Raw genomic sequence first — 266,567 nt, forward strand, 5'->3', positions numbered from 1 at the left:
AAGAACACAACAAGCCAGGGGGCATCAGGAGGTGGAGAAGTCAACATTTCGGGTATAACCCTTCTTCAGGATAATGTTAAATAGCTGATTAAATTGCAGAATGTTCAAGTATTGATCCTGCTCTCTCACAACAGTCAGTGAACAGGACTAGTTAGAAGCAGAGTCATTCTGATTAGGAAGGTTCCGGTTTAAGCAAGAACAAAAGGTTTACATTTATAGAGTGCCTTTAATGTAAAAAGCATCGAAAGGACATTTCTCAGGAGCATTATTAAACAAAATTCCCTGTCTGTTCTGAATTAACTGATCCCAGTCAGCACAAGGTGAATGTTCCTTAAGTAGCCTCCAAGGCCCAAGGAATAAGAGGAAAAGATACTGAAGACTTCTATCTAGAAATTCCATTTTGTGGTAGAGGCAAAAATAGGAGCAAAATTGTGATGACACATCCAAGTCCCAATGTTGAACATCCTGTCAGCAGTGACTGTTAAGGCTTACGTTATAACGAAGGTGAAAAGATGGAGGCAAATGACAATTATAAAACTTCACCTAGCAAATGTTCAACATCTCAATTTAACAGGATCAGTATATGCAATTGTACATGCATTAGAGAGCTTTCGTTACAGGTTACTTATACCTCATTCATTTAGCTTACACTATTTAAATTTCTGTCACAAAATTTCCAACTCCTCTCAATGTTACAAGCAGAAGTTAAATTATCATTGTAAGTCAAAATGAACCATAATTCACTGTGCACTGAAATAAAGCTAGAACTACCATGCAAAAATACACCTGCTAAGATTAAAGACCTTAGAATCAGTCATCAGACTAGAATTTACCCCTTAACTGTAGCAAAAGAAAATTAATCACCTATGGCTACAGGATAGGTGCAGGTTTAGAAACTTCAACTTGTGGATGGTCGACTACAACTTGAAGCTTGAAGCTAATAAAACATTGCTTCTAGAAACTTGTTCACATCAACTTTAACAATTATTAAACATAGAAGATCACAAATCAACTTTCATTCCTTCACAAGGTTGACCTTTTGGCAAAAGATCCAGTAGTATTCTCTTCACTGCAACAGATCACCTTCTCCCTCTAACTTGAGCTTCCAATGCTTTGTGCTGTTCAGATAATTGCAACACTTTAGTAACTAGAACCACCACAGACCTTGTACTTGAACACACGCAGTACAAAGAAAGTTTTCTAATAACACATCTTTTTTTCTAAGTGATATATACTGTAACCTTATTCAGTCTCTTAACTGAATCAAAATGTTATTGTTTTTATTATATTAATCTTTGACTCCACCTTCAGAGTTAAGCTCTTGAGGTTTTTTTGGCAACAACTGCAAGTTGCTATTTTGTGTTACTTACCTATACACCTGTTATTTAACAAGGCACTTATCCCCTGTGAGGACAATGGCTTACTCAAACCTCCCACAGAGACAGATTCTAATAGAATGGATTGCCTTGGTAGATCGATTACAGCAGTTTTGTAAGTTTAATATTATAAAACAGAAAGATCTATTTCACTAGTCACATGTCATGTAAAATACCATAGGTCAGGCTTCCAACATTCTAAAAAAAATGCAGCTGTTTTCATACAACTTGTCTATAACTAATTTAAGAAATGATTTTTTATATTTAAATTTGATGTTTGAAGGTAAAGATAATAAACAGCAAAGCACAATCAGGGAATAATATTAGCTCTGGGTAATCGCGTCAAATTGGAAAATTGATTGAGCTGTCTGCAATCCGTTTCATTTGATTTTAATTTCCATTGACTGCAATGAAAATGAAAAGAAGGAAAGTTATCTAATTAATCCCCCAGAGTCAAAATTAGTCTTAATGTATTCAGAGTAGATAATTTCAGCTTTGAGTAACTTGGCCTATGAAAAGATTATCAAATTGCACGATATGAAATATAAATTTTCCGCGACAGCCATTTCTACCATGAATGTGATTGGAGCCAGTATCAGTCATGGGAAGGACTTCATCTATGAAGTCTTTTTTAAGGGAATAAGGACATATATTTTCACTAATAGGGAAGTTTGGCTGAAGTTCAGCATTTTTCAGCATTGAACTGATGTTCAAATAAAAACTCCAGAGACAAACGACAAAAATCTGCCACGAAGCCACCATAGGTTGATAAAGATGTCACTGGAGGCACACAGAAGATCAGTTTGTACAATTAGTTATTTCTAAAACATATTGATCACTTATTAACTCCAAATGACCTGAACTTTGACAAGTTTAGCAAATTTGACAGAATTAATCAAAATTGCTCTGTTTCAGGCATGGAAGTTGCTTTGAATCTGATCCAAGTACCAAATTCCATTCTATTACTTAGTTCTCTTTTTAAGTGATTGCACTACTGCCTACAAAGAACAGCTTTTACTTATAGTGAGGGGCTTTCTGTGCGTTTACAATTGCCTAAGGGAATACTGTTTGTTCTGCGTAGGTGGCTAACATTAATAGACTTGTAAAGAATATGAGTTCTGAAAATGTTTTTTGCAATATTTCATTCCATGTCAAAAGGTTATGAGCAAAGGACCAGTGAATGAGGCCACTTAACACTTTTTAACTGTATTGACAATTTGTACGAGCAAATAAAATCTAATCCTTTTGCCCTGATCTCTCCCTGCAGCCCTGTAACTTTCTATGTTCCTCAGTTGAACAAATTCCCAGCTAAAACACTTTCTCATGACATCCCTAAGTTCTAAATGACAATTTTAAATTGATGATCCTTGCCCCTGTCTCCCTAATCAGAGAGCAAATAATCATTTTTAATGTACATCATCAAGGTCTTTCAAACCTTTAGCAAAATATGGACATGTTTGATGCACTTGTATTTATTAACAGGAAAGGTGACAATGTTGGCAAATATGAACATACAAAATAGGAACAGAAATTGCTTAGTTGGCCTCTCAAACCTTCTGTACCATTCAATAGAATCATGGCTGATCTGTTAGTGTTTTGAATTCTACATTCCTGTTTACTCCTGGTAAATCTGGATTGTTACTAGGCAAGGAACACAATCTACTTCTGCTTTAAAACTATTCAATGTCCCTGCATCCACTGTCTTTGGAGAATTCCAAAGTTGTGCGACCCACTGAGAGAAAAAAGATTCTTATCCCGATCCTAAAAAGATGACCTGGAATTTTGAAGCAGTCCTTCAGTTCCTGAGTGATCCACAAGAAGAAACCTCCTTTCCATGCCCACCTTACCAAGATCCTATAGGATCTTGTACACTTGAATCAAGTCACCTCTTGGTCTTCCAAACTCCAGTAGAAATAAGACTAGCCTCTTCACTAGAGGTCAGATATTTTTAGTATTTCAGCCTTTTGGTAATTCAAACACATTTCAGCTAATGACAGAGACAGGGAAAACATTCTTTCCATTGAACAAAAATTAAACCTCGGTCGTCAGAGATAAAAAGGGAGAAACCACGCAACATCAGGTTATAGTCCAACAGATTTATTTGAATTTACAAATTTTCAGAGCACTGCTACATCATCGCCTGACTATAATCTGGTGTCATGTGACTTTTGACTTTGTCCAGCCCAGTCCAACACCAGCACCTCCATACCAGACATAAAAAGGTTAAAAGTGACAAAATATTTTGAAGTAGTTAAGCAATTCCGAAGAAAAAAACTACTTTCAAATAAAATCTACATTAAGTGTTGTAGCAATTATTAAAAGAAGAATGTTTTAGAAGTCACTTTAAGTTTATTCTTTATATAAACAAAACACTTTATGATTTTATCCCTTGATCTTGTTCCTAATAATTCTGCACTCCCTTTCATCCTTCCACTCAATCACAATTCCTCATATTCAGGTTCAAAAGCACCTACATAGGTTATATATTTGATTAGAATTCAACCAAGGTAACTGATGATATTTTTGTTCTGTTAATGCCTCACTTATCTTTCATCTCAAGCTAAGAAGACTGCCCAAACTCCAGTACACCTGCTGCAGCTGAAGGGTTACATTTCATTTATTTGCAAATTAGGAGCAGCTAACCACACACATTCCATTATTTTATTAGGTTTTCCAGTACTCTTCAAAGTTGAACTTTATTTGGAGGAAGTTCCGAGGGGAACAGGAGCAAGGATTTGGAGGGATATGGGCCCGGTGCTGGCAGGTGGGACTAAATTGGGTTGGGATATCTGGTCGGCATGGACGGGTTGGACCGAAGGGTCTGTTTCCATGCTGTACATCTCTATGACTCTATGTCATACCATGGCTTTAATATCCATCACCAAGTGGTGTACGTTTGTTAATCACATTCGCAAAATCCTGAAAGACATAGCTGCTAGATTGGACATGGATTCAGTGGTGAGGAAATCAATGTGAGAAAGTATCCTGCTTGACCTTAGCTGAAAATGTGTTGCTGGTTAAAGCGCAGTAGGTCAGGCAGCATCCAAGGAACAGGAAATTCAACGTTTCGGGCAAAAGCCCTCCATCAGGATTCCTGATGAAGGGCTTTTGCCCGAAATGTCGAATTTCCTGTTCCTTGGATGCTGCCTGACCTGCTGCGCTTTAACCAGCAACACATTTTCAGCTCTGATCTCCAGCATCTGCAGACCTCACTTTTTACTCCTGCTTGACCTTACCCTCACCACGGTAGGTGTTGCTGATATAATGTCCTATAGCATTCATATGAATGACCAGCATAATCGTGGTGAAGATATCTTGGTCCCAAGGAAACCTAAACACATAAATAGAAAGCGGGCTACACCACCAGTGCTTCATCCGGAGGCTCATCGATGATGTTAGCTAGTAGGGTGACCAAACGTCTGAAAACAAACCTTCCAGCTCAGCAAGGAAACCTACATCCAGAACCTCAACCTGAGCTACAAATTTTCTCAATACTCACTTTCCTACTCATATATCTACTAAAATGTCTTTTAAATGTTGTAACTGTACCTGCATCTACCACTTGTTCTGGCAGTTCATTCCACACATGAACCACCCTCTGTGTGAAAAACTTACCACTCAGGTCCCTTTTAAATCTTTCTGTTTGCACCTATAAAATATGTCCACTAGTTTTGAACCGGCCAACCCTAGGGGAAAGACTTTGCTATTCATTTTATCTACGCCCCTCATGATTTTATAAATCTCTATAAGGTCACCCCTGAATCTCCCACACTCCAGGGAAAAGTTGCCCCAGCTTATCTAGCTTCTCCTTATAATCAAACCTTCCATTCCCGGCAACATCATGGTAAATCTTTTCTGAACTCTCTCCAATTTAATAATATCCTTCCTGTAGACCAGAACTGTACACAGTACACCAAAAGTGGCCTCACCAATGTCCTGTAGCACCTCAACATGACAGCCCAACTCTGAGAGCCAACGGTCTGAGCAATGAAGGCAAGTGTGCCAAATGTCTTCTTAACAACCCTGTCTACCTGTGACATAGATTGTAAAGAACTATGTACTGTACCCCTAAGTCTCTCTATTCGACCACACAAATCAGGGCCCTATCTTTAACTGTATAAGTTCTACCCTTGTTTGTTTTATCAAAATGCAATATCTCACATTTATCCAAATTAAGCTCCATCTGCTACTGCTCAGCCCATTGACCCAATTGATCAAAATACCTTAGTAATCATACATAACCTTTTTCACTGTCGACTAGAACACCAATTCTGGTGTCATCTACAAGCTTACTAACCATGCCTCCTAAATTCTCATCCAAATCATTTATATAAATTACAAACAAAAGTGGACCCAGCAGAGATCCCTGCAGAACACTGCTGGGCCTCCAGTCTGAGAAACAACCTTCCACCACCATCCTCTGTCCCTTATTGTCAAGCCAATGTATCCAATTGGCAAGCTCTCCCTGAATTCTATGTGATCTAACTTTACTAATGAGTCTACCATGTCAAAGGCTTTAGTAAAGTCCATGTGGACAACATCTACTGTTCATCCCTCAGAGATTCCTGAAGAAGGGCTTATGCCCGAAACGTTGATTCTCCTGCTCCTTAGATGCTGCCTGACCTGCTGCGCTTTCCAGCAACACATTTTTCAGCTCTGATCTCAAGCATCTGCAGTCCTCACTTTATCCCTCATCTACCTTTTGGGTAACATTCTCAAAAAATTCAATCAAGTTTGTGAGACATGATTTCCCATGCACAAAGCCATGCTGGCTACCCCTAAGCAGTCCTTGTCTCTCCAAATACATGTAAATCCAAGTACATGTCTCTCAGAATTCTCTCCAACAACTTACCCACTACTGATGTCAAACTCACAGGTCTATAGTTCCCAGGCATTTCATTACAGCCTTTCCTAAATAAAGCACGAAATTAGCCACCCTCCAGTCCTCCGTCACCTCACCTGTGGCTGTAGATGATACAAATATCTCTGCTGGGGGCCCTGCAATTTCTTCTCTGACTTCCTACAAAGTCTTGGGATACCCTTGATCAGGTCCCAGAGATTTATCCACCGTTTTTTTTAAGACCTTTGCTGTAACATGGACTGTTTCCAAGCCGTCAATATTTATTTCTCTGAGTTCCCTCACTCTATTTCTTTCTCCATGGTAAAAACTAACACAAAATATTCATTTAGCATGCAGTTCAAGTACTGCCAGCTCAGTAACTGGCAGGAGAAAGGTAATGATAAACAATGAACAATAGCTGGAGCGAGCTCAGTAGTGGCCACCTGATCATTTATTCTGCCAACATACTTGCTACGTGTAGAAGGGGCCAGGGTTAATTCATTTCCTTCAATTTTCTTTTCACTCTTCAGGCTGTTCTGCTTCTGCTGCTTTAATTATTCTTCCTTCTATTCTAATGCTAGAGGGATACAAACCCCATTATTGTTTTAAATGAACCCTGACTCAATAAACTGTCTTAAATTTCTGCTGATTGGGCCCTGCCCTTCCTTAATTATAGCAGTAAAAGATCCTCAGTACTCACCAGTGAGAGCATGCAGAACAATCCTCGTGTGCTGCACCTGCACAAGTTTGTACAGCAGCCAAGTTGGCAAGGCAAGGAAGGACTGCATCACTCAAATTTGGGTATTTGGATGACACAACGAGGATGAAGATTTGTACTTGTTGCCAAACCAGATTGTTACATTGCTGCCAGGGATCCCAACACTGTCGTGATGGATTAAATTAGATTAGATTCCCTACAGTGTGGAAACAGGCCCTTCACCCAACTAGTCCACAACGACCCTCTGAAGAGTAACTCATCCAGAACCATTCCCCCTCACCAAACAGGCAATTTAGCATGATTAAGTCACCTGACCTACACATTTTTGGACTGTGGGAGGAAACTGGAGCACCCGGAGGAAACCCACACAGCCACGGGGAGAATGTGCAAACTCCACACATACAGTCGCCCGAGACTGGGATCAAACCCAGGTCCCTGGCGCTTGTGCTAACCACTGATGGTGAAGGATATAATTGGAATCTAACCTTTGTATATTTACAAGTTTGGTTTACAATCCTACATTACATCTCATGCATCTCCAACCAAGAACACCTCTTCCAAGTTGCTTCTATACTGTCTATATAAGCAGAGATAGGCCCTCAATTAATGCCCAACACCTGAATCCAATCGAACAACTGTTCTGATTCTGGCTGAGACCACCGATTTATGGTTACAATCTCAGATCAGACTGCCAAGTTTGGTTGTGATCCATTTAGGGACCAGTAAATTATTTTAAAGTAGACAAATTCCAAGACCCCAGAACTTACTAAGCCACAGGATTCCATGGCTTGATCAAATGAAGTAAACTTTACTGTACAAGGTTATAAAAATAACAGTGGTCAAACACTCCACCAAACATCTCAAATGGCCAATGTGATCAAGACAGATCACATGAATTTACCAGCAACCTACCAGTTGATGACACTGAGATATCAAATCTCATTTAAACTTTGTTGAATTTCCAAGGAATTCCAATCTTTCACTTTTTAAAAATCGTTTTCATGGGATGTGGCCTTACTGGCTAGGCCAGTATTTATTGCCCATCCCTAATTACCCAGGGACAGCTAAGAATCAAGGGACTCTATGATTCTATTGTGGGTCCAGAGTCACATGTAGTCCAAACCAGGTAAGGATGGTAGATTTCTTTTTCTAAAGAATATTATTGATGGTTTTATAACAATTGGCAGTGATTATATGATTATTATTAAGCCAGGTCTTTATTCCAAGTTTTTTATTGAATTCAAATTTCACCATTTACCAATGTGGAACTCGTACCCTTGCCCACGGAACATTAGCCTGGATTGGTCTACACATTTAGTACAATGATATTACCATGATACTACAGCCTCCTCAACCTTTGAAGCTCTAGCTTCTCAATTTCTGCAAAAAGACTCGATGAATTTGAATGCCTCAGCAACAACTGCTCACATTCTCATGGTGCAATCTCTGTTCCAAAAATCACTCTCGCCAGAATTTCTGACACTGCTTACAAGTGCCTTATTACCAGCATAAGTTCAACTTTTCACCAACCTACTTTCACCAAATTGGTGCTGTCCAAGAAAACTTAAAATATGAGCCTCATACAATCCCATACCCACTGCCTCAATGTTCTACATTGTCTCTCTTAATTCTTTTTTCAAGATCATTAATTTTCACTGTTAACTTGTATGTGCCATGTGCCAATCATGCTGTCCTTCTGTCTACTTTCTCTGGATGTTTATCACCATTCCCCACATTGTATGTCCGAGTTTTGCACCATCTGTATCAATGGTCTCCAGTACTTTTTAAGTGCAAAATCACTTTTGAATTTAAATACAACCCAGGGACTAGCATGAAGAAAATATAAAATAAACAATTTATTTTGAGTGCTGTATAAATCTAAAACCAAACAGGTATAATTATTTATTTGTCATCTGTTCACCAAGTCTCAGAGGGACACTGTTGATTGCACATTATCTGCCAATACGTTGAAGTCTGTGTTGTACTTTGAGTCTATAGTTGTAAATAATGCATCAAGTGGCTGTGAAGTGGGTGTGAAACTTGATTACATTTTCATTTGGAGAATGCTGTCTCAGAGACATATAGAGTCAAAGTAAGCTTTTATGTCAACAAGATGATAGGAGTTATGTTTATGAATCTCCCAAAATTGCTGTCCTTTAATCTGACTTTCAGCTCAATGTCATTTTGCTTGGAATTATGCCCGTATCAACTCCACTGTGTTGTGAATCAAGTTGGTAATCAACTCACCAAAGTTTACTTGAAGGAATGGATTTGAGACAAACATGGTGATTTATTTCATCACATCTAATTCCTGAAATTGCCCATGAATTCCTCTCCTAACTTCCTCATGGTGCACACAAGTTTTCTGGATGGAACCATTTTCCTTTGTTTTTGATTTTTTTTCTCTGGTATTTTCTCTAATCTCAGGAAGTGTTGCAATACTTTATTTTGTAATTGGGAGAACCACTTAGCCAGTTTCAATTTGAATGCATTCACAGTACTGATCATATGTATTTGTTCTTTCCCTGTGTTCACAGTTTAGCTCATTCATTTTGGCATTATGTCTGTAAGGAACCAGAAGTTGAGCAACCACACATTGTCTGACAGCTCAGCGTACACCTTATCCCATGGTTTCAGAAAAGTGACGATTTCAGGCATCAGATCTAAAAATCTTTACAGAATCTTACCTCAACTTGACCACCTCACGTCAGCATGGGTGAATGAGGTCACCATAGGCAGCATAACGTTGGTCAAGTAAGGATTTAAGTAAATAGTGCTTGAAGAGCTCTCGCTTGAATTGAGTTTACAATCTTAACAGGGGAGAAATCCATAATCTTACTCATTAATATTTGCTGCTGGATTATACCATGATAATTCACAAGAGGTAATCAGGATAATTTCTGCAAACTGTAACATATTTCTGCAAAATATAACAAAGTTGCATCAGTTCTGATGGAAATCAATTTTTTGACTTGAATAATTTTCTCAAGTACATACCTCTGAATTTATTATAGATATCCTCACTCCTTGTTCTGCCTTTAAAAGGCAGAAGGTGAGAAGATCCTTTATCTGTTATGTCCTTAAAAGCCATGTGCACAGCACCAATTAGCCCGGCTGTGTCAGTCACACCGATAGATTCATCAAACTGTAGTGAGAAGCATTTACAGTCCTTCAGGTCCTGCTGTAGTAGTTGAAAGACATCTTCAGACAAAATTTCCAAGTGGCTTTCTACTGTGGAAGCCAAATAACATGCTGTGAATTGCAGTTACTTATTCTTCCTTGTTCTGTCATAGTTATTGCTTCTTGAATTATGTCACCATCTGTGAATGATTAATGTGTTTTTATTAAAAAAACAGTAAATGTGAAATGATGCCTCAGTGCAAGCCTTACCTTTCGCTTGTGGTTTAGGGAAAAAACATTGTTGAGCTTTAAAAATGACTTTCGGCTCATCAATTTTCTTTGTTCACAGCATGCTGTTCAAGGGAGAACTATCCTTGACCTTACTGTGCATCATTATGTTGGGCCTTCCAAATTCCCTTTTTTGTTTTCTTTAATTCCCTCATGGGATATGAGCATCACTGGCTGTGCCAGGATTGACAGCCCACCTCTATTTGCCACTGAGATCGTGGTAAGGTGCCTTCTTGAACTGTTGCAGTCCGTATAAGTAGGCCCACTATGCTGTTAGGAAATTCCAGAGTTAAAAATCACACAGCACCAGGTTATAGTCCAACAGGTTTAATTGGAAGCACACTAGGTTTCAGAGCATCGCTCCTTCATCAGGTGATAGTGGAGGGCTCAATCCTAACACACAGAATTTATAGCAAAAATTTACAGTGTGATGTAACTGAAATTATACATTGAAAAATTGATTATCTGTTAAGCTTTTCATCTGTTAGAATACCATGATAGTTTCACTTCTTTCATGTGTAAATCACGAAACCTTTTTTTAAAAAGTTGCATTCTCGGGTTAGCTGTTAACAATGGTGATAGCTAGACAATATGTTGAAGGTGTTGGCCCCCTGTGTTCTCTGTCTGTGCCATGATGTTTGGATTGATTCTAATCTAAAAAGTGAGATAACGGAGTTTTACATAAATTCATGCAGTTTTTGAGTTCAGAGTTCTACATGAATGCATGCAGTTTTTGAGCAAAGTACAGTGTAAACCTGCAAGTACAAATTCAGCCCCCAAAATATGTGTGTGCACGTGGGTCTTTGTCTGTCTGTCTGTGTGTGTCTGTCTGGGTTAGGGATTGTGAGTGTGAGAAAGTGTATATGTGTGTGTAGTGAGTGCAGAGTGTCTTAAGTCTGTGAGAGGGTGCATGGGGGAGTGTGGGAGTCTGCGTGTGTCTGTAAGGGTATGTGTGGGTGCCTGTATGCACATCTGTGTGCATGTGTGTATAGGAGGGCGTGTGTGTGTGTAGGAGTATCTGTATAGTGTGTATAGTGCAATGGTGGTCACCTGTAATGTGACATGAACCCAGGGTCCCAGTTGAGGCCCTCCCTATGGATACCAAACTTAGCTATCAGCCTCTGCTCGGCCACTTTTCTCTGCTTAGTGTAAAAAGTGAGGTCTGCAGATGCTGGAGATCAGAGCTGAAAATGTGTTGCTCGTTAAAGCACAGCAGGTCAGGCAGCATCCAAGGAACAGGAAATTCGACATTTCGGGCCAGAGCTCTTCATCAGGAATGAGGAGAGTGTGCCAGGCAGGCTAAGATAAAAGGTAGGGAGGAGGGGCAATGGAGATGTGATAGGTGGAAGGAGGTCAAGGTGAGGGTGATAGGCCGGAGTGGGGTGGGGGCGGAGAGGTCAGGAAGAAGATTGCAGGTTAGGAGGGCGGTGCTGAGTTCGAGGGAATCGACTGACCCCACCCCACTCCGGCCTATCACCCTCACCTTAACCTCCTTCCACCTATCACATCTCCATCGCCCCTGCCCCAAGTCCCTCCTCCCTACCTTTTATCTTAGCCTGCCTGGCACACTCTCCTCATTCCTGATGAAGGGCTCTGGCCCGAAACGTCGAATTTCCTGTTCCTTGGATGCTGCCTGACCTGCTGTGCTTTAACCAGCAACACATTTTCAGCACTTTTCTCTGCTGCCTGTCCCAAAGTCCACCTTGGAGGATGATCACCTGAAGGTCCGAGTTCAAATGTCCTGGACCGCTGAAGTGTTCCCCAACTGGGAGGGAATTATACACAGGTACATTGACGACATTTTATTCCTCTGGACCCATGGCGAGGAGTCACTGATAAAACTACACAGTGACATCATCACGTTTTATCCATCAAACTCACCATGGAACTACTCTCGACTATCTGTTTCATTCTTGGACACATACATCTCCATCAAGGATGGACACCTCAGCACCACACTCTACCGCAAACCCACAGACAACCTCACAATGCTACACTTCTCCAGCTTCCACCCAAAACATTAAAACAACCATCCCCTATGGACAAGCCCTACACGTACACCGGATCTGCTCAGATGAGGAGGAATGTGACGGACACCTGGAAGTACTCAGGGATGTAGTCTAAGGAAATTTGGTGAAGACTGGAGGTTGGCTAATGTAGTATCATTACTTAAGAAAGGCTGTAAGGAAAAGCCAGAGAGCAATAGACCAGTGAGCTGACTTCAATGGTGGGGACTCAGAGATGGGATTTACATGTACTTGGAAAGGCAAGGATTGATTAGGGATAGTCAACATGGTTTTGTGTGTGGGAAATCATGAACCATTATCTTGATTGTGCTTTTTGGGGAGGTGAGAAAGAAGATTGATGACGGTAGAGTGGTAGATGTTGTCCATATCTATTTCAGCAAAGCATTCAATAAGGTTTGAAATGGTAGGCTGGTAAGTAAAGTTAGATCACATGGGATCCAGAGGAGCTAGCAAATTGCATCAAAATTGGCTTGAAGTTAGGAGACAGGGTGGTGGTAAAGAATTGCTTTATGGACTGGATTTCTGTGACCAATAGTGTGCCACAAGGATTAGTATTAGGTTCGCTTCTTTTTGTCAAGTACATAAGTGATGTGAATATAGGAGGCATGATTAGTAAGTTTACAGATAAAGAAAATAGGTGATATAAAGGACAGTGAAGATGATCATCTCAGAGTACAATGGGACCTTGATCAGATGGGCCAGTGGGCTGAGTGGCGGATGGAGTTTAATTTAATAAATGGGAGGTGTTATATTGTGGCAAGTCACACCAGAGCAGGACGTATAAAGTTAATGGTCGGGCCCTGGGGAGTGTTGCTGAACAAAGATACCTAAAGGTACAGGTGCATAGTTCATTGAAAATGGAGTCACAGGTAGACAGGGTGGTGAAGGTAGTGTTTGGCACACTTTATTACTCATAATATTGAGTATAGGAGTTGGGGGTATCATGTTGTGGCTGCACAGGATATTGGTGAGGCCACTTTTAGAATACTGTATTAAATTCTAGTTGCCCATCTATTGGAAAAGAGGGTGCAGAAAAGATTTACAAGGATGCTGCCAGGACTGGAGGATTTGAGTTATAGGGAAGGCTGAATAGGCTGGGGCTTTTTTCCCTGGAACGTCGGAGGCTGAGCAGTCACCTTAAAGAGGTTTATAAAATCACAAGAGACATGAATAGGGTGAATAACCAAGGTCCTTTTCCTAGAGTGAAGGAGTCCAAAACTAGAAGGCATAGGTTTAAGGTGAGAGGGGAAAGATTTAAAAAGGATGAGGGGTAACTTTTTCATGCAGTGGGTGCTGGGTATGTGGAACTAGCTGCAGAGGAAGTGGTGGAAGCGGGTATAATTGGCACATTTAAAAGACATCTGAATTATTATAAGAATAGGAAGGTTTAGAGGAATATGAACCAAATGCTGGCAAATGGGACTAAGTCAGATTGGGATGTCTGTTCAGCATGGATGAGTTGGACTGATGGGTCTGTTTCAGTGCTGTGAGACTCTATGACTCCATTCTAGAGTATTGTTGGTGCTGCATTCATTCAGGCAAATGAGAAGTGTTCCATTGCACCTCTGTAGATGATTGACAGTCTTTAGGGAATCAGATGAACTACTTGCTACAGTATTCCTAGCCTATGATCCACTCTTATAGCCACAGTATTAATGTGTCTAATCCAGTTGTGTTTTTAGTCAATGGTAATCCCCAGGATATTCATACTGGATGTTGATTCAGTTATGAGATTGGTAAAGGGTGAGTGTCAAGGGTAATGGTTAGATTTTCCCTTGCTAGAGATGTTCATTGTCTGACATTTGTATGGCTTGAGTGTTATTTGTCACTTTTCAGCCCAAGCCTTAATATTGTCCAGTTCTTGTTTCATTTGAAAACTGACTACTTCAGTATCTGAGAATTCACAAACGGTGCTGAATATTATGTAAACATATCCACTTCTGACCTTATGATGGAGGGAAGGTCATTGATGAAGCAGCTGAAGACAGATGAGCCGAGGACGCTTCCTTGAGGAAGTCCTGCAGAGATGTCCTGGAACTAAGATGATTAACTTCCAACAACCATAATCATCTTCCTTTGTGCCAGACAAGATTCCAACCAGCTGCCCCTAATTTTTTATTAACTCCAGTTTTTCTGGGGCTCCCTGATGCCACATATTGTTAAATGTGATCTTGGTGTAAAGGGCTGTCACTCTCACCTCTGGAATCTAATTCCTTTGTCCATGTTTGGACAAAGTCTGTAATAAAGGATCGGTGCTGAGTGACCCTGGCAGAACAAAATGGCATGACTGAGCAGATTATTGTAAAGCAAGTGCAGCTTGTTAGCATTATTGATCATCCCTCCAATCACTGTAATGATTAGAAGTAGATTGAAAGCCTTTTGTTTACAGATTACACCTGAGTAATTTTTCACATCGTTGGTTAGATGCCAATGTTGTAGCCACAGTGGACCAGTTTGGCTAGAGCAGCAAATTCTGGAATATAAAGCTTTAGTGCTATTTCCAGTACGTTGTCATCGCCTATATCCTTTGCAGCATCCATTGAGGCAATGGCCATTCATATGTGAATTTAGTAAATTATCAACAACAAAACATCTTGGTGCGCAACCAGCAAACCCTCAAAAATGTGCTCAGAGTAAATAGCATTTCCCACTGGGAGTTCCAAATTATAGGGAGTAAAAAACACCTCCTGATGAAGGGCTTATGCTCGAAACGTCGAATTCTCTATTCCTGAGATGCTGCCTAACCTGCTGTGCTTTGACCAGCAACACATTTGCAGTTCCAAATTATAGGACTAACCTTCAAAAACAAAAAGTGCTGGACTCTATTATTCATGGTATACCATAAGGTTACATCAAGAAATAAAACCTGAAAAGATTAAAAGGAGTAATGAGTTATTGAAAAGATTGTGTGTTTTGATTAAAACTTGTGAAGATTTTGGACAACAGCCATTTCCCCCAGAGGTCAAGTGGATTGGCAAATAGGGCTAACCATCCACATGTGGCAGGCAGCAGTTCAGACTCAAAGAGCTATTGAAAAGGAGGCTAATTGGGATTTTCTAGTTTGTTTTTGGGTCACTGTAGGTGTCAGAACTGGCGTCCACATGGCATACCAATAGACCAGACCACGAGGAAAGCAAATAGGCCTTCCCTGCCTGCCCAGGTGGAACAACAACTGCAAACTCTCCTGTAGAGAGGATTCTCCTCCATATTGTTTTCTAAATACATGGCATCAAGCGTGCAAAAGCTAATTTTCAAAGTTAATTCTTGAAAATGTAAGAGAGAGCTCCTTGTATTGCATCTCATACCGCATTCAAGCTGAAAAGTTCTCGGATAGGCCTTCCACTTTCAAAATACCCTCAGAGGCACTGTGCTCAGAAGCCTACAAGGGAAATCCTTCTCCGATGTTCAAAAATTAAAAAATCACTCAAGTCATTTATGTAGACATCTAGTTAATTATTTTGTTTATTGTTCTGTATTTTGAACCAAACAGAATAAATGAATTTATGATAAACACAGTTTTGAACTCTTAAAATTCTCGGTGCCTTGTACCTTCAGCATTTTATTGAAGGTTTCATCATTCCAAAATTTCCATCTATTAGGTTTACATAGTTTCCATTGAAATGAAGTTGGCTTTTATCCCATTTGTATCATGTAGCTCAGAGGAATTCTGTCACTTTATCCCATTCTTTCTTATCAACATTTAAATGATAGCATAATAATAATGAAACACTAGTGTAGATAGAGACAAGGGCAGAAGCCCCTTACACCTCTTCCACACCAGCCTATCTCCCTCCAACTCATTTCAACTGCACTGGATGAAACGAAAGCAAAATTTAAAGAAGAAAGCTCAGAACACTTCAAACAAACTTCAGTAATTTACCAGAAGTTACACAAAAAGAGTTACTTAAGTCACAGCAAAAGGACGTTCTTCCAATTCTATTGGTGTGATGGAAAGTTATTAGGCTGGCAGACTTGTTAAAAACATCAATGTAACTTAATGAAACTGTAAAACATTCCTGCTATTTGTAACCTACCTAAACTACAAAAATACCCAAATGCTTTCAAATACCAATATGAATAATAAATCTTATGAACAGAAGTTTAAATCTGAATAATGACCACAGTCTAATACCTTCTAAGCAGTTTGTGGTTGTGTAAGGATATCCTTTCAAATCTTTGTTGCAGATGATTACTTACTTTCTTTATCAGATTCCCAGTTATTCCATTTCTAACTTGGTTTCTACCCTTTTATTTTAATTTGTTACGTTCAGTGTCACAGCTCTGAACAAAAAACTAACTGACAAAATGAGATTGAAATGGGGTCTGTCACTCAAAATAGTCAAGTCCCTTTCTGCAATTATAAATTGCTACTGAAGTCCATAGCAGGCAGTTTCTCAACTGGAATTCTCAGTCAGCATGATGCAACAATTAAAAGCAGAAAACTTGACTCCCACTATTTCATCCTATCTGTCAATCCTGCTGAGTATATTTTAACTTCAGAGGCAGGATCCGCTATATTAAAAAAAAAACTTGTCTCACCAAATGCAAACACTAGATTACTAAACATGTAATCTTCAGTTTGAAAGGCATTACACATTAACGCATTTAAAAAGAATGGTTATTCAAAATAGCTCTTCCACAACCAATATTAATGAATACCAGAACATTTCACAGATACTGGCATAAAAATATAGTGCTTGTGTACAAATATTTTAGAGTTCATGATAATACTAAAGATTATGAACACTGTATAATCCATTATACCACAAAGCTGATGTAAAGGTTTGAACATTATCATAATAGCAATAATGACGATTGTGGTCAACAAAACCTAGTATGTTGCTTTAGATAAGTTCAAGTGTTCCAGGACTACAGTGATCCAGTCTTTACAGTGGATTTGTTTATTTTCATAAACATTTAACCAAGGAGCACTTTCTGCATCCGGTGCTGTGGAATGTTGAATTCATCTTCTGAGTCGCAGTCACTCTGTGAATTTGAGCTACAAGGCGAGAAGCATTGTGGAGAGCACAGGTAGTGCATTAGTGGGAGGCGGTATTTGCCACAGAAGTCGACAAACTTGATATGACGAACACAAGAGTCAAAGTAAACTCCTAGGAAGCAGGAATAAAAATCATAGAACACTTGAAATCAAACAAAATGCTTACTTTTCCCACTCCCCCACTTTCTTCTTTACCCAGTGCTATCTGTAAAATCTAAGTTGTAAAATACTACATGATCACAGAGAATACTACCCTGAAACAAACTGACTTGAGACTCATTACTTCAATCTTATCTTTTACATCACATATTCAAAAGATACTAAAGCAAATGACCAAAAGATCACAATCTGAGTGGGAACAATACTCCTAGAGAAACACATTAAAAGTTCCCGTGATTGAAACAATGCAATATCTTTACAATGAACCAACAATTCTTGGAGCTTTTATTTGAAACGTTAATAAAGTAATTTGGCTGATTGTGTAGCTCCTGTTTGCTGGGCAGTGAATGACATGCATTAGATATTTACCAAATGTTGAGACCAAACATACCAGGAGATCCCTTAACTCCTCAACCAGCAAACTAGTGGGATATATGTGGCTTGTGCCCCAGTGAATAAGCATGGTTTTTGGAAGTCCAAGAGGAACTTTCAAAGACATTGACTGGACAACATAAGGTTCACATACTTGAGCTGTTGATTTATTTCAGGATCTAAAGGCTCTTGTGAATGCCAACTTCAACTTGGCCCTGTTTTCCAGGGCTGCACTGAGACAGCAAAGAGCATTTCAGTCTTTCATGATGGTTGAAAACAAAGCACCAATAAATCGATAATGCATGGAACTTTTGCAAAGGGTCAAAGCTGTATTCCTGCAATGTTTAGGATCCCTTATGGAATCATAGAATGACTACAGCACAGGAGGTCACCATTTGCGTCCATGCAGTTCTCTGAAAGAGTATGTTAGCTGGTCGCACTCATCTGCTTTTGTTGCATGTCCTTGCATGTTCCTTCTCTATTCCACTCCAGATCCTAAGTATTCACTTCAAAGGTTTTTCACATTGCCTTAACTATATGCAATAGAAAGGCCTATGTCGTTCTCACGTATGGTGTATATGGTAACAAGGGAATTTGGGAAAATGAAATGAATGAGGTGGAGCTTTGGTCTATGCCAGTGACACTTTGATTAGAAGTCACCTTTTAAGCACATAAATCTTTTGCCAGAACCTTCTTTTCAAGGTTTTGATTAAATTTTAGCTCCTTCATCGTACTGACTGTTAAAAACTAATGATGAACCAGAGGTCTGGGAACATAAGAACATAGGAATAGGAGTCGGCTGTTCAGCCCTGCTCATTGAAATATTTGAAAATCTTTTACTCACCCTATTCCCATAACCCTTACGTCACTGGTCATAAGAAATCTATTAATCTCTACTTTAAAACATACTCAAAGACTGAGCCTCTACTGCCCTCTGTAGTAGAGAACTCATTAGGTTCACAACCCACTAAAGTAACACAATTTCCTATCTCAGACCTAAGCAGCAGCTCCCTTAGTTTCGGCTCCAAACCGGGGGGGAAATATGTTTCCAGCCTCTATATATAAACATTTTCTACTGAAGTATTTCATTTCCGAACACTGGCTTTATTTTTTTCTATGTCTCTGAGCCTTAGTCACCCAAACTAGTGGGAATAGTTTCTATACTTGCCTGGTTCTCATAATATCCTGAAAACTTTGATCAAATTATCCCTTTGAAATTCCAGGGAGTACAACCCTAGTGTAACACCTCCTTATAACTCAATCCTTGAACAGCAAGTATCATGCACTTGATGGGCATTTGAAGTGCCAAAATCTACAGGGCAACAAACCAAGGCTTTTTTGGCTGGCAGAGATATGATGGGGCTGAGTAGCCTCCTCCTGTGCAATAAAGTTTCTGTGCTTCTATTTTTAGTTGAAGATTTTCAAGGTGATAGTAAAGAAAATGCATACTACACTTAAATACTGCTGCCTGTGCTGGACAGAGAGTAGGCAGTCATTTCATTTATAGATATTTACTAATTAGTCTGTTCAGAGATATTACCATACACCTTTGGAGCAGGCAGGATTTGAACATAGGCCTTCTGGATCAGATTTACATTCTGCCAATTTTCATCCCAACAAGCAAACAGATTAATAAATGCTAAATATTATAATCAAAATCAAGTTCAATAGGTGACTGCTCCTCCTTTGTTCTGAGACAGCAGTCAACATACAATAGGAACAGGGACAAGTCATTCAGCTTCCCTAGACCAGTTATCCCATCATGTTTGATCTATATCTCAGCTCAATATTTGTTCAATAATTATAACTGAACTGCTGTTTTGGGCTTTTTGGGGCGGGGGGGGGCATGGTGGGAGAGGAGAAGCACAAGGACATTGTGCTAATGGGAACAAAGTTATTGTGTGAAGAGGTGCTTGCAGACAGCAAATTGCGGATTGAATACCTGATTAAAGACTAAATCATCACTTTCTTACCTGCACACTTGGGATTTGGGCATTTGCTGGCTGAATCCAAGTAGGAGACCAAGTTCCCAGGCATGTCTTTCAGTGAATAGCTTAAATTACGGGATTTCACAATGCGGCCAGCTAGCTCAAGTAAAGATGGTGGATTATAGAGGAGGTCTTTTACAAATCGCACGACAAGTGGGTTGCCACGTAGACTGAGTTCCTGTAGATGGACCAGGTTGAGAATCTCTCGAGGAAGATATGTAAGTAGGTTATTGTGAAGACTCAGTGACCGTAGTGAGTTCAACCTGAAACATACAAAGGTAACAGTGCAGCTAACAGTTTACAGAGATGGGTAATAAAAGGCTTTTCATAGAGAACTGAAGGGGAAACATTTCTATGATTTATTAATTTAAAAGGGGCCTGTTAGCTCAGGTGGCTGGATGGATGGCTAGAATGCAATTCAGAATAACAGTGTGGGTTTGATTCCCATTCTGACCAGCGGTAGATGTAGGTTGACCTGCCACCTTCTCCTACCCCTTAGAGAGGGAGGAGCAGTGGTAAACAACTACTGACAAAAGCTGAAACTGTGTTGCTGGAAAAACGTAGCAGGTGAGGCAGCATCCGAGCAGGAGAATCGACATTTCGGGCCCTTCTTCAGTTGTCAGCAACTGACAAAAAACTGCCAGAAACAGCCGAGGCTGAAGCAGAATCAGACAATAAGCCAAGCACCTACCCTCAAATAGAAACCATATTAATGAATGAATTAAATAAACCAACAATAAATGAAAGCTGCAAACTGCACAGATGGAGTTTAATTTAGATAAATGCGAGGTGCTGCACCTTGGAAAGGCAAATCACAGTAGGACTTACACACTTAATGGTAAGGTCCTGGGGAGTGTTGCTGAACAAAGAGACCTTGGGAGTGCAGGTTCATAATTTCTTGAAAGTGGAGTCATGGGTAGATGGGATAGAGAAGGCGGCATTTGGTATGCTTTCCTTTACTGGTCAGAGCATTGAGTATAGGAGTTGGGAGGTCATGTTGCAACTGTACAGGCCACTTTTGGAATATTGTGTGCAATTCTGGTCTCCATCCTATCGGAAGACTGTGGTGAAACTTGAGAAAGGATTTACAAGGATGTTGTCAGGGGTGGGTGGTTTGAGCTATCGGAGAGCCTGAACAGGCTGGGGCTGTTTTCCCTGGAGCATCGGAGGATGAGAGGTGACCTTATAGAGGCTTATAATCATGAGGAGCTTGAATAGAGTAAATAGACAAGGACTTTTCCCTGGGAAAGATTTAAAAGGAAGCTAAGGGGCAACATTTTCATGCAGAGGGTAGTGAGAGTATGGAATGAGCTGCCAGAGAAAGTGATGGAGGGCTGGTACAATTACAGCATTTAAAAAGGCATGTGGATGGTTATATGAATGGGAAGGGTTTAGAGGGATATGGGCCACGTGCTGGCAAATGGGACTAGATTAGTTTAGGATATCTGGTCAGCATGGACAAGTTGGACCAACAAGTTCTATTTCTGTGCTGTACATTTCTATGACGACTATCTACAACTTCCTACATTGTAGCGACATTTTTACTTTCAGCAAGGGTCTTGGTTCACTTACTGTGCAAGCTGTGGTGGAAGGCCCTGGATTCGATTGTCACACAGCCCCAGATAGCTAAGGTATGGCAGGTTAGCTAGTTCTGGAGGGATCGATATGATTCCATTCCCACCTAGATACAAGAGCTCTAAGCTGTAGAAAGGACAGAAGAAAGTTAACTATTATTATGGCTTTATACACAAGACTGGGTAAACACTTATTGTTTTTCCACTTGTTGAAAAATGTTTATTGCCCATAAATTTAAAAAAAGTCGAAACTTGCTTGTAAAAATTCACAGAGGGACTCGGTCCATTCAATTTGATGATGAGCTGCTTAGGGGGTTAGACTATACTGCCTCCCAATGCAGGAGTCCTAATTTTGTCCAACAATCTCTTGATTGACTCCTTATTAATGCCTTTTGAAAGTACAATATATATTACACAGATTCCCTCTTATCTCTTGTCTAATTACAGACCCAAAAGTAGTTGTTAATAATGTTACAACACAGCAATGAGCCCCTCTGTTAATTAAACTATACACCTAGAAAAGCTCATCTCGCCTTGTAATCTGTTAAAATATGAATGACAGAATTCTCAAATTCCACTATTTAAAGAAAATATCAATTTATTCTTAAACTCTAAAAGTGAACATTAAACAACAGCTATTCACAATTCCAACCACCCCTTTCTCTTAACTGTTTATTATTCACCTCTAACTCTAATAACATACCGTTATAATAAAACCACTTTTTAAAATTGCATTAACTTAATTTCAAAACCACACAGTGGCTGTCACCTGCGGTGCCTGTCTTCTTCCGGCTGAAGATCTCCCGGGATCATTGTCTTGTTTTTACTGAGAATGGTACTTTTGATTGAGAGAGAGCCAAAAGATTGAAACACACTCAATGACAGTTACTCTGACTTTCAAAATGCTGCCTTTTTAAAAAAAAATCCTCCCAACATCAGAGAATCTCCTTGAATTTATGGTTTTGCCAAAACTGAACCAAATTCAGTTGGGCTTTAGTATCCAGGGGCATAATTTAAACTGATTGACAACAATTTGAATTTAACCAAAACAGCAGCCAACTCAGCTGTCTATTTCACAGGCAAATGTAACACAAGTTCAATTTTCCAGTACACAGACTGCTAGGTGCCCGTAAGCTCTTAAAGCAAAAGTGTTCACTCGCTCAAAGTTACAGTACACACCTTCAACTTCATAACAATAGATTTCCCTTCTATAGATCTATGTTGACTACTTAATCATATTATGATTTTATAATTGCCCTTTTATAAGCATGCCTAATAATAGATATGGGCACTTTCCTTACTGCTGGTGTTAACTGAATGGCCTACAGAATCAAGTCTTGTCTCTCATGCCTTTCTTAAATAGCGCGATTGTTTGCTATTTTCCATTCATTTGAAACTGTTTTAGAATCTAAGAAATTCTGGGACATCAATGATAATTTACTGATTTTCATTGCCTCCTCATTTAAAACCAGAGGATGCAGGTCATCAGGTCCAGAGATTTGTCATTTAATCTTTTTGCTATATCGATTTCAAATACCCCATTCTTGTTAGATCCTTCGGTCACCAATATTTCCTAAATTTTGTGTCTTCTATTACAAAAACAGATACAAATATTTGATTAAATGGTTCTTCCCTATTACAATGTTACATGTCTCCACCCCTAAATGAGCCATGTTTACTTTTACTAATCGTTTCCTATTTATATACGTGTAGTAACATTTATGATCCATGTTATGCCTTTGCATAAAATAGTCTACTCTTCATTTTTCTTTCCTGTTCAGTATCTTGGTCTTCTGTTATTAAATTTCAAACAAACATTCTGTCAAGCCTCAGACTTACTATCCTTTTTGGCAGCACTGTAGGCCAGTTCACACGATGGAAATTACATTTTTTTTTAATACTAGCTATTGCTTGATCATCATCATATCTTTTTATGAAGTTTTTCTATTTATCTTAGCCATCTCACTCCTCATACTAATACAGTTCACCTATTTAAGACCAGGCAACTTTAAATAATTTTGCTATTTAAAAATTTTGAAAGGCTTTCAATGTCAGCAATGAAATATTTTTATTCCCCCTCAATCTTTCTTCAGGCCTGAAGGCAGTGATGTATGCAGGTCTGGTTACAGGGAACCTCAACTCTCCATTGATCTCACACAAGTCTAAACAATGAATGTTACTTTATATCATAGAGATCCTGATAGTCTCACTCAATAACTACACGAGTGTAGTATTTAGCAGGGATTACTGCACCAGGATTCTATTTATTGCTGGCAGAAATTTTGATCTAACTCAATATATCTGGAAGTGATATTGTACAACATTAATGAAGAAATGGAACTATTTATAGTCTGTCCAACATGGTAGGCTCATGTAATGTAGCAAGCATGAAGAACAATGATTTGATTAGATTAGATTACTTACAGTGTGGAAACAGGCCCTTCGGCCCAACAAGTCCACGCCAACCCGCCGAAGCGCAATCCACCCAGACCCATTCCCCTACATTTACCCCTTCGCCTAACACTACGGGCAAATTTAGCATGGCCGATTCATCTAACCTGCACATTTTTTGGACTGTGGGAGGAAACCGGAGCATCCGGAGGAAACCCACGCAGAAATGGGGAGAATGTGCAAACTCCACACAGTCAGTCAATCACCTGAGGCGGGAAATGAACCCAGGTCTCTGGTGCTGTGAGGCAGCAGTGCTAACTGCTGTGCCACCGTGCCACCCACTCACAGCAGATGTAAAAACAGATATCTGGTGGACAAGAAGTATCAGTGTTCTTTCTCACTTTTACAAACATGAAGAACTGATGATTAGTAAATGAAAAGCTATTTTATCTCAGCCAGCTGGAAGATTCTAAAAAGAGAAAAATCTCAATCAAATCCTTAGTGACGTTAGATTTACAGCACAATCCTGACCCAACCTTACCAATGGCCAGCACAAAACTGACCCAGCCTCAACAATTAAAAGACAGAAAACTCACTCAATAGTTTTAATGAAAGTAGATACAAGATCACAATTACAACTTACCAAGTCTCTACAACAGCACCTTCCAAATCTGATACTCGCTTCCCTCTGGAAGGAAGAGGGCAGCAGGTACATGGAAACTTCAATTGTAACACAGAGTGAATGTCCTGGAGCCTCATTCTGAACAGCACCGTGGGTACACCACAGGGAGTGCTGTCGTTTAAGTACACACCTCATCACCATCTTCTCAAAGGCAATTAACGTTGGGCAATAAATGCTGGCTTTGCCAACAATGTTTGCATCTCAGGAATAAATCAAAAATCATCGTCAAGGCATCACCCTGGCAGCAAGAGGCTGTGAAGATGGTGGTAACTTCAAACATTTTCCCATATTCACAGTTCAGCGAACTGCAACCCAGCCTGCTAGCAATGGGAGCTGTTGATAAAAACCCACAGTCTCAAAGTCCAAGGCATCTCCAAGTTACAAACACGTTTATAGTTTTGCTTGTTCTTTTTAAATATAGATTTCAAGGTCATTTAAAACTGTTAAAACAAGAACAAACCTCAGACACCACATTTAGAAGGGACAATCCTGACATCTCTAACACAAAGAACTCTCACCAAAATGGAATCAATTTTTGTTAATCAAATTAAATAACCACCTATGCACTCACACAACATCCAGGATTTGGAGGTCACATTTTCAATGCTCCATGCTAATAAGTATTCAATGATTAAAGTTTCCTGGTAACCACAGTGTCGACAGTTTCCATTTCACAATTTAAACATCAACTTGTGTTACACATACAAATTTAAAAATCACACAACACCAGGTTATAGTCCAACAGACTTCTCTTGAAGCACTAGGCAAGTCAAACAGTCAGGGCAGGTAGGGACAAAGCAGAGAACAAAGTAGGACTGATACATTAAACTGCATTTAAGAGGCTGAACAGGAAAGGCAGATGAACTCAAGGCATGGTTGAGAACATGGGTCTGGGATATCATAGCAATTGCAGAAACATGGCTCAGGGATGGGCAGGACTGACAGCTTAATGTTCCAGGATACAAATGCTATAGGAAGGACAGAAAAGGGAGGCAGGACATGAGGGGGAGTGGAGTTTTTTTTTATATAAGGGATAGCATTACAGCTGAAGGAGGATATTCCCAGAAGTACATCCAGGGAAGTTATTTGGGTGGAACTGAGAAATACGAAAGGGATGATCACCTTATTGGGATTGTATTTTGGACCCCCTAATAGTCAGAGCGAAATTGAGAAACAAATTTGTAAGGAGATCTCAGTTATCTGTAAGAATAATAGGGTGGTTATGATAGGGGATTTTAACTTTCCAAACAAACTGGGGCTGCCATAGTGTTAAGGGTTTAGATAGGGAGGAATTTGTTAAGTGCGTACAAGACAATTTTCTGATTCAGTATATGGATGTACCTACTAGAGAAGGTGCAAAACTTGACCTACTCTTGGGAAGTGAGGCAGGGCAGCTTACGGAGATGTCAGTCAGGGAGCACTTTGGGCCAGCGACCATAATTCTATTTGTTTTAGAATAGTGATGGAAAAGGATAGACCAGATCTAGAAGTTGAAGTTCTACATTGGAGAAAGGCCAATTTTGACGATATTAGGCAAGAACATTTGAAAGCTGATTGAGGGCAGATGTTCGTAGGTAAAGGGATGGCTGGAAAATGGGAAGCCTTCAGAAATGAGATAACGAGAATCCAGAGAAAGTATATTCCTGTCAGGGTGAAAGGAAAGGCAGGCAGATATAGGGAATGCTGGATGACTAAAGAAATTGAGGGTTTGGTTAAGAAAAATAAGGAAGCATATGTAAAGGTATAGACAGGATAGATAGAGTGAATCCTTAGAAGAGTATAAAAGGAAGAAGGAGTATTCTGGATTAGTGGTGCTGGAAAAGCACAGCAGTTCAGGCAGCATCCGAGGAGCAGGAAAATCGACATTTCGGGCAAAAGCCTTTCATCAGGAATATTCCTGATGAAGGGCTTTTGCCCGAAACATCGATTTTACTACTCCTCGGATGCTGCCTGAACTGCTGTGCTTTTCCAGCACCACTAATCCAGAATCTGGTTTCCAGCATCTGCAGTCATTGTTTTTAACCTGAAAGGAGTATACTTAAGAGGGAAATCAGGAGGGCAAAAGGGGGACATGAGATAGCTTTGGCAAATAGAGTTGAGGAGAATCGAAAGGGCTTTTATAAATACATTAAGGGCAAAAGAGTAACTAGGGAGAGAATAGCGCCCAAAAGATCAGCAAGGCGGCCTTTGTGTGGTGCCGCAGAAAATGGGGGTGGTATTAAACGAGTATTTTGCACTAGTATTTACTGTAGAAAAGGATATGGAAGATATAGAATGTAGGGAAATAGATGATGACATCTTACAAAATGTCCATATTAAAGAGAAGGTAGTGCCGGATGTCTTGAAATGCATAAAAGTGGATAAGTCCCCAGGATCTGATCAGGTGTGCCTAGAACTCGGTGGGAAGCTAGGGAAGTGATTGATGGGCCTCTTACTGAGATATTAGTATCATCGATAGTCACAGGTGAGGTGTCAGAAAATTGGAGATTGGCTAACGTGGTGCCACTGTTTAAGAAAGGTGGTAAGGTCAAGCCAGGGAACTATAGATCAGTGAGCCTGATGTCTGAGGGACAGGATGTACATGTATTTGGAAGGGGAAGGACCGATTACAGATAGTCAATATTAAATTGTGCGTGGGAAATCATGTCTCACAAACTTGACTGAATTTTTTTATAACAAAGAGGATTGATGAGGGCAGAGTAGTAGATGTGATCTATATGGACTTCAGGAAGGTGTTCGACAAGGTTCCTCATGGGAAACTGGTTAGCAAGGGTAGATCTCATGGAATACAGGGAGATCGAACCATTTGGATACAGAACTGGCTCAAAGGTGGAAGACAAAGGGTGGTGGTGGTGGAGGGTTGTTTTTCAGACTGGAGGCCTGTGACCAGTGGAGTGCCACAAGGTTCGGTGATGGGTCCACTACTTTTCGTCATTTATGTAAATGATTTGGATGTGAGCAAAAGAGGTACAGTTAGTAAGTTTGCAGATGACACCAAAATTGGAGGTGTAGTGGACAATGAAGGAGGTTACCTCAGATTGCAACGAGATCTTGATCAGATGGACCAGTGGGCTGAAAAGTGGCAGATGCAGGTTAATTCAAATAAATGCGAGGTGCTGCATTTTGGGAGAGCACATCTTAGCAGGACTTATACACTTAATGGTAAGGTCCTAGGGATTGTTGCTGAACAAAGAGACCTTGGAGTGCAGGTTCATAGCTCCTTGAAAGTGGAGTCACAGGTAGATGTATGCTTTCCTTCATTGGTCAGAGTACAAGAGTTGGGAGGTCATGTTGCAGCTGTACAGGGCCTTGGTTAGGCCACTGTTGGAATATTGCGTGCAATTCTGGTCTCCTTCCTATCAGAAAGATGTTGTGAAACTTGAAAGGGTTCAGAGAAGATTTACAAGGACATTGCCAGGGTTGGAGGATTTGAGCTATAGAGGAGATTGAATAGGCTGTGGCTGTTTTCTCTGGAGCGTTGGAGGTTGAGGGGTGACCTTATAGAGGTTTATAAAATCACGAGGGGCATGGATAGGATAAATAAACAAACAGAGTCTCTTCCCTGGGGTGGGAGTCCAGAGCTAGAAGGCATAGGTTTAGGGTGAGTGGGAAATGATATAAAAGAGACCTAAGTGGCAACTGTTTCACTCAGAGGGTGGTACGTATATGGAATGAGCTGCCAGAGGAAGTGCAGGAGGCTGGTACAATTGCAACATTTAAAAGGCATTTGGATGGGTATATGAATAGGAAGGGTTTCGAGGGATATGGGCTGGGTGCTGGCAGGTGGGACTAGATTGGGTTGGGATATCTGGTCGGCATGGACAGGTTGGACCAAAGCGTCTGTTTCCATGCTGTACATCTTCATGACTCTATGACAAGCTTTCAGAGCACTGCTCCTTCATCAGGTGGTTGTGGAGGTTAAGATCATACTCTCAGAAATTATAGCGAAAGGAGTCCAGTATCATGGAGATGTGATTCAGCAAACAATCATAGATTAAAACTTTCATCTTTTATAATGGATGTACTGGATTCTGTCCTTTGATATATCAATCCCAGAACTTCTTTTAAATTACATTTTCAAGACAGCTAAGCTTTTTAAGTAATAGATGTGAAGTCTATCCATGTCCCAATGCTATATCAGACTGATAAACCCCGTCTGTATAGTTTTAAGAGTTTTTGCATGGATTCATACAGTTTTTGAGCAAAATAAAATGTAATTCTGCAAAAATAAATTCACCGCAAAAGCTTGTGTGCGCGCGCATGTAGGAGCAACAGATTAAGTGTGCATGAGAGAGTGTGGTGTGAGAGAGCGTGCGCGCAGGGGTTGTATGTATGCGCATGAGAGAGAGTTTGTGTTAGAGTGCCTGTCACACTACAGGTGACACCCCATGACAAACAAACAAACACACACACACACACACACACACCACACTCAGTGACACACGGACCCTCTCACACACCCCTAATTAAGATTAGATTAGATTACTTAGTGTGGAAACAGGCCCTTCGGCCCAACAAGTCCACACTGACCCGCCGAAGCGCAACCCACCCATACCCCTACATTTACCCCTTACCTAACATTACGGGCAATTTTGCGTGGCCAATTCACCTGACCCGCACATCTTTGGCCTGTGGGAGGAAACCGGAACACCCGGAGGAAACTCCACACAGTCTGTCGCCCGAGTCGGGAAATGAACCCGGGTCTCAGGCGCTGTGAGGCAGCAGTGCTAACCACTGTGCGACCGTGCCGCCCATATGTATGTAAGCTTACACATACATACATTTTATCATGTGCACTCACGCATTATGGGGCAAATTTGTTTTTGCAGAATTACATTTTATTTTGCTCATAAGTTGCATGAATCCATGTAAAACCATACAGAGGGTTTGTCAGTTTGACATAGCATTGGTGAAATGAGAAAAAATGCTTCACTAGAATTACTAGCATCCTGCACAAATAGGGTGCCATTTCCAAGCACGTGTTCCATTGCAAGCAACTGTAAATTCTGAGACAGTAACACAACTGGAAAGGGTTCCACTCCTTCAATATCTAGCAGGTGTGCAACGATATTGAGCACATAATACATATTAAAAAAACTTTGTCACCTGGCAGCTGTACCAGACCTTCATTCTGCAACTGGCTGCTATATCATCTGCATTGGAAGCACCTGTACAACGACTGGCTACTGGGCACCAAGGGCTATCTAATGACAAGCAAAAAAAACCCAGCACCAGGTTTGTAAGCAATCAAAAGTACAGTTAATCCCTGGAGTAAACCTCAACAATCAAGTAATTTGGCAGACAGATTGCAGAGCTATTGTGATACAAAAAGAACATAAGACCGCAAGAACTAGGAGCAGTCAACAGCAATTCAACCCCTTGAGCCTGCTCTGCAATTCAATATGATTGTAGCTGGTCTCATGTTGGCTTCAACTCCACTTTGCTGCCTGCTCTCCACAACCTTACTAATTAAAAATCTGACTTCTCTCCCCTCAAATTTACTCAATGTCCTCCACTGAGTAAGGAAAAGATCCTTTTGAGCCTTGGATGGGATTTAAGGGAGGGGTTGGTGGGCGCAGGTTTTACACCTTGCGCAGCAGCAACAGAAGGTGCCAGGAGTAAGTCTTTTCACATCCAGAAATTTTCCTGCACATCCACTCACCTCATCTGCTGTGTCCGTGGTTCTCGTTGTGGTCTCTTCTCCATCGGGGAGTCAAGGATGCCAACTCCTGCAGCTTTTCAGGGAACATCTCTGGGACACGTGTACCAAACAACCCCACTGCCCTGAGGCCAACCACTTCAACTCCCCCTCCCACTCCCCCCAAAAAAGGACATGCAAGTCCTGGGCTGCCTCCAACGCCAAATTAAAGCCACCTGAGAACTGGAGGAAAAAGCCTCGTTATCTTCTGCCTTGGGACCCTTCAACCACACGGCATCGAAATCAACTTCACTAGTTTCCAAATCTCCCTTCCCCCAACCTCATCCCAGGTCCAACCCTCCAACTCAGCACCACCTTCTTGACCTGTCCATCTTCCTTCCCACTGATCTGCTCCACCCTCCCCACTGACCTATCACAATTAGCCGCCCACCTGTATCCATCTATCGTCTTCCCAGCTAACTTCCCCCCCCCCCCCAGCCCCACACTTATCTCTCAGCCCCTTCCCCCTCCACATTCCTGATGAAGGGCTTATTCCCGAAAATGTTGACTCTCCTGCTCCTCGGATTCTGCCAGATCTTCAGCGCTTTTCCACTTTTCATCTTTTCGACTTTGACTCTCCAGCATCTGCAGTCTTCACTTTCTCCTTGTTACTTACTGTACCTACTAGTTTTCTGTGATTCATCCACAAGGACATCCAGATCCTTCTGTATTGAAGCACTCTGATAAGTTGCCTTTCCATTCTTGCAATCAAAACTGATCACTCATGCTTATCCATGTTATGTTCCATTTGCCAAACTTTGGCTTATCTACATTCATGTGTAATCTTTTATTTCTTCATTAAAATGCATGATCCTGCCTATTTTAGGTTATTTGCAAATCCAGCTGTAGTACCTTCTATCCCTGCATCCAAGTTATTTGATATAGATTATAAATAGTTGGAGCTCAACAATGAACCCTGTGGCACCCCACTTGTTATATCTTACCAAACAGAGAAGACATTTTCACCCAGAGTCTCTGCTTTCTGTTGGTTAGCCAATCCTCTAGCCAAACTAACAAGTTACTCCTAACCCCACCTGATCTTAATTGTGTATTAATCTTCACTTTACTGGCCTTCTAGAAGTCTAGACATACTTCACCTACAAGATCCCCATTATCTACTTTGCTTGTTACGTCTTTGAAGAACTCTAGTAAAATTAGTCAAACATGATTTATCAAACTATGCTAACTCTGATGGAATGTGCTTTGACTTTCCAAGTGTTGTGTTATTACTTTCTTAAGAGAAAGAATTCTAATAACTTCCCAATAACCGATGTTAAACTAACGCATCTATACCTTCCTACTTTCTGCCTGCTTTTTTGAATAAGAGCATTATATTAACATTTTTCCACTACCGGGGAGTTTTGGAATATTATAAAATCAATGGATCCACTATCACTGCTATTACTTCCTTCAAGGCACTAGTATGTGGGCCATTAGGCCCTATAGAGTCTTATCTGCTTTCAATCCCAGTAGTTTACTCACTCATTGAGCTCTCTGAACACTTTTTGTATTTGTTAAAGTGAGTGTAACTGGCTAGTCTAGCATTTATTGTCCATTCATAATTGCTTTGGAGAAGGTGGTAGTGAACTATCGTTTTGATCCACTGCAGGTCTCGGTGTAGGATCATACACTATGCTGTTCAAAAGCAAGTTCCAGGATTGTGACCCAGACACCCTGAAGGAATAGTCAGAATGGTAAGTGGCTTGGACAGAATCTTCAGGATGCTGTCTTTCCTGGCTTCTGCTGCCCTTGTCTGTTTAAGTGGCAGTGGATGTGGAAGGTGTTGTCAGGGAGCCTTGGTGAGATACTGCAGTGCTTACACACACCGTTCCACCACCACCAACATACAGTGGCAGCAATGTTGCAGGTGATAGATGTGGTGCCAATCAAGCAGGCTGCTTTGTCCTGGATGTGTTCATCCACACAAGTGGAGAGTATTCCATTGCACTCCTGACGTATATCTTGTGGACAGGCTTTGGGTAGTGATGAAGTGAGTTACTCACTGCAGAACTCCTAACCACTGAACTGCCTTTGTAGCCACAGTATTTAAATCACTAGTCCAGTTCAGTTACTGGTAAATGGTAAACCTCAGGATGTTGACAATAAGAGAATTCAGCGATGGCAATGCCATTGACTATCAAGGGAAGTTGGTTAAATTTTCTTTTGTTGGAGATGGTCATTGCCTGGTGCTTATGTGCAAATGTGATTACTTGCCACTTACCAGCTCAAGTCTGAATGACTTCTGCTATAGCTGAAAATGTCACAAATAGCATGCATTGTGCAAATCAGCAAATGCCACCACTTTCGGCCTTACAGTAGAGAGAGAAAGGCACTGATAAAGCAGCAGAAGGTAGTTGGGCCTAGATCAGTACTGCCAGGTGCTCCTGCAGAGATGTCCTGGAGCAGAGAGCTATGGTCTCCAACAAACACAACCATTTTCCTTTGCGTTAACACATGTCACCAATCTGCAAAGTTTTCCTTCCGGTATCTACAGCCATGGCAGCAGTCTAAGTTTGCATAACAGCAGGCTAAGCTTATAAGATACCAGTTTGAACTTCCACAGCAGTATTGCATGGTGTCTTCTTTAACTGTAATGGATGCTGAGATATGGACACTGCATTACGGATGGGTTCACAAGTATTAGCCAGAGTTGATAACTGCTTCCATGCTGAAGCAACAGCTCTGTGCTTTGTCTTCTGCTAGAATGCTCTATGGTCCCCAACATTAATTGCAGATTTCCCAATGCATCAGATATTTCGCTGTGCATTCCTATCAGCCTTCTTCTATAGGCTACCCCATTTCATCAGAGTCCTCTGCAGCATTCCTCATGTATGACCTTGCCTTTCAGGGAGTTGGCACCTGCATTGTCCATGTTATCTAAGCTGTCTGCAGGCCACTCACATCCAGTGTCTTACCACATGCAGATCCTACCTCCACGTTTTCTCAAATGTTATCTCAAGTATCTGTAATAGTACTATCTGACCTAGAGACTGTGAATATAAGAAGCAGAACCTCCCATAACTGCAGAGGCATGCAATCAGTCTACTGCATATTTAGCATTGGTTGTAAACCAGTAGGCCTGCTTGTGATGCTATGGTAGTGTTCCTACCCAAAAACCAGGAACCCCAAGTTCAAGTCCAATCCTGTTCTACTGTAACGTTAAAAGATTAAATGGGAATATCTATCTGGACATTAATGTAATGTTAATGGGTTAAACTGTGCTGTCTTTGGGTGGGAATGACAATCATGAAAGAATGTCATGACCATCCATTGTAATTCACACTTCATTTAGACAGTCATTTGCTACGACTCTCCTGCTATTGGCCAGTTAAACTATCATTCAGAAATGTTTTCTAGGCAAAGATATATTGCACCTGTATTGTCTTGGGGAATCACGGAGTCAGGAAATAGTCTGCATAACGATTCCCAGGATTAGGTCATTAGCATTATCTCATCCTGCCATCGTACCTGGGGCAGTGTGTGACATGAGTAACTGGGGGCTGTCTTGAGTGGCACATGACTGTGGGGGAATATCTGTGAGCATGGCCAACTAATCTGTATAAAGGGAATGGGTTTTCTTTGTTCAGGGCCTCACTTTGACCTGACATCGCACGCCTGTGAAGAGGGCCAAATGGGTCACCAAGCTTGTACAAGCTTTAATAAACTTTAACTGTTTGCAGATGTGGGTGTGCGCGAATTGCATCTCGTGTGTGAAACCTCATGAGAGGAACCTAACACTACAGGTGAAAAATAACTGCTCTGAGCAGGTTGATTAGAAAACCAGGTTTAAATTAAAAGGCAATAAGAAGCTTCCGTGATGCTGACATCAGAAGGAACAGTCATGGGTTTGTCATGTTGCATAATCTTGGTGCCAGCTCCAAGGGTCCATCAATCTTTTGTTAATATCCACTGTCTGGACTTGGCATTTTGTCCAATTACAATATGCACAATGCATTGGAATTTTTTTTTACAGTAACAATGTTCCATAGATGTGAATTTTATTGTTGCTTGTTTTGAAAGTTTACAATAGTGTGGGAATATGGGAAGCAGAAAAAGGAGTCTTTGGAGCCTCAGAGTTCCTCTGCAAAGGTTACATAGTTGACAGAAGGAAATGATGCACACAATATTTATTGAAAATTGTGTCATGAAAATTTAGATTAGAAGTATTACAAATTATTGAAATTTAAATTGGATAATTAATTTGAAGCATTTTGACTTTAAAGAGATGATTATGCTGTGCCACACGTCCAACAGGGGCTGCATCTATCCATATCCATAGCCTCGGAAATTCATCACAGAATTTTACTCAAAAAAGTCAAATCAGTAATACATTTTATAGCTTTTGGACTTTCGATCTCAGTTGCCAGCACATACTGGACATTGGAACATTAGCTTGTTATAGGTAGCATTTTGTTGAAATACGGCCTAGTTTCACAGCTTTCCTTCAGCTGATGAGATAATTGTATATGGAAGGGCAAAAGTCTACTTCCAGCCGACAAGCTAAGCTCCAGAGTAACTGTATGTACCCTTTTAAAAAAGAGATTTGACACAAACTAAGATTTCTTGGCTATTTCAAAAGGTCTCATACCCTCTTGAATTGCACTGAGATCCAACGTAAGAACTACATAATGAGCATTTTGCTGACAAAGCAACAGTTAAGCCGTACCAAAATTAATCTAATTAAGTAGAAGAATAGGCTGGAATCCCCCAGGACGATTAGGAGTCACCTTATGGAGATTTATAAAATCATCAAGAGTATAGATAGGGTGAATAGGCTAGATCCTTTCCCTCAATAGGGGAGTCCAAAACTACAGGGCATAGTATTGACAGGGGAAAGATTTTAAAAAAGGAATTTTTTTGTATACATCTAGGACTCTAAAAAGTGGGGAAAATAGCAAACTAAAAACAACCCATAATAGCATGGACATCATCAACACAAAAACACGAGGTTTGTGCTCTTCTGTGCTCTGTATTGTTACATTAAACAAGAGGCAGTAGGAATGGCAATTGGTGTCTGTCCTTAACAGATTTCTATTTGACTGAAAACTGTAATTCACAATTCAACAGACAGACAGATTCACAACAGAAAAATGAAGCTGGAGATCCAGCAGTAGCATTTTAAGCCTCTATCCCAAAATACAAATGTGTAGAATCAAACAACTATGAAACTACAAAATCCTAAACTTTAGAAAAACCTTTGGTATTTAAAAATCAATAGTGACCAAACAATTGATTAACTGTAGAATGCAAAACAAAATTATAACAAATCCAGTCAGTCAATCATGAACATCTTTCCAACCACATTAAAAAAAAGAGCTATCTGGATGCAAAACCTGACAGACTAGAGAATGCAGGAGCAGGGCTGGGCCTTTGAGCTTGTGCTTCTATTCAATAATGGAACGATAGAAATCAATCTGCATTCCCCCTCAATCTGCATTTCTTCATCAAACAAATATCTAACTTGAATAAATTCAATGATCTACACTTTATATATACAAATTCAAATATTCTCCAAACGCTTTCTGAATACCTAGGCAAAGCAAATCACAAAATAAAATATTTTAAGTTGTCAAAGAGAAAATAAAAAATCAGTCTCAATTAGGGCAAAATGAATGTGGACATTGGACAACAAAACATCAAACCACACAACATTAAAATGAATACAAAGTTGCATCATTGATTCAAAAGAGCATCAAATAAGCAATATCAGTTTTCTCCATATTTTCAAGTCAAGGAGGTTAGTGTATTTTTAATTCAAAGATATTTAATTTCAATTATTTGACAGCTTACGGCTTTTTGCACACTAGATTGTCACCCTAATTTTAATTGTTGGATCTGAATATTTTTATCAGAAGGTTTACTTTTGCATATTAGGTTATAGACTGTAAACAGCATGGATGCTCATGAAACAAAGCCAATGAAATCTCTTGAACGGTTATTCGATTAATAGATATAACGCAACAACTAAACACCACTCAGCTGAACCATCTCTCAGCCACAGCCTACTCACTGCTACTAGATGGTTATATAGTTGACTGGCTCAGGGGTTCGTACTCCTCACAGTGCCAAGGACCTGGGTTGGATTCCAGCCTCGGGAGACTATTTATGTGGAGTTTGCACATTCTCCCGGTGTCTGTGTGGGTTTCCTCCGAGTGCACTGGTTTCCTCCCACATTCCAAAAGATGTGCAGGTCAGGTGAATTGACCATGCTAAATTGCCCAGAGTGTTAGGTGCATTAGTCAGGGGTAAATGTAGGGAAAGGAGTCTGGGTGATTGACTCTTTGGCAGGTCAGTGTGGACTTGCTGGGCCGAAGTGCCTGTTTCCACACTGGAGGGAATCTAATCCGATCAGAAATGCAAGTATTTTGACTCAAACTTTTCAGACAGATGTACAACAGACCCTTCAGTCCAACACTTCCATGCTGACCAGATATCCCGGATCAATCTAGTCCTATTTGCCAGCATTTGGTCCATATGCCTCTAAACCCTTCTTACTCATATACCCATCCAGATGCCTTTTAAAATGTTGTAATTGTACTAGTCTCCACTATTTCCTCTGGCAGCTCTTTCCATACATGCACCACCCTGTGAAAAAGTTGCCCCTTAGGTCCGTTTTAAGTCTTTTCCCCTCTCACCTTAAATCTATACCCTCTAGTTTTGGACTACCCCACCATAGGGAAAAAGAAATCTTGTCAATTTACCCTATTCATGCCCCTCATGACTTAATAAACCTCAGCACGTATTGTGACACATTTCGGATGCAGGTGAGACTTAAGGGCCAGAAGGTCACTACCACAGTACCCCTTATACCTACAGTGTCAACGATAACAATAATCCAGGCATTACCTTGCCTCTCAAAAAAATCTAGGTGTGTGCACAGAATGGGTTATGAGGAACACAGATAAAATGGGGCTCCGTTCATTTCCTAAAAAGGTAAATATGACAGAAACAGAAGTCAAGACCAGACGAGATCTGGTGAATGCAAATCGAAATGGTGTCTTCAGGCATGCAATGTAAACTTATGTTTGCCTTAGTCTCAATGCTACCTGCTGGTTATTCACTGTCAGGGGAGGCAGTGTCTCTGTACCAGCAAGCGAGAAACTCAGGGTAACGTTCTGGGGGACTGGGTTTGAATCCCACCATAGATGGTGAAATGTGAATTAAAAGAAAGAAAGAGTAAGACCTGACCGAATAGTGACCATTTAACCACTGCTGATTGCTGCAAAACTTCATAGAGTTCACTAATGCCCTTTAGGCAGATAGTCTACCATCCTCACCCAGTCTGGCCTACATGTGACTCTATACTTACAGCAACGTGATTGGCTCTTAGACATGTCTAAGCAAGCCTCTCAGTTCGAGAACAATTAGGGTTGAGCACTAAATGCAGGCCTAGCCAGTGACACCCACATTGCAGGAACGAATACAGTAAAAAGTATGTGACCCAGCAACCCTTAAGAGAATCATTTCTAATTTTCAACAGAGACATCAGATCTGAATTAGGAATGAGAGATGTGCAACATGCCATATTTGCTGACCCGGATCAGCAACGCAGAAGCTTTCAACGTAACATTACATAATACATTACAGCCCCTTCGGCCCTCAATGTTGCGCTGAACTGTCATACCAATCTGAAGCCCATCTAACCTACACTATTCCATGTATGTCCATATGCTTGTCCAATGATGACTTAAATGTACTTAAAGTTGGCGAATCTACTACGTTGCAGGCAAAGCATTCCATACCCTTACTACTCTGAGTAAAGAAACTACCTCTGACATCTGTCCTATATCTACCACCCCTCAATTTAAAGCTATGCACCTTCATGCTCACCATCACCATACTTGGAAAAAGGCTCTTCCTGTCCACCCTATCTAACCCTCTGATTATCTTAAATGTCTCTATTAAGTCACCTCTCAACCTTCTTCTCTCTAACGAAAAACAGCCTCAAGTCCCTCAGCCTTTCCTCGTAAGACCTTCCCTCCATATCAGGCAACATCCTAGTAAATCTCCTCTGCACCCTTTCCAAAGCTTCCACATCCTTCTTATAATGCGGTGACCAGAACTGTACACAATACTCCAAGTGCGGCTGCACCAGGGTTTTGTACAGCTGCAGCATAACCTCATGGTTCCGGAACTCGATCCCTCTATTAATAAAAACTAAACCACCGTATGCCTTCTTAACAATCCTGTCAACCTGGGTGGCAACTTTCAAGGATCTGTGTACATGGACACCGAGATCTCTCTGCTCATCTACACTACCAAGAATCTTACCATTAGCCCAGTACTTTGCATTCCGGTTACTCTGGCCAAAGTGAATCACCTCATACTTGTCCTCATTAAACTCCATTCATCACCTCTCAGCCCAGAGGTGCAGCTTATCTAGGTCTCTCTGTAACCTACAACATCCTTCGTCACTATGCACAACTCCACTGACCTTACTGTTGTCTGCAAAATTTACTAACCCACCCTTCTACGCCCTCATCCAGGTCATTTATAAAAATGACGAACAGCAGTGGACCCAACACCGACCCTTGCGGTACACCACTGGTAACTGGACTCCAGGATGAATATTTCCCATCAACCACCACCCTCTGTCTTCTTTCAGCAAGCCAATTACTGATCCAAACTGCTATATCTCCCACAATTTCGTTCCTCCGCATTTTGTACAATAGCCTACTGTGGGGAACCTTATCAAACCGCTGAAATCCACATCAACCGGTTTATTCTCATCTTCCTGTTTGGTCACCACCTCAAAGAACTCAATAAGGTTTGTGAGGCACGACCTACCCTTCACAAAACTGTGCTGACTATCCCTAAACAAATTATTCTTTGTTGTGGTTCTGTTCGCCGAGCTGGGAATTTGTGTTGCAGACGTTTCGTCCCCTGTCTAGGTGACATAGTCAGTGCTTGGGAGCCTCCTGTGAAGCGCTTCTGTGATGTTTCCTCTGGCATTTATAGTGATTTGTACCTGCTGCTTCTGGTTGTCAGTTCCAGCTGTCCGCTGCCGTGGCCGGTATATTGGGTCCAGGTCGATGTGCTTATTGATTGAATCTGTGGATGAGTGCCATGCCTCTAGGAATTCCCTGGCTGTTCTCTGTTTGGCCTCAAGGTACGAGGCTTAAGAAAAACTGGTAATAATGGCTGCTGGGGAGTTTCATATAGAATGTGGTTCTGATAGCAATATTGGATCAATCATTGTAGCACTATCAGTTCAGAAGGTTGTAGGTTTAAATCCCAGTAGAAAAGCTCAGAATGCTAGTCTAGACCAATATCTGTACCTTAGTACAACACTGAGGAAGTGTCAAATTGTCAAAAGGTGACAGCTTTTGCAGGAGATATTATATCAAAGCCCTGCTCTCTCCAATGGATGCAAAAGATCCCTTAGTATTTTCCAAAGAATGACAGGGCAATGTTACAGCCAGTAGTTATCCATCAGCCAGCATCATTAACGTTATCTGATCATTTACCTCATTGCTGTTTGCATGACCTTGAGGAGTGAAAGCTTGTTACTCCATTTCCTACCATACAGCAGTAATTCCAATTTCAAAAAGTACTTTATTGACAGTAAAGCCCTCTGGAAGACCCCAACTTTGAAGTTGGGTCAACGCTGGCAAGTTTGCTTCTATACCATAAACATGGTGCTTAACACCTTCTCAACAATAAAAAATGTGTGCGCAGTAGGTGGAAAAAAAATGTTCTCTCTATACTTTGCCAGCTAACATGATACAGCTCACAAATTTGGGTTAACCTATGCAAATGTGCTCCATTAAACAAAAACATTACCTACATGTGCCAAACATTTACTTCAGCATTTCTCCAAATACGCAATGTTTTAAAGCACAAACTGTTTTTGTTTCTGCGCAGCTCGACCTCCTCCATTGATGCACTCTACCAGATCCACACGAAGAAGGATAATCCTCTTTGCTACACAATCTGCAGCAGGACCTCCAATTCATCCTCAATAAAAGGGAAGAGTGTTTCCAGATGGTTTGTGAAACCAAACAGTATTGGCAGCATTTGCTATAACTAGAGCATTATCTTTTCTCAAGCACAAAATTTTACTTTAGCAAAAATTCTGACAGTTTTTTTTACCTCAGGTAATTGCCTTAAGTCCAATTTTCATGAACAAGGCAACATCCAGGCTTGGTTTGAAATGTAGCAAGTCACATTCACGCCACAAAATACCGGCGATGAGATCCCACACAAGAGAGATACTAATAAATGCCCCTCAACATTCAACGGCAGTACCATCACTGAATCACCCCATTATCGACATCCTGGGAAGGTTACCATTGACCAGAAACTCAACTAAACTACAGTGTAGTCACATAACTACTGCAGCTACAAGAACTGGTCAGAGGCCAAGAATCATGCAAAGAGTAACTAACCACCTGACTCCCTGGAGCTTGCTGCAACTTAGGCACAAGTTAGGAGTGTGATTGAATATCTGCTCTTGCCTGCACGAGTGCAGCATCACATAATTTAAAATGCTTGACACCAAATCGAGCATTGGATTGGCAGCACATTTACAAAACATCCACTCTTATCCACCACCTCGCTCAGAAGCAGCAGTGTGTATCTACCAAGATGCACTGCAGAAATCCAACATTAGTTCCTCAGACAGCATCTTCCAAACCCACAACCACTTCCGTTTAGAAGTGCAAGGGCAGCAGATACATAGAAACTCCACCACCTGCAGATTCCACGCCAACCTGTTCACGATCCAGACTTGGAAATAGATCACTATTCCTTCACTATCACGGTCAAAATTTCAGTATTCCCTCTCTAATTAAAAGACAATAAAACTGCAGATGCTGGAATCCAAGGTAGACAAGCAGGAGAACACAGCAAGTCTGGCAGCATCAGGAGGTGGAGAAGTCAACATTTCAGGTTCTTCAGGACTGGGGGTGGATGTTACCCACAAAAAAAAGTGTAAAATCTGCACCCACACCTCCCCGCTCACCTCCATCCAAGGCCCCAAAAGGATCCTTCCACACTGGCAGAGATTTTCCTGCACATCCAAACACCTCATTTACTGTGTTCATTGTTCTCTCTGTGGTCGCCTCCACATTTGGGAAACAGGACATCAACTTGTGAAGTGTTTCAGGGAATATCTCTGGGACATACTCACCAAACAACTCCATCACTCTAACTAACCACTTCAACACCCCCTCCACTAAAGACATGCAAGTCCCAGGCCTCCTCCACTGACCAATCTTAGCCAGCTGAAGACTGGAGGAAGGACGCTGCATCTTCCACCTTGGACCCTTCACTCACACAGCATCAACATCACCTTCACTAGTTTCCTAATCTCCCCTCCCCCCCACCTCATCCCTGATCCAACCCTTAAACTTGGCACCGCCCTTTGAACTGTACCACCTGCCAATCTTCCTTCCCACCTATCCATTCCTCCCTTCCCATCACCCCCACCTGCATCTATCGCCTTCCCAGCTACCTCTCCCCAACACCCAACCTCACCCTCCTATTTATCTCTCAGCCCCCTTCCTCCCGCATTCCCCCCTCCATTCCTGACAAAGGGCTTATGCCTGAAACCGCGACTCTCCTCTCAGATGCTCTCCTGCCTGACCTGCTGTGCTTTTCGACACTGGTCGTGTAAAACTGCCTGATAGTGAGTCAGCAAGAAGGGTTTCAGTGACATGCAATGTCATATTGTATTACTGTGACAATGTTTAAGGCATGTAGTGAAAGGGCAAAGAGATAAATAGCAACTTAGATAAAAATTAGAAAGCAAAAAAAGGTGGGGTAAAATAACTGACTGAAGATTCTACACAACTGCGAAATATAGCATACCAGTATCACCGCAGAGATAGAGAGAGCCAGACAGAGTGAAACAAAGGAACAGAGGGAACAGTTATTCATAACTTGCACTGCTGATTTAGTTGAAGGAACAAGTAACTTTGTATCAAAATTTGCACATGATAAAAACTGGGGGTAGGGTTCATGAGGAACTGAGGTGGGGGGCATGGCTAAAACAGAGGGAAAATGCAACATAATATAAGGAACTTGTCAATTATGCAGTTAAATAGAATGGAACAAAAAGTTCATTTACTATGAGTATTCTTCCAGAATGCAGGTCCTTGGCTGCTGTCTGCTGATGTTTCGTATAGAGCAATGTGTCCCAAACCTCTTCTCATTACAATCCAAATTTTCAAGTGTTTGCCAAAAGGAGAAAAAGGTTACTTTAAGCTTCACTAAATAATAAATGGATTTTCAGATAGATCTACATTTTAAAAAGGTGACTAGCTTACAATAATATGTCACCACATTTTTTCTAACTGGGATTCTTTTCAGGTTATGTTCTGCCATCCTTGAAAATCATAAATTAGTAAATTTTGCTTATGACTCTTCTTTCAGTGTGGTAAGTGGTTTAATGTTTTAACATTATATATAGTGATGAGGAAGGGTCAATTCTAGCCAGAATCATTAACTCTACTTTCTCTCCACAAATACTGCCAGACCTGCTGAATTTTTCCAGCAATTTTTGTTTTTCTTACTGTGCTAAGTGTGCCAAGCCTTATATATCAGGAATATTGGGCAACATGTCTCAGCACAACACAGGAAACATGATTAACACAAAACACATTCTAGCCTTGGAGACTATACGGACTTAAAATGTTAACTCTGTTTCTTTCACCCCAGTTGTGGACAGACCGGAGTTTCTCAAGCACTTAGTTTTTGTTTCAGATCTCCAGAAACCAACATGTTTTGCATTTCCAAAAACTTCAACTTTTGCTGAAGAAAACTAACCTTCCAAATAATTAAACATGCAAAGGTTTCCTTACATGTACATGGAAATGCATTTTTTAAAAAGAAATTCTTTCCAACAGAATGAAAGCAGTGCATTCGTGCACTTCAAATATACAGTTGCTTCAGAATGAGTTTGAAATGGTACACAAGAAAAATCACTGCTTTAACAAATTAGTAATTTTTAACCTTCGCATTTGGAGCAACTCACATGACATAACATTACAATATATTAGACTGTTATTTCAGTAGGCCGCTAGCAGTTGTCAAGTCAAGTATTGCCAAAATGCAAGGCGTTAAATGAGTTCACCGCTTCATACATGCCAACTACACTGGACATGAGCCAGCAGTTTCCTACAATTTCCAATTCCACTAACTTCTCTTTCCTAAGACAGAAAGCACCTTTTCAGTGTCTGGAAATATTAGACTAAAAATAAACACGTTCAAAACACTAAACAAATCTTATCTATTTCATTCAGGAGATATGCTACATAGAAGTACTCACCAAGTACACATGCCTTGGTTTATCAACTAGCTTAACATCATTACACAAGATTCAGTTCCAATAAAATTACAGCATTGTTTCGACTAAAAAGAATTCACTGCAAACAAGACTTTAAAACAGGGACTGATGATTAACTGAGTTACTGGGGTACAAACTGATTTGTGTAGTACCCCAAAGTGTTAGATGAACATGAGATTATTCAAAACTGGGGTCTGAGATGCACATTGAGTAATCACCACATTATCTTTTCCCCAACACTCAAAAGATCATAGATTAAAATTGGAGGGCAATATATATTAAAAAAGAAAAGAAAAATATTCTTCATACAGAGGGTTGGTAAGATCTGCAGCATGATTGTGGAATCAGATCTCATAGTAACACTTAAAAGGCAATTTGTCGTGTTCTTGAAGAAGATGGTTTTGCAAGGTTTGAGTGAAAAGCAGAGTTGAGGACTAAATTGCTGCAGAGACAGCAAAGAGGTAATGGGACAGATAGCTGCTTGGATCCTGCTCCTGGCAACAAAAACTCCAGAAAATATGCATTCTAATCAAATTTTACAAACATAGTAATTACATAAACATTTGTGCATGTTTTGCTATCCTTGTGATCCTATAAAATGACTCATAGTAGCTGAAGTATGGTTAGAGGAAGATTGCTGAGATTTAATGGAGTTAGAACATGAATGTCTTTGGATAACAGTCTCAAACAGTTTTTAAACTTAGAGCACTTGACTTCAGATTGTATCAATTCGGCTTGGGCTGGCTAGCTGAAGGCAAGGACATGAGCATAGTGACAGGATTGGGAGTAGGAATGGCAACCAACTCAAAACTCCTCCACCTCAAAGCCACTACCATTCTCTGATATCAACAATCCTTGGAGAACAAATGCTGGATATCATGGCTATCTCTTTTAACGATGGTATTTGTAGCCAATGATGACAGCAGTCTGAACTACCAATTCTGTACACAAGACCATTGATATGCACTGCAATAGGAATTTTGAGATTAGATATTATCTTTGTGGGTTCTAAAGTACTACTGATGGAGGTGACCATCGATTTGACACTGGAATGGATGGACTTCAAGGTCTGCACAAAGCCTGCACCAAACTGGTCCTCAAGGCCATGTTTCTTGACACTGTCCATAGGTTGTCCACAGTGCAGGAAGCATTTGGTTTCTCCACCTTCTTCCATAACAGAATTAATGTGCAACTGTAACTTCCTAGTGAGCTGACTCCTACACCATCTGCCATCCATGCTTCTGTAAATTGTGTTGGAGCCTGACCACCATGTAAATCATCAGACTCTAAATTGCTCATTGATATTGGAAGATGAAAGCCATATTATCTCTGCATTTTCACTGCTATCTTTCTCTTTCTAAACATTTGGAAAAGTTTTATTTCTTGTCCATTTTTCATTTCAGATGCACATCAGTCATATTTTGATGTGGGATGGTGAGAAAATAATCAGTGAGTGCATACATCATTTTTAAAATTTTAAAATTTACACAATGTGGACATCACTGTCATCCAGCATTTATTTACTATTTACTGTTAACTCTCATTTATTTCTTATTCAGTGAAAAACATCACCACAGTCAATCTATTGCCTTTAATTTCTGGGCGTAAAGTGATTAGTCCTGTATTTAGTCTGTAGATGGAACATTGCTTAGTCATGTGCAGCATTGTACATCTCTCCCCAAATTCATAAATGATTTGTACTGAGCTCTCAGCAATGGAGATTGATTGCACAAGGACACTGACCTATTCAGGAAGGACCATTCTTAAGGGGGAAAATGAAAGCCTAACAAAGACAAAGTCTTTTCTCTGGGGTCGGGGAGTCCAGAACTAGAGGGCATAGGTTTAGGGTGAGAGGGGAAAGATATAAAAGAGACCCAAGGGGCAACATTTTCACACAAAGGGTGGTACATGTATGGAATGAGCTGCCAGAGGATGTGGTGGAGGCTGGTACAATTGCAACATTTGAAAGGTATTTGGATGGGTTTTTGAATAGGAAGGGTTTGGAGGGATATGGGCCGGGCGGTGGTAGGTGGGACTACATTGGGTTGAGTTATCTGATCGGCATGATCGGGTTGGACTGAAGGGTCTGTTTCCATGATGTACACCTCTATGACAATGACTCTATTTGACAGAGCTTCAGAAAGGACTGGTTAATAACTTGCTGTATTTTCCACTCCTTGGTCCAAAGGATGTTTGCCGATCCAGAGCAGGAGGTGGCTAATCGGAGTTGGAAAACGGGCAGTAGGTTCTTCTTTAAAAAAAAAGGTTAACCTTTAACTTATTAACTCACAATGCAACTGCAAAGGGCCAAAAAAAAAGTCAGAGTCAGAGTCAGAGTCAATCACATTGCTATAAGTCTGTAATCACATAGGTTAAAAGGACAACATTTCCGCCAAAAGGGCATTCTGCTAAAGTCAGAGTCATTTACAAGCGATTTTTATAACTGCTTACTGATACGTTTTAATCATTAATAGTTTTCCATAAAGCTTTTATTACAAATTTCTTAATGGAATTTAAAATGATCAGCTGAAAAAGTGGAATTTGATCTTTGGCCACCAGATCATTAGTTCAGACTCTAGATGACTAGCCAATTAATGTCATCACTATACCATTGCTCCTAGCTACAGTTTGCCCATCAGAAGAGACGGTGGGATCAATTAAAAAGTTAGAGTGTGGAGAGTTAGGTACACATACCCTCTTCATCTATCCAGTCAGTCAATCACCACATCTTCAAATGTTTTTCCTTCTCATGACAACCAATACTATCTCCTCCACTGGGTTTAAAAAAAAAACAGGTATTTATTTTTTTCTGGTTCTTTCGAGTTCCCTACTTTTTTTTAAAAAACTATATTGTAATCTTAAAAAAAGGGGCAGAGATTCACTAAGTATCCAGCAATATCGTAGGCTGATGTGGCTATCATATTTGAAAGACTACCAGTCAGTGTGAGCTAGGAGCTCAGAACGTGAAAGAAGCGCAGAGATTAAGCACAAGCACTGATGGAGATGATTATTAAGTGACTCGAAAGGCATACAAAGTGAGGTATGGATAAGAATAGAGGTGCAATTGGTGAATTTCTTGAAGATTGAACATTGACAGAACATGCCTGATTCTTCCTGCTCTGCATTCCAGATTCTTAAGAGTAATATTACTGTTATTAGTTTCTGTTGATACTTCCTTTCATTGCCTCCTGGGTATATTTGAGGAGAATCTTCTGCCTCCTCAGTGAATACAGGATCGCTTTCTCTCTCTCTCTCTCTTCCTCTTCGACCATGGCCTCAAATGTGTTTTCTGAAAATTTCAATGCTCATTCTCTCACACCATCGATTATTTCTCAAACCATACATATTACAGATTCACTTTTCAAGAACTGCCACCATTTCACACTTCTCCTTTAAAAAGTTGCAAGCTGCCTTTAACTAGAAATGGCACTTACTATCAGGCCCCTTGATGATGCATAGAACAGTATAACACTGCCCCGATTAGATTAGATTCCCTACAGCATGGAAACAGGCCCTTTGGCCCAACCACTCCACACTGGCCCTCCGAAGAGTAACCCACCCAGACCCATTTCCCTCTGACTAATGCACCTAACACTATGAGCAATTTAGCATGGCCAATTCACCTGACCTGCACATCTTTGGACTGTGGGAGGAAACAGGAACACCCGGAGGAAACCCACACAGATATGGGGAGAATTTGCAAACACCACACAGTTGCCCAAGGCTGGAATCGAACTTGGGACCCTGATGCGGTGAGGCAGCAGTGCTAACATGGAGCCACCATGCTCGTATGCAACAAACATTTAAAACAGTACACAGTTGACACGCTGCCTGTATCACATAGGCGTGATGTTCATTCCAATATTCAGTTTTCAAATCTAAGCATTCAATCATGGCAGATACATTTCTCAATTCAATTCTCCTGCCTTGTCCCCATAACCAAAGGTTCTTGATTAGTAAGGGGACCAATCTATCTCTGTCTTAAATACACACAATGACTTGGCCTCCACAGCCCCCTATGGCATCGAGTTTAACAGATTAAACCACCTTCTGGCTGAAGAAAGTCCTCCTCATCTCAGTGCCAAAGATTACACTCTTCACTGCATGGGTTTCCTTAATTCTAGTCTTTCCTACTAGTGGAAAGATTTTTCACAGTGACACTAACCAGACCTTTCAGTATTCCATAACTTTCAATGAAATCATCCCTCATCCTGCTAAATTTCACCAATTTCAGACCCAGAGCCTTCAACCACTCTTCAAATGACAAACCCTTCATCCCAGAGATCATTCTGTGAACATCCCCTCTAATACTAGATATGGGGCCCAAAACTGCTCACAATATTCCAAATGCAATCTGACCAGAGTCTTATATAGCCTCAGCAGTACACCCCTCATCTTGTATTCTAGACTTCTCAAAATGAATGCTAACATTCCATTTGCATTTTAACCTGCCAACTGAACCTGCTTGTTAATCTTTAGAGAATCCTGAACTAAGACTCCAAAATCCCATAGTGCTTCAGATTTCCAAAGCCTGTTCCCATTCAGAAAATAATCTTTGCCTCTAATATTCTAACAAAAAGTGCATAACTTCACACGTTGCCACATTTCATTCCATCTGCTACTTATTTGCCCACTCTCCTATCCTATCCAAATCCTTCTGCAGCCTCCTCAACACTACCTGCCCTTCCATATGTGTCTTCTGCAACTTTAGCAACAATGCCCTCAGTTCCTTTGTCCAGATCATTAATGTATAATGCAAATACTAAAGTTATAGTGCCAACCGTGACCCTGCGGAATTCCTCATCACCAGCTGCCATCCTGAAAAAGACCCCTCTATGCCTACTCTCTGCCTTCTGCCAGTAGCCAATCTTCTAACCAGGTCAAAATCTTGCCCCTTACATCATGGACTCTTATCTTATTTAGCAGCCATATGTGTAGCACCTTGTCACAGGCCTTCTGGAACCCAAATAGATCATGTCTACTGGGTCACCTTTGTCTAATTTGCTTGTTACTTCTTCAAAAGAATTCTAACAGATTTCTTAGGCATGACCTCCCCTTGACAAAGCTATGCTGACACAGCACATTTTACCATGCACTTTAAAGTTCTTCAAAATCTAATCTTTAACAAATGGGACTCTAAAATCTGATCAACAACTGAGATCAGGCTAACTGGCCTATGATTTCCCATTTCTGCCTCTCTCTCAAAAATGTATTACTTGACACTTATTATCCTAAGCCAGGATATTGTTCAGGTCTTGCTGCATGTGAACATGGACTGCTTCACTATCTGTTGGATAACAAACAGTAAACATTATGAATTGAAATATTTTTTCAAGAAAATTTCAACTGATCCCTTTACAATTGAATCAAACACGAGTCAGTCATTTTCAAACAAACATTCTTAAGTTAATTTTTACAATCTAATAACATTTTGGAAAATGAAAGTTTGTACTTATTCTGCATCTGGGTAACATCCTCAAATTAGCCAACAGAAAAAGGAAGAGAATAGTCAAGTGAAATTAAGTTCAAGTCAATAGACTACAGAAAACAAAAATTCAGAAATGTAGGATAGATTCAGAAGGAAATTGGTAGCAAAGAGTTTTCTTACTTTAGAGCTATTTATGATTGGAAGAACTCCAGGGAGAGTCAAGTTCATGCTGACAGCAATTGGCCTACAATTCTGCTGACTACAAAGAACAGTACAATATTCAGCACTGTCAGGCAGTCTGCAAAACACAAGCCCGAGTGCATTGCATCATTATCTAATGATTGTTGTTTTCCCCCCCCCATTTAGGGTAATAAAAAAAAACTCATGACGGAAACAAGTTTTTGAAACTTGGCATGAGTTTACAATCTTGATTTTACTGAGCTGGGACAAAAGTATCACGTGGTAACTGAACAGATTTAATGCACTTGAATATTATGGAGATGACATTAAAGATCACATGAAAGAAAGATAAAGAAATACAGTCTCAATATTGTGAAATGGTCAAGGTAACTACACATAACTACTGTACTATTTTGGGAGGAGTAGAAGCAGATAAACTCAGTCAGAGTATGTTTCATAATTATGTCATTGGGAAAGAGAAAAAAAAAGTCAAGGTATGTATATAAAATACAGCTGCTTAGCTACTGAGAGTTTTCCGCCCATGGCCAAAATGAAAAACTAACCACTGTGCTACAAATCAGGAAACTCAGTTTAACCATGATTCTTAATATCTATTCTACACTTTAAAAATCAGGTGTAACATTCCATTAGGTTTGTTAACTACCTCTGTACACTTGGTCATTTTTGGATTGGATCTCCAACTAGACAAAATAGAGAAAATGAACATAGCTCAGAATAAACTTCTTTATCCAAAGCGTTATTAGAATGTGGAAATCATTACCAAAGGGAGTGGTTGAAGAAATCGTTTAGGTGTACTTAAAGGAAGTTCAGATAAGTAGATGAAGGAGATTGTGGACAGAAAGAGATTCAAGTGGAGCATAATGCTGTCTTGGGACTAGTTAGGATATACAACATGAAAACAGGACATTTAGGCTATGTAAAAGAAGTCAAAAGGCTTTTATCCTTTTGAGAAATAATATTCACTCTAAGCTACTTTTATTAATGTCACATTTGTTCACATTTTACAAATCTGGAAGAACAATACCAACTTCACAGATTGAACTTAATGAGCAGGTAGAAAGCTCTCCGGCCAACTGCACTCCCAACTGTGTTCAATAAAGCTATTCTGAGACACTCCCACAGCAGGCGAGCAGGAAGCAGGAGATCTATCTGGCAGATCTCCATGGAGCTAAACTCTTGACATTGCAAAAAAAAAATCAACAAATAAGAGGGCTGTATAGTTTTCCATTATAAACTGGGGAATTACTTTGAAAAAAAAACATTATTCCTCCTCGGTTCAGACCTTTCATGTCATTGTTATCTTACAGGATGTGGGATTGTACTGAATGAAAATAGAATCTTAGAATCCCTACAGTGTGGAAATAGGCTTTTCAACCCAACAAGTCCACACCAACCCTCCAAAGAGGGTCTCTCACCCAAACCCATTACTACATATTTGCCCCTGACTAATGCTACACATCCCTAAACACAATGGGCAATTTAGCATGACTCATTCACCTAGCCTGCACATCTTTGGATTGTGGGAGGAAACCAGAGCACCCAGAGGAAATCCACGTAGACATGGGAGAATGTCTGTGTGGAGTTTGTACAATGAACCTAGGTCCCTGGCGCCATGAGGCAGCAGTGCTAACCACTGTGCCACCATGCCACCCATACCATATCAGCTTAGTTTGAAAAGAATTCCAGTGGCAGTAGAGTCATACAGATGTACAGCATGGAAACAGACCCTTCGGTCCAACCCATCCGTACCGGTCAGATATCCCAACCCAATCTAATCCCACCTGCCAGCACCCGGCCCATATCCCTCCAAACCCTTCCTATTCATATACCCATCTAAATGCCTCTTAAATGTTGCAAGTGTACCAGCCTCCACCATTTCCTTTGGCAGCTCATTCCATACACGTACCACCCTCTGTGTGAAAAGGTTGCCCCATAGGTCTCTTTTATATCTTTCCCCTCACATCCTAAAACTATGCTCTCTAGTTCTGGACTCCCGACCCCAGGGAAAAGACTTTGCCTATTTATCCTATCCATGCCCCTCAATTTTGTAAACCTCTATAAGGTCTTCTCTCAGCCTCTGACACTCCAGGGAAAACAGCCCCAGTTCTCCATGTATTCCGTGAGATCTAACCTTGCTAATCGAGTATTTTGCATCAGTATTTACTGTGGAAAAGGATTTGGAAGATATAGACTGTAGGGAAATAGATGTTACACCTTGTATCCAAATTACAGAAGAGGAAGTGCTGGATGTCTTGAAATGCATAAAGGTGGATAAATCCCAGGACCTGATCAGGTGTACCCGAGAACTCTGTGGGAAGCTAGGGAAGTGATTGCTGGGCCTCTTATGGAGATATTTATATCATCGATAGTCACAGGCAAGTTGTCGATAGACTGGAGGTTGGCTAACTTGGTGCCACTATTTAAGAAGGAAGGGCGATAAGGACAAGCTAGGGAACTATCAACCAGTGAGTCTGATGTTGGTGGTGGGCAAGTTGTTAGAGGGAATCCTGAGGGACCGGATGTACATGTATTCCTGAAGAAGGGCTCATGCCCGAAAAGTCGATTCTCCTGCTCCTTGGATGCTGCCTGACCTGTTGCGCTTTTCCAGCAACATATTTTCAGCATGTATTTGAAAAGGCAAGGACTGATTAGAGATAGTCAACATGACTTTGTGCATGGGAAATCATGTCTCACAAATTTGACTGAGTTTTTTGAGGAAGTAACAAAGAGGACAGATGAGGGCAGAGTGGTAGATATGATCTATATGGACTTCAGTAAGGCGCTCCACAAGGTACCCCATGGGAGACAGATTAGCAAGGTTAGATCTCACGGAATACATGGAGAACTAGCCATTTGGATAGAGAACTGGCTCAAAGGTAGAAGATAGAGGGTGGTGGTGGAGGGTTGTTTCTCAGACTGGAGGCCTGTGACCAGCAGAGTGCCATAAAAATCGGCGCTGGGTCCTTTTTGTCATTTACTTAAATGATTTGGATGTGAGCATAAGAGGTACAGTTAGTAAACTTGCAGATGACACCAAAATTGGAGGTATAGTGGACAGCGATGAGGGTTACCTCAGATTACAACAAGATCTTGACCAGATGGGCCAATGGGCTGAGAAAAGTGGCAGATGGAGTTTAATTCAGATAAAAGCGAGGTGCTGCATTTTGGGAAAACAAATCTTAGCAGGACTTGTACACTTGATGGTAAAGTCCTAGGGAGTGTTGCTGAACAAAAAGAGACCTTGGAGTGCAAGTTCATAGCTCCTTGAAAGTGAAGTCGCAGGTAGATAGGATAATGAAGGTGGTGTTCGGTATGCTTTCGTTTATTGGTCAGAGTGTTGAGTACAGGAGTTGGAAGGTCATGTTGTGGCTGTACAGGACATTGGTTAGACCACTGTTGGAATATTGCGTGCAATTCTGGTCTCCTTCCTATCGGAAAGATGTTGTGAAATTTGAAAGGGTTCAGAAAAGATTTACAAGGATGTTGCCAGGGTTGGAAGATTTGAACTATAGGGAGACGCTAAACAGGCTGGGGCTGTTTTCCTTGTAGCGGAGGCTGAGCGGAGACCTTATAGAGGTTTACAAAATTATGAGGGATATGGATAGGGTAAATTGGCAAAGTCTTTTCCTGGGGGAGGGGGAGTCCAGAACTAGAGGGCATAGGTTTAGCGAGAGCGACTTTTCCAACATCAAGGTCCAGCAGAAACAAACAGCTTCCCCACAAACTCTAGCCCCAACAATTAGCTTTGGAACCACTAACCACAGAGGCCAAACCTAGAAGCTGAACCAGGAAGGCAAACCAAGAGCACCATCACAGCAAAAGACATCCAAAAGGGTAGGAAGCCAACCAAGCGCTATCCTATCGAATGCTTCCAGACAAGGCTTGTTTCAAGCCTAGAGAACCAATGGTAAGAACCTCAACAACTGAACACACTTTAAAGCTGTGTTTTACCCAGTGGGGAGCAAAGTTTCCAACTTAGCTAGCAGGGAGGGGGAAGGTGAATGGGGTCAGTGCAGGAACCCCAAAGAAAGTATCTGATTAAAACTGCTGTTTAGCTTTGAATAGTGCTTTAACCTCTCTTTAATTTGATATAGTATATCTACCCACAGTCCTCTGTACAAGTGTCAATTTCACTGTTTTATCGCAATTGCCTTTTTATTTCATACTTACTTTTTGTAGTTAAATAAAACACATTCTTTTGCCCTGAAACCCCTGTTTACCATCACCTTCATTTCACATTCCCTAAATACGACCAGTGTCAGAACCAGGGATCTGGGGGTGATTTGAACCACCTAAAAATCAGCAAATTACTGATCACAAACCAGAAACCTCTGTAAGGGATATGGACCAAGGGCAGGCAGGTGGGACTAGTTTAGTTTGGGATTATGGCCAGCATGGACTGGTTGGACCGAAGAGTCTGTTTCCATGCTGTGTGACTCTGTGATAGGTTAGAAGTATATGACAGCTGGTGCACAAGTTATTAGCAGATCAAATGAAGTATTGGTCTTTAGATCAAGGAAACTAAAATTCAAATTACTAATGAAGTTATGCAGATTCTTGATAGAACCCATCTGATACTGCAGTTTTGACCAATGAGTAACCGGAATAATATCATGCCTTATAAGGCATACAGTACATATTCATTGAAATGCTGAGGTCTTAAACCTTAAGGAATAAGGTATGAGAATAATTTGCATCAACATGTAGGACTGAGGGGTGATCTAATCAAGGTGCTCAAGTGACAAAAGGAGTTTTATTTCCAGTGAGAAAATCAAGAATATGACCGGTCACATATGAAACCTCTGCTGTTTAGGAGGGAAATGGAAAAAGTATGCCTACACTCAAATAGTGAATGAAATGTAGTACATTTATGAAAGTCAGAGAGAGAATAACGCATTTCTTGCTGAATAAGACAATCAAGGCATCAGTGAACAAATAAAATTGAGATGTAGATCAATTTTGAATGGCAAAACAATCTCAATGCAGCTTGAAGGGCTGTTTCTTTTCCTCTTCAATTGAAATTGGCAAGGATTTTTTAAACCAGGTTAAGCTCTTCAATTGTATTCTTGTAGCTGGTGGGGTGGGCCAGGAGAAAAAAAAAAACACATCTGCCTAGTGTGATTTTCATAAAAGCATGATGTGCAGGGAGTGATACAAATTAAAAAATAGACTTTAGGGAGATGTCCTGTATTTGGCCAAAGATCATAATGCTAAGAATTCTTCTATTTTGATTAAGATGGACTACCAATATGTAGCATTTGCTTAATTTATTATAAACTTATCTCCAAGTAATACTGATTCAACTAACAAATCTGCCCATAACCATTGCTCTGTGCATTGCTCTAAACTAATATTTGAGTAAATGATTCTGCAGAAACTGCATTGGTGAAGCCTAATCAGCAATAAAAACTGTCAACAGTCATCAATTATTAGGGATGGACAATACATGCTGGCCTACATCCCATGGAGAAACAAAGCAAAAACTGACTACACGCAATAATACAAGATTATAAAAGGCATTTGATTCAGCAGGTCGATGCTTTAAAATTTGCTCTACAGAAACCTCCTCCATTAAATCTAACAAACTTTTCGCCTTCCAGTACATATCTATCTTGCTTCTATAACCTTTCTTCCAAAAAACATAAAAGTGTTTAAATGTGATGGAAAGGCATCAGTAACTGAAATTATTTGCGTAAAAGATGCTCTTCAGCAAATACAGTTGCATAGAAAGCACCTTCAATAAAGCCAGTCTATGACTGAACAACTCCCAACATTAGTCAGATAACAATGCAATTAGCCTATGCTGAAATACATTTTCTGACTTGCCAGCCAATAAAAAAAAAACAAATACTGTGGATACTGGAAATAAAAATAAAGCGCTGGATATACTTAGGCTGTCTGCCAGATTTTAAGGAGAGCGCTAATGCTTCAAGGCAAATATGACTTTTTTTTATATCTGACAAAGCCAACTGATGAAAGAGGCTAAAGAATTTGGACATGGTAGAAAGAAGACATTGTAAATGTTTGTCAGTTAATACAGATAAGATGTTATGAACACAATACACAGATGACCAAGACAGGTAAAGTATTTGGTTACAAAATGGACAATGGTGGATTTGAGTAGAATCAGCATGGACTGCTTCAGTAGGTATTGACAACAACAGCCTGAAAATACTGTAAATGCTTTCACTGCCATTGTACAATGGCATAGGATAGCAATACAAACATCAGCTTTTTACCATGCTTTCACAATAGGACAGTTTATCTAATTCTACAGGATCATTATGACCTTTACTGAAGAACAAATTCAGTATTTATGCCACATAAACACAGACCTTGAAGGGATTTAGAGTTGGCCCCTAGTAAAAGAGCTACTAGTAGGATGATGCAATACTAGCCACAGCTGCATCATCTGAATTGAAATACGTGGGGCAAAAACATTTTGCCCACTATGTCAAATATTAATCGTTGTTGAGATTATAGTATCAACCAACTCATATGCTAGGTTAAATGTTCTGAAAGTTGGTTTATTTAGACAGTGAAAACCAACTTTCAAAGCTTCAATAAAGCAAAACGAAGTAAGTATTTGATAACAACATGGAATGGCTCTATTCACCTCACTTTATTATCTACTGGCCCAGGTTCCAGGACCATTCCTGAAGGTACAAATATATATCCAAATCTCTCTGCTTTAAGCTGCAAAGTATGTCATGATCCAACATACCTCTGCAAAAAAGAAATTTTTCCTAACGTCTGTTTCTTAATGTCCTTCATTCAATGACCTCTTTGTCATTGATTCTCAAAAGGAAACAGGCTTTCCCAATTCATTCAATTAAAATTCTTCAGGATATAAATGACATTAGTAGATAGCATGATGACCATTCCCATGGTGGAGAGTCAGAAATCCCTTTAATTTCCACAGTCAGACTGTCTCTTTTCTTGAAGATAATCTCAGAGGTCTCCCAGCATGCTACCCTGGAAGTAAGCTCACAAGTACATATGGAAATCTGGAGGAATCAGAATTTCACACATGAAGTTCCAGCTTTTCTCTACACTTGGCATGAAAACATTTCTCCTCATTTTCCCTCCATTTATTTTGCTGTTTATTTTTAAATCTAGGATCTCAGGTCACTGACTCACTTTCCTGAGGATATCAATTCTCCCTATCTGCTTTATTAAGACTTTTCCATTTTGCATACCTCTTTTAGGTCTCTCCTATTCATCCCTGCTATAAGGAGAGCGGAGATTCTACAATCCCTAGTATCATATGAGTAATCCTCTATTATATCCAGTACAGGAATTTCACAACCTACATAATGTGGTTCACAGAATTACATACAATATTCCATCTGAGGCTCTACAGCATGATTTCCTTATTTTTGGTATCCAATGTCCATATATAGAGGCAAATATTTTAAGATTCATTCTCAACCATTTTACCAACTTGTCCCATCACTTTCAAACATTTGTGAATACGCACCCCCAGGTTGCTTATTTTTGTACCACCCACAGAACAATATTTAGTAAATGTTGTCTCTCCATGTACTTTCTCCCAAAAAGTGTTTCACCACATCTATGAACAATATACTGCATCCATCATGTATTGCCCCATATCTTGCATTAGTCTGCATATATAACGTCCACTAATAATGATGTGTGGCACTCTCTATAGTACCCTCCTCAAAATTCCAATTCTTTAAAAAGTGCTAATTAAAGATAACATATGAATGTTACTGGAAGGAGCAGGAGTACGCCATCTGGCTCTCGATCCTACTCCATCACTGTATATGACAATGGCTGATCTGATTGTAACCACATATCCACATCGCCCCCAAACGTTTTGCTTACACGAATCTTTGGATTTCTGTCATAAAAAAGGTATATACACAACAACACTGCTTCCACTGCCTTCTCTAGGAGGACCATTCCAAAGGATCATAATTCTTTCCTCATCTTCGTTTTGAATTGGTGACCCTTCATTCTTAAAATGAGTGACCACTAATAAATTTTCTACAACCTCTTCAGATCTACCCATCAGGATCTTGCATGTTTCAATCAAGTATTGCTCTTCTAAATCCTAGCAGACGCACACCTTTCTTCCAAGACAACACTCATTTCAGTGCTAAACCTTCTCTGAATTGCTGCCAACTTATTTACATTTTTCTTTATATAAAAAAAAGTGACCAGTACAGCGCATAGTACTACAGATGTGGTCTTACCAATGGTACCCTTCAAACCCACAATTTCTACCAGCTAGAAATACAATGGCAACAAATACATAAGGGGATACCTATTGAAAGTTCCCTTCCAAATTACACATCATAACTGGAGAAGATATCACTGGCCCAAATGGTGAAACTCCCTTGCTGGCGGCACTGTGGATTGCAGCAGTTCCAAAGTTAGAGTGACTTACTGTCAACAGTCCTTTGGTTTCCAGCCTTTGTTTCTCTCTCCTTGTAGGCTCTGTCTTCACCTCTCCACTCACCTCTGCAGCCCCAGTCATCAATATTAATACTATCTTTTCCTAGCTACTTCCAGTGATAAAGAAGAGTCACTGGACTTGAAATGTTAACTCTACTTCTTTCTCCACAGATGCTGCCAGACCTGCTGTGTTTCTCCAGCAATTTCTGTTTTTGTTTGTTTCAGATCTCCAGCATCCTCAGTTCTTTATTTTCTCTTATACCCTTACTTGTTTCCGTATCTGATGATTACCACCCAAAAGTATAACATCACCCATTTAAAAGATAGAGACAAGGAGAATTTTTCCCTCAGCATTGAGAGTCTTTGAAACATGTTTTCTCAAAAAGGCAGTGGAAGCAGGAACTTTGAATATCTTTAAACGGAGGTAAATAGATTGTTTAGGCAAGGTAATGAAAGCTTATTGAGGGTAGGATATATTGTGGAGACATCCTCGTTCAAATGATTTTAGATTTGTATACATCCAAATTACTTTAAATTGCAAAGAAAAATGACAGTACAACTTATAGCTCTCTCTTAAACTTCCATATTTCATCACTAACATATTTCAACTTACATTTAAACGTAAAACTAATATGGATTGGCAAAAGGTTACAACATATTCAAAAGATAGTTAGTGAAGCCAGATTTTCCATCCGACATCTCAACTTAGCATGTGTAGAAAAGTATACCCCTGAGGTTTTACAAGTGGTCTGCCATCTAATCGGATCTTAAAGCTGTATTACAGAGAACTAAACACTTGTAGCAGAAAATTTAAAAAAGGCTCTTCTATGAGTAATAAAAAATGTGGTCCTATTTGCATTTAGTAATGGTCCTGGTCAAGCATCTTCAAAAATAAAAAGATATCTGAATTCACTTCACTGGAGTAAAGATTCTGAAACTGACATTTCAGTGGAGAATGTTACTACAGTATTTACTCTTAGAATGGATTATATTACGAAGCAGGTCCAATAGAAACAACTCATTTGGATGGCATCATTATTAATATGAATATTATTTGAATGGGGAAAGATCTCACAAAGCTACAGCATAGGGAGATTTACGAATCCTAATGCATACAATCATAAAAAGCTACTATGTATATCTAGTAAATAATAAGAAAGACCCAAATGGAATGTTGGCCTTTAGTTTAAATAAGATAGAACATAAAAATAGGGACATCTTGCTAGAACTATACAAGGCACCACTTAGAGTACTGTGAACAGTTTTGGTTCCTTATCAAAGGAAAAAGACACTTGCTTCGGGTGCAATACCCTGAAGGTTTACCAGATTGATCCTAGATATGGAGGGATTTTCTTCTGATGAGAGGTCGAGTAAGTTAGGTCTGTGTTCACTGGAGTTTAGAAGCATGAGAGGCAATTTTACTGAAACATACAAAATTCTTAGAGGTTTGATAGGGCAGATACTGAGAGGTTATTTTCCTTACAGGAAAATCCAAGTCAAGATATAATCTCAGAGTAAGGGGCTGTTCAGTTAGGGCAGATGAGGAGGAATCGGTTCTCTCAAAGGAAAGCAAATCTGAATGATTCTTTATTTCTGAGGGCTGTGGAGGCTGGATCATTAAGCTTATTCAAGGCTGAGATCCCCAAATTTTCAAATCAGTAAGGGGAAAGTAATGGGATAAGGCAGGAAGAAAATGAAATTGAGGACTAATCAGGTAAGCCATGAATGGCAAAGCAAACTCAATTGTCTCATAACATATCTCTACTCTTACATTTTATGGTCTTAATGTACTTAACTATCCCATGGCAATTCAAAAGGAGTGTTTACGAACAAGTAATACACTGAATCACATAAGGAGATATTAGCTAGATAACCAAAAGATCATTCAGAAGAGGAAACAGGAGTCTGGAGTTAGAGGTTCAGCGTCTATGGCCTATGTATCTGATGTGAGACCATCAATGTAGAGCAAATTATAATTGGAGATGTGCACGAGGGCAGAATTTGAGCAGAGATAACTCAGAGTTACAAGATTCAAGCAGGGTCTGGAGTTAGAATGGGACAGCCCTCAGAAAAATTTGAAAACATGGATTAAAAATGTTACAGTTATGTCATTATTTAACCAGAAATAAATATATGGTAGTGAGCACGGGAGTACTGGGTGAATTTAAGACAACGCTAAGTTTATGGAAGATGGCAGATGAGAGGCCAATCGTTACCTCTAAATTCGACTTTTCAAAGTATGGATGAGCATTTCAACAGCAAATGAGCTGGGTTAGACAATGTTATGAATATCACAATAAGTGGCTTTTGTGCAAATGGTCAGAAATTCACCGAGGTCAACTAGAATAACAAAATTGTAAACAGCCTGATTTAATCTCAGATATTGACCTGAAAGAGGGATGGAGTGACTAGCTCGGAAACAGACTTTGTAGTGGGATCCGAAGACAATGGCTTTGGTAGTTCCCGTAACTGGGAGGAAATCTATACTCAGTGTTAAGCATTAGACGAGTAATCAGACCATATAGACAAAGTTGAGCTGCATGTTGTCAGCATACTTTTACAAATTCACTTATCTATATATAAAGGCAACACATAGGTAAGAAATAGGAAGCTAAGAATGGAATCTGAGGGAATATGATGGTAAGAACAGTAAATGTTGTCTCCTATGATTAGATGATCAAAGTCATAAATACAGAAATAAGTTAATAAGGCTGAATGACAGCTCAGCTGACACCCATCTAATTTTAACAAGTGATTACAGAATTAAGTTATTTCAAACTATACACACATTTACTAAAAGGTGAGGAGACCTGGTTCTTAGTGTTGTTAGTACATACACTAACATTATAATAGGCTAATATATTTTAGTGTAAAGTCAGTATTGAGAGAATAATTCATTTTATAAAACATCAGCTGTTGGAGAGCTGGTTAAGCTACAAAATTGAAAGCTGTTCCAAATTGTTACTTAATAATATGCAAAAAGCCTAATACATGCTCTTTTATTCCATGGCATTGTTCTTTTGAACATTACTGCACATGTAACAGTATGTTACTGAAAATAGTTAATGTCACCTCACAGAACACCTTGTAATTGCCAAGTGCATTTGTTTAAAAATACTCGAATGACCTTGCTGTTTCAAGAAAACTATCCACATCAGTGAAGCAACTTAGTAAAGTTCAAGTTTCATATAGAGAAAGTGAAATATCTTCAGACTGTACAACAAATTATAGGCGCGTATTTGGTCTAGAAAATAACACAATTGTACAAATATTGAAACTAATGTAACCATATGTAACGCTATTATTTCTCAAGGGAAATCAAAAGGCAAGTCTTACCTGGTTAAGTTTTCTATGTTTGGTGGTATAGTTTTAAGTCTGTTTCCCCCAAGTGAAAGAGATTTGAGTCTTTGCAATTCTAGAAGCTGAGAAGGAACTTCTTCAAAACGATTGCCACTGAAATTGACAACTTCCAAACCCATCTTTCCCAAGTCCTTGGGCAGGGAGAACTCGTCCATTCTGTTATTTTTGGCTATCAAAGTCCGAAGTTTGGTCAGTTCCAGGATATCGTCGCAGATGACGGAGAGACCATTGGAGCTGATGTCCAGGAAGAGCAGGTTCCTAAAATTGGCGATACTTTCAGGGAAAACAATCAATCTATTGTGTGTCAACAATAACTGTTGAGTCTCGTTTTTCCTTTCTTCGCTGATGTCTTCCAAAGACACCGTATCCAGATTCATTCTGGACAAGTTCAGCACGCTGTCTCCTTCCATATTCTCCAAAACGTCCATAGCTGACCCCGGCAAAGCGAACATTTTAAACTTAATCAGAGTACTGAGGTGGAAGGAACCATCCAAATGCAGTTCACTGGCGGTGGCACAGCACTCAAATAACTCGCCCCGATTTCAAGTCCCCGCCCCGGAATCCGAATTGTCCATAACGGCCCGCGGAGGCGGACAGCTGACAGCGCGAGTACGCAGCGTCCGGGGCAGAGTCACGCGGTGTCTGCGTAAAGGTCATGGCGTCATGACGTAACGCCCGCGAGGGGAGATCGGCCGGAGTTGGCAGTTGGTGCGTGACTTGGTGAGGCTTCAGTCGGACAGCGCAGGGGAGTGATAGGACGATAGTGACAATTAAATAATTGACGGCTGGCTTTCGACGTCTTATAAATGACTGGCAAAGGGTCAGTCGGCAGCCTTCGTCTTCAATTCTGAAAAGTAGAGAAAGACAGTGATTGCACAGGAGGTCATGTGAGCCCACTCTTCCAGTCGGCAACTCGGGAGATTTCATTCTTGAATTTTATCATTCAGATAATGTTCAAAATTTTCTCCCGCTCCAAAACGTCTCTTTTAATCACCGTCTTCTCCAAGCTGTCGATCTGTCACGATTTTCATAATAACTTGAGAAATCCCAGATTATTCGTGTGTGGCTGGCTGTTGCCTTTGCTCATTGGCAGGACATTTGGGCTGGGGCAGATAAGTGGCAAGTAATATTTGCACCATACAAGTGCCAGGCAATGACTATCACCAGCAAGAGAGAATCTAACCATCAGCCCTTGACGTTCCAAACACATTACTGTTTCTGAAGCCCCCACTATCAATATCTTGGAGTTATCATTGACCAGAAACTGAACTGGACCAGACACTTAAAAACAGTAAATACAAAGGCAGGTCAGACATTGGGAAACCTGGGTCAAGTAATGCACCTGATTTCCCAGAAACTATCCACATCTACAAGGCACAAGTCAAGAGTGTGATAGGATACTCTTCACTTTCCTAGATGCATGTGTGAACAAAGAGTAGGATAGGGTTGTTCAGGCTCACAAAATTGCTTGCCCCATTTAATAAGCTCATGGTTGTAACCCCAAATATACTTTCTCACTTACCTGGTAACTTTTCACCCCCTTACATAACCAAGTTCTATCTACTTTAAGGACTCAAAGGACTCCATAATCTTTTCAGGAAGGGGATTTGAAAGACACATAGCCATAGAATCATAAGGATGTACAGCACAGAAACAGATCCTTTGGTCCATGCTGACCAGATATCCCAACCCAATCTAGTCTCACCTGCCAACACCTGGCCCAAAACCTCCACCACTTCCTCTGGCTGCTCATTCCATAAATGTACCACCCTCTGAGTGAAACAGTTGCCCTTTAAGTCTCTTTTATTAACTTCCCTTCTCACCTTAAACCTATGCCCTCTAGTTCTTGACTCCCCCACCCTAGGGAAAAGACTTTGTCTATTTATCCTATCCATGCCCCTCATGATTTTATAAACCTCTATAAGGTCACCCCTCAGCCTCCAACGCTCCAGAGAAAACAGCCCCAGCCTATTCAACCTCCCCTATAGCTCAAATCCTCCAACCCTAGCAATATCCTTGTAAGTCTTCTCTTAACCCTTTCAAGTTTCACAACATCTTATGGTTTAGTAGGGTCAGAGGTGGTGGTATAAGAGGGGGAGGTGTGGCATTGCTTGTCAAGGATAGTATTACAGTGGTGGAAAGGACAATGGAGGAAGACTTGCCATCTGAGGTAGTTTGGGCTGAGGTTAGAAATAGGAAAGGTGAGGTCACCCTGTTAGGAGTTTTCTACAGGCCTCCTAATAGTTCGAGAGACGTAGAGGAAAGTATTGCAAGGATGATTCAGGAGAAGAGTGAAAGTAGTAGGGTGGTTGTTATGGGGGACTTTAACTTCCCAGATATTGACTGGGAAAGCTATAGCTCGAGTACGTTAGATGGGTCGGTGTTTGTTCAATGTGTGCAGGAGGGTTTCCTGACACAATATGTAGACAGGCCAACAAGAGGTGAGGCCATACTGGATTTGTTCTAGGTAATGAACCAGGCCAGGTGTTAGAGTTGGAGGTAGGTGAGCACTTTGGGGACAGTGACCACAACTCGGTGACTTTTATTCTAGTGATGGAGAGGGATAAGTGTGCACTACAGGGCAGGAGGTATAGCTGGGGGCAGGGAAATTATGATGTGGTGAGGCATGATTTAGGATATGTGGATTGGAAAAATAGGCTTCAAGGGAAGGACACAAATGATATGTGGAGATTGTTCAAGGAGCAGCTATTGGGTGTCCTTGATAAGCATGTACCAGTCAGGCAGGGAGGAAAGGGTCTTGTGAGGGAGCCGTGGTTTAATAAGGAATTGGAATCCCTTGTAAAAGGGAAGAGGGCGGCCTATGTAAAGATGAGGCGTGAAGGTTCAATTGGGGCGATTGAGAGTTATAAGGTAGAGTTTGTGCGAAGATTTGTTGCTCGGGTGCTCGTTGTTGTGGTTCTGTTCGCCGAGCTGGAAGTTTTTGTTGCAAATGTTTCGTCCCCTGGCTAGGCAACATCATCAGTGCTTTGGAGCCTCCTGCGAAGCGCTTCTTTGATGTTTCTTCCGGTATTTATAGTGGTCTGTCCTTGCCGTTTTCGGTTGTCAGTTTCAGCTGTCCACTGTAGTAATTGGTATATTGGGTCCAGGTCGATGTGTTTGTTGATGGAGTTTGTGGATGAATGCCATGCCTCTAGGAATTCCCTGGCTGTTTTCTGTCTGGCTTGCCCTGTGATAATAGTGTTGTCCCAGTCGAATTCATGTTGCTTGTTGTCTGAGTGTGTGGCTACTAGGGATAGCTGGTCGTGTCGTTTCGTGGCTAGTTGATGTTCATAAGTTATAAGGTAGCCAGGAAGGATCTAAAGAGAGAGCTAAGAGCAGCGAGAAGGGGACATGTAAAGTCCTTGGTTGGTAGGATTAGGGAAAACCCAAAGGCTTTCTATAGATATGTTGTGGTTCTGCTCGCCGAGCTGGAAGTTTTTGCTGCAAACGTTTCGTTCCCTGGCTAGGGAACATCATCAGTGCGGTGGGAGCCTCGTGTGAAGCGCTGCTTTGATGTTTCTTCCGGTATTTATATTGGTTTGTTCTTGCCGCTTCCGGGTGTCAGTTTCAGCTGCAGTGATTTGTATCTGGGGTCCAGGTCGATGTGTCTGTTGATGGATGTTCTTGCCGTTTCCGGGTGTCAGTTTCAGCTGTAGTGGTTTGTATATGGTGTCCAGGTCAATGTGTCTATTGATGGAGATTGGGGATGAATGCCATGCTTCTAGGAATTCTCTGGCTGTTCTCTGTCTGGCTTGTCCTATGATAGTGGTGTTTTCCCAGTCAAATTCATGTTGCTGGTTGTCTGAGTGTATGGCTACTAGAGATAGCTGGTCGTGTCGTTTTGTGGCTAGCTGATGTTCATGGATGCGGATCGTTAGCTGTCTTCCTGTTTGTCCTATATAGTGTTTTGTGCAGTCCTTGCATGGTATTTTGTAAACTACGTTAGTTTGGCTCATGCTGGGTATTGGGTCCTTTGTTCTCGCGAGTTGTCTGAGCATGGATGTTGGCTTGTGTGCTGTTATGAGTCCTAAGGGTCGCAGTAGTCTGGCTGTCAGTTCTGAGACACTCCTGACGTATGGTAGAGTGGCTAGTCCTTTTGGTTGTGGCATGTCCTCGTTCCGTGGTCTATCTCTTAGGCATCTGGTGATAAAGTTGCGTGGGTATCCGTTTTTGGCGAATACCTTGTATAGATGTTCCTCTTCCTCTTTTCGCAGTTCTGGTGTACTGCAGTGTGTTGTGGCCCTTTTGAATAGTGTCCTGATGCAGCTTCGTTTGTGTGTGTTGGGGTGGTTACTTTCATAGTTTAAGACTTGGTCTGTGTGTGTTGGTTTCCTGTGTATCCTTGTGGTGAATTCTCCGTTGGGTGTTCTCTCTACTAACACGTCTAGGAATGGGAGTTGGCTATCCTTTTCTTCTTCTCGTGTGAATCGGATTCCTGTGAGTGTGGCATTGATGATTCTGTGTGTTTTTTCTATATCTGTGTTTTTGATGATTACAAAGGTGTCATCAACATATCTGATCCAGAGTTTGGGTTGGATTTGTGGTATGGCTGTATGTTCTAATCTTTGCATAACTGCCTCTGCTATGAGTCCCGAGATTGGTGATCCCATGGGTGTTCCGTTGATTTGTTCGTATATCTGATTGTTGAATGTAAAGTGTGTGGTGAGACACAGGTCCAGTAGTTTAAGTATGCCGTCCTTGTTGATAGGTTCGGCCTCCTGTGTTCTGTTATGTATGTCCAGTAGGTTGGCTATTGTTTCTCTGGCTAGGGTTTTGTCAATTGAAGTGAACAGTGCCGTCATGTCGAATGATACCATGGTTTCTTCTTTGTCTATGTGTGTCTTCCTGATGACGTCCAAGAATTCCTGTGTTGATTGTATGGAGTGTTTGGATCCGCTGACTAGGTGTTTCAGTTTTTGTTGTAGTTCTTTGGCCAGTTTGTATGCTGGTGTCCCTGGTAGTGATACTATGGGTCTGAGTGGGATGTCTGGTTTGTGTACTTTGGGTAGTCCATAGAATCTGGGGGTGTTGTTGCTTTCAGGTTTCATTCTTTGCTGGTCTGCTTTGGTTATCTGTCCGTTTTTTTGTAGATTCCTTAGTGTGTTGATTATTCTATTGGTGAGTTGTGGTGTGGGGTCGGAATCCTTCATTTGGTAGGTGTTGGTGTCTGCGAGTAGTTGTTGCGCTTTACCGATGTAGTCTGATTTATCTAAGATGACCGTCATTCTGCCTTTATCTGCCGGTAGTATGATTATGTTTTTGTCATTTTTCAGTGCTTTCAGTGCTTCCCTCTCCTTGGTGTTGAGGTTATGTGTTTGTCGTTTTCTTATCATCATGGGTACTACCGTTTGTCTCACTGTTTGTTGTGTCTCTTCTGTCAGTCCATTGTTCCTGAGTGTGCTTTCTAGTGCTGCTAGGAAGTCTGCTGTGTTGGCATCCCTGTGGTTGTATTTGAGTCCCTTGGCCAGTATAGTTCTTTCCATGTCTGTGAGCTGTCTGTGGGAGAGGTTTTTAACCCAGTTGTGTGTTGTAGTGTCCTCCTTTTTGTGTGTTAGTTTGTCCATTTTTTCTCTTAGTGCTGTTTTTTTGCGGAGTGTTGTCCTGTTCTGTCCTATAGTGATAGCCTGTTCTATGGTCCGGGTCCATTCCTGATTAGTGGTCTTGGACGTCATCAGGAATACACACATAGACAAAGAAGAAACCATGGTATCATTCGACGTGACGGCACTGTTCACTTCAATTGACAAAACCCTAGCCAGAGAAACAATAGCCAACCTACTGGACATACATAACAGAACACAGGAGGCCGAACCTATCAACAAGGACGGCATACTTAAACTACTAGACCTGTGTCTCACCACACACTTTACATTCAACAATCAGATATACGAACAAATCAACGGAACACCCATGGGATCACCAATCTCGGGACTCATAGCAGAGGCAGTTATGCAAAGATTAGAACATACAGCCATACCACAAATCCAACCCAAACTCTGGATCAGATATGTTGATGACACCTTTGTAATCATCAAAAACACAGATATAGAAAAAACACACAGAATCATCAATGCCATACTCACAGGAATCCGATTCACACGAGAAGAAGAAAAGGATAGCCAACTCCCATTCCTAGACGTGTTAGTAGAGAGAACACCCAACGGAGAATTCACCACAAGGATACACAGGAAACCAACACACACAGACCAAGTCTTAAACTATGAAAGTAACCACCCCAACACACACAAACGAAGCTGCATCAGGACACTATTCAAAAGGGCCACAACACACTGCAGTACACCAGAACTGCGAAAAGAGGAAGAGGAACATCTATACAAGGTATTCGCCAAAAACGGATACCCACGCAACTTTATCACCAGATGCCTAAGAGATAGACCACGGAACGAGGACATGCCACAACCAAAAGGACTAGCCACTCTACCATACGTCAGGAGTGTCTCAGAACTGACAGCCAGACTACTGCGACCCTTAGGACTCATAACAGCACACAAGCCAACATCCACGCTCAGACAACAACTCACGAGAACAAAGGACCCAATACCCAGCATGAGCCAAACTAACGTAGTTTACAAAATACCATGCAAGGACTGCACAAAACACTATATAGGACAAACAGGAAGACAGCTAACGATCCGCATCCATGAACATCAGCTAGCCACAAAACGACACGACCAGCTATCTCTAGTAGCCATACACTCAGACAACCAGCAACATGAATTTGACTGGGAAAACACCACTATCATAGGACAAGCCAGACAGAGAACAGCCAGAGAATTCCTAGAAGCATGGCATTCATCCCCAAACTCCATCAATAGACACATTGACCTGGACCCCAGATACAAATCACTGCAGCTGAAACTGACACCCGGAAGCGGCAAGAACAAACCAATATAAATACCGGAAGAAACATCAAAGCAGCGCTTCACACGAGGCTCCCACCGCACTGATGATGTTCCCTAGCCAGGGAACGAAACGTTTGCAGCAAAAACTTCCAGCTCGGCGAGCAGAACCACAACAACGGATACCCGAGCTACAAATCTTCAATCAGATTTTTTTCTATAGGTATGTCAGGAATAAAAGAATGACTTGGGTAGGAATAGGTCCAGTCAAGGATAGTGGGAAGTTGTGCGTGGAGGCGGAGGAGATTGGAGAGACACTAAATCAATACTTTTCGTCAGTATTCACTCAGGAACAGGACATTGTTGCTGCTGTGAATATTGAGTCACAAGTGATTAGAATGGATGGCCTTGAGGTATGTAGGGAAGAGGTCCGGGGAATACTGGAAAGGGTGAAAATAGATAAGTCCTCTGGGCCTGATGGCATTTATCCTAGGATCCTCTGGGAAGCTAGGGAGGAGATAGCGGAGCCATTGGCCTTGATTTTTATGTCGTCGTTGTCTACAGGAATAGTGCCAGAAGACTGGAGGATAGCGAATGTGGTCCCCTTGTTCAAGAAGGGGAGTAGGGACAGCCTTAGTAACTATAGGCCAGTGAGTCTCACTTCTGTTGTGGGCAAAGTCTTAGAGAGAATTGTAAGGGATAGGATTTATGAACATCTGGATAGAAATAATGTGATCAAGGATAGTCAGCATGGTTTTGTGAAGGGCAGGTCGTGCCTCACAAACCTTATTGAGTTCTTTGAGAAGGTGACCAAGAAAGTGGACGAGGGTAAAGCAGTAGATGTGGTGTATATGGATTTTAGCAAGGCATTCGATAAGGTACCCCATGGTAGGCTACTGCAAAAATTACGGAGGTATGGCATTGAGGGTGCATTAGAGGTTTGGATTAGGAATTGGCTGGCTGGAAGGAGACAGAGGGTAGTAGTTGATGGTATAAGTTCATCTTGGAGTGCAGTTACTAGCGGTGTTCCACAAGGATCTGTTTTGGGACCATTGCTGTTTGTCATTTTTATAAATGACCTGGAGGAGGGGCTTGAAGGCTGGGTAAGCAAGTTTGCAGATGATACGAAAGTCTTCGCTGTGGTGGACAGCGAAGAAGGATGTGGCAGGTTACAGCGGGATATAGATAAGTTGCAGAGCTGGGCAGAAAGGTGGCAAATGGAGTTCAATGTAGCTAAGTGTGAAGTCATTCACTTTGGTAGGAGTAACAAGAAGATGGATTACTGGGCTACTTGGTAGTGTGGATGAGCAGAGGGATCTTGTTGTCCATGTACACAGATCTCTGAAAGTTGCCACCCAGGTAAATAGTGCTGTGACGAAGGCATATGGCGTACTGGGCTTTATTGGTAGAGGAATTGAGTTCCGGAGTCCTGAGGTCATGTTGCAGTTGTATAAGACTCTGGTGCGGCCTCATCTGGAGTATTGTGTGCACTTTTGGTCGCCACACTATAGGAAGGATGTGGAGGCACTGGAACGGGTGCAGAGGAGGTTTACCAGGATGTTGCCTGGCATGGTAGGAAGATCGTATGAGGAAAGGCTGAGGCAATTGGGGCTGTTCTCATTGGAGAAAAGAAGGTTTAGGGGAGATTTGATAGAGGTGTACAAGATGATCAGCGGTTTAGATAGGGTTGACAGTGAGAACCTTTTTCCGCATATGGAGTCAGCTGTTACTAGGGGACACAGCTTTAAATTAAGGGGAGGTTGGTATGGGACAGATGTTAGGGGTAGATTCTTTACTCAGCGAGTTGTGAGTTCATGGAATGCCCTGCCAGTTTCAGTGGTGGACTCTCCCTCTTTATGGTCATTCAAGCGGGCATTGGATAAGCATATGGAGGTTATTGGGCTAATGTAGGTTAGGTAGGCTTCGGTCGGCGCAACATTGAGGGCTGAAGGGCCTGTACTGCGCTGTATTTTTCTATGTTCTATGTTCTATCTTTCTGATAGGAAAGAGACCAGAATCGCACACAATATTTCAACAGTGACCTAACCAAGGGTGCAAGGGTACGTGATGTCGCTGATCGTGTTTTCCGGGTCCTTAAGGGGGAGGGGGAGCAGCCCCAGATCGTGGTCCACGTTGGCACCAACGATATAGGTAGGAAGAAGGGTGAAGATATCAGACAGGCTTTCAGGGAGCTAGGTTGGAAGCTCAGAGTTAGAACAAACAGAGTTGTAGTCTCTGGTTTGTTACCCGTGCCACGTGATAGAGAGTCGAGGAATAGGGAGAGAGAGCAGTTAAATGCGTGGCTACAGGGATGGTGCAGGAGGGAGGGATTCCGGTTTCTGGACAACTGGGGTCCTTTCTGGGGAAGGTGGGACCTCTATAAAAAGGATGGGCTACACCTGAACCTGAGGGGCACCAGTATCCTGGGGGGGAGGTTTGCTAGTGCTCTTTGGGAGGGTTTAAACTAACTCCGTGGGGGCATGGGAACCAGGACTGTAGCTTTAGGGTACAGGACCTTGAGTGTAGGGAGGTTAGGAATAATGCAGTGATCTCTAAGGAGGGTGCCTGTAACCAGAAGGGTGGATTGAAGTGTGTATACTTCAATGCCAGAAGTATAAGGAATAAGGTAGGTGAACTTGCAGCGTGGGTTGGTACCTGGGACTTCGATGTTGTGGCCATTACAGAGACGTGGGTAGAACAGGGACAAGAATGGCTGTTGCACGTTCCAGGATTCAAATGTTTTAGTAGGATCAGACATGGGGGTAAAAAAGGGGGAGGCATGGCATTACTTGTCAAAGATAGTATCACAGCAGTGGAATGGACGATGGAAGAGGACTTGCCATCTGAGGTAGTTTGGGCTGAGGTTAGAAATAGGAAAGGTGAGGTCACCCTGTTAGGTGTTTTCTACAGGCCTCCTAATAGTCCTAGAGAAGTAGAGGATAATATTGCGAGGATGATTCAGGAAAAGAGTGAAGGTAGCAGGGTGGTTGTTATGGGGGACTTTAACTTCCCAGATATTGTCTGGGAGAGCTATAGCTCGAGTTCATTAGATGGGTCGGTGTTTGTACAATGTGTGCAGGAGGGTTTCCTGACACAATATGTCGACAGGCCAACAAGAGGGGAGGCTATATTGGATTTGGTTCTAGGTAATGAACCAGGCCAGGTGTTAGACTTGGAGGTAGGTGAGCACTTCGGGGACAGTGACCACAACTCGGTGACTTTTACTTTAGTGATTGAGAGGGATAATCGTGCGCCGCAGGGCAAGAGTTATAGCTGGGGGCAGGGAAATTATGATGCAGTGAGGCATGACTTAGGATGTGTGGATTGGAAAAAACAGGCTTCAAGAGAAGAACACTAATGAGATGTGGGGATTGTTCAAGGAGCAGCTACTGCGTGTCCTCGATAGGTATGTACCAGTCAGGCATGGTGTAAAGGGCCTTGTGAGGCAGCCGTGGTTTAGTAAGGAATTGGAGTCCCTTGTGAAAGGGAAGAAGGCGGCATATGTAAAGATGAGGCGTGAAGGTTCAGTAGGGGCGATTGAGAGTTATAAGGTAGCCAGGAAGGAGCTAAAGAGGGAGCTAAGAGAAGCGAGAAGGGGACATGAAAAGTCTTTAGCTGGTAGGATTAGGGAAAACCCAAAGGCTTTCTATAGGTATGTCAAGAATAAAAGGATGACTAGGGTAGGTATCGGTCCAGTCAAGGATAGTAGTGGGAAGTTGTGTGTGGAGGCGGAGGAGATTGGAGAGACATTAAATCAGTACTTTTCATCAGTATTCACTCAGGAACAGGACACTGTTGCTGATGTGAATATGGAATCACAAATAATTAGAATGGATGCCCTGGAAATATGCAGGGAAGAGGTTTTGGGAATATTGGAAAGGATGAATATAGATAAGTCTCCTGGGCCTGATGGCATTTACCCCAGGATCCTATGGGAAGCTAGGGAGGAGATAGCAGAGCCATTGGCCTGGATTTTTATGTCGTCATTGTCAACGGGAATAGTACCAGAGGACTGGAGGATAGCGAATGTGGTCCCATTGTTCAAGAACGGGAGTAGGGATAGCCCTAGTAACTATAGGCCAGTGAGTCTGACTTCAGTGGTGGGCAAAGTCTTAGAGAGAATGGTAAGGGATAAGATTTATGAACATCTGGGTAGGAATAACGTGATCAGGGATAGCCAGCATGGTTTTGTGAAGGGCAGGTCGTGCCTCACAAACCTTATTGAGTTCTTTGAGAAGGTGACTAAGGAAGTGGACGAGGGTAAAGCAGTAGATGTTGTGTATATGGATTTTAGTAAGGCGTTCGATAAGGTTCCCCATGGTAGGCTAATGCTAAAACTTCGGAGGTATGGCATTGAGGATACATTAGAGGTTTGGATTAGGAATTGGCTGGCTGGAAGGAGACAGAGGGTAGTAGTTGATGGATTATGTTCATCTTGGAGCGCAGTTACTAGCGGTGTACCACAAGGATCTGTTTTGGGACCATTGCTTTTTGTTATCTTTATAAATGATCTAGAGGAAGGACTTGAAAGCTGGGTAAGCAAGTTTGCGGATGACACAAAAGTCGGTGGAGTTGTGGATAGTGAGGAAGGAAGTGGTAGGTTACAGCGGGATATAGATAAGTTGCAGAGCTGGGCGGAAATGTGGCAAATGGAATTCAGTGTAGCTAAGTGCGAAGTCGTTCACTTTGGTAGGAATAACAAGATGATGGATTACTGGGCTAATGGTAGGCTACTTGGTAGTATGGATGAGCAGAGGGATCTTGGTGTCCATGTACACAGATCTCTGAAAGTTGCCACCCAGGTAAATAGTGCTGTGAGGAAGGCATATGGTGTACTGGGCTTTATTGGCAGAGGAATTGAGTTCCGGAGTCCTGAGGTCATGTTGCAGTTGTATAAGACTCTGGTGAGGCCTCATCTGGAGTATTGTGTGCAGTTTTGGTCGCCATACTATAGGAAGGATGTGGAAGCTTTAGAACGAGTGCAGAGGAGGTTTACCAGGATGTTGCCTGGAATGGTAGGAAAATCTTATGAGGAAAGGCTGAGGCACTTGGGGCTGTTCTCATTGGAGAAGAGAAGGTTTAGGGGAGATCTGATAGAAGTGTATAAGATGATTAGGGGTTTAGATAGGGTAGATACTAAGAACCTTTTACCGCTAATGGAGTCAGGTGTTACTAGGGGACATAGCTTTAAATTAAGGGGTGGTAGGTATAGGACAGATGTTAGGGGTAGATTCTTCACACAGCGGGTTGTGAGTTCATGGAATGCCCTGCCCGTATCAGTGGTGAACTCTCTTTCTTTATGGTCATTTAAGCGGGCATTGGATAGGCATTTGGAAGTTATTGGGCTAGTATAGGTTAGGTAGGATTCGGTCGGCGCAACATCGAGGGCCGAAGGGCCTGTACTGCGCTGTATCCTTCTATGTTCTATGTTCTATGTAACCAATGTCCTGTACAGCTGCAACATGACCTCCCAACTCCTGTACTCAATACTCTGACCAATAAAGGAAAGCATCACAAACGCCTTCTTCACTATCCTATCTACCTGCGACTCCACTTTTAAGCCCTCAAGAGAAAAAGATTTTGCCTCATCAGCGTGACCCGTGATTTTTTTAAACAGTGACTCCTAGTTCTTGATTGTCCCATATGAGGAAAACTCTCCACAACTAACCTGTCAAGACCTCTCAGATGTTTCAATCAAGTTGTCTCTTACTCTTTTAAATACCAAATACAAGCCTAACATGTCCAACCTCTCATCGTAGGAGAACCCACTCATTCCAGGGAAAACTTTCTTTGAATTGCTGCCAACACATATGCAGTTTTAAGTAAGGTGACCAATATTGTATCCAATGCATCACTCCAACAAGTATTCCTTGCCTTTATTCTTTGTAATCTCTATCTAAACTATTTACATAGCCTAGTTTTCAGAATATAGGTCATCCCTGTCAATTGTGCTAGTACAATCATGAACGAACAGAGCAACCCTGTACATCCTCTTTGAATCTTGTCCTTCTTAAATATCCTGTCAAGGTTAAGGTCCCAATCCACGTCATCTTGCAGCGTGTCTCTGTTATGGCCAATTGATTGTACATACCCATTTTTATTGCCACTTTTTTTTCAAAATGCTATGTTCATTCAGATGCAGAGCCCTTAATTTTAACTTTTTATTCTTTTTGTAAATTCTGGATATGTCTATTGGCTTATTTTTAGATTCAAACGTGATATGCCTTCCTAGTATTTATCCAGATTGAACTCCATCTGCCATTTTTGAGCTCATTGACCCATTTGATCAAGATCCCTTTGTAATCTTGAAAACCGTCACTGTCTACAATGCCACCAACATTGGTGTCATCTGCAAACTTACTAACCATATCTTCCATATTTTCATCCAAATCATTTCAATAATTGATAAACAAAAGAGGACCCTGAACTGATCCCTGTGGAACACCGCTGCTCATAGGCTGCCAGTCCAAAAACCAACCCTCCACCATTATTCTCTGTCTCAAGTATCCAATTGGCAAGCTCACCCTGACTCCCATGTGACCTATCTAGTAATTAGTCTACCATACTTGTCAAAGGATTTACTAAAGTCCAAGTAAATGGTATATACTGCTCTGCCATCATCTATCTTTTTGGTAACTTCCTTAAAAAACTCAATCAAGTTTGTGCGACACGATTTTTCTCACACAAAACCATGCTGAGCATCCTTAATCAATTTTTGCCCCTCTAAATGTCCATAAATCCTATCTTTTATAAATTTACACACAACCAAAGTCCACCACCCGCCCCAAAACCCCATCCAACACAGCCCACACCACAAACCCCATCCAACACAGCCCACACCACAAACCCCATCCAACACAGCCCACACTGCAAACCCCGTCCGACATCGCCCACAACCCAAACTCTGTCCGACACCGCCCACAACCCAAACCCCATCCAACACCACCCACAGCCCGCCCCCAAACCCCGTCCGACACTGCCCACACCCCAAACCCTGTTCAACACCGCCCACAGCCCGTCCCCAAATCCCAACCAACATTGCCCACAGCTCAAACCCCATCCAACACTGCCCATAGCCGCCCCCAAACTCCATCCAACACCGCCCACAGCCTGCCCCCAAACCCCGTCCGACCACTGCCCACACCCCAAACCCTGTTCAACACCGCCCACAGCCCGCCCCCAAATCCCAACCAACATTGCCCACAGCTCAAACCCCATCCAACACTGCCCATAGCCGCCCCCAAACTCCATCCAACACCGCCCACAGCCTGCCCCCAAACCCCGTCCGACCACTGCCCACACCCCAAACCCTGTTCAACACCGCCCACAGCCCGCCCCCAAATCCCAACCAACATTGCCCACAGCTCAAACCCCATCCAACACTGCCCATAGTCGCCCCCAAACTCCATCCAACACCGCCCACAGCCTGCCCCCAAACCCATGAAACACCACTCACAGCCCGTCCGCAAACCCCATCCAACCCCGTCCAACACAGCCCACACCGCATACCACGTCCGAAACCACCCACACCCCAAACCCCGTCCAACACCGCCCACAGCCCGCCCCCAAACTCCGTCCAACATTGCCCACAGCCCGCCCCCCACAAACCCATCCAACACTGCCCACAAACCCCGTCCAACGTTGCCCACAGCCCGCCCCCAAACCCCGTCCACCATTGTACACAGCCCGCCCCCTAAACCCCATCCAACACCGCCCACAGCCCACCCCCAAACGCCATCCAACACAGCCCGCCCCAAACCCCATCCAACGCCGCCCACAGCCCGCCCCAAACCCCATCCAACACCGCCCACAGCCCATCCCCAAACCCCATCCAACACCACCCACAGCCCGCTACCAAACCCATCCAACACCGCCCACAGCCCGCCCCCAAACCCCATCCAACACCACCCACATCCCAAACTCCATCCAACACCCCAAACCCTGTCCGACACCGCCCACAGCCCGCCCCCAAACCCTGTCCAACACCGCCCACACCCCAAACCCCGTCCAATACAGCCCACACCCCAAACCCCGTCTAACACCACCCACAGCCCGCCCCCAAACCCCATCCAACACCGCCCACAGCCAGACCCCAAACCCTGTCCAACACCGCCCACAGCCCGCCCCCAAACCCTGTCCAACACCGCCCACACCCCAAACCCCATTCAACACCGCCCATACCCCAAACCCCGTCCAACACCGTCCACAGCCCGCCCCCAAACCCTGTCCAACACCGCCCACACCCCAAATCCCATTCAACACCGCCCACACCCCAAACCCCGTCCAACACTGCCCACAGCCCGCCCCCAAACCCCATTCAACACCGCCCACACTCCAAACCCCATCCAACACCACCCACACCCCAAACCCTGTCTGACACTGCCCACAGCCCGCCCCCAAACCCTGTCCAACACCGCCCACACCCCAAACCCTGTCCGACACCACCCACAGCCTGCCCCAAACCCCGTCCCACACCACCCACAGCCTGCCCTCAAACCCCATAAGACATAGGAGTGGAAGTAAAGCCATTCGACCCATCGAGTCCACTCCGCCATTCAATCATGGCTGATGGGCATTTCAACTCCACTTACCCACATTCTCCCCGTAGCCCTCAATTCCTCGAGACAACAAGAATCTATCAATCTCTGCCTTGAAGACATTTAGCGTCCCGGCCTCCACTGCACCCTGTGGCCATGAATTCCACAGGTCCACCACTCTCTGGCTGAAGAAATGTCTCCGCATTTCTGTTCTGAATTGACCCCCTCTAATTCTAAGGCTGTGTCCACGGGTCCTAGTCTCCTCGCCTAATGGAAACAATTTCCTAGCGTCCATCCTTTCCAAGCCATGTATTATCTTGTACGTCTCTATTAAGTCTCCCCTTAATCTTCTAAACTCCAATGAATACAATCCCAGGATCCTCAGCCGTTCCTCATATGTTAGACCTACTATTCCAGGGATCATCCGTGTGAATCTCCGCTGGACACGTTCCAGTGCCAGTATGTCCTTCCTGAGGTGTGGGGACCAAAACTGGACACAGTACTCCAAATGGGGCCTAACCAGAGCTTTATAAAGTCTCAGTAGCACAACGGTGCTTTTATATTCCAACCCTCTTGAGATAAGTGACAGCATTGCATTCGCTTTCTTAATCACGGACTCAACCTGAATGTTGACCTTTAGAGAATCCTCGACTAGCACTCCCAGATCCCTTTGTACTTTGGCTTTATGAATTTTCTCACCGTTTAGAAAGTAGTCTGTGCTTTTATTCTTTTTTCCAAAGTGCAAGACCTCGCATTTGCTCACGTTGAATTCCATCAGCCATTTCCTGGACCACTCTCCCAAACTGTCTAGATCCTTCTGCAACCTCCCCACTTCCTCAGTACTACCTGCCTGTCCACCTAACTTCGTATCATCTGCAAACTTCGCTAGAATGCCCCCAGTCCCTTCATCCAGATTATTAATATATAATGTGAACAGCTGTGGCCCCAACACTGAACCCTGTAGGACACCACTTGTCACCGGCTGCCATTCTGAAAAAGAACCTTTTATCCCAACTCTCTGCCTTCTGTCAGACAGCCAATCCTCAATCCTTCCCAGTAGCTCACCTTGCTCAGCAGCCTCCCATGTGGCACCTTACCAAAGGCCTTTTGGAAGTCTAGATAGACCACATCCACTGGGTTTCTCTGGTCTAACCTACTTGTCACCTCTTCAAAGAATTCCAACAGGTTTGTCAGACATTGCCCACAGTCCACCCCCAAACACCATCCAACACTGCCCACAGCCCACTCCCAAACCCCGTCCAACACCGTCCACCACCTGCCCCCACATCCTGTCTGATACCACCCCCCAAACCCTGTCCAACACTGTACACCAACTGCCCCCCGAAACCCAGTCCGACACTGCACACCGCCCACCACCCGCGCCCCCAAACCCCGCCCAACACCACCCACAGCCCGCCCCCCCAAACCCCATCCAACACCGTCCACCACCCGTTCCCCCAATCCCCATCCAACACCGTCCACCATCCGCCCCCCCAAACCCCTTCCAACACTGTCCACCACCTGCACCCCCAAACCCCATCCAACACCGTCCACAGCCCACCCAAAACCCCGCCCAAAGCAGGCCCCCAAACCCCGACCAACATCGCCCACAGCGCGCCCCCCAAACCCTGTACCACACAACCACCACCCGCCCCCAAACCCCGTCCAACACCGCCCACAGCCTGCCCCCAAACCCCGTCCAACACCGCCCACAGCCCGCCCCCCAAACCCTGTCCCACACTGTCCACCACCCGCCCCAAACCCTGTCCAACACTGCCCATAGCCCGCCCCCCCAAACCCTGTCTCACACCGCCCACCACCCGCCCCCAAACCCTGTCCAACACTGCCCACAGCTCGCCCCCAAACCCTGTCCAACACTGCCCACAGCCCATCTCCAAATCCTGTCCAATACAGCCTACAGCCCACCCCCAAATCCCATCCAACACCGCTCACAGCCCATCCCCAAACCCCATCCAACACCGCCCACAGTCCGCCCCCAAACCCCGTCCAACATTACCCACAGCCCGCCCCCAAACCCCATCCAACACCGCCCACACCCCAAACCATGTCCAACATTGCCCACAGCCTGCCTCCAAACCTCGCGCACGCGCACACACACACACCATTTTACTGCAACGTTTTGACAGGTTCCACCATTGCCCTGTACAGGGTGATGTTGGAGAGATTATCTTGGGAAGGGGATTTAGGGTACACCCGTGTGTAGAACTCCAGGGAAAGTGTGGGAAGAGAGAGAGAGGGGGTGAGGTCAGTCATTTAGAGATGGTGCCTGCACTCCCATCAGTCCAGGACTGTTCTTGGCAGCACTTTTAATCACTGTAAACAAAAGACACAATCAGTGTTGGACACATGTCTTTGATGTAATTTTCCAATCAGGACCTTGAGATCTCCTTCGGATAATTGGTTTTCGGATAATCAAGGTTCCCATGTATGTCTAAAATAAGATTCCTTTTTATTCTTGACTAGAATCTCAATATCTTTATTCATCCATTGTTCCTTAATCTTATCAGCCTTACCCTTCATTCTAACAGGAATGAAATACCTCTGAACTTTCATCGTCACGTTCTTGAACGCTTCCCACTTATCAGACATCCTTATATCCGCGAACAGTCTATAAAACTTTTGAAAATTCTTGTCTCATACCATTAAAATTTGCCTTACTCCAATTAAAAGCTTTAACTTTTAAGGAAGTCTTATGCTTTTCCAAAACCATTTTGAAAATATTAGAATTATGATCGCTATACGCAAAGTGTCCCCCCACTTTTACTTCAGTCACCTGTCCTGCCTTATCACCCAAAAGAAGGTTTAACTTCGCTCCTTCCCACCTAGGCCCTCAGCTTCTTCCTCTCCAACAGACCCATCCAGTTCCTCTCCACCAATACCATCCTCCACCTTGCTGAACTAGTCCTCACTCTTAATAACTTTTCTTTTAATTCTTCCCATTTCTTCCAAATCCAGCGGTATTTTTTTTATTGCGCTACAGACAGGCAGTACTCCTGTTTTTTTTTGCCCTACACAAAAGGAAATGCTGTGTGAATCTTCTGGGTTTTTTTTTCCATTAACCCCCACACTACCACCTAACTGCGGTAGTGCTTATTTTTCCCCAGCACCCATGGTGTGTGTGTGTATATATATTATATATATATATATGTGTGTAGGTATGAGACACAGTGAGAGACACAAAGTGCATGAATCTTTATTCAATTTCCACCACCAGGAAGATAGGAAAACAGCCAGGTGGTCAGTGACAAACAGTGCCCCTCACATGAAAGGGAAATGCTGTGTGATCAAACAGTGAAGGGGAGGGCAGGGACTAAATCAAAATAGAGTTGGAGGGGGAAATGATGCACTCCACTCCCTGCGGCACCCACCTCTCCTTGAACAACTCCAAGGTGTTGGTGGACACCACGTGCTCCTTCTCCAAGGACACCCGGGCTCTAACGTAACAGCGACACTGCTGTTTATTTTTTTCTTTTTTTTATATTGTTGTGTGATCCAACAGTAAAGGGGAGGATTTCCTGTTTATTTTTTAATTTTTTTTTCTTTTCTTCTCTCTTTTTTCTTTATATTTTTTTCCTGTTATTTTTTTCTTTTTTTAATTAACCCCCACACTACCGCCTAACTGTGGTAGTGCTTATTTTTTCCCTAGCACCCATGGTGTGTATGACGTTCTTGTTTATTTTTTTTTCAAAGTGCACAAATCTTTATTTAATTTCCACCACCAGGAAGACACTGCTGTTTATCTCTGTTAGCCAGGACTCCCTGATTGGACCAGGTTAAGAGTCCCAATGAGGGAATCATATTCAATGAGGTCTACCTGCTGTCCTTGATCCAATCGCTACAGTCTCAAAACTCTAAGATTCCACCCAATCTCTCTAGTTAGAGTAACTTCATTGTTGGACTTGCTTTCTTTCTGCTTTTTTTTGATCTCCATCAACCCTCACACTACTTCCACCACTACCACCACCAACTGTTGACATGTACCCATTCTCTGATCATGCTTATGCTGTGTTTATGTCAGACAGTATCCATTAAATAAAACCACTATCAGATACACCCCTTAAACTGGCAAATCAAAACAGTTGGGTTATACAAAATTTGAGGATCATTATTATGGATAGGAACAGCTTTGAAATGAAATGAAGCAGCCACGAGAATTGAGCATGATATTTGAATGGGCAGAAAATGATATAACTAGTTCACTACCTAATTTTCCTTTCCTTAACCTTTAGAAAACAATCACATCTGAGACAGAAAGTAATGGAAATTAACCTCAAAACATCTTTGAGGCTCAGTTTATAATATTGCTGACTTTGCATCACATTCCATATTTAAAAGAATAAACTGACATTTATATTAATGTGGGACTGCTGTGTTTTTAAATGTTCTTTTGACAGGACATTAAATGTTCTGTCGGACTGTTTGAAGAACAGTGGGAGTTCTGATGTTCTGCCAACATTGCTATCTTGGCCAACACTAGCAAAAACAAATTAATTGATTTCATTGTTGTTTGTAGGACTTCCTGTGTTTGCATTAATGATATCAGCAACTGGCATCTCAAAAATAATTAATTATAACTGCAATGCTTTGAGTGTCTCTGAAAAAATTATTCTGACCCACTAAAGGCATAAAATGTTACATCTGCCAGTAAACTTTGTTTATCATAAGAATATTGCTGAAAATTATATTTCAATTTAGTGCAATATGTCTATATTTCTCCATGGGAAACCATTTTATTCAGATAAGGTTAAGGTTTGGTGTTTAAATGTAAACCCTGGAAATTTGTAAGAGATTGTATACTATGTTGCATGTGCTTGGTTTTCATTCTCTATCCTGCCGATCATACAGCTATAAAAAACTGGGATCAGCAGGCCTAAGGTACTGGAGACTAAGGGCTAAATCTGAGGGCAGTCACATCCTGATTAATGGCCTCTCTCTCTTCCTTTGAGACCTGACATCAAACAAAAAACTTTCATAAACAACATGGCATTCAAAGTGTACCTTCAAATCTTGCAAAATTTCTCCTGCCTGTCTTTTCTGCTTTTTAGTGAGATCTATGTTGTAATATAACTCATAGTGTTCTCTTTCCTCATAAGTCCAACACTTTAAAATTAATTATGTTATGATTTCATAGTTTTGCTGCTGAGATTGGGAAAAAAATTCCAATTCTTTGTATCTCCTTTCATTTGGAAATCTCCTTTTCACTCTGGGGCAGATGGTCTACCATAGGCTTTCTCTAGGGGAAACAAAAGTGTAGTTGTTGCTGCTATTCACATTGTACTGAAGGAGTATAATGAACAATTTAAAGCATGGAATGGCTTCACAAGATACAGCTATGAAGGTGGCATCCTCTTGGCTCCACAACCTGCTAAAGATATTCTGCAGTAATGTAGGTCATTGTTATGCCTCAGTGGGTGTACAATAAGTGATGCCAGAGATGTTAACTTATCCATCTGTCAGGCTGCACTCACACAGTTGACCCTTTATCAGATCCCTCACATCTGTACAGTGTAAAGGCATAACAGTCTGATGAAGAGAGAGTAAGCCAGCCGGATAATCAAGGTGAGTAGCACAGATTGCTCTCTGAAGTGACAGCTGCAACATCCATATGGCACCATGCATTTCTTCCAATACGTCTCAGCAGTATTGATTGGTGATGGTGCAAAATTAGTTAGTGCATGCAAGCGCACAAATGATTGAGAACATTATAAGATGCATGGCTCTTGACCCTGTTTGTGTTAGTTTGTATTGCTAGAATGTGACAGATGGGAGATCCCTGGTGAAGGAATAGGTTCCATTGTGCCAAGGTTCAGTGGCCAGGACTTGTAGGTTTTAATGGAGAAGGTACTGAACAGGAAACAAATTCAGTACTCTGCTGGCTGGTACAATCCTCCCATCACAGTGAAGAAGGCACGTCTGGAATAATGCTGCGGTAAACACAACAGATCTCGGTAGATTAGATTAGATTAGACTTACAGTGTGGAAACAGGCCCTTCGGCCCAACAAGTCCACACCGACCCGCCGAAGCGCAACCCACCCATACCCCTACATTTACCCCTTACCTAACACTACGGGCAATTTAACATGGCCAATTCACCTGACCCGCACATCTTTGGTCTGTGGGAGGAAACCGGAGCACCCGGAGGAAACCCACGCAGACACGGGGAGAACGTGCAAACTCCATACAGTCAGTCGCCTGAGGCGGGAATTGAACCCAGGTCCCTGGCGCTGTGAGGCAGCAGTGCTAACCACTGTGCCACCGTGCTGCTGTAGATCCTGGATTCAGTCTTAGAAAAGGTTCTTAGAAGAGGTTAAGGCCAGTGGTGATGGGACAGGCTTGCAGCATTGGCACATGGACCCTTTCCTCCCGAAGGATAGCATGTTCATAGACTCATAGAGGTGTACAGCATGGAAACAGACCCTTCGGTCCAACCCATCCATTCTGACCAGATATCCCAACCCAATCAGACACCTGCCAGCACCTTGTAAGGTGAGTTGTTTGACACATACACACGGAGGTCCAAGTAAAAGAGCACCAGTCGCTCACAGCAGTGGGTTGTGAGAACTACCACATACTGCTGAAACATTGCTGAATGTTGGAATTTTAGATAATAATGTGGTGTGCACAATCATCATGTGAATGAGCACTGACTGATGTGCAGACACATTAAGGAGAATTTTCTGTTATATATTGGTTAATTGGAGAAGTAGTTGTTAGAAGTTTTGATTTGGTAGTTTTGTAATTGTATTTTCAAGTTTATATGAACTGTTTACTGTTTTCACTCGGCTCGCTATAAATGGGGTTCTTCCTCCCCGGGGGGTCACGGGCTGCTTCGGGTGGCTATGGCTAACCACTCATTTAAATGGTGCACGTGGAACATTAAGGGGAGTCATTCACAGATTAAGAGAAAAAATATACTTTCGTGCCTCAGAAAGGAGAGGGTCATAGAGATGTACAGCACAGAAACAGACCCTTCGGTCCAACCCGTCCATGCCGACCAGATATCCCAACCCAAAATAGTCCCACCTGCCAGCACCCGGCCCATATCCCCCCAAACCTTTCCTATTCATATACCCATCCAAATGCCTTTTAAATGTTGCAATTGTACCAACCTCCACCATATCCTCTGGCAACTCATTCCATACAAGTACCACCCTCTGTGTGCAAAAGTTGCCCTGTTGGTCTCTTTTACACCTTTCCCCTCTCACCCTAAACCTATGCCCTCTAGTTCTGGACTCCCCGACCCCAGGGAAAAGACTTTTTTTATTTATCCTATCCATGCTCCTCATAATTTTGTAAACCTCGATAAGGTCACCCCTCAGCCTCCAACACTCCAGGTGTAGCTTTGTTGCAAAAAACACATCTAACCAATAAGGAGCACTTAAAGTTACAACTGGGAGGGTTCGGCCAGTATTTTTTTCATCCCTTAATTCACAAAGTAGAGGGGTAGCTATATTTATTCAGAAGAATCTACTATTTTAGTTGTTTGACCAATTTAAGGATGAATGTGGGCAGTTTCTGATTCTTAAAGCTTTAGAACATGGAGAGGAATATGGGATCTTGAATGTATATTGTGCCCCAGCACATCCCCTCAAATTCTTAATGGATACGCTCTCCAGGTTGATGGCTGTTGGGGACACATCTATAATTATAGGGGATACTTTAACTGAATTATGGACCTTGAGGTGGATAGGATGCCTAGGGGTCTCATGGGTATATCTTCACAATCTAGTTGACCTGAACAGGGAGCTGGGGTTGCTGGATCTGTGTAGATGTCTTCACCCTGAGGGGAGGGATTTCACCTTTTTTTCTAACCCACACAAATGCTTCACTAGGATTGACATGTTTTTGCCCCATCGGCCTTTTTGAACTCGGTGCTGTCCTGTAGAATTGGGGCCATAGCCATTTCTGATCATGTGGAAGTGTATATAGAAGTTAAGGCCAGTGGTGATGGGACAGGCTCGCGGCATTGGCACATGGACCCTTTTCTCCTGAAGGATAGCAAGTTCAGAGTCATAGAGATGTACAGCACGGAAACAGACCCTTCGATCCAACCCGCCCATGCTGACCAGCTATCCCAACCCAATCTGCCACCTGCCAGCATCTGGCCCATACCCCTCCAAACCCTTCCTATTCATATACCCATCCAAATGCCTCTTAAATGTTGCAATTGTACCAGACTCCACCACTTCCTCTGGCAGCTCATTCCATACACATACCACCTTTTGTGTGAAAAAGTTGCCCCGTAGATCTCTCTCATATCTTTCCCCTCTCACCCTAAACCTATGCCCTCTAGTTCTAGACTCTCTGACCCCAGGGAAAAGACTTTGCCTATTTATACTATCCATGCTCCTCATAATTTTGTAAACCTCTATAAGGTCACCCTTCAGCCTCCGACGATCCAGGGAAAACAGCCCCAGCCTGTTCAGCCTCTCCCTATAGCTCAGATCCTCCAACCCTGGCAACATCCTTGTAAATCTTTTCTGAACCCTTTCAAGTTTCACAACATAATTTTCACAGGAATTTAAAATTTTCTGGGGCATTCATTCGGGTAATCCATCGGTGCTCTGGGAGACTGCCATGGCATGTAAAGGGTTTGATTATTTCTTTCTCGACGAATCGGAACTGGCAGAAGGGAGAGCAGCTGAAGGCAGTCGAGACAGCGTACTTTGACAGAGCGTTTATAATTGAGTTGCAGTGGATTACAGCCCTCCGGGATATTCTGGACGCTGCGCTCACCCAGACAGTAAAGAGGGTGATTTCCTTTGCAAAACAGAGGTTATTCGATTCTGGATTAGTGGTTCTGGAAAAGCGCAGCAGTTCAGGCAGCATCCGAGGAGCAGTAAAATTGACGTTTCGAGCAAAAGCCCTTCGTTAGGGTATTTGAAACGTCGATTTTACTGATCCTCGGATGCTGCCTGAACTGCTGTGCTTTTCCAGAACCACTAATCCAGAATCTGGTTTCCAGTATCTGCAGTCATTGTTTTAAACTAGAGGTTATTTGAGAATGGCGATAAACTGGGTAGGTATCTGGCGTATTTGTCCAGAATGAATGGTGCCCCCCCCCCCCCCCAAATCTATCACATCCATTAGAGAGTATGTTGGTACTATCACCTGCAAATTCCAAAAAGATTAATGAGGAAATCAGGAAGTTCTACTCTGGGTTGTACTGGTCAGAGGGTTGTGAGGACAGATTGGCAAAGATGGAATCCTTTTTTCAGACCCTGGACCTCCCAGGTGTAACTTCAGAGCAAACATCTCTTTTGAACGCCCCTCTGACAATCGAAGAGATATAGGAGGCAGCAAGGCAGCTCCAGAGTGGTAAGGCACCTGACCCAGATGGATTTCAGAGTGAGTTTTATCAGGAGTTCATAGACATGCTGGTTGGGCCAATGTTGGATATATACAATTATTCATACAGGACTGCCTCCCATCCTCTCTGAGAGAAGCAAATATTTCTCTTATTCTCAAGAGAGGGAAAGCACCACAGGATTGCAATTTGTATTATTATTAAACGTGGACTTTAAAATTTTGTCGAAAATGCTGACGTTGAGGCTGGAGAAGTTCTTGCACCTTCATTGTGAAGGAGGACCAGACAGGTTTTATTAGGGGTCGCATATCCTCTAATAATATTAGGAGGGTGCTAAATATGATTCAGATGTGCCAGCAAGAGTCGATTCCGGGCTTGGTAGTCTCCCAGGATGCAGAGAAAGCATTTAATTGGATGGAGTGGTCGTACTTCTTTTATGTCCTGGAACAGTTCAGTCTTGGAGGGCTTTTTGCCAGGTGGGTGGCGGTGTTACATAGTGATTCTAAAGCAGTGGTACTCACTGATGGTATAAGGTCTGACAACTTTAGCATTGGCAGAGGCAGCTGACACTGGTGCTCTCCCTCACCACTATTATTTACATCGGTGATTGAGCCATTGGCAGAGGCCATCCGGAGGGACCCCACTATAACTGCCCCAGAGGTAGGGTCAGAAAGGCATAAGCTCACCCTTTATAAGGATTATATTCTTCTGTTTCTAACTAACCTGACGATATCTGTGCTTCTTTTATTACAAGTGATTAATTTATTTGGCTCTTTCTCGAGGTATAAAATCAATTTTATGAGATCGGAGGCCATGCCTGTTGGAGGCCTTATTAGAGTACCCGAACTTGGGGGTGGATCTGACTCCCTTCTAGATGGTGACAGGGAGATTTCTTGTATTTTGACATGTTTATCACCTTCGATCAATTATATAAAGCTAACTTTGTGCAGTTGCTTGAGAAAATAAGACAGGATCTTTGGTGCTGGGAGGATCTTCCGATATCCTGGTTGGGTAGAATAGCTCTGGTCAAAATGAATGTTTTTCCTCATTTATTATACCCCCATGCGAATGCTCCCTTTGGTGCTGCCCAAGCAGGCATTACAGAGACTTTACAGTTGCCTCAGCTCTTTTATCTGGCGTCACAGGCAGCCTCTTATTAAGCTTACCAAATTGCAGCTTCAGCAGGGAATGGAGGGTGTGGATTTTCCAGACTTTAAGAAATACCAACTAAGTTCCGTACTATCCTATGTGGCTGATTGGGCCTGCCAAGACCCACGGTCAATTTGGCTGGATATCGAGGCCTCCCAGGCAAAATGCCCCCTCATTAATCTGTTGTTCATGGACAAGGTGAGGACTGTTATGCATGATTGCAGAAATCTTATAGACCTTAACATGGTTAAAGCATGGAGAATGATGTGACAAAGTGAGGGCAATTTACAAAAAAGTACCCTTTTACTCCCATTGTAGGACTGGTAGGATTCCGGCCGGGATTGATGGATTCCAGCTTAAGGTCTCTGGGAATCCAGAGGGGTTTTCCTGTTTGGGAGACTTGTTAGATGGGGAGATCATGATGTCTTTCGAGTAGCTGAGCCAGAAAAATGAGCTACCTAGGAGGGACTTCTTCTGTTACTTTCAGATTGTGGACTTTGTACAGAAAAAGACTACACTAAAGGTTAGTCTCTATAAGTCGGATATGGAGAGGAGAGTGCTTCAGTCTACGAGCACTCTTGGTCAGCACCCTTTATCGTTTATTAGGAGGTAGTGTCTCATGGGACATCGAGCGGTTGTGTGAAATCTGGGCTCAGGAATTGGATGTGGAGATCTCACCAGAGGAGTGGGAGGATAGTTGGGAGAACGTAAGGAAGATTTTGATTTGCAATAGGACACAGTCTATGCAATTGGAGGTACTCCACAGGGTTTATTTGGCACCAGAGTAGCTTGTGGAATTTAAGACATGAGTGTCCCCAGTGTGCCCCAAATGTAAACCAGATATTGGTACTCTTACTCACTGCGGGTGGTCATGCCACAAACTTCATAGGTATTGGGGCGCTATTGTGAAGGTTTTGGAAGGGGTCTTGGGAACCAAGGTCAAGGTAGATCCAGTGTCCCTCCTCTTGGGTTTGCCGAATTTCCCCTCTTTGGACGTGCACGGGAAGAAATTGTTTAGTGTTCTTCCATATTGTGCAAGAAAGAACATTCTGATGAGCTGGGTAAAAGAGAATCTTGGGGTGGCGTAGGTTAGTTATGGAGCCCATCCCCCGGACATCCAGAAGAGTATGGTGCACTAGAAAACTAAACTTTTTTATAGGACATGGCAGCCCTTTTTGAACCATATAGATATATTGGTCAGGGCCTTTGTGTAGCCGTGAGGGCTGTGTCTGGCTGCCCAGAGGCCTCTGGGAGGAAGAATTCTGAACAAATATAGATATGCCAACTGATGGTCTCGGTGATGTGGAGCTTTGGTGGGATTGTACTGAGTGTTGTAACTTAATGTAATTCAATGTAATTTGCCTTGGTTCAACTTGGTTTAATTTAGTTGCTTTTTGTTTTGGTTTAGTTATTTATTGAATTGTAGTTTGTGTAGAGTTTTTTTTCTCCTAGACTGTTTGAAGTGTATAGTAGTAATTTGCTTATGGTTATTGTTGTTATAGTGCTTTGTTCTATTATTTTGTAAAAAATTCAAAATCTTTTTTTCAGTAATAATATTTACAAAAAAAGAGAAATCTCCCTGCATTCATTATAGACCAAGCTAATATAAAATATTGAATAGTAAGGACAGCAGATGCTGAAAGTCAGAGTCGATAAAATGTGGTGTTGGAAGAGCACAGCAGCTCAAACAGCATCAGAGGAGCAGGAAAGATGACATTTTGGGTCAGACCCTTCATCAGTCCTGATTAAGGATCCTGAGCCGAAAAGTCGATTTTCCTGCTCCTCCAATGCTGTCTAACCAACTGTGCTCTTCCAGCACCACATTTTATCAGTCATAATATAAAATATTGTCTTTTGACCAGCTGTTGTAGCTGTAGTATTTATATGGCTGGCTTAATTCAATTTCTTGTCACTGGCAACCCACAGAGTATTGATGGAGATTCAGTGATCATAAAGCCAAGGTTGACAGTTTGTTTCTCTGTTATTGGAGGTAGTCATTGCCTGGCACTTGTGTACCACAAATTGGGGCGGCACGGTGGCTCAGTGTTTAGCACTGCTGCCTCACAGCGCCAGGAACCTGGGTTCGATTCCAGCCTCGGGTGACTGTGTGGAGTTTGCACATTCTCCCTGTGTCTGTGTGGATGGTTTTCTCTGGGTGCTCCAGTTTTCTCCCACAGTCCGAAGATGTGCAGGTCAGGTGAATTGGCCATGATAAGTTGCGCCATTGCGATTTGTAGGTTAGGTACATTAGTCAGAGGCAAATATAGAGAAGGGGAATGGGTCTGGCTGGGTTACTGTTTCGAGAGTTGATGTGAACTTGTTGGGCCGAAGGGCCTCTACCAGTCTGTAGGGATTCTAATTCTAAAAAAATGTTACTTGTCACTTGTTAGCTAAAGTCAAAACTTATGCTCCTGGAAAAGCACAGCCGGTCAGGCAGCATCTGAGGAACAACAGTGTCGATGGTTTTGAGCATAATATCTTCACCAGGAATGTGGGGCAGGCCCAAGGGGGTTGACAGATAAATGGAAGGGGGTGGGGGTGGGGGTGGGGCTGGGGCTGGGGGGAAGATAGCTGGGAATGCGATAATTAGATAAAGGTGGTGGGGGGGGATGGTGATAGATCGGAGCAGAGGGTGGAGCGGATAGGTGGCAAAGAAGATGGACAGTTCAAGAGGGTGGTGCCAAGTTGGAGGGTTGGATCTGGGATAGGTGGGGTGGAGGGGAGTTGAGGAAACTGGTGAAATCAACTTTGATCCCATTTGATTGGAGGACCCCAAGATAGAAGATGAGGGTTCTTCCACCAGGCGTCAGGTGGCTAGAATCTGGCGGTGGAGGAGGCCCAGGAGTTGCATGTCCTTGGTAGAGTGAGAGGGGGAATTGAAACGTTCGGCCACAGGATGGTGGGGTTGTTGAGTGTGCGTGTCCCAGAGCTGTTCTCTGAAACATTCCGCGAGATGGCATCCTGTCTTCCCAATGTAGAGGAGACTAAATCAGGAGCATCAGCCACAATAGATGACGTGTGTGGAGATGCAGGAAAATCTCTGCTGGATGTAGAAGGGTCCTTTGGAGCTTTGAATGGAGCTGAGGAGGAGGTGTGGGCACAGGTTTTGCACTTCTTGCAGTGGCAAAGGAAGGTGCTGGGAGTGGAGGGTGGGTTGATGGGAGGGCATGGAACTAACAAGGGACTCATGGAGGTAATGGTTTCTGCAGAATGCAGATGGGGCAGCGAGGGAAATATACCTCTGGTGGTGGGGTCCGTTTGTAGTTGGCAGAAATGGTGGAGGATGATGTGTTGTATCTGGAGGTTGGTGGGGTGGAAGGTGAGGACCGGGGGGGGGGTCTGTCCTTATTGCGATTGGAGGGATGGGATTCAGGAAGTGGAGGAGGTGTGCTGGAGGGCATCAGTGACCACTTGGGAGGGGAAATTGCAGTCACAGATTTGTACAGCATGGTAACAGACCCTTCGGTCCAACCCGTCCATGCTGACCAGATATCCCAACCCAATCTAGTCCCACCTGCCACCACCTGGCCCATATCCCTCCAAACTCTTCCTATTCATATACACATCCAAATGCCTCTTAAATGTTGCAATTGTACCAGCCTTCACCACTTCCTCTGGCAGCTCATTCCATACATGTATCACCCTCTGTGTGATAAAGTTGACCCTTAGGTCTCTTTTATATCTTTCCCCTCTCACCCTAAACCTATGCCCTCTAGTTCTGGACTCCCCCACATCAGAAAAAAAAACTGTCTATTTACCCTATCCATGCCCCTCATAATTTTGTAAACTTCTATAAGGTTACCCCTCAGCTTCCGACGCTCCATGGAAAACAGCTCCAACCTGTTCAGCCTCTCCCTATAGCTCAAACCCTCCAACCCTGGCAACATCCTTGTAAATCTTTTCTGACCCTTTCAAGTTTCACAACATCTTTCCGATAGGAAGGAGACCAGAATTGCACACAATATTCCAACAGTGGCCTAACCAATATCCTGTACAGCCACAACATGACCTCCCAACTCCTGTACTCAATACTCTGACCAATAAAAGAAAGCATACCAAACACCTTCTTCACTATCCTATCTACCTGTTAAGATTTGCTCTCCCAAAATGCAGCACCTCCTATTTATCTGAATTAAACCCCATCTGCCCCTTCTCAGCCCATTGGCCCATCTGGTCAAGATCCTGTTGTAATCTGAGGTAACCCTCTTCGCTGTCCACTACACCTCCAATTTTGGTGTCATCTGCAAACTTACTAGCTGTACCTCTTATGCTCGTATTCAAATCATTTATGTAAATAACAAAAAGAAGAGGACCCAGCACCAATCCCTGTGGCACTCCATTGGTCACAGGCCTCCAGTCTGAAAAACAACCCTCCACCACCTTCTGTCTTCTGCCTTTGAGCCAGTTCTGTATTCAAAATGGTTAATTCTCCCTGTATTCCATGAGATCTAACCTTGCTAATCAGTCGCCCATGGGGAATCTTGTTGAATGCCTTCCTGAAGTCCATATTAAATCACAGCAACCACTCTTCCCTCATCAATCTTCTTTGTTACTTCCTCAATAATCTCAATCAAGTTTGTGAGACATGACTTCCCACGCATAAAACCATGTTGACTATCCCTAATCAGTCCTTGCCTTTTCAAATACATGTATATATTTGCCCATCACCGACATCAGACTCACTGGTCTATAGTTCCCTAGCTTGTCCTTAACACCCTTCTTAAACAGTGGCACCATGTTAGCCAACCTCCAGTCTTCTGGCACTTCACCTGTGACTATCAATGATACAAATATCTCAGCAAGAGGCCCAGCAATCACTTCTCTAGCTTCCCAAGAGTTTTAGGGTACACCTGATCAGGTCCTGGGGATTTATCCATCTTTATGCAATTCAAGGCATCCAGTACTTCCTCCTCTGTAATTTGGACATTTTACAAGGTGTCACCATCTATTTCCCTACAGTCTGTACCTTCCATAACCCATCTGGGATATCCTATGCTGGAATTGGTCCTCCTGGGAGCAGATGTAGTGAAGGTGGAGGAATTGGGAGTAAGGGATAGCATTTTTACAGGAGGCAGGGTGGGAGGAGGTGTAATCCAGGTAGCTGCACTGTTGGTGGGTTTGAAGATGTCTGTGCTGAGTCGTCCGCCGGAAATGGATATGGAGAGGTCCAGGAATGGGACGGAATGTGTCTGAGGTAGTCCCGGTGAACTTGAGGTCAGGGTGGAAAGTGTTTGTGATGTTGATGAAATGTTCAACTTCGTGTTGGTGGCACCAACACAATCATCAATTTAGCAGAGGGAAAGGTGGGGAATGCTGCCAGTGTAGCTGCAAAAGCCTGGAAGTTGGAGTGATGAAAGGTTCTGATCTGAAACATTGACTTCCCTCCTCCCCTGATGTTGCTTGACCAGCTCCACTCTTCATCCACTCTGATCTCCAGCACCTGCAGTTCTCACTATCCCCAAAGCCTGGAAGTTGTCAAGGTATGCTGCTCTGGACATAGGCTGCTTCAGGTTCTGATGAGTCATGAATCGTGCTGAATGGTATGTAATCCTCAAATAATGCCTGCATTTCTGACCTTATGATGAAAGGTTGATCAGGATGAAGTAGCTAACAATGAAGGGCTGAGCCATTCTTGAAGAAGAGCTCATGCCCAAAACGTCGATTCTCCTGCTCCTTGGATGCTGCCTGACCTGCTGCACTTTTCCAACAACACATTGTTCAGCTCTGATCTCCAGCATCTGCAGTCCTCACTTTCTCCTAGCTAACAATGATAAACAGCCCTGAGAAAGTCCTGCAGTCACTGAGCTAACAACCACAACCATATTCCTTTATGCTAGTTATGACTGCAGCTAGCAGAAGGTTTTGCTCTAGTTCCCATTGTCTCCAGTTTAGGGTTTCCTTGATGTCACAATTGCTCAAATGCTGCCTAGATGTCCTAAACAGCAGCTCTCATCTCACCTCTGGACTTACTCTTTTCTTCATGTCTGGACCAAGACCAATGAGGTCAGGAATTGAGTGTTGCAGCGGTGCCCAAGCTAAGTAGATTAGATTGGATTTCCTACAGTATGGAAACAAGCCTTTCGGCCCAACAAGTCCACATTGACCCGCCAAAGAGTAACCCATCTAGACACAATCCCCTATCCTATATTTACCCCTGACTAATCCACCTGACACTATGGGCAATTTAGCATGGCTAATTGACCTAACCTGCACATTGTTGGACTATGGGAGGAAACTGGAGCACCCGGAGGAAACCCATGCAGACACAGGGAAAACGTGGAAGATCCACACAGACAATCACCGCAGGCTGGAATCGAATCTGGGTCCCTGGCACTGTGAGGCAGCAGTGCTAATTACTGAGTCACTGTGCCACCCCCAAGTAGCAGTGAGGAAGCTATTCCTTTGAACTTGTTGCTCAACAGCATATTCAAACACTTTCCATCACTTTGCTGATGATTGAGAGTAAACAGGGAGTAATTAACTATACATCTCTATGACTCTCTAACTTGAAGTTGCAAAACTTTATTTGCAAGCCAATAGCACTCAGAAGGTCAATATTTTTGCCCTTACTGACTTAGGCACCCAAGTAACTAAGACAGCATATGAGAACGGGGCACCTTGTATTTTGTACCAAACCAAAGATGAAATAAGAGTCAAAATTAGAGTGGTGCTGAATTTGCTCTTGTATCTAAGGCATTTGTGTATGTCAAGGTGCCATACTTAATTCATCTTTGTGAAAGTGAGGACTGCAGATGCTAGAGATCAAAGTCAAGATTAGCATGGTGCTAGAAAAGTACAGCAGATCAGGCAGCATTCGAGGAGCAGGAAAATCAATGTTTCAGGCAAAAAGCCCTTCATCAGGAATGAGGCTAGGAGCCTCGGGGTCCACCTTACCTCAGTTCCAAACTTCCAGCTCAGCACCATCCTCATGACCTGTCCCATCTGTCAATCTTCCTTCCCACCCATGCGCTCCACCCTCCTTTCTGACTTATCACCTTCAGCCCCACCTCCATCCACCTATTGCACTCTCAGCTACCTTCCCCCCAGCCCCACCATGCCCTCCCATTTATCTCTTCATCTCCAAGGCTCCTAGCCTCATTCCTGATGAAGGGCTTTTGCCTGAAACACCGATTTTCCTGCTCCTCGGATGCTGCCTGACTTCCTGTGCTTTTCCAGCACCACTCTAATTTTGACTCTTATTTCATCTTTGGTTTGGTACAAAATACAATGTCCCCCACTCTCGTATGCTGTCTTGGATACTTGGGTGCCCAAGTCAGTAAGGGCAAAAATATTGACCTTCTGAGTGCTATTGGCATGCAAATAAAGTTTTGCAATGTCGAGTTATAGAGTCATAGAGATGTACAGCACAGAAACAGACCCTTCGGTCCAACTCGTCCATGCCAACCAGATATCCCAACCCAATCTAGTACTATGTGCCAGCACCTGGCCCATATCCCTCCAAACCCTTCCTATTGATATACCCATCAAGATGCTCCTTTAATGTTGCAATTGTACCAGCCTTCATCACTTTCTCTGGCAGCTCATTCCATACATATACCACCCTCTGTGTGAAAACATTGCCACGAAGGTCTCTTTTATATTTTTCCCCTTTCACCCTAAACCTGTGCCCTCTAGTTCTGGACTGCCCCACCCCAGGGAAAAGACTTTGTCTATTTATTCTATCCATGCCCCTCATAATTTTGTAAACTTCTATAAGGTCACCCCTCAGCCTACAATGCTCTATTCAACCTCTCCCTGTAGCTCAAATTGTCCAACCCTGGCAACATCCTTGTAAATCTTTTCTGAATCCTTTCAAGTTTCACAACAGCCCTCTGATAGGAAGGAGACCAGAATTGCACGCAATATTCCAACAGTGGCCTTACCAATGTCCTGTACAGCTGCAACATGACCTCCCAACTCCTGTACTCAATACTCTGACAAATAAAAGTAGCATACCAAACGCCTTCCTTACTATCCTATCTACCTGCGACTCCATTTTCAAGGAGCTATGAACCTGCACTCCAAGGTCTCTTTGTTCAGTAACACTCCCTAGGACCTTACCTTTAAGTGTATAAGTCCTGCTAAGATTTGCTTTCTCAAAATGCAACACCTCGCATTCATCTGAATTAAACTCCATCTGTCATTTCTCAGTCCAGTAGCTCATCTGATCAAGTCCCCATTGTAACCTGAGGTAACCTTCTTCGCTGTCTACTAGACCTCCAATTTTGGTGTCATCAGCAAACTTACAAACTATACCTCTTACCCTCCCACCCAAATAATTTATATAAATGATGAAAAGTAGTGGACCCAGCACCGATCCCTGTGGCACTCCACAGGTCACAGGCCTCCAGTTTGAAAAACAACCCTCCACCACCACCCTCTGTCTTCTACCTTTGATCCAGTTCTGTATCCAAATGGCTAGTTCTCCCTGTATTCCAAGAGATCTAATGCAACTTCTGTAGCAGTTACCCTGCAACTCTTCTCCCTATTCAAGTAATTCCATAAAATTTAGACTTGTTCCTACTAGGTCTAATCTGCACAAATTACATTTCCCTCTCTTAGCTGACAAAAATCAGACCTGATCTGGGGCAGTTGCAATTTCATATAGACGGCTGCCCTGACAAAATGTGAAGTTGTATGTGAAATGCAACCTGACCCCATTCTCCTCAGCCTACAAAAATAACATCAGGGGTGGTGTTTAGGGTGTTGATTTTAAGAATACAGTCCTCTGTCAGCTTTTTAACATTTTTGTGAAAATTCAGGCTCTATGTTATGACAATGTAAAATATTACTGCCAGACAATTTGTACTCCATTTGTTGCATTTCTATCGAAGCTGCTATTTGGTGATTGTTAAGAACACAATGAACATTCTGTCCAAATCATTAAGAAAACTTTCTGCTTAATCAGGAGGATTTACAATCTTCTTGTGTTCTCCCTCAAGCACCATCGTTACAGGTCAAATAAAAATAAACCATTCAGAACTTGAACTGCCACACCCCTAGCCAAGCTGTTCCAATACTGCTACAACATTGGCATTGACTCAACAATGAGGAAAATTGTCCAGTTATGCCTGGCGCAAAAAAGGGACAAATCCAACCAGCCTAATTACGGCCTCAATATCTTGGGCATCAGCAAAATGATGAAAAGAATTGTTAACAGTGCTGTCAAATGATACTTGTAAAAACTCTTTGTTGTGCTCAGTTTGAGTTATGCTATGGCAACTCAAATTCTGACCTTAGCCAGGTGAGTGACTACCCTTGACATTTAAGGCAGCATTTGAACTATTGCAACATTGAGGGACTTGGCAAAACAAGAGTGTGAACTGGGGAAAACCCTCCACAGTTTGGAGCCATATCTAGCACCAAGGAAAATGGTTATGATTGCGGGAGCTCAACCATTCCAGTCACAGGACTAATATCCGCAGAAATTCCTTTGGGTAGTGTCCTAGGCCGAACTATCTTCAGCCGCTTCCTCAATGACCATCTTACTATCATGAGAGGGAACATTCGTCAATGGTAGTACAATGTTCAGCACCACGTATAGCAAAACCTGGACAACGCCTAAACTTTATCTGATAGCTGGCTAATAATGACACAAGCTCCAGTCAGGAGTGATTTGAATCATTGGTCCTTGACATACATGGCATTACTATGATAAAATCCCCTACTATCAATGTCCTGGCAATTACCATTGACTAGAAATGGAACTGAACCGTGTATATAAATACTGTGTCTGCAAGAATAGGTAAGAGACACGTAATTCAATTACTTTCTATTCATTGCGTGTGCACCACATACGAGGCAGAAGACAGAGTCATACCTGGCACAAATAAATATGTTTGTGATGGTTGGAGGTGAGTCACCTCAGCTCCAGGACAGCTCTACCAGATTTCACAAGAGCAAAAGTGCAGATATTTGCTGATGACTGACAACATTCATGACTCAGATTCTGATGTAGTCCAAATGCAGCCACACTTGGATGGTATCCAGGTTTGGGCTGGCAATGGCAAGTAACATTTGTGCCACACAAGTATGAGGTCATATAAGTACTGTGGCAACAAGAGCAGGTCAGATGCTAGAAATCTTGTAGCGGTTAACTCACCACCTGACTCCCCAAAGACTGTCCACCATCCACAAAGCACAAGTCAGGTCCATGAATGAAACATATTCCAATTGCATGGATGAGCGCCACTCTAACAATGAAGAAAGAGCTGGACACCTTCCAGGACAAAGCAGCTACTGGACTGAAATCCATTCAATATTTGCTTCTTCCACCACTGACACATAGGCATGTTCCACCTGTAAAATACATTCACCAAAGCATCTTTGACAGCACCTTCAAAACCCATAACCTGTTACCTTGAAGAATAAGCTTTCACCTACCATCTACCTCCACACCAACGCAGATGCCATTGCTCCTCTATGTTGGTCAGATAAGAATATAAGAAATATTAGCAGCAAACTTAACAGCCCTCCATCCAGCTTTGCCATTCAACATGATCATGGTTGGTCTTCAGATTCAATTCCAGTTTTCTGTTCTTTTCCCATATCTTTTGATTCTCAAAGAGATGAAATGAATGTTTATTTTGGCTTTAAACATGTGCAACAACTAAGTATCCATAACTGTTTAGAATGGAGAGTTCCATACAGTCACAATTTTTCGGCGAATAAATTTCTCTTTGCACTACTACTTGAAGGAAACACTAAATGGATTGCAAAGATGCAAAATATAGTCTGAGACCTTAATTTCCAACACCAAACGTGGATCAGTAGTGTCCCCACTTCCTGTGCTGTCCAAGTTCTGAAGGACATTGGTGCCAGAGCTAAGACAAATGACGAAAGAACCAACAAAAGACTAGTGTACAGACGCTGTTCTTACTAATCTACATATCACAGATACGTCTGACTGTGATTGTATTATTGAAAGTGATCACAACATGAATCTTGTGAAAACCAAGTTTGATCTTGACACTGAGGACATCCTTTATCATGTTTGCAATGCTTCTACCTTAATAAATAGGGTACATTACTATTGGATCCAGCCTCAGAAAACTGGGCATCATTACTGAAACAGTTAAATTCCACCATATAAAGTAACAACATTGCCCAGCATGGTCCTCATTATTCTATCACTACTAAACCATATAATTGACCTGGATTCAATGCAGAAGATAGAAGAACATGCCAGAAACTGTTAACAGCTGTTTATGAAATGCAGATGCCTACCTGCCAACACTATCACACAGAACTATTTACATGCTAATGGAGACAGCAGGTTACATTGAGAGCTGAAAAAATAATTCACAAGCAAATGCTTGGGTTAAAACTCTGGAGTTTTGCCACATTTAATTATGAAAGGTTGTGGACGATTAAATAGCTAACAGGAGGCAGAAAATGAGTGAACAAATATTTGCTAATGATGCTTGTTTAGATAATGAAACAGTCCATGCCCATAGGCAGCAAGATTTGTACTACATACAGACTTGAGCTGGATATGGCAAAGTGACAGATTGATACCACAGTTGTAAAATATAATTGTCTTAGCAATGGAAGTCTAACCATTATGTTATTATGATCACTGAATTGCCCATAATATTGTGGATATCAATATTAACCAGAAAATCAATTGGACCAGCCAGCTGTTGTTACCTGAGGAATTTGGAAGCTGGGATTTTTGAAGTATCTTACTTATCACCTGATCCTTAAAAGATCTCCACAGTCTACATGGTGCAAGCATTTTCTAAATACCTATTGCAAGAAGCTCAAGAACTCCAAGATGATTAATGTTTCAGGTCTATAACCTCTCAGCTCTGTGAAAAATCATCAATCCGAAATGTTCAATCTCCTTCTTCACAGATGTTGTTCAACTTGCTAAGTATTTCCATAATTTTGAAGTTTTATTTCAGACATCCAGTATCTGCATTATTGCATTTGTACAGGTCATTCTGTTATAACCTGTATTTCGTTAATGTGAATTCGCTGTAAGGCGATTGATAAATTGGGGACACTGTTTCTAAAGTATAAATGTTTAAAATGTCTGTTGGGTGTAATGTGAGTACATTGCCAACACTTTAAGCACTGTTCCTAAAATGTGATTTTTCTATAATGCAAGGTTACACAAGAATGCGACCATTGCGTTATAGAAGAACTACTTGTATTACCAGTCAGGATAAGCAATCCAATTGATTGACACTTCATCTATCAACTTTATTCCTCAATCATTTCACTGGTACACCATGTCTGTAATTGTGTACCATCTGCTAAATGCAAATCAACTCACCAAGGTACCTATCGATCCATGATTTCCACTACCCAGTAGAACAAGGACAGTAGCTGCTTGGTCACGTCTTCACCTCTAAAGTTGCTTCCAAATATTTTATCGCACTTTTTTTTTCTGTTCTGAATTAGACTCATTACTGCAGAAATCTGTAATAAGGTCACTGATCCTGATGAAGAAGCATATAGGATCAACATGGCCTGTGAAAGTTTAACCTATCTGCTAACCAGAATGTCAGGGAAAACCCCATTTACCTGGTTCTGGAAGCACTAATAGGAATTTATAGGCACCAGGCAATTAATCACCTGCTGTCAAAGCTTCAGTCCCTTTAAGGGATGAAGTTCCACTCTCAAGGTTCACTGCTGTCTTCAGAGGCCAGCAGCTTTTCCTTCCCAGCAGTACCAGTGCAAATGGTGGCACTAATGATACCACAGCCAGGCAACCAGAATGGAGGTTAATGGGTTGGGCTTTTCTGGGCCAGACAAGCAGGTTCTGATGATGGTGTCTGATGGGAAGTGGGTTGATTTCCAAGCCCAGTGAGTCACATAGTGTCTGACTAGAAAGCGCCCTCCTACTCCTTCTGACTGCACTAGGAGGCTGTCTGAGTATACTTGGTCATCTCTCCACATGGCAAAGTGCCAACTAGCCTTTGTATTACAATGAGACTCAAATTTGAACCTTAATTGGCCAGTTGAAAACCACATTTTGTCTAAGGGTGTCAGCTATCTTCCCCACCAGCAAAGGCATGAAACTACTGGCACATCACCCTCAACCACTCCATCCAATGTTTCATTGCACACCTTCATCCCAGCTAGCTAAGGCCCCATACTATCTTGACTATGGTCTCTGCTGCTATGCATGAGGCCATCTGTAGCCATTCAGCACCACAAGAACTGCAGTGTGTTGATGGTGGAAATAATATTAGTCCATGTAATGTTTTCTTTCCTTCAGTTTTCAACTGGTTGCTATTAATTGTGTTCCTCTAAAAAGGGGGCAGTTTTATTAATCAACTTACTCAGGAATGACCTTTAGCACTTCCAAAATCATAGAATAGCTATTCACATTGGCTGGGACTTTGTTCCACTCAATCTGCTTCAAAAGTAATGAACAGAAAATTGGAAGCACTACCAATCGGGCTATAATACCTGAAAAATTGAGAGTTTCATGCATTGAGTTTTTCTCCACTTCTGATTGTCAGAGCTGAGAAATGAGGCACTGTGTTAGAAATATGGAATTTATCCTGCAATATGATGCCGTCTCACAGAATTCTTTAACTTTGATCTGTTACCAAATTGGTTAACACCTTTTATAACTGTATCTGGTAATTGTTTTTAAATAATGGCCCATCAGTACTGAAGCATTTATTATGCAAATGACTACAGTCAGGAATGTACCCAAACAGCAGAGGACAAAGCTGTATATGAGTCCAGTTTTTCAGTCCATGTGCTCTATTAAAGCACAGGATTGTAAAATTAGTTCATCAAGAAATTACTTTGTAGTGCTTTGTTATTACATGAGTCAACCTGCTCTCCACTTTTGAAACATTTTTTATTTTAAACATGAGCATTTGTGCGTATGTTTCTCAACCATTTGAAACAAAGTGGATTCCCGCTTGCCCGCTAGTGCAATTGCATTTTTACTTCTTTTGTAAGAGCACTTAGTGTTAGTTGTTGACAGAAGGCTCTGTTTGTTTAATGAACCAGATTTTCCAATCTAGCAGCAAACTTACACGGTGGCAAAAGAGAATACCTTGTGTTTTCCCGTTTCAATCACCCCAACCTAGTGCAGCGGTTCTCGAGCTTTTTCAGTTGAAGGAGCTCTTTTATGAACCATCGACCCCCTCATATAAATTAGGCTATATATATCTTACACATTTATATTCTTTAATATACCATTTAACAACATAGATGAAATGTTACCATTCTTTCTAATTTGATAAACATTGATGAGATTGGTCATGTGAAAATATCTACTGATCATTCTGCTATAATGCGCGTTTCATTAATGCAAACTCGCTGGGTTCACTAATTCTAAAGCGTGTACTTTTAAAACGTGTGTGGACAGTAATGCAATTACATCACCAACATTTTCAGCATTGTTTCTAAAGCACAATTTTTGTATAGTGTAGAGTTGTACAAGAACGCAACCATCACATTAACGGAGAACTACCAGTATTTTAATTTAGTTAAAGATAAAACTATAGGGTTCAGCAACACATCTGTTGATTACTTCACTGCTTAACATCTCACTGTTTACTAGGAGGGTGATTAGGCTCCATGAAGGATACTGGCCTTAGATTTGACCTTCCACCACCTACCTATTCACTGCACAATTGCTGGGGGTTTTACGTATTTGTCTCCCTTTGTCTGTCTTTGCTGGAATATTATTGACACATTGCCTGTTGCGTGATATTTCTGCCATCATACTGACAATAAGTAGGACCATTGCTTTGTTCTGTGGCCTGTCACAGGCCTAGTAGCTATTCTGAATTAGCAAAGCTTTGCTATTTGGACATGGTGATGATGGAGGCTTCTTCCTACCCTCCCCAGCCCTATCCTCCCTGGCCTCTTGTTCACTTTGTTAGCATTCTCTGTCAGCATGAAAGCCAGCTATTCCAGACACCTGCCCACGTGCAAAGCAACCTGCCAGGCACTGTCTCTCTTACATTGAACCCCCTGAGATGTGAGCTCTCAGCTGTCCCACTTAAGCTGATGAAGTACATCAAAGTAATAGCCAACAGTACATGCCGATCAAATGTAACTAACTCTAATGAGATAAAATAAGGGGCACATTGACCATGGAGGCAAGAAGTGGGTTTGTGATGGTGACCAATTCAATGGGGGGTTTGGTGGGTCAGGGTGCTGATGACCATATGAGTGATGGGTGGTCATGAATGTGCATGGTTGTGGGATAAAGCAACTGAAACTTATAAATAATTTCATGGAATGACGACATTATCATCTCTGAACTGGCTGACTCAGACTTGCAGGCCTACTCAAATCATTCAATCAAGATTCCCAGTCTCAGTGTCTCACAGGCCATCCTTGAAATACTAAACAAAATGGGGAGTCAAAATAAGTGACAAACAAGGTCAGGTCAATGCAGCAGAGAGAGAGAGAAAGAAGCCCACACTACTAATTGACACAGCAGTGAACCTGCACAGTTACTGCCTTTGCTGTTTGAATTCATTGATCGCTGGACATCAGCGTGCATCTGTGAAAATGAACAAATAGTGAAATTTCACAACTGATCTTGGAGGAACCTGTTTAGGAGAGGTCACAGCACGGAAACAGGTAAGTAAATAGTTTTAAGTATGGCCTTGCTGTAAGTCTGCAGTAGTGAGTAGAGTGGGTTCTTTCTTGATTATATGTTAATTGAGATATGACTCTTGATTAAACTTAAAAATGTAAGCCATGAGTATTAAGTTAGCCTGGAGCAGTATTTTGTCGAGGAATAAGACAGTGCTATTTTGTGGGTCTGCAGATTGGAAGAAGCAAAAATGGCCCTTATTAGAGTGGAGTGCTCTTCTTGTTGGATGTGGGAGCTTACGTGTTACTGAGGATTATATCTGCAATAAATGCCATTGGTTGTGAATCCTATCGGACTGAATGGATCAGTTGGAGTGACAGAGGCCATGAGGAATTTACAAGAGCAAGATGGTGTGATGGATGGCAGTTATAGGAAGGGAAAAAAGTCGCAGATATAGTCACACAGATCGGTTAACTCCAGGAAAGATAAGAGAGGAAGGCAGGTAGTGCACGAGCCTTCTGTGGCTATCCCCATTTCAAACATGTATGCTGTTTTGGAAAATGTAGGGGGGTGATGGAGTCTCAGGGGAATGGAGCATGAACAGCCAAATTTCTGGCATCGAGACTGGCTCTAATGCAATGAGAGGTACGTTGGGTTCCAAGAGATTGATTGTGTGAGGGAACTCTCTAGTCCAAGGCAAGACAGACTTTGCTGTGGCCAGCAGCAAAAAATCAGAATAGTGTGTTGCCTCCCTATTGCCAGGATCAAGGTCCTCTCAGAGAGGGTGCAGAATGTTCTCAAGGGGGAAAGGTCATTGTACACATTGGAACCAATGACAGTGGAAGGGAAAAGGATGAGATTCTAAAGGGAGAATATAGACAGTTAGGCGGGAATTTACAAAGGAGGTCCTCAAGAGTAGCAATATCTGGATTACACACAATGCTATGAGCTAGTGAGGGTAGGAATAGGAGGATAGAGATGAATGCATGGCTGAGGGGCTGGTGTATGGGAGAAGGATTCACATTTTTGGATCATTGGAATCTCTTTTGGAGTAGAAGTGACATGTACAAGAAGGAGGGATTGGAGCTGAATTGGAAGGGGACTAATATACTGGCAGGGAGATTTGCTAGAGCTGCTTGGGTGGATTTAAAATAGTAAGGTGAGGTGGGGGGACTCTAGGAGATAGTGAGGGAAGAGGTCAATCTGAGAGCGGTATAGTTGAGAAAAGAAGTGAGTCAAACAGTCAGGGCAGGCAGGGATAAATTAAACTGCATTTATTTCCATGCAAGAGGCCTATCAGGGAAAGCAGACGAACTCAGGGCATGGTTACGAACGTGAGACTGGGATATCATAGCAATTATAGAAACATGGCTCAGGGATGCATAGGACCAATAGCTTAATGTTCCAGGATACAAATGCTACAGGAAGGTTAGAAAGGGAGGCAAGAGAGGAGGGGGAGTGGTGTTTTTGATAAGGGATAGCATTACAGCTGTGCTGAGGGAGGATATTCCTGGAAATACATCCAGGGAAGTTATTTGGATGGAACTGAGAAATAAGAAAGGGATGATCACCTTATTGGGATTGTATTATAGACCCCCTAATAGTCAGTGGGAAACTGAGAAACAAGTTTGTAAGGAGGTCTCAGTTATCTGTAAGAAAAGTAAGATGGTTATGGTAGGGGATTTTAATTTTCCAAACATGGACTGGGACTGCCATAGTGTTAAGGGTTTAGATGGAGAGGAATTTGTAAAGTGTGTACAAGACAATTTTCTGATTCAGTATGTGGATGTACCTACTAGAGAAAGTACAAAACTGGACCTACTCTTGGGAAATAAGGCAAGGCAGGTTACTGAGGTGTCAGTCGGGGAGCACATAATTCTATTCAATTTAAAATAGTGATGGAAAAGGACAAACCAGATCTAAAAGTTGAAGCTCTAAATTGGAGAAAGGCCAATTTTGACAATATTAGACAAAAACTTTCAAAAGCTGATTGGGGGCAGATGTTCACAGGTAAAAGGGATGGCTGGAAAATGAGACAATGAGAGTCCAGAGACAGGGAGAACTAGCCATTTGGATACAGAACTGGCTCAAAGGTAGAAGACAGAGGGTGGTGGTGGAGAGTTCTTTTCAGACTAGAGGCCTGTGACCAACGGAGTGCCACAAGGATTGGTGCTGGGTCCAGTACATTTTGTCATTTACGTAAATGATTTGGATGTGGGCATAAGAGGCACAGTTAGTAAGTTTGCAGATGACACCAAAATTGGAAGTGTAGTCGACAGCAAAGAGGGTTACCTCGGATTACAACAGGATCTAGACCAGATGAGCCAACGGGCTGAGAAGATGGAATTTAATTTAGATAAATGTGAGGTGCTGCATTTGGGAAAACAAATCTTAACAGGATTTATACACTTAATGGTAAGGTTCTAGGGAGCGTTGCTGAACAAAGAGACCTTGGAGTGCAGGTTCATAGCTCCTTGAAAGTAGAGTCGCAGGTAGATAGGATAGTGAAGAAGGCATTTCGTATGCTTTCCTTTATTGGTCAGAGTATTGAGTACAGGAGTTGGGAGGTCATGTTGCAGTTGTACAGGATATTGGTTACGCTATTTTTGGAATATTGCGTGCAATTCTGGTCTCCTTCCTAGTGGAAGGATGCTGTGAAACTTGAAAGGGTTCAGAAAAGATTTACAAGGATGTTGCCAGGGTTGGAGTATTTGTGCTACAGGGAGAGGCTGAACAGGCTGGGGCAGTTTTCCCTGGAGCATCGGAGGCTGAGGGGTGACCTTATAGAGGTTTACAAAATCATGAGGGGCATGGATATGATAAATAGACAAAGTGTTTTCCCTGGGGTGGGGGAGTCCAGAACTAGAGGGCACAGATTTAGAATGAGAGGGGAAAGATATAAAAGAGACCTAAGGTGCAACTTTCTCAAGAAGAGGGTGGTACATGTATGGAATGAGCTCCTAAGGAAAGTGGTGGAGGCTAGTACAATTGTAATATTTAAAAAACGTCTGGATGGGTATATGAATAGGAAGGGTTTGGAAGGATATGGGCTGGGTGCTGGCAGGTGGGACTACATTGGGTTGGGATATCTGGTTGGCAAGAATGAGTTGGACCGAAGGGTCTGTTTCCGTGCTTTACATCTCTATGACTCTATAGGATCCGATGTCCATTTCAAGCTCATAGAGCAATAGATCTCATTCACAATATTTTGTAAACACCTTGGAAAGTCTGTAAAAGCTCCCAAGAATTTGCAACTTTCAGTTTGAGAACAACTGACCCTAGATAATCACAGCTGCTGCAATACCTCTCTATTTCCATTCTGCAATTAATCAGTCTGTGGTTCACTTTATCTTTAACCCTTTCTGTTGTTACACTATGACGGGGAGTCAGGTCTTCTTGCATCACAATTGCCAAAACATTGCAGATTTGGGTAATACCTAATTCAATATTTAATCTGCATGTTCAACATCCTGTGCAATTGGGAAATCCAGAATGGTAATTTCTGGTTTTGGTCACCCTGTAAGTATGTCACTGCAATAGCTATCAAGTCATATTCATTTCTTTCTATTTGTCAATTCAACTCATTACAAATGCTACATGCATCCAGATAAACAGACTTAAGCTTTAACTTGATACGATTATTATTTACTTTTAATTTCTGCTGCATTCTTCCATGTGTACTTTCTATCACTTCTTGTTGCACTTTGATGTTCATTTGCCTCGTTGCTACCCTACATCACAGTTGTCTTGTTTCTTTTTGATTAATTAAACTTCCTTTTAATTCAATCCTCACCCCAACTACTTGGTTTAAAGCATCATCTACAACCCTAGTTCAGCAATTTGCCAGGACACTGCTCCTAGCCTGGTTTAAATGAAGTCCGTCTCAACAGAACAGCTCATTCTTGCCCTGCTACTGGTGTCAGTGCCCCATGGATCAGAACCCACTTCTCTCACATCAGTGTTTGAACAATGCATTAACCTCTCTAATCTTATTTACCCTACACCAATTTGCACATGACTCAGGTACTAATATGGAAATTATTAACTTTGTGCTTCAGCTTTTTAATTTAGCCCTGAGCCGCTCGTAGTCTCTTCACAGAATGTTTTTTTCTCTAGTCCTATGTCGTAATACACATACATATACCACAACAACTGGATCCTTCCCCTCCCTTTTCAACTTCTTCCCAAGTCAGAACATGTCTTGAAACTTCACACCAGATAGGCAACGTAGCCTTTGGATTTTTCTGTCTTTGCCGCACAGAACAGTATCTATTCCTCTAATCATGCTATCCTCTGTTACTAATACTTTTTTTTCTCCCCTCACTTGAACATCAATCTGGACCAGGGTGCTGTGGTCAGTTTGTTCATCGTCCTTGAAGTCTGTGCCCTCGATCACCCTGGGAATAAGAAACCTTCACCAATTAGGCAAGTGCACTTGTTAAGTCTCCTCCAAAGCTAAATTCTAGATTCTATACTTGCCTTGCTCACAGTCACACTGGTCTTGCACCAAACAAATTTGATATAATTAATTTAAGGAGTGTGACCACCTCCTGAAACACAGTGTCCAGCTATCTCTCTCGTCACTGCTGTGCCATAGAGTCTGCAGCTCAGATGCCAGCTCATCAACCCTGAGCTGAAGTTCCTCGAGTAGCCAACACTTGCAGCTAATGTAGTCACCATGAATCATACCGTTGTCCACCAGCTCCCACAAACTATAGCCACATTAGATTATTTACTCAGCCATCTCTATTCTATTGAATTAATTAATTTGGATGTTAAATGCTTAGAAGTGAAATTACTAACTGTACTCTTCAGCTGTAATAGTGTCTTCTGATTTAGGGTTACAGAAGAAAAACCCACCAATCAGCCACCTAAATGCTACAGGAAGCACAGAAAGGGTGCAAGAGAGGAGGGGAATGGCGTTTTTGGTTAGGGATAACATTAGTCACAGGTTGACAGGGAGTGAAGAAGGTAGTGATTGAGAACATCTGCCTTTATTGGTCAGTGCATTGAGTATAGGAATTGGGATGTCATGATGCGTCCATATAGTATATTGGTTAAGCCACTTGTTGAATATTGCGTTCAATTCTGGTCTCTGTGCTAAAGGAAACATGTTGTTTACTTAAAAGGGTGAGAAAAGATGTACAAGAATGTTGTGGGATTGAAGAATTTGAGTTATAGAGAGAGGCTAAATACACTGAGGCTATTTTCCCTGGAGTGTCGGAAATTGAGGGGTGACCTTGTAGAGATTTATAAAATCATGAGGGATGTAGATATGTTGAATAGCCAAGGTCTTTTTCCCAGGATAGGGGAGTTCAAAACTAGAGGGCGTAAGCTTAAGGTGAGAGGGAAACATTTAAAAGGGATCTGAGGGGTAACATTTTCATGCAGAGAGTGGTGTGTGTATGGAATGAACTGCCAGAGGAAGTAGTGGAGGCTGGTACAAATTACAGCATTTAAAAGGCATCTGGATGAGTACTTGATTTGGAAGGGTTTAGTGGGATTTGGGTCAAATGCTGGCAAATAATACTAGATTAAGTTAGGATATTTGGTCAGCATGGACAAGTTGGACCGAAGGATCTGTCTCTCTGTGTGCATCTCTATGATTCTATTTTCATGTGATAATAAACTTTGGCTCTGACAGACAGAATCATGTTGGGGCACTTTCTGCTGTTGTTTTCTACCTCCTGCTATACTACTCTTTTATGCAGATCTGCCCTTCTCTTTGTGAAGCTGGTGTCCCTGTTCTCTCAGACATTTCAGAGTCTGCAGTCCCTGCTCTCCTCTGCAGTTTCTGAAGCTATTGGCGCTGCTCTCTCTTGCACTATTTCATAAGCTACTGTCCCCACTCTCTATCTTGCTGTTTCAGAAAGAGCTGTGTGTTCTCTCCTGCTCTTTGTGAAACTGCTGTACATAACTTTTCCTGTTGTTTCAGCAGCTGCTGTGCCCACTCTTTTCCATTTTTTTATGAAGTTGCTGTCCTTGCTCTCACTCACACTGTTTCAGAAACTGTAGCCTCAACTCTCTACTTTCCTGTTTCAGGTATAATCTTACTCCTGCCCCTCAGACACTCCTCTTTATGTCCTCCAAGCAAACTCAATGCCAACCCGTGCTCCATCACACTCTTGAAGCCAACTCAATGGCAAATAATTTCCCCAGCCAATTTTCAAAGCCCTTCACACACTATGCCAACTCATGCTCTTTCCATGCCCATTCACTTTGTATAGACTACAAACACAAATAATGAGCCATATTATTATAGTAGCAAGCGTAGAATCAGAGTCATGGAGTCATACAGCATGAAAACAGGCCCTTCGGCCCAACTTGTCCACGCTGACTTGATTTTCCGAACTGAACTAGTCTCGTTTTCCTGTAATTGGCCCATACCCCTCTTAACATTTCCTTTTCACATACCTGTCCAAATGTCTTTTGGATATTGTAATTGTACCCGCATCTACCACTTCCTGGAACTACTGGAAAGGAAAACAGATTTTGAAGTGTTCTTTGAGAAAACTGCTGCCCTGAAAATCTATAATAACGGCCAGGGTAGAAATGCAGAGAGAACATGTACACACATTGCACCTACTTCAACTCAACAAAACAGGCTATAGGCGTTTGTCAGTTAATTTTTCAGTGCAATACATTGACCAGAGTCAACTTACCTGACGTGAAACTTAAACAAAGCCTAGCAGTTAATGTCAATCATCATTAACTGGTCCATTCCCATGGTAATATCTCTACCAATCAGACTCTACTTGCCAAACAATCTGTACTGTTCTTTCATCAATTATGAATAATGATTTTTCCCCTTGAATTGATATTTTTGCAAATTATCATCATGTGTGCAGTACAAAAAGCTTCAACAAAATGCATCTTTCTACAGCAATACTCAAGTTCTCTATGAAAAAACAACTCATTAAAACTTTTTTTTGGATATTTGTAGCTGTAACTTCACATAACACTAAGTTACCCATTTTTAAGACATAAGCAAATTTTTAATGGAAAAATAGGAACTACTACATTCAAACATTGCAGGCTCAAGGTGCTCATACAGTCTACTCCTGCTACTTCTTATGATTTTATGTTGTATTCTTATGCTGCTTAATGACAGTGGTTCATGGACAATGATTTGCTTAATTAGACAAATGATATTTAGTGAAACATGACCTGTAAGCCAGCCCATGTCGTTTTACATTCTGTTCAATTTCTCAGATGCACCCAAAATGGCAACGCTGCCCTTTTCTGCTTTTATATAGTCAAGGCAGTTCCTTTTATGTTTTACTTGTTTTATTATTCAGGCAGTTTACTTGCTTAGGTGTCATCTTAATATAGGCTTACGTTAACGATGCATTTAAAATAAATAATTGCTCCAAAAAGCGTTACATAACTTGATTGATGAAATCCGACCTCTGGTGGCAAAGTCCAAGATCTATACCTCAGATTATGACATAACACTTAAGAAAAGTGCTCAAAGTAACTGAACCATTTCTTTTCACTTTTCCATCTTACTATAGATATCAGCAAATCAGATTTACTACTAAATAGTTGTCCACCATTCAAAAGGTTGAGTTTGCCAAGTCCTTTTCATCAAGGTGGAATTATTTAATGAAATAAATAGAAGGAACTGGGATTGTTGGTAATGGCCTATGCCCATAACTTGAAGCTTACTGCAGGCAATGGAGATTTAGTTTTACTGTTCCATACTGGATGCCTTCTCCTATATTTGACAATACCTAAGCTAAATGCTGAAAGCTGTACAGCAGGTTTAAAGTCCTTTTGAAATGTTGCAATAGACTAGAAGATGTTCTATCCCAAAATATCGGGAGTACATGTTGTTAAGTAAGTGATTCTTTAAGCTATTCATTGCCAATTTTGTATTGTGACAAATCTTACAGTACAATAAACTACTGAAACTAGGATGTAAATCATAGAATGTAAGAAATGTAGTGATCTCCCTATGAATAATTAAGGGAAAAAAGAACAATTATTCATCGCAATTTTTCTCAATGAATCCCAAATGCAAATACTAAAGGAAAATCTACTGACACAAAATAGTTCCTTTTAAGAAAGATTGCATTCTCAAAGCTAGAACTTAGATAATCACTATATAATGTGTAGATGTACTCACAGTTCTTTTAGTGAGGGAGTTCCATGTTCCAAGATGCTTCAACTGAAGTATTGAGTTCAGATCATGGCACCACACTTCGGGAAAGATGTGAAAGCATTAAAGAGAGTGCACAACAGTAGTCCCAGAAATGACAAACTGGATAGTGTGGATAGGTTAGGACTGGTTACTTTGGAGCATCCATGGTTAAGAGGAGATTTGAGAGAAGTGTTCAAAATCACGAGAGGTCTAGACAGAATGAGTAGAGCAAAGATTTAAATTTATTGATAAGCGAAGCAATAGGGACATGAGGAGAAATATTTTCACACAGCACATGATCAAGATCTGGAATGTGCTGCCAGAGACTATCTACAAGATGCTTAGATTGCATACCTTGAATGTTAATATAGTCTTCACCTTAACCATTAGCCCTGAATATGAATTCTTCAGCTTCCCAAAATACTGTATTAAATTTCTCCTCCTCTGATCTAAGTCCCTTAAATTTAACCAAGACAGCCATGTTACTGACCGAACTACTAAAAACAGTGCTTCCATCCACACTATCCATCCTTTCATTTTCAATTTTAAACACTGCTCTCCTATTGCTCCATGACCAACTTAGTTGTAGCAACATTTTATTTGGTTTTTCATAGTTGTATATTCTGCTTCCAGCACCACTCATCCAGAATCTGGTTTCCAGCTTCTGCAGTCATTGTTTTTAACCTATTCTGCTTTCAGACAACATTTAATAAATATGAGCGGTGCCTCTTCTAAAGCTGATTCTTCCTACTTTAGAGCCCAACAATGCACACTGTGTTTTAACTAAGGTCTCATTTAGTTTTATGCAGCAGATCATTACCTCTTGGTTTTCTGTTGTTTACCTCTTGAGGTTAAAAACTAATATTTTTTCTCACATCCCTTTCAATCAGGTTGTTGCTTTAATGTTCTGTGAATCAGTACTCCCACGACTCTTTGTTCTTTCACAGTACCAAACCACTCCTCTTCCTAATCACAGGGTTTATAAACCAAAATATAAAATTTCACAGTTAGTGCCGACGGAACAAAACTAGTGGACACAAAGCACCATCCTGTTAGAGATCCTATAGGGTTCTGGTCAAAGAAGGAGCTAATCCTGCTCTGCAGGTGATCAAAATAGTTTAATTTTTAAGAAATGACATTCTACAATTCTCATTCTAGAGTCGTGAGCACATCATCAAGGCTAACACTTCAGAGCACGACTGAAGGAAAGCTGCAATATAAAAAATGCTTTGTCATAAACCAAGGCTCCACCTGTCCCTCAACTACATCCTTTGAAACTATTATACAGCCATAGAGTCATTAGAGATGTACAGCATGGAAACAGACCCTTCGGTCCAACCCGTCCATGCTGACCAGATATCCCAGCCCAATCTAGTCCCACCTGCCAGCACCTGGCCCATATCCCTCCAAACCTTTCCTATTCATATACCCATCCAAATGCCTCTTAAATGTTGCAATTGTACCAGCCTCCACCACTTCCTCTGGCAGCTCATTCCATACACGTACCACCCTGTGTGTGAAAAGGTTGCCCCTTCGGTCTCTTTTATATCTTTCCCCTCTCACCCTAAACCTATGCCCTCTACTTCTAGACTCCCCAACCCCAGGGAAAAGACTTTGTCTATTAACCCTATCCATGCCCCTCATAATTTTGTATACTTCTATAAGGTCACCCCTCAGCCTCCGACGCTCCAGGGAAAACAGCCCCAGCCTGTTCAGCCTCTCTCCTGGCAATATCCTTGTAAATCTTTTCTGAACCCTTTCAAGTTTCACAGTATCTTTCCGATAGGAAGACCAGAATTGCATGCAATATTCCAACAGTGGCCTAACCAATTCAAAGCGTAGTGTCATTCTTTCCAGTGTCCTGGTCAATATTTATCCCTCTTTTGTTATTATTTATTGTGTATTTACTTATCTTTATCCCCCTACCAATATCATGGAAATAGGTCATTAATCTTCTCCCTATAAACAGTTCTTGGGATAGTTAGAATTAGTAAGGACAGTTTTGCCAAGTGACAGACTGGAAAACCAGAGACAATTCCACCCCCCAGGAGTCATTTGCAGGGAAACACTGGCTAGATTATACCCCTCAAAGGACAAGAGCCCACATGCTAACTTAGCAGCCATTAAAAAGGCTGTAAGTTCTGCAGTTCCATTCACACCACCAGAAGTGGTGGCCATTACTGAGATCAAACTGAGAGAATTATCAAACTCTAACTTTACAGAGTGGCAAATGGGATTGGAGCCAGTCAAGGTGACTATTAAGGTAGGGTTTTGTTGCCAGAGGAGCAGGAGATGCAGAGTGCCTAAACTGAAGTCAATTCCCTTTCTCAGCAAGCATACAGGAGATCTGTCAGAGTTCACCTTGCAGTCTCCTCGTGGACTTGGGAAAATGCCAACAGTGGTATAAAAAGGACCTCTGATAGGCTTCTGTCCAAGAGAGCAATCCTGTACTTTGCCCATTGCTGGCAAAAAGCCATGGCAGTATAAAGGTAATAGGCATTCCACCTCAGTCCTTCCTCCTAATATTGCACTACCCCCCCCCCCCAACTCTTGCAGGTCTCATAAAACTCAGAGGTGTGTGGGTGTGACTCTTGAGTGAACTGACAGCTGCTTTGCTTGCACATTAATAATTATTACACTGGACTGCAAAGTGCTTTGGAACATTCTAGAGAATGTTCCAAACATTTTTTCTTTCAAGTCATTTAGACAAAGACTATTTTCATTTGGTTAACAACTGGGAGACTTGGATGTCATGTGGTGGGATCCTACAATTTGAATTTGTACATTGTTTAAGGAACAAACTAGTCACGATAAAAATTATAAATAAACCTTTCATTCCTTTTTTTTGTTGTTTGCTCTATTTTTGTATGGCTCCCAGAGATATTTTTAGCATATTTGGCTGTTCTGCTCCTTTTATCGAATACTTAATTGCAAATGCAAACTGCTCTCTGTAAAATGGAGACGGCGCAGATGAATTATTGCACTGATTTGGCCTTGATAGCAACAAATCCTTTCTAATAGTTTACCTACAAATGAAAAAAAAAGCAAACCACTGCAGATACTGGAAAACTGAAGCAAAATAGAAAAAGCTCAGCAGTTGACAGGATTAGATTCCCTACAGTATGGAAACAGGCCATTTGGGCCAACAGGTCCACACTGACCCTCCAAAGGGTAATCCACCCAGACCCATTTCTCCCTGATGAATGCACCTAACACTATGGGCAACTTAGCATGGCCAATCCACATAACCTGCACAGCTTTGGAATGTGGAAGGAAACCAGAGCACCTGGAGGAAACCCACACTGACACAGGAAGAATGTGCAAACCCCACACAGACAGTCATCAGAGGCTGGAATCGAACCAGAGGCCCTGATGCTGTGAGATAGCAGTGCTAACCACTGAGTAACCATGCTGCCCCAATCTCCAACCACATGGAGAGAAGACAAGTTAACAGCGGGTCATACCTTAGGAAATCGAAATTCTGATGAAGGCTTCACAGCAAAAACATCGACTAAGTTCAGCTCCACAAAGCTGGTGATTTATCATCAGATACTAGTGCTAATGTGTGGTGTGGGTACCTGAATGTCTGTGGACAGACTGCAATGTTAAACAGCTTCTCATGATTTAATACATACTTTGCTAATTCAGTTAATTCCCTCTGCTAAACACTTGTGCTTAATGAACAAGGGACCCCTGATCAATGTTATTCACAGGGCTAGTCATCCAACTTGGAAGCAAAGAATCCTTGAGGCAACTTTACTCTTGCAAAATTGTGAGGAAGGGCTCTTGGAGGCCTTTTGGTGACTTACTGGTGAGGATTGCCAGATTCAGGCAGCAAGTCAGAGTTTTCTGATCTGCACACAGAATGCCTGCTACAGATGCAGTCCTGATCTGCAATTTGACAGGGAAATGGAATAGAGGCTGCAGGGAAGGGAAGATGTTCAGAGTATAGCTTGACTCTCCACAGAAGGCAGCATTTCTTGAACCTCCACCTCAGTCAGGCATCTGTTACTCTTACGTAGATGGTGAGTCCTACAATATTCACTAGAGCCTGTTTCCAAATATTGGTGGTCTTCTCTATTAATAACCTCAATATTGTCTTGCTAAAGGGCACCTAAAGGCTAACTTAGAAGGAGGAGATGAGAACAAGCAAGAGAGGGACCCCTTCACCTTGTATGTGCTGCGAGAATCATGGAGAGTCTGGTTTGCTTAAAATGTCCTCACACCAACACTCCACAATTCTCTACATTCTCATTCATCCGCAAATCCCATCACAGCATCCTCTTCGCCAAACCTTGCAAGCATAGATCTTATGACCTTGGTCTGACCTAATCTGCAGCACTGAGATTGCATCTTTTAGCCTGCACTGCATAGAAATCAGAGACACTGCCCACTGGGGTTTTTATCATGGATAGAACCACCCTGCAGTCATGGAGTTGGCCATCATCTTCACAATAGAAAGGACAGCTTCCAATATCTATGCCATGTCTTTGCCTTATGGAGTCCAGAGTGGCATGAGACTGTCTGACAGACCTGTCAATGCACCACGTACCTGAGTGCACAAATTGGAAGCTAGAAATCAGAAATGAGAAACTATCCTAGTGTACTCTAGAGGTTTGAGAGCACCTCATGAGAGCACCTCATGAGAGATATTCAGTTAACATTTCAGGCCAATGACCTTTTTAATCAGAACAGAGGGAAGACAGAATTGTTCAGGGGTGTAGGGTGGCACAGGAAGAATAAAAAGCTCTGAAATAGGATGGAATGCAGGAAATATTTATTAACAGAATATTTCATGGTGCAAAATCCAAAGAGTGTGTGGTAATGGTACTGTGAAGACACAAACGTTGTGTCCAGCTCAGGTGGGAAAGGCTAGATAGCAGCTATCTGAATGAAACAACATCTCAGGATAAAGAAACTAGCCGGCATTTGAAAAAAAAAGGACTCTGATAGCATCCCTACTTCTGAGGCCCAGGTTCAAATCCCACAAGTCCAGAGTGTGTAATAATAGTTTGTTTGAAAATGTCTTTAAAAAAACACAGAAACCAAGATAGAGGTTATGATTTAAAGTTGTTCAATTCTATCAAGCTCGGAACTCTGTAGTGTGCCAAAAAAGAAAGATAAAGATCTTGAGCTTCTTTGGAACACTGTTGCTGGCTATAGGTTGAAAGGTCAGATTGGGAACAAAATGGAGAATTAAAATGAAAAATGACACCAAGTTTCGGGTCATACTTGCAAACTAAATGAAAGCTGCTTGGCAAAGCAATCACCAGTTTATGTTTGGTCTCCCCAGTGTTCAGGAGACCATATTGCAAGCAGTGAACATATTATACTAAGTTAAACACACAAGTAAATTGCGGTTACATTTTGAAGGATTATTTTGGGCCTTGGGTATGAGAAGGGATGAGGAAAAAGGCCAATGTTACATGTCCTGCACTTGAGAAAAGACAAACTGTCAGGTGTATTGGGGTGATTGAAGAGTTTTGAAGCAAGGGAAGATGTACTGGTAGTAGTTTACACAGCAGCTAGCAGAAATGTCAGATTATGACCCATTGAATACAGAGAATGGCATGGTGGAAGGTATTGACAAGACAATTTTTCATGGTTCTAACAGATAGGTAAAGGGACAAGAGCAGAGTATGTGAATCTTCTGTTGAAGAGAAAATATCAGAAGCACTGGTGTGAAAAGTACATTATCAGAAGAGATGAACAGACACAAAGAAATTGGGGAAAAGAAGTGGAGTTGTTACAGAATGCAGGGTATAAGGAACTGTAGCCAAGGTAACCGAAACTGATCACATATCTAACATATTGTACTAAATGTTAGTTGATAGCCTGTTTTCAGAATGGAGACAGAGAAATCAAGGAAATGGAAGGGAAAGATCAGATATGGACCAGGTGAAGTTAGCAGATGGGTGGAAACTGAAAACAATTAGTGAAATTTTCCAGTTCATGACACAAACACAATCATCAACGCACCAGTAACAATGATGAGGGAGGGGTGGTATACCCCTGGATAGGACTGCAATAGCTCACAAAAAGGCATATGTAGCTCCGATCTTTCAAGCAGGAGCTACATCGTAGCAGGACAGCCATGAAGGAATTTGTAAATTAGATTGCAAGTTTTAAAGTTATGCATTGACAGATCATGAGCCAATATAGTAGTGAGCACAGGATCTTCAGATATTAGTTTCTAATCCTAGTTTATTTTAAACACTCTGATCTCAAAATGGACTTTAGTAACTCCAGATCTTAGTTCTCTCCCTCTTTCATTTCCTCAATGGCAATTATCTACACATCATTTTGTTGCTGTGTAATGATTAATTAGGTATCTCTATGTGGCCGTTTATCAGATTTCTTTACTTATCTGACTTGCGTGTGTGGAATCTTTTGTAATACCATAGCCGCTGGACTCGATGATATTCCATAGGCAACAATTCAACTTTAGAAAAAAAGACAAACTTATCAAAGACAAAAAATGGATTTTACTCTCTTGAACATATGATACAAAGTTTGTGGAGTAATTGACAAAGATACGATAGGCTAGTTTTTAAAAAAAAATAAATTTAGCTACCTGTTTCACACTCATTAGATAAGAGTCTAAGGGGTAGAAATTTGTTTCCAGGTGGTAGTTCACCATTTGTACTCATTGCCTGAGGTTTAGTTATATAACAGGCAGCAGATCTAATACTGGCCACCACCTGAGACAAATTGCCACTATAAACATATCGTATATGAATGATAAAATTAAAGCAGAAGAGAGTGTCATTCTGGTTTTCAATAACAGAAACCATGATTTTTTTAAAAACATTTTTGTAAGAAAATTTATTGACATTAAACCCAAAAATGCCAAAAAAAGTACAAAAGGAAACTACAATACATGAAATCCTCTTATGATAGTTTGGTCATGGAGTATACATGGTTCCTCTTATGATTCAATAAGATAGTAGTTCAAAACAAGGTCACAGAAATACAGCCTTCGAGCCTACAACAATTAACAACATTGAAAGTAAGAAATATATGGTGCAAACATATGCAAGTTGACACTTCATAAAATTTTGACAGCTGTCAGGATGTAGAAACTGATCACATATCTACCTTTCAATGATGATCTTTGATTTTTATGGGTGAGGGGTGGGTTTGTCTCGATTATATTCAATCAGATTCATTAACCACAGTCTGCAAACCAGTTCCCGAGATAATAAGGTGAAAAGCAAACTGTAACACATTTGTTTTAATAGGATGATGTGTGGATACAATGGCTGATCTTACTTTTGTAAAAGAAGCCAAAAACACTTCAAACTGTTTGTTCCTATCTCTTAATCATGGCTTGTAACCCCATTCCTGAAACTATGGCATTCACACTTGGAGCATCCTTCTGATTAATGAAAAGAGCAAATTTAGGGTGTAGGTTTGCTCGCTGAGCTGTAGGTTTGATATCCAGATGTTTCATTACCTGGCTCTGTAACATCATCAGTGGCAACCTCCAAGTGAAGCAAAGCTGTTGTCTCCTGCTTTCTGTTTATATGTTTGTCCTGGAATAGAAAGCAGGAGACAACAGCTTCGCTTCACTTGGAGCTCGCCACTGATGATGTTACCGAGCCAGGTAATGAAACGTTTGGATATCAAACCTACAGCTCAGCGAGCAAACCTACACCCTAAACCTCAACCTGAGCTACAAACCTTCACAGAAGAGCAAATTACATCCTTGGGGTCACCTCAAAAGTTCATGAAACTCCTTCTACCTGCTGTAGGTGATTCGGATCTCCTTACATCTGGTATTATCTTGAAATACTAACACAGAGCAAGTATTGGAAAAGTCTGAAAACTATTGAGATGGACTGTCACCTTCCCTTTAGCAATGTCTGTGCCTTCCTCTCCACCATCAGTCGGTACAAGGTCCACTTTGAGATTGAGGCACTAACATACTCATTGCAAATTACTCTGGATGGGGAGGTATCGCTCTTGGAATTAAAGCAGGATCTCAGTAAGAATAATTGTTTTGGTGAAATGATCCTCAATTTAGACAAAAAGTATGTCTGCAATGATGCTGATTCAGATGGTATTTCCCAGCAATGGTGTTGTGAATACTTGAATTATTCACTTTGCAATAATCAGTTTACAGTATCATGCTACAATGTTGAATAGATTCTTGAAAATATAGTGGTAGCATTACTAAAACAGCATTTTCTGGCGTATAGTTTTGCTTTCTCAGATTTTTGTTTTAACAAATATTTCAGTTGGCTCTCAGCACTCTACAGTATACGGTAAAAGGCAGTTTCCTCCTTTTTGTCAACACCATGGCAACTTGACAACCTAACATGCTGACTGTAGCCTGACACCACCAATTTCTACAAAACTTCACATCTATCCTTAGGCACTCATTTTTTTATGTTCAACATTGTGGATACTCTTTAAAACACACAAGAGTTTAAATAAAATTTTGGACACTCCAGAGGTTACAAAAAACTGCAAATAATACATAAAGTGTATACAGTATATATATATAAAATATGATATAAAGGAAAGAATGTAGCACCATTGTGAAATGTCAATAGAGTGCTTGTAAACCTTTGAGGAAGATGGCTGCTGTTAAGTTTTCCTTAATCCTCTACATAACCTACAGATCATAGGGAGAAATCTAATTATATCTTTTGCCACAGACCAAACAGCATGTGGAAAAACTCAACGGGGGGCTATTGGTCTGCTATCAGTCCTTGTAGTGATCTTCCAATGTACATCTGCTGGATATTAAAGTGCATGGCCTAAAAGATGTGATTGAAGGGCATTTGTTACACTATGGTATGTCTGTACCTCTAAGCCATGAGGCCGGGTTCAAGGGCCACCTGCTCCAGAGGTTTGTAATAATTCGTCTGAATGGGTTGATTAGAACATATCTAAAGGAAGGCAAGGATGAAAAGTGGCCTCACATATTACATTTTCTATCACTCTTGGTAGGGCAATCCCAATTGGTTCTCAATGCAAAATGTTACTGCAGTCCAGCTTTGCTCAAGCAGCCTTAAAAGATTAAGAAACTCACCCATCAAATGGCAATCAATCAATCATCAGGTGACTGATTGGCACCATCTTGTGCCAGAGCTAGCAGAAAGGAATAGATTTTTCTCTCTGGTATTAAAAGGAGATGGTCTTTTTAATCTGCTGCTGTAGGAGAAGAACCCTGCAATCACAGGCTTTCCTCATCTCCCTTTCAATGTGTTCTAAACACAGATAGAAATGTGCCTGAGGTGGTGGTGCAATTAGAAATAAAACAACATGCTGGAGAAACTCAACAGGTTGGGCAGCATTGGTAGAGTGAGAAACAGGACTTAAAATTGAGTCCAGCAGTCCAAAGAAGTCATTTTGGTCTGGAAATGTTAACTCTGTTTTGCTCTCCGCTGATGCTGCCACTACTCCAGCACATTCTGGTTTCATTTCAGATTTCCTTCACAATATTTTCCTTTAATTGCAGTGGTTCAATCGTTAGGCCGATGGAACTTCTATTCCACTATATTAGTGGCAACTTAAGTACCCAAATCGATAAGACCTGAACATCTAAACTGAAGAGATCCAAAGTGTGGCACAGCAACAGCCAAACAGATTTTCTGAATCACTTTATAATTGTGTATTAAGGACAATGTAATCACCAATTAATGTTGTAGATATTTATTTACAAAAAAAGAAATAACTTTAAACTTCCAAAGTGTTCTTACATGAACTTGTTTTCTCCCCAGAATTCAGGGTGAATTGAAAACTTTGATTATCAATGAACACCAAGATATAAAACCATAACTTAGGACCCCTATGACTGAACTCTGCCAGCTCAAAGATCACAATTCTATGTGAGTTAATGAAAATCAATCTTTTCAATAATGTTGATGCCACCATTCTGATTAAAGTTGCACCCAGAGTTTTAGGACATAGTGGGAAACTTTAATATTTAGAATTCTGGTCTAGGGGTCCTGTCCAATGAAGGTCCACCTGTGGCTCTGTGTGTAATACAGAGGAACATGGGTAACTAATAAGGAGCAGGATACGATTTCCACCATCTTCCATCACAAGACTATGCAGCTGTTACAATTCAAACCAACAGATTACCATTTATGGCTAGCTTTTCTACTAAACTCTTGTTTAACATTACAGTACATTATAAGAAGTCTGTTTGAATAAAACCAAGGACTCCTTTTGTCCCCAACACAAAGCCCCAAAAAATACTGTTTATAACGTGTATATATATATATTTAGTAGTGATTGTTGAAATTCCAAGTGTTTACTGGTTGGCTGAATGGAGAGAAACAGTTAGAAAATAAAGATTAACTTTGTTCCTCTTCCACGTCATATATTTTTAGGTCTCCTTTATGTTCACTTTCTTAGCCTTCTCAGCAGTCTCCTAAAGAAAATAGGAAAATAACCTCATTAGAGCTTCTGTGCTAAGCCAGTCTGGAAACGTCAGAGATAAATTGGTAACGTTCCTTAATTTAGTACTTTATGTGGAGTTTTTAATGAGATTAACTGGTTTGGTACAAAAAAAACCCAGACAGTTACATCTAAAATGTAGCAATGTGATTGTAGACTTCAAAACTAAGCCTTTCCACAATGGGCTGCCATATTGCTATTGGCAAACTTAGGATCTTCTCAAATTTGAAATGATCTCAGGCATCATTCTATAACTTTGGCCTGGATATTCCGACATCCAAACACAGATAGACAGTCACTATTTTAGTGCAGATGGGAGTTGCACATGGAGACCCTGCAGAATCCCCACCACAGCAGACTATGAAGAAATTGCTGGGGATATTGGAAGATTCCGCCAGGCAAGTCCTCTGCCTGGAAACTTCCAAATGTCTCTATTTACAAATTAGAGAATTCAGAGAGTTGGTGAAAGTAATTGAATAGTAATTCATGTAAAATTAGACTATTAAATACACAGTGTAACTCCCACGTAACTATTCAAATTTTCCCCATATTTACTTCAGACACCCCCAACTTCATCTCTCCCACTCCACTAATAACCCCAGAACCTCAGCGGATCATCCCTGCTCTGTTGGGATCAGCTCCCCACCATAACCATTCCACTAATTCCCTGCTGCTGGATTGCTAGCCCCTTCCCAGCCACTGCAGCTGATCCTTCCATTCCGTTGTAACCGTACTGAACCCTCTAGGAGTTGACCATTCTGGCCCCTCCCCACCTCATCACCTGCGGCAGACCTGATTCCCCTTTAATCCCCAGAAGATAAACCCCCTTCCCCTATTCTGGAGCCAACCTCCCCATGCTCCACTCCAGACTAATCTGCCTCTGCCTCCCCTACCTGAAAACTCAACTCTCCATTGCTGACACTGTACTTCACCAACCTACCTTCCACCATCACCTGCTAGATTCATTTAGCACATCAAATCTTGCATCACTTCCCTTGCACCCTACTCAGCTGACACCTCACTCAACTGGCACCCTACCCTCACATTTACCATATGCATATGCCATCTGGCAGCAGTTGTCAAAGTGGCTGTATGTGATTCTGGATCTCTACATTTCAGAATATGGCGGCTGACGGCTGCACTTACAAACCGAACATTGTTTGCCTTCCCCTGTCAGTTCTGCACTATGAGAGAACTGTCAACGTACCGTTCCACTTTCCTGATTAAAATCTCCTGTCAGACTTTTATGAAAGCTGTCTCCTTTCATAAAAAAATCTGCCTGTGATCGTCACTCCTCAGAGAATCTGGCCCTTTATCTGCCATCACAATGATGATCACTTGTTTAATGAATTTTGGAATCATTCTTGCCGATTACACAATTGACCAATCTCAAATGGTGTGGGGCAGAGGAACATAAGGTCATAAGAACTGAGCAAATCATTTAACTTTGTGAACCTGCCCCATCATTCAGTATGATCAACAAAGATCTTACTGGGACTTATCTCTGCTTTTCTGCCTAAACCATAATCTTTGTTCAACAATGGAGTCAAAAATCTGATTATTAGAAGTTTGTTTTAGACAATGATCCAGATCCTACTGCTCTCGAGGTTAATGAATTGCACAAAGATTAACAATTCCCAGAAAGAAGGAGCCTTTTCATTTGTCATAAATGACACACCCTTAAGTTTAAACAATGCTGGTCAGGTTTTGATTTCCCACCTCTCGGCAACTACTCCTTCAAGTCCTTTCAGACTTGTGTGCATTTCTGTAAGATCACTTTCATCTATTAAATTCCAATCAGTATTGATCCAGTTTGCTCAATCTGCCATTTTAAGACAACTCTTTCGGCTCAGGAATCAGAGCTTAAAAATGTGTTGCTGGAAAAGCGCAGCAGGTCAGGCAGCATCAAAGGAGCAGGAGAATCGACGTTTCGGGCATAAGCCATTCTTCAGGAATCCTGATAGGATCTGTTGTTGCTGGTTCTTCAGGGATAGGATCTGTTGTTGCTGGTTCCAGGATTTAGATGTTTCAGTAAGTACAGAGAAGATGGTAAAAGAGGGGGAGGTGTGGCATTGTTGGTAAAGGACAGTATTACAGTTGCAGAAAGGATGTTTGGGGACTCGTCAACTGAGGTAGTATGGGCTGAGGTTAGAAACAGGAAAGGAGAGGTCACCCTGTTGGGAGTATTCTATTGGCCTTCGAATAGTTCCAGAGATGTAGAGGAAAGGATAGCAAAGATGATTCTCGATAGGAATGAGACAGACAAGTTAGTTGTCATGGGGGACTTCAACTTTCCAAATATTGACTGGGAACACTATAGTACAAGTACTATAGATGGGTCAGTTTTTGTCCAGTGTGTGCAGGAGGGCTTCCTGACACAGTATGCAGACAGCCAACAAGGGACGAAGCCACATTAGATTTGGTACTGGGTAATGAGCCCGGCCAGGTGTTAGACTTGGACGTAGGTGAGCACTTTGGTGATAGCGATCACAATTCTGTTATGTTTACTTTAGTGATAGAAAGGGATAGGTGTATACCACTGGGCAAGAGTTACAGCTGGGGGAAAGGCAATTACGATGCGATTAGGCAAGATTTAGGAAGCATAGGATGGGAAAGGAAACTGCAGGGGATGAGTACATTAGAAATGTGGAGCTTATTCAAGGAAAAGCTCCTGAGTGTCCTAGACAAGTATGTACCTGTCAGGCAGGGAGGAAGCTGTAGAGTGCGGGAGCCATGGTTTACGAAGGAAGTGGAATCTCTGGTCAAGAGGAAGAAGAAGGCTTATATTAGGATAAGATGTGAAGGCTCAGTTAGGGTGCTTGAGGGTTACAAGGTGGCCAGAAATGAGCTAAAGAGAGAGCTCAGAAGAGCCAGGAGGAGACATGAGAATTTGTTGGCAGATAGGATCAGGGTAAACCCTAAGGCTTTCTATAGGTATTTAAGGAATAAAAGAATGATGCAAGTAAGATTAGGGCCAATCAAGGATAGTAGTGGTAAGTTGTGTGTGGTGTCAGAGGAGATAAGGGAAGCACTAAATGAATATTTTTCGACAGTATTCACTCTAGAAAACGACAATGTTGTCGAGGAGAGTACTGAGATACAGGCTACTAGATTAGGTGTGATTGAGGTTCACAAGGAAGAGGTATTAGAAATCCTGCAGAGTGTGAAAATAGATAAGTCCCCTGGGCCGGATGGATTTAGAGCTGAAAATGTGTTGCTGGAAAAGCGCAGCAGGTCAGGCAGCATCCCAGGAGCAGGAGAATCGACATTTCGGGCATGAGCCCTTCTTCAGGTTACAGAGAGACATAGATAAGCTACTGAGCTGGGCTGAGAGGTGACAAATGGAGTTTAGTGTGAGGTGATTCACTTTGGTTGGAGTAACCGGAATGCAAAGTACTGGGCTAATGGTAAGATTCTTGGTAGTGTAGATGAGCAGAGAGATCTCGGTGTCCATGTACACAGATCCTTGAAAGTTGCCACCCAGGTTGACAGGGTTGTTAAGAAGGCATACAGTGTTTTAGCTTTTATTAATAGAGGGATCGAGTTCCGGAACCATGAGGTTATGCTGCAGCTGTACAAAACTCTGGTGCGGCCGCACTTGGAGTATTGTGTACAGTTCTGGTCACTGCATTATAAGAAGGATGTGGAAGCTTTGGAAAGGGTGCAGAGGAGATTTACTAGGATGTTGCCTGGTATGGAGGGAAGATCTTACGAGGAAAGGCTGAGGGACTTGAGGCTATTTTCATTAGAGAGAAGAAGGTTGAGAGGTGACTTAATAGAGACATATATGATAATCAGAGGGTTAGATAGGGTGGACAGGAAGAGCCTTTTTCCAAGTATGGTGACGGTGAGCACGAGGGGGCATAGCTTTAAATTGAGGGATGGTAGATATAGGACAGATGTCAGAGGTAGTTTCTTTACTCAGAGAGTAGTGAGGGTATGGAATGCTTTACCTGCATCGGTAGTAGATTCGCCAACTTTAAGTGCATTTAAGTTGTCATTGGACAAGCATATGGATGTACATGGAATAGTGTAGGTTAGATGGGCTTCAGATTGGTATGACAGGTCGGTGCAACATCGAGGGCCGAAGGGCCTGTACTGCGCTGCAATGTTCTATGTTCAGGACTCACTATCACATTCAATAATTTTAGGGCCTGAACACCTTCTTCTGAATCCTTAACTCAACCCCGACACCCCAGGCCTTGTTAACATATGGGGCATTTTCAGCATAGCCAACCCATTTTCGCTTAATTATGGTCCCCATTAGCAGCTTTTCTTTCTGCCTGGCTTCTTCATAGCCATCACTTTGTTTGCATGCCTTTCTCTCCTTTGACTCCACTTCTAACTATCAGCTACTCCTTTAACCCATCGCCTGTTTCCAGCATATATACCATTTTCTTGCTACCATCAGTTCTGAAGAAGGGTCACTGAACCAGAAATATTAATTCTACTTTCTCTCCACAGGTGTTGCCAGACCTGCTGACTTTCTCCAGCAATTTCTGTTTTTTTTTAGCTCAGAGATGCTGCCTGTCCAGTCCATAGGCTGGGTTTGTGTCCTGAGTGCACAGCATCCTTGCTGCAGTGTTTCAGTGGTGCATGTGTGGTCAATGGATCATGCTCTGAGATAATAAGATCTAAGAAACCGGAACAGCAGAAGGCCATTTGGCTTGCTCCACCATTCAATAAAATCATGACTGATCTGATATTCCTCATGCCCACGTTCCTATATTTTTCCGCGTAACCCTTGATTCTCCTCGTGATCAAGAACCTACAGCCTTTCGCCCTCCTTTCCAAACTGTACAGCTTCATATTCTCCCACATTATACTCCATTTGTCAACTTTTTGTCCACTTGCTTAACTCGTCAATATCTTTCTGCAAACTGTTTGTATCCCTCTCACAATCTGCTCCCCCAACTTTTTTTGAGTCATCTGCAAATCTGGCTTGAGTACATTCACTTCCTTCCTCCAACTGAGTCATATATGTTGTACACAGTTGCCGTGCCAGCACTGATCCCTGTGGGACTCCAGTGGTCATAGGTCCCAACCTGAAAAAGAACCTCTTAACTCTATTCACTGTTTCCTGTCTTGTTAGTGAATTATCTATCCTTACCAATATACTACACCAACACTGTGAGCTCTCATCTTATGATTTAACATTTTGTGAGGTACCTTGTCAAACACCTTGTTGAAGTCCAGGTTCAACACATCTAGGTGGTTCCCCCCTATCCACTCTCATTGACCTTGCTCAAAAAAATCTAATAAATTAGTCAGACAGGATTTCCCTGTCATGAAGCCATGCTGATACTACTTGATTAGGTTATGATTTTCCAAAAGCTCTGCCATTACTTACTTAATGATTGGATTCCAATACTTTTCCTATCACCTCCCTCTCTTTTCGAATAGGGGGAATCACACTAACAGTTTTCCAACCCTCTGGTACCTCTCCAGAATCCAATGATTTTTTTGGAAAATTACAACCAAAGCATCCACTATCTCTGTAGCTATCTCTTTTAGGATTCTAGGATGCAATCTACCAGGATAAAGGGACTTATCTGCCTCTAGCCCCGTTAAGTTGTCTAATACCACTGCTTTAGTGATGGAACTGGTACTTCATTTCTCCCTGTATTCTTTATTAATGGGATGTTTGAAATATGACTGATCTAAAGACTGATGCAAAATATTTATTTAACACCTGTGCCATTTCCTTGGTCCCCAAACTGTCTCACTAGATTCATTTTTGAAGGGGTCTATGTTCACTTTTTATGCATTTAAAGAAGCTCTTATTGTCAGTTTTTATTATTCCTCACTAGTTTGCCTTCATTGTTTATTTTCTCTTTGTTAGATATTTAGTCATCCTTTGCTACATTCTGAATTTATCCTAATTTTCAGGGTTATGTTGGTGACCAGTGTCCAACATGTCAGTTGGAGCAACCGACAAACTGAAATTCCCAATTACCTGCTCTCACCTCCCTGTTGAGTCTTCTTGATCTTGTTTGGCGTGATTGATAGGATACCACTATCATGTGTTTCATTAATGGCTTTAATAAGGCATCTAACAAGCTATAATCCTGCTTGATTGGCAATTTGCCAATGCTAAGCCAGGAACTCTCACTATTTGGCAAACACAAAAATACAGCAAGTTGCTCCAATGGCCTTTTGGTCTTCTCCTATGACTCTGTTGCAAATCTTAGCATAATCGATGTCAATCAGACCCCAGTACGATTCTGCCAAGTACACCTGCACTGGAAGCTGTTCAGTAAGTCGATTTCTTGTGATGAAAGAGTTGTCTAACAAGGGAAGAGAAAGTTGGGTCTCTTCGAATTGGAATTTAGAAAACAGAGGTGATCTTATGGAAACATACAAGATTCTCAAAGGGTCTGACAAAATAGTTGCTGAGACATGTTTTGCCTTTGGGAAATTGTGAATGGTTTGGCAAATGCTTTGAAAAACTGTAGTGATGCAGCTGATGGCATGACTTTGCCACAAATCTTAGCACAGTCTACACCATTCAGGCCAGTATAAGATTCTGCCCATGGTTTTCTAGTGGATAAGTCACAAAATGTTAGTATGCAGGAATAGCAAGTGATTGAGGATACTAATGAATTCTTATCCTTTATTAGGAGAGGAATTGAACAAAACAGGAAGGAGACTATTCTTCAGTTATGCAGGGCATTTGTGAGACCACATCTTGAAGACTGTGGGCAGTTCTGGCCTCTTTATCTAAAGAGCAACACCAATGTTTTGGAGGTAGTTCAGAGGAGGTTTGCTGGATTGATACCTGGAAGTAAGATAGATTGGAAAGGCTGGATTCATTTCCACCAGACTTAAGGAGCGTGAGCGGTTATTCAATTGAAATTCATAAGACCCTGAACAGTCTTTCAGCAGGATGGGTGTGGAGAAATGTTTCCTCTTGGGGGCAAGTTCAGAACTGAGGATACAGTTTTAAAATTAGGGGTAACATTTAGGTCTGAGATGAGAGGAATTTATTTTCTCTGAGAGTTGAGTGCATTTGGAACTGTGTGCCTCAGTAGCTGGTGAAGGATTGATACCTAAATATTTTTAAGGCTGTGGTCGATTGATTCCTTGCCCAACAAGAGTCTAAGATTCAAGATTAGAGTGGTGCTGGAAATGCACAGCAGGTCATTGCATCCGAAAAGCAGGAAAATCCACGTTTCGGCCAGGAGCCTTTCATCAGGAACCTCTCAAAGAATCTAAGGCTGTTAGGAATGGATAGGAATGTGGAATTTGGATTACAAACAGAGCTTACTGAATGGTGGAGCAGGCTTGAAAGATTTAATGACCTATTCTCCTCCACTGTACTCCCTGTATGATAATATATCATTTCTTGGTAGAGAGACCAAAACTGCAAACAATACCAAGTGTAATCTCATAAATATCATGTCCAACTGCTGTAAGACATCCCTACTTCTGAATTAAAATCCTCTTGCAATGAAGGCCAATATACCACTTGCCTTCTAAATTGCTTGCTGCACCTTTCACTGACTGGTTTACAAGGATACCTTTGTACACATCCACATTTCACAATATATCAGAGTTGAATTAATATGCTTTCATTCTGTTTTTCAACCTGAAGTATCTAACTTGGCATTTAGCCATGTTGCACTGCATCTCCTATGAGTTTACCTACTCACTCAACTTGTCAAAATCAACTTGAAGCCCCCTTGCCTCCTTCTCACAACTAACAAGCCAGCCCAGATCACTCAACAGGTCAGCATCATCCCTCAGTCTCCCTCTGTTTAACTAGTATTCTGCTTTTATGTTCCTCCTGCCAAAGTGGGTAACCTCACATTTTCTTAAATTATACTCCACATACCAACTTTTGGCCCAGTCAATCTGTATATTTCCCCTTTCAGACACTCAATGACCTCTTTCTAACTTCCTGCCCTTCCTACCTTTGAATCAACAAAAGTAGCTACTACAGAGTCCAACTTATCCAAAATACTTATATAAATTGTAAATAGCTGCAGACTCTCAGTAGTTAGAGTTTGCCACCTTGAACATATGAAAACAGGAATTAGGAGCGGAAGGAGTTGGCCACTGGGCCCATTTGCCATTCAATAAAACCACTGCTGATCTGATTAGTCCACTTTCCTGCTACGGCAAAAACCTTTTGCACACCTCCTTACTTATTAAGAATCGATCTACCTTTGTCTTAAAATTATTAAAATACATGCTTCACCAAAAAGCAGTGAAAGCAGAATTCCAAAGACTCACATCCTTCACAATAAGGTATTTCCCCTCACCTCAGTCTTGCATGGAAGTCCCTGTATTTTTAAACATTCTAGATTCTCCCATCAGAGGAACCATTCTTTCTACATGCACCCGGCAAGATGTCTCAGGATTTTATATGTCTCAATCATGTTGCCTCTGGCCCTGCAAAACCCCAGCAAATACAAATCTTAACTATCCAAACTTGTGCACAGATAAAAATCAGATTTTGATCTATGTAAAGTATTTCCATTTTAGTTTAATTATCTTGGCAACATAATGTCTCACATTGACAAATATCAATTGGTAATTGCATTGGGACAGTTTAGTCACAGACCTGGAATGGTCTGGCAAATCTATACCTCAGACCTTACGCAGTGCGAATAGAATTGGAGGCATGTTTAGAGAAAATTAACATTCCCTGAGTGGATGACAGATGAACATCCACCTGTCACCCAGGAAGCCTGCCCATCAGTCTCAGACTGCTGCTTTACTAACCTGATGCTTGTTGAGCTCGTGAACGTACTTTGTCCACTCCTCTTCAGTCATCTCATCATCGGCAGTAGTTTGTGGCTGCTCCTCAGGAACATCCTTATTTTTATCTTCATTGAGAAAGTCAATGAAGAAATTATAAGGCACAGGAAAAAAAATGACAAAGGAACGAGTGAATCATGTATAAAAAAGGAAATTAAAGAAAAAAAATACAGTAATGGGGAAAAAAGTAACAGATTCTACAAGAAGCATAGGTTTTACAATTGTAATACCTACTATCTCAGAGTTAACTAATGGCAAGTCTGTGCCATAACAACCCATCAACAACTAACAGATTAGTCAGGTTATCATCCATTTCAGACATCTTATGGCCTAAGTAGGTTGTAGTTAGGTATGACGAGAGGCAAAAACATCTTGACATTTTACAGCTGATTCGGTATTTTTGAGGTGTTGTCCCTGTTATAATATATAGGAAATCACTGAATCCTACAGTACAGAAGGAAGCCATTAAATCTACTGTGTCTGTTCCAGCTCCTGAAAGAGATGCCCAGCTAATCCCATTCTCCAGTTAGTCCCTTTAACTGTGTTTCTCTCACTCCACAGATGCTGACAGACCTGCTGAATTTCTCCAGCATTCATCCTCAGTTTAAATGTTTTTCTTCCAGCCATTAAAAATGTGTTTGGCTTTTTGGTCAGTGTCTGGGTGCATCATGAATTTATTCTTGGAAATGCTCAGGTACCCTAATGCCCAGACACACAATTAAACAACAGCTCCTTCCATCCCACTCCCTGTCTCACTCTACTTCCAAACTCAGTTAAAGTGTTCTTTGCCTGGAACCGCACAGCTCTGTGGATTGTCATTTATTTTTGCTTTTATATCGTAGTCCTTATGAACCTTCAGGTATCCATATGTTTAGTGGGAGTATATAAACAGTGCCTTTGTTCAAAAATAATCATCTCAAACACCAAACAAAAAATAATTTTACACCCTAGTGCTCTGAAATGTTGTGGAAAACGTTAAATGTTGCTCTGCTTGGATTTCCTCTTACTGCTTTACTAGGTCATTTTTAATTACACAGAAAAGAACATGGGCAGCAGATACATGGGAACACCACCCAATTTCCTTTCCAATTCACACACCGGTTTAACTTGGGAACTACTTTACTCTTCCTTCACAATCGTGGAGTCAAATTCTTGAAACACCCTCCCTCAAAATCTTCTGGATACACCTATTTTTGCAGCAGTTCAAGAATTGACTCACCATCGTTTTCTAAAAGGTACATTAGTGACACCGACATCCCGTGACTAATTAAAAAAAAACTTATTGGGATCTGCACTCATTAATTGTCAATATTTGCCCTAAAGAGCTTGTATTTCACTTTCTCCAAAGCAATTCATTGTTCCCTTATCTACCTGAAGCTAGGTACCGTAGGCATGTCTTGGTTCTGAATGCAGATACATACACGTAAGGAGGAATGCAGCAAATTGACACCACCTTTCCCCTACTGGAAAATCCTGGAAGAGAACAATGTCAATATTGTTTCTAGGTTAACATTTTAACTTACCATCACAGGTCATGGCAGTACACACCCAATTGCCACAAGCACAGACGCATCGGTTACACTCCACTGTAGTCTCTGCTCCATCCTCATAGGTTTCATCTTCCAAGGCACATTCTATGACACAACAAAGGAAGGTCATTTTTATTTCAGTATCAGATAACTTGTTTCAAGCAAGAAATTAGCAGCAACGAGTCCTAAGCTTGTCAGATGCACTTATGAGTGGCTGTAGCAATCTACTTATGTTGGGTATAACTGGGGTGTAAAATTAAACCCCCATATTGTCTACAGTTGAGAAAGAAACCTATGAACAGGATTTCAATGCTCTGCACGATATGGTATGGACATTCTCTAGTTCTGCTTCTGAAGGGAGGAGTCCAGATTTTACTCTCAGGCTTTCAAGATGAAACTTCAATCTTTCTGCAGTTTCCAAAACATACACTCCACCGGTTTTGCCTGGGACCTTTGCCTTTTCAAAGCAATTTTTGATGCAATTTGGATGCAACCTCATGTTTGGGGATGGATGACGTTGGCCTGTTGATGGGAGGGGACCAGGCTGGGACACAGGGGTGAGGCACAAATTTCCCATAGTGCAGCATTACCACATTCTGTGGAAGGAGGCACCTGTCCAGAGACACAGATTCCAATGGGTTTAAGAACAAAGAACGAGTGGGGAACATTGAGGGCATTGCACAGCACAAGTAGGTAGGAGGAGTTAAAGTTTACAAGAGAATAAACACCACATCTGGCTGTAGATGCAGTACATGTGAGATGTATGAGGTTCCTTTACAGTGGCACTTGTTATGTCGCGGAACAGTTCGTGGTGGGGATTTAGACTTAATGGCTAAGCAAACATTTATTGCCAACCCCAAAATTGCCTCCGAGAAGTGGGTGGTCAGCTGCCTTCTTGAACTGCTGCAATCCATTTGTTGTAGATCAAATCCACAATACTGTTAGGAAGGGATTTCCAGGAATGTGATCCATTGACATTGAAGAAACAGTGATACATCTCCAAATCAGAATGATGAGTGACTTGGAAGGGAACTTTCAGGTCATTGTGTATCTGCTGTTGTTGTCCTCCTAGACATTAGTGGTCACAGGTTTGGAAGGTGTTATCTAAGAACCCTAGCAAGTTGTGTAGTGCAGCTTGCACATGTTTGACCACATTCTTGCACATGTTTGACCTGATGCCATAAGACTTTGTTGAATCCAGAAGTAAATGTTGAGAACTCCCAGGGCAACTCCCAACTGTAACCCATTGTGCCACCACCTCTACTGGGCCTGTCCTGCAAGGGATCATGATGACATTGTCTATGCATGGTCTGTAAGGTATGTTTCTGTGAGTCTGGCTAGATCAGGTTGTTGCTTGACTAGTTGGTGAGACAGTCCTCCTAATTTTAGCATTGTTATTTCTAGTGACTGGGTTGAACCAGTTTTGTCCACCCAGTTTCATTCCCTTTTTGAGGTGTTTTTAGTAGTTTGATACAATTAAGTGGCCTGGTCGGCCATTTCAGGGTACAGTCAAAAATCAACTACATTGTTGTGGGTCCCACAGCATTCCCCAGATTACTAGTCCAGTAACCACATGACTGCACCATCGCCTCCCCTGGGAGAAGAGCTGCAATCACTGAACAGGGCTATTTCACAGGTGGCAGACTGACAGGGGCAACACACCTGAGGCAGGGGCATCCATACATGTTGGAGGAATCTCATTGGCCTCAGATTCCAAGGCCCCTCAGCCTGGTACTCCATCTGCTGGCCAGGTCCAAACAAGGATGGCTGCCTACCCCTGCACATGACAGGTAGTGCAGTCATAAGGAGAGTTCCAATGGGTCCCTCCATAAAAACACTGACTGCCACAGTCACACAGGCTACCCTGATCCATAGCTATCTCCAGAATAAGCCAGGCACAATAGGAGTGTCTGAGAGCAGAGAACACATCATGTACTTTACTAATTGGGTCACTGTGGTGTTTAAATAAGTTGAGTAGAGTGAAATAATAAACATGTGTAAAGTTAAACAACAACCTTTATCTGTGCAAAATGTTACCTATTTACACTATTATTACAAAATACCAGACTTTCCACATGGCCAAAGGTCTTTTAATATCTCATCCACCACCACACCCAGTTAGCCTTGATCAATCCGCACGTTTGCTTGCAGCATGTTATAATGATTTTGCTTGTGTCTCAAGCATGCCTCAGTGCCTTTCAGCCCAGGCTTCACTATCTATGAAGGTTCCTATTATGTGACACACTTATGTCAGAAGATCTTGATTCACTATGGCGTTCCTACATAGATTCCTCATGGCCTCTATGGCAACGTTGCCTTGTCCATCTCTGGGGCCCTTACTATTGAACTTTATCCACACTCTCCTCATCCACATGGAATTCCTCCTCCTCCTCCTTCACCTGCTGCTCCTCACTGGAGGAGAGACTTCTTTTCTCAGCTTCTTTAAGCCCAGCACCAAATCCCTCCTCAGAACCCAGAGCTAAGATGTGCAGCGTGAGGTAGGCTGCAATGATCTGTATTCCAGTGTAATTAATGTCCTTGTGAGTAGAGGCCTAGCATTGTACCTTCTCTGGGGTTGTCTTTGTGGTAATGGAAGAGTGGGAGATGCCAGAGTTTGAGGGAATAACTTTAGTTCCATCCATGCATACAAAGGGGGTTTCAGTCAAAATGTTCAAGCTGACCAGGTTCCCTTAGGATCACCTGTGTATGTGATATAGTGTCTATCTGGATTGAGAAACTGTGCCAGTTTGGCCTGGCTGACTTGATGGATACATCTGTATGCTGCTGACTTAAGTTACAGAGAAATTACAAAGGCTGCAAGGCCTTTGAACTATTTTTTCTGTGGTCCCAGACATCATTAGACTTGATTTGCAGAAAAACAACCAAGTTCTACACTTTGCGAGCCAATTCCTATCTCCAAGAGCAGAGAAATAATGGCACAATGAATGTGAAGCAGAAGTACAGTTAAAACTTGTGTTTCTCGAGTAGTATAGAGTGATATTGTATTGGTAGCAGCAGAAACAAAACAGCATCTTTACATCTCAAACCTTTCATTATTAAGTATGGCATCTTGTCAGCAAACTTCTTAACCTCCCCTACAGGCCAGGGCATCAAGTTTAAATCTGAAGTTTTATGAATAAACTGGACAAGAATTTATGTGTTGTGGTTTTGTTCGCCGAGCTGGGAATTTGTGTTGCAGACGTTTCATCCCCTGTCTAGGTGACATCCTCAGTGCTTGGGAGCCTCCTGTGAAGCGCTTCTGTGATGTTTTCTCCAGCATTTATAGTGATTTGTACCTGCTGCTTCCGGTTGTCAGTTCCAGCTGTCCACTGCCGTGGCCGGTATATTGGGTCCAGGTCGATGTGCTTGTTGATTGTATCAGTGGGTGAGTGCCATGCCTCCAGGAATTCCCTGGCTGTTCTCTGTTTGGCTTGCCCTATAATAGTAGTGTTGTCCCAGTCAAACCCATGTTGCTTGTCATCCGCATGTGTGGCTACTAAGGATAGCTGGTCGTGTCATTTCGTGGCTAGTTGGTGTTCATGGATGCGGATCGTTAGCTGTCTTCCTGTTTGTCCTATGTAGTGTTTTGTGCAGTCCTTGCACGGTATTTTGTATACTACATTGGTTTTGCTCATGCACAAGCCAAACAGAGAACAGCCAGGGAATTCCTAGAGGCATGGCACTCATCCACAGATTCGATCAATAAGCACATCGACCTGGACCCAATATACCGGCCACGGCAGCGGACAGCTGGAACTGACAACCAGAAGCAGCAGGTACAAATCACTATAAATGCCGGAGGAAACATCACAGAAGCGCTTCACAGGAGGCTCCCAAGCACTGAGGATGTCACCTAGACAGGGGATGAAACGTCTGCAACACAAATTCCCAGTGCGGCAAACAGAACCACAACAACGAGCACCCGAGCTACAAATCTTCTCCCAAACTTTGAAGAATTTATATATTCTTATCTAGCTCCATCTAGAGGCTGTGATGGATATAGCTTTGGATAAATTTAAGAACTCAGAAGGGGAACTCTAATTTAAAATTGCTGCGAAAAAGCAGTTCTAGCAATTTTGTCGTTTTTGTTCTCCGTCTTCTACCATTCTCTCAATTCTCACAGACCTCATATATTTCTCTCTTTCAGCCAAGAAAGCTGACCAGCCTGTCCCACAGGTGGTTGTGCCCCTGATACTATATGATCAGCTGACAGTAGTTATTACTGTACTGGGAAAAACTGGAAATATGTGAAATAAATCAATTTTAATGATAGGCCGTGCCATGGGTATAAACCACAGAAAGTCACCAGAGAAAGGTCACTTAAGTGACAGGCAGGAAATGACATCAAATTCTGAAATAGAATGAGCGCTGGCTTTGAACACTTTCAGAAAGGCTTCAATTTAAAAGACTGTATTTAGAAGGATATCATTCCGAGTGTTTTGTCAAGTGCTCAGCTGCTCTATAACATTAAGCACATTGCATTGAGTGGATAGAAACTAAAGTCTCACCACAAGCGAGAGCAAAATAATCCAAACATGCTCCACAGATCCACTCTGTTTTTGGCAACAACTCTTTCAACTTGCCCACTTTGCGGAGAGTGTGGGCAGTCCAAGTTGAAAGTGAGTAAAAAGAATATGTACCCTTCACTGGATGGCAACATTTAAAATCAAAGCAAGTCCAAACCTCTAAATGTTGAATCCTTTTGCTTTTCAGTTCCTCACTTAAAAATCTTGCAGCTGACTTTTTCTTTTGATATGACTAAAAAGTAACCTCTGTAGCTCTTCTGACCACTGATAGGATAATACATACACTCAACTTGATACTGAACCCTAGAGAAAAGTCCCAGATTTGAATATTCCTCTATATTCACTAATGGGAGAATGGGAAGCTGCCAACAATGATTTCAAAACTCTGTCGTGTTAGAAAGGGACTAAATTACATAGAATTGCTGCTCCTCACATCCAGAAAAATGTTCCTTATTAGCTATCAGATCAGCACAAACAGGGCTGGTTGCTAAAAGTACAACAAACTCAAAGCCCAACCTATGTCCTGCAGACAACTATCCTGAAATCAGGAATTACACAATATAGAGATAATAAAGTGAGGAAGCTAGAAAGCAGGGTGATTTCAACAATAAACAGCTGAATATTCTGTACATTCGGTATAACGTAATGTCAGTTTATACTTACTTTTCTCAGGTGGGACAAAGCCAGGGTTCAGGCAGTTCAAAAACTCATTGAAGCTGAGTTTCCAGTCAGCATTCTCATCAGAAAGCTCAATCAGTGCATCCACACAGAGGCCCCTACGAAGAAAAGGCATGGCTCAGTCCATGTTAGAAGATAACCCAAACTATTCCTTCAAATTTAACATTCATCCACCAACATTTAATTTTGAAACATAAATTTCCCAAATTAAAAAAAATCCATGAACAATGAAAGAAAGAATCTGTGGGTCTTTGATCTAATATTGGCTCATGGGATTTGCTATTGCTTATTTTGTCAGTGTGCTTTTACAGAAGGTTGGCACAGCTACATTGCAACTCCATCTGGATCGGGACAGGAGTGACGATTTCTTTGGTGGTGGGCTCTTAGTGCTGCTGTGTGTGGTGTCACTGGCTAGAATTTACCTAACCTAGGTGCCATCTGTGGATCAAAGTGGTAAGGAAACTTTCTAGCTGGGGGTTCCTTCCCCCAGCTGTGCTCTTTCACACACTGGATACCACCATATTTGTGGAAGCACACATTGTGCCACAAACAAGCATCTGGGCAAAGGTAGTGACATTTTGGAACCTATCCTTTGCAGTTCTGAAATATGTGGACATAGTTCTGCCACATTCCACGCAATTCACAATTTTTGAAGTCTACTTCGCACAGCAAATTCTCAGTTACTGTGCAAAGCTGAAATTGTATAGGATTACGGTTCTTTTTAAATAATTGAACGTGGGAGAAGTAGCTCTGGTTCCGACATTCTGTGATTGAATGCATCCCCACAGATATGGGGTTGGAATAGCCTGGTTGTATTATCACTAGATTATTAATCCAGAAATTCAGCTAATGTTCTGGGGACCTCAGTTCGAATCCCACCAAAGGTGGAATTTGCATTCAGTAAAGAACCTGTTTCCACACACTGCGTAATCTAATCTAATCTAATCTAATCTAATCTAAGGGTCTAATGGTCATCGAACCAGCCAATTGTCAGTAAAACCCATCTGGATTCATTGATATCCTTTAGGGGAGGACTTCTGCTGTCCTTACCTGGTCTGGCCCACACACATCTCCAGATCCACAGTAATGTGCTTGACTCTTAACAATCAGGGATGGACAATACATACTGGCTTAGCCAGAGACACTCACATCCCATGGGTGAACGAAGAGAAAATGATTCCAACTGGAAGCTCGCAACCTCCAAAGGAAAGGATTTGTTTTTGTGTTGTGGTGTTACACATTCTATAATAATTCTGAGGATAGAATACGATAGGTTGCTCTCTACGTGGCATTCTTCAATGGCATCAATAATGAAGATGGTGCGTGGGCTGCTACCTGCACAATCTGCCCAGAGGGAATTTGCATACAGCAGCTTCTAAAGATACTCCACACACAAAATGGTATTGTTAAAAATGCTAGTTTTAGCTTTTTTCCTCCTCTGTCATTCACTGCCATGTGGCTCAATCTCTTCCAATCTTTTCAAACTCTCCGATAACTCCAGTCAAATCATTTACTCTACCATAAAGTCAGAGAGTCCATTAGGCGCAACATTTCCCCGGCTTTGTTCCTCACCGAAGAAGTCTAGTGTCCTCCTGCTCAGTGTATGAGGTAATGTTGATAACAGTCTCATTGTGTTCTACGAATTTCAGGAACTCATTAGAATCTAGGTAGGAGTCACCATCATCATAACTCTGTCAGGAAAGAAATTAAAATTCTTGCCATTATTTTCAAATATCAGATCATTTAGACACAAATCTAGGTAAGTTAGATATGCCAAGGCAGAATATCCGTAGGCTTTCCATAACATCTTCCATAACTCTGGAACACATAAACTATCCATGAATCTGCTGAAGTTTCAAATAGACCGTCAGAAGAACCTTCGCAGAAGTAAATGCTGTTACAATGGGATTTCAAGACACTTAGGTGTCCACAAACCAAGCAATATTCCATAATTTACTCACGCAAAACACTTTTAGTCAGCAAGCACATAGCTTAAAACTGTCACAAATTTCGAGGCCTCATTTCATTGAAGTTTGGCTGAACTGAGAGATGAAAGTAGTCATAAGCATTTTAAATCTGTTGTTTTCAGGCAGTGAGGATACCTCCCTTTAGTAGCACACCAGGGTTTCTGCTCATCTGAGAAACGCATATACCCCCTGCACCCTGAAGAAATTTCTTCTAGGCACAAAAAGGCTGGCTTTGAAGGTCAAGGCACAGCTTTAAAGGGACTTGACAATTTAATGAGGTTGCAGAGAAACTGGCCAAAAGCTACCAATGTATATTCTGTTGGCTCCCTAATGTATCCATTTGAAGTACTTGACGTGTTGTGCTCGGCCCAGTAACACTAGTTTTCCTGAGATGGTCTAATATTTATGTAGTATCCAGTATGGACATACAAGGGAAAACTAAAGACAGAGATTTGGAGGCCTAACAGATAACTGAGGCAGCTGGTGCAATGCAGGAAGTAGTGTTTAGAAAATGATTTTTGGAGAGGCAGAGCTCAGGTGCAGTAGCTGTACATAGAATTTGCTTCCACTTAGAAAGCATCTATGACAGCACAGGAACAAGCGGAGGAAGATCTGCAGAAACCCTGGCCAAGTCCCAAGTTTGAGGAGACAGAAGCCACCTGGAAATTCAATCTCATTAATTTCTCATTAAAACATTCAGTTTTTTTTATTCCAAACCCCATATTTCTATTATTTGTTTCAATGATTTATCTACCTTCAAAGAAATTGCATGCCAATTCCCTTAATTTAAATTCATACTGCACTTCTGCCAATAACTTGAGTGCTAAAGAATAAATGACAGTTATAGATCATATTAAACAATCAGACCCAGCTTACAACAAAATTCCCAGGCACCAACTTCCTTATGTTAGTAACTTAAAATGAAAGGTCTCTTTGTACTAAAAATTCTTCAAGCTCACTAACTTCTGCTGAATTCCTTTACTTGGATACCTAAAATTCTAAAGACCAAGAAAGAGAACGTGACCTCCGAGGCCAAAATCCAGTGCAATACTGTTGAAAACAGAACAGCAAAACAATACCCTATCCCAAAATAATGGAGGAGAAAACAGTGAGCATAGGAATTTGAAGTGAAGCAGGAACCAAATATAAACCGAGACCTTACTGACTACTACAATATTACTGCCACAATGTTGATTGTTTCCGACATATTCATCATCCATGTTCACTCTCATACAAACATTAAAACCTCAAGCTTTGCATCTCATACATACTCATGTCCAGATTGTCACCTTCAAGATGTAATACAAAACACAAGATTTTGAAAGGCATGAATATTCCAATGTCCCAAAGCCATACAAGAACTTTGTCACACAGGTTTTATTATAGCAAAAGTACATGTTTTCCTTTTCCCTTAGTAAAGATTTCTCCTTCTCTGCGGTTGCCGAGGCTCTTGACAGAATTCATTCAATTTCCCAGACATGTGCTGTCAGTCCTTCCTCTTCCTCTCAGAAAGATAGCTGGATTCCTTTTGTTCTCTCCATTCATCTCCCAGTTTCCAGATCCAACAGGACATGACAATTTCCTTGTGTGTGACCTATTTGCAGAACTTGTCCACTCTTCTCCTATGCTTCATTTCCCTGCTATGCTGATCCAGAGACATTAATGTTGTAGTTACCCTGACCTGTTACTGCTTTGTAGGGACATGTTCCCAAATCGTCTCTAATTCCTCAAGGGATGCAGCAAAGCCTCTGCTAAATCCATGAACAGCTCCAATAACACTACAGTATTTCTAGTGACAGAAGATATTTAAACAATTTTATTTGCAAGTTGGATGTCTGTATTTTTAAAGTATTACTAGGGCTGGTCCCATTCTGCAGCTGAATGCTTGATCTTTGAGTGATGAATGAATTCGTTGGATGGACCTGCATGATCCGAGCTTGGAAAATTGACTTCAAAATGGCTGGCTGGGATGTAACAGTTCTTTAGAATTATTCAGTTGCTCCTGGCACTTGCAGAGGATGCCTGAGTGAGTGCCCTTCTCAACATGGATTTTGAGCCACAAGGGAACTAACTGATGGGAAGCGGGTCCTGGAGGGTCATGATTTACGGAGGCACTGCTTCAGGAATCCTAAAGATGAACTTCTCACTTTGAGAAGACAAACATTGGTCAAACACAGACAGAATGGCAGATTTGGAGAGATGGAGCATGAGTGACTGCTTTGACATCAAGGCTGCATTTGACCAAGGATCCCTAGCAAAACTTCAGTCAATGGGAATCACATAAAATCCTCAAATGGTTGGAGTCATTCCTGACACAAGTGAAGGTGGTGCTGGTGGTTATGGAAGATCAGTTATCTCAGTTCCAGGACATCCCTGCAGATGTTCCTCAGAGTATTTTCTAATCAACCTTTACAGAGCAGGTGGGACTTGAACCTGGGCCTCCTGGCTCAGAGGTAGGGACACTGTGCCACAAGAGCCCTTAGTTCTTCATGATAATATCCTTGACAAAAATTCAATTTCAGCTGCTTCATCAATGATCTTCCCACCATTATAAGGTCAGAGGCAGGGATGTTCACCAATGATCATGCAATGTTCAGCACCATTCCTCAGATAGTACAGCAGTCCATGTCCAGGTTTGGAATGAGAAACAGGGGCTCGAGAGCCTGACAATGACCATCTCTAACAACAGAGAATCTAACCATTGCCCTTTGTTGTTCAATGGCATTACCATAACTGAGTTTCTCACCAGACATACTGAGAGTTACCACTTACCAGAAACAACTGGACCAGTCATATAAATACTATGGCCACAATACCAGGTCAGAGTGATACCATCCAGGACAAAACAGCCTCCTTAATTGGCACTCCATCTAACACCCTCAACATTTACTCCTTTTGTCGACATACCACAACAGTTGTGTGTGCCACCTACAAGATGCATGACAGTATCTCACCAAGGCTTCTTCATTAGCACCTTCCAAACCAGTGACCATCACTGTCTATAAGGACAAGGGCAGCAGATGTATGTGAGTACGACCACCACCTATAAGTTCCCCTCGAAACCAGAGACTTCCTAACAGCACTGTGAGTATCCCTACAAACCAGAGACTTCAACCATCAAAGGACAGCTCACCATCACCTTCTGCAGAACAATTAGGTAAGAAAAACAAATGCTGGCCCAGCTAGGGACATCCAGGTCCTGGGAATGAATAAAAAAAGCAGTGCAATTAACATATGAACACATTTGACAGTTCAGGTAGAAATCCACCCATCTTTTCTCTTACATTTGACTGATCTATTGTATACAGCCATTAATTATTGTTTTAAAAGCTTCCAACATTCACACAAAAAAGGTACAGATGTCACTGAAGTCCTCTAAAATTTCATGCATTATTGAACTGGGAGGTTATATTTAGCAGGTCTCTACAAATATTTGTAGATGCACCACAGAAAGCACCCTAGCTGGATGCATCACAGAATGGTATGGCAACTGCTCTTCCCAGGATCGGAGAGTTGTGAACACAGCCCAGTTCATCACGCAAACCAACCTCCCATCCACAGACCTCATCTATCCATCCTGCTGAATCAGGAAAGCAACCAACATAATTAAAGATCCCTTCCAGCCCAGTTATTCACTCTTCTACCCTCTTCCATCAGGCAGATGATATTAATGTTTTTATACATGTACAGATTCAAGAATAGCTTCTTCCTTGCTGTTATCAGGCTTTTGAAGGGACCCTTATTTAATGATAATGTCAATCTCTCTCTGCACCTCGTTGGTAGCTGTAAAATTGTATTCTGCACTCTATTCTGTTACCCTGATGTGCTTGTATAGTACGAACTGCCTGTTTGATGAAAGGCAATACTTTTCACTGTACCTTGGTACACATGACAGTAATAAATCAAACCAAAATCTTAAGCATGTAACCAAGCTTATCAGATGTATTTAGCTAAACCTTGCCAACAATGAAAGCTTTGCTTGTGGGGGCCTTTCACTGCACATTAAGTGTATCAACAGATGTCTGTAACATGGCTAAGATAATGATCAATCTTGCTTCTTGGATAACAATATCACATTGTGATTTTCACAGAACATAACCTCTATGCCATTTCTCAAGTAACAATAGTATCTAAAGTATTAAAACCAGGATAGACTGAGTCGACAATAAAATTAATTTTCTGTCAATACTATTTCAGCATAGATCTGAGTAAACTTTGAGAGAAATACAAAGAAAGAAAAAATGGAAAGATGCCAGGAAAATGGGTGGAGGCAGGGAAGAGGTATCTGTGATTCTGGGAGAAAGACAGGGACAGCATCACATGGGAAATGCTAAAAAGGTCTACAGGCCCTTTTTGCACTTTACTCCACTGGGGAAAATACAGGAGGTAATTCTTACAAATTAACATTCCTAATGCAATGCAGAGTATATTCTGCATTCTGGGACATGGAAGTTAGCATGTTTCATCTGACTGAGTGGATGAAATTAATGAGCACAAAATCAAACACCTCAATTCTTGTTACACGTTTCGAATAAATGAGCACCTGGAAGACTAATTCGTAAAAAGGAATTTTAATCCCTCATGATGGTGTTTGTTGGGGGAGGGTGCGGAATTCTCTTCAAATATCAAACTTGATCCCACTTGTTTACGTTTGGTTTTTAACAAAGGTGGGTAGGGAGACCAAATGGACTCTCAGAAAGTGGCTTGGTCAACAGGAGCATTCAAGGGGGATCTGAGCTTTCAGTTTAAATTGTATTTTTAATTTTGACCTTCAATTGTCAGGGCAAAACTTGCTTCAAGAATATTGAAATGCTTTCCATCTAATTTTAGCAGGGCATCCAAGTAACATGTACTACCAGATTTTCCAACTGAATATCCATCACCTTCCTGTTTGCACAGCCCCGGTAAATATTAAAGCAAACAGCCACTTAGCACTACTCGAATATTGCTGAAAAAGACAGATGCTGATGTAGTTCTTCATCTTGCAATCATCAGGATAACCAGGAGAATGCCAAGTCTTAAAGGGAATAGCAATTTATACTGTAAGAGAAGAGGTTGCTGATTGATGGATGTATTATAGAATCATAGTCATAGAGTCACAGTGTCATACAGCACAGAAACAGACCCTTCTGTCCATTAGTCCATGCCACCTTGGTTTCCCAAACTATACTAGTCCCACTTGTCTGCATTTGGCACAGACCCCTGTAAATCTTTTATTCATGTGCCTATCCAAATGTCTTTTAAATGTTGCAACTGGACCTGCATTTACCCGTTCCTCCGGCTGTTCATTCCACATACAACCACCCTTTGTGTGAAAACGTTGCCCCTCAGATTCCTTTTCAATCTTTCTCCTCTCACCCTAAAAATATGACCCCTAGTTTTGAACTGCTAGGGAAAAGAGCTTTGCTATTCACCTGGTTTATGCCCCTCATGATTTTCAAAAGCCCTATAAGGGACACCCCTTTATCCGGAGTAAGATAGCTAGGTTGACTACTAGATTTTAAAACAGCCGAACATTTATTCACAAAATAACACAATGAAACACAAAGAACAAAGCACCCCTACAGATCGCAGTTTATCCAAACTAGAATTAAAGATGCTGTCCCAAAGATAGCATTCTTCCACATTATAATTTCTATGAGTGTATCTAAGACTGATTTGCTGCATCACATGATGCAATATACTTTTAATTCCTGCGCTTTCATCTCATTTCACCTCACCTGTACTGCACGCAATACTGCATAATGGAAAAAAATGTTAACATAATTACAAACAATGTAATAGAATGGTAATTCAATCTTGCTCAGTTGTAATCCCACGACAAATTTCTATCAAATACCTTTAAGTTTTTACATGCTTGTTGAATTGTTTAAGTCGAAGTGTGGATCCTTTATTTTTTTTTGTGTGGAGACTACGTGCACAATGACTTAAAAGAGCTGACTTAGAGTGCAGGCTGAGCAGAAATGTTCAAGTTGCTGTGTGCTAACACGTAAGAGGGAACAGTGACTATTTCTATCTTGTTGAGGTCAAGACCTTGCCTACCGTGAAGTATTTGTTCAGAATATTTGTATAGTTGATGCCCTTCGAAAACCATCCATCAGGAATGATTTCAGTCTCCAGCCATTCCATAACTCGGCGCCGAAGCTCATCCCGGTCGGTCTGGTAGCAGACAACTACAGGAGAAAAGATCTGATGTTAATCAACGGCTTCATTCAACGGAACAGGCCATGATTATTCTGACCAAATAGCACTCTAATAGTTATGAGTGACAACTTCAATCAGATGTTGGTTGTTCACCTGGAATTGACTTACAACTCAATGTGCAAAATAGAACAAAATTATAGGATACATTTCATTTTGAGACTCAAAACTAAAGACCATAACACAGCAAGTAGTGCTTTCTCCAAGTGACAGGCCCTACAAACTAAATAATAGACTGGCTTACTCAGGCCCACGTCTCTGAAGTCAGTAGTTGAGGTGCAGTGAGGGCAATGTTATTAAGCTTATGACGAAGAATCAGCTTGACCATGAAGAAAGAATCAATAAAAAACATACTTGTTTTCAGTTGACTTTTTTTTACAATAAATGATCACTTGTCCCAAATATTAATCAATTGTGTGTTGTCTCTAAATCAGTGTTTGCACACTTAGATGGAACCCCAAAATATGAACTATAATATTAGCAACAATTCTAATAAAAACTTATAAGCCCTTTAAACCCTAACATAAATCATAAATCACAATGTTGAGAATCAGAACAAAGAAGCTTTCTCATGTTTTGCTATCTCTCTTGCAAAGCAATGAACCAAGTATGCCATAATATATTAAAGATACTCTAGACTTGAGTGACAGCAATAATCTAATGTTTTAAACTTTGTATCCACAACAAACCTTTTAAAACATGCTTGAAGCCAAAAGGCTGTCATAAGCCTATGGGTAGGATTGAGAGTCTAAGCTGTGATTATTATAATCAGTTCTCAATAAAAAGCTACCTCAGGAAGAAATCTCATCAATACCTGGAGATTTAGCAGTCACTTCCACAGAAACAGCTGACAGTTACAAAATTCCTCTTAATTAAGAATATTTGAAATATCAAGCTGTAATCTGAGCTGCTCTTACTCATTACAACTGGTGCAGTTCACTGCAGGTTCAGTCAGGCATTAGAAATACCAAGCTAATTGACATTTACTACAATCTTTAACCACTGCAATATGGCAACAATGTAGGATTAAAAACAGCAAGATCTTTTTGGGTCGGACTACTTTGCTTTATAGGAACTGCTGTAGTAAATTGCAAAAGTGCTAATGTTGCTACCCTAAATCATACTGCTAACGAACCCCTCTGCACATCCATGGATGCAAAACTAAAGCCATAACATGATTTGAAGCTATGAGAAATTCACAGTACATTGTGTAAATTGAATGCAGGAATGTCACAAGAAGACATCTTTCTCTGTTCTCTAAAAACTGTGAAAGTACTTAGATCAGAAGGTCAAGCTAATGCGCACAGTAAGTCTTTTAGAGTTACATTTCACAGATGCAAACCTGGAATTGATGTGCCATTCAAATATCCTCCCTGTTAGTTCGGTACTGATTTTATATATGCTCTGCTTACCTTACTCTAGACAACGTGATAATGTCATCCTAGCTACTGAGCTCTACTCTAATTAGTGCAGTGCAGATATCGAACTGGTTACATAAATAACATCGATTCACCTGTGTTCATCTCTTTAATCTGTTAATTAAATACAAGATTTCTTTTCATATTATTCATTCATAGAATATGGGTGCTGCTGGCCAGCCAACGTTTATTGCCTGTCCCTAATTGCCCTTGTGAAGGTGGTGGTGAGCTGCCTTTTTGAATCGCTGCAGTCCATGTGCTGAAGGTAGACCCACAGTACCATCAGGGAGGGAGTTCCAGGTTTTGGCCCAACAACACTGAAGGGACAGCAATATATTAATTGGTTAGGATAGTGAGTAGCTTGGAGTGAAACTTGCAAGTGATAATGTGTTCACGTATCTGCTGCTCTCGTCCTCCTAGATGGTACTGGTTGTGAGGTTGAGAGATGTTGACTAAGAAGCTCTGGAGAATTTCTGCAGTGCATCTTGTGGATGGTACACAGTGCTGCTACTGAACAGAAGTACGAGATAGTGAATGTTTGTGAATGCAGTGCTAATTAAGTGGGCTGTTTTGTGCTGGATGGTGTCAAGCTTCAAGTGTTGTTCGAGTTGCACCTATCCACGCAAATAGGGTGTATAGCATCGTACCCCTGACTTATGCCTTGTAGACCCTAGTCAGGCTTTGGGGAGTTGGGAGGAAATGGGACTAACAATATAAATACAATGGTTACAAAAATGTCAAGAGTTTAAGAATCCTATAACTCACCTGACTCGTCAAAATCTGTTCACCACCTACAAGGCACAAGTCAGCAGTGTGATGGAATACTCCCCACTTGCCTGGATGAGAGCAGCTCTAACAACACTCAAGAGGCTTGATACCATCCAGGACAAAGCAGCCTGCTTCATTGATACCACATCCATAAACATTCACTCTTTCCATCACTGATGCTTAGTATCAGCAGTGTGTACTATTTACATGTATGCACTGCAGAAATTCATCAAGTGTCCTGAGATAGAACTTTCCAAACCCATCACCGCTTTCATCTAGAAAGACAAGGGACACACGGGAACAATACCATTTGGAAATTCCCTGACTTCAAAGTATATTGCTGTTCCTTCAGTGTCATTGGATCAGAATCCTGGAACTCTCTTCCTAATGGCTTTGTGGGTCAACCTACTGCACATGGATTGCAGAGGTTCAAGAAGGCAGCTCACCACCACCTTCTCATGGGCAACTAGGGATGGGCAATAAAATGCTGGCCAGCCACCGACACCCATGCCCCATGTGAATAAAAATGTCAGAAGTTCCTCCCTAAAGCACATCAATAAACCAGATGGGTTTTTGCAACAATTAACAATGGTTTTATGATCATCTTGCATTGGAATCAAGCAGAATCTCACCAGCCAGAATACTGAAAGAAAGAACAATGCTTCTAACTCTAAAAAAACTTCAAAATTTAAAATGATAAAGAATTCCATACAATTGCTCTTTAATTACACCAGTACACAGCACAGTATTTTCTCTCTCCAGCAGTTAGCAGTAGAAATTCAAACAGTTAATTACTGCAGCATTTAGATTTTCTCAAAATCTGGTATGAATAATAATATACAGTTTGCATAATTATTAGCTGATGCTGTAATTGGACTAATTCTGAGCTCAAAGGCCCAGAGCATTATTTAATTGGAGTCGGTTGTTCTGGGTCACAAGAGTCGAGCGTGCTCAGTTTTTTAAATGAGAATTTGCTTTATATATATATTCATTAATTTCCTTGATGGTGTTTAAACTGCAGCAAACTATTCTAACCAGTAAAACCATTCCAACCAAACACTGCCAGTCTCACTGAATATGGAATTGTAATTTTTCCTAGTCCACCTTACATGCAGCAATAAATAGCGGATGCAAACAAAGACCAGTCATTATTGGCAAATCTCATTGGCCCCATAACAGATGTTGGTCTCCATAAGCTGAGGAAAAGAGACTTTTCTTCAGTCTCATTGTGAATGATACCAAAATGTGACTGAAATCCTTGTTAACCCATCTAGATGTGGATAGTTACACAGGCATTAATGCCCCACAGAAATAATAGCTATTTTATACCTGGACTACTGGCTGCTACTTTTTCATTCTTCTTTTCTGTAAAAGAAACACAAAAGGAATTCAAGAATAAGTTGTACATCTTCATTCATGATGTGTTACTTCAAATAAAGTCCATATTGCTGTCCCACATGAAACACTGAACTCAAAAGCAATGATTTTTCCTGGTTTACCTTCACAATGGCCATCGTGAGCGACCTGAATCTTCATACCAGTCAGGCATGCATCACGGTGAAGTTCACAGTGGTTACGATAAGTCTTCCCATTGCTTCCACAAACTACTCTCTTGTGATGCTTGCAGTCCTTAAATAAAAAAATACAGCTGCATTAGAAAGCAATGGGAGTTCATTCCACTATGAATTTGCAGTCCATGTACACTCAAGCTCACAGTCTGTCATCATAACTAGAGATAAAATATGCTTGAGTTAACGAATATCCAACATATTTCTGAAGTACATACTTAATCTGCTCTACAGCCTAAATGTGTCGACTAACCATTTCACATTCACTTAATCAAAGGGGCATGGAGAGGGTGGTGAAGTTCACAACTAGAGGGCATAGGTTTAGGGTGAGAGGGGAAAGATATAAAAGAGACCTAAGGGGCAACTGTTTCGTGCAAAGGGTGATGCATGTATGAAATGAGCTGCCAGAGGAAGTAGTGGAGGCTGGTACAATTATAACATTTAAAAAGCATCTGGATGGGTATAAGAATAGGAAAGTTGTAGAGGGATATGAACAAGTACTGGCAAATGGGATGAGATAGCTGGTCGGCATGGAGTTGGAGCGAAGAGGCTGTTACCATGCTGTACATCTCTCTGACTCTAACTCACAGGGTACTGCAAAAATTGCACTTTCATAACGTGTTGATCTTACCATTTTCATTTATGTTCCACACCCTGCAGAATGTCACACCCTGCTTCCTCCACTGAATTGACCTGGTTTTGGTGGAGTTGTGTTAAATAAGGCAGGATTGGTCATCATGCCCATCACCGTACTTATTCACTGATATGTATCATTGGCAGGTGGCATGTGCCCCACTCATCCTTAGGCCAATATGCAATGCTCAGGATTGCATTGGGAACTTGGGAAATAAAAATGTATGGGGGATGTTTTTTAATCTCAGATGACTCTGTGGGCACATTGGGGATTGGCAAACCCAGTGCCTGCATATAATGGATATTTTTTCACTTTAACTGTAGAAGAGGCCCAAACTGGCCTTGACCTGGCCTAAAACCAAAGCAAAAGACATGTACAATAATATCACATCACTGGGTCACCCAAGATAGAGAATGGTTCATCATACCCATGATCCAACAAGAGATTTCCTTGTAAAAAGCCTCTGGTAACAAATTTAAGTTTCAGGGACTAGATTGGGTTGGGATATCTGGTCGGCATGGATGGGTTGGACCAAAGGATCTTTTTCTGTGCTGTACATCTCTGTGGCTCTATGACTCTAAGTTACAATTAACCAAGATGGCAGAAAGAAACTGAATATACACATGACTGTTTCTATTTCCAAAGGATGGTTTGATGTGCAACATACATTGTAGAATTTGTTGATAAATGCTTAATATATTTGTAAAGTATTTCTCTGGCTATTTAACCAAGCTGTTCATTTGTTTAGGTTAAATAGAGAAACACAAAACATTTATCAGGCATTCCTAACAACAATAAATTCTACAATATCTGTTGTAGATCAAACCATCCCCTGTTATATTTTCAGCTCAACCTTTAAGTGTGAAACATTCCTGGCTATTTTGGAAACTGAAACTGATAAATGACCCTGTAAGAGAACAATGTGACCTTTAGGGCTATTGTCCTCTTAAGCATCATTGATTTTTTTTTTGTTTTCTTTCTAATATCCAATCCCATAATTACTTGTTTAATTCTTTGAAGTCCTGATAAATGAATTTTAATAAGTCCGCTTCACAGGGCATCCTGATGTTGAGAAAGGGCAAGGCACTTGTTATATTCCTCAGCTCAGTGAGAGCTGTCAAGCACAACATTTATCAACATATGTCTATCGCACTTTATGAAATGAGCTGTCTTTGCTTTAAGTTTTCATACTTTTCTAAATAAAAGCAAACAAAAAGATATTAAGGCATTTTACTCTATGTTCAAACATGTCATTTTAAAATTACTATTTGGAGAAACTGGAGCACTTATTTTAGGTGGATTCTTATTCCACGTATAAGTTTCTCCAAATGGGAGCAGTCATCTGAGAACTTTTCCACAAATGAAGATCCAGAACTTTGTACGTGCCAATGACTGACCAAACACACCTACACTCACAGCTTTTTTAGTTCTAAATGTCTATATTTATTTTGTTGGATTTAAATTCTCCTTACTCAGTAGCAATGTTAAATGACTGTTTCGCCTCCAGGAATGTTTCTTGGGTTGGCAGCCTCGTATCATCGCCGTGAATGGCCTGCTCTCCCTGTGCTTTTATCCGAGATTGTAGCGAGTCCAGAAATCAAACTTAAAAACTATTGAATGGTTTTATCACATGAACTCATCAGATCTTGCTTGACTTTTTAATTACTAGTTATTTTGTGTGACTTCATGTAACCGTGCGATTTTTGTGAAGATTTGTAGCTCAGGTTGTGGTTCAGGTTGTATGTTTGCTCACTGAATTGGTAGATTTGTTTTCAGATGTTTCGTCACCATGCTAGGTAACATCATCAGTGAGCCTCCGATGATGTGCTGGTGCTCTGTCCTGCTTGCTATTTGTGTGTCTTAGTCTGGTATCACTTCTGGTATCTTTTTCTGAAAGGTTGGTAAAAGGGGTCCCAATCGATATGTTTGTTAATGGAGTTCCGGTATGAATGCCAGGCCTCTAGTAATTCCTGTGCGTGTCTCTGTTTAGCCAGTGCCAGGAAGGATGTATTGACCTGGTCGAACTGGTGTCCCTCTTTGCCTGTGTGTATGGATACCAGTGGATAGTTGGTCGTATCTTTTAGTGGCTAGTTTGTGCTCATGTATCCGGGTGGCTAGTTCCCTACCCATCTGTCCAATGTAATGTTTGTTACAGTCCTTGCAGGATATTTTGTATATGACGTTCGTTCTGCTGGTTGTTGGTACGGGGTCCTTTAGATTCAGCAGTAGCTGTTTCAGTGTGTTGGTAGGTTTGTGGACTACCATGATGCCAAGGGGCCATAGTCTAGTTGTCATCCCTAAGGTGTCTTTAATGTGTGGCAGGGTGGTGAGAGCCTCTTGGCATGTTGTGTCTTTTTGTTTTGGTTTGTTGTGTAGGAATCAGCGGACTGTGTTTATCGGATATCTGTTGTTCTTGAATACATTGTAGGTGTTTTTCTTCAGCCTCTTGTAGTTCCTGGGTGCTGCAGGGTGTTGTGGCTCATTTATATAATGTCCTGAAGCAGCTCTGTTTGTGAGTGTTGGGATGATTGCTCCTGTAGTTGAGTATCTGGTCTGTGTGTGTCGCTTTCCTGTAAACGCTGGTCTGCAGCTCTCATGATGGCATGGCCATCATGGTAGACCACAAACCAACAACACACTGAAACAGCTCTTGATGAATCTAAAGGACCCTATACCAACAACCAGCAGAATAAATGTCATTTCCAAAATACTCCCCAAGGACTGTAACAAACATTACACTGGACTGAGGGCAGGAAACTAGCCACCAGGATACACGAGCATCAACTAGCCACCAAATGACATGACCAACTATCACTGGTCTCCACACACACAGACAAAGAGGGACACCAGTTCGACAGGGACAATACATCTATCCTAGGACAGACTAAACAGAGACATGCATGGAATTCCTAGAAACCTGGCAATCAAACCGGAACTTCATTAACAAACACATCGATTTGTTTACCCTCCATTTACCAACCCCTCAGAAACAGAACCGGAAATGATATCGCCCACCACAACAGACCAAGACACACAAATAGAAAGTGGAATAGAACACCAGTGCTTCAATGGAGGCTCACTGATGATGTTAACCTCGCATTGTGATGAAAACGTCCTGAGAACAAAACTTCCAGCTCAGCGAGCAAACTTATAACCTTCATGTAACACTCTTTGACTTTTTGATTAGATGGAGTTTCATAAGACCACAAGATATAGGAGAGAATTATGCCATTTGATCATGGTGGATATATTCCTCAACTCCATTCTCTGCCTCTTCCTCATAACCCGTTACTAATCAAGAACCTTTGTGGGCGGCACGGTGGCATTGTGGGCGGCACGGTGGCACAGTGGTTAGCACTGCTGCCTCACAGCGCCTGAGACCCAGGGTTCAATTCCCGACTCAGGCGACTGACTGTGTGGAGTTTGCACGTTCTCCCCGTGTCAGCGTGGGTTTCCTCCGGGTGCTCCGGTTTCCTCCCACAGTCCAAAGATGTGCAGGTCAGGTGAATTGGCCATGCTAAATTGCCCGTAGTGTTAGGTAAGGGGTAAATGTAGGGGTATGGGTGGTTTGCGCTTTGGCGGGTGGGTGTGGACTTGTTGGGCCGAAGGGCCTGTTTCCACACTGTAAGTCTAATCTAGAAACCTATATATCTCTGACTTAAACACACTCTATGAATTGGTCTCCATAGCCTTTGGTGACATGAAGTTCCACAGATTAACCAGCCTCTGGCTGAAGAAATTTCTGTTCATCTCAGATCTAAATGGCCATTCCTTCACTCTGAGGCTGTCCCCTCCGATCCTAGTCTCTTCTATTAGTGGAAACGTCTTCTCTATGTCCCCTCTATCCAGGCATTTCAGTATTCCATAAGTTTCAATTAGATCCACCCTTCATCCTTCTAAACTCCATCGAGTACAGACCCAGAGTCCTTAACTGCTCCTCATATGACAAGCCCTTCATTCCCAGGATCATTCTATGAAACTCCTCTCGACCCCCTTCAATGCCAACACATCCTTCCTTAGCTATGGGGCTCAGTAGTGCTCACAATATTCTAAGTGCGGTCTGACCAGAGCATTACACAGCCTCAGCAGTACATCCCTGTTCTTATATTCTAGCTCCCTTGAAATGAATGCTAACATCACATTTGCTTTCCTATGAATAGCCCCTCTAGGTGGTACAGAGAGCACAATGCTGCCAAGATTCTCAGGTGTCGGGAAGCAGTTGGCTGTATAAAGATGGTGCTGCCTGACAGCCTACCACTGGGGACCAAAGAGGTACATGATGAGCGGAGCCAGGAAACATAGTGAAGTTTTTAATGAGTGCTTTGCAACTGTATTGGTTATCAAGAAGGACAATGCAGGTTTCGAATCGAAGAGGGGCACTGCAATATATACTTGAACAAACTAACATTAACAATTTTAGGAGGCTTTAAATTCAATCAGTCCCACACCTCATGTATCCCAGGCGGCTGCGCAAGGTAAGGGAGGAGAGGTACCAGAGGACTGAAGGACAGTGAATGTGGTACCATTATTCTAAGAATCAGGCGAAGGGATTAAGGATTATTCAAGGTGAGGATATACTGGGAACTACAGGCCAATGAGACTAATACTAGTAATAGGGATAGAATTCCAACAGTGGGGAAACAGGCCATTAGGCCTAACAAGTCCACACCGACCCTCCAAAGAGTATCCCACCAGACCCATTCCTTATTACTTTACGTTTACCCCTGACTAATGTACCAGATCTACACATCCCTGAACACAATCAGCAACTTAACATGGCTAATTCACCTAACCTGCACATCCTTAGACTGTGGGAGGAAACCTGAGCACCCAGAGGAAACCCACACAGACACGGGGAGAATATGCAAACTCGACACAGTCACCCAAGGCTGGAATCGAACCCGGGTCCCTGGCACTGTGAGGCTGCAGTACTAACCACTGAGCCACCGTGCCACCAATCCTTTAGGAAAAAATTCTGAGAAATAGAATAAATCTCCACTTAGAGAGGCCAGAATTAATCAAGGATAGTCAGCAAACCTTTGTCAGAGAAGATCATATTGAAAAAGGTAAGAGCTGATGGGATCCAGGGTAATTTGGCAAACTGGATCCATAACTGGCTCAGTGACAGTAGGTTAGTGATTGGAAGCCTGTTTCCAGTGGTGTACTACAGGGTTCCCTGCTGGTTTCCTGTGCTGTACATTGGCAATCTCGACATGAATATAAACGGTTTGATCAGTAAGTTTCCAGATGATACAAAAATGTGTATTAAATAACGAGGAAGGAAGTCTTCCACTATAAGTCAACATAAATGGGTAAATGGTATTTAATCTGAAAGGTGTGAGGAGTTGCATATTGGGAGGACCAAAAAGATAAGGTAACACTAGACAAATTATGGGACTCTAGAAATTAAACAGAGAATCAGAAAGACCTTGATGTGCAAGTCTACAAATGCTTGAAGACAGTCACTGCCTTATCTACCTGTCCCATTAGGTTGACTTATAGGATATTTGCCTTTATTAGTCAAGGCATTGAATACAAGAGCAGAGAGGTTATGATGGAGCTGTATATAATGTAACATATAGTTCTTGTGTAGTTCCGGTTTTCATAATACAGGAAAGATGTGATTGCATTGGAGAGAGTACAGAGGAGATTCACCAGGATGTTGCCTGGGCTGTAGCTTCAGAGACTAGGTAAGCTAGGGTTGTTTTCCTTAGAACAAAAGGTGGCTGTGGGGGGAGCTGACTGAGATGTACAAAGTTACAAGGAGCATCGATGGAGTAGATAGGAATAAACTTAACCCTTTAGTAGAAAGGGGTCAAAAACTAGGGTTTTAAGATAAAAGGATTGCAGGTCTAGAGGGGTCTGGAAGAAGATTTCTTTTCAACCAGAAGTCAGTGGGTTTCTGGAACTCCCTGTCTGAAAGTATGGTAGACGCAGGAACCATCATAACATTTAAGAAGTATTTAGATGAATATTCAAAATGCCATAGCAGGCAAGGCTATGGCCTGGTGCTAGAAAATGGTACTAAAGTACATGGGTGCTTGTTGAGTAGTGTGGACACAAATGGGGCAAAGGACTTCTTTTCATGTTGGAAAATATTTTGACATAACAAAAATTCACAAGTAGATATGATAGCACAGCAGAGCTTTGATCTGACCATTTTATTGGGGAAAGTCATGTGCTCCTCTTTCCGTTATGCATGTAAATCCAGTGTTGTAGCTTCAATAGGCTTGCATCCCATTTTTAAGAGTTCCTGGCTTTTCCCTACTGAACTCCTAGCCTGATGAGACAGTGAGAGGCATTGATTTGCAAAAGGCAAAGGGTGGCTTGTCCACTTATTTGTATATTAATTAAAAGTGACAGTTTACAGCAACAGCTGAAGAAAAGATAAAGAGGCTTTCTTCACCCTTAAAAGGAGCTTTAACTGTGGAGGAGAGAAAGCTCTGAAAAGTTCTCTGTTCCTTGTTCACCATTCCAAGCTGTTGCTACCTGAGAACCAATCACAGAGCTGTTGGCAAGCAGAAAGCCTTGGTCATCAATAACTGGGCACCAAGTCCACAAACCAATTAGCTATTCAAATTAACCAAATCTCCAGCTGGACACAACCCTCCACCTCAGATGGTCTGCAACTACACTTTAACCAATGCTCAACAAGCAGCTGTGTAAATACTGCTTACAATGAGTCGAAAGCATGGTGCTGGAAAGGCACAGCAGGTCACGCAGCCTTTGAGGAGCAGGAGAATTGACGTTTTGGGCATAAGTCCTTCAGATCTATGGCATCTGCAGTCCTCACTTTCTCCTGCTTACAATGAATGTCTGCTTACTTGCTTGGAAACTATGCTACAGTCATACAATTATCCTTGGTTTCAAACCAATTCTTTTCTCACTTCAGTCCACAATTAAATGTACAAAAAAAAAAGAAATATCTTTACAATATGGATGAAAATGAATTCTAGGGTGGATCTTGCAATAGCCTCAGTTATGAGCCCCTTAACTGAATATGAATCAGCGCACAGAAGAGGTCCAAGCACCTCCAAATGACAGGCTGTGCAAACCGGTTTCTGAGTTAGGTGGGCGGACTCTCTTTCACCGTGCCTGGAGTGGAGGCAACTGCAGCACAGGCACTGGATATGCTTTCAGTGCTCACTAACTGATCACTTAAGGACTTCAATGTAAAGGTTGAACTTGGGCTTTCTGCCCACAAATGAACTCGGGCATAGGTGAAAGGTGGAAAGGTTCTGGCATCCATCAGCCCATTAAATGCCCTTTACCCTCAGAATGAGAGGATTCCTTTAACTTTCCTTCAGTTCAAGAACAGGGCAGAGCAACAAATGAGTAAACTTACTGCAATGCACAGGCAAGTGGGTTCTCCCTTCTCCGTCACTGCACACTCCCTTCCAGCACCGCAAAACACGTTGGCACAAATCTTGGACTTGCTATTCATTTCCTGTGGCTAAAACAGAACACACCAGTTAGGCACAGCTGTGCAAAAAGGTAAACAGTGCTACATTTGTGTTTGTTCCAGAAACTTCCACAAGTGTAATTGAAAATTTATAGTGTAAACATTTTCTCCTTAAATTTCCTTAAAATAAGCTGACCAAAGTGGGGAAAGTCCTAATTATCATTAGGCCTAAAAATTCCAAAGAAGAAATGCCAATGAACTGGAGAGATCATTACACCGCCATCAACTTATTTCCTCATCCATTTGAGCAGGAATGGGAACAAAACCCATGTGAGAAACAAAAGAATAAAAAAAGTTGTGCTACCATCTGAACCATAACTAACTTAGCAGGTTACACCCATTTGAAACACAGGCCACACATTGCTGTAATTACCATCCTAACCTGACTGAGGGGAAAAAGTAAAATGTCTTTGAGAATCAGTGTCGAGGAGACAGTCATTCAGAATGTGGAATTTTGCCCTTACCCAGTATTATCTGTAATAAACATTTTGACCACTAGATGGTAGTGAAGGATCGTGCAGTGAAAGTTTTTAAAACATGGAGATAAAACTCCCAAGTGCAGAAAATCAGAAACGAACAAACACAGAAAATGCTGCAGACACTCAACAGTCATGGCTGCATCTGAAGAGAGAGAAACAGAGTGGACATTTCAGGCCAAAGATTGAGCACTCCAAATTTGGTACCCACTAAGACAACAAAAGCCAACACAGTTTTAATGTTGAAACTTAGAAAATTTTAGCTCTTTGACCACATTTCACTATTCACTATAGGGAAGGAAAAGGCCATGGAAGGATTTGAATAGATGGGTGAAAAGTAAAAAAAGAACGAGGTTTTGTTGAATCAGGATCCAATGCAAGTCAATAAACATATGGGCACAAACGCTGAACTTACTCCTAGTTAGGATAAATAGAGTTTCATGGAACACAGAAGTAAGATTTGCTTTGTAGAACAAGTCTGGCCATACCAGCTATAATCTCAAACATATAACATGTTTAATACAGGGAAATATCTCCAGGAGCATTATCAAAATAAAAGGCATTACTGAAACAGAGGCTGAAATATTAGGAACAATGATTACATTTGGCTAAACAGGTAGGTGTCAAGTTAAAAAGAGATGTTGGGGTCTGGACAGATGAAGGTTCAAGTGCTTGTGGGGGGGGGGGGCGGGGTGACAGGAACAGAGATTGTAAAAGAGGCCAGGGGTGCAGAACTGAAGAATGTTAGATAGACAGGGAAGGAAAAGGCCATGGAAGGATTTGAATAGAAGGGTGAAAAGTCAAATTAGAACGAGGTGTTGTTGAACCAGGATCCAATGCAAGTCAATAAACATATGGGCACAAACGCTGAACTTACTTCTGGTTAGGATAAACAGAGTTTCTTGGAATACAGAATTAAGATTGCGAATCCAGTCAATAGTTGACAGTTACGCTCAAAATGTACTTAGTTCAGGCAGGGTTGGAACTATAGGGATGATAAGGTCACTGGCTCAAAATTAATTATGCACTCAATCTTTAGAGGATAATGTATTTCTCACTGCACAGCAGGACCTATATACCTATGCCAAGCTGTCTCAGCAAAGAAAATTACATCCTTACAGCCAATTACATCCAAGTTTCCAACTGTACCAAGAGTGGGTACCAGTTCTATTGTACCAGACTCTCTCTTTCCAATGATTTGGAGATGCTGGTGTTGGACTGGGGTGTACAAAGTTTAAAAATCACATAACACCTCTTTCCAATGCTCAGTAAACCCATGTCATCTGGTCCAAAGTGGCTGCATTTGCGATTGCAATTTTCTACTAGCAGCCAATTCACAGCAGATTCCTTTTCCCCTGCAATGGGTACATGGTGAGCATGACCTTAGGCAAAGTAACATTCAGACTGCAAATGCAATTGTCCCTGACACTGGAGTTTTCATTAAGGTCAGTAGGTTTTCCAAGTCTGTAGGAACAATGAACAATGCAAAGTTTGTGAACTTTGGAGGAAGGCTGTTCTGGAGTGGGGACAGATAAGTCTGCCAACTTCAAGTATAATAATCTAATGCCATGATGCTTTTAGCATGTTTTCAATTGAGTGACTGTCCTTAGAAAGGTAAGTGCCTTTACATTTACATGGTTCACATGCATTATAATACTCTGTCTTATAGATAAAGTGCTGTTCAGCATTTACTAATATCAAAATCCAAATCCAAATCAAACGGGTCACCTAGACAGTGTATTGAGGTTTATATTGATGTAAAGTGCAGTATAGAAATCTGTCAAGCTTTTAAAAATCATCTGGAATTGCATGGAGCCTTTAAAACAAATGAAGTGGAATCCTGGACATCTGGTCAGCCAGCCACACAGGCAGCATTGTGATGAGCTCTATCAGATTTATTTATTCAGTTCTGCAATTTAATCCTATTATGAATGCATGATTGTGTTTCAAACCTACTAGCGAATTTAGCTCAGCACAGGTTGTTGTCATAGCTGTGGAAGGAATTCTACAATTTGTTTGTGATTATAAACCATAAATAAGGCTCCAGATTTTAACAAGATTGACCTGAGCTTTCAAAGATGTTCCTGTGTTAGTCTCTTGTTCATGGTCTGTGCAGAGTAGATAATGGTGAATGGGCATTAAGAATGCATTGGGGGCACAGAGATGTATCTGGGATATGGAGAAAATCTGGGGGAGGGTTGGCAGGAGGGTCCAGGAAGTAAAAACAATGACTGCAGATGCTGGAAACCAGATTCTGGATTAGTGGTGCTGGAAGAGCACAGCAGTTCAGGCAGCATCCAAAATGCAACGAAATCGACGTTTCGGGCAAAAGCCCTTCATCAGGAATAAAGGCAGTGAGCCTGAAGCGTGGAGAGATAAGCTAGAGGAGGGTGGGGGTGGGGAGAAAGTAGCATAGAGTACAATGGGTGAGTGGGGAGGGGATGAAGGTGATAGGTCAGGGAGGAGAGGGTGGAATGGATAGGTGGAAAAGGAGATAGGCAGGTAGGACAAGTCCGGACAAGTCATGGGGACAGTGCCGAGCTGGAAGTTTGGAACTAGGGTGAGGTGGGGGAAGGGGAAATGAGGAAACTGTTAAAGTCCACCAGCTCAGTACTGTACCCATGACTTGTCCGAACTTGTCCTACCTGCCTGTCTCCTTTTCCACCTATCCATTCCACCCTCTCCTCCCTGACCTATCACGTTCATCCCCTCCCCCACTCACCCATTGTACTCTATGCTACTTTCTCTCCACCTGCACCCTCCTCTAGCTTATCTCCCCACGCTTCAGGCTCTCTACCTTTATTCCTGATGAAGGGCTTTTGCCTGAATCAACGATTTCGCTGCACTTTGGATGCTGCCTGAACTGCTGTGCTCTTCCAGCACCACTGATCCAGAAGGAGAGTCCAGGAAGCCTAACAACTGGGTTGAAAACTGAGTCACAGTCTCATGGAAGGAAAGTAGGCCTTTAGCCTTCTAGCGTCCTCACTATCTGTCCAACTCCATTCTACCTTGGGCCTGTTGTCTCAGGAAACAGTAGCCACAACTCCAGCCCACCCTGACTCTGGAAGATGGAGATTTTATGTGAGTGGGCTGACTTTAAAGAATTAGGAATGTGACCTCCAGGGAGGTGGTGACATTGTGATAATATCAAGGACTGGCAATCCAGAGACTGAACCTCACACTCTGGGCCCATGGATTCAAATCCCCCTCCAGGGACTACAATTTGAATTCAATCAATGAATCTTTCTTTGAAAGCTAATCTCCATGATGGTGAGCATTAAGTTGTCAGTTAATGTTACAACAATTGGATTCACACTTCTTACCTGGTTGACCTATTTGTGACTTCAGATCCAAAGCAACGTGGTTGATTTTTAACTGTTCTCTGACACAGAATCACTACAGTGTGGAAGCTGGCCATTCAGGCCATCGAGTTCACACCAACCTTCTGAACAGCATTGCATTCAGATCTCCCCCCTCTCCTTGTAACCCCATGGCGAAACTACTTAATCTGCATACCCCTAGACACTATGGGCAATTTAGCATGACCACTCCACATCCTTGGACTGTGGGAGGTAACTGAAGCATTCGGAGGAAACCCATGCAAACACGGGAAGAATGTGCAAAATCCACACAGATGGTTGCATGAGACTGGAAGTGAAGCCAGGTGCCTGGCACCGTAAGGCAGCACTGAGCCACTGGGTATTGACATGCCCGAGTAAGCCTCCCAATTCAAGGGGAAGAGCTGCTCTATGAAAGAACTTAAGTGGCCCAGCTTGACCCTCCCAGAATAAAAGGGAAAATCCAGCCCGTTCCCTCTGAAGTGTTTGTTCCGGCAAGCCTCTGGGCTGCTGACATAAAACAAGCACTTCATCAAATACAGAACAGTAAAAGCATTTTGGCAAATTCATTTCTAGAGGTGTAAATTTCAGACAAACTTGTTCTGACAAAAAGACAATGACCCAAAAGGATAATCAGGTTCTCTCTCCACAAATGTTGCCTGATCAGCTGGATATTTCTAACATTTTTCCAGTGGTTGCAGGATTTTCCTTTTCCATGTTGTGCTTCAGTTTGGTTTCCTCTGAATTCTCGGGCCAGTGTGTGAATGATTAGATCTACAACTGAAATCACTTAAAAATATATACTTGATAAAACTGAGTAGTATTTGACAAATTGGGTTTGACCGCAACGGAACAAGGTTACACAGTGAGTAATGTCCCTGCCTCTCTGCCCACAGTTCCAGGTTTGGAATCCTATCCCAGACTTGTGGAGGTCAAGGAAGGTGCGAGGAGTGCCAAGCTGCAAATCCTCCATTCCAACAGCAGAGGTCCCCAGTCAGCCACATGATGAGGAAAGGATGTTAAATCTCGATTATCAGTATCTACAGCTCCAGACTACAATCTGCTCTCAAGGCTCATGTTACCACACAATTTGGGCTTCCTGACGGAACTGTAACACACCATCAAAATATAAGCACAACAAAAACTGAAATTGTTGGAGAAATTCAGCAGATCTCTTAGCATCTGTGGAGAACAGAGTAAATGTTTAGAGTCCAATGACTCTTCATCAGAACTGAGATGTAGGTCACTGACTTTTCTGAATTTGCTGGTGTCAAAATGAAACCTGCCTATTTCATTCAAGATCACTAACTGAGACTTAAAGCATATTCCTGATCAAGATCAGGGTAGGTTGTTTGAGCTGGAAACTGATTAAGAAAAGGATCAATATGTGGTATTAAAATAATAACAATCAGAACATCCAGGTAACAGGGTTTGCAGGAGGCAATGGGGACATACTGGGCCTGATTTGTACAGAGCTGGGAGGAGGTGGTGTGGACAAGCAGCTCAGTAGATTAAGATCACCACTTCCTGGGTAATACAGGCAATCAGGTATTATTGCCTTTCTCACATTGCATGTCACCTTTACCTTTTGTTCTGATTTTGATTGATGACCCTGGAGCCCGAACCTGGGAATGAATATAAGAGCTGTTGGCAACTGCTTTAATTAACAATTCACTCCACGTTTCAGGTGAGAGCCAAATTTTCCACTGTACTTTGAAGCCTGGATATGACACATGACCTCAATAAGTAAATCTGATGACAACACTTGCAGAGATTATATTTCTGAATTCACTGTGTAGTTGGTGGATTATCCATCTGTTATGCGAAGGTTCAGTTTTATTCCCCAGATTTACTTTCCCTTCATTCTAATGAAAATTGATTAGTCGTTTTTATTCTCAGTAAACACAATACTGCCGGAGGGTATAACTATCAGCTTGGATGGGTAGAGGGAAAGCATACACAGTGCTGCTGGTGCATATCCCAAAACGTTAAACAGTTCTTAGTTTGCCCTGTGGTATCCCATTGAAAGAGTATTGTTGACAAGCATACTCATCACCAACCATCTATTTCTCCGATATCCTTCCTTCTTGGAGAAGTTTGCTTTCTGCACTGGCCACTAGCTGAATTAAATCTAACTTTCCCTGATATCTCTCCATCAAACGAAACACCTACTTTTCCATATCTGGTAGAACCACACAATCTTAAATTCTGACACCTTTCTTTTCCTCAGTTGAAGATATATTTTCTGGTTTTACACAGACACCCTTCTAACTATTCTAGATAAAAGAACTTCCATTCGAAGGGTGAAAATTAAATACCAAACTGTTAAGTGTCAATAGTATCATATACTGCACAATCTCAATTTCCAAGAAATTTTCTCAGTTATGCTGGTCAATCTGAGAAATATGTGTGATAAAACAATGCTGCCTCTCTGGTATCAAATCCCCTCAGATATGTTGGCGCACCCACTATCCTCTAAATCAATTGCATACTGGCACTTAGAATGACACAGTGGCTTAATGGCTAGCACTGCTGCCTCACAGTACCAGAGATCTGGGTTCAATTCCACCCTTGGGTGACTTTCTGTGTGGAAGTTACACATTCTCCTGGTGTCTGAGTGGGATGCCTCCGGATGCTTCAGTTCCGTCCCCCCTCCCTCCATACACACAGTCCACAGATGTACAGGTTGGGTGGATTGGTCATGGGAAGTGTGGGGTGATAGGGTAAGGGGGTGGGTTGCTGTTCAGAGAGCTGGTGTGGGATTCAAGAACTATCATTTGCTTTTTTCCTCTCTCCTATCCTGCAGAATGAGCCACTTCCAGGCCAATAGATTTGAACACTGCTTTCCAACCCTGAAAAGAAATATTTGCTTGCATAATTTCAGATTTTTACTAACGTATGATCAGTGATTTCATTTTTGAAATATATAGTAGAAGGCAATTCTTAGACCATTTCTTCTACACTGCATCTAGCTCACAGAGGTGCGGTGGTACAGTGGAACCTTAGTTTTGCATTGAGCAGGATTATTAAAAGAACCGTGCGCTAACAATGAAGTTTAGAAGTAGATGGACTAGTGTCAACTCACTGAACCATAAATATCAGATAAATATCTGCAAGAAGAGTAGAATTAAATTAGGATCACAAATAAGAAATGTTAATCTTTTACTGAATAGTAGCACATCATCTTAAAATGTATCGGAAAGGGTGCAAGAGATAAACAAGAAACAGCCTGCCCCACACTGGGTGGTATACCTCTATTACTGCTCTTGAGTGAGTTATGTGCATCAACATTGTTGTATCTTGTTTAGGGCAACTATGCTGACAGTGAGATGGTGGTTAGTTACCATAACCCCTCAAATCCTGAAAAGGACTGAGCATTATAGTTAATCACTGAATTACTGAGAGGTTTTGGGCTGTCTGACTGTTTTAGAAAAATGCTCATGTTGGCAATATGCAGTGTGCACATACTTTGAAAATCTGTAAGCACGAGAGTTATGTGTTCTGACAAGGGTACAGACTGTAAGACAAAAGAAACAGTGTCAATGTTACAGTCTCCTACATCATAATTAAAGCTCCAGAAGGAGAGTGCTAGACAGTAATGTGCCAGTAATAAGCATCTGCTAAGAACAGGAACTTTAGAAACCCTATAATTATCCGCTGGCTTTTACAGGGATATGCATCCTGTTGCTGCTACATATTACAGGATACTGCTCCAGCCTCGGGCTGCCTGATCTTGAATAGATCATCCATGTTTACAGTGAATTCAATTCATATTCTGCTGAGTCAGAAGACAGAACCGTTTTCAGCAGAACAACAGAATTACTACAAGTTTCTTTTTGTTCTCATTTTTGCTGTTATTTTCATCTTTCACTGCACACCATTACCCAACCGAGGATTTGCTTTGAGATCTTCAGCTGTGTGTTTTTCAACAAATTAGTCAACAGACACCATCATGAACGATGATGGACTTTCCCTCTGGAGGAGCATGGAAGTGTCCAGTTTCTGTCAGAAGAGAAATTTCAGTCTGAATGGACATTCATTTACTTTCTATAAAAGGTCATTAATGAGGTCAGGTAAATAAAATTAACACCTATTTAGTTCCTGATTGCATCAGTGGTCAGAGCTCTCAGTTGTGGAAATTTCTGTATCATTCAAATGATATCTCAATCGTCAACGTACTAGAGATACATCAAGTACAAGTGAAACCAGCCAAGATTAATCACATTTCACACAATACAGCACTGCTGTTTATCAGTTTGCAATTACACACTGTTTCACTGCATTCTGGTTGGAGGCAATAACATGGCACTCAAAGATGCTCATGAAATACAGAAGCAACAAAAATATTTGAGAAAGATAATATTTTACAGGAGAAAGGCAACTGGTTTATCTCCTTTCTTAATTTATCTTTTCCTTATACTCCAGTCTCCCCGAATATATTTCAATATTGTGAAAGTGAATGGCAAAGATTAGTTACAATTCAGCATCAAGAGTAATTCTAAATCTCTAACGTGTCACATTTCAATCTGTACTAGAGACTGTTGTCTGACCATTTAAAACTACTTGAAGCCAGCTGCCTTGAGAGACAGACTTTCATGATCATTTTTGACAACTTAAACAAGCTTTCAAAAGATAAGCATTAACTTTAATCTGATTTGACAAAGATTTGTTTTGATAGCCTAACGAAGGCTCAGGTTTTTGTCGGATGAAGGGAGTCTCTAGCCATGGAAACCTTTGCTAGAAGAAGTTAGGAACAGCACGTCCCTGTGCAAACCTGGCAACTCATGTCTGCAAGGGTGGGTTTTGGGCACGGGGCACGCATGGATCCTAGAAGCAGCTGATCATTTAAGTGACCAGCAGCTTCTAATAAAATCATTCTTGTGGAATCGCTTGATTTAAAACCGGAAATGAGGAGACTAGACCATGTAACAGCAGGTGTGTTGTCAGTGCACCCTCCCAGATACCCAGAGATGTGATGTGTCTCTTTGCATCTGTCCCAGGACATCTTTGGGAGAGGTAAGAATTATTTGGGACTGTGAAAAATAGACATGCGTCAAATAGAAGTGCATAGTCTTTTTAAGAAAATTGTTCATGGGTGTGGGAGTCACTGGCTAAGCCAGAATTTCTTTTTAAGAATCCCTACAATGTGGAAACAGGCGTTTGGCCCGACAAGTCCACACTGACCCTCAGAAGAGTATCCACCCAGACCCATTCCGCTAAACCTATTATTCTACATTTCCCCTGACTAATGCACCTAACCTACACATCCCTGAACACTATGGATGATTTGACATGGTCAATCCACCTAACCTGCACATCTTTAGACTGTAAGAGGAAGCCCATGCAGACATGGGGAGAATGTGCAAACTCCACACAAACAGCCGCCAGAGGCTGGAATTAAACCGGGTCCCGGTGCAGTGAGGCAGCAGTTCTAACCACTGAGCCACTGTGCCACCCACCTAACCGCAACTGCCTAACCATAATTACCCTGGAGAAAGTGGTGGTAAACTGCATTGATTTGTAGCAGCCAGGCCCTGTTGTCCTCACCACTTATGCTCCCAGCTATTAATGTGCCATCCACAAATCTGGCTACAGTACACTCACTTTCCTCATTCATATATTGTAAATAATGTGGCCCCAGTTCTAATCCCCATGGCATTCCACGAGTTACAAGTTGTCATCCTGAAAATGCCCTCCTTACCCCAACACTTCACCTTTGATTAGTTACCCAATCCTCTAAATCCCAGCTAAAATACTACCTTCTACACCAAGACCTCTTATCTTATTGAACAGCCTGTGGAATACCTTTTCAAACACCTTCTAAAAATTCAAATATATTACATTCATCACTTCCCCTTTATGTATCCTGCTTGTTACTTCCTCAAAGAATTTTAATAAATTTGTCAGGAATGATTTCACCTTCATGAAGCCACGCTGACTCTGTGGTCATTTTATGTACTTCTAAATGCTTTGCCAGTACATCCTTTATAATAGATTCCAATATTTCCCCCAAAACAGATGTTAATCTAATGGGCTTATAGTTACCTACATTTTATTTTCCTCACTTTGTGAATAAGGCTGATAACATTTAGTTTTTCATTCCTCTGGGACTTCTCCAGAATCTAATGATTCCTGCAAGATCACGACAAGGGAATCCACTATCTCTGTTTCTACATCCTTTAATATCCAAGGATGCATCCCCGCGGGGCATGGTAACTTGTCAGTCTTTAGCCCCATTAGTTTCCCTTGCACTTTTCTCTCGAGTGATAATTATTGCATTTATTTCCTCTCTCCCTTTTGCCCCTTGAATATTTAGCAATGTTGGGTTGCTGTTAGTGTCCTCTACTGTGAAAACTGATGCAAAGTATTTATTGCTCTTTCTATCTTTTGACACTTCCTGGTTCCCCATTATTATTTCCCTAGCCTGGATCTATGACCCTGTATTCACTTTGGCTTCTCTCTTCCTTTGTGTATATATTTAAAGAAGCTCCTGACATTTCTTGCAAGTTTACAGTCAAAAGTTACTTTCCTCCTTTCTATTTGGTCTTCTTTTTTTCTTTTTTAAAAAACTTTCCCAATCTCATGCTTTACCATTAATTCTTGCCACATTGTATATCTCTTTCTTTTAATTCAATGTAGGTTTTCCTGGGGCAGCCACTGGAAATTAGGTGGCATGGGTTGGAATGGAGGGATTGGGGGAAATGAGCAAGCAAGAGCAGGAGAATACTACACATTTTACTCTTCACTTTTAAACTTGGCGCCCCGTCTGTCCAGCCTGCCCTGGGCATGGCAACCTTCTCTGCTCTTCAAAGGTCACCTGGCCCAACCCAACTCCCAAAGCAGCCCAGCCCCCACAATAAAAATATAAAATGGTGGCAGCTGTCTTTAAAGGTTGGCTTCATGGAGCCTGGAATTCTCTCAGCTTGGTGCACCTGAGCCAGAAGCAAAAACCGAAGCCTAAATATTTGATGGTGCATTAGTTCCCACATCAAAATGGTTACAGTAAATTTACAATCCCAATTCCGATCACTGAGAGTTTTGGTTAGGTCCTCATTTACCTCAGCATTTTGAAACGGTGGGTCAGGCCCGGTGGACAGAGAGGGTGATGGAATGATGCTGTCAAACCTCTGGTACACATAGGAGACTGTTGTCTGTTTAAAGTGACAGGAAGCTAGCAGAGCTGACTTAGTCTAATGAGTGATGCAGAGATGATAAGGGAAGCATGACCATTCATTAGAACTAACAAACCTTTAATGTTAGCCAAGAATCAATTGGACACTCAGCTCTTCATTTCACATTAGAAAGGTAGTTGTAAAAATTCATAACTGGCTCAAAGAAGTTCCAGATATACTGTGGGCAGTACTGTCAAAATGTATTTAGACACAAACTTCACAATATTCCCCAGAATCACTCAGAGGTGTACTTGTCCTCAAGTTGTCCAACACATTGCACCAGAAACCCACAGAGTAGTATGGAGCTGGGGAATTATAATAATAGTAATGAAATTAAAGGCTAACTGCAGGAACATTGAATAAATGCTCCATTCTGTGATGTGTCATGATCCTCTCCTCCATTTCCAGTTCGATCACCTGTCTCTATTGGATAAAATTCATTGACTGAAAATAAAAATGATTCCAATTAAATCAGAGTACGTTGTGTATTCTTAAAATGCTGAAAGATTTAAAATAAAGAAATAACAGCATGATAAATAGGATCTAGTTATGGCAATTATCCCAAAAGCCCAGGAGAAATAATGCCTGAAATTTTAAGAAGTTGGTTTATAAACCCATAAACAATTTGGATAACTAATGAATCTGGTGAATTATTTTCATTGCATACTGTCTGGTATGAAGTTGTTCTTTCAGAAGCTTCAGCTCTCAATCAGTTCATGTCTTGAGAGTTGGGTGGGCATTTGAAACAGCCTGCCGCTTCACACAGCAGACCCTGTGGTCTGTGAATGTATCCTTTCATTGTTGGCCCAGTCGCCTGCAGCCCATGTCTGCCTCCTGAACAATGTAAATCTCATCTTTATGGTTATTTTCTCCCAAGGCAGGCCAGCCGGCCAAGTCAGAAATACCTACTGGATATGAAAATCCAAGGGAGAGTGTATTGCCCACCAGTTACTTCTAGTAATTGGCATAAGAAAGGCATAGTAATTGAAGATCTTAGTCACAGTGACAAATTCAAAGCAGAAGTCAAAAGACTCCTGATTAGTCATCTAGCCCGCTGACGATGTAAATGATATTGTGACTGAGGGATGGGTCTTGGGCCCTCCCAGGAGGAGATGGAAGGATGTTAAATGTACCAGCTGAATCAGAGTTTAAACCATTCCATTCTGTCAGACATTGCTGCACTAAATTTAAAGAATTATTCTCAACCTGTCAGAGAGGTGACAATCAGCACTATTACATCGAGATGAGAATAGTCCAGTTTCTCAGAGATGGCAATTGTTCGCCTTTTAATGTAACAATGGAATGGAAGTCAAATGCTAACCTCACCAACAATGGCAGTCCCAATCTGTTTGGAAAGTTAAAATCCCCTATCATAACCACCCTATTATTCTTACAGATATGGAAATCTCCTTTCTCACGTACGTGTACTTTAAAAAAAACTTCCTCCCCATCCAAACCCTTAACAGTATGGCTGGCCTAATCTATGTTTGGAATGTTAAATTCTCTTACATTTACAACCGTATTGTTCTTAGGGATATGTGATCTCCCTATGTATTTGCTCTTTAATTTGCTGTTAATTACTGGGGAGCCTGTAGTAAAGTCCCATCAGTGATCACTATCTCCTTTTTTCTCAGTTCCACCTACATAGCTTCACTGGGCAATCCTCCAGGAATATCTTCTAATTAGTGCTGTGATGCTTTTCCAAATCAAAAATGCCACTCACCTTCCCTTGCCTCCCCTTTTATCCTCCCTCTAGCACCTATGCCCTGGGACACTGAGCTGCCAGCCCTGTCCCCCCTCAGCCATGTTTCTGCAATAGCCATGATACCCCTGTTGCATGTTCCTATCCATGCTCTGAGTTCATCTGCTTTGCCTGTCAGGCCTCTTGCATTGAAATAAATGTAGTTTAGTTCATCAGACTTCCATTGTTCCAGGTTGTGATCTTGCCTGTCTGATTTATTTAGCTTGTTCTCTAACTTCTGTACCAGCCTCTGTCTTTTGTCATGACACACTACAGCTTAGGGTCTTATCCTCCTGCCAGACCAGTTTAAAATGGGTGGCGTGATGGCTCAGTAGTTAGCACTGCTGCCTCACAACACCAGGGACCCAGGTTCAATTCCAGCCTTAGGTGACTGTGTGGAGTTTGCACATTCTCCCCGTGGCTGCGTGGGTTTCCTCCAGGTGCTCTGGTTTCTTCCCACGGTTCAAAGATGTGCTGGTCAGGTGAATTGGCCATTCTAAATTGCCCGTAGTGTTCGATGCATTAGTCAAAGAGAAATGCGTCTGGGTGGGTTACTCTTTGGAGGGTCGGTGTGGATTTGTTTGGGCTGAAGGGCCTATTTCCACACTGTAGGGAATCTAATCTCCACTGTAACACATATCAAACTGTAATTGATCAGGCACTGTTAAGACCCCAAATATATTATCCAGCATGGAAATTAGCCATACAGGTCTGGATGGTCCTTGATTCCGTAGCCAAATACAATGCAACACTGAGCAATCAGATGTGTGGATATCACTGAGAACAGAAAGAGACTATAATACCTTCAATGATTGGAAAGCCTCTGCCATTCATTGTCAAATCCAAGCACAAAGAAAGACTAACCAAATATGAATTAATGTCTTCAGGTAAGGAAGAAAATTAAAAGCAAGTGAAGAGTTACTTCAGAGATCTCAGACTTAAAACACAGATTTCCTCCTCCTACTTGAATAGGTTGAATTTACAATCTTTTGATAGACTTGGACTATCCACTTATTTACAAGCCACACTTCAGTCTCCTGTACACATATTTTTCTTCTATATAAATTCCTATTCACTGAATTGTGCAGTACACAACGGAGGTCTTTTGACAGCTGATCACCAGGATTCCCTTGTCAAACTTGACAAATCTAAGCATACAAAAAGCCTATTTTCTATTGTAAATATAAAACAGAAAATTTTGCAGATATTGGTGCAATCTCTCCATAGATCTGTTGAACATTTCCACAATTCTTTAATTTTTACTTCAGGCTGTCAACATTTTGCATAGGCTTTCCTCATGACATTTAAAGGACATGATGGCATTTTAACAAACTGTTCATCAACATGCTCTGAGAATGCCCACTTTGTTGGAAATAATTCACCACTCATTGTTTAGCCACTTTAATAACAACAATTAAAGAAAACAGCCAAAATAAAATAAAAACTGAAAAGGTTAAATCTGAAGTGGCCAATAATTTTTCACGAGTGCAATAGATTATTACAGTGTGAAAACAGGCCCTTTGGCCCAACAAGTCCACAACGACCCGCCGAAGCGCAACCCACCTATACCCCTACATTTACCCCTTTACCTAACATTATGGGCAAAAAAGCATGGCCAATTCACCTGACCCGCACATCTTTGGACTGTAGGAAGAAACCGGAGCACCCGGAGGAAACCCACGCAGACACGGGGAGAATGTGCAAACTCCACACAGTCAGTCGCCTGAGTCGGGAATTGAACCCTGGTCTCTGGTGCTGTGAGGCAGCAGTGCAACTGCCACCGTGCCGCCCACTTCTCCAACTTTAAAATAGAAAATGTCAGCTACTTTGGTGAATGTATTCATGTGTTGGAGAAATTGTGGAGAATTCCAACTCGTAACAGTGTACCTGAGAAAACTCTCTTTTCTTGGGTAATAATACATTGTGACCCTGCTATTCTTCTGCTACTCAACTTTGATAATAAGGAAAAGTATAACTGCATTTTAAAAATGAAAAAATAAGTGAAGGCCTCTAAAGTCCTTCAAATACTTCCAGAGTCTAAAAATTAGTATCATTATAAAACCCTTGAAACATTAGACACATTTTATCTTTGTGGTGCAGCATTGCACTATCTAAAATGGTATCAAAATCTTTTTTGAACCAGTTCTGCCTGCCAGACAATACTTGGTGTAACTGGTTTAAAGGACAGTCTGAAACATTGCCAATTATTTTAGCTATGGATAGAGAAACATCAAAAATTATGTATGATTTCCCTCAAAATGGCATCATGGGTGTTGGGGATAATCTGCTATCGGGGTACCTACATTGGGGCTAGGGAGGGGAGCATCATTATTAAAGCAGACACTGTCAGGTACCAGCTAAAACACAGCCAGGTAAAGTAAACCCAGCCACTGCAGGCCACATTCCTTGGGGATTAGAACATGTCCGTCGGTTTCAGATCATCCTGTTACAATCTCATTGTTAATAAAGGAAACCGGTAACTATCGGATAGTGTAAATCGCACCGATACTACACTTGATTGATAAAGTACTTGCTAATGCCTCCACTGACATCAAACTCATTCGGGTCCTGTGTTAAATGATAATACCTGTATATTCAACTATGGAGAACTATTGTGAACGCCCAGACAGCCAGACGCATAGCAATGAGGAAACCCTTCCAAACAATAAACTTTTAAATTACAAGATTGGAAACTGCTGAACCCAGGATGTCTACCCATTGTTCAGCACAGCAGGAGCTGGACAGGTATCTCGGGGCAGCCAATAGAGACACTAATCCCTTCACAGACAGGTGAACCGACCAATGAGAGAACCGAACGAGGGGAACCTGACCGGGAACTCGAGGAAGCGCGAAGTATAACTGCTCCAGGTCCGTAGAGGAAGACAGAATGCCTTCTCCAACGAATTGCATGCTTTTGAATTCGTTGTATAATTTGCCAGTCTTGATTCTGTAATAAACGGTGTTTTTGCTCCAAACTCTAGCCGGTGTGATCTCTCCTTCCAAGGAACACGTGGAGACGAGACCCTACGGGTCCGTCCCAACATGGGTAAGTGATATGTGATGTATTCATTCCAATTTTCACCAACATTTTGGTAAGAGACCAAAGCAGGCTATGGAACACAACTTTTAAATGACTACAATACCCTTTAAAGGCGATTATTATTCAAACAACATTAACTCCCCAAGTATTTATTTATAATTCACCCTTACTAACATGGCTCTTAAGCATTAGCACACCATTAATGGAATATGAAATGTTTTGGAAAGCCACAGCTAACATTATTTCGTAAAATATCAGTCAAACTAATTGCTCTTTTGGTTAGCAAAACAATATTGACACAAACAGTTAGGTAGCCTGAAGATTTGAAAAATAAATTTGTAAGATAATAATGTCTACACAACATTCCAATTTTTCACTTCAAGATTCTGCATTGAAAATGCCTACTCTGATGTGGATCCAATCGTGCTACAGCTAGCATGTTGGCGGAATACTGATAACATGATGAAAGCAGAAACAGTTCCTTTTACATGCTGGCTTCTTTCCTTTTGCTGCCTATCGCATCTGATTGACTGCCACCGTACAAGGTACTGAATCTCCTGTCAATCAGAATTAATCAATGCACTTTTCAGCTCTCCTGTCAATCAAGTTAACTAAGGGCCCTCGTTCCCCACCAGGAACATCTGACGATGTAACCAGCAGGGTCGTATCCAATTAACAAAATCATTTTCCATTCAACTGCACTGAGGAGATAAACAAAAAGCAAATACAAATATAATAGAATGGTTCTTAGCCTAACTGTGCAAAATAATTTTTTTTCAGCTCAGTGGCTCATTTACTTTTTCTTGGTTTACTATTTCAGGAAAAACTGTTTCTGATTAACCATTTGACATTTGTTGCTTTCTGCTACGTGGCCAATATAGGGCCACCCTTTTGTTGATACATTTATCCAAATACAAAAATGGCCCTGACCCCTCATCCTGGAGAAACCTCTTGGCAAATGACGAAGGTTATCGGACACTGCTCCCATTTACCACGTTTTTAAATTTTACAAGCTCTGAAATGACGAAGAGATGGTGAGCGAAAGCAGGAGGACGACAGCCTGCCATCTTTCACCATAGCATCAGGGAATGTTGGGAGGGGGGTGTGAAACTTCTGTTGTATGGGGGAGGCTGCCTGGTGAACATTCCTGCTGGTTCCGAAAGGTGGCCGCATTAGTGAACCTTTTTCATTCAAGCCCTTGCCCACCACAGGTTCACCTCCTCATTAAGGCCTGTCCTGCTGACCCAAGCACCCTGCCAACCCTACACAGCCTGTTCTCAGTAGGCCTCATCCCAGCAGTGGCACCAATCTGATGGGCACTGGTGAACTGCTTGCTCTTCAAATTGGCCAGCAACCCTTGGAGCCGAGCACCCATTCTGTGAGGAGCTAGAGTCCTGACAGCTACGAATTATTTCTTGTATGGCTAAAAAATACAGCTGTGGATTTTATAAATAGCTGTGGTAGGGCTGTCAGCATCAGCTCCAGTCTTTCAGACCTGTTATTAGGGTCTTCATCATACTGCAAATTCTGATCATTTGTTTCTTGCTTTGCTACACACAGAGTCACATTTAAGTAAAGTATTTGAGTCAAAGATCAGCCTAATGTTATAAACATTGTGGATCGGAAGACAGAAAGGCTGAAAGAAACTGGGGCTTTTCATCTTAAAAGTGAAATATCAGACAAATGATCTGGTTGAGTTACAAGGTTTCAAATGACAGAGATAAATCCACAAAGTTTCTTTAAATTAAATGCTGAAAGCAGTGCAAAGGTTTAAATTGGTAAAAATCACATCACAGACTGGTATCCTCATCATAAAAAAAGGTGGATAATACGCAGATGGATTTCCAGATACAGTGGTGGGGTCAAACATTTTGGAACGACTGAAGGTAAAACTGGATGCTGCAATAGGCATAATTCAGAATCATTTCCACAGAGAATAAAGTGGGCCAAATGGCCTTCTCCATCTATATTCTTTTATGTATGTTCAGCATATAATAAAGCCGAAGTGCATACACCATTTGGAAAGAGAAAAAGTTCTCAAGAGATTGCAGGGGGATGCAAGGAAAGTGGGTGTGAGTAAAACCACACAGTGCAAGGTTAACTAATAGAAAGGAAACATGGGGGAAATAAAAGTAAATGATCAGATCAGGAAAGGCACAGCAAGAAGAACTGGCAGCAACTGGAGTTCAAGGTGCACAGCAGGCCAGTCTCAAAGCAGGTGCTGGTCAACGTAATTGTCAAAGGAAGAATTCCATTTCTTCAATGCCCAGGGAACAGCTCAGTGACCTGGATTTTACCGGCATGATGGCAGTCCTGTCCAAGACAAAGTGAGATTCCTGTACACATACGGATGAAAGGTGGGACCACAGAGAGGATTCGTTCATGGGCAATGGGTGTTGCTGGACAGCCAGCATTTTATTGATCATCCCTAGTTGTCCTTGAGAAAGTAACAGTGAGCTGCCTTGGTGTACGGCTGCAGTCCTAGTACTGTAGGTTGACCCACAATGCTGTTAGGGAGGGAGTTTCCGGATTTTGACCCAATGACGTGAAGGAACAGTGACCTATTTCCAAGTCAGGATGGTGAGTGACTTGTTGAGGATCTTGCAGGTGGTGATGTTCCCACGTATTTGTTGCCTTTGTCCTTCTAGATAGAACTGAGTGTGGGTTTGGAAGGTGCTGTGTCAGCATCTTTCCTGAATCTCTGCAATACATCTTGCAGATAATACACAGTGCTGCCCATGAGCATTGGTGGTGGATGGAGTGGATGCTTGTGGATGTGGAGTCATTCAAGCGGTGTCAAGCTTCTTCAGTACTGTTAGAGCTGCATCCATCCAGACCAGTGGGGAGTATTCTACAACAGCCCGAACTTGTGCCTTGTAGATGGTGATCTTCAGGTTTTAGGGAGATAAGTGAGTTACCCGCACAGTATTCTTCACCTCTGACCTGCTTTTGTAGGCACTGTATTTATACGGTGAGTCCAGTTGAGATTCTAGTCAATGGTGAGCCCCCAGGATGTTGATAGTGGGGAAATTTAGTGGTAGTAACACCACTGAATGTCAAGGGCAGTGGTTAAACTGTCTCTTATTGGAGGTGATCATTGCGTGTCATTTGTATAGCACAAATGTTACTTGCCACTTGTCAGCTCAAGCTTGGATACTAACCACATTTTGCTGTATTTGAACATGGAATGAGTGTCCTTATTTACCTTGGGGTGTTCTCTCAGTAGGACGTAGGGAAGGCAAAAGAATGTCCCATCCACCTCATTACAGGAAGCAACTGAGGCAGCCATGCTGTACCTGGCATTCTCCAAACATCCAGAGGGCTGTTCAGGTACCAGCAAAATACCAACATGTTCAGAATAGACCGATTAATTACTTTAATCTGCTGCCATCCCTGAAATTTGCACTACTGTAGAAATACCATAGAACAGCAGAAATAGTTGGCTTTCCTCCATTTGCTGAGTGCTGCCATTGTACCAGCCTTCCTGGATCTCAACCTCTGTTTAACTAAGTATTCCATTCCTCATAGCCTTGTGCTTCACTCAAAGACTGACATGCACTCCAACTGAGATAGTGCATTTATCTGTCATCACATCTGTTGTTGACTATTTACGGACACCTAGATCCAAAAGTCCACTTCTGCAATCTTTGACAACCCATAGTTACCAAGTTAAGACAGAGATAAGGAGAATGCTTTGTAAGTCTTTGGAACTCTCTTTCTGAAAAAAAGATGGCGGAAGCAAAGTCTTTGACTATTTGTAAGGCAAACATAGATCAGTCTTGATAAACAAGGAGTTAAACATCGATTGGAAGTAGATAGGAATTTGGGTTAATCAGAACAGTCATAATTACTCAGGCTGGAGCAGGCTTGAGGGGCAGTGAGTGGTTTACTTTTATTTTAATTCTTTTAGGTATGTAAACCTCCAAGGTATGTGCACCCTCTAATCCTGACCTCTTATGCTCTTCTAATTGCACCTGCTGTATCGGTGGTTGTACTTAGAGTTGCCCAAGCCCTATGCTCTGTGATACCCTTTTGTCACTTGATCTAACTTTTCCAGGCTTGGTGACATATCTTTTTGCATATTTCTGCTAAGCGTTGGGTGATTTCACCACATTTAAAACAGGTGCTATGTAAATAGTAAGTAAGTTGCTGTTGTTGGGTTCAGTCACAGACTTCAGTTATCAGTTGCCATGAAAAGTGTTGACAAGAAGTTGTAATTGACTCAATTTGAAATGCATCAGATATCTTTAAAATGTGCTGTTTTTTCTGAGCATGGTTTTCTGAGCAGCAGGCTGTGTTAGCACAAAAATGATGGATATATATTCTCCCAATTCAATTTTTCAAATCACAATGGAGTGGATTCTTGAATTTCTTTTTGGAGTTTTGGACCGCCAGTTATGCATTCGAAACAGATCCAGTTTATTTATTCTTAATCATTATTCCACATCCAGACTTTAAGGAGACAGTTGCTTCTTAGCTTGAAGTTATTTGAGAAAGTACAGCTTCCAAGAGTTACTCAGTTGTTTGTAATTTACTTCAGGCTTCATTCCAAAAGTCTCTGACTGAGATTCCCAGACCCACTGCAGTGATAAACCATTATGTCTTTACATAAAAGAATCTGACGCTTGTAAATTAATAATTCTGGAATTTCCCTCAAGTTGGTGATTCTTAATTTGCGATTTAAAATGAATGTCCATGATCATGACATCAATAATAAAAAACATGTCTACAAAACATCAACTGGATAAACTTGTGAATTCTGCTGGTTGCTATGTGTCAAAACATGATTCTCTACAGCTTGGCTCATTTAAAATCCCTTGGAGTAAGTTCATACTTTTAGTTCCTGCTATCCTAGGCATCCTCAATTATCAGTACTTTAAATAGTGGAAATTATTCCTAGCCTGGAGCGTGGGATGGGATGATTGTGTTTCTCAGTACTCCCAGGTGAGTACAAACATTCCAGCTTGAAAATTTTGCACTGTCAGTGTTTCAATTCACCAGTTTTATCCTGTCCTCGGGCCTTTTTCCAGAGGCAGGATGAGGGTCAGCTTGGTCACCTGTCCCCAAGTGACATATTGCCAATTACGGGGAATTAAAGATTTCTTAAAGTCTACTTGGCCGAGACTCATTGGAGTTTCCAGTTGGCTTGCAGTCCCCTGGAGCTAGATCAGCTGACTGGAGGTGCCCAGCAGCAGCAGGGCAGAGGCCAGAACTCAAGACAAGCTTTGAGGCCTTCTTCATCTGCCTGGCTTCAGCTGTGTTCACAGGCTGCTCTGTAGGCACTTTCTAATGGTTCAATTTTTCTTTAAAACTTAAAAATATAAAGAGTTGGAGAAAGGTTACCTCAAATAGAGGTTGCCCCATTTCTTTCTTACCCAAACAGGCAGCCTAACACTATCTTAACCTGCCTGCCCAGTGTCTTTAAGTATTATTAATTACTATATTCATGGATGGGGAATTGTTTCTCCACACAGTGTGGGGTTATGACTTCATTCGCCTCTGATTAAAACCCTGCTCCAGTTTAAGAAATTGAACACAATAGAGCACCCTACTCCATGGCATAGTCAGTCCAAATAGCATTCCTACAGTTTACAAGCATGGGAATAAATGCTGTCTATTCAAAGAGAAGATTTTATCTGCTAGAAGTCATATGCAAAATGAATTTTGTATGCCAAACAAATCCCAGTGGAGAAGATAAAACATATACTCACAGATCCAGCTCTATTGATACTATTTTGCTGAACAAGACCCAAAAGGTTACTAAGGATATAAACTACATAAAGCACATTTATTACAGCATTACTATTCCACAGCCATGTTAAATTATTGCACAGTCTAATGGAAATAAAGAGTTTAAGAGAATAAAAGGTTCACTTATACAGCATTGGCTGTTCTGGGTAAGGGAAAACAAAGTACTTCTGAAGTGTAATTGCTGTTTTAATGAAGGAAATGTGGCAGGAAAACATGTAGCTTCAGTGATGTTTATGACACTGTAGGGCAGAATGGGTCTTTTGGATTGAGTGCCTGATTTTGAAGTCAACTGTGGGTCACATTTAGCACTATGCAAAGACCCTCATCCGCAGTTATATTCCCAAATTAGCCAATGAATGACAAAATGGTGGGCTCACTGGCTACTTAATGGAGAGGGGACTGGGTGAGCAGGCTCTCTAAACGGGGAGACCAATTAGATGTCCCCCATCTTGAAAGGAGAGAAAGTCTGCAATCAATGCTGATCTGATTAAGAAACAAGAGTGCGAGCAGGCTAGGTTTTCTCCTAGTCACAGCCCTTTATCTGGCACATCTAATTCTTGTTGCCATGACAAAGGGACAGGGCAGAGCTCACACACGGGCACAACATGAACTCAGCTTGGCCATTTGAACTTAATGTAGAGCACTCCATCAAGCCTCTTCTATAGGCTTTAGCTAACCTTAATTACAATCACAAATTCCCATCATAAAATCAATGCTAACACTCACAGGCTGGATAAGGTCTGCTTTAAGTGTTTTAAATTCTCCACTCTTAAGTTGCTAATGAGAGTTTAAAACAAGCTCTGTTGACCTGCTTCCTCATCCCCAGAACAACACTCTCTCAAGGTTGCATGCTGCGTGCAGCCATTCGGACAGTCTGTGCTTGGCAATCAATGTGCTGACTCAGTTCACAGCATTGACATTCCAAATCTAGTACAGGTATTGAACCCACACCGTGGGCATCATAAACCAGCCATCTAGCCAACTGAGCTAACTGACCCTGGTCTGTAGGCAGGTCGGTTTGCAATGCAGAGTCATACCAACAAATGGGTTCAATTCCCGCACCAGCTAAGGTTGTTATGTAGGTCCCTCCTTCTCAACCCTTGACTGTGGTGACCCTTAGGTTAAACCACTACCAGTCTTCTCTCTCAAGACAGAGCAGCCCTATGGCACAGTAAGATTATGGTGACTTTACCTTTAAAACTCTCTGTTAAGATTCAGTAGACAACTTTCAGGAAATTACACCAGAAGAATGTCACTGTTAAGGACTTAAATCCTTTGACATTTCAACAAAGGCTCTTTGAAATTTCAATGCTGTTGAAGTACTGGTAGGGAAGTGTAACCAACTCTTCCTATCCGTTACTGTCCCTCTGATCTGCAACCTGTTTTTTAGTCACTAAGAGAGAGTCTAAGGTGACCTCAGGATGGTATATTAATGGTCTCTGCTGAAAGGGATAGGATACAAATTCATGCCTGCTGTTTAAATGTCACATCACTGATCTCATGGAGATGAGTAACTTCTCTGCAGGCAAGAAAAATTACATCAAAAGGCAGTCGAAGTATGTTCCTGATTTCACAGCACAGTTACAGATGTCTGAGAACAGCTCATCTGTTCTGTTTCCGTAAGACATTTTCCTGATGATGAAATGGAAAGAAATTATGGGACTTTTATTTACACGTGAAAATTGATTCTCAAATCCCAATTCTCAGTTTGCACTCCTCAGTATTGAATTCAAATGATCATATTCAAACAATTTTTTTCTCTATGCATGGATCTTCCTTCACAAGTGCCACCAGATCCATTCATATACTTTGTTGACTCATCACCCTTACTTAATTAATCAGATTATGCACGCAGAAAGTCTGTCACATGGATTGCTGTGGTTCAAGAAAGCAGCAACTCACCTTCAAGGGCAGCTAGGGATGGTCGTTAAATGCTGACCCAGCCAGCAATGCCCATGTCCCATGACTTAATAGAAGAAAAGCCCAAGACCAGTCTAAAAATAGCCTTGACTATGTCACAGATCACACTGATTATAGAGTTAGTAGGCCATCACAGTGGGATGATACAGGTGATCCCAACACTGAGAAGATAGCAACAGGTATTGGGGAACCCAGTCAGCACCAGGACACATCAGCCATAGACGTAATGGCTACTCCTTTTATGTTGGTGCATGCCCTGACCACCAGTACGTATGTGCTCTTACTGTGATGACAAACTGACCATTTCACAGAATGTACACTTGATATTGATATCCAGCCGGGGATATACCCAGTGTAGCCTTAGCAACATTCCATGGCCCTACAGAGGTAGAGAATTCCAAGGAATCACTACCCTCTGGATATAAAAACATCTCATTTATGTCATAAATACTTTGTAACAAAGGCTAACACTCCATTATCCTGTTCCTGGGTAGGTTCTGCAATAAGTATCTATTAAAAAAAACGCAATACACTGTACAAATTCCACAGTGTCCTTGCTGAATTGATTTATCCATTCAATATGCAGATTAAAATAACTCATGTCAACTGTAGAGCCTTTTTAAAGCATCTCCATTAGTTCCTGATTTATATTTTGTCCTTCAGTGAGGTAACTTATTCATGATTTTTTTTTCTCCTGGTTGTTCCTTACTTCCATCAATTTCATTCCATCTCATGACCTCCTGCACCTATATCACTACTCCCCATGCACTGATACCACTCATTATTAACAACTTCCTTTTCCCCGTTTTTCTAGAACATCGACTACTTTTGAATATTGAGTCCTGATCACCCTGCAAACCAAGTCTCTGTAATAGCCATCAAATCAAATTAATTTATTTCTATTTGTACTGTCAAATCATCAACTATCTAGTTACAAATCCTATACGCATTCAGTTAAACCTTAAGCGTTGACTTTTTACTTTTATTAAACATTCTGGTTCTAATTTCTGCTGCACTCTTCTGCATCTATTTTCTACCACTTCTGGACACACTGATTATCATCTGCCTCTTCATTACCTTGCAGCCCTGCTCCCTGAATTTTCTTTCTTTTTTTTAAACTTCAATTAAATCTCCCAGCCACTAATTAGTTTAAAGCTTCATCTGTAACCCTAATTAAATGACTCACCGGGACACTGCTTCCAGCATGGTTCAAATGAAGCCTATCCTGTGCACGGTGGCACAGTGGTTAGCACTGCTGCCTCACAGCGCCAGAGACCTGGGTTCAATTCCTGACTCAGGTGACTGACTGTGTGGAGTTTGCACATTCTCCCTGTGTCTGCGTGGGTTTCTTCCAGGTGCTCCGGTTTCCTCCCACAGTCCAAAAATGTGCAGGTTAAGTGAATTGGCCATGCTAAAAATGCCTGTAGTGTAGGGTGAAGGGGTAAGGGTAGGGGTATGGGTGGGTTGCGCTTCAGCGGGTCGGTGTGGTCTTGTTGGGCCGAAGGGCTTGTTTCCACACTGTAAGCAATCTAATCTAATTGCATAACTCCCTTTCCCCAGTTACTACTGCCAGTGCCTCATGAATCAGTCCCCATTTCTCCCACATTCACCTCTCTTTCACTGCAGTCTGTACAGTCATCCATACTGGGATCAAGACCCTCATACCTACTGGACAAGAGCACTAGCCAGAGGTCCTCCAAAGCTAAATTCTGGTCCCCAGTATCTGCCTCAATTGTAGTCACACCCTATCGTTCCCCACCACTGGCCAAATTTGATGTAATTAATCTAAGGGGTGTAACTGTCTCTTGAACCAAGTTCCTCTACCCCTCCCTAATGTATCGCTATATCTACTGCCTGGATTCCAGCGTAGCAAATCTGCAAAGTTCCTCAAGCAGCCAATACTTGCTTCAGATGTGGTCGCTTTGGATCTCAACAGCCACCAGCAGCTCCTAGATACTGCAACTGCAACACATCACCAACCAAGTCTTATATTTTAGCAGTGAATTTCCTAACTGTACTGTTTCACTATAGTAATATCTCCCACGTTAAACTACTTGGCAAATCACGAGAGATAGGGAATGAATGCCTATCTACCCAGTTTCCTGGGATGTCAGATCGTGGATCTGTCAAATTGAAGCATGTTTTTTTTTGGGGGGGGGGGAAAGAGTTGAAACTATCTCTGCAGCCAGTTTTTAATCTCTAGCTGCTGCTGCCCTTCTCAACCAGGTCTGCTGTCTCACCCAGGTTCACAAGTAATGCTGATCTGCTGCCCACTCCACACTGATTGAGTTTGTCAGTCAGTCATTTAAACACACCGGCTTTGGTTGGATGCATTTAAAAGGGAGCTGCTTTTTTGTGAAAGAAGTGATGAACAAACACTTAGGGGAGAAATGGAGAAAAACCATCTAAGTGACAACAATAGCATTTTAACCCTATTTAAATTATAATAAATTCTGTCATCCCATAATCATGTGTAACTTTGTGAACAATACCTTTTTTTAACCACACCATTTTTACAAAGACAATGGGTTTAAGTGCATATTTGTTCATGTTTTCCAAGCAATTGCCTTGTCATAAAAAAATTGAAAACATGCCTGCAAATAACATGAATGATGTTTCTTTAATAAATACTGACTTCTATGAAAATCTTGCGCAGAACTGCTGCAACAGTTAGAAACCATTCAAAATTTACTGAGGTGCCTGTCTGATTCCTGATGCCTGAAACGTCCATTCTCCTGCTCCTCAGATGCTGCCTGACCTGCTGCGCTTTTCCAACACCACATTCTCGGTGCCTGCGTGATGTCTCTTTAACTGTTCATACATGTGCTCTCTCCATGTGGCCTCAGAGACTTGAAGCTTGAAACTCCTATCCCATTCCACCTGCCCCCACCCCCCCACCCACCACCACCACCAAGCTTTCTCAGAACTAAATATAAATAAGAGACCATGGAAAATTTAACTTGATGGCAAAGTTTATATAGATAGAATATGTCTGTCTAGGTGGCGGTTAGAAAAACATTGCTTGCAATCAAGGCAGCTTTTGAGTTGTAAATTCCCCTGTGCGTTCTAACCCATTGACATAGAGAGAGGGCCTAATCATTACATGTGTAATTCATTTAAAGTTCTATTACAGCCAGCCAGTTGCTATAACAACTAAAAGAAAAGAAACTCACAATATTTCTAGGAAATGCCAGGGATTGGTTATGAAGGACGGATTCTTTGAGCTTGGGCTCAGACTTCTGAGACCACTTCAATCAATCACAAGTTAACTGCCCCTCTGTGGTACCTCTTTGACTGCCTGTTGGTTGCCATGACAATCAAGGTGCCCTTCACATAATGAGGCACAGTCACCCGTCTGCATTGCCTATAGCTACGGCATTCTTTTCATTTAAAAGAAAAATGCTATGTGAATCTGCAACCATTTGTTCGCTGGGATGATTCAAAACTGTTAACCCTCTCCTGCTGAGAACAGCTGAAAATGGCCATCACAAATTCAAAACGGGATGCACTTTAAGACAAATCAGGATCAACCTAAACAGGTGATAGGTAGTTAAAAATCCCCAAAGTTACTCAATGGACCCCACCGATCAAACCACTAGGAACATTTGATGTCATCTTCTGAGCATTTGACAAAGATGTCCACCCAAAGATGACTTTGTCTGAGCACCCTTTTTTATGCAGCTGTCTGATCAGAATGGAGCTATGGGTTTGCCATCAACTCAACAGCAATGAGTTCGGAGCCAATACAGGTACAAAATTGGAAACTTACAAGTTGTTTCTGATCCTCCCACCCCCCCATGTGGGCCAGGAGCCCTGTTGTTCCTCCAGTCGTCACAGGAAATTGTAGGCCTCCCTGCCTTGAACCAGTCCTCCCTACTGATCTTCCAATAAATGGGTTTCCGGGCAGCTGATTCCATTACTCACTTGTTTTTGCTGGGGAAACCTGTGGGCTACGTACTTTTTAAAAATTATTTCATCCCCAGCAAGTCTCAAGTTGCTAGAAGGAGGAAGTTAAGCCAATAGCTCAGTTTCCCATCTCTTGGCAACTGAAATCTCCTTCTGGGTCAGTGGTGCTGGAAGGGCACAGCAGTTCAGGCAGCATCCAACGAGCAGCGAAATTGATGTTTCGGGCAAAAGCCCTTCATCAGGAATAAAGCTTTATTCTGATGAAGGGCTTTTGCCCGAAACATCGATTTCGCTGCTCGTTGGATGCTGCCTGAACTGCTGTGCTCTTCCAGCACCACTGATCCAGAATCTGGTTTCCAGCATCTGCAGTCATTGTTTTTACCTGAAAAATAAATCTGCGCATTCTCCGTCACTATCTGCAGTAAACCTACCATCACTGATCAGTGTACACATTGGGGTTCTACAATTGCACATGCTAGAAGATAGACCTCAGTGGTAGCAATAGGACCCAAGCTATTTGCTCACCTTACATACTTGATGCTGAACTTGGGCATATCGAAGCCAGAATATAAAGCTTCCCTGTTCACAGTTTGTTGCTGTACATCATGCATTCAAGAAAGACCCAAAGCCAATCTCATTCCTGAAATGTGCCCAGTCTCCCCAGCTTACTCTTCCAGGGTAGTTTCTCTCACAACTTTGAACAACAGGTGAAAATAGATGCTTCACACTGCTACAGTGCAGTAGCAACAAGAGTGGTGTTTGCTGTTAACATGATGGTGCAATCAAGCCAAAGAGATGTACTGCCTGACACGCAAATGTATAATGGGTATGTGAGTTACAGAGTGGGTGTGATGCCTAGTGTATAGGCTCGATGTCCTGGTAGTTCATTTCAAACTGCATGTCCCTTTGGAACAGCATACTGACCCTACCCAAACAACCCATTCTGCAGGTTTCATAAAACGTGTCCGAAATTCAATGTGATTCAACAATTAGACATTTCTTGGAAATTCCCAAGTGAGCAAGGAATCACCCTAAGAACAATTTAGGATTGTCAGATCGGCTCAGCATTGTGTATTTGTGCGCAGTAGATGTACACATGTATTAATACACAAAGCCCTGTTCCTTGCAAAGGAAAGAATATGTTCACACACTGCCTGTTTCAGTTCAACAAAATAGATAACAACCATTCACTGGCTCATTTCTCGGGGTAATGCTCTGATGAATCAGAGGCAATCTGCCTGGTTAAAATTTAACCAAACATTTGGCAGTTAACTGTCGATTATTAACTAGTAGATTCTGCAATAGCAATGCCCCTATCAGATTTCACTTGCTAACCAATCAGCACTCTCTTTTCATGCAGCACAAATGTTGGTTTTCCCCTTGAATTGGTATTCTTGTGAAATGTCCTGATTGCAAGGTTAAGTGCTTCAACAAATTGCTTCTTTTCTCAACAATGCTTGTGTAAAATTGCAGGTCATTCTGCTATAACACACATTTCATCACCACGAATTGGCTATAGTGCAATTGAAAAATTGTGGGTATTGCTTGGATAACCCAAACTTTCTACTGAATGGGTACAGCAATTTTCTATTAGCGATCTTCTACAGTGTGATTTTCTATCGTGGTTTTCTACAGGGAGTTTTCTATAGCACGAAGTTGCAGAGAAACACAACTGACATGTTATAGCAGAAGAAGCTGTAGTTAACAACTCAAATAGTTACAAATTTTGTCATCTGATGGTTGTCCATTCTACAATACAATTATGTTGTTGCTTAGCACTGACAGCAATAATTACCGCAACAGTATATTTGAGAATGTCTACACATTGAACCAAATGACCTGAGCAGTTATTTTATTAATATTGCCCATGAACAATGTTTTATTCTCCACTTATTGTAAAGGAAGGTTTAAGGTGATATCAATGCTTGGAGAAATTTGCTTGAAAGTTTGAATAAGAAAAGTTTAAGGGAAAGAAAATTCATATTTAAAAGGGAATATATCTTCAACAAAATGATTTGAAATTATGGGATTTTCAGTCTCCTAATAAGAATAAAGAAACATAGGACTTACATAGTAGCAAAAGCAGGCCATTTGGCCCTTTTGGGTGAATTCACCATTTGATAATACCATGGCTGATCTGCTTGTGATTTGAACGCTGATTTCCCACCAGCCCTTCCATAACAGGCTAAAGATCCTCAGGGAAAAAAACTTTCCTCATCTCTCCAAAAAGGGAGACGTCTCATTTTTATACCACATCACCAAATTATTACCTCCTCAAGAAGAGATTTCATCCTCCCAGTATCAACTCCTCAGGGCTTCAAGTTTCCTCAGGGCTTTTTATTTTTAATTCTTCTAAAGTCCAGTGGGTATATGTTCAATGTGTTCAACCTCTCTTACAAGTCCCAGGAATAACCTGAATGAGTTCAGAGCTGCTTCTATTACCATTATGTCCTTTCAGTAGTTCACAGTAATCAGTGTGGTATCAGACTAGAGACCTGTACATCTCCAATATAAAAACTTTCTCAGTTTTATATTCAATTTCCCTTGCAATAAATTTCAATATTCTATCTGCCTCCTTAATCACTTGCTGCATCTGCATACTAACTTTTTGCAAGTTGTTTACAAGGACACAGCCTTCTTTGTACCATGCACCTCTGTGATCTTTTTCTGTTCAATACAGTATGCTTCATTTTTAGTTCCTTCTGCCAAAATTGACAAGGTTCCATTTTTCCACACTTCACCCACTCAACTCACATATATTCATATGCAGGCTCTTTACCTCCTCTTGACAAATTACTTTCCTATCTATCTTGGAATCAACAACAATTTTATCCACCAGACATTTAGTTCCTTTATCTAAGTCATTGACATAGATTGTAATTTGTTGAGGTCCAGCACTGGTCCCTGCTACATCTTACTTGTTATAGCCTCCCAGCCCAAAAGTGGCCGGTTTTCCTTACTCTCAACATCCTGTTAGCTAACCAACTATCTATCCATGCTTATATTACCCCCTACTCCATGAGCTCTTTTGTTATGGTGTAATTTTTGATGTAGGAGTTGATCAAATGTCCTTAAGGTCCAAGTACACCATATCTCCAGGTTCCACTTTATCTACTTTGCTTATTCCTTCATAGAAACATAGAACATGGAATAATAGAAAAATAGGAGCAAGAGTAGGCCATTTGGCCCTTCAGACTTGCTCTGCCATTCAACATGATCATGACTGATCATCCAACTCAGTATCCTGTTCCTGCTTTCTCCCTTCAGCCACAAGTAGTATGGCCAAGTCCTTCCTGAAAACATTCAATGGTTTGGCTTCAACCACATATTGTGGCAGAAAATTTCACAGACTCACCACTCTCTGGGTAACTACATTTTTCTGTACCTCAGTCCTAAATGGCTTACCCTGTATCCTTAAATTGTTACCCCCTGGTCTGCCCAGTTTAGTCTTGTTCAAATTTTATGTTTCAGAGAGATCCCCCATCCCAGTGAAAACAGTCCTAACCAATCCCGTCTCTCTTCATATTTCAGTCCTGCAATCTCAGATATCAGTTGGTCCCTCCTCAAAAAAATTCCAATAGATAAGTTAAACTTGACTTCCTTTTCACAAAACCATGTTGACTTAAGCTGATGTCATGAATGATTTTCTGTGCACCCTGCTTTAACCTCTAATAATGGATTGTAGTACCTTCCCTCAGATGGATGTTAAGCTAATTGTAATTTCCTGCTTTTTGTCTCCCTCCATTTGTTATTTTCAATTCCACTGGAACCTTTCCAGATTCTAAAGAATTTTGGAAGATTGTAGTAATGACTCTACTACCTCTGCAATCACTTCCTTTTCAAATCCAAGGGTGCAGGCCAGAACAGGATGTGCTAGCCATTATTGTTTTTAGATTTCTCAGTGTTTTTGTCCCATGATGACAATTGTTCTAAGTTCCTTGCTCTTTTCCACCTCTCGATTTCAAGTACCTGCATTAAGTTTAGGTCTTCTCGAGTGAAGACGGCATAAGATACCAGTTCAACACTTCAGCCACTTCCTGGCTTTCCATTACTAGTTCACAGACTCATGCTTTAAAGAACTAACACTCGCTAATATTCTTATTGTAAAATTTATTCATGGCATGAGGAAGTTGCTGGCTAGGCCAGCATTTATTGCCTATCCTTAATTGCCCTGAGGGGGTTAAGAGTCAAACATGTTACTGTGGGTTTGGAGTCACATGTAGGCCAGGTAAAGATGGCATCTTCTCTCCCTAAAAGGATATTAGTGAACCAGGTGGGTTTTTATGACAAATTGACAATGGCGTTATATTCATATTAAACTCTTAATTCCAGATTTTCATTGAATTTAAACTCCACCATCTGCCATGGCAGGATGGTCCCCAGAATATTACCTGGATCTCTGGATTAACAGTCTAGCGCTCATACTGCTAGGCTGTTGATCCACATAATTTAATTGCTTGTAGAAACTCTTACTGGCTATTTCTTACTTCCAGCCAACTTCTTCTCGTACCCATAATTTCTCCCTCTAACTTTTCTCAGTAATTTTTAAACTCTTCTTGCCACTTCTAATCCCCTCAGAAGTAGAGCATTTCTTTTAACTTGGTAGTATCTTTAACTTCCTTAGTTAATCGCAGATAATGCATTCTTCTCAAAGCATCTTTCTTTCTCACTGGGATAAGTCTTTGCTGAGAATTATTAAAGATTTCTGTCTAAGTCTACCACTGTTAGCTTTTCATGTAAAATGATAATACGGCACAATCTGTACTAACACTTTAGAGTGCTTGAGTAGTATTAATAGATGTGGTTCTGTTCGCCGAGCTGGGAGTTTGTGTTGCAAACGTTTCATCCCCTTTCTAGGTGACATCCTCAGTGCTTGGGAGCCTCCTGTGAAGCGCTTCTGTGATGTTTCCTCCGGCATTGAAAGTGGCTTATCTCTGCTGCTTCCGGTTGTCAGTTCTTGCTGTCCGCTGCAGTGGTCGGTATATTGGGTCTAAGTCGATGTGTTTGTTGATAGAATCTGTGGATGAGTGCCATGCCTCTAGGAATTCCCTGGCTGTTCTCTGTTTGGCTTGTCCTATAATAGTAGTGTTTATAGGGCAAGCCAAACAGAGAACAGCCAGGGAATTCCTAGAGGCATGGCACTCATCCACAGATTTTATCAACAAACACATCGACTTAGACCCAATATACCGGCCACTGCAGTGGACAGCAAGAACTGACAATCGGAAGCAGCAGAGACAAACCACTATAAATGCCGGAGGAAACATCACAGAAGCGCTTCACAGGAGGATCCCAAGCACTGAGGATGTTACCTAGAAAGGGGATGAAACGTTTGCAACACAAACTCCCAGCTCGGCGAACAGAACCACAACAACAAGCACCCGAGCTACAAATCTTCTCACAAACTTTGAGTATTAATAGAACATAAAACATAGAACATAGAACAATACAGCACAGAACAGGCCCTTCGGCCCATGATGTTGTGCCGAACATTTGTCCTAGCTTAAGCACTTATCCATGTACCTATCCAATTGCCGCTTAAAGGTCACGAATGATTCTGACTCTGCCACTCCCACAGGCAGCGCATTCCATGCCCCACCACTCTCTGGGTAAAGAACCTACCCCTGACATCCCCCTATACCTTCCACCCTTCACCTTAAATTTATGTCCCCTTGTAACACTCTGTTGTATCCGGGGAAAAAGTCTCTGACTGTCTATCTATCTATTCCCCTGATCATCTTATAAACCTCTATCAAGTCACCCCTCATCCTTCACCGTTCCAATGAGAAAAGGCCTAGCACTCTCAACCTATCCTCATACGACCTATTCTCCATTCCAGGCAACATCCTGGTAAATCTCCTCTGTACCCTCTCCAAAGCTTCCACATCTTTCCTAAAGTGAAGCGACCAGAACTGCACACAGTACTCCAAATGTGGCCTTACCAAGGTCCTGTACAGCTGCACCATCACCTCACGACTCTTGAATTCAATCCCTCTGCTAATGAACGTTAATACACATAGGCCTTCTTACAAGCTCTATTCACCCGAGTGGCAACTTTCAAAGAGCTATGAACATAGACCCCAAGGTCCCTCTGCTCCTCCACCTTATTAAGAACCCTACCGTTAACCCCGTATTCCACATTCTTCTTTGTCCTTCCAAAATGGACAATCTCACACTTGACAGGGTTGAACTCCATCTGCCACTCCTCAGCCCAGCTCTGCATCATATCTAAATCCCTTTGCAGCCGACAACAGCCCTCCTCACTATCCACAACTCCACCAATCTTCGTATCGTCTGCAAATTTACTGACCCACCCTTCGACTCTTCCAAGTCATTAATAAAAATTACAAACAGCAGAGGACCCAGAACTGATCCCTGTGGAACTCCACTTGTAACTGGGCTCCAGGCTGAATATTTACCACCTACCACCAATCTCTGACTTTGACCGGTTAGCCAGTTCTCTATCCAACTGGCCAAATTTCCCACTATCCCATGCCTCCTGACTCTCCACATAAGCCTACCATGGGGAACTTTATCAAATGCCTTACTAAAATCCATGTACACTACATCCACTGCTCTACCCTCATCCATATGCTTGGTCACCTCCTCAAAGAATTCAATAAGACTTGTAAGGCAAGACCTACCCCTCACAAATCCGTGCTGGCTGTCCCTAATCAAGCAGTGTCTTTCCGGATACTAATAAATCCTATCCTCAGTACCCTTTCCATTACTTTGCCTACTACCAAAGTAAGACTAACTGGCCTGTAATTCCCAGGGTTATCCCTATTCCCATTTTTGAACAGGGGCACAACAGTTGCCACTCTCCAGTCCCCAGGTACCACCCCCGTTGACAGTGAAGACGAAAAGATCATTGCCAACGGCTCTGCAATTTCCTCTCTTGCTTCCCACATAATCCTAGGATATATCCTGTCAGGCCCGGGGGACTTGTCTATTGTCAAGTTTTTCAAAATGCCCAACACATCTTCCTTCCTAACAAGTATCTCCTCTAGCTTACCAGTCCGTTTCATACTCTCCTCTTCAACAATATGGTCCCTCTCATTACCACCATTAAGAATGCTTCATTGCAATGGGTAAATAGTCACTAATCTTACTGTGAGTTATTCACTAACACTAATTTTTTTGTCTCTTTAAAAAAGTTGAGACATGCCCAGCTCAGAGGTTCAACTCATTAAGAGATTACCTGATTGTACCCAAGGAACCCTGATGTAATGAATTAACATTGTACAGTTGCTGAGATTAAAGTTGGCCCTTCACAATAAACTGATGTTTTACCATTAGTAGGTTCTGTCTGTTTTTCTTTCTTTGTATTGTCACATTTACAAAAAAAACTGTGGTATAATAGACATGAAGAACAATACAGCAAAGTCTAAATGTTTACATCATCTCATTACACACAGAGTTAAAAAGTAATGAAAATTAACAACAATGCAAACATTATAGTCTGCCTCTAACCAGGAGAAGTGAGAGCAGAAGTATAAACCTTGAAGGGCACGACCATAGTGAATGGCAGGCAATAAATAAATGAACTCCAGTGGTGCTTGGTCATAAAAGCATCAGGGTGGCTCAATGGTTAGCATGCTACCTCACAGTGCTAGGGCCCTGGATTCAATTCCACCCTCAGGTGACTGTGTGGAGTTTGCACGTTTTCCCTGTGATTGTTGTGGGTTTCTTCCAGGTTCTCTGGTTTCTTCCCACAGTGTGTAGGTTAAGTGAATTGGCCATGCTAAATTGCCCAGAGTGTCCAGGGATGAGCAGGCTAGATGGATTAACCATGGAATGCTATTTGGAGGGTTATTGTGGACTCACTAGGCTAATTGTCCTTCTTCTACACTGTAAGGATTCTATGATGAAAAACACCAAATGGGAACAAGAATCCAAAGTAGGATAATTATGTCACTTCCCTCCTCAAATGAGGAAAAAAAATGAATGGATTGTTAAAAGCAATGAAAAAAAAAGCCCAAAATGTCACTACATCTAATTACAAGTGACAGCCTTAAGCATTCTTCTACTCATTATTCAAGGTCAAACTCGAAGGAATGCTGCAGAAAGATTCAGACTGATATACCACCCCTGCAGCCACTCTTTCATGAAAGGAATCCCAAGATCAAAAAAGGAACTTGAATTGAATCAGCATGGAGTATGCTACATTCTCTTTTCTTTGTGAATTTATCTCATTCAAGACAAACCTTATGAGAACACTGAATAAGTAGTTACAGAATCTAATACAAGGAAACTGAAAAGATAACTCCTTGTTTTGTAGTATCCCCAGAAGACAAAAATAGTAATATAAAGGACAATTGCAATTGGAGATCTACTGGACTCTCTGTAATCCTAAGCATTCTTCACTAAACAAGGCAATGTTAATTATTAACTCCTTTCACATCATAATCTTCAGCTTTCTGATCCAAACGTAATAATGCTTTCACACCAATCAGACATTAGTTTTAGCTCCTATATAAACAAATCAGTCACCAACACAAAACACCTAACAATATTACAGCAATCACTGCAGAGACAAAGAAATACAGAGGAATCTTGATTATCCGAATATCAATTATCTGAATATCGGATTATCCAAAGAAGATTTCAAGATCCCGCAAAAACCTTACATCAAAGAGATAAATATATGCGATTTACCTGTACTAAAGAAGTGAAAACGTTGGCAAAAACAAAGAAACACAAGCAGCTCAAGCATCAGCCACTGGATATTTTTTTAGGTAAGGGTTTACACAACCCTTTATAAAAGTAAGTGTTTTACGGTATTCCCGTCACTTTGCTGAGCCGTGCATTTTAAAAAAAGACCGAGACATGCACGAGGTGGGGCCTCCATCTTTCTATAGCGAGACTGAGTGCCTGGAAATGGATAGTGTCAATGGTCTTGCTATCTAGAAGCTGTTCGGGACCTTGCTTAATGTTGGAATTTCATGGTAAGGGTTTAGTTTTTCTCATGTTAACCTGTAATTTGCAGACTGCAAAGATTAGTTTATTTAAATGGCAGCCTCATTAAAATTATAGATTTAAACAAATTCTCCAGGAGAGCACAGTGTCAGATCAGTATGGCTTCCCCTGTTTAAGCTAAAATCGATTATCCAAATAATCAATTACCCAAACAAAATAGTGCCCGCCCATCTCATTCGGATAATCAAGGTTTCTCTGTATTCAAGAACATTAAATCTTGTTAATGACACTTTTTAGAGAGTTGCATTATACTGAAATCTGAAGTTAGAACAAAAATATTCTATTGTGCCCAGGCTGACCACTAAAGTGCTTGGCTAATTCCTTTTTAAACACTTTAATAAATGACCTGCATCATGTTTTTGGAATGTGAGTTATGTTACCTACTGATTACAGATGTACAACAATGTTCTGATACCAAGTTCCTTAAGAGAGGAGAGAGGAAGTGGGCCGTATTTGTGCTGTCTATATTTTCCTGGAATTTTTGCTGTTCTTGCTGTAAAACACAGAGACTTGCATACAAGATTTTTTTTGCATGACACAAAGCTCTAAGTCTACAAGAACAGTGCAGCTGTAGTCTCAGCATTGAGACTAAATAAACCAGGCAGTTTAGCCAACTAACTGGAAAAGAAAACAGCACTAACCAATAGGAGACTGCCAAATACATTTTCTGAAAGAGGCCCAGCATCAGTGTTAGCCTAAAAGGCTTACTTCATAGTTCAGGAAAATCCTGAGGAAATGTCTAACACCTGGTTCTTTCTCTGCAGTTTAAAACCATTATACACCCTCTGCAAAAAAAACCTGCGATTGGCAAGAACCTTGAACTGTCACAATTTACTCACAATGTGATGTTTGAAAACATTTTTAATAAAGTAAAATCTTAAAGTAACACCAGTATATAAAAACACAAAATATAAAGTGCTGATGCACAAATAACATGCAACAACTAAGAATTTACATCTGAATGATGTGAAGAATGTGCCAAGATGCTGCACATATCCATGTATGGAAAACAAGACCCTGAGCGAGTGAGTGAGCGAGCATCTGAGAGGCCAGTACGGTGACTGAAGGTTTGGTCAAAACGGTGAACTTTGAGAAGAGAACACAAAGATTTAGATGGAGAATTCCACAGCAGACAATGTTGGGAAGAAAGGAAAAGACAGAAAAGGCAAAACAAAAAAGTGAGATATACAAATTACTGATAAGAGGGACAAAATACAGGGCTGAGGAATTTAGTTTTTGAAATATTCTTTTACAGTATGTGGCCATTGTTGGTTAAGCCAGTGTTTATTCCCCATCCTTAATGCCCTGGAGAAGGTGGTGGTGAACAAGCACCTCGAAATGCTGCAGTGCATCTGGTTGTCTCAGACTGCACAATACACATTGTAGCAAAGCTTTGTGGGCAGCACGGTGGCACAGTGGTTAGCACTGCTGCCTCACAGCGCCAGAGACCCAGGTTCAATTCCCCCCTCAGGCGACTGACTGCGTGGAGTCTGCACGTTCTCCCACAGTCTAAAGATGTGCGGGTCAGGTGAATTGGCCATGCTAAATTGCCTGTAGTGTTAGGTAAGGGGTAAATGTAGAGGTATGGGTGGGTTGTGAGTCGGTGTGGACTTGTTGGGTCGAAGGGTCTGTTTCCACACTGTAAGTAATCTAATCTAAATTAAGGCATATCTGAAGAACAAGTATTTAAATGTTATCAAAACTGAAATATGAACGGACTGTTGATAGAACGACCATTAGAATAGAGGTTAGAAAGGTTGTGATCTGAGAAATTTGGGTTGGATTATACTAGTTGCTCTCTTTTTACACAAGTTCAGTAGTTAATTCCACATCTCTCTTCCTTCACTCCTAGCCCCATCTTTATTTCCAATGACTACACAGACTATTTTCCACATCACCACCCCTGCACTCCACCCAGCACAGTCTGCAATTTGCAGGAAATGTCTGTGAGGTGACTTCACAAAACTCCCTGAACATTTACTGAATCTCTTTGGAGGCTGTAGAGTCTGTGCATGCCAAACTGCTGTGGGAGGGTCCTCAGCCCTTGCCTGACTACATTGTCAGTATCCAGCTATCAATGAACACTCCTGTTCCTTTAAACAATGACATTCAATGTTTGGACAAGGTATCATCTCATTTGTTGCCACTTCATCAATACTATGCTCTTGCGTTGGTGGTCTCCAAGCTGCACATTTTCCATCCTGTGCGTACAGTTTGAGAGGACAGGTTTGGTCAGTCCTATAACATTCCTCTTTCTGTTGTAGTTGTTCATGGACCTGCACTGTGACATTCCACGTTAGTACTAGAAGTTGCGCTCGCACAGTATATTTCATCAAAGGTGTTCATGATGTCGGAGGGTTTGGGGTGAGGGATCAGGGAAATCAAATATACAGAAAACTCCACAGGAGCCAGTATCCTATCAGCAAGAAGGGTGAATCATTGACACTGATCCAGCTCCATCTGAGCCAGCTCTCAGTGAACTGAATCTCTGACACTCCTGTTCGTATCTGTGAGCGAGAGGGCCCTGATTGGACCAGATTAACGTCTCCAGTCGGGAAACCCATTCTATGTGGTCCACTTCGCTGCCCTTATTACAATCACCGTACCCCTCTTGCTCAAAGTCTATGGACATGGATTGGTTTTGTTTTGTAGATCCTCCTGGGATGTTTTACCACATGTCAGGTTCCTCTGCCTCTGATACGGGCGATGTGTAACGTACAGTAGCTCACCTCTTGTGCCCGGAGCATCTCAGAAGAAATTCATTCTCCAGGCAGCAAAGGCATTGATTACACTGCCATCTGCCATCTTCACCTCAGATTCAGAGACACCTTCAGTGTCTAATGGATAGGGAGAACCCATGGGTTCTGGAACAGTCAGAAAGGCAGTTAAGAAGCCCGGGCACATTTTGCCAGTTTGTAGCTTTCATGTGGTCCACATGATAGTTCAGGACTGTCATACCTACCCAAACTTTATATATCACTGGACCTGACCTCACATTAACTATGTCTCTTACCCAAACAGGGCCATTCCCCTGGTTCCTACACCAAACTTTCTCCCCTGAAGTAAACGGTTTCTCTCGCTTAGTAAATTTCTCTCTCGTCATGTGTTTGGCATTGGCGTTCCTGATACCAGTTCACCCATTCACCCCACACCCCCACAAGAGTCCAGAAAGATCAGATTTAACCTGGTGCAGAGTCTTCTCCCCATTAGTGACTCTGCTCAAGCTGTCCCTGTAGTTGTACGAGGGGTGGTCCTATAATCAAACAGGAACTGGGATGGATTGCTGCCTAGTGAAGCTGTACGTGGTTTCTTTAAACCTGCCCTCTAAGTCTGAAACACTCTTTCCACCAGACCACTGGACGATGGATGGTAAGGAGCTGTTCTTATAGGATGAATACCGTTTGGCTTTAGGAAATACTCAAATTCCCTGCTGATAAATGACAGCCTGTTATCTGTGACCAACACTTCCAGGAGTCCGTGGTACGTGCAGTTGTTCTATTGTTCCTGCACTTGGCGAATGAACAATATGCATATGCAGCCACTTTGAGTAGGTACCACAATGACAAAGAACATTAAGCCCATGAAGGGACCTGCATTGTTGACATATAACTGAATCCGGGATTCAACTGGCCATTCCCATGAATGTGGGGGAGCCACTAGCAGTAATTTTTGTCCTTGCAGGACTCTGGGCATTGCCACACCAATGCAGCTATGTCTGCTTCCAATCCTGGCCACCAGACATTACTTCTCACCAACATCTTCATTTTGGAAACCCCTGGATGACCACAATAGAGTTAAGCCAGTATCTGGTGGCGACCTTTGCTTGGGTCAATCACACTTGCTCTCCACAATAACATGCCATCCTCTACTGTGATTTGATCTCTCCAGGTCCAAAAAGAAGGTTTAAATTCTGGTTGTGACAGCCCTTTGGTTCCCCCATCACCACCAGCTATTTCAGTTTTGCCAGGACTGGGTCTTTCTGTGTCCTATGTCTAATATTGTCAGCCATACCTGGAAGTATGTCCAGAAAATTTAAAGCCATTATGGATTCTTCCAGTGTCAGCACCACCAATGTTGCATCTGCCAGCGGGAAGCAGCTCAATGCATGCACATTTGCCACTTGGCCTCCCAGATGGTGTTCTAACTTGTAATTATATGCACTTAGTATGAGTGCCCACTGCTGAATTCAGTCTTTTAAGTAGACCTAGCATGGGTTTATGGTCCTTTATTAATAAAAAAATTTACATTCGTAAAGGTATTGTTAGAACTTCCTGACTCCATATACAACCAGTAAACCTTCAAGTCCTGGATGCATATTGGGCCACCTATGAGTTAATACTACCCCGATGCCATGCGGGGAGGCATCGTATGTTAATATTAGGTCTCACCTGGGATCATAGTATGCCAATACCTTAGAGGATTAGCTGTTTCTTCACTTCTCTGAAAACTACAACTTGGCTATATGATCATTTCCAAGGCTAACTCTTTAGGAATTGATGCAAAAGTGCCACGATGGAGGCAAAGTTATGCATGAACTTTTCATAATAATTCACCAGCCGAATGTTGGACTGGGACTCCTCTGATTGCCCTCACTTCATTTTCCAATGGGGGTAACCCAGTCTTGTTGACTTTGTAGCTCAAGTAGGTCACTTGGGGCTCTGGAACATACATTTTTCTCTCCTAAGGTGTATGAGCACTTTGCAGAACCAATTAAAAACTATGTCCAAGTTCTCCTAGTGCTCCATATTGGTCTTCCCTGTCATTAGCATGTCATCTAGATAAACGGCTACCTGAGGTCGACCTTGTAAAATGTTCTTTATCGTCTGCTGAAAAATTGCCATTTGTGGTATCAGCCTATGCCATCCCATATATTGTTACAAACCTTTATGGGTATTAATTGTAGAATACTGGGTGCAATTCTGGTCTCCTTCCTATCGGAAAGGTGTTGTGAAACTTGAAAGGTTCAGAAAAGATTTACAAGGACGTGACCAGGGTTGGAGGATTTGAGCTATAGGGAGAGGCTGAACAGGCTGGGGCTGTTTTCCCTGGAGCGTTGGAGGCTGAGAGGTGACCTTATAGAGGTTTACAAAGTTATGAGGGGCATGGATATGGTAAATAGGCAAAGCCTTTTCCCTGGGGTAGGGGAGTCCAGAACTAGAGGGCATGGGTTTAGGGTGAGAGGGGAAAGATATAAAAGAGACCTACGGGGCAACTTTGTCACACAGAGGGTGGTACATGTATGAAATGAGCTGCCAGAGGAAGTGGTGGAGGCTGGTACAATTGCAACATTTAAGAGGCATTTGGATGAGTATATGAATAGGAAGGGTTTGGAGGAATATGGGCCGGGTGCTGGCAGGTAGGACTAGATTGGGTTGGGATATCTGGTCGGCATGGACGGGTTGGATCGAAGGGTCTGTTTCCATGCTGTGCATTTCTATGACTCTATCTAACCGCAATTGTAAGTCTGCATGGCTCATGTCCAGCTTCATGAATGATAGTATCCCCTGCCAGTTTTGCATGTAAATCCTCCACGTGAAGGATTGGCTATTTATTGGTTATCCTCAGAAAAGCAAATCGACCAGTCAGGCTTCACAATCAGTATAACTGGTGCTGCCCATTCTGCACCATTGTAGAAACTTGTCCAGGCATATCCTGCTCACAGAATGCAGGACAAATCTAATCCAGCCAGATACCAATGTGTCAACATTTTCAATCATTAGCAAAGTGAAATAACACTCACTCAGCAATAAACCAGCTCAGTTTAGGTTCTGCTCGGACCACTTGGCTCTAGACTTGGCCAAACCTGAATACGAATTAAAAACTCAATTCCAGCCATGTGGAGGCATTAAAACAGCATCTGACCAACTCTCACACCAAGTATCTTTAGCAAAATGTAAGACAAAAAAAGTATTCCCACTGCGCCCCATCCACCATCATTCTCTCCAGCATAGCATACTTGTGTCATCAAAAGATGATGTGCACCAATTTGTCAAGCCTCCTTCAACCCCACTTCCTAAACGCAACCTTCAGGAGATTTGGATTTATTTAAAGCAATAATCAAAAAACAGCCAAGTGCACTTGGAATCTCTGAGAAGGACAAGGGCAGCAAGTGCAGTTGCAAATTCTCCTCCAAGTCACACACCATGCTGATTTGGAAATATGTCATTATACCTTCATTGTTGCTGGATCAAAATTTTGGAAGCCTTTATATCTTTCAGAACTACTAACCTGCCTTGACCACATGGACTGCAGCAAATAAAGAAGGCAGCTCACTGCTACTATCTCAAGGGCAATACAGGCAAGTGTTGACAGTAAAACACATGACCACAAGAAAAACCCCTTCACTTATTTAACAAAATTATACCAATATCTGACATCAAAAATGCAATTATCCCACACTACCTAGATAAGAGAGCACTGCGTGTGTGAAAAACTGCTTTCACTCCAAAACCATCTTGGTCTAATCTTGCACTCGTACTACCCAAAACAACCAATAGGTTTTCTTCATTAACCATACGATAAATGGCACAATATAAAATTACAACTTCAAAATAGACTTAGCTTCTGAAGTCTTTTTCTTGCTGAAGGCTATAATCTTTATAAAAGCTGTTCTGGTTTATCGTCAATTGAAAGAAACTGTTGACATGGCCTTCCCATTTTTGAGAAGATGGACAGACTACATTCAGCCATGCCTTTACTTGTGCCTCCATAAGAAATGTTAGTTGCTAAGAGGCTTGTTAACGTGGGTTGGTGGCAATGGTCTGGTTTGATCTCCCCTTTCTCCACCTCGAAGGTAGTTGCTTTTTGCTCAATGTTTTACCTACAATGCAGTTGACTGGCTTCCTGACCAGTAACAGTCTGAGCAGCAGGTACAATTCAGATCTTGAGAGAGCACTGCCATGCCATCAATAATCCCAGCAACGTGATGGCGGATGGGTAGCTTGGCTGTTGCAAGCCACTTTCCAAGCATCTTTATACACTATGATCCGTAGCTGTGATGCCATTGGTTTGAACTTGTGTGACAGCAAGCAGAGATTTCCTGACAGTAGCCTTAGCTTCGACAGAGGCAGATATTGGCAGGCTGCTGCCTTTTAGCAGGTGAGTGAATGATGGGGATGTGGTGATTTGAACAATCAGCAGGAAGTGGTACAGTTGCTAGGATATGACATTTCAAGATGCATTCACTCAACTCTACCACTCATGTGTGACCATTGAACATTCTGCCATAACGCATCAAGTCTTTTCAGAATTTACTGTCTATCATACTTGCATACAAACACATGAATGAAGAGAGAGGGTAGGCCACTCAACCCTTCCAGACAGCTCTGCCATTCATTAACATCCTGGACTATCTGATTATTTCACAGTCCTGCTGACTCCCAATAACCTTTCACCCCTTTGCTTATCAAGAGGCTGTACTTGAATGAATTACTGTACTCAGGATTTGTTTAAATTCCACGCACTTCAGTTTGAGGAAAGGGGATGAAACATTCACAAAATTGTTGGTGTTCGAAATAAAGAGCCAATCCAATGGCCTCATGCTGGTTTATATTTGCTGAATACTTCATTACTTGTACAATTTTGGGTTATATCTCGAGAAACCATGTTAGAGAGTTAACTTCCTAACAAGGACCCTCTAAGAAGATTTAGTGCTGTTTTACAAGCGTTTCATATTCTTAAGGAAGAAGATCACCCCAGGGTAGGGGAAGCAGGAGTTTTCCTTGTTGGTCTCAGAAGGACATATATTACTCTGGATTCCTCTGGGGCCAATTCTCTTCTCTCATTGGCTATCTAGTCAGGAATGCTCCAGATGTTATCTTTAAACTCTATTGGGGCCTGGTTAAACACACATATATGAAAGGTTCTCTGCATGTTTTGACTGGGTTTGTTTGCTGCCCTCTCAGAATAATGGCATTAGGTTCTTCATAGTTAGTTGTGAACTGCCCTCCTAGTTAATGACAGGTCCGTCCCTAACCTTACTTTCGCCCTTACAACTCCACACAATGCCTCACATAGCACTGAAATCCTGTTTCTTTGGGGATTGTAATCTCAACATGCATTACCCAACAAGATTGATGTGAAACAGATGCAGAGTTTAACGATACATTCCAACATGATGACAATGAGCTCAGATTACATACTCACTCCCAACCCTTCACAGTGCAAGCAGTTTGATGTTGAGTTAAAAGAAGTGTGCAAAGTCTATGACCGAATAGGCTTGTGACCCACACACAACAGTTTAAACTGCAAACATCTGCAACACACTGAACAAAACAAAGTTTGTTCAGAATAATGACGTAATTTATAAGAAACAGCAGTACCCTTAAAACAGTATTCAGCTTCAAGCCTGCCCAACAGCTGCTGTCACCTCAGTGTGATCTTCATAGACAAGCCTATTCAAACCTGGGTCTGGATTTGTTAAACAGAGTATTATTCTGCAGGTGAAACCATTTCCCGGCACTACGTGCTGTTCTACCACAAAGCAACAAAGACCTGCCTGTGACCAGTGGAGTGCCACAAGGATCGGTGCTGGGCCCTCTACTTTTTGTCATTTACATAAATCATTTGGATGCAAGTATAAGAGGTACAGTTAGTAAGTTTGCAGATGACTCCAAAATTGGAGGCATAGTGGACAACGAAAAGGGTTACCTCAGATTACAACAGGATCTGGACCAGATGGACCAATGGGCTGAGAAGTGGCAGATGGCAGTTTAATTCAGATAAATGCGAGATGCTGCATTTTGGGAAAACAAATCTTAGCAGGATTTATATACTTAAATGGTAAGGTCCTAGGGAGTGTTGCTGAACAAAGAGACCATGGAGTGCAGGTTCATAGCTCCTTGAAACTGGAGTCGCAGGATAGTGAAGAAGGCGTTTGGTATGCTTTCCTCTATTGGTCAGAGTACTGAGTACAGGAGTTGGGAGGTTATGTTGCGGCTGTACAGGATATTGGTTAGGCCACTGTTGGAATATTGTGTGCAATTCTGGTCTCCTTCCTATCGGAAAGATGTTGTGAAACGTGAAAGGCTTAGAAAAGATTTACAAGGATGTTGCCAGGGTTGGAGGATTTGAACTATAGGGAGAGGCTGAATCGGCTGGGGCTGTTTTTCCTGGAGTGTCGGAGGCTGAGGGGTGACCTTATAGAGATTTACAAAATTATGAGGGGCATGGATAGGATAAATAGGTGGGCGGCACGGTGGCACAGTGGTTAGCACTGCTGCCTCACAGCGCTTGAGACCCGGGTTCAATTCCTGACTCAGGCGACTGACTGTGGTGTTTGCACATTCTCCCCGTGTCTGCGTGGGTTTCCTCCGGGTGCTCCGGTTTCCTCCCACAGTCCAAAGATGTGCAGGTCAGGTGAATTGGCCGTGCTAAATTGCCCGTAGTGTTAGGTAATAGGGGTAAATGTAGGGGAATGGGTGGGTTTCGCTTCGGCGGGTTGGTGTGGACTTGTTGGGCCAAAGGGCCTGTTTCCACACTGTAAGTAATCTAATCTAAAAGACAAAGTCTTTTCCCTGCAATCGGGGAGTCCAGAACTAGAGGGCATAGGTTTAGGGTGAGAGGGGAAAGATATAAAAGAGACCTAAGGGGCAACTTTTTCACGCAGAGGGTGGTATGTATATGGAATGGGTTGCCAGAGGATGTGGTGGAGGCTGGTACAATTGCAACATTTAAGAGGCATTTGGATGAGTATATGAATAGGAAGGGTTTGAAGGGATATGGGCCGGGTGCTGGCAGGTGTGACTAGATTGGGTTAGGATATCTGGTCGGCATGGATGTGTTGGACCGCAGGGTCGGTTTCCGTGCTGTACATCTCTATGACCTATTATTCTCATTGTTTGTTACTTCTTTTCACTCCATATATCTTCCCACCCCAAGGTGGTGATATAAGCGGCAGTATGGTCAGCCTTGACCTTGAGGAGAAAGTTTCCTGAAGAAGGGCTTATGCCCGAAACATCGAATCTCCTGTTCCTTGGATGCTGCCTGACCTGCTGCACTTTTCCAGCAACACATTTTCAGCCTTGACCTTGCCAAATATGCTGGTCCGAGCTTCAACACAAGCAAGCCCATCACTCCTAATCCTACATGAACAAACAGTTTCCAATAGACATTTTTGCTACAGTGGCAACTTGGCAGATTTAGAACAGAAGAAACCCTACAGTGTAGAAAGAGGCCCTTCCGCCCAACAAGTCCACACTGGCCCTCTGAAGAGTAACCCACCCAGATCCATTCCCCTACGCTATACTTACCCCAGACCAATGCACCTAACCTAAATATCCCTGAATGCTATGGGCAATCGAGCATGGCCAATTCATCTTACCTGCATATCTTTTGACTGTGGGAGGAAACCGGAACACCCGAAAGAAACCCATGCAGACAACCCAAACTTGACCTTGCTACCCTGCCACCAATTTGAGGTCCTCAGTCAGTTAATGACGTCTGCAGGACCACTTAAGAGCCCATTCCCACCTGGTTTACAATGTATTTTGGCTTAGGCAGGATGGGTAAGAGGGCCGCCCACCCCGATTTACAACGCAATTCAGGCAGCTCATCACGTTGGGGAGGTGACGGGGTGCATTCTAGGGATTTAGAGTCCTCGGTCTGCTTGGATTTGTGCATGTGCTTTGAATAGGAAAGTAGCCAAGACTCTCACCAGGCTCAATCAGATCATCAGAGAAGTGAAGTGATTCCAAGTTAGTTTTTCCAACAAAAAACTGGAGGACACCAAAGGACAAGTGGACTCCACAAGGAGGTTCTGCCTTCAGTATTATTGTTTTAAAAACATCTGTATAAATACACAGTTTAACGTCTGAAGTTACTTCACAGGGGGGATCAAGACAAAAATGGACACCAAAACAAAAGGACATTCGGGCAGATGACCCAGTGCTTAGTCAAGAAAAAAGGTGGATTTCAGAACCAGAAATCTGTAGCACAGAAACTAGACCTTTGGCTCAGAGGGAACATCTTAAAAAAAAGAGTAGTGGAGAGATCTATAAAGAAATGACAGAATTTAGGTGTTAGACAGCTGCTAGCATAACCACAGTGGTGCTGTGAAGGAAGCACACAAACAAGCACTTGAGGAATTTAGAGGACATAAAAGGATTGGAAGGAGCCACATATAGTGGAGCAAGATCAAAATGGCATTTGAAGACAAAGGTAGGAATTCTAAGTGAGAATGTTACAAAATCAGGAACCAAATGTAGGTTGGCCTTCCACTCTGGCATTGTTTCTGAATTGGTATCATCCTCTATGGTTAAGCCTTTATGTAGGTCAAAGTTAAATAACAGCAGTGATTAAAGAAGATGTTGAAAATCTTGTGAATGCATACTGCATTGTGACTCATGAAGCCACTAACACCTTTAACAGCTCATCTCTACCTTCGGTCATATTTTTCAGCTTGGCCAAATGCCAGTGGAACACTAAAAGCAATATTCATCAAGAAATTCAGTGTAAGAAGCAGTTTTCTTTAGAATCTCAATGAGAACCTACTTTAGCTGCAATACCCAATTTATATGGTGATTGGAGTACATTGTATGTATCTGAAGCATAATTTACTTTAGTGAATAATGATGCTTGCAACAGTTTTCACAAGGCTTTTCTTTGCAGCTGTAACTACAGTTCAAAAATAAACTTGATTTGTTGCAAAGTGCTTTGGGACATCTGGAGATATTGAAAGGTGTTACATATATAATGATTTCTATCCATAGTTTGAGTATAGTACAGCTGAATTCTTTAATGGCAGTCAGTTGTCACTGGTTAAGTTAACAAATTACTGCAAAACTGGAAGCGTCAAGCAAAACGTTTCCCTGAATTAAGATAGAAACACAGAAAATAGGAGCACCAATAGGCCATTTGGCCCTTTGAGCCTGCTCCACCATTAAAATAGTGATGGCTGAGCATCCAACTCAGTTCCCTGACCCCGCTTTCACTCCATACCCTTTGATTGCTTTAGCCCCAGGAACTTTTCAAAAACTCAATTGAGCTTTCGGGCAAAACTAAAGTCAATCACAATAAATTATGCCAATTGAAAATTACTCTGGTAGAAAATCGGGCGGCACGGTGGCACAGTGGTTAGCACTGCTGCCTCACAGCGCCTGAGACCTGGGTTCAATTCCTGACTCAGGCGACTGACTGTGTGGAGTTTGCACGTTCTCCCCATGTCTGCGTGGGTTTCCTCCGGGTGCTCCGGTTTCCTCCCACAGTCCAAAGATGTGCGGGTCAGGTGAATTGGCCATGCTAAATTGCCCGTAGTGTTAGGTAAGGGGTAAATGTAGGGGTATGGGTGGGTTGCGCTTCGGCGGGTCGGTGTGGACTTGTTGGGCCGAAGGGCCTGTTTCCACACTGTAAGTAATCTAATCTAATCTAAAAAAGTGCTCTATAAGTTGCTGTATAATCAATCGGATCTACCATCTCCACCATTCTGTTTTCTTGCTGGAAAAAGGAAATTTGAAGATTTTCAATTACGACCATGATTCGGCTCAGTTGTCAAAAAGACAATATGTATTTCCACTTCAATGCAGTTGACAGATTGTATTAATTATTTCTTCAAATTAACAATGCACCTACCAAGTGTGTGTGAGATGAATTCATGTATGTCTACATACTGATATGAAATGAAGCAACATCACCACTGTAGAATTCCACCAACTTGGCACTTTAATAATTGTCTGTCCTCATTAAAATATATTCCAGAGGACAAAACTTCTTAATTTTATTACTTTGATTGCAATGTCTGATCTATAGCATCTAGAAATGGTGCTTTGAGGTTTCCAATTGTTAATTTCACGGAGATGAAAAAAGTTAAAGACTCAGGTCTGCAAAGCATGAAAATAATGTCTACTGAAAAGGCTTTTTGTTATTCAATGTGAAGACACTGCAGTCCTCTGTGACATGGATCCTTCATTTAATATAGATCTGAGATAAAATTTCAGCATGCAGTTGTTGTGCAAAGGCAGCTTAGCTAGTGTGAAATTAAATTGATGGTAGATAACGATACACCTCATGCTGAGGTTTCACAGCCACTGAATAGACAGATATAAATTGATAACGGCTGAACACAGCTGACGGACAATAGCGTAGAAAGGCAGGATTTATTTGCAATTCAGTTCAAACCATTCTCCTTTAATCCAAGCATCTGGCTGCCAGTCCCACTGAGACACAAGTATCACAGGTAAATTGTTTGAAAGAGGAAAACTTAAAAATAGCAGAGCTCCACAAATGAGACCTGTTCAGGATATCACACAGCTCAACACAGAATCAAGAAAATGTTAGGTTGTTGCCAACTTGCAGTAAGGTGTGACATTCACCGCTCAAACATTAACATAGGATTCTCTCACTCAATTTTCTATTCCTGGATGAGAGAATTTTACTTCTTTCTGTTCATGCAAAGTGAGCTCAGACCACTTTCCAATCATACACCAAAACTAAATGCTCTTCAACCTTCACACAAGGAGACTTACAGTTAGCTTTTCATTAAAATGGAGTTGACCTGGCCCTTTCCAGTTTACAGAGTAATTCCAATTACACAACCTGGGGATGAGATAAACCATTTGCTCCAGCCCAGGTTATCTATTTAGGGGAATGATGGTTCCTGATCTCACTTTCCACTTATTAGTTAGGTGATTATAGAATTTTTGCACCCAATATATTTCTTTGAGTCCATTCGAAGGTTATGTAAAACAAAACTTACAATAGTATTACTGAACTCCAGACATTTGAAGTAGAATTCTTGACAAGAAAATCATGCATCTGGATGGGTATATGAAATGGAAGGGTTTTAGAGGGATATAGGCCAAGTTCTGGCAAGTGGGGCTAGATTAACTGAGGATATCTGGTCAGCATGGATGAGTCGGACTGATGGGTCTGTTTCTGTGCTGTACATCTCCATGACGATGTGTTGGGGTAAGACAGGCTGTTGATTTGCCATTGCCTGTTACATTCCAGGAGGATACTCAAGCCAATCTTTATTCATTTAACATTTACTTAGAGTGAAACATTTCAATTAAGTTTATCCCAACTTAATAACCAGCATAATTTTGGTAAGTGCTTCTTTATGGGCTGAAAAATCTGCTCCTGGAGATGGAGAGTTTGAAGGTGGAGCACTTTATTCAGTGGAATAATAGCATATATCAACCCTGATGTTGCCTTGCCTTCAGTGGAATTACATTTGGGGTGAAAAAGCCCATCATTGATCCGCATCCCACTTCCAACTACAGTTCTTCAGTGGCCAATTAAATACCACTTAATAGCCTCAGCCCACCAAGTGTGGTATTAACCCAATTGCACTTAGTCTTGTCTCCTTCCCCAACATGTCGAATGGGGGAAAGCATCTTTCAATCCAAAGCACTAAGAGTTTTATGTCGGTAATTTTTGCTCTCATTCCTATATATCACGTCTTATTCCATGGTCCCCTGCATTTCTGGATGCTCTTCCACACAAGCCACAGCCTCCATGTTGCTGCTGGTGAGATGGTGCTTCATTCCGGATGGAGACCCACTGCTGGCATTACCAACTCCTCATCTGGCATCAATGGGCCTTTCCTGGGACAAGTAGTTCGAGTCTCTCACCAGACGTCTAGTTGCTGATGTGATTCCCCAGTCTTCCTGCCAGCCAGATGCACTTATTATTCCCGTGCAGACAAAGAGTTGAATATGAGAGTCTTTCAGAATCCTCTTCACGGCAGACTCTGAAGGACCTGTCTGGGAAATTGAAGATTCTACTGGCAAATCCCCTATTCTCAGAACCCTTTGATATATCCATTCAGATCAGTGAATTCCAATGAAATTCAGTAAACAGTTACTCAGGAATAGTAAGCCTATTAAGTATACAGTTTAAACTTCAGCATAAATGCAAAACTGATCCCATACATAGACCCCAAAATTGAGACGTGACACCCTCATCTCCCTGCTGATGCCCCTTTCCCACACACCAGACCCATTCTGCCTCCCAATTCCCTGCCTCATTCCTGATCAGCCTCCATACCCCCAGGACCCGTTTTCCTTTTCCCTGCACAGCTCCTCCCACCCGAGGAACCCAAGTCCCTCCCTTTGCTGCCCCATCCTCCCTCAACTCTGGACTTAACATCCCTCCGCATAAACCCTCTACCACCTCAGCCCTGTCTCTTGCTCCTTACCCACCAGACCCTCCCCTCCTCGTCCACTCGACCAGAAAGCTTCCCCCACCCATAGCTACCCTAAACACCGCATCATTTACCCTGCACACTAGCAACCCAACCACCTGGCACCTCACCCCAGTATACTTGTCACTCTCCTCCATCCGGTGCCATATCCACAGCATCCTACCCACCCTCCCCTCATGTTATTCTCAAGTACTTACCATTTGCAGCTGTCAAAGTGGTTGTGTCGGAAATTCAGTTGAGTACAGCAGTTGAAAAGGGGAACTGCCTGCACCCCACCGTAAAAACCCCTTTCCAATTCTGCTCAAGGAAAGAACTAACCAACATGCAAGTGCAGTAGCTCCTCATTTCTGAGGGTGGTCTAACCGGAGTCTCCTGTCAGAGATACAGAGCTCTCTCCTTTCATAAAATCAATGCACAGAGTGGCAATTGCAGAAAATCTAGCCCAGGTTTCAACCCAGACCTACTCGAGTGAAACATCATTTAATGCCATCAATATGTATCTAATTAAATCCAAGTGATGTGTAATAAACATTGTCCATTTTGTTCTATCATTTAGGATATATCTCACTCCTATGTAAGAGCATCTATGCTTATGAATCCACATTTTGCTGCCTTCTCACTAGCTCTGTGAGAATGAGAGCACTCTACACTATCTTGTTAACTCATTTTGAATTCTGAATGTTCTGAAATTGTCCATAATGTCCAGTTTATTAAAGCACCACAGAAGGATTAAGTTAAGTAATTTTAGTGAGTTTCTTCACTACTTCCAAAAGAAATTTGTTACAACATGTAAGATACTTAAATAAAAGTTGTGCGAATGAAATTTTCAGAACCCTTATTCTGAACCCCTGTAAGTGAAACAATTAGGCATTTCCTGAAAGAATGTGAAGCTAAGCAGCAACGTCTAGACATTTTAACATTTCCCTGGGGCTATGTAACGACACAGGAAGCATTCCCAGTTCCCGTGCTGTAACACAAATAAGAAATGGATTTCTTTCGACTAATTCTTCAAAAAATATGAGATCAGGCCAATTCTATGATATTGAACTTGGCTCATGCACTCATATTTTGTGGGGCACTAAAGTGTTCTAAATTCTCGAAGGCTTCAAGCTGTGGAAAGTATTCCAGCTGATGAGTCTTCTCTCCTCTTTGCTCAACAGGATTCCATTAGCTTGGTAGCTGTAAAATGCACTCTGGCAAAATGTCCTATATTTAGAACTTAGGGAAGTTAGATGCTAAATTTTGGGTTCAGCCCCTAACATGTGCTGATACATGTAAGGGTAAGAGAGTTAATCTCAGTCCCTTTGGCCTAAAGAACATATTCAACCAGAACTCCCAACCTTGATCATGGCTCAGTGAATGCATTTGAACATGTGCATACAGGATGGAATGTTAGCCCTGCATTGGGACTGGAGGGTGAAGTTTATAATATTACTTGGAATGGTGGTTGCTGTGCTAGATGCCTACCCTCCGGTTATTTTATCTGTAGCTGGATAGTTAACACATTACTTCACCCCCTTATACATAGAAAATAGGAAAAGGAGTAGGCCATTCGGCCCTTTGAGCCTGCTCACCATTCAACATAATCATAGCTATTCAGTGCACTGATCCCACTTTCTCCCACACAGGGTTCCCAGCCTCCATCAGTAAGGGTCAGACCTCGTCTACTTGACTGCCCAACCCTGGCTTTTCTACAGGCAATCACTTCCTTGCTTGAGTCAGTGAAGAAGCCCTTAGCAAGCTTGCCTTACTCACCTTCCTTGAACCACCATCATTGACTTGGTCCAGCAACTGGCTGCAATCTCAGCAATGGCCATTATTTCCTATGGAGCTACTGAGACTGAAGAACTAGTGGGTAGGACCACTGCCTCTGCCTTTAATTCTGGCTATGAACATGGTCCTGGGCAGATGTGATACTCCAATAGTCAAATAGCATAATGAAACTTATAGTGTAGCTTCTGACCGGGAGAACAGATATACAGGAGAGATAAAGAGGCTCCCCATTATAACTCTGAACTGAAGATAGAACAATTCACCAGCATCCAACTTAGGACCTCAAACAGGTGAGGAAACGTGCATCCAATGTAAAGCAGATGAGATGTATAAAATTGTACCTACTGGGTGTAAGTTTGCTTGCTGAGCTGGAACGTTCGTTTGCAGATATTTTGTCATCATACTAGGTAACATCATCAGTGAGCCTCTGGTGAAGCACTGGTGTTATGTCCCATTTTCTATTTATGTGTTTAGGCTTCCTTGAGTTGATGTCGTTTCCTGTGTTGGTGATGTTATTTCCTGTTCTTTTTCTCAGAGTCCAAATCAATGTGTTTGTTGATAAAAGTTCCAATGGGAATGCCATGCTTCTAGGAATTCTCGTACATGTCTGTTGGACTTGTCCTAGAATGGATGTGTTGTCCCAAAGTGGTGTCCTTCCTCATCTGTATGTAAGGATACTAGTGATAGTGGGTCATGTCTTTTTGTGATTAATTGATGTTCATGTACCTTGGTGGCTAGTTTTCTGCCTGTTTGTCCAATGTAGTGTTCGTCACAGTTCTTGCAAGGTATTTTGTAAATGATGTTAGTTTTGTTTGTTGTCAGTATAGGGTCTCTCAAGTTCATTAGCTGCTGTTTTAGTGTGTTGGTGGGACTGTGGGCTACCATGATGCCAAGGGGTCTGAGTAGTCTGGCAGTCATTTCCGAGATGTCTTTGGTGTAGGGGAAAGTGGCTGGGGCTCCTGGGCATGTTTTGTCTGCTTGTTTTGGTTTGTTGCTGAGAAATCAGCGGTCTGTGCTCATTGGGTACCCGTCCTTTTTGAATACACAATCTAGGTGATTTTCCTCTGCTCTTCTTAGATCCTCTGTGCTGCAGTGTGTGATGGCTTGTTGAAATAATGTTTGTGGATGTTGGGATGATTGCTTCTGTAGTTCTGTATTTGGTCCATATGTGTTGTTTTCCTGTAGATGCTGGTTTGAAGTTCCCCATTGGTTGTTTGCTCTATTGCAACATGTAGGAATGACAGTTTGTTGTTGTTTCCCTCCTCTTTAGTGAATGTTATGCCAGTAAGGGTATTATTGATTGTCTTGAAGGTTTCCTCTAATTTGTTTCGTTTAGTGATGGCAAAGGGGTCATCCATGTAACTAGTGGACCTATGCCTTACCACCCATTTCACTTTCAACAACAAAACCTACAGACAAACCAATGGGACACCCATGAGATCTCTGATATCAAAGCTCTTAGCAGAGGCAGTAATGCAGAGCCTCGAACAAACAGCTCTGCTAACCATCCAACCCAAACTTTGGGTCCGCTACGTGGATGACACCATCAAGAGGTATGGGAAAAGCAGCAAAGTACAGTGTTGATAGAAGATCATTTTGAATGGCCTACTTCTGCTATCATTTTCTACGTTTCTTGTTGAATGCACTGCAATATCATGAAACACCGTTGACAGCACCTTTCAAATTCAGGACCTCTACAAATGGAAAGGAAAGATAAAAGGTTCACAGAGGCATGGATTCACCACTGTCGGCAGGTTTCTCTCCAAAGCACACAGCGTCCCAACTTGAAAAACATATTGCTCTTCCTTCCTGTTGCTGGGTCAAAATCCTGGCACTCCCATTGACTGTAGCAGGATATCACTGACGATTTTTATTAAGACCCCTAACCACATCTGAACAATTGCAGGATATCATACAATCTGGTGCACAGGTTGTACTACAACAAATGCTGTCACCTTTGGGCAAAGGGACGTTATGGGTATGAGAGTGTGTTGTAACACACAAGATACTTTAAGAGCCACAGCTGTATAAGTTGAAATGCCGTCAAATTTGATACTCTAGTAGCACCAAGGCCTCTTAGTTACACATATAAAGGCCACATGTCTGCTCAGGAATGAGGGGAGAATGCTTCTCATTTACTCTTACCCAACATGGCAGTTCACCTTCGTTTGTTTTATATTTTCATGTCAACATTCAGGAGTTTGGGTTCAAGCCATCAGTTGAGGAGCAGGCAAAGTCAAGAACTGACTCTAGACTAAATCTTTATTATCACTTCATTATGTCATAAAAGACTAAACACTATAATAGATGGTATTCATAGAAATATATGGTTCTCATTTTATAGTTGTATTATTGAAAGAATATTCCACTAATTCTACCACCTGATGTTAGACAATCTACTAGCATTGCTACAGCAACTCTGTGGCATCACCATCAGTTTACTCCACAGTCCTAATGCTCTTTAACAATAGTCCTTTGTCTGGAAATACATACATACTTCCTGCCTGAGTAGACCCAGTAGCACCTCTGACTCAATTTCTAGGACATGAATAGCCAAGGCCTTGCAAAATTAATTGCTGAGCATTTAAGCATTCAAGCAATGATTCAGTGTTGTAAGTTAGAAGGAGATAAAATTATGTAGGATTTTCACACCTAGGATGGAATTTAATCAAACAAGGGTAGGGCTTATACAATTAATGGTAGGGCCTTGGGTAAATCATAGAATCCCTACAGTGTGGAAACAGGTCCTTCGGCCCAACAAGTCTACACCAACCCTCCAAAGAGCAACCTACCCAGACCCATTCCCCTCCCCTAATACTCTGCATTTACCCCTGGCTAATGGACCTAACCCTCACATTTCTGAACACTATAGACAATTTAGCATGGCCAACTCAGCTTTACTGCTGTGAGGAAGGCATATGGTGTACTGGGCTTTATTGGCAGAGGAATTGAGTTCCGGAGTCCTGAGGTCATGTTGCAGTTGTATAAGACTCTGGTGAGGCCTCATCTGGAGTATTGTGTGCAGTTTTGGTCGCCATACTATAGGAAGGATGTGGAAGCTTTAGAACGAGTGCAGAGGAGGTTTACCAGGATGTTGCCTGGAATGGTAGGAAAATCTTATGAGGAAAGGCTGAGGCACTTGGGGCTGTTCTCATTGGAGAAGAGAAGGTTTAGGGGAGATCTGATAGAAGTGTATAAGATGATTAGGGGTTTAGATAGGGTAGATACTAAGAACCTTTTACCGCTAATGGAGTCAGGTGTTACTAGGGGACATAGCTTTAAATTAAGGGGTGGTAGGTATAGGACAGATGTTAGGGGTAGATTCTTCACACAGCGGGTTGTGAGTTCATGGAATGCCCTGCCCGTATCAGTGGTGAACTCTCCTTCTTTATGGTCATTTAAGCGGGCATTGGATAGGCATTTGGAAGTTATTGGGCTAGTATAGGTTAGGTAGGATTCGGTCGGCGCAACATCGAGGGCCGAAGGGCCTGTACTGCGCTGTATCCTTCTATGTTCTATGTTCTATGTAACTCACTCAACCTGCACATCTTTGGATTGTGGGCAGAAACCGGAACACCCAGAGGAAACCTATGCAGAAATGGGGAGAATGTACAAATTCCACACAGTCGCCTGAAGCTGGAATCAAACTCCAGTCCCTGGCACTGTGAGGCAACAGTGTTAACCAGTGAGCCACTGTGCCACCCACCATGCCAGGTAGTGTTGTAGAAGTGGGACCTACGGGTGCAGGTACATAATTCTTTGAAGTTTGCGTCACATATCGACAGCGTGTTACAAAGGCATTTGGCATGCTTGCCTTCATTGCTCAGTTCTTTGAGTACAAGAGTTGGGAAGTCATGTTGAAGTTGTACAGGACATTGGTCAGGCATCTTCTGGAATACTGTGTCCAATTCTGGTCGCCCAGTTATAGGAAGGACATTATAAAGCTGGAGAAGGTTCAGAACAGATTTACCAGGATGTTGCTGGGTATGAGTTGGAAAGAAAGGCTGGGACTTTTCACCAGAGCACAGAAGGTTGAAAGGCAAACTGACAGAAGTTTATAAAATAATGAGAGATACAGACAGTTAGTGGTAGTTGTCTTTTCCATAGGATGGGGCACATTTTTAAGGAGAGAGGAGAGAGATTTAAAAAAAGACATGAGAGGCAATGTTAAAGAAAAAAGAGGGCAGCTCACATGTGGAATGAACTTCCCGAGAAAGTGGGGGATGCAGGTACAGTTACAATGTTTAAAAGACATTTGGATAAATACATGAATAAGAAAGGTTTGGAGGGACATGGGCCAGGAGCGGTGGCGGCACGGTGGCACAGTGGTTAGCACTGCTGCCTCACAGCGCCTGTAGACCCGGGTTCAATTCCCGACTCAGGCGACTGACTGTGTGGAGTTTGCACATTCTCCCCGTGTCTGCGTGGGTTTCCTCCGGGTGCTCCGGTTTCCTCCCACAGTCCAAAGATGTGCGGGTCAGGTGAATTGGACAAGCTAAATTGCCCGTAGTCGTTAGGTAAGGGGTAAATGTATGGGTGGGTTGCGCTTCGGCGGGTCGGTGTGGACTTGTTGGGCCGAAGGGCCTGTTTCCACACTGTAAGTCTAATCTAAAAAAAAAAGGAGCAGGCAGGTGGGACTAATTTAGGATTACGTTCAGCATGGAATAGTTTGACCGAAGGGTCTGTTTCTGTACTATATGACTCCATGACTCTTCAGGACACAAGTTTGGTGTCGGGTAGGACTTTTATTCAGACAGATCACTTTCTATCTCTGCTCTAAATTAAGTCTGGGTGGGGAAGAGGAGACATCCACCTCTGGTTCCTTAATTTCAGTGGAGGCCCATCATTGGCTACTTCAATGTCCAAGCCACTTCTAGCTATCATGTCCTCCCCAAATGAAACACTCTGGGCCTTCTGCCAACTCTCCAACCACCAGGGGAAACCCTCATCGCTTCAGTAAAAATTATGGCTAATCTTTCTCGACTGACCCGTTAAGTTTGGTAGACACAGATATTGAGAGTGAGTAAAGTCGAAATTGGTCAAGTTTCATCTTCAATTGAGTAGATTATTCACACTCATTTTAGAAACTAGTCATGGAATACTGCTCCTACCTGTGAAACCAGCTCTTTGAATATGGGAAGCTATTAAATCAATTAATTATTTTCAGTTGTATTGTCAAGAGATGGTCGATGATAATTCAGAAGAAAATAGCTGTAGAAGATGAGTGGTCTTTGGGTTACATTTTCCTCCTCGGTATATGTAAAGTGCACGATGAAAAAATGAGAGATGAGCTTTAATAATTTAATAATTATTTAATAAAGCTTTAATAATTTAAAAGGGGAAAATATAGGGGTACTATCAACAGGCAAGGTTGTCAATGGTGAAAAGTTTAGGGCTAGGAGAAAGTGATAGTTGTAAGGGTGGGAAGGATGCAGACATAATACTTTCCCATCGTACTGTAGATTGTGATTTGAAAGAATGATAAGACATAATCAGAAGTGTAACAGGTCAAAGAGAAGAAAGAAAGCATGAAGACAGGTAAAACTGTGGCTTCTTAAATACCATGGGATATCAACCAATTTAATATAAAGCTGTGTTTGGTTTGTCTTCCTCACTGAGATTATTAAACAAATAACTTTTGTCTCAGTATATGATTATGTTGTCATTTCTCGATGATTCTGGTATTAAATTAAAATGAAATTATCACAGAAGACTGAGATTTAGGCTAACCCACATTTGCTTCAACTTAACCACCTGACATGTGATTACATCCTGACAGCACATTTTTACCAACAACATTCAAGCACTCAGCTTTGTTTAATCTTAACTTATCAAGAGCATTCCTTGGGGGTAAAATTTGTCTGGAGTGCAAATTGTGCTAATAATGGAAAACATCTCATAACACAAACAATTTTCTTTCTTGTGTAATAGGAATGAAATGGATGGGTACAGGAATGTCCTGCTGATTTGTCATTAGCCAGTTAGGACTAACCATATGCACTCCTTTCTTCATGTAGATACTACAGAACATAGAAACCAGTTCTGAACCCTGAACTTCATTAACATTAGAGATCACAACAGACTCAAACATATATTAAGCTCCGATCTGTGATGAGAATGTAAACATACCGTAATCTGCTCTTAAACACCAACACTCATATCAAATCATACATCTCAAATATTAATTACCTGCAAAAACTGTTACAGGTACAGTGCAATTCAGAGTAGATTATTCCTCTGAACTCAGAACTGAAGAAATAGGCTATTTATCCTCTTGAGCATTCTGCCATCATATGATGAGTTTTGATTTAAACTCCACTTTGGTCCCTGATCCTCATCACATTGATACCAAGTGCATGGTATTTCAACCTCACATGCGATGCTGGTATGCTAACTTTCAGTTACCCACTTTCCTCTGTAGGTGCAAGATTGGGAGCAGTAATGTGTTGAAACTAATGCCTTTCCTCAAATTCAAATGTAAACGTCACATCAGTCTGTGGACAGATGGTCCAACTTTTTAAAGATCCAGGTGTAGCATTATAATTCCTTTCTAAAGCTCCTTTGATTCCTCAACTCTGTATTGCTTCCTTATTGTGAAGTTTAATTTCTTTAAATCAAATTTTATTTTATTCAGAAACATAATAAATCCAATGTACTCTAATCCTTATCTATTGGACAATTTCTAATAAAATAAACTGTGATAATGTTTTTCTCCAGTTGCGAATTTGAAAGTTCTAAAATAGGCATCTTGTTATCAAATGTGGACAAATCTCTTTATTGGATAAAAGAACAATATTTACTCAAGAAATTCTCCAGCCCAGTCCAAACTGCTCCATACATACCTCAACTTTTCAAATGCAATGTCTTGTAATACCTTTTGTTCTGATTGTATGCTAACTCAATTGCCTATGAAAGCTAGCTAACAGGTGAATGACTCATTCTCACTCATTAATTGAACCACCTGACATGTGATTATATCCTGACAGCACATTTTTACCAACAACATTCAAGCACTCAGCTTTATTTAATCTTAACTTATCAAGAGCATTCCTTGGGGGTAAAATTTGTCTGGAGTGCAAATTGTGCTAATAATGGAAAACATCTCATAACACAAACAATTTTCTTTCTTGTGTAATAGGACACATGAACATTCTACCACATGAACATTCATTCTGTTTGCAAAGTAGGGGAGGCTGCTGGTGAAATTTAATTAAACATACTATCAAAACAAAATTACAAACATTCATGTAATATAACTCACAGAAACGTAAAAGCAGTGAATCAAGTACTGACCTTTTTGAATCTTAATATTTTGACTGTCTTTTACTAGTAGACACAGTGGTATCAGATTATGCTTCAATGTTCTTATATCAACAACAAGGGATCAGACTTGTTCAGTACAGTATAGTATAGGATAATAGTGTTACATTGCAAAACCTCATATTCTACTATTATAGATGTGTGATATAATTTTTATAAATTTGAGCAGTTTGAATACCCAGAAAAAAATGCAAGCAACATTAGATTTTAATTACATTTTCTGCCATCGCCACTCTTATCTTTTCACCCACAGAATGAAATGGGAACACAAGGCTCACTGTTCCAGCGCCCTTCAGTTCTACAGAAGAGTAAAATGGGATTTAAAAAGTTGTCTCTGTAACTCCCTCCACAGACACTGCCAGACCTGGTGAGTTTCTCCAGCAGTTTCCTTTTAAAAAATCTCAAATTGTCCAACAGGAAAGAGAGGCATCACATTAATTACATGAATCTAGCGTCTTGTTCTACCAACACCAACAGATTTCCTGTGACCTGAGCTTGTAAAATCCTCATCATCAGTCAGCCAACATTAAACTACTTGTGCTCCCAGTGGACCAGCAACACACTGCTCCCATATTGTGACTACATAGGTGTTATTGTCTGGCTTTCAAGAGCCCCTCATACCCAGATGTTAGCCTTTAATCTTAGCCATGTTTTTATGTTCTAAGTAGCAAAACAATATAGTAGATTTGAAGGAATTAATTAAGTATCCATTATACTAAAGCTACAGGCTTTGATGAGTTCTAATTGGGAGTTCAGGTTTCAGGTTGTTAGTGCCTCGCTAACACAGCCAGAGTTAAACTTGAATTTGCTGCCTAGGAGACAGGTTTATATATGCACGACAATGAGCTCCCTTCCCAAAAAATATATGTTAAAAGTATGGATTTTGAAAGTCATGGTATGGTTAAATATTTGAAATGATTGCAGATAGGTGTTCTAAATGTTGAACAATTGTTCAAGTGGTCCTGTGGATACTTTTATAAAAAAAAAAGTCCTCTTTCATCAGAAACTCAATTTATACTCCATGTGTCAAATAGAAATGGACTTGAAGGATTCCCATAGTGTTTCTCAGCAGAGTCACATTAGGAATCATTGGTGTGAGGCTGAAGGAGAACGTTCAACCCAGGACAAATGTCTCATAAATTTGATTGCAGTGGACACACTTGCAATTGGATCTTGATGAGTAATAGGATAATCCTTTAGAATCAAGAGATATGGTTTTCACAGCAAAATAAAAGATATTGTGGAATGTTGTTCCCATACCTTCAAATATCTGAATCCCATTCAATGCAAATAGAATTTGACCTTTTCCGCTCACTTTAAGTTGAAGATGTGATCTGTAGCTCACTGCATACGCTGAGCACCCTGGTTTAAAAAGTGATTGCTAGTTTTGAAAATAGTGAAAAGTGATCCAAGCCAATATCTGTGAAAGACATTCTAGAGCAAGGATGCGGCGAGCATACCTTGCAGCTGATTTTAAACACACATGCTCAGTTTGGACCCAGCTTTGGGAGTTACAATCCTACCAGCTCTTTCCTTGCTCAGACACGTAGATCAAACTTGTGGATTGGTGCTCTGATCAATAGCTTTTTGCAGACAAAGTTAAAAATCACACAACACCGGGTTGTAGCCCAACAGGTTTATTTGGAAGCACTAGCTTTCGAGGTGCTGCCTCTTCATCAAGTGGTCATCATAACCATCTTCCAAATAAACCTGTAGGACTATAACCAGGTGTTATGTGATTTTTAAACTTCGTCCACCCCAGACCAACACCGGCACCTCCAAATTGTGTCATTCAGATTACCTAGGAACACAGCTAGTGTTATAGGAGATAGAATCGTAAAAGGAATTTGGCCAATCTTCTGGAATCAATGCATGGCTTTGAACCTTGTAAAAACAAAACGTTAACACAACAAAGGGAGGGATCCATCCAACCAATTGTGCCTGCCCTAACCTCTGAAATTTCTGCAACACTCTTCTATGCTGCCATACCATCAGAGTCTCTTACCTTTTTTATGCTGCACAGCCAATCAGTTAAGTACATAGGCCTCTTAGCCTTAGGCCAATGGAGGAAGAAAATCTGAAACGTTTTTGTTACCACAGTGACTGATTTCATAATCATTTCTCATATCTAACATCAGGTGATGCAATGATATATAAAAAAGAAAATCTCAATAAACTAGAAATACATAATTAAGTAACCAGGAAAAAAGCTGGCTGATTGGTGACCAGAAAAATAATTGATGCATGGAGACATAAGACCTGGATGTGATTTTTAATGAATGCTTTGTGTCTGTCTTCATAAAAGACAGGAACAATATGGTTATCATTGTTAATGGATGTAATAAACCAGAGAGAATACATTAAGTAAGAAAATTGCCTGGTCTGGATGAAATGTATTCCTGATAATAAAATAAGCTAGGGGTGAATAATGGAGCTCTGACCATCATTTTCCAATCCTCCCTGTCACAGGCATGAAATTAGGTATTGCTAACAATGTAGCATAATATCAAAATGGGGCATGGAATAAATCACAACTTTACATCACTCAATATTATCAGTGATGGGCAAATTTAGGAAAACATTGAGGGGCATGATTACTTGTCACATACAGAAGGAATAAATTAATCAATACAGGAAAGGCCTGGGCTGACCAAGTTGATGAAGCATTTTAAAAGAAGTTAAGAAGGAGGATTAATGGGGATGGTGAACTTCATTTGTTCTAGGAAGACTTTTGACAAGTTCCCAGATGGCTTGCTGGTCAGGAAAAGCAAAAGCCCTTGGGACCCAAGAGAAGATAAGTTGAATCCAGAAAAATTGTTAGTGTCAGGAAACAAAGGAAAGTGTGATAGATGTTTTTGTGACTAAAAGGATATTTCCAGTACTGAGTCACTTTCTCTTTTGTAATAAATATACATAATTTAGATTTAAATGTTGGGACAAGATTCAGAAACATGCGGAAGTACGGTAAGGAAGAAAGCTAGAAACTTCAGAATTCATTTTGGATAAGTGAATGGTAATAGTTTAGACAAACAGAAATACACATAAATATCAGGATACTTACTTGTGTAAAGGAACTTTGGAGACCATGAACATGGATCCCTGAAAATAGCAGTTCAAGTAAACAGGTGTGTCCTTTTTATTCATTGACAAGTTGGTGTGTAATTGGCAAGGCCAACATGCATTGTTCACCTTTAACTCAGAGTGAGAGACGTGCAGCACAGAAACAGACCCTTCAGTCCAACTCATCTATGCTGACCACATATCTTCAATAAATTTAATCCTATTTGTCAGCATTTGGCCCACAGCCCTCTAAATTCTTCCTATTCATATACCCATTCAGGTGCCTTTTAAATGTTGTAATTGTACCAGCCTTGCCTCATCCTCTGGCAGCTCATTCCATAAACATACCATCCTCTGTGTGAAAATGTTGTCCCTTATAAATCTTTCCCCTCTCAGTCCAGGATTTTACCATTCAGTGTATAAGTCCTGCCCTGATTTGCCTTTCCAAAATGCAGCACCTCACCTTTCCCTAAATTAAACTCCATCTGTCACTTGTCAGGCCATTGGCCCATTAGATCAAGGTCCTGTTGAACTCTGAGGTAACTCCTTTGAGAACTAGTTAGGAGGTACATTCACAGTACTTTTAATGAGAGGTTTCTAGGTTCTGACCCAGTGATAGAGAAGGGCCAATGAGCAATCAGGATAGGGTGTCACTTGTTGGGAAGATTGTAGCTGGTGGCATTCTTTCTTCTCCGTAGCTCTTTCTCTTGCTATAGTAGAAACTTTTGGTTTGGAAAGTACTGTCAAAAAAGGTTTGGTAAATTGCTGCAATTGTGTACCAGTAGTGCAGGGAGGTAGATGTAGAAGGCTACTGAATAGTGCACTACTTTGTCCTTGTAACTGTTAAACTGAGAGTGTGGTTAGAATTGTGCTCACCTAGACCTGTGCACAATATTCCATCATGCTCTTCACTTTTGTCTTTCACATGATGGACAGGGTTTGGGGGGCATTCAAGAGATTAATTATTCATTGCAGAATTCCCAAGTTCTGAACCTCGGACCTGTTGTAGCCACAATGATTACATTTCTGGTCAACTGTAAGCCTCGGGATGTTGATGATGGGAATTTTGGCAGTGGTAATACCATCAAACACCAAGGGAAGATGATTAAATTTTGATGGAGATTGCCATTGCCTGGCGTATGTTTCTTAGAAATTAATTTCTACATGGGATGTATAAGTTATTGGCTAGACCAGCATTTATTGTCCATGACCAACTGCCTGCAAGAAGACAGTAGTGAGCTGCCTTCTAGAACTGTTGTCCTAGGCGTTAGGATGTTCCAGGATATTGACCCAGTGACTGTGACAGAATAGTGATAATATTTCAAGTCAAAATGAGGTGAGACTAGTGTTCCTATGTATTTGCTGCCCTTCTCCTTTTAGGGGAGAGATCACAAGCTTTGAAGGTGCTGTTGAAGCAGTCTTGGTGAGTTGCTGCAGTGCATCTTCTGGATGGTACAATAGTGCCACAATGGTGGTTAAGGCAGAAAATTTTGAAGATGGAGGTTTGGGTGCCAATTAAAGGGGCTGCTTTGTCCTGGAAGATGCTGAGCTGCTTGACTATTGTTGAGCTGTACTCAAACAGGCACATGGGGAGCTATTCCACCACAGTCTGACTTGTGCCTTGTAGATGGCAAACAGGCACTGGTGAGTCAAGAGGAAAGTTATTAACCATCGGACTCCTAGCCTCTAACCTGCTGCTGCAACAACAGTATTTATATGGCTGATTCAGTTCAATTTCAAGTTAATAATGGTAATTCCCGGGCTGTTGATGGTGGAGATTCAGCACAATGATGCCAATGAAAATGTCAAGGGAAATGGTTAGATTCGCTTTTCTTTGGGATTGTTATTGCCTGGCAATTTTATTTTAGATTTGATTCCCTACAGTGTGAAAACAGGCCCTTCTGCCCAACAAGTCCACACTGACCCTCCAAAGAGTAACCCACCTAGACCCATTTCCCTCTGACTAATGCACCTAACACACTGGGCGATTTAGCAAGGCCAATTCACCTGCCTGCACACCTTTGGACTTGTGTGACACAAACCTTAGTCGCCACAAACCAGGATGCCTTGTAGTGCTTGATGTAGATGGGCATGGTGCTGAACATTGCGCAATCATCCCCACCACTGACCTTATGATGGAGGGGAGGTTACTGATGAAGCAGCTGAAGATGGTTGGGTCTAAAACACTATTCTGAGGAACTCCTACAGAAATATTCTGAAGCTGAGATCATTGTTCTTCAGCGACCACAAATCATCCTTCATCATGCTAGGTACAACTCCATCCAGTAGAAAGTCTCTCCTCATCCCCGCAACCCCACCAGTTCCATTCCAGTTTTGTTAGAGTTTCTTGATGGCATACACACTGCTGCCAAAGGCACTCACTCACACCACCTCTGGAGTTCAGCTCTGTTGTCCATTTTAGACCAAAATGGATGTGTCAGAAGCGAAATGGCCCTGGCAGAGCCCAAAATGCGTATCGGTGATTTGTTTAAGTAGTCAGGTCTTATGTTCAGTTAGCAATAATCAGTGAAGTACCTGGTGTCTTTGTATCGTGGTTAGAGTCAGGAATACAGAAATCAAATGTCGTGAATAGATAGAAAGTTATTGAAAAGTAATTCTTGCCCAGCATTAAGAAAGAAATTAAGGAGTTAAAATAGGAGTGGTACTTCACTGGGATCTCTGAAGGATGTTGCCGGGAAAAGGGGTGAGGTTCGCATTTTGCAATTTACGTCAAGATTGTTCAGTAACTAACTGCTGTAGTAACCAAACTGCAAACCACACAGTTATGATCTATCAAGCCAGGTTTCACTCACTGACCTGTCCAGTATTACTATCAGCTGGGATCATTACAGTTCTCTAAAACCTAATTTGATATTCTACTGAGGATTAGAAGATCCACAAAGCGTAGTCCATATTTCATCGAATATTTGACCAAATGTCATCATGGTGTGCTTTGATCCTCTATTCTAGACAATGAATAAATGATAGGAATACAAGTGGGCCATTTAAACCTTTCATGAACTTTCCAATCAGTGGAAACAGTTTCTCCCTATTCTTCACAAGCATTTCCTTCATATCTTGAAAACATGAAATCATAGCTTACTCTTCTGAATTCTTTGTACAATTCTATTGTAGTTTCATGATTGGGAGTCAAGACATCATGCTGGGAAATTGTCACTGCAATTCTCTTCATAGCTGCAGATACCTCAAGGTCTAGCTCCCACACTGCTCAGATTCCAGCCATGGCCTGCACCAGGATTTGAATAGTTTGGGCATGACTCCTCATTCCTTGTAATCTAGCCCTGTGCATAATTAAGACTAACATTCCACGGGCTGACTGATTATTATTTGTACCTATTCATTGTACTTTGATGGTTTATATAGCTGGAAACAGACCCTTCGGCCCAACCAGTCCACACCGACCCTCCGAACAGTAACCCACCCAGAACCATTTACCTCTGACTAATGCACCTAACACAGTGGGTAATTTAGCATGGCCAATTCATCTGACCTGTACATCTTTGTACTGTGGGAGAAAACCGGAGTTTTAATTTTTTTATTTTAAGGAAACAGGATATCAAAATGTTTGCCTACATTGAAATGCATTTGCTAGTTTTTCCATAGGACCATATAACACCTACAGTGTGGAAACAGGCCATTTGGCCCAACAAGTCCACAATGAGCCTCTGAAGAGTATCCCATCCAGCCACATCTTATACTTCCCATGACTAATGCACCTAGCCTATATATCCCTGAACGCTATGGGCAATTTATCATGGCCGATTCACCTAATCTGCACATCTTTGGACTGAGGGAGGAAACCAGAGCACCCAGAGGAAACCCACACAGACACAGGGAGAGTGTGCAAATTCCAAACAGACAGTTGCCCAACACTGGAATCAAAACTGGGACCCTAGCGTTGTGAGGCAGCTAACCATGTTTCAGAGAACACCTCTGGGACACCCAGACCAACCAACCCAACCACCCGGTGGCTCAACACTTTAACTCCCCCTCCCACTCTACCAAGGACATGCAGGTCCTTGGACTCCTCCATCGCCAGACCATAACCACACGACGGTTGGAGGAAGAGCGCCTCATCTTCCGCCTGGGAACCCTCCAACCACAAGGGATGAACTCAGATTTCTCCAGTTTCCTCATTTCCCCTCTCCCCACCTTGTCTCAGTCGAATCCCTCGAACTCAGCACCGCCTTCCTAACCTGCAATCTTCTTCCTGACCTCTCCGCTCCCACCCCACTCCGGCCTATCACCCGCACCTTGACCTCCTTCCACCTACCACATCTCCATCGCCCCTCCCCCAAGTCCCTCCTCCCTACCTTTTATCTTAGCCTGCTGGACACACTTTCCTCATTCCTGATGAAGGGCTTATGCCCGAAACGTCGAATTTCCAGTTCCTTGGATGCTGCCTGACCTGCTGTGTTTTTCCAGCAACACATTTTCAGCTAACCACTTAGCCACCATGCCACCCAATAAAGGAACCCAACCTTAATTCATATCATCTTGTGTTTTCATGCTTGTGAACGTTGCTTACAATTCCCATTATTTGTTGTTGTTGTTAGCAAATTTGAATATATTGATTTTTATCCTGTCATCCAAGTCACCAATAAACATGGTGAATAGTTGATGGCCCCAAACAAGCCACATCCTGCCTATTTACAGCTACTGCCGGTTTCTTTAATGTTGTCTCCTGCCTTTCAACCATTTTCTTAACCAACTCGACTTTTTCCACAACAAGATTGTATGCAAGGTCTTATAGCACAATGCTAGCTTTTTTTATTCATTTATGGGATGTGGGCACCATTGGCTAGGGAAACATTTATTGCCATTCCTGTTTGCCAGAGGGCATTTAAGAGTCAGCCACATTGCTGTGGGTCTGGAGTCACATGTATGCCAGACCAGGTAAGGATAGCAGTCTCCTCCTTAAGGACATTAGTGAACCCAGTGGGCTTTTTCTGACAATTCACAATGGTTTCATGGTCATTATTAGACTTAATTCCAGGCTTCACCGTGTGTCAGGGTGTCCCTACATCAGAGCCTGGAGTGTGTCGGTGGTCTCTCTACCCTTCAGGCTCTCTGCCTGTATTCCTGATGAACGGTTTTGCCCGAAACGTCGATTTTCCTGCTCCTCGGATGCTGCCTGAACTGCTGTACTTTTCCAGCACCATTCTAATCTAGACTCTGGTTTCCAGCATCTGCAGTCGTTGTTTTTACCTGGGTTCAAGTCTCACTTGCCCTGGAATTGTGTCACAGGATGTCTGAATAGGCCAATTAAAAATAAATACAAAGTAATAATGATAACTCAGCATCAATCTGTACAGAGGTCTATTGCAAAGTAGAGACTAAAAGCATCTACCACTTTCAAATGAATTTGCCACAGGAATCTTTTAAAGACTATATGCACTCAATTATTTATTCATTCAAGAAATCAGGGCATCACTGGCAAGACAAGCATTTATTGCACATCCCCGGTGGCCTTGAGAAGGGGAATTATTATAGATAGATTTATAAAGTGATTAGAAAGATTATGTGCCATCTTCAGAACTGACCATTTTTTGGGAGAGATTTTGACTGAATAGTAACAGCAGGGTTTAATTCAGTTGCACGGAGTCACGAGTCATTAAGATTTGTGTTCAGTGTACTTATCAATATTAGTCTTGAAGACTTCAACTGACTCACTATCTATGATCTCTTGGAGGGGAGCATGTTCCAGACTTCCACTAATTTTTATCATCAGAAATTGCTTCTTAATTTTATTCCTAAATGTTGGTTTAACTTTTAACATTGCATTCTCTCAATTAGGATTACTTCACCAGTGGGTGTAACTTGTATGCATCTTTCCTATTCCAAGAACTAGGAGATAGTGAGGACTGCAGATGTTGGACAAGTCAGAGTTGATAAAGTGTAGTGCTAGAAAAAGCACAGTAAGTCAGGCAGGAGCTGAGGAGCAAGAGTCAATGTTTCAAGCTTAGTCCTTCACCCTTATGAAGGGTTCCGCCTGAAACATTGGCTCTCTTGCCCTTCAAGTGCTGCCTGACCTACTGTGCTTTTTCCAGCACCACACTTTATTGATCCCTATTCCACGAACTGCCATTCCATGCACCTCAATTAGGTCACCTATCAACCTTCTCAAGTTTTGGGAAGACAAGCCAAACCTACGAGACTTTTGTCATAACTTAAAGTAGTATTTCAATGAATCTGCACTGTACCTCTCCAGACCAATATAGCTTTCCTGAAATACAGTGCCAAAGCGTCTGGTGCGGGAAAAGCACAGCAGTTCAGGCAGCATCTGAGCAGCAGGAGAATCGATGTTTCAGGCATAAGACCATCATCAGGAATCCTTGGAGGGATTGCAGTGCCACACTTTTTGACTCCAATCTCCAGCATCTGCAGTCCTCAGTTTCTCTTAGTTGCTGAAATGCAGTGCACGAAGCTGTACACAGTACTTCACATTGACTATACAACTGAAGTATCACTTCCTCATTTTTACCTTGCCTCCCCTTGAGATTTGACTGTTTTGATAACTATTTGTACCAGTGAAGTAACATGTACAGTAGTAATTTGTGTACATAGATACCCAATTCCCTTTGTTTCTCCATAGTCCCTCACCCGTAAGAAAAAATATTCCAATTTATCTTAAATCCAGAGCACATGACCTCATACTTTTTGGCACTGAATCTATCTGGCACTCACAGTGATCCAAGATCTGTCTCTTTGCAACTTGCTGCTCCCATCCATATAGAGTTATTATGCCTCCCAAAATAATGACATCTGCAATGAATAGACAAATCTCGATTCCCTTATTCAAGTCAACTTAGATGATGAAAGACAGGCAGCCCAGTGCAGATTTCTGGGAATACTAGTTGCCAGATCCCACTCATTAGAGAAATGAACCCTTTATCCAAACAATTAACATGGCTGTATTGCAAACAAGAAATTTAATAGTTACAACAGCAAGAGGGATTAATAATACAAATAAGATTCAACTGATAGATGGACATTTTCAAATTGGAAAATTAGATTTATTCAAATAACTAGAAAAATATTCAATCTTTATGAAATTAGAAACATTAGTCACTATGGCAATAACAATAATGTTAATGAGATTTATTTTGTAGTTGTAAATTAAATTAATGAGTAAATACTTGTCCCTTTAAGGACTGTTGTAACAAGAGTCCTCTATATTTTGAGATTTCAAACATGTTCGTACAGCTTGCATATTGAACCCAATTAGCAAAATATCTTGTGTAGCTCTCACGACTGATTTAACAATGAGAATAAGAAAATGCAGCCATTTGAAACACGGTGTCTCTGGGTTGTAGTGGGCGTTTGAAATGCTGCTCACAGTTAAACTAAGACAAAGTAAGCTCTCTTTATGCTGACAGATAAAGTACCACTGATAACCCTGCGAGAATTCACTGGTGCCGAACTCAAACCGCAAAGCCAAGGGTAGGAAGGCTATGTTACATAGTGTCACCTCTTAGTTATTGATGTGTGCGAGTGGGGGCGGGGGTCACTTTTAGAATGAGACCCTCCTCACTTCCAGAAAATATTCGACTTACTTTCTACGATAAGTTTTCTTTTGTCAATTCTCGTCGCTGTGGGAACAGGGTTTGTAATCCCCTGCCCCCAACTCCCGAACAAGAGGATAAACTTGTCACAGTTTTTCACTGGATTCCCATCTCACAGTTTACAGACACTACTTCCCATCAGCTTTCGACTCAGTCCTGTGTTTTTTTTGTCCACACGAACATCAGTACCACCCACTAACCCCTTCACCATCTCTCGTCCAGCATGCATTCACGATCAGTCTGAACTTGCAGCAGCAAGCAAATGTTATCCCCCCCTCTACGCCCCATCCCCCAAGTCAAAGAAAAACGAACCATTTGTTACATACATAAAAACAACACGAGCAATCCCTGAAACCTAACTGTCCTGCATCGAAGTCCCGCTAGATAGAAAGGATCAGGATCGTTTCACGTTGAAAACGCCCAAGTTTGTCAGACAGAAAAAAACCATCGGTCCCTTTTATCCCCGGGAATACGAAAATCGCGTGAAAGGGGAGCGAATGAAGAGATCGAACTTACTTCAGCATTTATCAAGGCGATGGCTAGAAGGACAAAAAACGGAATACTTTTGAATACCTGTTCAAAATAAGAGGCAGATCGTCAATGCAACAAAATGATACTGCGGCCAGTGTAGAGGTAACAAAAGCTGGAAAAGGCAAGAACGAGGAGAAAGCGCAATGACTCTTACCATCTTGCTGCGATGATCGAGTTGCACTAGCTCTGTGTGTGTGTGAGAGAGAGAGAGACAGGGATTCGGTCCACACAAGGCACCCGGGGAGGAGGGGACTTGAAGGAAATTTGATCAGTACTCCGGGATTTAAAGCTGTCTCACACCCCTGTTGACGTGGCTTGGAGCAAACACTAAAACATCAGATCTGCACCAAGTTTTACCAACACCGTCCGCCAGCTAAAAGGGAAAACCTCCCAGCTCCCAGCAGATCAGCTCTCCCACTCTCAGATGTGGCGAATTTGTGCAGATCTGAGCTTTATTTCGAGGGAGTCGGCAGGGGGTTAAGTGAGATTGAAGGAAGAGCTGCAGGAATTTACCGTCGTCATTGGAGGAACCGAGGTCACCTGACCATTTAAAGTTGAGGATAGAGGAATGAGAACAGTTTAGGATTTCTTCCACACTCACCATCCCCCTCCCCCCTTCACATCACCACCACCCAGTCTCATAAATGAATGCAACCAGGCAGATAACGGAAGGGAATGAAAGGTCTGTGGAACATTTGGAGCGTTTTCAATCTCACTGCTTTCTCACAGCCTGGAATTGAAATTGTTAGTCCCGTGAGAATTCTCTGCAGACGTCTTTTATTTTTCTTCAGGGTTTTGCCATTTTTCTGTGTTTCTGTCTTCTCCGCCAGCCCAAATTTAATTAGACCGCTCCTTCCTTCCCAGGGCGTCCGGCTAGATCTGAAGTATTGCTATGTTCCAGTGTGACATGTTAAAACTGAAATCAATGGCATTTCACAATTCCTGTTCGCCTTGTTGGATGAAATCACAGCTCTAAAATCATAATCCGCTTTCTGAGAAGGGACAAAGTGATTACAAAAAAAACTTGACCATCGCCTTTGAACATATTCAGTTGCCAGGACTACTTTTCCTCCACGTTAGTGAGTTAGAAAACCTTACAGACCACTATCAAACGGAATCAATATTTGTGAATTTAGCCAAGACCTGACGGTTTGATACTTTTTCGTGATCCACTGCTGTTTCCACATTGTGAGCAGACTTTTTTTTCTGCTGCACCTAATACAGGCAAACTGATTACAGTTTGATTTATGTTTGAGGGGTTAACTTTTGAGAGATTTCTCACATCTTGTTCCCCGCCTTCGTTTCTTTTCCTATTGATTACTTGAGTGGCTATTATGCACACTGCGCAGTTCCCAAAGCTGAGTTTGGGAACAATAGTTCGATGTTACTCTCGCCAAGTTTGGATGGGCCCCGTCTATTTAGTCCAACATTCAAACAAAGGTCAACGTTTCTGTCAGACAAGAGTCAGCCTGGTTCAGTGTAAGCATCTTCCTGCACCACTCCAAGAGTCATAGTCATAGAGATGTACAGCATGGAAACAGACCCTTCAGTCCAACCCATCCATGCTGACCAGATATCCCAACCCAATCTAGTCCCAATGGCCAGCACCCAGCCCATATCCCTCCAAATGCCTCTTAAATGTTGCAATTGTACCACTTCCTCTGGCAGCTCATTCTACAGACGTACCACCCTCTGTGTGAAAAAGTTGCCCCTTAGGTCTCTTTTATACCTTTCCCCTCTCACCCTAAACCTATGCCCTTTAGTTCTGGACTCCCTGACCCCAGGGAAAAGACTTTGTCTATTTACCCAAGCCATGCCCCTCATAATTTTGTAAACCTCTATAAAGTCACCCCTCAGCTTCCGACGCTCCAAGGAAAACAGCCTCAGCCTGTTCAGCCTCTCCCTATAGCTCAAATCCTCCAACCCTGGCACATCCTTGTAAATCTTTTCTGAACCCTTTCAAGTTTCACAACATCTTTCCGATAGGAAGGAGACCAGAATTGCACACAATATTCCAACAGTGGCCTAACCAAACTCCTGTACAGCCACAACATGATCTCCCAACTCCTGTACTCAATACCCTGACCAATAAAAAAAGCATACCAAACACCTTATTCACTATCCTATCTACCTGTGACTCCACTTTCAAGGTGCTATGAACCTGCACTCCAAGGTCTCTTTGTTCAGCAACACTCCCGAGGACCTTACCATTAAGTGTATAAGTCCTGCTAAGATTTGCTTTCCCAAAATGCAGCACTTCGCATTTATCTGAATTAAACGCCATCTGCCACTTCTCAGCCCATTGGCCCATCTGGCCCAGATCCTGTTGTAATCTGAGGTAACCCTCTTCGCTGTCCACTACACCTCCAATTTTGGTGTCATCTGCAAGCTTACTAACTGTACCTCTTATGCTCGCATCCAAATCATTTATGTAAATGACAAAAAGTAGAGGACCCAGCACCGATCCTTGTGGCACTCCACTGGTCACAAGCTCCAGTCTGAGAAACAACCCTCCACCACCAACCTCTGTCTTCTACCTTTGAGCCAGTTCTGTATCCAAATGGCTAGTTCTCCCTGGATTCCATGAGATTTAACTTTGCTAACTAGTCTCCCATGGGGAACCTTGTCGAACACCTTATTGAAGTCCATATAGATCACATCTACCACTCTGCCCTTATCAATCCTCTTTGTTACTTCTTCAAAAAACTCAATCAAGTTTGTGAGACATGATTTCCCATGCACAAAGCCATGTTGACTATCCCTAATCAGTCCTTGCCTTTTCAAATACATGTACATTCTGTCCCTCAGGATTCCCTCCACTTGCCTACCACCGATGTTAGGCTCACTGGTCTATAGTTCTCTGGCTTGTCTTTACCGGCCTTCTTAAACATTGGCACCACGTTAGCCAACCTCCAGCCTTCCGGCACTCACCTGTGACTATTGATGATACAAATATCTCAGCAAGAGGCCCAGCAATCACTTCTCTGGCTTCCCACAGGGTTCTAGGGCACACCTGATCAGGTCCTGGGGATTTATTCACTTTTATGCGTTTCAAGACATCCATCACTTCCTCCTCTGTAATCTGGACATTTTGCAAGGTGTCACCATCTATTTCCCTAGATTCTCTATCTACCATATCCTTTTCTACAGTAAATACTGATGAAAAGTACTTGTTTAGTATCTCCCCCATTTTCTGCAGCTCCACATAGAGGCCGCCTTGGTGATCTTTGAAAGGCCCTATTGTCTCTGTAGTTACCCTTTTATCCTTAATGTAGTTGTAAAAACCCTTTCGATTCTCCTTAATTCTATTTGTCAAATCTATTTCATGTCCCCTTTTTTCCCTCTTAAGTATACTCCTACTGCCTTTTAAACTCTTCTAAGGATTCACTCGATCTATCCTGTCTTTATTTGACATATGCTTCCTTCTTTTTCTTAACAAACCCTCAATTCTTTAGTCATCCAGCATTCCCTATACCTACCAGCCTTTCCTTTCACCCTGACAGGAAAATACTTTATTTGGACTCTTGTTATCTCATTTCTGAAGGCTTCCCATTTTCCAACCATTCCTTTTCCTGCAAACATCTGCCTCCAATCAGCTTTTGATAGTTCTTGCCTAATACCGTCAAAGTTGGCCTTTTCCAATTTAGAACTTCAACTTTTAGATCTGGTTTATCCTTTTCCATCACTATTTTAAATCTAATCAAATTATGGTCGCTGGCCCCAAAGTGTTCCCCCACTGGCACCGCAATCACCTGCCCTGTCTTATTTCCCAAGAGTAGGTCAAGTTTCACACCTTCTCTAGTAGGTACATCCACATACTGAATCAGAAAATTTTCTTGTACACACTTAACAAATTCCTCTCTATCTAAACCCTTAACACCATGGCAGTCCCAGTCTATGTTTGGAAAGTTAAAATCCCCTACCATAACTACCCTATTATTCTTACAGATAGCTGAGATCTCCTTACAAGTTTGTTTCTTAATTTCTCTCTGACTAATAGGGAGTCTATAATACAATCCCAATAAGGTGATCATCCCTTTCTTATTTCTCTGTTCCACCCAAATAACTTCCCTGGATGTATTTCCAGGAATATCCTCCCTCAGCATAGCTATAGTGCTATCCCTTATCAAAAACACCACTACCCCATCTCTCTTGCCTCCCTTTCTATCCTTCCTGTAGCATTTGTATCCAGGAACATTAAGCTGCCAGTCCTGCCCATCCCTGAGCCATGTTTCTGTAATTACTATGCTATCCCAGTCCCATGTTCCTAACCATACCCTGAGTTCATCTGCCTTCCCTGTTAGGCCCCTTGCATTGAAATAAATGCAGTTTAATTGATTAGTCCTACCTTGTCCCTGCCTGCCCTGACTGTTTGACTCGCTTCTGTTCTCAACTGTACCAGTCTCAGATTGACCTCTTTCCTCACTATCTCCCTGGGTCCAATTCCCCCACTTTACTAGTTTAAATCCTCCCTAGCAGCTCTAGCAATTTCCCTGCCAGTATATTAGTGCACTTCAAATTCAGGTGCAATCCATCTTTCTTGTACAGGTCACTTCTACTCCAAAAGAGATTCCAATGATCCAAAAATGTGAATCCTTCTTCCATACACCAGCTCCACAGCCATGCATTCATCTGCTCTATTCTCCTATTTCTGCCCTCACTATCTCATAGCATCGGGAGTAATCCAGATATTACTATCGAGGACCTCCTTTTTAAATTCCTGCTTAACTCTCTGCAATCTTCCTTCAGAATCCTAACCTTTTCCCTTCCGATGTCATTGGTTCCAATATGGACAATGACCTCTTGTGGCCCCTCTCCACCATGAGAACATTCTGCATCCTCTCTGAGACATCCTAGCACCAGGGAAGCAACACATCATTCTGATTTTTTTGCTGCTGGCCACAGAAACATCTGTCCATACCTTGGACTAGAGAATCCCCTAACACAATTGATCTCTCAGAACCCGACATACCCCTAGTTGCATTAGAGCCAGTCTCAATACCAGAAATGTGGCTGTTCCCCTGAGAATCCATCACCCCCTACATTTTCCAAAACAGTATATCTGTTGAAATGGGTATAGCCATAAAAGACTCCTGCACTAGGTGCCTACCTCTCTTACCTTTCCTGGAGTTAACCCATCATTGTGACTGTATCTGAGACATTCCCCCCTTCCTATAACTGCCATCCATCACATACTGTTGCTGTTACAAATTCCTCATTGCTTGTAATTGTCTGTCTAACTGATCCATTTGATCTGATAAGATTCACAATCAACAGCATTTATGGCAGATATAATACTTGGACCAATGCTGCCTGATTGAATGACATGGTTAACATTCACTGTGTGAAGTAATAAGCAAAAGCCCGGGCAACCTGTTCAGTTGAATGCAAAACAAAATCTACGTCCCCATTCAAACAAGAGCAGGCAGACAAGTGGTAAATGGAATGTAATCTGGAGAACCATGAATCCTGGGGAGGACAGACAAAGTGAGGGGAAAACCTAATAAATGAGAAGTGTAGTGAAATACAAGGATCTTGTTCAATTGCATCTGCTGATTCCTAGTGAGTAGCAGGCCAGATAGACAAGGTGGTTCAAAAGCCAGGCAGAAATCTTTCATTATGAATCAGAGGTAAATGTAGAGTAATAGGATAGCGGAATAGGTTTGTGTGGGGTACCCTTCAGAGGGTCAATGTGGAATTGTTGGGCCGAAGAGCCTGTTTCCACACTGTAGGGATTCTATTTTTAAAAAATGAGCTAAGATGTAATTACATCTAAAGAACAACTTAAAGAACAGCAAGAATGCTATGTCCAGTCTGATCACCAATTTACAGTGTGCAATCACACGAGAGAATGTTAGAGCAGCACCTGATGAAGGGCTTTTGCCCGAAACGTCGATTTTCCTGCTCCTCGGAAGCTGCCTGACATGCTGTACTTTTCCAGCACCACTCTAATCTAAAAAATGTCAGAGCAGCACCGATCCCTGTGGCACTCCACTGGTCACAGGCCTCCAGTCTGAAAAACAACCCTCCACCGCCACCCACTGTCTTCTACCTTTGAGCTAGTTCTGTATTCAAATGGCTAGTTCTTCCTGTATTCCATGAGATCTTACGTTGCTAAACAATCTCCCATGGGGAACCTTGTCGAACGCCTTACTGAAGTCCATATAGATCATATATGCCCTGCCCTCATCAATCCTCTTTGTTACTTCCTCAAAAAACTCAGTCAAATTTGTGAGACATGATTTCCCACGCACAAAGCCATGTTGACTATCCCTAATCAGTCCTTGCCTTTCCAAACACATATACATTCTGTCCCTCAGGATTCCCTCCAACAATTTGCCCACCAGCGAGGTCAGACTAACCGGTCTATAGTTCCCTGGCTTGTCCTTACCACCCTTTCTTAAACAGTGGCACCATGTTAGCCAATCTCCAGTCTTCCGGCACCACACCTGTGACTATTGATTGTACAAATATCTCAGCAAGAGGCCCAGCAATCACTTCTCTAGCTTCCCACAGAATTCTAGGGTACACCTACCTGATCCTCGACTTTTTGTCATTTACATAAATGATTTGGATGCGAGCATAAGAGGTACAGTTAGTAAGTTTGTAGATGACACCAAAATTGGAGGTATAGTGGACAGCGAAGAGGGTTACCTCAGGTTACAAAAGGATCTTGACCCCATGGACCAATGGGTTGAGAAGTGGCAGATGGAGTTTAATTCAGATAAATGCGAAGTGCTACATTTTGGGAAAGCAAATCTTAGCAGGACTTATACACTTAATGGTAAGGTCCTCGGGAGTGTTGCTGAACAAAGAGACCTTGGAGTACAGGTTCATAGCTCCTTGAAAGTGGAGTCACAGGTAGATAGGATAGTGAAGAAGGCATTTGGTATGCTTTCCTTTATTGATCAGGGTATTGAGTATAGGAGTTGGGAGTTCATGTTGCGGCTGTACAGGACATTGGTTGGGCCACTTTTGGAATATTGTGTGCAATTCTGGTCTCCTTCTCATCGGAAAGATGTTGTGAAACTTGAAAGGGTTCAGAAAAAATTTACAAGGATGTTGCCAGGGTTGGAGGATTTGAGCTACAGGGAGAGACTGAATAGGCTGGGGATGGTTTCCCTGGAGCATTGGAACTGAGGGGTGACCTTATAGAGGTTTACAAAATTACGAGGAACATGGATAGGGTAAATAGACAAAAGTCTTTTCCCTGGGGTCAGGGAGTCCTGAACTAGAGGGCATAAGTTTAGGGTGAGAGGGGAAAGATATAAAAGAGACCTAAGGGGCAACTTTTTCACACAGGGGGTGGTACGTATATGGAATGAGCTGCCAAAGGAAGTGGTGGAGGCTGGTACAATTGCAACATTTAAGAGGCATTTGGATGGGTATGTGAATAGGAAGGGTTTGGAGGAATATGGGCCAGCTGCTGGTTGTTGGGACTAGATTGGGTTGGGATATCTGGTCGGCATAGACGGGTTGGACCGAAGGGTCTGTTTCCATGCTGTACATCTCTATGACTCTATAAGAATAGATTTTTTTTGAAAGTGAAGATACTTTAGGGGAGATTTAATTGAGACTATTAAAATCCTGGAGGACCCAGACTGGACAGGAAGGAACAGCTTCCTTTAGAGCGAGCAATAATAAAGGAAAATACAGTGAAAGTGAGTGGCAGAATAATTAACTTTTGTTTCTCTCTCTACACATGCTGCTGAATCTCTCCAATACTTTCTGTCTTTATTTGAAGAGCAAGTTTTTCACCGAGTTAATGGTGGGGTCTGTAAGCTCCACTTGAAAGAGTGATAAAGTGAGAAAGAGCTGTCACACTTAACAAACACATGTAAATGCAACTGTAAGGCTGTAAGCTCAAAGGCCATGTATCTAAAGTTGGATTTAACTGAATAGATATTTTCAGTGGCTTCAGACATGTCAAGTAGTGTTGTGCCTTGAGGTTCAAGGTTTTGATGCTTTTCCTGACATCAAGGACAACATTTCACTGAAACCAAGATAGTTCAAAAGAAGTTAATTGGAGGATTTTGTTCAGTGTAATGGGATGTCACATACACTACATAACAAAAGCAACTTAAATTCAAAAACAATTTTTTTTAGAGACTCTGGGATATGTGTTTCACTGGCCAGGCCGGCATCTATTGCTCATCCCTAGTTGCCCTTGAGAGCTGTGTTCTTAAACCACTGCAGTCCATGTGCTGTGGGTTGACCCACAAAGCCATTGGGAAGTGATTCCAGGATTTTGACCCAGTGATAGTGAAGGAACAGTGACACATTTCCAAGTCAGGATGAAGAATGGCTTGGAGAGGAACTTGCGGACGATGGTGTTCCATGTATCTGCTACCCTTGTCCTTCTAGTTGGAATTGATCCTAGCTTGGAAGGTGCAGTGTGAGGAGCATTGGTCAATTTCTGTAGTGTATCTTGTATGTAGTAGACTGCTGCTACTGACCGTCAGTGGTGGAGGGAGGCAACATTTTTGGATGTAGTGCCAATTAAGGTGGGCAGTTTTGCCTTGAATAGTGTAAAGCTTCCTAAATTTCTTTGGAGCTGCTTTAATCCAAGTGTGTGGTAAATATTCCTTCACATTCTTCACATGAATTTTGTAGGTGGTGGACAGACTTTGGGGAGTCAGGAGGGGAATTACTCACAGCAGTATTCCTAGCCTCTGACCTGTTCTTGAAGCCACTGTATTTATATGGCTAGTCCAGTTGAGCTTCTGGGTCAGTGGTAACCCCCAAGATGTTGATATAGTGGATTCAGTGATGGTAATGTCATTGAGTCTCATGGGATGATGGTTAGATTGCTTTTTAATGGACATGGTCTTGACCTGGCATTTGTGTGGTGTGAATGTTACTTGCCATTTAATTTATTTTGAAGTACACTTGAATTTCCTGAGGACATATTGTGCTGAATTTCCCTGAGTCTTTCTGAGGACTGTTAGGTTTTTATTCCATCCTATTGTATGTCTCAGACAGGACACTCGAGCAGTTCAATAGATTCAGGAGGACATGTTGTGAAGTTCACCATTGTTAGCCAGGAATAAATGCTTACTGAGCAGCTGTAGTTATCATCTGATCAGGAGGAGGCTGCATAATGGGACAGAATTAACTCCAAAGACCCATGTAGTTTCACCATTATCACCCTAGACTGGACCAAGGTCTTCATTTGTCGAATGGTTACAGATAAGGGCATAGAAAGATTTGGACTATTAGTCAATCTCACTGCAAGCAGAGTATCAGAATTCCTTCCAACACTGGCCCAGCAACTACTGCCACCTTCTTCCCAGTGTTTCTGAGGTAAGTGGGTAAGCAACAGAAGACAGGGAATAAGGACAACCTATTGGTCCCTGCTATCCCACTTGCAGGGAGCATGTAGAGAAGGAGTCACCTGTAACCTGTTCTGTTTCATATTTTTCTAGATGCTGTCATGAAGAATAACAATTGCTTCTTTTGCATTACTAGTGCATACACAATACAGCTGTCTACCAGAAGTCCAGCGATGCTGTCAAAAGAGTTAACCTATTGGTATTTTAAAATAAGCATGTTTACAAAATACAAATCACAGTGATATTAATCACCGACTTGAAAGTTGGAAACTTAATGTTCTATTTTAATCCCTTCAGTTAAGAAAAATTCTTTCATGGGGTGTGGGTGTCGCTGGCTAGGTCAGCATTTATTGTCCACACCAAAGGTATTGGTGAGCCATGTTCTTGAAACACTGCAGTCAACCCACATTGCTGTTGCACAGTCACCATTATTTACAGTTTTATTGAAATAATGAGTAATAACAAACAATAATCTTTTCAACTACAAATGATCGGAATCGGAAACCAAAATAGAAACTGTTGGAGATGTTCACCAGGTTTGGCAGCAGCTGTATAGAGAAAACCAGTGTTAACCTTTCTAGTCCAATGGCCCTTCATCAGAACTGAAAACGGCTGGAAAAGAGTATTTATTTATGCTGATGATGTGGGATGATGGGTGCCATGGTAGTGGGGTGGGAGGGAGAAGACAAATTGAGTATATTGAAATGGTGCTTAGAGACAGGAAGGAGAGAAAAAAGGAATAGGCAAGCAACAAGATTGCTGATGGTAAGCCGAGAGAGATAAATGCCAGGTTGGATATTAACGACAAGTGTAAATTGTTGAAAATGTGTTGGCTGTTTTTGGAGCAACACGCACAAACAGGACCTAGCAGTGTGGAGATGGGTAACAAACATGGAGGAGGGTGTTAACACACTGAGATAGTTAATGTTGGGTCCTGAAGGCGGTAAGGTATCTAGGCAAAAGATAATGTGTTATTCCACCAGCTTTCATTGAGCCTCACTGGAACATCGCAATAGGCTTGAGACAGAAATGTCGCCTTGGGAGGATGGTGGTTTATTGAGATGGTGAGCAACTGGAAGCTAGGGGTTATTTTCACAGATAGAGCTTAGGTGTTCCTCAAAACAGTCGCCCTGTCTGTGTTTCCTCACCCCATTGTAGAAGAGATCACATTGTGAACAGCAAATACAGTGTTGACTGAATGAATGGCAGGTAAATCACTGTTTCATTTGGGAGATGTGTCTGGGGCCTTGGATAGTGAAGAGGAAGAAAGTAAATGGACAAATGCTACACCTTCTGCAATTGCATAGGAAGGTGCTGTGGTGATATGGAGGGATGTTGGGAGTGGAGGAGTGGAGGAAACCTGGAGTAAAATGTCCCTGTGGAAGGCTGACAGGGAAGAGAGGGGAATATGTGTCTGATGGTGGCATCCTACTGGAGGATGCAGAAATGACAGATTCTGATCCTTTGGATGTGGAGGCTGGTGGGATGGAATGTGAGGACAAAGACGTCCTATCTTTGTTGTAGGAGGATGGGAAATGGTGAGGATAGAAGTGAGGGAAATGGGTTGGACCCACCTGAGGCCCCCATCAACCATGGTGGCACGGAATCCTCAGTTGAGAAAAAGATAAATGTTTTGCTTTTCTATCCTGTCCTGAAGAATCATATTCAATTCAAAACAGTACTTCATTTTCTCTCTCCCCAGATGCTGCCAGGCCTGATGAGTATTTCCAACACTTTATATTTTTATTTCAGGTTTACAGAATCCCCAGTATATTGCTTTTATATCAATTGGCTCTGATCTAAAACTGAACTACCAAGCTTTATAAATAGAGCATTGGGGTGCTCTTCTATGTTAAAGGCACAACTTAAGTATAAAGGTATTGGTGTGGTGACATATTGACATTTGACGTCAGTTTGGTGCAATGCTATATTTAAATCATAATTAATACATTGTTCTTTACATTTTCTCATTATAATTAAAGACAATAAGTTTCAAATTCCATTCTTATGGTAAAAGAAAGATTTGGCAGAGATTGGAAGAACAGTCATCTTGTTTGAGACTGTCTGCAGCCAGTGAATGATATTTTGCTTGAAAATGAATTTTAACTGAAATCAGTCAAAGGAAAAGTTGCAGAGCATTGCTTGGCAGTTGATCTGTCCAATTCCCATGCAAATGTGAACTTCATACAGGCTTGTTTCCAAGTCCAAGACATTACTATTTGCCTGTTTGCATCTCTTGCTTCCTGCTTGTATTATGATCTCTGTAGAGACCAAACTTTCAAAAGAGACTTGAATTGCCAGTGATCAACTTAAAGGGATTACATGACAAGACTTCAAGTTTTAAGACTTTTACTGCAATAAATAATTAACATTGAGGGGGAAGCAGTGACATAATGATGATGTCTGTCACCAGACGTCTAATCCAGAGGCATAAACTTATTATCTGGGTGGGGGGGAAGCACCTCAAATCCCAAGATGGCAGCTAATGGAATTTAAATCCAATTAATAATAAATCTCACCCAATCAGGCTGGCTTGTGACTCCAGAGCCCAGTACTCTGATTGATTCTTTCTTGCCGTCTACAGCAATGGCAGGAAGCCACTCAGTTCAAGAGCAATTTGGGATGGGTAACAAATGCTGACCCTGCCAGCATTACCCGCATGTCCTGACAGAATCAAAAAACCTAAGTGCAACATCAGTTAAACACTACTCAGTTGGTAAGTAGTGCTGTACGCTACAGAGAAATTGTTGTTTTATTCCAAGTGTGTTCTGCCCATAGGGAGGTCCTTAGCTCATTGACTACTGAACAGGAGAAAGGCTGGACATGTTGTGGCAAGCAAATCACTTGATTCTTTCGACCACCAGCATCTACAAGGCACAAGACAGGAGCATGATGGAATACTCTCCATGTACCTGAATGAGTACAACTTATTCTATGATTAACAGTCTAGCAATAATACTACTCAGCCATTGCTTTTGTTCACTTTTAAGAAAAGAGAGAAGCAAGGGTGGCAAGGTGGCTCAGTGGTTGGCACTGCTGCCTCACAGCACCAGGGACCCAGGTTTGATTCCACCCTTAGGCAACTATCTGTGTGGTGTTTGCACTTTTTCCCTGTGCCTGTGGGAGTTTTCTCCTACAGTCCAAAGATGTTCAGGTTAGGTGGATTGACCATGCTAAATTGCCATCAAGATTAGAGTGGTGCTGAAAAAGCACAGCAGATCAGGCAGCATCTGAGGAGCAAGAAAATTGACGTTTTGGGCAAAAGCCCTTCATCCTCCCTGATGAAGGGCTTTTGCCCAAAAGGTTGACTTTCCTGCTCCTCAGGTGCTGCCTGACCTACTGTGCTTTTCCAGCATCACTCTAATCTTGACTCTAATCTTCAGCATCTACCCACTTCTGCCATGCTAAATTGCCCCATAGTGTCCAGGGATGTGCAGGTTAGGTGGATAACCCATGGCAAATGTAAGGGTAGGGGGCTGAGTCTGAGTAGGATGCTTTTTGGGAGAATCAGTATGGACTCAATGGGCTGACTGGCTTGCTTTCACACTGTAGAGAATCAATGATTAAGTCCAATATCACTCAGGAAGCTCAATACCATCCACTAAATCCAAGGATTGTAATAAATGCCCAGGCCATTGTCAACAATCGCTAGATAACAACAATTTCTATTGCAGCACTGAAATGGTTTTTGGATTCTCCCATTTCCCATTTCCTGCATCATACACTTCTGCTGAGATAGTTCTTTATTTCTCTGGTTACCTTCCAAATTCTAAACTTGCATCTGCAATTTTAATGCAATGTTCCTGGAAATATGCTATCAGTCTATTGGATCAATGACACTATCCCTGAGCTATTCTTTACTTCTATTACTTCTTTCTTTTCAGTACAGAGGGAAAAAAAAATTTCAAAATCTCAATCCCTTCAAATCCTAAGTGAACCTGACACAATTGAAAAGATAATTCATGCAAGATGAAATTCGGGGAATGAGATTGCTGTGGAATTGATGAAATTCTTTTTATAGCTATGCAGGATTTGAAAGAAATCATCACGATTGCAATTCAAAAGACCATATGTTACTGATTAGTTGAACTGTTCATGTAGTTTGCACTATACATGGTGTGAGAGACGCTTGCAGCTGTAGTTTTAAAGCATACTTTCTGGATGATTATGTTTAGAATTTGATCTTATTACTGTCAAAAGGCACAATAGCCAGTGCAAGCTGTTAAGATGTTGGTTATTTTGTTTACTATTCAGGAAATGTTCACTCATTGGACATTTTTAAACTGCTTATTTGTTCAAACTATTGAATTATTCAAACTCCTTGGAGAAAAAAAGGCTGAGAGGAGCTCAGATAGAGATTTTCGAATACATGAGTGGGCTGAATAGAGTAGATAGGGAAATGTTCTTCTCAATTGTAAAAGAAACAAGAACAAAGTAGATTTAAAGTGATGTGCAAAAGAAGCAAGGGTGAGGAAGAATGTTTTCACTCAGTGAGGATGCACTGCCTGGAAATGTGGTGGAGACAGTTTCAACTGAGGCATTCAGAGAGGTGGTGGATGATTATTTGGATAACAATAATGAGGAAGGGGCTGGGGAGAAAGCAGGAAATTGGTGGTAAGTCACGATGCTTGTTTCATAAGCTGATGCAGATGCAATGGGTCAAATGGCTTCCTGCCATACTGTAACTCTTCTGTAGCTCAGGGCAGCACAGTGGCTCAGTGGTTAGCACTGCTGCTTCTTAGTGGCAGGGACCCAGGTTCAATTCCAGCCTTGGGTGACTGTCTGTGTGGAGGTTGCACATTCTCCCCATTTCTCCCATAATCCAAAGACATGCAGCTTAGGTGCATTGGCCATGCTAAGTTGACCATAGTCTTCAGTCAGGAGAAATGTAGAGTAACAGGATAGGGGCAAGGGTCTGGGAAGGTTACTCTGCAGAGGTTGGTGTGGAAATGTTGGGCCAAATGGCCTGTTTGCACATTGTAGGGATGTGTTATATTCTGCAACACATTGAGGCCATCTAGGGAAACTGATGTTTGACCATCTTCCTTGATCTCCTCCACTACTGTCCAGATGACCTTATGCTACTGTCTGAATATAGGATGTCAATGCTCTCTCCAATTCTTGGCCAGGTTAATATTTGAACTTTGGTGCATGTACTCTGATAGGTTTAACCAGATTCACTTTTCAAAAATCTCCCACAATTCCTTGCAGCCACAATATAGTATAATTCTTCTTTCCGAGGTCCAAGCAGCCTTAAGTAGTAGCTTGTGATGTTGGGCCCACTGCTGATGCATGCAGCACATGAACATTGCAGATCCCACTAAATGTATACAGCTATCACTTAAAGTAACAAGCAGCACCAATTTAATGCACTGCCTGCAATGGCATGGATAATTGATCCTCACACCTATCTTAATCAGTGCCAGCCAATTTCATCCTCAATCATTTACTATTAAAATCTGTAAATTTCTTATTGCAAGTATATTAGATTAGATTCCCTAGAGTGTGGAAACAGGCCCTTCAACCCAACCAGTCCACACCAACCCTCTGAAGAGTAACCCACCCAGACCATTTCCGTCTAACTAATGCACTTGCAATTCACCAGACTTGCACATCTTTGGACTGTGGAAAGAAACCGGAGTACCCGGAGGAAACCCACGCAGACATGGGGAGAATGTAGAAACACTACACAGACAGGTTGAAACCACACAGACATGCCCGAGGCTGGAATTGAACTTGGGACCCTGATGCTGTGAGGCAGCAATGCCGCTGAGCCATCCAACAACCAAATGATCCTCCAACGTCCAATCACGATCCAACGATGATCTCCGCTAGCTCTGATGACTTGCAACTCAACACCCATCCTGATAAGAACAGACACTTGATCTCAGCCAAAAGGCAGAGAAGTGACAAACACATAAGTGAAGTAAGCTAAAGAGTCAGTTATATTGGGGGTAAATGTTGTGATGCTGATCACATTGGAAACGTTTACTCTTTGTCATGACCCTGTTGGGAAGAGAGTGAACATAAAACATAAAACAGAACAGTACAACGCATTACAGGCCTTTCGGCCCTCAATGTTGTGCCAATCTTGTATCTACTCTAAAATCAGGATAACCTACATACCCTTCATTTTACTATCTTCTATGTGTTTATCCAAGTGTTGCTTAAATGTCTCTAATGTATCTGACTCTACCACCACTGCTGGCAGTGCATTCTACGAACACATTACTGTGTAAAGAACTTACCTCTGACATCTCCCCTAAACCTTCCTCCAATCACCTTAAAATTATACCCCGTCATGATAGCCATTTCCAGCCTGGGGAAAAGTCTCTGGCTATCCACTCTATCTATGCCTGTGATCATCTTGTACTCCTCTATCAAGTCGCCTCTTATGTTTCTTCACTTGAATAAGAAAAGTCCAAACTCCCTCATCCTTTCTTCATAAGACATTCCCTCCAGTCCAGGCAGCATTGCACCCTCTGTAAAGCTTCCACATCTTTTCTATAATGAGGTGACCAGAACTGAACACAGTATTCCATGTGTGGTCTAACCAGGGGTCTACAGAGCTGCAGCATAACCTCACGGCTCTTAAACTTAATCCAGCTGCTAATGAAAGCCAACACATCATACACCTTCTTGACAACGATATCAACTTAGCTGGCAACTTTGAGGGACCTATGGATATGGACCCCTAAGATCCCTCTGTTTCTCCACACTACGAAGAATCCTGCCTTTAATCCGGTATTCTGTATTCAAATTTGACCTTCCAAAGTGATTCACTTCACACTTTTCCAGGTTGAACTCCATTTGCCACTTATCAGCCCAGTTCTGAGTCCTATTACAACCGACAACAGCCCTCCTCTCTATCCATCACTTCAGCAATCTTCGTGTCACTGGCAAACGTACTAACCCACCCTTCTACTTCCTCATCCAAAATATTTATAAAAATCACAAAGAGCAGAGATCCCAGAACAGATCCCTGTGAACACCACTGGTCAACAAGCTCCAAGCTGAATACTTTCCATCAACCACCATCCTCTGTCTTCTACGGGCCAGCCAGTTCTGCACCCAGATTGGCAGATTTCCCCGAATCCCATGCCTCCTACTTTCTGAATGAGCTTGTCATACGAACCTTATCAAATGGTCTCCTTCCTATCGGAAAGATGTCGTGAAACTTGAAAGGGTTCAGAAAAGATTTACAAGGATGTTGCCAGGGTTGGAGGATTTGAGCTATAGGGAGAGGCTGAACAGGCTGGGGCTGTTTTCCCTGGAGCATCGGAGGCGAGGGGTGACCTTATAGGGGTTTACAAAATCATGAGAGGCATGGATAGGATAAATAAACAAACAAAGTCTCTTTCCTGGGTTGGGAGAACTAGAGGGCATAGGTTTAGGGTGAGAGGGGAAAGATATAAAAGATACCTAAGGGGCAACTTTTTCACTCAGAGGGTGGTACATGTATGGAATGAGCTGCCAGAGGAAGTGGTGGAGGCTGGTACAATTGCAACATTTAAGAGGCATTTGGATGGGTATATGAATAGGAAAGGTTTGGAGGGATATGGGGCTGGGTGCTGGCAGATGGGACTAGATTGGGTTGGGATATTGGGTCGACATGGACGGGTTGGACTGAAGTGCCTGTTTCCATGCTGTACATCTCTATGACTCTGACTCTAAAGCCTTGCTAAAATCCATGTACACCACATTCACTTATCTACTTTCAATGTGTTTTGTCACATCCTCAAATCATTCAATGAGATTTCTGATGCATAACATGCCCCTCACAAAGCCATGCTGACTGTCTCTAATCAAACTATGGTTTTCCAAGTAATCATTAATCCTGTCTCTCAGAATCCTCTCCAATACTTTACCCACCACTGACTTGAGACTGACGGGTCTGGAATTCCCCAAATTATCCCTACTCCCTTTCTTAAAAAGGGAATAACATTTGCCACCCTCCAATCAAATGCACTACTCCACTGGACAGTGATGACACAAAGATCATCACTAAAGGCACAGCAACCTCTTCCCTCACTTCCTGTAGCAACCTAGGGTATATCCCATCTGGCCCAGGAGATTTATCTATCCTCATGATTTTCAAAAATTTTCAGCACCTCCTCCTTCTTAACATCAACCTGTTCAAGTTTATCGGCCTGTTTCACACTGTCCTCAGAAACATCAAGGTCCCTCTCAGTAGTGAGGGTAATCAAACCCTGCTAGGTCACGAATGGTTACAAATGTATAAATAACCAATTAAATCACCAAGATGAATTAATTGTCTGACTTTTAGGCTCTCTAATACTCAAGAAACTCACACAAATTTAACAATAATCAAATAAATCTTATTTATTATGAATAAGCTTACTACTTAACTAGTGACCAAGTAGACTTTTAGCTATTCCTATAAAACTTAAATTGTATCTCATTTAAACCTAACATGCACACATTTATTCATAAATAGGATAGATAAGACAGCTCTGCAGAAAACATAGGCAAAAAGTAACAAATTCTGTGATTCAAGATCTCAAAACACAAACAGTGGAATGAGGCAACTTTCTTACAGTTTTTTTGGTTTTTGGTGATGATGCCATGTTCATGTTGATTGTAAGGCTATAGAAAATCCTCATTTTGGTGGCTAGTCAGTTAGACCTAGGTCTTTGTTTGAGGTAGAAGTTCTTTGAAGAGTCCTTGAATGTTGTGTTCTCACTCACAAAGGTTGAGAAAGAGAGAAACCTGTATTGGCTTGAGGGCTTCCTCTCCCTTCTCAGATCTGTGATAAACTGCAACATAAAAATCAAAATGTTGTTCATAGACAGGCTTTCAACCCAAAGGCATCTAGTGTCAGTTAGTTTTACAAAAATATCAAATTCAGCTCCTCCAGAAATAACAGGATGTTGAGAAAGTAGTAAGCAAACACCACACAGTTCCGTTTTTGAATTTGGAGTTTCACAAAAACACATGACTGGTACATCCTCTGCAACACAGCTGTGTCTAAACTTCTGTTTTTCCCAGTTTATATTCCAAAGCATATATGTAGTTTTTAACATCTTGATAAGTATCCCAGAAAATTTCTGTGGGGTTTTTGGGGATAGGTCCAGGACAGGACAGAATGTCTCATCGATGTAATGATAGTTTCCAATTTTAAACACATTGCTTTTCTGAATAATTTGTTTGCAAGAAATGCAACCTTATAAATTCTGTTCTGCTGGACTTTTATTAAAAGACTTCAACATTTTGGTGAAAATGGCTGCCAGTAACTAAATGCATAATTTATGTGTTTTGGACAGATAACATTTTAGTTTTGGGATTAAATTTAAATAATTATTAATATAGACTTTAATTGAGAATCCAGTAAACAACTCTGAATGAATTAAGTATAATTCAGACATGGAAATTTTTCAGTTCCAAACGAAGATTCTATTTTGTTGCTGGTAGTAAGAATTATCGGCGTGTAGGATTATAAAGGCTAATTGGCATCTGTCTGGAGGAACCATTTTGCCTCAAGGCATTCAGAAAATGCTTTGCAGTTTGAGTAAGCTGGGGTAGGATTTCAATCATTCATGTGGATTCCCCAGAGCAAAGAAACTAAAAGAAACTTGCAAACAATACGTTTCTTGACGCTACCAGCAAGTTTGGAAAGAGAGTCATTAACTCTGTTAGAAATGTACATTATTCATGAATGTCCTGGATCAAAGAGTTGTTTTAAAGATTAAAGATTTATATTTCTATTGGGAATTTCTCAACGATGCCACTTTACGATGAAGATAGGTTATCCAGGAAAGTGCATTTTCTGTATTTTAGATCGGTCTCTGTTTTCTCACTGAAAACAAACCCCTTGGAGTTAGGCAGAGAATCTGCCAGGAACTGGAAAAAGCAGCTGTAGAACCAAGAATTTCTCACTGTGGGAATAGACTGGGAGAAGCTATCAGTCTGTCCAAGCCAGGACAAGTAACCTAGAGGTCATTGGAATCCAGGGGAGCATGGATACTCCTGACACGTAAATTGCTTGAGATTTAATGCAGTGAGCGGAGCAGCCAACAGTCCTGAAGGAAAGTTAGATGGTCATTTAGCCAATAGCTGATGGGAGGGTGCCCAAGAAACCAGGGGCATGGAGAATGGCTGAAACACTGAGGAGAAAGTAAAGTGAATTTCAAAGTGTGGTTTAGTCCAGAAGGCAAAGTGGATCAAGCCTCTTGAGTGGATTCCAACCTTAGGGTGGAATTATGAAATAAAAAAGGAATTTAATTTATTCTCTGACTCTTGACGAATTCTAGTGTTAAGTTACTGGAATTATGGAGCCCTGAGGTCTACAGTACAGGCAAACGCCTTTCGGCTCATCAATTCTGCGCTTGTCAAAAACAAGCACCTAACTATTCTAATCCCATTTGGGCAATTGGCCCAAAATAATTTTCCTCACATTCCCTCTAAACTTTCTGCCCCTTACCTTAAATCTATGCCCTTGTTCACTGATCCCTCCATCAAGGAGAAAATTTCCCTTCTGGCCTACCCAGTCAATTTATGTTCATACCAAAAACTCTCCAGCCCAGGCAATGTCCTAGTAAATCTCTGCTGCACTCTCTCCAGTGCAATTACATCCCTCCTATAATATGGATTTCTGAATTGCACACAATACTCAAGCTGTAGCCTCACCAATGTTTTATACAGTTGCAGTATGACCTCCCTACTCTTTGCCTCGGATAGAGGCATATGAGAGCAAGTATCCTATGTTTTCTTAACCACTTTATCTATCTATCCTGCTTTCTTAAGGGACCAGTGGCCTTGCACAACAAAGCATATCTGAACCTTGGTGCTTCCCAGGGTCCTACCATTCATCATGTATTCCCTTGCCTTGTTTGACTTGCCCAATTGAATCATCTCACTTATCTGGATTGAATTCCATTTACCACTAATCAAGGAATGGCATGATGTCTCATTGGTTAGCACTGCTGCCTCACAGTGCCAGGGGCCCGTGTTCAATTCCTGCCTTGAGTGACTGTCTGTGCAGAGTTTGCATGTTGGCTGTGTGGATTTGCTCTGGTTTCCTCCACACTCCAAAGATTTGCAGGCCAAGTGAATTGGCCAAACTAAATGCCCATAGCGTTCAGGGATGTGTAGGTTAGGTGCAGTAGTTAGGGGAATGGATGTGGGTGGGTTACTCTTCAGAGGATCAGTGTGGGCTTGTTGGGCCAAATTGCCTATTTCCACACTATAGGGATTCAAAAAAAGGATTTGTATTACTTGTATATATACAGCGATGGTTTATTACTGTCTAAAAGTAAGAAATCTAGGGGTGTTATTCAATCATTTAATGACTAAGAGTTAAAGTTTGTTTTTTAGGCATTAATGATCTTTACACAGGTTCTAACAAAATATTGTGGCATTGTTTAACTTCAACATAAATATCATTGTCAGCATCATGTATCAGACTCAGTTGGAATTGTTCAGAGCAGGTCACAGGATGCTGAAAGGCTTGACCTTTAAACATTGCTATGTATTGATGTCAGGCATGAGCCTTACCTTCTGATGATCATTTGCACGCAGCCACTTCAGAAACTACCCATCTAATTACCATGGTGACCCAGCTTTTGAACAGTTCCCTTCTGCATCATTTAGCATTGTCATGCCTCGTGCAGTGGGTAGGCAGGCTTTCAGTAATTGTTTTGACCATCTGGAAATTTTCTGACAAAAGATATGTTGCAAATGTTACAGCTGTTGTCTGACTGTCTTGCTGGATGCATCATACTCTGAAAAGAGTGTTTTGAAAAACCTTTTTAAATTTGTAAACAAAGACATGTTGCAATGATATAAATCATATTGAAATACATCATTATGTTGGGTTGCACTGCTGGCCAGTTAACATTGTCAGCTACAAAGGGAGCTATGGGAGATGGGATAACATTTGGCACGTTCACTTGTTCCATCCTCCATAAACCAGAAATTATCCAAAAACTCTGCTGCTATATCCCAGTTCATACTAAGCCCTATTCACCTATCACTCTATACCTTCAATAACTGCCAGTCAAGCATCACGTTCACTTTAAAATATTCACCCTAGTTTTCAATCCCTTCCTAAACCCCTCTACCCCACCAACTCTGAGACACCTACACTCCTACAATTTTTCCCATTGAGAACGCTCATTGTTAATTGCTCCACCTTCAGTACCTTAGTCCTATCCTCTGGAATTCCCTGTCTGCAACTCTGTTTTGTTTCTCCTTTCAAGACACTGCTTGGTACCAACATCTTTAACCAAGCTTTTGGTCATCTGACTTATTGGACAGAATTGAATGCCATCCTGAGGTGAGTTCAGAGGCGGGGGCAGGACATGATCAGGCAAGAGGTTGCAGGGTGAACATTCTGCCATCCTCCCATTTCCCTCTCATCAAGTCCGCATTGGGAAACTTCTGGGTGTTCCTCCTGACTGGAGGCTAAGTGGCCACATAAGGGTTTCGTCTACCACTGATATGTTCAACCAGTGGCAGCTGACAGACCCCATCAACCAGGCCGATCAAAGAACTAGGTAGGGTTTGTCAGTGGGTTTGGATTTGTACCTCACCAACGGACCTGATAGATAGTGGGAAGAGGTGAGGGGGTTAACTCTATTGGAAACCACTTCCCTTCCCTTGATATTGACACTGCTATGCCTTCGCCATTAATACCCTCCTGAACCCTCAGCCTGTGCATACACAGCTCCTTTTGGGGATTGCCAAGGTAAGTCCCAATGCAATGCCTATTGCTCATGGTGACACTGCTGCCACTGGGCAGCTGCCGACCTCTAACTGGCTGATGGTATTCAGGGAAGCATTTTCATGCAGGTTGTGACTGCATTGCAGGGCAGATCCATGGCTGGTCAGGTAAGTGCCTAACTGGAATTAATTACATTAGTTTCCAGAGAAAGATAATTTGTGACTCTATACAGCTCCTGAACTAATTTCTGCCCAATACCTCCATTTTATTTTACAACCCTACCACCATCTTTACATATACTGATGGGAGTCATAAATTCTGTCCCTTTTTTTAAAAATAATTATTTCATACCTTTTGCATTAAGAGTCAACCATAGTACTCTAAGTTTGGAGTCACATGTAGGCCAGACAAGGTCAGGATGACAAACATTCCTTCACTAAAGGCCATAGGTGAATCAGATGTATTTTAACAATGATTCCATGGGAATTAACTGACCAACTGGATTCAGATTTTACCACATGCTGTGGTGAGATTCAAACTCATGTCCCTAGCCTGAGTCCCTGAATTACCAGCCCAATGACAATCCCACTATGTTACTGCTTCTTCCTGCCAGTTTCTTTCTCAATTTTCTCTCTAATTCCACCTTTGCTAGCATCTTCCCAACTGTTTTCTCTAATTTTTGGGTTCAGCAGCAAGGGACCGATGGTAGATAGCCTTGTCTGTTGTTGGTAAGTGTTCTTTAGGAAATGAGCTCCCAACAGACACAGGCCTCTGAAAGCACAGCCAGTGATTTGAAACTAATCATCATTCTCAATCCAAAAACCACAGCATTGCTGGTTAGCAAAATGGAAAATATCAAAATAGTGCTCTGAATTTAGATTTTGGTTCGATAAGAGGCATTTAAAAAAAAATTCACTTGTGGGATGTGAATGGTCAGCTTGTATTGCCTGTCCCAAGTTGCCCTCAAGAAGGTGGTGGTGAGCTACCTTCTTGAAACACTTCAATCCACCTGCTGTGGCTTGACCCACAATGCCCTGAGGGAGAGAATTCCAGGATTTGACCCAGTGACAGTGAAGGAATGGAGATATATTTTCAAGTCAGGATGATGAGCGACCTGGAGAAGAACTTACAGATGGTGCTGTTCCCATGTATCTGCTGCTCTTGTCCTTCTAGATGGAATTAGTCTTGAGTTTGGAAGTTGCTGTCTAAGAATCTTTGATGATTTTCTGCAGTGCAACTTGTAGATAGTACACACTGCTGCTTCTGAGCATCGGTGGTGGAGGGAGGCGACGCTTGTGGATGGGTGCCAATCAAGTGTACTGCTTTCTCCTGGATGGTGTTAAGCTTCTTAAGTGTAGCTGGAGCTGCACCTGTCCAAGCTTATGGGGAATATTCCATCTCACTACTATCTTCTGGATGAGAGGTGTTGGAAGAGCACAGCAGTTCATGCAGCATCCGAAGAGCAGTAAAATCAATGTTTCGGGCAAAAGCCCTTCATCAGGAATACCTCGAATCCAGAACCTGGTTTCTAGCATCTGCAGTCATTGTTTTTACCCATTTCACTACTATCTTATGTCTTGTAGATGGTGGACAGACTTTGCGGTGTCAGGTGGTGAGTTACACACTACAGTATTCCTAGCCTCTGATCTGCTCTTATAGCCACTGTGCTTATGTGACAAGTCCAGTCGAGTTTCTGGTCAATGACTGGACCCAGGATGTTGATTGTGAGGGTTTAAGTGATGGTGACACTATTGAATGTCAAGGGACAGTGATTAGATTGTCTCTTAATATAGATGGTCTTTGCCTGGCATCTGTGTGGTGTAAGTGTTACTTGCCACTTGTCAGCCCAAGCCTAGATATTGCCCACATCTTGTTGCATTTGAACATGGACTGCTCCAGTATTTGAGGAGTCGTGACTGGTACTGAATACTGTCCAATCATTGCCGAACCTCTCTACTTCTGATGGAGGGTAGGTCATTGATAAAGCAGTTGAAGATTGTTGAACTTAAGACACTAGTCTGATGAACTCCTGCGGAGATGTCCTGGAGCTGAGATGACTGACCTCCAACATTCACAACCATCTTCCTGTGTGCCAGGTATGACTTCAACCAGCAGAGAGTTTGCCCTCTGATACTCTTTGATTCCAGTTTTCCACGGGCTCCTTGTTGCCACAATCGGTCAATGTCAGGGCTATCACTCTCATTTCACCTTTGGAATTCAGCTGTATTTTTCATGTTTGAACCAAGGCTGTAATGAGGTTAGGAGCTGAGTAACCCTGGCAGAACCCAAACTGGACATCACTGAGGAGGTTATTGCTGAGCTGATGCTGCTGGGTAGTACTGTTGATGACACCTTCCATCACTTCACTGATGATTGACAGTAGACTGATAGGGTAGTCATTGGCAGGATTGGATATGTCCTGCATTTTGTGTGCAGGACATATTTTGGCAATTTTTCACTTTGTCAGCCAGATGCCAATGTTGCAACTGTACAGGAACAGCTTGGCTAGAGGAAAGGCAAGTTCTGGAGTACATGTCTTCAGTACTATTGCTGGAATGTTGTCAGGGCCCAGACTTTTGCAATGTCTCCAACAATTTCTTGATATCATATGGGCTTTACTTATTGGAATTGAATACTGGCAAATCATAGGGAGCATTCGCATAATTTTGGATACACAATCTTCTTGCTCTGAGGCCAAATTTCTAAAATCTCTCCCAGGATAATTTTCTCTAAGATTGCACACCTAGGTCAGCGGTTAGGGATCTACAGCATCTCGCTACAGTACCTCATGACTTCCCAATTACTGTCCAGTATCTTCAAGGCACTAATCAGAGGTGTGATGGAATCCTCTTCACTTACCTGGATGAGTGACATTCCAACCACATCCTGCTCAGCAACAACCTGCTCAGTGGCGGCCTGTTTGGGTTCCGCCAGGTCACTCAGCTCCTGATCTCATTACAGCCTTGGTTCAAACATGTACAAAAGAGCTGAACTCCAGAGGTGAGGTGAGGTGAGGGACAGCCTCTGACATCAAGGCCACATTTGACAGAGTATGGCAACAAGAAGTCCTGGCAAAACTGGAATCAATGGTACCAAGGAGCAAACACTCCACTGGTTAGAATCTTACCTGACACAAAGGAAGATGGTTGTGGTTATGGAGGGTCAATCATCTCAGCTCCAGGACAGCTGTGCAGGACTCCCTCAGGGTAGTGTCCTAGGCCCAACAATCTTCAGCTGCTTCACCAGTGACCTTCCCTCTGTCATAAGGTCAGAAGTGGGGGTGTTCATTTATGATTGCAGTGTTCAGCACCATTTGCGACTCTTTAGATACTAAAGCAGTCCATGCTCAAATGCAACAAGATCTGGACAATATCCAGGCTTGGGGAAACAAGTGGCAAGTAAAGTTCGCGCCACAAAATGCCAGACAATGACCATCACCAATAACAGACATTCTAATCACTACTCCTTGATATTCAATGATGTTACCATTACTGAATCCCCACTGTCAACATCCTTGGGGTTACCATTGACCAGAAACTCAATTGGACTCACCACATAAACACAGTGGCTACAAGAGCAGATCAGAGACTAGGGACACTGCAGCGAGTAATTTACCTCCTGACACTCCAAAGTCTATCCACCATCTACAAGGCACAAGTTAGGAGTGTGATGGAATACTCCCCATTTGCCTGGATGTGTGCAGCTCCAACAACACTCAAGAAGCTTGACACCAACCAGGACAAAATAACTTGCTTGATTGGCACCACATTTACAAACATTTAATCCCTCCACCACCAACGCTCAGTAGCAGCAGTGTGTACCATCTAGAAGATGCACTGAAAAAATTTACCAAGGCTCCGTAGGCAGCAACTTTCAAGTCCCAGTCTACTACCATCTAGAAGGACAAGGACAGCAAATACATGGGAACATTACCACCTGCAATCCACACATCATCCTGACTTTGAAATATATCACTGTTCCTTCACTGTCATTGGGTCAAAATCCTACAATGCCCTCCCTAGCAGCATTGTGATGATGCGAACAGTAAACAGACTGCAGCAGATTAAGAAGACAGCTCCCTAAGGATGTGCAGTAAATGCTGGCTTAGTCAGTAATGTCCACATGCCAGGAATGAATAAAAAAAATTGCTGCTCTGTACCCATGACCTTAAAATGTCACTGAGGTCCTCACAGAGGGTCATGACCCCCAGTTTAGGAAGAAGGGCCATAATGTTTATAACTCAGATGGAGACCATTGGGCCCATTCTGTCGGTGTTGTTTCTTTACTAGAGCAATCTAAAACTAATCACACTGGCCTGGCCTCTGCCACCATCCTGCTTCAAGAATTTTCTAATTTTCCCTGAAGGGGAAGTATTCTCTGCCTTAATAGCATCTAATGGCATGGCACTCCTGACTCTGACAATTCCATGGAAAGAAATTTCTCCAAACTTCTCTCTGTGATCATTCTAAATTGATGACCTAAGTTGCTTTTACATGAGCTGACATACTTATTGCTTGCTTGTAATTACTGGTTATTTGCTAGCAATCAATGTATACACACTGCAATATATTTATGAGCAAAAAGGAACTGGGGTCATTATTTCAGTAGGCAACTCAGATTGTTAGGCTGTTTCATATTGGTACCTCATCAAAAAGCTTCATAATTCTTCATGGTATTCAATTACTGTGTATGCAAGAAAGATGAGAAACTTGGAGTTGTAGCAATATTTGTCTCTTTAAAATGTTGTTCAGGTTAAGCATGGTCTTGTGTGTCTCCCCCACCCAAACACACCTCGTATTCACTGCAATTCTTTTAGTGCTGTCCTTGCTGTGCTGGCCAAGAAACCATTTAGATTACAATAAGGTCTGAAGCACGATATCGGGAAGTGGTCTGCAATGGACTTGGCAGCACATTGACCTTAATGAAACAAGGTGGTACTTTCAATCAAAACAGCTATTTGAAATTTAACCTAGTCATAGAAATTTTCCTACACTAACAACATTAAAAAGTGCACTTCCTCATTCACTCCCACACAATGTATTGCTAATGCTTATTTGTAGGCAACAGCAACTCACATTTATACAGTGTCTTTAATGTAGAAAAAGTTTCCTTGAGACATCAGAGTTATGAAGAAAACAAGTGCCAAGCCAATGCTGTGAAGATGTATCCAAAAGCTGTTTGAAAGGAAGAGTTAAGTAAATGAGAAGGGGGCATTTGACAGTGATATGGAACAGATTCAGGAGAATGCTGCCTAAGGCATAACAACTAATTCCAGTGCAAATGGGGGTGGGAGTTTCAAGAAATTGGAGGGCCTGGGACTAGAGGAGGTTAGAGAAACAGGAGTGGGTGAGTCATTTAATACATTGCTAAACAGATGCTAGCAAGCCATGAGTGTCTTCCTAAGAGTACAAAGTTACAAGCTAGTGTGCTTCCAATTAAACCTGTTGGACTATAACCTGGTATTGTGTGTCTTTTAACTTGGTACAGCCCAGTCCAACACCGGTATCTCCAAATCATTCCTAATTGAACACCATCTTTTCACTGAAACGAAAGAAGAGTGGTAAACCCAGTGTTACCAGGGTGAATTTTAACCCTCAAATCGGTTGGATTTGTGTGGGGTACAAATTTTAAAAATGTGCTTTAACAAAGAAAATGCACAGATCTTAACCTCGTCTGCCTTGACGTACACACAACTGATTTCAATGGATGTTGGATGGAAGGGAAGAGGGAAGGATTTGGGGCAGCTTGCAGCTAACCATTCCAACGAGGGGCAATTGCTTGATACTTTGGTGAGATTGGAGGTCTCAGAGTTTTTGCTGTGTTGCCGTCTTAATACTGCCTGCCATGTTTCCTGGATTTCAGGATATGCAGCAGCCAAAATGACATTAGGACATTTGTTTGGAGGAGCACTACTCGTGGGCGAAGAGGAGTGGGTATGCTCTTCACCAAGAATGCAAATGTGTTGCTGGTCAAAGCACAGCAGGCCAGGCAGCATCTCAGGAATAGAGAATTCGACATTTCGAATTCTCAATTCCTGAGATGCTGCCTGGCCTGCTGTGCTTTGACCAGCAACACATTTGCAGCTGTGATCTCCAGCATCTGCAGACCTAATTTTTTACTCTTCACCAAGAATACCTCTCCACCCCATCTCCCTGCAATCTGATGCTCCCTACATGTCTACCATTGCTTGCCATGTCTTTCCAGGTACCCCCAATACCCTCCATGGGCCCTTTTGGATTTTTCTATCCCTTCTGTTGGTGCCTTGGCTGTGACCTGGCACCACAAGCTTATCTGCCTGGCCGGGGTTAAGGACCAAAATGGTAATCCAGCCCAGTTATTTCATTGGGCAAGACCTGAGCAAAACTCCTTCTGGCTTTCCCTTCAAACTAGCCCCCCATTCCTTCCAGCCTGCCTGTTTTTATGGGGTTTATGATTCTGAAATGAAAAACCCAATTGATAACTCAGAAGGAGACTGGGTGCGCTCAGTATTAGGCAGAGGCATTGACAGTCATGGAGGATGGAACTTTTAGTATCTGACATCATTATGTGGGAACTGGTACAAGAATCATACTTTGGAAGATTGAGGTATGATGTTACTGAAATATTTGAGGGCCTGAGGATCATTGGCAGGGTAGATGTTAAGAGGATGCTACCACTAGTGGGACATAGATATAGAATAATGCGGTGGGGGCACTCTTAAAACTGAGATGTGAAGGAATTGCTTCTGGAATTCTCTACCCCAGAAAGTAGTAGAGATTAGATCATTGAAAGTATTTTAAGAAGAGATGGTTACAAGGAGCTGACACAGAAGAAGAGTTGAAGCCTGTAGCTAATCAGCCATGATTGGACAGAATGGTGTGGCAGGCTCAAGAGGTTGAATGGCTTATTTCTGCTCCTGCTTCATATGCTCCTGTACTAAACTGGAGGAGAGTTTGGAAGAGATGAGTTGAAAGAAATGGGTCAAAGCCCTGAAACTCCCTCAATAACAGCAGAGTGAATTGCTGTAGTTGAAGAAGGTAGCTCACCATCACGTCAAGGGCAATCAAAGAAGTGCAATAAATGCTGGGCTAACCCGATATGTTCATACATCATGGAGGAATAAATAAACAAAAAGAGGTTTGTGCTAGTTCCTAACTACAGTCTATGAAATGAAATGAAGTTGGTCCTAATTTAATCTAGGATTCTTTTGCAATGTGTACATATTCTTTGGGATGTCCAGGGCTCTGGTTGGCATTTTAGAATTTGAGGGAGAAATGTTGTCATCACTGCATCAATCTTTTCAACAGACAGAACCATAATGATAGCATAGATTCTGTGCTAAGTGAATTGTCACTCCATTAAAATGGTTTTAAATATTTTTTATTTTATGAACTACTAATGTTAATGTCCATATGTTTACATTAACCATGATTAAAAAGTATGGATAAATAAATCAGATTCCTTTTTAATTCCAAGCATTGTAATTAGATTCTGTCTCAATTTGAGCTTTGAGAGGACGAAGATAAAACAAAAAATATTTCTAAATGGCGAGACTAGTGTTGCCTATATTTGTTGCTGTTTAATTTGTAATTGTAAATTTTGGGTTACTAATGCTTTGGTGCCTTGTGCCTATGACATTGACTTGCTCATGACCCCACTTTAAATCCCAGACATGAAAGTCACTTAATACTGGGGAATGGGGAGACAGTGAGGCATTGGATTGGCACAGTATTATACCAAGGCTAGAACAGACACTAGTGGGATGAGAAGATCAATAGATTTCAAAACATTTCTTGCCCGTATTGTTTATGAAGAGTCTTCATTCAAATTAAAACGTGAGTTTTGTTTGCTTCAGACTGAGGCAGGTCCCAACAAAACGATCAGGGCTCCTTGTGGAGGTTGGAACACTAATAGACATATTCCGTGTAGTAGGACATGCTGGAAACATGCTCATAGCCTCAAGGGAGAATTATATAAAAGTCCAAAAGGACTGGACCGACTAAAATGCAAGGACAATGTTTCCACTTGTTAGGGAGTCTAAACCACTGAACACAGTCTCAGAATACGAGGTAAGCCATTTAGGACTGAGCTGAGGAAATATTTCTTTCCTTAAAGATTACTGAACCTATGGAATTCTTTATGACAGTAGGCTATGGAGGCCAGGTTATTGAATATATTCAGGAGAGAGATAGATAAATTTCCAGATGTCAATGTCATCAGGAGATATGGAGGGAAAATGGGAATATGGCTTGGAGTTAGAGGGTCAACCAGGATCTTACTGAATGACAGAGCAGGCTCAATGGGCAGAATGGCTTCCTCCTGCTTCTAGTTTCTACGCTTCTATGTTTAATCTGCTATCAGTCACAACATATTCCAAAGCTGCATCTAATATTGTGCAAGATATGATTTACAATTTTTGGACTTTTCAAACTTTGAAAGGGAAACCTATGTAAAATGTATATGTTTGTAACATTAAAACCTTATTTGCTAGTGGAGGATTTTTATGGTATCTTATCAGAAATAAATACCGAGAAAATAAGACAATTGTGTTTTCTGGATTGTGATGCAAAACATGTGATTCATTTTAACATTATTTATTTTGGATTTTTGAATTTTAAACTAGCATCATGTGGGTTTGGTCTGTATCTATGAAAGGGATTAATGATGAACTTGTACATATTTCTGTAGTTTTGGAGATTTCCTTTAAAACATAGTAAAGTGAGAGACTTCATGGAGAGTAGTGAGGTTGTGTTTCTATGGGTGGGTTCACAAGCAAACAATGCAAACACTTTTGAATTAGGTTCCAGAAAGAAGGATCCAGAGATTGTGTATTTTTGTCTTAGGGGAAATGCCCACAGCTTGAAGAAAGTCATTTTGGTTTCAGGTTTGATGGTATCTTAGTTGAAACTGGATTAAAGCAGCTACTCCTAAAGAAGGGAGACAGATTAGAACAATTGACAAATATATTATCTCAGAATAAGAACTTTATTTTTAAAGTTCCTGATCAGAAGTGCTTGGTCAAAACCCTGAAGGGGTTATTTGAAGCTGGGAAAATCTAAGCTCGGTCATACAAAGATACAAGGAAGGGATGAACTGATTCTCAAGACTGGGGGATTGAAGTCACAGCTTAGTCAAAACACAATGTGTGACCAAGAAAGCAATTCTCTTTCTGGTATCGAATACTGTAAAGGGGTGTTACTGAGTTAAATGGAATTATAGTTTACTGTGCTTTTCTAAATTTTTAAACTTGTGTCACATATAGTTTGTCTTATTCAATTTTATCTTCATTTCTTTCATGTAATAAACTTTTGTTCTATTGTTAAAACTAGATTTGCAGCATTTTTTGCTCATGTTTCAGTGTAAGACAACTCAGTAAATCCAAAAAGAAACAAAATATGATCTATCAAACCAGATTTCAAACCAGCCTCTCTCCATAGATGCTGACAGACCTGCCGTCTATTTCCAGCAATTTCTGTTTTTCTTGCAGATTTCAGACTTGTCCAGTAATATCATCAGCTTGGATCATTACACTAGGTATGGTAACTATATGGATAAATAAATATAAATCGCATAAATCAGTAAACTCTGCATACAATATAAGTCTGCTATCTATCAGTTTAAACTGAGCCTTTCACATTGAAGATCAAGAAAAAAAGCTTAGAAGATAAAATTATTTTGCATCCTGTTATCTTTATCCATTATCTCAATTGTCAAATGCCCTAGAAACATGTTTGACCTTATTCTATGATCCCCAAGGGACACAAAAGCCCTCAGACCCAGCCCTCTAACATTGATGTAAACATGATGGGCAAAAAAGGAGACTGTTCCCAGAAGGTCAATTGGAAATTTCATTTTAAAGCTGGGTTATGATTAGATTAGTGTGGAAACAGGCCATTTGGCCCAACAAATCCATGCCAACCCTCTGAAGAGTAACCTACCCAGACCCATTTCCCTCTGATTAATGCACCTAATACTGTGGGAAATTTACTATGGCCAATTCACCTGACCTGCACATCTTCGGACTGTGGGAGGAAACCACAGACACAGGGAGAATGTACAAACTCCACACAGACAGTCATCAGAGGCTGGAATCAAACCCAGGTGCCTGCTGCTGTGAGGCAGTAGTGCTAACCACTGAGCCATCCTAATGTACAAACTCCACACAAAACAATGGCCCAGTGGTGGAATTGAACTCAGATCCCTGGTGCTGTATGATTGTCTGTAGACATGTTATGCACCTGAGTTTTGGTCTAAAGTAAAGTCCTTTATAATAGGCCTAGCCACAATATTATTTCAGAAAGGCTGTGCATGTGGTGGCCATGTTCTCTTACTCACTGGTGATGTGATATCTTCATGACTGCAAATCAAAAATAACTCACTCAGGCAGAATCAAATAAACTGTTACTCGTCTGCCACCTACTGGCATAGTTAGGAATAACGATGCAACATTTCTGTAAAAATATACTGTAATTCAGTGTTATGTCAGCCTACATGTCTTGTTTCAGAGGAACAGGGGTCAAAACTAGGACTACAACAACATAAAGCTTATTCTGTATCTTGTAGTTTGAGAATACATAGCAGCTATAGGAGATTACAGAGTCAGAGAAAGGTGGAATCAGAAAGAAATTTGAAAGCGTGGATGACAATTTAAAATTAATTTGTCCCTTTACTGGGGGGAAGCAATGTAGTTTAGTGAGCACAGAAATAATAGGTGAATAAGACTCAGTGAGAGTTAAATGCAACAGAGATTTGGCTGATCCCAAGTTTACAAAGGCAAGAATGTAGGTAAAAGGGCCAGGAATACATTAGAATATTAAGTTGGAGGGGTAACAAATAGGAATTTCAGCAACTGACGAACTGAGGCAGGGAAAGGAGTATAAAAATAGGAATGGGCATCATATGTGGTCAGAGATTCATCATCAAATATAACAATAAAGGGACAAAAAGAGGGATAGCATGAAATGAACTATCAATGTGGGACAAACAGGAAGATGCAGCAATCCAGGCCCAATGGCTACATCTACCTTATCTCTTAATGATATGTAATTAGTTACTTAAGGGAGTGGACATGTGAGCAAAGTTCTCCATCTACAATGCAAATTTCTGTTTGTGAAAATAAGTTGTTAATGAACATCCTTGAACTAAAATTTATGCCATTTAAAAAGCAATGCTATTTTCCCATCTTCATGCTACAGGCACATATTTCTTGATTTAGCCCAAATGGTATTGAATCACCAGAACTGAGCATTTATTTACAAAGCTGTTTAAAGGAACTGTTTGCACTCTTTGCTTTTCCTTCAAATTTCTTTGAGCAATTTTTGAGCTTTATTTTAGGCCTGCTCTTGTATGGAGAGGTTAGCAGGATAAATTTTACTCCACCCATGTGACAGGAGGCATTTGTCAGATAGATATTCCAGCTTGAAGCTCATTCATTCTACTGGTTGTAATGTTGCCTCTAACAGGGTGTTGTGGCAATGCTTATGTTATCCTTCCTAATATAAAAAAAGGGTTTGGCTGTCATCGTATTGAAGAATCCAACAGACATTATCACTATTACAAACAAACATTACATATCTCAGATACCATACTCTCTGGTCTAACATGATGCTATTAAGCTAAAACAGAGCAGCATCCTACCAGTACAGTGTCATGCTTCAAGTGAACTGAGATAAGATGGAGGATGAGACCTTTATACCCTCAGGTCACATGCTATAATGCAGTGCATATGTCATGAGCATGTCTCTTGAAACTATACTGACTGAGGTATGTAACATAACACTACACTACTTGTTACTTTGCATTGAACTTCATCATTTTTCATTCCTCTAATGTCCCTTAGCTTTGGTGCCTCAGACACAGGCTTAATCTTTATGACTCTATGACTGGTTCAAACAAGTTTTATTTAGTGCCAAAGCAACCATACCAGAGTTATCCAATAAAATATTGTTCAACATTTTTTGCCCAAATATCAAATAATCTGTGATGCAATTCCTTCCATTTTGTGCATTCAAATGTACAAACACAATGCTTTGGTCATAGAAATACCAAGCATTTTTCAGCAAAATTGGATAATGTAAGTGTTCACTAAAGTCATCAGAGCAGCAGATGTTTCCATTAGGTGAGGACTTTTACTGAAAAACAATAACCATGAACAAACTAGTAGTTTTTTTTGCCTATTAAAGAAACAATAGACAACAGAGAAGGAACTGAAATTTCTGAGATTCTTTAGAGGAAAACTTAAAATAGTGGAAATGTTTAGCAAGTCAGTCAGCATCTGCAGAAGGAAACTAGCTCCTGGGATTTGCGCTATGTCCTCCTTATCAATAACTAACTATTTCTATTTATAGACACCCATGGTTCCAGGGTTGACCCTCAAAATCTCCTGAGGATGCACAACTTATGAAGCCTATCTGACATCAACCTTCTTTCATGGGGTTATCAATGAAAATGATATTTATACAGTGCCTTTAATATAATTGAATGCTCCAAGTTGTTTCATAGGAACATCATGGAATACAGTGTGACACTGAAACCACGTAAGGAGGTATTAGGTCAGATAACCAAATGTTTTGCCAAAGACGGAGATTAACAAGTATTTTAAAGGGAAGGTGTTTCAGAGTAGGGCCCAGACAGCTGAAGGAATGGCCAGTGTGGAGTGATTAAAACTGAGGTGACCCAGGATTAGAGAAATATAGATATTTCAGAGGAGCTGTTGGAGATTACAGAAATAGGGAGAGATCTTATAAAGGATTTGAAAGCAAGGATGAGAATTTTAAAATCAGAATAGATACAGATGAAAGATATGCACTGAACCTATCTTCACCGGTGATATGTTTGTCTAGCATTTCATAGAATTCCAATAGTGTCCACACCACCCCTTCAAAGAGTATCTTACCCAGACCCAACTCCCTGTCCAATATTTATCATGACTAATCCACCTAGCCTGCATGTCCCTAGACACAGTAGGAAATTTAGCATGGCCAATCCACCTAACCTGCACATCCTTGGACTGTGGGAGGAAACCCACCAGACACAGGGAGAATGGGTAAACACCACTCAGACACTCACCCAAGGGTGGAATTGAACCCAAATCCCTGACCACTGAGCCACCACAGCACAACTAACACACGTTAATGCTTACCCTCCATATAAGCAGTCTCTAAATCTCCGATGACAGCTTTGCCACTTCTATGGCTGGAATCTTGACCCAGAGCTGAGGGTCAATTTCACCGGTTGAAGAATCGCTGAGACCTCCGAGTCATATCAGTTTGAGAAAGTCTATCACTGAAGAAGGGCTTATGCCCGAAACGTCGATTCTCCTGCTCTTTTGATGCTGCCTGACCTGCTGTGCTTTTCCAGCAACACATTTTTCAGCTCTGATCTCCAGCATCTGCAATCCTCACTTTCTCCCAGAAAGTAGGAGCCAATCACCACAAGGTGCTGAGCAATTACCGATCTGTATTCAGCAGCAGCACTGAGGAGGAAACGACTGCAGTCACCTTTCCAAGACCTCAGCTCGAGGAGGAGCCCAGGCACGGCTGGGTGATAGCAGGATGGGTGTCAAGGGAGATTGCTGGACAGGGTGTCAGCATCAAGGGCTGGCAAGTGGGTCTCAGTGCCCCCCACCCCGTACCCCATAAACAATCTCTTCATCAAGCACTGAGAGTCTTAGGACAAGGCACATGCCTTTCAAGCTGACAAGCAAACACGCCCAAGTCTGCTTTTCATTCTCCACGCATGATGGATGACACCCCATTAACTTAACCCCATCTCCCCTCCAACCTACCACTGGGCTAATTCCAGCAGCAGTGGGATGAGGATCCATTAGTGAGAATTAAGAGCCCACATAAGGGCCGCAGTTAGTGGGAACCCTGTCCTTCACTCTCCCATGTGATCAAGGTGGATGCTGAGAGATGGTAGCATCCTCACATCACCCATCTCCAGTCTGATTAATGTCAGTCTGTCAGCAAACTCACCTTAATCTATTCTTACATTTGACAGTGTTTTTGCTTAAATCAAATTCCACCATCAGCATTTATATTGAAAAATGATTATTCCTGTTCTCTGTCAAACCTCGTGCCCTCCTTGTCCTAACTAGATCTCCCAACCCGTTGAAACAGCATTTCAGCAGATGCTTTATCCCTTCCTGTCATGAATTTAAACAATAGTGTCGGAATCTCATAGGGGCAATGGCAGATTTATGGCCGAATGGAACCCAAACTCCAGCGAAACCCATCTTGATGTCAGACGCAACAATGGTGACCAGTGCTGTGGGAATGAGACTCGGCAAGTGAGATTTTGGAACTGGAGTCTATAAGCTTTGGGAAATGAGGGTTACAATTGTGAAGGGGGCAACAGGATTTATAAATGGGAATTATGGTAAGGCATGATGGGAATGGGGTCATGCTTAAGGGGCATCATCCACGATTAGGGCCAGCCTGGCATCATAGGTGGAGCAATGAATAACTGCACATGACATGGCCATCTCAAATACCAGGGGCTGGAGGAGGAAGGTGGGCAGGTGAAAGTCTATGTAGGTGGATTGGAAGACTTAAAAAAGTGTGAAACCTGTGAGTTTATGGGAAAGGCTACCAGAAAGGGGATCTGGATGTTTGGGGATGTTCAGGTAGATGTTGGAAACCACTTGACACAGGAACACTCACTGCCACCTTCCATCGTGCTGAAAAGTAAAACTGTGACCACACTCGGTGTTGTTGGGTAAATAAGTCTAAATGTGTGGGATGGGTTACCGTGCCAATGATGAGAGGGTTTTTAAGGGAAAGGACATTGCACACAGACCCATCTACTACACAGGATACAAATCTATGGGGCCTGAAATCCTTGGTCTTCCTAATCTATTGCCCTTCCTATGCTGTACCTTCCTGCCACATACATGGCTATTTGAATCATTGACAGATAGACTTCTGGGCACTGAGGCCACAAAATAAAGATGTTGTACAAGGAGGGTAAAGGGTATCAGCCTGACTCAAGGCCATGTACACACATTGTTCACCTTGCTTCTACGTGATGGTTGCCACAGTGGTTCAGTGATTAGCATTGCTGTCTCACAACACCAGGGACCTGGGCTTGATTCCACCCTGGGGCGACTGACTATGTGGAGTTTGCATGTTCACCCCGTGTCTGCATGGGCTTGCTCTGGTTTCCTCCTACAATCCAAAGATGTGCAGGTTAGATGGATTGGCCACACTAAACTGTAGCACTGCTGGTCATTCCTCCACATCCTGCAGACCGCATTGATCTGGATGGCAACCTCAGGGCAGAGGTCAGATTGGCACAGGCCATTCACCAGGTGCTCTAAGTCTCTGTTTGTGAATTGTGGCACCATCTTGCCCCTTTCCACCATGTTTCGATTCTGTCTGTCAATCAGCAGGGCAGCTTTGGAATACTAGTACACAGTGACCATTTAAAGATGGCACAGACACAAGAGCTGCTAGTCTTCCAGCAGATATCTGTTGAATGGCAGGGTGCTCCAGGAATGGCATATGGGAAGATAGGGTTGGAAGTGGATGTGAAGGATCCCAAGCAGTAGGCTCAGTAATTCATCATTTGAGTTTGGCAAGATACATCAAGGAAATACACTAGACCCCACAGTGACAAGCCCTCGCAAAACCTCGACACATCTGTGGCTTAGCCCCTTCTTTCAAATTACTCAGTAAGCTCGCCTCACAGAATAACCTCAATTCTTCCAGCTTCTGGATTTGTATGTTCAGACCTCGTACCATGTATCCCTGGAGATTTGGGTGAGAGATACTCACTGCACGGAATTCCTTCCCCTCATCCAAAAATGGAGATTTACAATAAGCAAGTGCTTCCCCAGCGTAACTCACTGCCTTGCAACTCCCTGAACAAATGCTTTGTAATTAATCCCAGCAATCCTAGAATTGTCTGACTTCACCATCAATCTCTAACACGTTCTGCAATTCCATTCATCAAAACCTCTAGTTCCTACCCAACCGGTTGTGTAACCTCACTTTAAAGAAGCTGCACCTGCATTTTCAAGGCTGTGTGTAGGAAATCATGATGCCATTTCTCCAAGATGTGCATTTGCAACAGAGAACTGGGACAGGTATACCACAGCATTACACCACACTGAAGCAAGCACACAAGAATTCTATGAACTGCTATCATCAGTGTTGAGACCTGAAGAATACAGAGAATCATGAAAGAATCTGAGTGAGTCCAGGGATTTTTTTTATTTATTGTTCATTATCCTCATCTTTCTTTAGATCAGACCTAGTGACCATTTGTCTCTTTTTCTCAGTTTTGTTGAAATGTTTCCACTCAAAACTTTAATGTGTCCACATTTTGGATTCTGGTAGGGCCAGCTGTGCATTTCTAATATCTTCCAGTTTTATTGTAAATTTTTTTTATCATTTACAGCTTTTTTATTCCATACATCACTAACAATTACTCAAATCTA

At 41.8% G+C, this 266,567-nt stretch overlaps 2 protein-coding genes across 2 annotated transcripts; both read right to left on the reverse strand.

The window, feature by feature from the left end:
* Positions 1-15,813: 15,813 nt before the first annotated feature.
* lrrc58b (leucine rich repeat containing 58b) lies at positions 15,814-61,510 on the reverse strand. Its single transcript, XM_060833110.1, has 4 exons — positions 60,907-61,510; positions 21,460-21,588; positions 19,873-20,150; positions 15,814-17,480 (listed from the first exon to the last, which is right to left on the reverse strand). Exons 1-4 carry the CDS (start codon positions 61,380-61,382, stop codon positions 17,287-17,289), a joined length of 1,077 nt encoding a protein of 358 aa, XP_060689093.1. The 5' UTR covers positions 61,383-61,510; the 3' UTR covers positions 15,814-17,286.
* A 58,611-nt stretch (positions 61,511-120,121) lies between these two features.
* Positions 120,122-228,556, reverse strand: fstl1b (follistatin-like 1b). The gene is made up of 11 exons (XM_060833616.1): positions 228,288-228,556; positions 228,119-228,175; positions 156,285-156,392; positions 148,237-148,366; positions 148,067-148,102; positions 144,393-144,523; positions 137,956-138,074; positions 136,369-136,481; positions 131,174-131,284; positions 129,615-129,718; positions 120,122-120,861 (listed from the first exon to the last, which is right to left on the reverse strand). The coding sequence occupies exons 1-11, from the start codon at positions 228,288-228,290 to the stop codon at positions 120,817-120,819; spliced, it is 957 nt and encodes a 318-aa protein (XP_060689599.1). The 5' UTR covers positions 228,291-228,556; the 3' UTR covers positions 120,122-120,816.
* Between the last annotated feature and the right edge of the window lie 38,011 nt (positions 228,557-266,567).

The sequence above is a fragment of the Hemiscyllium ocellatum genome, chromosome 12 (genome assembly GCF_020745735.1).
Source record: "Hemiscyllium ocellatum isolate sHemOce1 chromosome 12, sHemOce1.pat.X.cur, whole genome shotgun sequence".
In the NCBI taxonomy this organism is placed as follows: domain Eukaryota; kingdom Metazoa; phylum Chordata; class Chondrichthyes; order Orectolobiformes; family Hemiscylliidae; genus Hemiscyllium; species Hemiscyllium ocellatum.

Coding starts and splice junctions, on each gene's coding strand:
- lrrc58b (XM_060833110.1), bottom strand. CDS start 61,382: ATGTTCGCTTTGCCGGGGTCAGCTATGGACGTTTTGGAGAATATGGAA. Junction 21,589..60,906: donor AACATAGAAAACTTAACCAG/GTAAGACTTGCC, acceptor TCCTTTCTACAG/CTTAGAGCTCTTGTATCTAG. Junction 17,481..19,872: donor CCCAAATCCCAAGTGTGCAG/GTAAGAAAGTGA, acceptor CCTGCTTCCTAG/GAGTTTACTTTGACTCTTGT.
- fstl1b (XM_060833616.1), bottom strand. Junction 156,393..228,118: donor TCGCCTTGATAAATGCTGAA/GTAAGTTCGATC, acceptor GTTCTGTTTTAG/CCACAGGAAATGAATAGCAA. Junction 131,285..136,368: donor CTTTGTCCCACCTGAGAAAA/GTAAGTATAAAC, acceptor GTTGTGTCATAG/AATGTGCCTTGGAAGATGAA.